This window comes from Hemiscyllium ocellatum, chromosome 39 (genome assembly GCF_020745735.1).
Source record: "Hemiscyllium ocellatum isolate sHemOce1 chromosome 39, sHemOce1.pat.X.cur, whole genome shotgun sequence".
Classification (NCBI taxonomy): Eukaryota; Metazoa; Chordata; class Chondrichthyes; order Orectolobiformes; family Hemiscylliidae; genus Hemiscyllium; species Hemiscyllium ocellatum.
Window position 1 is genome coordinate 277,968 of NC_083439.1, and position 288,358 is coordinate 566,325.

A 288,358-nucleotide genomic window follows, 5' to 3' on the forward strand; every position below is an offset into this window, starting at 1 on the left:
TCCAGGTGTGGCCACATCAGAGTTTAGTACAGCTGCAACATGACCTTATAGCTCCAAAACTCAATCCATCTACCAATAAAAGCTAACACACCATATGCCTTAGCAACCCTATCGATCTGGGTGGCATCTTTCAGGGATCTATGTACATGGGCACTGAGATCTCTCTGCTTATCTACACTGCAAAGAATCTTACCATTAACCCAGTACCATGTACTCCTGTTGCTCCTTCCAAAGTGAATCACCTCTCACTTTTCCACATTAAGCTCCATTTGCCACCTTTCAGCCCAGTTCTGTAGCTTATCTATGTTCCTCTGTAACTTGCAACATCCTTCAGCACTGTCCACAACTCCACCGACCTTCATGTCATCTGCAAATTTACTAACCCATCTTTCTACGCCCCCATTCAGGTTATTTATCAAAATGACAAACAGCAGTGGCTCTAAAACAAATCCTTGAGGTACATCACTAATAAATGAGCTCCAGGATAAACATTTCCCAACAACCACTATTCTCTGTCTTCTTTCAGCTAGCCAATTTCTGATCCAAACTGCTAAATCACCCTCAATCCCATGCCTCCGTATTTTGTGCAATAGCCTACCATGGGGAACCTTATCAAATGCCTTACTGAAGTCCATATACACCACATCAACATCTGACCTTATGATGGAGAGAGGCTGGGTGAGAACACTACCCTGAGGAACTCCTGCAGAGATGTCCTGGAGCTGAGCCAACTAACCTCCAACAAACACGACCATCTTCCTATCTGTCAAGTATGACTCAAAACTGTAGAGTTTACCTCCTGAAACCCATTGATTCCAGTTTTTCTAGGACTCCTTGATGCCGCACTCAGTTGAATTCAGCTTTGATGTCAAGAGCTGTTACTTTCAGCTCACTTCTGAAATTCAGCTCTTTTTGTCCATGTTTGAACCAAGGCTGCAGTGAGGTCAGGAGCTGAGTGGTGTCACTGAGCAGATTATTGCTGAGCTGGTGCTGCTTGATAGCAGTCTTGATGACACCTTCCATCACTTTACTGATGATCGAGATTAGAGTGATTGGACGATGTTTGGCTGGGTTGGGTGTCTCCTGCTTTTTATGCACAGGACATACCTGGGCAATCTTTCATATTGTCAGGTAGATGCCAGTGTTATTACTACTGGAACAACTTGGCTGGGGAAGTGGAAAGTTCTGGAGCACAAGTCTTTAGTACTATTGCCAGAATCTTGTCAGGGCCTGTAGCCTTTGCAGTATCCAATACCTCCAACCATTTTGTGATATCACGTGAAGTGAATCGAAATGGTTGGAGATATTGAAATGGTTGGTGTTACTGGTATCTGTAACGCTGGGCACCACTGGAGGAGCCTGAGATGGATCACCCACTCCACACTTCTGGCTGAAGATTGCTGCAAAGGTTTCAGCCTTATTTTTTGCACTCGTGCTGGACTCTTCCATGATTGGTGATGGGGATATTTGTGGAGCATCCACCATCAGTGAGGTGCTTAATCATCCATTCCGCAAAGACCGTTTGCTCCGTGACTACCTGGTCAGGTCCATGCCCCCCAACAACCCACCTTCCCCTCTTGGTACCTTCCCCTGCCACCGCAGGAATTGCAAAACCTGCACCCACACCTCCTCCCTCACCTCCATCCAAGGCCCCAAAGGAACCTTCCACATCCATCAAAGTTTCACCTGCACTTCCACAAATGTCACTTATTGATCTATTGCTCCTGATGCTTTCTCCTCTACACTGGGGACACCTGGACGTCTTCTTGCAGAGTGCTTCAGGGAACATCTCTGGGACACCCGCACCAATTAACCACACCGCCCTGTGGCCCAACATTTCAACTCCCCCTCCCACTCTGCCGAAGATGTGCAGGTCCCGGGCCTTCTCCACCTCCACTCCCTCACCATCCAAATCTTGGAGGAAGAACGCCTCATCTTCTGCTTCGGAGCACTTCAACCCCAGGGCATCAATGTAGACTTCACATGTTTCCTCATTTCCCCTCCCCCCATCTTACCCCAGTTCCAAACTTCCAGCTCATTACCATCCTAATGACTTGCCCCACTTGTCAATCTTCCTTACCACCTATCCACTCCACTCTCCTCTATGACCTATCACCTTTACCCCTTCCTCCATCCACCTATTGCACTCCTAGCTACCTTCTCCCCAGCCCCACTCCCTCCCATTTATCTCTCCACCCCCAAGGCTTCATTCCTGATGAAGGGCTTCTGCCTGAAATATCGATTTTCCTGCTCCTCTGATGCTGCCTGACCTGCTGTGCTTTTCCAGCACCATTCTAATCTTGACTCTAATCTCCAGCATCTGCAGTCCACATTTTTGCCTGTTTAATCATCCATCTTTATTCACAACTGGATGTGGCATGACTGCAAAGCTGAGATCTGATCTGTTGGTTCTGGGATCACTTAGGTCTGTCTATCACTTGCTGCTTATGCTGTTTGGCAAGTAATCCTGTTTGGTGTGATGCTGGAAAAGCACAGCAGGTTAGGCAGTATCCAAGGAGCAGGAGAATCAATGTTTCAGGCAAAAACTCTTCATCAGGACTGAGTCCTGTTTGGTAGCTTCACCAGGTTGACCCCCTCATCTTCAGGTATGCCTGGTGCTGCACCTGGTATGCCCTCCTGCACTCTCCATTGTACCAGGGTCGATCCCCTGGCATGATGGTAATGTTTGAGTGGGGGATATGCCAGGCCATGAGATGGTGCTGGAGTACAGTTCTGCTGCTGTTGATGGCCCACAATGCCACGTGGATGCCCTGTCTTGAGCTGCTAGATCAGTTTGAAGTCTGTCCCATTTAGCATGGTGATAGCGCCACACAACATGATGGAGGTTATTCTCAATGTGAAGGCGGGACTTTATCTCTACGAGGACAGTGCGGTGGTCACTTTTACCGATACTGTCAAGGACAGATGCTTCTACAGCTGGCAGATTAGTAAGGATGTGGTCAGGTATGATTTTTGTTCTTGTTGGTACCTTCCCCACCTGCTGCAATCTCAGTATAGCAGTTAAATCCTTTCAGACCCGACCAGCTCAATCAGTAATACTGCTACTGAGCCAGTCTTGGTGGTGAACATTGAAATCCCCATTCAGAGTACATTTTGCACCCTTACCACCCACAGTGCTTCCTTGTTCAACATAGAGTGATACTGATTCATCAGCCGAGGGAGGACAGTATGTGGTAACCAGTAAGAGGTTTCCTTGCCCACGTTTAACCTGAAGCCATGAGACTTTATTAGTTCTGAGTCAATACTGGGGGCCCCCAGAGCAACTCCTCCCGACTGTATCCCACTGAGCTGCCACCCTCCTGCTGGGTCTGTCCTGCAGGACGTATCCCAGGATGGTGATGGTGGTGTCTGGGACATTGTCTGTAAGGTATGATTCCATGAGTATGATTGTATCAGGCTAGGCTGTGAGTCAGCTCTCCCAATGTTGGCACTAGCCCCCAGAAGCTCGGGCTTTGCAGGGTCCACAGGGCTGAGGGTTAGGGTGAGGGGCTGAGGGTTAGGGTGAGGGATTACTGTGAGGGGCTGTCGTTTGGGGGGGGGGGTAATGGTGGGGTTTAGGGTTAGGGGTTAGCCTGATGTTTAAAATCGGAGTTGGACACAAGATAAATGTTTGCTTCAAAGACGCGTGGAGTGTGAGCTGTACGGAGTCCCCTGGAACTGAGGCAGAGCTCAGGCTCTTCCTTGATGTGGCGCCGGAGGGACACTCGGGCTCGATCCCCGCTCCGTGATCGACTCCAGCGGGAAACAGGTGAGGAAATAACGCCACTTCTTTCAAACACACTCTGCTTCTTCTTCACTCTGGGTCGGGTTCCAGAATAGCTATAGTCGCAGTAATAATGGATCACTATCTCTCCCGAGTTTTGTAAGAATCGTTCTGATCACTACTAAAGGAACCGATCACCTCCCACATTCCAAAGATGTACAGGTTAGGTGAATTAGCCAGGCTAAATTGCCCATAGTGTTAGGTGCATTAGTCAGAGGGAAATGGGTCTGGGTGGGTTACTCTTCGGAGGGTCAGTGTGGACTGGTTGGGCCGAAGGGCCTGTTTCCACACTGTAGGGAATCTAATCTAATCTAATTTGCTAATTTCTGATTTAGCATTTCACAAAGTCTCTTAAGTTCTTGACGTGACTATTTATAAATAAGCTTTGACCTTTAAATACATTAAAATCGGGCATTTCTGATCCGATTTCCCTTTAAATGGTGAATATTTTGACAGATTAAAGAGATTCCAACTGTTCCCAAAAACACAGAGAACCTCAGGCTGGGCTCGGTTAGCCATTGGGGATACAGGGGTGGGGTAGGAAGTGGGTATGGGTGGAATGCCTTTGGAGGGTTGGTATGGACTCGATGGGCCGAATTTCGTGCTTCCACACTTTTCTGCAATTTTCTTGATGCGCGACTTCAGCAGCTCGGTGCATTTCCGGGCAGACTGAACATGATGAAGGATTCTGTGCCTCGCCCAGCTTTCAGGCAGTAATTCCCACAACTTGCCCCCCTCCCCTCGCTCCCCACCTCCACACACCCCCACATCCGTGAAAAAAAAACACCTTTTTCTTCAATCCTCCTCCACCTGTTTCTTCCTGGTAATTGGTCACCTGTAAGGTCAATGGGACATTTGTTTTCACTCAGTTTTAAACTCCACAGCATTGTATATAGTTCCAGTAAATCTCCGACAGGGAAGAGAACAACTCCGGGCTTAGACACATTTCAAGACAGCTATTATTCTGATCCCTGTGCCAGACCAGACAGCCATTATCACCAACAACACGTTACAGTCACTTTAAAGTTACGTAAATACTTGGAAATATCGGCGCTTCAAGTACCTTCCAAACCGCACTTGTGAATACACTCAGGGAGGCAGCTCATTACAACATTGTCAGGGGCAACTGGGGAGGCGCAGCACATGCTGATGCAACCAGCAACACCCACATTCCGCAAACAAATAAAGACTTTGCTACTGATCCTGTCCGTGCAGATCCTGCGTTAAGGTTTCTTGGTGGGGTTAAGATTCAGAGCAGTCACAATCTAACTGAATGGTTTGTAAAAAAGGCTTGAAGTAGTTTTAAATTAAAAAAGTACTGCTGGTAGAAAATCCGATCGGGAATTAAAAGGAACAGAGTGGAAGTGAAAAAGGGCATGCTAGAGAGGCAAAGAAAGGTTACCAGATTGACGGGCAACCAACATTAGGGGGTCTCCCAATGTCTGCTAAAGGCAAATACATAGTATGGGACTGTTAGAAGGAGGAGTAGGACAGATTAGGAATCAAAAAGGAAACTTATACATGGAGGTAGGGGGCATAGTTTGAGGTATTAAATGGATCTGTCTACCAAGAAAGTAGATGATACCCAGGCAATGGAGACAGGAAAAAGAACTTTGTCACTAGAAAGTTCAAAATTGATCATGAACAGGTAGAAAATTAGGAAGCATAGCAAATAGGATAAGGCTATTTGGCCCACTGATCCTGTCCTGTCATTCAACATGATCATGATACATTGTCCACCTCAGCATCATTCTCCAACTCTTTCTTCATGCCCACTGACACCTTTAGATTCTCGAATTCTACCTATGTTTTCCATAAATGTATTTCGTGACTTTGTGGTGGGATCCCTCAGCTTCACCACCCTCTGAGTGAAGATATTTGTCTTCAGCTCATTCTGAAACAACCTATACTGTACCTTGAGATCGTGCGAGCCTGCAGCCAAAGGAGGGGTGGGGGTGAGGGGGTGGGGACACATTAGCCCTGTATCTGGTCTGTCCAACCCTGCTGGACCTTTATACCTTTTATTTAGATCCCCTCTTATTCTTCTGAATTTCAATTAATTCAGGCCCAACTGACCCAATCTCTTTTCATACAACAAACCTGCCATTGCAGGAATCAGTCTGGTGCACATTTGCATACTTTCTATTACAAGTGTATTTTTTCTCAGGTAAGGAGACCAGGTGTGATCTTACCTGCAATAAGTCTTTCTTGCTCTTATACTCAGACCATGCATTAAATGTGAAATGTTGAATGTAATGGAGAGACTGTCATTATTTAAAGTTGGCAAGGCACTATGTTCAAATGAGATGCATTCAAGGATATTGAAGGAAGTGAGATTGAAAATGGCTGTGGCACTGGCGAGAATATTTCAGTCTTTTCTAGATGCTGGGGAGATGCCAGCGACTAGAAAATTGCAAACACCACATCCTTATAGGGATAAGAGCAGTGGTGCAGGAGCTTCTAGAAGCAGTTATTCAGGATAAAATTACTAAATCACATGGAAAAATTGGTTAGGAAAAGTCAGAATAAATTCTAAAGGGGAAATCATGTTTAAATTTGCTGGAGTTTTCTGAAAAGTTATGTTGATGATGGTAATATTGTTGATGTGGTTTACATGGATTTCCAGAAGGTATTTAATACAGAGGAAAAAGTGAGGACCGCAGATGCTGGAGACCAGAGTTGAAAAATGTGGTGCTGGAAAAACACAGCAGGCCAGGCAGCATCCGAATTTCCTGAAGAAGGGCTTATGCCCAAAACGTTGATTCTCCTGCTCCTCGATGCTGCCTGGCCTACTGTGTTTTTCCTGGACCACGTGTTTAATACAGAGCCAAACAACAGATTTGTGAGTAAAAATATAGCTCATGGAATAAAAGGGACTATAGCAACATAGTCACAAAATTGACTGAATGAGAGGAAACAGGGTAATGGCCCACAGGTATTTTCAGGTTGGAGTTAAGTTTGTAGTGGTATTTCCCAGGTGCTGGTTTTGGAATCCTTATTTTTCCTGCTGCATACTCATGATTTGGATCTTGATGTATGGGAAACAGTTTCAAAGTTTGCAGATAACACTAAACTTGGAAGCATTGTAAACTATGAGGAGGACAGTGTGAAACTCCAAAATAAATTGAGAAGCTGGTGGAGAGGGCAGATAGGTTACAGATAAGGTTCAATGTAGAGAAGTGTGAGGTGATGCCCTTTGGTTGGAGGGACGTTGGAAGAGAATATAAAACAAGGGGTACAATTCCAAAGCAGGTGCAGAGCAGATGGACCTGGGAGTATAAATACACAGATCATTGAAGTAGCAAGACAAATGGAAGGAACAGTTATTGAAGTGTACTATTTTCTTGACTTTATTAAAAGGAGCAGAGTCCTGGGTGCCACATTATGGGAAGAAGAGTGAGAAAAACAACATTGTAATATTTTAGTGGAAGGAAATTCAACACAAAAGTGGGAGAGGTCACAAAATGTGTACAATTTCAAAGGATTAGCATGAGCAGGGAGATTCTGGGGCATTTGCATAATCCCTTGCCAGATCATTTAATAAAGTATTAACAATCCTGATCTTTGTACTTGGGAAAAACTGAGTACAAAGAAATATCTCAAATGAACTGTTGGCTGGAATGTCATCCTGGTTTTCTGCAGGATGACATTTTTTTGTACCTATGCCCAGGCAGGTAGGAAGGCCTTTCCACCAGGGGGATGGATTCTATACTAGCTGTGTCAGCCTGAACCTACCTCAACAAAACAAGCTGGGATCAGTATCAGGCTGCAGTAATTGGCTGCTTGGTTGTGCTAGGAGCTTTGATCTCCATTTACCTCTGCTTCTGACCTCTGAGAGGCTCAAAACATTCAGCCTTGGCTTCACACTTGAGGAAAGCTTTGAAGAGGGTGCAGAGAAATAATGGCCATAATTCCAAGGATGAGGAATGAAAGGTTTCTGGAGAGCCTGGAGAAATCAGTTTGCCCCCTGAGAACAAAATAAGTTTTTTTTAAAAAGGGCTTGATGGACCAGGTTAAAATTCATTGCAGTTTTAGTGAGAGAAGCTAGAGAAATATTTGCCACTGGTTTCAGGTGATCAGTGAAAGAACCAAATGCAAGATGAGGAGAAGCATTTCAATCAAAGAGCAGTCAGTCTAAGCACACTGCCTGATGGGACCGAATGAAAAGCCTTCACAAGGGAATTAAAGAGGGGAAAATGGCAATACTGTCAAAAAAGTGTGTGGGAGTGGGACTAACTGAATTCAACTTGAAAAAAGACTTATTGTGTTCAAGACTCTGTGGTGTATGGTTCTACAAGGGGGAGGGAGAGAACTTGAAACAGAATAGTGAGTGAAGCCCAACAGGGAGAGATTGCTCACCACCAGGTATTCTGCCTTATGGACAATGTATCATTTACAAAGGCAATGGATTTCAATATGACCTGATGTTGGGAATTCTGTATAATTGAACTCTTTCAGGTAACTGTCAGTTTTGACCAGTCAAGGGGCTATCTCCTGTGGTAGAATTAACAGCATCACTTTCAAATAATATTAATCCAAAAGAGCCATCTCATCCCTCAGGTGAACACCAGAGAAGACCTCCCAGTATTCTCGGCCAATTAAAGATAGTAGTGGGAAGTTGTTTGTGGAATCTGAAGACAGAAGAGAATTGTTTAGTGAATACTTTTGATCAGTATTCACATTGGAAAAGGTCAATGTTAGTGAGAATACAGAAATACAGGCTACAAGATTAGATGGGATCTTAGTTGATAAAGTGGAGGTTTTAGCAATTTGGAAGATCTCAAAATAGATAAGACCCCTGGGTCAGATGGGATTTATCCTCAGATTCTCTGCGAAGCCAGGGAGGAGATTGCAGAGCCTTTGGCTTTGGTCTTTATGTCATCATTTTTGACAAGGGTAGTGCCAGAAGACTGGAGGATAGTAAACGTTGTTGCCTTGTTTAAGAAGGGGAGTTGGGACAACCCTAGTAATTATAGGCCAGTGAGCCTTACTTCAGTTGTAGGTAAGGTGTTGGAAAGGGTTATAAGAGATCTGGAAAAGAATAATTTGATTAGGGATAGTAAACACAATGTTGTGAAGGGTAGATCATGCCTAACTAACCTTACTGAGTTCTTCGAGAAGGTAACGAAACAGGTGGATGAAGGTAAAGTGATTGATGCGGTTTATATGGACTTCAGTAACGTGTTTGATAAGGTTTCACATGGTAAACTATTGCACAAAATATGGAGTTTCAGGGTTGAAGGTGATTTAGTGATTTGGATTAGAAATTGGCTAGCTGAAAGAAGACAGAGGGTGGTGGTTCATGGGAAATGTTCATCCTGGAACTCAGTTAGCAGTGGTGTACCCCAAAGATCTGTTTTGGGGCCATTGCTGTTTGTCATTTTTATAAATGATCTGGATGTGGGCATTTGTTAGCACATTTGCAAATGACACAAAGTAGGCAGCGTTGTGAATAGTGCAGAAAGATGTTGTGGGTTACAGAGACATAGATAAGATGCAGAGTTGGGCTAAGAAGTGGCAAATGGAGTTTAATGCAGAAAAGTGTGAGGTAGTTCACTTCAGAAGAAGTAAAGGAATGCAGAGTACTGGGCTAATGGTAAAATATTTGGCAGTGTAGATGAACAGAGAGATCTCAGTGTCCAGGTGCATAAATTCCTGAAAGTTGCCACCCAGGTTGGTAAGGTTGTTAAGAGGGCATATGGTGTGTTGGCATTTATTGGTAGGGGATTGAGTTTCAGAGCCACTAGGTCATGCTTCAGCTGGACAAGACACTGGTAAGACCGCACCTGGAGTATTGCGTACAGTTCTGGTCACCGGATTATAGGAAGGATGTTGAAGCTTTGGAAAGGGTTCATAGGAGATTTACTAGGATGTTGACATGTATGGAAGGAAGGTCTTATGAGGAAAGAGTCTAGATTAGAATGGTGCTGGAAAAGCACAGTAGGTCAGGCAGCATCTGAGGAGCAGGAAAATTGACATTTCAGACAAAAGCCCTTCATCAGGAATGAAGGCGGAGGGAACTGAAGCTGTTTTCATTGGAAAGAAGAAGGTTGAGAGGTAACTTAATCGAGATGTATAAGATCATCACAGGGTTAGATAGGGTGGATAGTGAGAGCCTTTTTCCTCAGATGGTGAAGGCTAACATGAGTGGACATAGCTTTATATTGAGGGGTGATAGACCTAGGATAGATATCAGGAGTAGTTTCTTTACTCAGAGAGTGGTAGGGGTGTGGAATGGCCTGCCTACAACAGTAGTAGACTCGCCGATGTTAAGGGCATTTAAATGGGCATTGGACAGGCATATGGATAATAGTGGAACTGTGGAGGTTAGTTGGGTGTCAGATTATTTTCACAGGTCGGCGCAACATCAAGGGCCGTAGGACCTAAACTGCACTGTAACTTTCTAAGTTCTATATTCTATTTATTCCTCAATGAACACCATTATTCTGAGAATTATCTCCCTGTGTTACTGCACTTCCTACATGACAATATGACCTACAGTTCAATAAATAAAATAATCTTATGGCTATAAATCACCTGGGAACACAATCACCCACTAGTTACAGCACAGACAGTAGGAGGCCACTTATTTCATTATGTCCATTTGAGCCACATAACTGAAGTTCCTTATTCCTGAAACACTTTTCATAAATCTTTTCCACACCCTCTCTGATGCCTTTACATCCTTCCTAAAATGTAGTATCCAGGATTAAACACAAAATCTCATTTGCAGCCAAAACACTATTTTATACAATGTTACCAAAATGACTCAAATCAGGCAAAATACTGCAGATGCTGGAAACATTAAATAAAAACAGAAAGTGTTGGAGAACTCAGCAGGTCTGGCTGCATCTGAGGAATGAGAAACAAAGATGATCTTTCTAGTCTGGTATGCCTTTCAGTTTTTATTTCACATAATTTCTTTTTTTGCATATTCTTGCCTTATTGATAAGAATGCTGTTGATAATCCCAGAATGTTGTTACAGTTTTATCAACCCTTATCTCAACCTGTTCTGTTACCTACAATAATTTATGTCACATTCACACAATCCCAGGCTAATGCAACCCTTTCACACCCAGCAACATCTTGGTAAATCTCTTCTAAATCCTCTCCAGCTTAATCATATCCTTCCCGTACAATATTTCTTATAATCAGATCCTCAAAATCTCTAGTCATCCAGTGTTCCCTACTCCTGCCAGCCTTCTCCTTCACACTAACAGGAACATGCTGGCCCTGAACCCTGGTTATCTTACTTTTGAAAGCCTCCCACTTGCCAGACATACCTTTATCTGCAAACAGTCTCCCTCAATCAGTTTTGAAAGTTCCTATTTCATACCATCAAGATTGGCCTTGCCCCAGTTTAAAACTTTGGCATGTGCAACAGGACTATCCTTTTCCATAACTATTTTAAAACTAATAGAATTATGGTCACTGTTTTGAAAGTGCTCTTGCCCTGCCTTATTTCCCAATAAGAGGCTGGGTTTTGCCCCTTCTCTAGTAAAGCTATCTATATATTGATTGAGAAAGTTTTCTTGAATTCACTTTCAAATTTCTCCCCATCCAAGCCAGTCCATGTTTGGAAAGTTAAAATCCCTTACTATTGCAACCCTATTATTCTTATTTCTATCTGAGATCTGTCTGACTTATTTGCTCCTCAATTTTCCTCTGACTATAATCCAGCAAAGTGATCGCTTTTTTAAAATTTCTGAGTTCCACCCATGTGGTTTCACTGAACGATCCCAAAGGATTATCCTTTTTAAGTGCTGCCATGATGTGTTTCCTCATCAAAAACACAACTTCCCCTCCTTTCTTGCCTCCCCTTCGATACTTCCTGTAGCACCTATAACCTGGAACATTGAGTTGCCAGTCCAGTCCCTCACTCAACCATGTTTCTGTAACAGCTATGATATCCCAGTCTCATGTTCCCATCCATGACCTGAGTTTAACTGCCTTACCTGTCATGCCTCTTGCGTTGAAATAAACAGAGTTTCATTCATCTGTCTTCCCTCACTCTCTGCCATATTCTTGCCTGCTTTGCCAATTTAACTTGTTCTCTTTAAATCCTCTACTTTTCAACCTTCTCTCTTGTCTCACTAAATATTAAGGGTCCCATCACCCTGCCAGACTAGTTCAAACCCTCCTGAGTAGCTTTAGTGAATCTCACCTCTAGAATATTGGTCCCCTCCCGTTCATGTGCAGACTCTCCCTTTTGTACAGGTTACCTCTGCCCCAGAAGAGATCTGCACCAATTCCTTAGCCACAGATTCACCTGCCCCATCCTCCTATTCCTACTCAACAACACGTGGCACCAGGAGTAATCCAGAGATTACTATCCTTCAATCCTGCTTTTTAACCTCCTGCCTAACTCCTTATATTCATTCTTCAGGTCCTCATTTATTTTTCTATGTCATTGGTACCAATGTGTACAATGATCCCTGGTTGCTCACATTTCCCTTTGAGAAACAGCTAGAATCATTCTGAGACATCCTTGATCCTGACACCAGGAAGGCAACACACCATCTTGGAGTCTCACTCGCAGCCACAGAAATGTCTATCTGTGCCCCTAACTAGAGAGTCCCAAATCAGAATTACTCATTTGGACTTTGCCGTACTCTGCTTTAAGCAGAGCCAGTTGTAGTGCCAGAGAACTGGCTGCTGCTGCTATTTTCCCTTGAGACTCTCAACAGCATCCAAAAAGCTATACTTGTTTGAGAGAGGGAAACCACAGAAGACTCCTGCACTACCTCTCCTGGCATTCACTCATCTAACTGACTGAACCTGCAGAGTGGACCCCTCCTTATCTATCACACAAATTAGTTCTCTGTTATAAATCATAGAATCCCTACACTGCAGAAAGAGGCTGCTCGGCCCATCGAGCCTACATGGACGCTCTAAAGAGCATCTCACTCAAACCCAGCCCTATAACCCCGCATGGTGAATCCACCCAGCATGCATGTCCTGGACATCTGAGGCAATTTAGCATTGCCAATCCAACTAACCTGCACATTTTTTGATCGTGGGGGGGAACAGAGTACTCAGCAGAACACCTCACGGACACAGGGAGAATGTGCAAACTCCACACAATCACCCAAGGCTGGAATTGAAGTTGGAATCTTGGTGCTGTTTGGCAGCAGTGCTAACCTCTGAGCTACCATGCCATCTCATTTTCCTTAGATGATCCGTATTTGCCTAAATGATTTAGTTTTCTCCCAAATTAGCATTACTAAAGACTTCCCAACACAAAGGTCAAACTGACTGGCCTTTTAATATTGAACTGATATTTTTTGAACAAACGTGTGATGTTCGCAATTCTCCAGCTCTCTGGCATCAGCCTGAATTTGAACAAAAAAATACTGGATAATTATGGCCAGTGCTTCCACAATTTCCACTCTCACTTTCCTCAATATTCTTGGTTATATTATCCCAACCATTTGGAGAAAGTGCATGAATACTCCTGCCCCTCTCCTCCTGGCGTCATCACAAAAAAATTAATCAAATTACTCAAAGTTCTCAATTTACCTGCCTCAGGGTCATGGTCATTGACCAGGTTTCTGTACTTCACAAGAAATTCTGTTTATTCCAAATAAATCAGTTTTAACCACTGGGACACAAAACACAATTTAACTTATAATTCTTTAACTTAAATTTTACCTGTTAAACACCAACACTCTTACAGGCAGATAGATACAAGTGAACAAAATAGAGGTGGAAGGAAGAATAACTCTGGGAACACGGTTCAATAGCATCAGTCAATGGGATTCAATGCAGTATCCTTTTGTTTCTTCCAAACCTGTCTCATCTCTGATCTTCTCGCAAAGTCACTTCAGTTATTTTCTGACAACATGGGGCAATTGCCACATCAATTTTTCAGTTTGTGTCATTCGTTCAAGGCAACTTCTTAAATGCTGAAAGAGAATATCTGGCTATCTTCCGGTACTTTGTTACTTCTCTGAAAGGAGAGAGAGGATATTGACATTTTTGGAGTCTGGAGGCTTCCTGTCTCTATATTGTTCACATACATGCTGTCTACTAGACCAGGAGCCAATCAAAGAGTTATTATCATGCTTGGAACTCTTGACCCACACAACTGGTCTTGATGAATAGCAAATTAGCAGTCTATGTCTTGGCAAAACTGCCTTGGACACACAACAAAGGTGCTGAAGATTCCAGCAATTCCCCCTCACTGTTTGAGCAAACCAACCATTGATATTGGAGCAGAACTCAGACATTCAGCCCAATTATTTACAATAAATAATAAGTTTTGTTTAGTGGGGAAACCTGGTCTGAAAGTCAGCTAAACCAGAGAATTCTGCACACCTTTGAAAAATGTTAACATTTGGTATGACTCTGGCAATAGTGGGGTGTGCTATCCCAGGGGATCATAACAGAAGATATTAGTTTTAACCAATGAAACTGAGCACACAGAGTATTAGTTACCATTGAAATTCAGTTGAGTTTAAAACTTTGTGAACAAATTAAACCATTAAGACTCCATATTTGATGTTGTCTATGATGTAACATTACTCATTCAGAACTGGTTAGACAACACATCAATAAAACGTTTATGCAATTTTAACTGCAATTGCGCAGTCATAAGTAACAAGGGAATTGCATCTCATGTGACATCAAAAACAGCTGACAACAGAATTCCGCAGTTCATTGATCCTGAACATGTTCTACTTCCCATCGCTGTGCACGATGATCAAATGACAGTTAATCATTGTAACAATGCAGTTGACTGGTGAGAATCAAACATTTGTCTGTTCAAATGCTGAAGTAATATAAATACCCCATTCTTTAATGAAATAATTGTTCAAATTTCAGACAATAGAAAACAAGACTTACAGTTGAAAAGCATCTTTCACAACCTTGAATATCCCACAGTATGTTACATACCAGAGGTAATTTTTGAATTCAAGTTGGTGTAGTAGCAACTAATACACTTTCTGATTCCTTAAAGCTTTTCCATTATCCACAAATCTGGATAATATATCTCCATTCCTTGACTGTCAATGGGCCAAAAGCCTGAACCCTCTCCCTCACAGCATTGTGGGTTTACCTACAGCACATGGACTGCAGAAGTTCAAGAAGGCAGCTCAACTCCACATTCTCAGGAGACAGGAAATGAATCCTAAGCCAGCCAGTGATTTCTACATCCCATGAATGACTTTTTAAAAAGCGCTGATTACAATAATAATCTGTTTGTTGCAGATGCATCTTCCTTTGTCAGAATCAGTAAGAATTACCACCCCACAGCTCTTATGAAGACGATGTCCTGTCTTTATATCAAAGATACCTTGCATTTTGTTGTGTGGCATTATCACCGTGCTAATTGGGATAGACTCCAACTATATCAGCAACTCAAAACTAGGTATCCATGAGGTACGGTGGGCCAGCAGCAGCAGAACCACAATCTGCAGCCTCATGATTCATTTTCAGACGTTTCATCAACATACTAGGAAACATGATCATGAGTCTCTGGATGAAGCACTGGTGGTATGGCTCGCTTTCCATTTATGTGTATAGGTTTCCTTGGGTTGGTGATATCATTTCCTATGGTGTTGTCAGTTCCTGTTCTTTTTCTCTGGGGGTAGTAAATGGAATTCAAGTCAATGTGTTTATTGATAGAGTTCCGGTTGGAATGCTGTACTTCTAGGAATTCTCGTGTGTGTCTCTGTGTGGCTTGTCCTAGGATGGATATGTTGTCCCAGTGGGCCGCCTGGGCCATGTGGCTCATTGGTCTAGGGGTATGATTCTCGCTTCGGGCCTTCAGCTGCGTGGACATGTGAGAGATCCCGGGTTCAAATCCCAGACAAGCCCTTGTTTATTATGGGTGGCACAGTGGCTTAGTGGTCAGCACTGCCAGGGACTCAGGTTCAATTCCAGCCTTGGGCAACTGTTTGTGTGGAGTTTGCACATTTTCCCTGTGTCCGCATTGGTTTCCTCCCACAATCCAAAGATGTGCAGGTTAGGTGAATTGGTCATGCTAAATTGCCCATAGTGTAGGTTATTAGTCAGGGGTAAATATAGATTAGGGGTCTGGGTGGGTTGCTCTTCAGAGGGTCAGTGTGGGTGGCACAGTGGTTAGCACTGCTGCCTCACAGCTCCAGAGACCCGAGTTCAATTCCCGCCTCAGTCAACTGTCTGTGTGGAGTTTGCACATTCTCCCCGTGTCTGCGCGGGTTTCCTCCGGGTGCTCCGGTTTTCTCCCACAATCCAAAGATATGCTGATTAGGTGAATTAGATCGTATGAGGAAAGGCTGAGGCAATTGGGGCTGTTCTCATTGGAGAAAAGAAGGTTTAGGGGAGATTTGATAGAGGTGTACAAGATGATTAGGGGTTTAGATAGGGTTGACAGTGAGAACCTTTTTCCGCGTATGGAGTCAGCTGTTACCAGGGGACACAGCTTTAAATTAAGGGGAGGTTGGTATAGGACAGATGTTAGGGGTAGATTCTTTACTCAGCGAGTTGTGAGTTCATGGAATGCCCTGCCAGTAGCAGTGGTGGACTCTCCCTCTTTATGGTCATTCAAGCAGGCATTGGATAAGCATATGGAGGTTATTGGGCTAGTGTAGGTTAGGTAGGCTTCGGTCGGCGCAACATCGAGGGCCGAAGGGCCTGTACTGCGCTGTATTTTTCTATGTTCTATGTTCTATGAATTGGCCATGCTAAATTGTCCATAGTGTTAGGTGAAGGGGTAAATGAAGGGGGTCAGTGTGGACTTGTTGGGCTGAAGGACCTTTTCCACACTGTAAGTAATCTAATCAAAGTGGTGCATCCACAAATACAGCTGTGTTAGAACATAATTTAAACAAGCCATGACACACTGCAGCACACAGGAACTACAAAGAGTAGAGAAAAATCACCTGTACAGTGTATTCAAAATGAACACAGCCCACTGATTTCTCAGCAATACACCCAAACAAGCAAACAAAATGCATCCAGAAACCCTGGCCACTCTTCTGTACATCAAAGACATCTTGGGAATGACTGCCAGACTACTCAGACCCCTTGGCATCATGGTAGCCCACAAACCCCCCAACACACTAGAACAGCAGCTAATGAACTTGGAAGTTCATTAGAACTTGGACCCTATACATAAAACAAGTAAAACTAAGGTCATTTACAAAACACCTTGCAAGAACTGTAACAAACACTACATTGGAGAAACAGTCAGAAAACTAGCCACCAATATGCATGAACATCAACGAGCCACAAAACAGTAATGACCCACTCTCACTAATATCCTTACATACAGATGAGGAAGGACACCACTTCGACTGGGACAATGCATCCATCCTAGGACAAGCCAAATACAGACACACACAAGAATTCTTAGAAACATGATATTCCAACCAGAACACATTGACTTGGATCCTATTTACCATCCTCTGAGAAAAAGAACAGGAACTGACATCACCAACCCAAGGAAGCCTAAACACATAAATAAAAAGGGGGCCATACCACCGGTCTTCATCCAGAGGCTCATTGAAGATGCTACCTAGTATGGTGATGAGACATCTGAAATCAAGCCTTCAAGCTCAGCAAACAAACCTACATCCAAAACCTCAACCTGAGCTACAAATCTTCTCAAAACCCGCTAACCTCTTGGTTCAGTGTAATCCTCACTCGACAATTACCATCAAGCCAGGGGATCAACTCTGGGTCAATGAAGAGAGTAGAAGAGCATGCTTGGAACAGCACCAAACAATCCTACAAATGAGGTTTTTGTTATTATTCATTCACAGGATGGGGCATCACTGTCTAGGGCCAGCATTTATTGCCCATCCCTAACTGCCCAGAGGGCTGTTGAGAGTCAACCACATTGCCGAAGATCTGGAGTCACATGTAGACCAGACCAGGTGAGGATGGCAGTTTCCTTTCCTGAGAACATTAGTGAAAATTCCACCCTCTGCCGTGATGGGATTTGAATCTGGGTCCCCAAAATATTGTCTGAGTCTCTGGATTAACAGTGAAGACACTGGACCCCCTGCATGCCAAACAGTGGAAGCAGCCTGTGATTGGCTGGCCTAGTAATTATTCATCCAACAGAGTTCAATCCTACACTCCTCTCCCAGAATGTGGCTGACTGTTACCTGCCTTGATTGCTCCAAAATCAATGTGAGAATCTACAATGCATGTAGACTGCAGGAATTCAAGTCTGCCGTTTGCCACTACTTTCTTAATGGGAAACAATAAATGTCAACATTAGCCATATTCTATTAATGAGTAAAGAAAAATAACTGAGAAATGTGAATCAATAATTAGTTTTTAACTGTCTGCTAGATAGTTTCCCCCCATTCTTTCCAAAACTAGGTTCTTTATGGTTGTTTAGGTTAATGAGTTAGCAGCTTTTCAAATTACTTCTACTCTTGGAAACCAGATAGATCCATCAGGCCATGAGGTATTACAATCATTCTTAATTGCATTCTTATCCACACTGGGCCAGTGACATTGCATCACTTGCATGCACATCTGAGACACACACACAATCTATCCGTAAATAACAGGAGGAATCATAGCAGCCTCTTCCTGAGCTGGAAGGGTCAATGCCAAATCAAGTGTTATCAACTCTGAAACGCCACCATTTATCAATGTGAGCCCAGTTCTCCACTTTATCAAAACCCAGTGACAAGTCCTCAAACCCCTGCAGGGGAAATTATGGTCTTTTCATATTCCATGACTGGAACAGATATTTAAATTCGATATTGAAATATACAATGTTTTGAATAGATTTTTAGGTTATATATCATAACTTTTAATTGTAACCTCTATTATTTGACTTCTAGCAAGTCTATTTGCTGCATCCCTTCAAACCTTCTGCCTCTCTTCAACAAATTTGTTAGCGATGCACCAACAGTGCTGGAGTTCCGAACAAACTTGTGGTGGAATTCACATATGCCAAAATTACAAAAAAAGTTTATCTAGGCACAGGAAAATCCAAAATAACTTTTGTTTCTCTAGGTGCTGCTTGGCCTTTTCCCACAGCATGCCCCTAATAAATCACTTTGCCCTTGGCAAATTCACTCTTCACCAGATTTATAACTAAATTAGCTTAGGTAGCCCATCAGTTTCATCAAATATTATAATGTTCTTCTTGGGTTGAGCTAAAAACAGTCACAGCTGACAATATCAGAATTTGGATGCAGAAAGATCCGGTCCTGACAAAACTCGAACTACTGATGGTGATGGAGGAAACCAAAGGACCATCACAACCAGAATTGAAACGTTTTTGGATCTGGAGAGACCAGCTTACAGTACAGGATGGCACATTATTAAATCGGGCAAGAATGATTATCCTAAGCAAAGGTCACAGCCAAATACTGAACTCTACCAGAGTCATCCAAGGGTCTCTAAAATAAAGGTGCTGGTGAGACATTATGTCTGGTAGCCAGGCTTGGATACAGATACAGCCGCATTCGTGGGGCACTTCCCAGAGTGCCATCAAGGACAAAAATTGCTACTAGCAGATCCCCCACATCCGTGGGAATGACTAGAAAAATCCTGAACATGGTTACAAATCAATTATGCAGACCCTTTCATGGTCTGTGATCTTCGTCATAGTGGATGCTCAGTCAATGTGTTTGGATGTGCATAGAATCCATTCATGAAACACCCGTCTCTCAGAATTGAAAGTCACAGATAATAGGCCATCATTTGCCTGAAAGGATTTAAGTATTTCCTGAAGTTGAATGGGATTTGAGGTATAAGGACAGCTCCATGCCACCCATTATCAATTGACCTGGCAGAAAGAGCAGCTCAAACTTCGAAGACTGGCTTGAAACACCTACAGCCTCCCTAAATACCATGCTGTCATGGTTACTATTTGGTTTTGGACCACGCCAAATGCAACTACAGGGATAGCACTGGCAGAGTTGTTAATGAGTAGAAGATTCTGAACCAGGTTAAATTTGATCTTCCTAGACCTAGAGCAGGGTGTGAAATGGCATCAGGAACGCAAGTGTTGAACCCAAGACTCTGCCAAATGAGAGAGAGACAATTTGATACAGAAGTTGAAATTTGGTGTAAAAATCACCCAAATGGCTCTGCATGGATAGGCAGCATAATCAGTGTGAGGTCAGGATCAATGCAATATAAAATCTGGGTCAGTGCAATGGTTCTGAACAAGCAAGTGATCCATATGAAAGCTGCTAACTTGCAAACGATGCAAGAGCAAAATATGCCCTGCCCCTCAGAACAATCGAAAAGGCTGCCAAAACCTATGGGCTCACCCTCTCCATCAAGGATTAATAAGACTTCTGAATCTGAGATAGACATGACAGATGTAGTCGCTTCAATGCCTTGGTGGGGTAAGAAGAGACTGTATTTCTACCGAGGCATTTTTAAAAAGTTTATTCTTTTGTGAGATGTGGGCATTGCTGGCTGGCCAGTATTTATTGCCCATCCCGAATTGCTCTTGAGAAGGTGGTAGTCAGCTTCCTTCATGAACTGCTGCAATCCATTTGGGAGGGAATTCCAGGATTTTAATCCAGCGACACTGAAGGAATGGATGAGATATTTCCAAGTCAGGTCAGTGTTGTCTTGGAAGGGAACTTAAAGGTGATGGTGGTCCCATATATCTTCTGCCCTTGACCTTTGAGATGAAAGTAGTCAATGGGTTAGGAAGGGGCTGTTTAAGGACCCTTGGTGAATTTCTGCAGTGCATCTTGTGAATAGTACACATTGCTGTTACTGACTGTCGGTGGTGGAGTGAGTGGATCCTTGTGGATGTGGTGCCAATCTAGTGGGCTTCTTTATTCTGGATGGTGTCAAGCTTCTTGAGTGCTGCTGGTGTTGCACCTACCCAAGTAAATTAGATGCGTTCCATCACACTCCGGATTTGCGCCTTGTAGATGGTGGATGGGCTTCGGGGAGTCAGGAAGTGAGTTACTCGTCGCAATCTTCCTAGCCTCTGACCTGCTCTTGTAGCTAACATATTTATGTGGCAGGTCCATGCATTCCTAGTTGCAAGAAGCAAGCTCCCATTACTCATCGTCCGTATTGGACACTGAGTCGGAGAAACCTGACCCGATGCTAAAACATTCTATGAAGCTCTCCAAGGAAAGGAACAGCCTATGTCCTTGGACTCAGAGGAGGAGGAATGTAGTGATTGTAATAAGGTCAGTCAAATGTACCTCTTAGAATAAGAGTTTCCTGATTGGGGCTGTTAATCTGGGCTAATCAGGAACCCCTGGCTGACAGATATAAACAGAAATGTTAGAGATTCTGAGACTCTAGGTGCAATCTGTGACAAGGCTGAGCCAGAGTCAAGGACTTTCCAAGTGAAAATAAAGGGTAGTTTCATCACACATTGGAATTATTTCATCTGTGACTAGTAGTGCACTACAGAGAGAAGTGGTGAGACTTTTACTGTTTGTTACATAGATTAATAATTTGGATGTGAGTGTAAAATGTATAATTAATAAATTTGCAGATATCACAATTCGTGTTGTTGTTGATTATTGTGGACCAGGCCAGATCACTCAGAACATTCTTAAGCAGGCGGCCCAGACCATAACTTTGCAATTTGTTTCACTAAGTGTACAGTGAAAATTACCCGGAGTAAGATAGCTAGGTTGACCACCAGGTTTTAAAAAAGACAAATATTTATTCACAAATTACACAATGAAACACAAAGAAAAGAATAAAGAACCTCTACAGAATCAATCTATCCAAACTAGATTCAATTATATAGTTCCAAATATACACAACAGTCCCAATAAGCAACCCTCTTAAAAACCAGTACAAATAGAACACATGCTTACAGGTCTAAGTTAGAAGGGCAGAGAGAGAGTTTCCACACAGCTCACTATTGAACTCCCAACCAGTTCTGGACTGAACTAAACTGCTCAGCTCAGCTACAGTGCTGACCACTCCCCTTTCATTATACAGGTCACTTCTAAAACATGACCACTTTGGCCTGAAGTCTCATCTGTTCACACATTAATAAAAGGCCTCTCAAAATTCTTTTCACCTCTATACCAAACCAGACTGATCAGAGCCCGGCCGGGTTTATTACCCCTCTGAAAAAAATCAAGGACCGAGTATCCTAGAGCCTAGGAACAGCTCAAAAAAAAGGGACTAGCTTTGTGACATGATAGTGAAAAGGATGGTCTCAGGCTACAGATATTGAGCAGCTGGTAAGTTGGGCAGAACAATGACAGATGGAATTTAATCCTCATAAGTGTGAGGTGATGCATTTGGGAGGTCTAATAAAAGAATGAGTGGTAAGCCTTTATGGAGCACTGAGGAACAAAGGGATCTTGGTATACAAGTCCTTAAATCCCTGAAGGTGACAGTACAAGTAGACAGTGTAGTGAAGAAGACATACAGAATGCTTATTTTCATTAGCCAGATCATAAAATATAGGAACAAGGAAGTCTTGTTTCAACTTTTAAACATTGATCAAGCCACAGATAGAATACTGGATGCAGTTCTGGTCACCAAACTATCGGAAGATCATGATTGCACTGGAGAGAGTGCAGAGAAGATTCACCAGGATGTTGCCTAGGATGAAAAGTCTCAGTTATGAGGAGAGACTGGATAGGTTTTAGAGTTCATCTTTCATGGAGCAGAGGAAACTTGGGGAACGGGGATTTCTGATTAAGGTATATAAATTTATGAGAGGCTTGGATGAATCTCTTCCCCATGATAGATATCATACAGGTACACAGCACAGGTACAGACCCTTCAGTCCAATTCACTGACTAGATATCCTAAATTAATCTAGCCCATTTGTCAGCATTTGTCCAAATCCTTCTAAATGTTTCCTATTCATGTACACATCCAGGTGCCTTTAAAATGTTGTAATTGCACCAGCCTGCACCACTTCCTCTGGCAGCTCATTCCATATACACACCATGTACTAAGTGAAAATGTTGCCTCTCAGGTGCCTTTTAAATCTTTCCTTTCCCATCTTAAACCTGTGCCCTCTAGTTTTGGACTCCCCTATCCTGGAGAAAGACCTTTGCTATTCACCCTATCCATGACCTTCATGATTTTATAAACCTCTTATAAGGTCACCCCTCAGATTCTGACACTCCAGGGAAAACAGCCTCAGCCTCTCCTATATATAGCTAAAAAACTCCAATCCTGGCAACATCTTTGTAAATCTTTTCTGAACCCTTTCTCCAAGTTTAACAACATCTTTCCAAAGCAGGGAGACCAGAATTGAAAGCAGTATTCTAACAGTGGTCTCACCAATATCTTGTATAGCCATACATCCCACCTCCTATACTCCATGTACTGACCAATGAAGGCAAGCATGTCAAATGCCTTCTTCACCATCCTGTCTATCTGTGACTCCACTTTTAAGGAACTATGCATCTGCACCCCTAGATCTCTTTGTTCAGCAACATTCCCCAAGGCTCAACCATTAACTGTATATGTCTGCATGTAGATGAGCAGAGAGATCTCAGTGTCCATGTACATAGATCCTTGAAAGTTGCTACCCAGGTTGATAGTTGTTAAGAAGGCATACAGCGTGTTAGCTTTTACTGGAAGAGGGATTGGGTTTTGGAACCAGCAGGTCATGCTGCAGCTGTACACAACTCTGGTGCGGCCGCACTTGGAGTATTGTGTACAGTTCTGGTCACTGCATTATAGGAAGGTTGTGGAAGCTTTGGAAAGGGTGCAGAGGAGATTTACTAGGATGTTGCTTGGTATGGAAGGAAGGTCTTGAGGGACTTGAGGCTGTTTTTGTTAGAGAGAAGAAGGTTGAGAGGTAACTTAATTGAGACATATAGGATAATCAGAGGGTTAGATAGGGTGGACAGTGAGAGACTTTTTCCTTGGATTGTGATGGCTAGCATGGGGGTTCATAACTTTACATTAAGGGGTGATGTATATAGGACAGATATCAGGAGTAGTTTCTTTACTCAGAAATAGTGGGGGTGTGTAAGGGCCTGCTTGCAACAGTAGTAGACTCGCCAACCTTAAGGGCATTTAAATGGTCATTGGAATAGTGTAGGTTAGATGGGCTTCAGATTGGTTCCACAGGTCAGCGCAACATGGAGGGCCTGTATTGCATTGTAATGTTCTAAGTCCTATCCTGTCCTGGTTTGCTTTGCCATTATGCAAATACAGAGGAACGTCAATTATCCATAGGACATGGGCAGGCAGTATTTCATTTGGTGAATTGAATTCCGGATAATTGAGTGCTGGATAACACAGTTTAGCTGAACATTGAGACCTTGCGATCTTCCAGCTAATCCAATATTTGAATAATCGAACACCGAATAATCGAGGTTCCTCTATATAGATGGGTCGAAGACCAGAGGGCACAAGTTTAATGTGAGGAGTAAGTGGTTTACAGTGAATTGGAAGAATTTTTTTTCACCCAGAGGGTGATAGAAACGTGGAAGGTGCTGCCTGAGAGGGTGGTGTAGGCAGGTACACTCTCAACATTTAAGAATCATCTGATGAGCATTTAAAATGCCAGAGTGAAGCAGGATATGGCCTAAGTGTGGGTAGGTGGGATTAGTATAGCTTGGTGTTTGTTGATCAGCATATACATGGTGGGCTGAAAGAACACTGATTGAAACTTGAAAATTAATTGATTTATTGTCACATGTACCGAGTTTGCTCAATGGCTAGCACTGCTGCCTCACAGCACCAGGGACCAGGATTCAATTCCAGCCTCGGGCGACTGTGTGGAGTTTGCACATTTTCCTCGTGTCTGTGTGAGTTTCCTCCGGGTGCTCCAGTTTCCTGAACTGGCCATGCTAAATTGTTGATAGTGTTCAAGGATGTGTAGGTTAGATGCATTAATCAGGGATAAATGTGGAGTAATTGGGGAATGGGTCTGGGTGGGATACTCTTCGGAAGGTCAGTGTGGACTTGTTGGGCCAAAGGGCCTATTTCCACACTAGGGATTCTATGGCTTTATAAAAAGCTTTGTTTACAAGCAGATCATAGTAAGCGAGGATGTATAGATCAAAAAGACTTCATTTAAGTTTAAAAGTGTAGTACGATTATAAGAAATAAGGGTTAGATCTGCTGTAGGCAGCTCGCAAACAGATGTATGGTGTAGACGCCATCTTGAATCCTGTTTCAATGCTGTATGACTCTAACCTCTTAAGCAGTTATGTTTTCAATTGGATTGTTCAGGGATCATTTCTTGAAGTTTGAAGTTCTGATTCATTCTCTAATTATTCTGATGTCTCTACCTCATACTCCATTTCTTTCATGACAAGTCCACTTAGCCCCTCGACTATCATCCCTAGATAATATCTTTTCAATGTCTTAACATGGTACACTCATTGATTCTTTCTTCGGCTTGAAGTATTCACGACGCAATTCACATCATTTAATTTCTTTTGGGTTAATAAGCTCCAGCGAACCTTGCTTTTAATAGTTCTCCAGAAACAGGTTTTGAACTTTTGCTTTTTCATCTGCTCTAGTTTTCATTATTTGTTGAGCACTCTTCAAATGCTTTTCAGCTCTGATGCTTGGATCAGTTCCCCTCAAATTCTAAATATCAGTTAGAAAACAAAGCACAGCTTTTGTTTATCAATTTAAATGGCCATCCCAACTCATGTCATATATTGTATAAAAGGATTAAATCCTGTGGACTCATTAGAGATTATCCACAATAATGTGATTGAGTGCCAACTGTTTTCTGAAATGTAGAATCCCTACAGTACAGAAAGAGGCCATTCAACCCATCAAGTCTATAATCCTCCAAAGTGCATCCCAGCCAGACCGTGTTATGACACAGAGATGAATCTTGCTGTTAATTAAACCAAACACCCAGAAAAGCTCAGCTTGCCTCGTAATCTGTTAAATTATGAGTGACAGAGAACTCCTAAATTACACTATTTAAAGAAAATAACATCAAGGGAAATATATCCCTGGTGGTGGGGTCCATTTGGAGGTGACTTGATAGAGATGTACAAGATGATGAAAGGCAGAAATAAAATGAATGGCCAGAGACATTTTCTCAAGGTAGAAATGGCTACACAAGGGGACATTATTTTAAGGTGATTGGTGGCAGATTTGGGGAGATGGCAGAAGTAGATTCTTTACACAGAGAATGGTGGGTGCGTGGAAATGCACTGCCAGCAGTCTTAATAGAGTCAGAGACATTAGGGACATTTAAGTGACTTTTGGATAGGCACATGGAAGATAGGTCGGTCTGATCTTAAAGTAGGGTAAAATATCATCACAACGTCGAGGGCCAAAGGGCCTGTACTGTGTTATACTGGTCTATGTTCTATTTCAAGCACATGGCTCATGGTAGATGAAATTTTCCTAATTAACAAATAATATCTGTGCACAATTCATTGTATCCTCCTTGGATGCACAGAGTAGCTGTAGATTAAAAGTGTTGCATATCCTGCTGCATAACCTTAAAGACCTTAAAGACTAGGCTAATCTTAAAGAGTAGGCTAGGCTAGACACATCAGCTAAGCGTCTCTTCTTTTTTACTTTATGTTAAGGGGACTAGAAGGGATGGCAGTACAAGGAGAGCAATGTTCCTCCTGCATGATGTTTGAGGTTAGGGATGCCATTAGTGTCCCATCCAAGTACACCTACAAGAAGTGCACCCAACTCTTGCTCCTCCAAGACTGTGTTAGGGAACTGGAGCAGGAACTGAATGAACATCGGATCATTCAGGAGGCAGAGGCTGTGATAGATAAGAGTTGCAGGGAAGTAGTTACTCCTAGGCATGAAGAAAGCTGGGTGACTGTTCGAAGGGGGGAAAAACAGTCAGTGGAGGGATCCCCTATGGTCATTCCCCTGAAAAACATGTATACTGTTTTGGATACTGTTGAGGGGGACGACTTACCAGGAATATGCAGTGGGGCCCAGGTCTCTGGCACAGAGCCTGTCCCTGTTTCACAGAATGGAAGGAGGGAAAGGAGGAGAGTGTTAGTCATTGGGGACTCATTAGTTAGACGCTCAGATAGAAGGTTTGTTGGGAACAAATGAGACTCACGGTTGGAGTGTTGTCTCCCAGGTGCCAGGATCCATGATGTTTTGGATCGTATTTTTGGAGTCCTGAAGGGAGAGGGTGACCAGCCTCAAGTTGTGGTCCATTTAGGTACCGATGACATAGGTAGAAAGAGGGATAGGGATGTAAGGCAGGATTTCAAGGAGCTAGGGTGGAAGCTGAGAGCCAGAACAAACATAGTTACTATCTCTGGTTTGTTACCCGTGCCACGTGATAGCGAGGCAAGGAACAGGGAGAGATATCAGCTGAACATGTGGCTGCAGGGATGGTGCAGGAGGGATGATTTCAGGTTCTTGGATAATTGGGGCTCATTCTGGGGAAGTTGGGACCTGTACAAACAGGATGGTCTTCACTTGAACCAGAGGGGTACTAATATCCTGGGTGGGAAATTTGCTGTTGCTATTTGTGGGGGTTTAAACTAGCTCATCAGGGGGATGGAAACCTGAAGTATAGTTGCAATGCACAAAAGTTTTACAGTAGGGAGGACAGGGACAGGATTTCAGGGTCACAGGAATGTGCTGGCAGATAGCAAGTTGGTTTGAAGTGTGTCTACTTCAACACCAGAAGTATCCAAAATAAGGTAGATGAGCTTGCAGCATGGATAGATACCTCAGACTATGATGTTGAGGCCATTTCGGAAATATGGATAGAGAAGTGTGAGGAATGGATGTTGCAGGTTCCAGGGTTTAGATCTTTCATTAAGAACAGGACAAGGAGGTAAATGAGGGGGAGTGTGGCCTTGTTAGTCAAGGATAGTATAACGGTGGCTGAGAAAACTTTGACAAGGACTCATCTACTGCGGTAGTGTGGGCTGAGGTTAGAAACAGGGGAGGAGAGGTCACACTGCTTGGTGTTTTTTATAGGCCTCCACAGAGTTCCAGGGAGGTGGAAGAGAGGGTTGTCAAAATTATTCTGGGTAGGAATGAAAGGAACAGGGTGATCATTATGGGGGACTTTAGCTTCCCCAACATTGACTGGAAATGCTATAAATCCAGTACATCGGATGGATCAGTTTTTGTCCAATGTGTACATGAGAGTTTCCTGACACAGTATGTCAAAAAACCGACAAGAGGGGAGGCCACACTGGATCTGGTGCTAGATAATGAACCAGGCCAGGTGTTTGGTTTAGTTGTAGGTGAGCACTTTGGAGAGAGTGACCATAATTCAGTTATGTTTAGTTTAGCAATGGAAAGGGATAGGTACATGCCACAGGTCAAGAGTTATCGATGGGGCAAAGGGCAATTATAATGCGATTAGGCAAGAATTAGGAAGCATAAAATGGGGTAGCAAAATGCAGGGGATGCAGACAATGGAAATGTGGAGCTAGTTTAAGGAACAGATATTGCGTGTCCTTGACAGGTATGTCCCTGTCAGGCAGGGAGGAAGTGATAAGGTAAGGGAACTGTGGTTTACGACAGAAATTGCAACTCTTGTTAAGCAGAAGAAGGAGGCTTATGTGTTGATGAGGCAAGATGGTTCAGATGAGGCGATGGAGAGTTACAGATCAGCTAGGAAGATTTAAAGAGAGTTAAGAAGAGTAAAGAGCGGACACAAGCAGTGTTTAGCAAATAGAATAAAGGAGAACCCTAAAACTTTCTATAGGTATGTGAGGAATAAAAGGATGACTAGATTAGGAATAGGGCCAGTCAAAGACAGAAGTGGGAAGTTGAGTGTGGACCCTGTGGAGATCGGAGAGGTGCTAAACGAACATTTCTCATCGGTTTTCACTCAGGAAAAGGAGAATATTGTAGAGGAGAAGAATGAGATACGAGATATTAGACTAGAAAGGACTGAGGTTATTGATAACATGAACAGGTGTTATCAATTCTAGAAGGAGTGAAGGTAGACAAGTCCCTTGGGCCGGATGGGATTTATCCAAGGATTCTCTGGGAAGCTAGGGAGGAGACAGCAGAGCCTTTGGCTTTGATATTCGAGTCGTTATTGTCTACAGGTTTAGTACCAGAGGAATGAAGGATTGAAAATGTTGTGCCCTTGTTTAAGAAGGGCAGTAGAGATGACCTAGGTAATTATCAACCAGTGAGCCTTACTTCTGTTGTAGGAAAGCTTTTGGAAAGGATTATAAGAGATAAGATTTATAATCATCTAGCAAGCAACAATTTACTTTCAGATAGTCAACATGGTTTTGTCAAGGGCAGGTCATGTCTCACAAAGGTCATTGAGTTTTTTGAGAAGGTGACCAAGCATGTAGATGAGGTTAGGGCAATTGACATGGTATACATGGACTTCAGTAAAGTCTTTGATAAGGTTCCACACGGTAGGCTGATGGAGAAAATGTAGAGGGATGGAATTGAGGGTGATTTAGCAGTTTGGATTAGAAACCGGCTTTCTGTAAGAAGGCAGCGAGTGGTGGTTGATGGAGAATATTCAGCCTGGAGTCTGGTTACTAGTGGTGTGCCACAAGGATCTGTTTTGGGATCACTGCCGTTTGTCATTTTTATAAATGACTTAGACGCAAGCATAGGTGGATGGATTAGTATATTTGCAGATGACACTGAAGTTGGTGGAGTAGTGAACAGCGTGAAAGAATGTTGCAGGGGGACTTGGATAAACTGCAGAATTGGGCTGATAGGTGGAAAATGGAGTTCAATGCAGCTAAATGTGAGGTGATGCACTTTGGGAAGAATAACAGGAAGGCAGAGTACTGGGTCAATGGAAAAATTCTTGGTAGTGTGGATGTGCAGAGGGATCTTGGAGTCCATGTACATAGATCCCTGAAAGTTGCCACCCAAGTTGATAGTGCTGTTAAGAAGGCATACAGTTCGTTATGTTTCATTGGTAGAGGGATTGAGTTCTGGAGCCGCAATATCATGCTGCAACTATACAAAACGCTGGTGCGGCCACACTTGGAATATTGTGTAGAGTTCTGGTTGCCATATTTCGGGAAGGATGTGGAAGCACTGGAAAAGGTGCAGAGGAGATTTATCAGGATGTTGTCTGGTCTGGAGGGAAGGTCTTATGAAGAAAGGCTGAGAGACTTGGATCTGTTCTCATTGGCAAGAAGAAGGCTAAGAGGGGATTTGTTAGAGACATTCAAGATGATCAGAGGATTAGATAGGGTAGACAGTGAAAGTCTTTTTCCTAGGATGATGATGTCAGCTTGTACAAAGGGGCATAGCTACAAATTGAGGGGTGATCCATTTAAGACAGATGTCAGAGGCAGGTTCTTTATACAGAGTGGTAAGGGCATGGAATGCCCTACCTGCCAATGTAGTCAACTCAGCCACATTAGGGAGATTTAAACAACCCTTAGGTAAGCACATGGATGATGATGGGATAGTGTAGGGGGACGAGCCGAGAATAGTTCACAGGTCAGCACAACATCGAGGGCCAAAGGGCCTGTTTCGCGCTGTATTGTTCTGTTTTCTATAATTTTGCATTATGTAACATTAAATTTTGGGAATATGAAATCATTGCAGATAAACCATTATTTCTAGCTTTCAGCCAGGGTGGCATTTTCTGAAGAGCTGCCACAAACCCCTATCTTCTTGTAGACCACATTACTCTCATTAACTAGGCATGGTAAAGTTATGAATTACAAGGGACAGAACCGTCCACTTGAAGAAACACCAGTTTCCTGCGAACGCATATGGTTTTGTCAGGTCCCCATTTTAATTAAAGTAACTGAATTATACGCAAAATAGAGGTCAAGAAAAAGTAAACGTTTGGGAAGAAAGCAAAGTAGTAAGTCAAAATCAACCTTTACTAGTTTGGCTTTATGACAAGTCACTAAATAGACTGAGCTGCCCTGATACATCCATGACCTAAAGAGAAACAGTCTCAAGTACAGAACATGCTAAGTTACACATAGGATTAATTAATAATCTTATTGTAAAACAACTTTTGGGGGATGAGTGACCACAATGTGATAGAATTTTATATTGCATTTGAAACATTTGTAGCTCATTCTGAAGCAGGGGTGTTCAGTTTGAATAAGAGAAATTATGAAGGGATTAGCCACACATTGGCTGAGGTGGATTGCCTGAATACATTAGAAATAATGACTGTACATAGGATTGAATAGCCTTCAAAGAGTGTTACATGGCCTATAACAACTATACATCTCTACCAGGTGTAAAATCACAGAAAAGGTAAGTCAACCATTGGCTAACAAAGGAAGTTCAGGATTGCGTTCAATTACAGGAAAAGACCATGAAGTTGCCTGAAATAAAAGCCATTCTGAGGATTGGGAGGTTTATAGAATACACAAAGGGCAAGAAACTGATAAAGAAGATGAATGCAATCACTAATATCCTTTAGGGAAGGAAATTGAGGAGTGATAGGAAATCTGCATCAGTAAGGTTATGCTGGAGAAATTAATGGGGCTGAAAGTTAATAAATCCCCAGGACCAATTTATAAATTTTGGAATGATTCCTGTGGATGGGAAAGTAGCAAACATGACCCTGCTATTTAAGAAGGGAGAATGAGAGAAAACACTGAATTGCAGACCTCCTAGTCCTACTTCAGTAGTTGCTAGAGATCAGTTAGCTCAGTTTGCTGGACATCCAATTTGATGTCAACAGTATGGATTCAATTCCCACATCAGTTGAGGTTACCATGAAATCTTCTCTCATCACCTAAGGTGTGGTGAAACTCAAGTTAAACCACATCTAGTTGTTACTCTTCTAGTGAGAGCGCAGCCCTATGGTCTGGTTAACATCAGTAGTAGGAAAATGCTTAAATCTATTATAAATGACAGGACACAGAGAAACCTGGTTGATAATGGTGTGTTTGGGGATAGTCAAATTTGCGAATGGGAAAGGGTTTGATGAACTTGTTGGTATTTCTTTTGGAAGACGTTACTAACAAGATTGATTAAGGTGTCAATCGATGAAGTATACTTAGATGTCCAAAAGACTTTTGATTGGAGTAGTATGTACAATTTTTATTTTCTCAGGAAAGATATTGCCATTGCAGGAGTGCAATGAAGGTTCACCAGACTTTGTCCCTGTTGGCAGGATTGTACCTCATAGGAGCTAGTCATAAAAATTAAAATACATGGAGGTAATACTCTGTCATGGATTAATCATTGACTAACAGACAGAAAAGAGAGTTGGAATATCTGAATCATTCTCACAATGAAACAATGCGACTACTAGGGTATTGACATTAACTGCCTCAACCTGTCTACCCCTCTCCCCCACTCCAACCTCTCACCCTCATAACGCGCAGCCCTCCAATCCCTCTGCTCCAATCCCAACCTCATCATTAAGCCAGCGGATAAAGGGGGCACAGTGGTAGTCTGGTGCACTGACCTCTACACCGCTGAAGCCAAACGCCAACTCGAGGACACCTCTTCCTACTGCCCCCTCCTGACCATGACCATGACCCCACCCCCCATCACCAAACCATCATCTCCCAGACCATACAGAACCTCATCACCTCAGGAGATCTCCCACCCACAGCTTCCAACCTCATAGTCCGGGAACCCCGCACTGCCTGGTTCTACCTCCTTCCCAAGATCCACAAGCCTGACCACCCTGGCCGACCCATTGTCTCAGCATGCTCCTGCCCCACTGAACTCATCTCTACCTACCTCGACACTGTCCTATCCCCCCTAGTCCAGGAACTCCCAACATATGTTCGAGACATCACCCATCTCCACCTCCTCCAAGACTTCCGTTTCCCCGGCCCCCAACTCCTCATCTTCACCATGGATATCCAATCCCTCTACACCTCCATCCGTCATGACCAGGGCCTCCAAGCCCTCCGTTTTTTCCTCTCCAGACGTCCCCAACAGTACCCTTCCACCGACACTCTCATTCATTTGGCCGAACTGGTCCTCACCCTTAACAATTTCTCCTTTGAATCCTCCCACTTCCTCCAGACCAAAGGGGTAGCCATGGGCACACGTATGGGCCCCAGCTATGCCTGTCTCTTTGTTGGCTACGTAGAACAATTGATCTTCAGTAATTACACCGGCACCACTCCCCACCTCTTCCTCTGCTACATTGATGACTGCATTGGCGCCACCTCGTGCTCCCACGAAGAGGTTGAGCAATGCATCAACTTCAGCAACACATTCCACCCTGACCTTAAATTTACCTGGACCATCTGACACCTCCCTCCCCTTCCTGGACCTCTCCATCTCCATTAATGATGACCGACTTGACACTGACATTTTTTACAAATCCACCGACTCCCACAGCTACCTGGATTGCACCTCTTCCCACCTTACCTCTTGCAAAAATGCCATCCCATATTCCCAATTCCTCCGCCTCCGCCGTATCTGCTCCCAGTTCCACCATAGAACACACCAGATGGCCTCCTTCTTTAGAGACCGCAATTTCCCTTCCCACGTGGTTAAAGATGCCCTCCAACCATCTCACCCACATCCCGCACCTCTGCCCTCAGACCCCACCCCTCCAACCGTAACAAGGACAGAACGCCCCTGGTGCTCACCTTCCACCCTACAAACCTTCACATAAACCAAATCATCTGCCGACATTTCCGCCACCTCCAAAAAGACCCTACCACCAGGGATATATTTCCCTCCCCACCCCTGTCCGTCTTCCCTAAAGACCGTTCCCTCCGTGACTACCTTGTCAGGTCCACTCCCCCCTACAACCCACCCTCCCATCCTGGCACCTTCCCCTGCCACCGCAGGAATTGCAAAACCTGTGTCCACACCTCCTCCCTCACCTCTATCCAAGGCCCTAAAGGAGCCTTCCACATTCATCAAAGTTTTACCTGCACATCCACTAATATCATTTATTGTATCCATTGCTCCCGATGCAGTCTCCTCTACATTGGGGAGACTGGGCGCCTCCTAGCAGAGCGCTTTAGGGAACATCTCCGGGACATCCGCACCAATCAACCACACCGCCCTGTGGCCCAACATTTCAACTCCCCCTCCCACTCTGCTGAGGACATAGAGGTCCTGGGCCTCCTTCACCACTACTCCCTCATCACCAGACGCCTGGAGGAAGAACACCTCATCTTCCGCCTCGGAACACTTCAACCCCAGGGCATCAATGTGGACTTCAACAGTTTCCTCATTTCCCCTCCCCCCACCTCACCCTAGTTCCAAACTTCCAGCTCAGCACTGTCCCCTGACTTGTCTGGACTTGTCTGACCTGCCTAGCTCCTTTTCCACCTATCCACTGCACCCTCTCCTCCCTGACCTATCACCTTCATCCCCTCCCCTACTCACCCATTGTACTCTATGTCACTTTCTCCTCACCCCCACCCTCCTCTAGCTTATCTCTCCACACTTCAGGCTCTTTGCCTTTATTCTTGACGTAGGGCTTTTGCCCGAAACGTCAATTTCGCTGCACTTTGGATGCTGCCTGAACTGCTGTGCTCTTCCAGCACCACTAATCGAGAAGATACTTGGGGCCCCAGCTGTTCACAATATATATCAATGATTTGGAATTGGGAACCAAATGTAATATTTCCATAGTTGTAGATGATACAAAGTTAAGTGGGAATGTGTGTTGTGAGGAAGATCTAAAGCAACTTCAGAAGGATTTGGACAGGCTTAGTGAATTGGCAAGAACATGACAAATGGAAGAAAGTATATAAAGAAAAATGATCCACTATCATAGGAGAAATAGGTGTGCAGAATATTTTTTAAATGGCAAGAGGTTTGAAGGGGTAGTGTTATGAAGTTGAAAGCATGTACTGTACCTTTAAGAGAGGGTGAATGCTGTTCTGAACTGAGAGATTACAAGCCCCTGTGTAGATGACTAGATGGCAGTCCCAGAGTGTACTGGAAAATTGAAAATATGCAACATTTGGCTGTGAAATGGATATCTGAGTTTTGGTTGCTGTTTTGACAACAATTCAAATTTAACCAATCAGTTTAAATTATACTCCAGGATACTAAAACCAAATTGCGTTTGAATTTATTGTTTTGCCAACATTGAACCAACGAGACGATCTGATGTTGAGGATATAAAAATGCACACATTTTGAAAATTGGAGAGAGAGCATCTGCCATCAAGATAGATCCAAGAAATTAGGAACACTCTGTCAAAGGTAGCTTTTCATATGAAACATATTCGCACTAAAAAGAAAGATGACAACCCAAGGAGATCCTCAGCCAGAAGAGTGAGGTCACAGAAGACAACAGTGCTGTGAGGTTTTGAAATTAAGTTGATGTAATTTTAATAAGTGTCTTACTGCAAAAGCATATTGTCATAGAGTTAGAGGCAGGTAATGAGCAGTTAAGAGAAAAGGGGGCTTAAAGTTGTGAATAGTTGTTGTTTAATGTTCACTTATAGAGCTCAAAATAAATTGAAGTTGTTTTCTTTAAATAGTCAAGGCTGCCTTTGTGTGGAGCTACAGAAAATGGGGGAGATACTAAATGAATATTTTGCATCAGTATTTACTGTAGAAAAGGACATGGAAGATATATATTGTAGGGAAATAGATGGTGACATCTTGCAAAATGTCCAGATTACAGGGAAGGAAGTGCTGGATGTCTTGAAATGGTTAAAGGTGGATAAAACCCCAGGACCTGATCAGGTGTACCCGAGAACTCTGTGGGAAGCTAGAGAAGTGATTCCTGGGACTCTTGCTGAGATATGTGTATCCTCGATAGTCACAGGTGAGGTGCTGGAAGACTGGAGGTTGGCAAACGTGGTGCCACTGTTTAAGAAGGGTGGTAAGGACAAGCCAGGGAACGATAGATCAGTGAGCCTGACCTCGGTGGTGGGCAAGTTGTTGGAGATAATCCTGAGGGACAGGATGTACATGTATTTGGAAAGGCAAGGACTGATTAGGGATAGTCAACATGGTTTTGTGCGTGGGAAATCATTTCTCACAAACTTGATTGAGTTTTTTGATGAAGTAACAAAGAAGATTAATGAGGGCAGAGCAGTAGATGTGATCTATATGGACTTCAGTAAGGCGTTCGACAAGGTTCCCCATGGGAGACTGATTAACAAGGTTAGATCTCATGGAATACAGGGAAAACTAGCCATTTGGATACAGAACTGGCTCAAAGGTAGAAGACAGAGGGTGGTGGTGGAGGGTTGTTTTTTTCAGACTGGAGGCTTGTGACCAGTGGAGTGCCACAAGGATCGGTGCTGGGCCCTCTACTTTTTGTCATTTACATAAATGATTTGGATGCGAGCGTAAGAGGTACAGTTAGTAAGTTTGCAGATGACCCCAAAATTGGAGGTGTAGTGGACAGCGAAGAGGGTTACCTCACATTACAGCAGGATCTGGACCAGATGGGCCAATAGGCTGAGGAGTGGCAGATGGAGTTTAATTCAGATAAAAGCGAGGTGCTGCATTTTGGGAAAGCAAATTTTAGCAGGACTTACCATTAAATGTATAAGGTCCTAGGGAGTATTGCTGAACAAAGAGACCTGGGATTGCAGGTTTATAGCTCCTTGAAAGTGGAGTCACAGGTTTTGGTGAGTGAGAGCGTTTGGTATGCTTTCCTTTATTGGTCAGAGTATTGAGTACAGGAGTTGGGAGGTCATGTTGCGACTGTACAGGACATTGGTTAGGCCACTATTGGAGTATTGCATGCAATTCTGGTCTTCTTCCTATCGGAAAGATGTTGTGAAACTTGAAAGAGTTCAGAAAAGATTTACAAGGATGTTGCCAGGGTTGGAGGATCTGAACCACAGAGATAGGCTGAACAGGTTGGGGCTGGTTTTGCTCATGCTGGGTACCGGGTCCTTTGTCCTGGTGAGTTGGACTGCACAAACACTACATAGGACAAACAGGAAGACAGCTAAAGATCTGCATCCATGAACACCAACTGGCCTCAAAACGACACGACCAGCTATCCTTAGTAGCCACACACGCAGATGACAAGCAACATGAGTTTGACTGGGACAACACTACTATTATAGGGCAAGCCAAACAGAGAACAGCCAGGGAATTCCTAGAGGCATGGCACTCATCCACTGATTCAATCAACAAGCACATCGACCTGGACCCAATATACCGACCACTGCAGCGGACAGCTGGAACTGACAACTGGAAGCAGCAAATTCAAACCACTACAAATGCCGGAGGAAAGATCACAGAAGCGCTTCACAGGAGGATCCCAAGCACTGAGGATGTCACCTAGACAGGGGACGAAATGTCTGCAACACAAATTCCCAGCTCGGCGAACAGAACTACAACAACGAGCACCCGAGCTACAAATCTTTACGCTAACTTTGAAGAGATTATTCTGCTGGAGGGGTTAAAAAACTCACTTTGTGAAATGGTATGAATTCATAAGGATGAACAGAAAGTTCAAGAAGTGAGAAGAGCAGTAGAGATGGCAGATGAATATACATTGGTGCCTAAGGCAAAATCTAGCCTCCAGAAAGAATTTAATCCTGTAGGGGATGGAAATTGGGAGAAGGGGAGATCCTACAGTACAAAATAGAGAGTAGAGCACATTGGTAGTAGTTTACCACAAGTGAAAAAAAGAAGCCCAAGAGGGTGAAAAGGAGGTAAAAGGGCTTAGGTGTTTCCACTGTGGTAAGGTGAGACACATAAAGTCACAGTCATTGAAGAAAGGCACTGTGGGAAAAGATGTGGTAAAAGAGGCTAAACCAGTGGGATTAGTGAAAATAGTAAAGGAAACCCCAAGAAAAGTTGAAGAGCTGCAGGAGATTACACAGCCCAGACAGGGACTGGGTACTGAATTTGTGCCTGATCTCTTGAAGACATCACCTCTGTGGGTAATATTTGCTCAGGAAGAAGAGGGAGAAGGGAAAGAATTTACAATTTTCAGGTAGGGAATCTAATCAGTCTCTCATGATAAGAGATGAAAGTATTTGCCCTCTGACATGTTACCCGAGAGAGTGGTAATTTGTTTCAGACGTTTTGTCACCATACTAGGTAATATCATCAGTGAGCCTCGGGATGAAGCTTTGTCAGTTAGTTGGTTTGCAGATGACATCAAAATTGGAGGTGTAGTGGACAGCGAAGAAGGTCACCTCAGATTACAATGGAATGAGAAGTGGCAGATGGAGTTTGATTTAGATAAATGCGAGGTGCTGCATCTTGGGAAAGCAAATCTTAGCAGGACTTATACACTTAATGGTAAGTTCTGAGGGAGTGTTGCTGAACAAAGAGACCTTGGAGTGCATGTTCATAGCTCCTTGAAAATGGTGTTGCAGGTAGATAGGATAGTGAAGAAGGTGTTTGGTATGCTGACCTTTACTGGTCAAAGTATTGAGTACAGGAGTTGGGAGGTCATGTTGCGACTGTACAGAACATTGGTTAGGCCACTGTTTGGAACATTGCATGCAATTCTTGTCCCCTTCCTATTGGAGAGTGTTGTGAAACTTGAAAGGGTTCAGAGAAGATTTACAAGGAAGTTGCCATAGTTGGAGGATTTGACCTATGGGGAAAGGTTGAATAGGCTGGTGCGGTTTTCCCTGGAGTTCAGAGGTTTGAGGGTTGACCTTATAGAGGCTTATAAAATCATGAGGGGCATGGATAAGATAAATAGACAAAGTCTCTTCCCCGGGGTGGGGGAGTCCAGAACTGGAGCGCATAGGTTTTGGGTGAGAGGGGAAAGATATAAAAGATACCTGGGGGCAACTTATTCATGCAGGGGATGGTATGTGTATGGAATGAGTTGCCAGAGGAAGTGGTGGAAGCTAGTACAATTCCAACATTTGTATATGAATAGGAAGGGTTTGTAGAAATTTAGGCCTGGTGTTGGCAGGTGGGACTAGATTGGGCTGGGATATCTTGTCAGCATGGACAAGTTGGACCGAAGGGTCTGTTTCTGTGCTGTATATCTCTATGACTCTATGATGCATACTCAGAAATCAGAATGTATTAACTGAGCGTTATCTCAAAGATAGAATCCTAAGATGAAAACTGACACGGCAGCAGGTTAGTGCAAAGCAAAAATGGGCAGAAGTGCACCAGATTGTGTTGCTGGTAGCATACAGACAGGAAGTGTTACAGGTAGCACATGAATTACCAGTAGGAGGTCATCTAGATGTGAGGAAGACTCAGGATAAGGTACAAAAGCATTTCTATTGGCCTGGACTGCACATGGATGTGGTTAAATTTTGCCATACATGCCAAATGGTAGGTACTCCACAGGCAGTAATAAAACCAGCATCTTTGTTGCCAATTCCCACATTCATAGAACATAGAAAATTACAGTGCAGTACAGGCCCTTCGGCCCTCGATGTTGTGCCAACCTGTCATACCAATCTGAAGTCCATCTAACCTACACTATTTCATGTATGTCCATATGCTTGTCCAAGAACCTTTCATGCAGGTTATGATTGATTGTGTAGGTCCCCTCCCAAAAACTAAAAGTGGGGACCTGTACTTGCTAACCATAATGGATATGTCTACCAGATTTCCGGAGGCAATTCCATTGTGGAGTATTAAGGCAAAAAGGATAGTGGGGGAGTTAGTCGCTTTCTTCACATTATGGGCTACCCAGAGAGATTCAGTCAGACCAAGGGTCTAATTTTACTACTAGGCTGTTTAAGGAAGTCATGGATACCTTCGGCATATAGCACTTTAAATCAAGTATGTAGCATTCTGAATCTCAGGGAGCTTTGGAAAGGTGGCATCAGACCCTGAAGACCATATTAGAACATAGAACAATACAGCGCAGAACAGGCCATTCGGCCCTCGATGTTGCGCTGAACTGTAAACTATTCTCAGCTCGTCCCCCTACACTATCCCAAAATAATCCATGTGCTTATCTAAGGACTGTTTAAAACTCCCTAATGTGGCTGAGACAATATCTGTATGTTTTATATCTGATTAATGCCTGGAGGCAGGGTGTTGGTGGAGGGATGTGTGTGTGTGTGTATCTATGTATATCTTTTTAATGGCATGAGACAGGGTGGTGGGGGTGGGGTGCTTTTCGAACTGGAAGCATGTGACCTCCCGTGATCCATAGGACAATGTGTTGGATCCACTTTTGTTTGTCATTTATATAATTGACTTAGATGAGAATTATAGAAGGCATGATTAGCAAACTTGCAGATAACATCAAGATTGATTGTGTAGTGGACAGGTTTTGTATAATGGTTTACAGTCTACGATTATAGACAGATCTTGATGTTAACAGCATAGTGTTAGGATTACCAGAACGATTGGGATAAAGGTATCCCATTCGTATTGTTTGCCATTAGAGTTGCCCCAAATGAATCAACTAGGTTTAATCCCTTTGAGTTAATATTCAGACATGAAGTGAGAGGGCCTTTGAAATTAATTGAAGAAAATTTGATAGGACTAAAGTCGGAGATCTCACACTTTGATTATGTATCTGAGGTGAGGTAGAGATTAAATTGGGTAGGTGGGTTATCTAAACAGCAGCTGAAGAAGGCACGGCATAGAATAAAGCAGATGGCGGATAAAAACTCTGAAATTCAGATGTTTTTCCATGGGGATGACGTATTAGCAATGTTACCAGTGATGGCAGATCCCTTCAAGGGCAGGTTTAGTGGACTCTATCAAATTGAGAAAAAGTTGTCACGTAAACTATCGGTAAAGATGCCAGGTAGAAAAAAACTGTATTGGTAATGTCATGTGAACATGTTAAAACCTTACTATAGTAGAGAGAAGGAAGTGGAGAAACAGTGTTAGTTACTGCTCTGCAGACTGAGAAATCAAATACAGATGTCGTGGAGTTTGATGTGCCTAAAAATCCGTTAAATAATGAGGAAGTCTATGAGGAGTGCAGTAGGATACTCAACTGTCTCAGGACCAAAGAACCCAGTTGAAATCTTTATTGCAGCAGTATGAGGACATGTGCAGGAATAAGATATGGAGGTCTCATATTATTGTGCATGAGATAGAACTAGGGAATACTGTTCCAATAAAACAACATCCCTACAGACTTAATCCTCTCAAAGCCACACAGCTCCAGAAGGAAGTGGATGTGATGCTCAATTAAGATATCATCAAACTGAGTCAGAGGGGAGTTCGCCGATTGTGTTAGTTCCCAAAACTGATGGGACTCAATGATTGTGTGGACTGTCAGAAGGTCAATGCGATAACAAAATGAGACTCATACCCATTACCAATATTGAAGACCTGTATAGAGAAAGTTGGAGAAGCCACAAAGTTGGACTTACTGCGTGGTTATTAGTAGGTATCTTTATCAGAGAAAGCGAAAGAAGTTTCTGCGTTTGTAACCCCAAATGAGCTATATCAATTCAAAGTGATGTCCTTTGAAATGAAAAGTGCACCAGTCACATTCCAAACACTCATGAACAAAGCTGTGACCAGATTAACAAATTGTGCAGGTTATCTGGATGACGTAGTGATCTTTAGCGAGTCAATGGAAAGATCACCTGGTACAGTTGGTAGAGCTCTTCAATGATTATGAGAATCAAAACTGGTAATAAACTTAAAGAAAACAGAATTCGCGAAGGCAGAGTGGTGTTCTTGGGACATAACATCAGTCATGGAAGGTTGACCTCGAGGAATGTGAAGGTAAAGGCCATCGAGGAATTTCCATGACAAATCTTAAAGAAAGAAGTGCTTTGATTTTTGGAATCAAGCGGATTCCACTAGAAGTTTGGTCCAAATATCAGCAGCGTGGTGGCACCGCTAACAGATTTACTAAAGAAGAACACAAAGTTTTGGTGGACAGAACAAGGCCAGGAGGCATTTGAAAATTTTAAAACAGTTTAAACCACCGCACCAGTTTTAGCTACTCCAAATTTTGTGAAACCCTTCAAAGTTGCCATCAATACTAGTGTTACAGGAATTGGAGTTGTACTGCTGCAGGAAGATGATGAAATTGAACAGCCGCAGTTTTCAAAGAAACTCAACACCCACCAGAAAAAATACTCTACCATCGAAAAAGAATTGCTGAGTTTGGTACTGTCCTTACAACATTTTAATGTTTATGTGAAGAACAATGTGTTAGAGACAGTTCATACACGGACAACAAACCTCTTACATCCTTGGAAAGATTTAAAGACAAAAACATGAGACTATTTTGTTGAAGTCTTATCTTACTACTAATTTACAAATTGTACATGTTACAGTTCATAAAAATGTGATAGCAGATGGGTTATTAAGGATTTAAAGGAAAAGGTATAGGTAAGATTGGACAGATTCCAACGTTAGATGCGTGCAGAAATTAATATGAAGGTATAACTTAGATTAATTATCTTTGTATTTTATTGTAATTGGATTATGAATTAGAAACAAATGAAGGCATCTTTTCATTATGATGATTCAGTTTTTCTTAAGGGGGAGGTGTTATGAAGTTGAAAGCATATACTGTATCTTTAAGAGAGTGAATGCTGTTTTGAACTGAGAAATTACAAGCATCTTCTTCACTATCCTGTCTACCTGCGACTCCACTTTCAAGGAGCTATGAACCTGCACTTCAAGGTCTATTTGTTCAGCAACACTCCCTCAGAACTTACCATAAAGTATAGAAGTCCTGCTAAGATTTGTTTTCCCAAAGTGCAGCACCTCACATTTATCTAAATTAAACTCCATCTGCCACTCCTCATTCTATTGGCTCAACTGATCAAGATCCTGAGGTAATCTGAGGTAACCTTTTTTGCTGTCCACTACACCTCCAATTTTGGTGTCATCTGCAAACTTACTAACTATACCTCTTCTGTTCATACCCAAATCATTTATATAAATGACGAAAAGTAGTGGACTCAGCACAAACAACCCTCCACCATCCTCTGTCTTCTACCTTTGAGCCAGTTCTGTATCCAAATGGATAGCTCTCCCTGTATTCCATGAGATCTAACCTAAAGGTTTCTAAATTCTTGGAACAGCAGAGTCGGATTAGAACAAGTAAACATGAATTTAGTAAGGGGAGGTCGTGCCTGACAAACCTGTTGGAATTCTTTGAAGAGGTGACAAGTAGGTTAGACCAGGGAAACCCAGTGGATGTGGTCTATCTAGACTTCCAAAAGGCCTTTGATAAGGTGCCACACGAGAGGCTGCTGAGCAAGGTGAGGGCCCATGGCGTTCGAAGTGAGCTACTGGTATGGATTGAGGATTAGCTGTCTGACAGAAGGCAGAGAGTTGGGATAAAAGGTTCTTTTTCGGAATGGCAGCCGGTGACAAGCGGTGTCCCGCAGGGTTCAGTGTTGGGGCCACAGCTGTTCGCATTAAATATTAATGATCTGGATGAAGGGACTGGGGGCATTCTAGTGAAGTTTGCCAATGATACAAAGTTAGGTGGACGGGCAGGTAGTACTGAGGAAGTGGGGAGGCTGCAGAAGGATCTAGACAGTTTGGGAGAGTGATCCAGGAAATGGCTGATGAAATTCAATGTGAGCAAATGCGAGGTCTTGCACTTTGGAAAAAAGAATACAAGCATGGACTACTTTTTAAACGGTGAGAAAATTCATAAAGCCAAAATACAAAGGGATCTGGGAGTGCTAGTCGAGGATTCTCTAAAGATAAACATGCCGGTTGAGTCCGTGATTAAGAAAGCGAATGCAATGTTGTCATTTATCTCAAGAGGGTTGGAATATAAAAGCACCGTTGTGCTACTGAGATTTTATAAAGCTCTGGTTAGGCCCCATTTGGAGTACTGTGTCCAGTTTTGGTCCCCCACCTCAGGAAGGACATACTGGCACTGGAGCATGTCCAACGGAGATTCACACGGATGATCCCCGGAATGGTAGGTCTAACATACGAGGAACGGCTGAGGATCCTGGGATTGTATTCATTGGAGTTTAGAAGATTAAGGGGAGATCTAATAGAAACGTACAAGATAATACATGGCTTGGAAAGGGTGGACGCTAGGAAATTGTTTCCGTTAGGCGGGGAGACGAGGACCCGTGGACACAGCCTTAGAATTAGAGGGGGTAAATTCAGAACAGAAATGCGGAGACATTTCTTCAGCCAGAGAGTGGTGGGCCTGTGGAATTCATTGCCGCAGTGGAGGCCGGGATGCAAATATCTTCAAGGCAGAGATTGATAAATTATTGATGTCACAAGGAATTGAGAATGCGGGTAAGTGGAGTTGAAATGCCCATCAGCCATGATTGAATGGCAGAGTGGACTCGATGGGCCGAATGGCCTTACTTCCACTCCTATGTCTTATGGTCTTAACCTTGCTAACCAGTCTCCCATGGAGAAACCTTGTTGAATGCCTTACTGAAAGCCATATAGATCACATTAATCCTCATTAACCCTCATTAATCCTCTGTTACTTCTTCAAAAGCTCTTTCCCTTATTGGTCAGAGTATGGAGTACAAGGGTTAGGAAGTCATGTTGCAGCTGTACAGGACATTGGATAGGCCACTGTTCGGAATATTGTGTACAATTCTGGTCTGCTTCCTATCGGAAAGATATTGTGAAATTTGAAAGGGTTCAGAAAGGATTTACAAGGACGTTGCCAGAGTCAGAGGACTTGAGCTGTAGGGAGAGGGTGAATAAGCTGGGGCTGTTTTCCCTGGAACATCAGAGGCTGAGGAGTGACTTTATAGAGGTTTATAAAATCATAAGGAGCATGGATAAAGTCTCTTCCCTGGGGTTGGAGAGTCCAGAGCTAGAGGGCATAGGTTTAGGGTGAGAGGGACACCAGACACACACAAACCCACATACACATATATGCTTGTGGGGTGAATTTGTACTTGCAGAGTTACATTGTACTTTGATCAAAAACTGCATGAATCCATGTAAGACTCTGTTAACATATTTTTTAGATTAGAATCTAAACATTATGGTATAGACAACAGTACATAAGGGGCTAACACCTTCAACAATTGTCTGGGCTGACACCAATTGTTAAAGTTAACCTGAGAATGTAACTTTTAAAAAATTTTTGTGATTTCCATATGAAAGGAGTGAAACTAACAAGGTCATTCTAACAGATGAGAGACTTAACAAACAATCAAGGTATTTTTCAATGTATAATTTCAGTTACATCACACTGTAAACTTTTGCTATAAATTCTGTCTTACATACGTGTACGCCACAATCACTTGATAAAGGAGCAGTGCTCCGAAAGCTAGTGCTTCCAATTAAACCTGTTGGACTATAACCTGGTGTCGCGTGATTTTTAACTTTGTCCACTAGTTCAACACTGGCATCTCCAAATCATGACTCTCTATCAAAGGTACCTTTTCACATGAAACATACTCACACTAAAAAGAAAGATGATGACCCAGGGAATCCTCAGCTGGAAGAGTGAGGTCACAGAAGACAACAGCGGTTGTGTAGTTTTGAAATTAAGTTGATGTAATTTTAATAAGTGTCTTATTGGGACAGCATATTGTTATAGAGTTGGAGGCATGGGAGGAACCTCGATTATCCGAACATACAGGCGGGGAGTATTTTTTCAATAATCAAATGCTGGATAATCAAGGTTCCTCTATAATAGGCAATTAAGAGAAAGGGGGGGCTTAGAGTTGTGAATTATTGTTGTTTAATGATCACTTTTAGAGTTAAAAAAAATTGATGTTATTTCGTTTAAATAGTGAGATTTGGGAGTTCTTTGTCACTCATGTTTTAACAGCTTATGAGGCGAGGTGAGCTTTTCTGCATGTTTAATTTAATTAACAGAGGGGTTCACCTCCATATCGTAATCGTTGTGCCGAGTGCAGGAGACTGGGACCAGCGTAGATAGTCGTACATTTTTGGCTGTACAGACGCAATGGATCAAAGGGCTCTTCTCTCCTGTATGATCCTATATCCAAAGTGATCTAAGTGTCTTTGTATTTAACCTTTAGTGACTTATTGACAAGTGCAGCAAGCTATTAGGAATATTCATGGTAAGTTAGCGTTTATCACAACAGGATTTGAGAACAGGAGGAATGAAATTTTGCTTCAGTTCTATATATGCTTGGTTAGACTGCAGCTGGAGCAATGTGAAGTTTTAGTTGCCTCAGAATATTGTCATAGAGGAAGTACAATGAAGATTTGTCAGGATGACAGGGTTGTCTCATGAAGAGACTGGGCAAACTAGACCTGTATTTCTCCAGATTTCAAAGATTGAAAGATATCATTTGAATCTACAAAATACTTAAAATTAATGGACAGGACAGATGTGGTCAAAATGTTTCCCCTGGTTGGGGAATCTAAAACCAGGGGAATAAGTGGTTGCCAATCAGGTGTGAGATCGAGAATTTATTTTATACAGAAGGGTTGTGAACCTTTGCAATTCACTACCTCCAAGGGTTGTGGAAGCTCACTCTTTGAGTATATTCAAGATAAGAGTACGAATGATTTTCGATGACTAGAGATGAACATGGTAAAAGGGATGGAGTAAGTAAAAGTCATCAGAATATTCAATCAGCCATGATCATATGGAGCAGTGGGACAGGCACAATGGCCCGTGCAGGTTCCTATATTAAACTTGGTACAAATGCGATTACATTATCCAAATAAGGTGTGTGTAAAAAGAATTTCAGTCATAGAGATGTACAGCATGGAAACAGACCCTCCGGCGCAACATGTCCATGCCGACTAGATATCCCAACCCAATCTAGTCCCACCGGCCAGCACTTGGCCCACATCCCTCCAAACCCTTCCTATTCATATACCCATCCAAATGCATCTTAAATGTTGCAATTGTACCAGCCTCCACCACATCCTCTGGCAGCTCATTCCATACACGTACTACCCTCTGCACGAAAAAGTTGCCCCTTAAGTCTCTTTTATATCTTTCCCCTCTCACCCTAAACCTGTGCCCTCTAGTTCTGAACTCCCCGACCCCAGGGTAAAGGCTTTGTGTATTTATCCTATCCATGCCCCTCAATTTTGTCAACCTCTATAAGGTCACCCCTTCAGCCTCCGACGCTCCAGGGAAAACAGCCCCAGCCTGTTCAGCCTCTCTCTGTAGCTCAGATCCTCCAACCCTGGCAACATCCTTATAAATCTTTTCTGAACCCTTTCAAGTTTCACAACATTTTTCCAATAGGAAGGAGACCAGAATTGCATGCAGTATTCCAACAGTGGCCTAACCAATGTACTGTACAGTCACAACATGACCTCCCAACTCCTGTACTCAATACTCTGACCAATAAAGGAAAGCATACCAAACGCCTTCTTCACTATCCTATCTACCTGCGACTCCACTTTCAAGGAGCTATGAACCTGCACTCCAAGGTTTCTTTGTTCAGCAACACTCCCTAAGACCTTACCATTAAGTGTATAAGTCCTGCTAAAATTTGCTTTCCCAAAATGCAGCACCTCGCATTTATCTGAATTAAATTCCATCTGCCACTTCTCAGCCCATTGGCCCATCTGGTCCAGATCCTGTTGTAATGTGAGGTAACCCTCTTCGCAGTCCACACCACCTCCAATTTTGGCATCATCTGCAAACTTACTTACTGTACCTCTTATGCTTGCATCCAAATCATTTATGTAAATGACAAAAAGTAGAGGGCCCAGCACCAATCCTTGTAGCACTCCACTCACCCTCTGTCTTCTACCTTTGAGCCAGTTCTGTATCCAAATGGCTAGTTCTCCCTGTATTCCATAGATCTAACCTTGCTAATCAGTCTCCCATAGGTAAACTTGTCGAATGCCTTACTGAAGTCCATATAGATCACATCTACTGCTCTGCCCTCCTCAATCTTCTTTGTTCCTTCTTCCAAAAACTCAATCAAGTTTGTGAGACATGACTTCCCGCGCACAAAGCCATGTTGACTATCCCGAATCAGTCCTTGCCTTTCCAAATACATGTCCATCCGGTCCAACAACTTGCCCACCACCGAGGTCAGGCTCACTGGTCTATAGTTCCCTGGCTTGTCTTTACCGCCCTTCTTAAACAGTGGCACCACGTTTGCCAACCTCCAGTCTTCCGGCACCTCACCTATGACTATCAATGATACAAATATCTCAGCACCTTTCTTTCTTTACCAGCTTTTCAATGTCACTTGAGAAACCATTCACTGAAAAGTGAAAGAGAATGTACAATCACAATACAATTTGTTGGACTGAAATGCTCTTTAATTGTCAGTATTACAAATTTCAGATTTCTATTAAAGCATGTGCCAATTTTCCATCTTGAAGGAAAATCAAAAACTGGCTCCAGGAATTTCCTTTTTACATTACAAATGGAAGCAAATACACCCTTTATCTTCCAACATAAAGGACAAAGGAGTCAACAGGCATTTGTTCAGGAGTACACAGCTATCCATTTGTGTCATCACTATAAGAGCACAGTAAAATTACCCCTCATTACATCTCCCCAATTTCTGGAGGATACCATGACGGGTTGCTATTGAGTGTTTCCAGATAACTGTCTCTCTCTAGGATGAAACTGGCTAACAGTTTAGAGCGTGCCCACTCTGATTCAAAGCACCTGACTGCGGATTGACACTGGCTACAGGCAACACAGTTGTTCGGTGGTTAGCACTGCTGCCTCACAGCGCCAGGGACCCATGTTAGATTCCAGCCTCAGGCGACTGTGTGGAGTTTGCACATTCTCCCCATGTCTGTTTCCTCCGGGTGCTCCGGTTTCCTCCCACAATGCAAAAGATGTGGTCAGGTGAATTGGCCATGCTAAATTGCCCATCGTGTTAGGTGCATTAGTCAGGGGTAAATATAGGGCAGGGGAATGGGTCTGAGTGGGTTACTCTTCGGAGGATCGGTGTGGACTTATTGGGCTAAAGGGTTTGTTTCCATACTGTAGGGAATCTAATCTAATCTAAATGTTTAAAGTGCTCCTGTGTTGTGCCAAATGCAAGGGCTCACACACAAAATGGAATAATATCTGCATTAAATTTTTTAACAATTTAAAATTTGATAGAGGTTGCAATGGAAAAACCACCACAAGCCATTGTATTTTTACAATAACAGTCTTCAAATGAAAAGCTGATGTGTGAAAGCTCTCAGTATTTACAGGTGAATATAATGGCTGACCAGGTATCATTAATATGAACTGTCCTACACAAATGGAGACAGATTTGAAACTTTGATGTTACGTGGGATATCTGGCAGATTGATGTTCTTGACAGCAGAGACTGCACGAGCAGGAGCTCCAGAGAAGCCAGCCTAAAATTACAAAAACAAACTTTACTTTCGTGACATATAAAGTAATTCAAACTGAACACAAGAAACGAAAGCAACAAAAAAACACATCCAGTAAGTCATTTGTTCAAAAATGCAATGTTACAAGCAAAAACAAAGAGCTTCCAAAAAAGAGTGGAGACAAAATCAGAAAAAGAGGAGGAGGAAATTAGTAAAGTGGAGGTACATGTTAAATTTCCAAAATGTTGCTCCTTTCATGGAAAGTAGCTTGGCAAACCTCGTTAATCCACAACCTGCAAATATCAAGCGGTCAAATAAAAACACAGGTAGTGCAGCATTCCCTGCAGTGCACCTCATTCTTCAATCAGTATTCAGTCTGATCAGTGATAATTCATCTGTATACTGCAGCCAATCCATCTTAATCACATGTAAACAGCTATGAACTATCAACATATGGCTTCACTGGTTAAAACTCTAAACCTTTTAAAACTGCTATATATACATTCAGACACAGACAAATAGATAAACACTATTTTTACAGGTGGGGAAACACAGTTCAATAGCACCAATCCACTGAGTCCATTGAAATGTTCCTTTTGCTTGTCAAGACTTTAGAGTCATAGAGTAATACAGCATGGAAATTGGCCCTTCAGCCCAAACTGGTCTATGCTGACCATGGTGCCCGCTCAGCTAGTTCCAATTGTTTGCATTTGTTCCATACCCCTCTAAACCTTTTCCAAAAAAATGTACCTATCCAAATGTTTTTAAAACTTCGCTACTGCACTTACCTCAACCAGTTTCTCTGGCAGCCCATTCCATATGCACAGCGCACTCTGCGTGAAGAAGTTGCCTCTTAGGTCCTTTCTAAATCTTTCTCCTCTCACCTTAAACCTATGCCCTCTAGTTTTCAATTCCCCATCCCTGGGAAAATGATGATATGCATGCATCCTTCATCCTATCTATGCCCCTAATGATTTTATACACGTCTATCAGGTCATCCCTCATTCTCTTACATTCCAAGAAATAAAATCCTATCCTGGCCAACCTCTCTCTATAACTCAGAACTACTAACCCTGGCAACATCTTCATAAATCTTCTTTGCATTCTTTCCAGTTTAACAAAGTCTTTCCTTTTACAGGGTGACCAAAACTGTACACAATACTCCAAATGCAGCCTCACCAACTTACAAAAATGCAACATAACATCCCAACTCCTATACTCAATACCTCGACTGATGAAGACCAGCATGCTAAATACCTTCTTCACCACCTTGTCTACCTTTGATGCCATTTTCAACAAACAATGTACTTGCACTTCTTGGTCCCTCTGTTCCACAACACTCCTCATGACCTGACCATTTATTGTACAAATCCTGCCTTGGTTTGACTTTCCAAAGTGCAACAACTCATGCTTCTCCATTGAACTGTATTTTTCAATCCCACTTCCCCATCTGATCAAGATCCCTCTGTAACTTTTGATAACCTTCCTCACTATCAACGATATCTCCTAATTTTGTATCATTTGCAAACTTTCTAATCATGCCTTGTATATTCACATCCAGATTATTTTTGCAAATAACAAAGGTCCCAGCACCGATCCCTATGGCACACCATTAGTCCAGGCCCCCAGACTAACAAACAACCTTCAATCATCACTGTCTGCTTTTTATCATCAAGTCAATTTTGAATCCAATTAGCTCGGTCTCCCTGGATCCCATGCGAACGAACTAACCTTCTTGACTAGCCTGGTGTGTGGGACCTTGTTAAAGACCTTACTGAAGTCCATATAGACAACATCCATTGCCCTACCCTTAACTATCCTCATGGTTACTTCTTCAAAAAAAAACTTAACAACATTTGTCAGATATGACTTCCCATGCAAAACTCCATGCTGACTACTCCAAATCAGATTTTGACTTTCCAAATGTTGGTTGATCCTGTCTTTTGGTATTCTTCCAATAACTTGCCTACCATTGATCTCTCTCTCTCTCTCACATGCACACACATATAAGTCTATGGTGTGAAATAGCATTTTTTTTTAGATTAGATTAGATTAGACTTACAGTGTGGAAACAGGCCCTTCGGCCCAACAAGTCCACACCGACCCGCCGAAGCGAAACCCACCCATACCCCTACATTACCCCTTACCTAACACTACGGGCAATTTAGCATGGCCAATTCACCTGACCCGCACATCTTTGGACTGTGGGAGGAAACCGGAGCACCCGGAGGAAACCCACGCAGACACGGGGAGAACGTGCAAACTCCACACAGTCAGTCGCCTGAGTCGGGAATTGAACCCGGGTCTTCAGGCGCTGTGAGGCAGCAGTGCTAACCACTGTGCCACCGTGCCGCCCACAAGTGCCACCGTGCCGCCCACGCAGAATGATAATTGCAGATACATTTTATTCTGTTCAAAAAGCACACAATCTGCAGGCAGTAAATCCATGTAACATTTTATAAATTCCTACATTGGAAATTGAACCAGTCTGACTCAAGATTGGGATACAGACACTCTAATCTCACCCCTTTAATGCATTGTCTAAGGTGAGATGTCACTTTTTTTTAAAATAAAATCTTGCTACCTTGAGAATGTGATTTGAAAGAAGTTTTGGGATCTACATATTAATGAAAGGAAACCTACAACCCGTTCTAAAAGATGAAACACTTAACAGCAATCTAAGTTTGTTCAATATATTGTATCAGTTACATGCATGACACTGTGATCTTTTGCTATAAATTTTGTCTTATAATCCTGCTCCACAGCTGCCTGATGAAACAGCAGCACTCCAAAAGCTAGTACTTCCAAACAAACTTGTTGGACTATAACCTGGCGTTGTGAGATTTTGAACTTGTATAAGACACAGAGCCCAAATGAGGGAGTGTGTATAGTTCTGGGTGCAACACAATAGCAAGGCTGCAAAAACATAATGTCAAAAAGATTCAAATGAATGGTTCCACACATCTACAAAGATAGATTGTAGAAATTAGGACAGTTTTCCTTGGTGATGAGAAGGCTGAGAAGAATTCTGATTTAGGTATTCAAAGTCATGAGGAAGCTAGATAATGTATGCCTAATGAAAGGACATTGATTTAAGGTAACTGGTCAAAAAAAAAGCAAAAACAACACGAGGAAGTTCCTTTTCACACAGCAAGAAATTAATGCACTGCAATGAACTGTCCGAGAGATAAAAGCAAATTACTGCGAATGCTGGAATCTGAAACCAAAAGAAAAAATGTTGGAAAATCTCAGCAGGTCTGGCACATCTGTAAGGAGAGAAAAGAGCTGACGTTTCGAATCTAACTGACCCTTTGTCAAAGCTAAAAAAAACGGAGAAATAGGGAGGTATTTTTACTCGGCTGACAGAAGCTGAGTCATGGCTCCAGAAGCAAAGGTAACAATAAAGGGATGATAATGACAGTGCATAGAGAGATTATAGGGAGATTAGGAGCTGTGAATGAACAAGGCTGAAGCCAGTGCTATGTGGCAAAATATGTGGGGGATGGGGAATATGAGGAAGCAGAGGCAAAATGGAAAATAGGGGTGAAGGATAGCAAAGGAGGAAGAGGAGAGGGAAAAGGTGATGAGAGAGTGGGGAGCAAGAGAAAGAGAGACAATAAAGAAATAAGAGGTACAGAACAGTGAAAAAATATTTTAAAAGTAAATAAAATAAATGAAATAAAATTACGGAGCAGAATGAAAACAAAGGGGTCGAGATGGGATCATCCGCTGAAATTGTTGAATTCAATGTTGAGACCGGCAGGCTGTAACATGCCTAGTTGGAAGATGAGATGCTGTTCCTCCAGTTTGCTTTGAACTTCACTGGAACATTGCAGCAGGCCAAGGACAGACATGTGGCCATGGGAGCAGGATTGGGTGTTGAAGTGGCAAGCCACGGGAAGGTCCGGGACCTGATTGCGTACAAACTGAAGGTGCTCAGCAAAGCGATCTCCCAGTCGGCGTTTTGTCTCTCCGATATAGAGGAGACCACATTGGGAGCAACTAATGCAATAGACCAAATTGAAAAAGGTACAAGTGAAATGCTGCTTAATCTGAAATTAGTGTCTGGGGCCTTGGGTGGTAAGCATGGAAGAGGTAAAGGGGCAAGTGTTGCACCTTCTGCGATTGCATGGGAAGGTGCCACGTGTGCTGGGAGAGGTGCTGTGTGTGATGGGAGAGGTGTTAGGTGTGATGGGAAGGTGCCGTGTGTGATGGGAGAGGTGTTAGGTGTGATGGGAAGGTGCCGTGTGTGATGGAAGAGGTGTTAGGTGTGATGGGAGAGGTGTTAGGTGTGATGAGAGAGGTGTTAGGTGTGATGGAGGAGTGCACTAGGTTGTCCCGGAGGGAGTGAACGATCTCTGTGGAATGCAGACGGGGGAGGGAAGGGAAGATGTGTTTAGTGGTGGCGCCATATTGGAGTTGGCAAAAATGGTGGAGGATTATTCTTTGCATGTGAAGGCTGGTGGGGTGAAAAGTGAGAATAAGAGGGATCCTATCCTTGTTCTGGGAGGGGAGGGAGGGGGTGAGTGTTGTGGCATGGGAGGTGGACCGCACACTGTCGAGAGCCCTGTCAACAACTGTAGGTGGGAAGCCACGGTTGGAGAAGAAGCACATATTAAGAGCACCATTTTGGTGCTGAGGGAGAGTATGGTTCAGGTCTAGAATGCACTGCCTGAGTGTGTGGTGGAAGCAGATTCAATTAAAGCTTTCAAAAGGAAATTGAATTGTTTTCTGAAAATGAAAACTGTTACAAGGAGAAGGCAGCAGAATGACATGAACCGGTATGCTCATTTGGAGAACCAGTGCAGGCACAATGGACCAAATGGCCTCCTGTGTTGTAGCAATTCTGCGATTTTCTCAGTTTTGGCAACGTTACCTGAATATCCTGGACAAGATCACATGCTCACCACATTTAACAGGTCAAAAGAATTCTCAAACTATAACCTGGTGGCACACCAAAAAGAATCATACTGCATATTCAGTCTGACTGCTTTGACATCAAGTGATAACAAAGTTTTCACTGGGTTAAACCAACACTCAGCAGCACTACTTCAATCCACTTCAAGTTAGACATAATCATTACTCATTAAATACTCTGAATTTCACTAAATTATCTTTTTTACTGCTTGTTTCTTCAATTGTTAGAAAAGACTGATGCTGTGATCGAAAGTATATCGGTAGGGAGCTTGATCCAATCACGGACTAATCAATAATTAACTCAACTTTAACATGGGTATGAGATTGGCTTAATAATCATAATCTTAACAAGATTTGGAGATGCCGGTGTTGGACTGGGGTGTACACAGTTAAAAATCACACAACACCAGGTTATAGTCCAACAGGTTTAATTGGAAGCACACTAGCTTTCGGAGCGACGCTCCTTCATCAGGTGGTAGTGGGGGGCTCGATCGTAACACAGAATTTATAGCAAAAATTTACAGTGTGATGTAACTGAAATTATACATTGAAAAATTGATTGTCTGTTAAGCCTTTCATCTGTTAGAATATAGTGATAGTTTCACTTCTTTCATGTGTAAATCACAAAACCCTTCTTTTTAAAGTTGCATGTTAGTAGCTAACCCGAGAATGCAACTTTAAAAAGAAGGGTTTTGTGATTTACACATGAAAGAAGTGAAACTATCACTGTATTCTAACAGATGAAAGACTTAACAGACAATCAATTTTTCAATGTATAATTTCAGTTACATCACACTGCAAATTTTTGCTATAAATTCTGTGTTACCATCGAGCCCTCCACAATCACCTGATGAAGGAGCGTCGCTCCGAAAGCTAGTGTGCTTCCAATTAAACCTGGTGGACTATAACCTGCTGTTATGCAATCTTAACAAGATTAGATTGCATCTCTGTAATCAGTTAAAAGATTAGTTTTTATGAAGCTTGAAGATTTATCTAGGTTTATGTTTGTACAACTAGATTTTGAAATAAGCTGTCCTTGACTCATGAAGCAATTAAGCAATTCAAAACTGTATGTTGTGATCCTACCAAATTATTATCAACACTTTCTAACTGCTGACTCTGCCACTCTACTAAACCAAGCAAACTAATCCAAAGGTTTATCATCCAATATAAAATTCATAATTAACTATATAATATTGTATATCAATGAAAAGCCAAAATACTTCATGTCAGCACAGGCCTGGATTTGGTTCAAACACTCAACCAAGAGCAGAAGAAATTAAGGGACATGGGGTGTGGGATGGTGGAGATGAAGTCAGCCATCTCCTACTCCTTTAGCTTGTGCTCTGTGCTGGGGCTGCAGATAAATATATACAAAGGAATAAGTTCTTTAGAGAGAGAAGATCAATGTGAGGTAGAATACTTTGGAACAGAAATAAGCGGAGAGAAGAATTAAAAATAGCTTCAAAAAAACAAGTGAAATCTGAGATTTACAGAAAATTTCAATCACAAAGGAGCAAGATGCAAAGAGTAAAATGATTCTGAGTCATGGTGTGAAAGGGAGAGGTCATGCAGGCATGCTGCTCAACAACCATCTAAAGCTCCAAAACCAACAGGTACACAGGACCAAACCATCAGGCCCACTCCAATCACCGATATCCTCCTCTTCCACTGCATCTGGCAGCAATGAGAGACCCAGGTTTACCATGTGATGGACAGGAATTTCCACAAAACTAAATGCCTTCCTGCAGATGTATGTAAATATTTCTTACCTCTGATTTTTCAAGTTTAGTCTGTGCCTCAACCTGTGACACAATCTCAGTCATGTTAGTCTCTAGGACCATTCCTCCCATTACCACCTCCTGAAGAATACAATGAACCTGTGAGGAAACAGACAATAGCATCGATTTACAGATTCAGTGACTCACAGACAGACCACAAATAACTGATTGTATTGAAACAATGCACAAATTCCATAGAAAAATACAATTCAGCATTTGGTTCATAAAAATAATTTAAAATAAAGTTATTCTACTTTTAACAAAGCAACTACGTCTTCCCTTCAAATGTCTATTCTTCAGGATTCAACGAACAACAAGTTATTGCTGGGGCTCAGCTTCACACTGTCTTAACCGAACAGAGACGCACTTCAACCAGGGCAGTAGATTGCAATGGGATTAATCTAACCTATTTGAGACCAGAAATCAGAAATGAATATTTGGTGGATCTCTGTAGAAAAGCTGATTCAATATTACAATAAGGAAAGAGGTATATAAAAGGCTGCCTGACTTTAGTTATTCTTGACTTCCAGATATTTCCAATCTGCAAAATTCCAAAATTTGGAATTAAGAGTCTAACGATGACCATAAATCCATTGCTGATTGTTGGAAAAAACTTATTTGCTTCACTATTGCCCTTTAGGGAAGGAAACCAGCTTCCTAATATGGCCTACATGTGATTGCAGACCTACAGCAGTGTGGTTAAAGCTCAACTGCTCTCTGGGCACTTACGGGTGAGCAATAAATGCTGCCTAGCCTGTAATGCCCTCATCCCGTGATTGAATAAAGAAAAGTATCTCTGTAATATCAGTATCAAATGGCATGGGGATAAGAGAAAACTGAGCACTTTGTTCTGGGAGGCAGCCATATCCTTGTAAATCTGGATTAACAAACTTCCATCAATTGATTGTTATTCCAAAGATTGTTCATGGACTAAAATGGTCACAAAGGTCACCTGACCACAGACTGAGAAAGATACATGAGACCTAAATGTAATCACCAAAACTGTGTACACGGAAATGACATTTCAATCTAAATACACAAAAGCAGGCACATTAGTCAACATCAAGAAATCTTATAGTGTTCTAGAGTTCTACAGCATAGAAGCAGACCATTCAGTCCAATTTATTCATGCCGACCAGATATCTTAAATTAATCTGGTCCCATTTGTTAGTATTTGGCCCATATCCCTCTAAATTCTTCCTATTCATGTATCCATCCAGATGACTTTTAAATGCAATTGTACCAGCCTGTATATCATGCATATCTTTCCCCTCTCACCTCAAACCTATACCCTCTAGTTTTGAACACCCCCATTGTGGGGAAAAGACCTTGTCTACTCACCGCATCCATGCCCCTCATGCCTTCAAAAACCTCTATAAAGTCACCCCTCAGCCTCTGATGCTCCAGGGAAAATAGCCCCAGGCTATTCAGTCTCTCCCTATTGCTCAAACCCTCCAACCCTGGCAATGTCCTTGTGAATCTTTTCTGAACCATTTCAGGTTTCACAACATCCTTCCTATCGGAGGGAGACCAAAACTGCACACAGTATTCCAAAAGAAGCCTAACCAAGGACCTTACCATTAAGTGTAGAAGTCCTGCCCTGATTTGCCTTTCCAAAATGCAGCACCTCACATTTATATACATTTAATGTCCTCTGCCACTCCTCAGCTCATCGGCCTATCTGATCAAGATCCCATTCTACTGAGGTAACCTTCTTCGCTGCCTGTTACACCTCCAATTTTAGTGAGTAGGGAGAGACTAGAGCTCTTTAAAGACCAACAGGGTCACCTATGTTAGGGGAATGGGGGAGACACCAAACAAGTATTTTGCATCAATGTTTACTGTGGAGAAGGAAATGGAAAATAAAGAATGAGAGGAAATAAATAGCAACATCTTGAAAAATGTCCATATTACAGAGATGGCGTTGCTGGACGTCTTAAAATGCATAAAGGTTGATAAATCCTCAGGATCTGATCAGGTGTACCCTAGCACTCTGTGGAGAGCTAGGGAAGTGATTGCTGGGCCTCTTGCTGAGATATTTGTATCATCAATAGCCACAGGTAAGGAGCTGGAAGAATGGAGGTTGGCTAACGTGGTGCCACTGTTTAAGAAAGGTGGTAAGAAAAAGTAAGGGAACTATAGACCAGTGAGGCTGACATCAGTGACAGGGAAGTTGTTGGAGGGAATCCTGAGGGACCTGGTGTACATGTATTTGGAAAGGCAAGGACTGATTAGGGATAGTCAAATAGCTTTGTACATGGGAAATCGTGATTCATGAACTTGATTGAGATTTTTGAAATAAGATGATTGATGCAGCAAACGTGAGATGTTCATTAAGGTTCCCCATGGGAGACTGGTTAGCAAGGTTAGATCTCATGGAACAGAGGGAGAACTAGCCATTTGGATACAGAACTAGCTCAAACGTAGAAGACAGAGGGTGGTGGTGGAGGGTTGTTTTTCAGGCTGGCATTATCAGCAGTATGCCACAAGGATAGGTCCACTGCTTTTCATCATTTATATAAATAAGTTCGATATGAACGCAGGAGGTATGGTTAGTAAGTTTGCAGATGACACCAAATGTTCTTTTCCTGTTTTAATTCACACTTGTATAATAATTTCACATCGGAAAATGAAAGGCTCACCAGCTATTTAGCCAGCTTGGAAAGATAATGGAACCAGACTCAGGAGTATACAATGAACTGAGCGTAAGAGGATAGTAAGTAAGTTTGCAGATGACACCAAAATTGGAGGTGCAGTGGACAGCGAAGAAGGTTACCTCAGATTACAATGGGATCTTGATCAGATGGGCCAATGGGCTGAGAAGTGGCAGATGAAGTTTAATTTAGATAAACGAAAGTTGCTATATTTTGGGAAAGTAAATCTTAGCAAGACTTATACACTTAATGGTAAGGTCCTAGAGAGTGTTGCTGAACAAAGAGGCCTTGGAGTGCAGGTTCATAGCTCCTTGAAATCAGAGTCACAGGTAGATAGGATAGTGAAGAAGGTATTTGGTAAGTTTTCCTTTATGGTCAGAGTATTGAGTACAGGAGTTGGGAGGTCATATTACAGCTGTACAGGACATTGGTTAGGCCACTGCTGGAATATTGCGCGCAATTCTGGTCTCCTTCCTATCAGAAAGATGTTGCGAAACTTGAAAGGGTTCAGAAAAGATTTACAAGGATGTTGCCAGGGTTGGACGATTTGAGCTATAAGGTGACCTTATAGAGGTTTATAAAATCATGAGGGCATGGATAGGCAAAGCCTTTTCCCTGGGGTGGAGGAAATCCAGAATTGGATGGCATAGGTTTCGGGTGAGAGGGGAAAGATATAAAAGAAACCTAAGGGGCAACGTTTTCATGCAGTGGGTAGTACATGTACGGAATAAGCTTTCAGAGGAAGTGGTGGAGGCTGGTACATTTGCAACATTTAAAAGGCTTCTGGGTGGGTCTATGAATAGGAAGGGTTTGGAGGGATATGGGCTGGGTGCTGGCAGGTGGGACTAGATTGGGTTGGGATATCTGGTTGGCATGGACAAGTTGGACTGAAGGGTTTGTTTCCGTGCTGTACATCTCGATGACTCCATATACATACTTTTCAGCAGCAGAGCAGAAATAAAGAACATTGATTCCCAGCACCAAACTGACTGGAGTTGGTGTTTGTGGGAAGGACTGGTGATTAACAGCTATGGTTTCCAAACACTCACTCAATGGGTTTTCCTTAAGACAAGTCACCATAGTCTTACCAGACCATTGGGCTGCTCTCTCATTACAGAGACAAAACTGGTGGTGATTTAACCTGAAGGCCACTACACCTCAGGTGAGAAGAAAGGTTGAGAAGGAGAATTCTCCATAGTACCCTTAACCAGTGAGGGAAATTGAACCCACACTGTTGTGTCACACAGCTTTGCAATCTAACCATGCAGCCAACTGAGCTAAACCGATTCTTGGCCTGACACAGCAGCCTCCTGGTCTGGCCCAGCAGACTCCTCCTGTAGCGTCGTCCTGGAGTGGCTTGGCAACCCACCGGCCTGGCATAACTGCCTCCCAGCATGGCGTCCTTGGCCCGCCCAGCGTGGCAGTCTGAAGCAATCTCCTAGTCTCATGATCCCCAAGGTGAAGCCCAGTGCAGTCTGGAGCCAGGGCTGACAGTATATCAATGTGACTTCTGGACACATCTTATAATATTAAATATATTGTAAAAAAGACTTTACAACTACTTGACCTTTCAAAAGTATGTCAAAGGATCACAGGTTTAAACCAGAAAAAGAAAAATTCAGAATTGTACCAGAATATTGATTCTCACATGAGCCTGATGATCAGACAGCATTGGAAGGAAATACCAAAATCAATTAAGAACCAAGTGGAGACAATTGGGAAATTTTAGGGACAATCCTGGAGCATCTAATTTAGCCTAAAGGATCTTTCTCAACTGGAATGATTTTGAGAGTTTGATACAGTTCCCCACAATGGAAATCCTAAAGCACTTCACCACTCTTTGATTATTTCAATGTGTCGGCAAACAGGAATTATGTTGTGCAAGATTCCACAAACAGCAATGGAATCAATAACCAGGTCACCTACTCAACCACAAAATCAAAATAATGTGGAAATCTGAAACAGAAAATTTGATTTATCAGAAACATTAATCTTTTTATTTGCAAATTTTAACTGACTTATTAAGTATTTCCAGTATTTACTGTTCTTGCTTCAGAAAATCAACTTCTGTGATAAATCTCCAACAAATGATATTGATTTGCACTATCAGGGAACATTACAATGACTGAAACTGAATTGGGAACAAAGGTTGTGAAAAATGAGTGCAAGTGGTATAAATGCAACATATCAAATGATAAAAAAAAAGGTTGTCAGCTTTTTTCCCCCTTTAGAATGATATCACGCAAAATAAACATTTATTACGATAAGTAATCTAAAATAGTGTTTGCATTTATCTACTCTATTGCAGTATGTCCTGATGGAACTTCCATGTGAGAGTCACAAAGAAACATTGAACTGAGACTTTCAACTCAACTTTGTGATTGCCTCAGTCTTGCTTCACAATTTACATATATATTGTGTCTTTAAGCTAGCAAAATATCCCATGATGCTTCATTATGTCAGAAACATCAGGATTTGATTTGAAAACTGAAGAGTTCAAAACATAACTTGCTCAGAGTTTAATTCTTTATAATAACAGAACCATTACAGTGCAGAAGGAAGCCATTCTGCCCAATGTCCCTGCACTGGTTCTGTTACCAAGTGCTAATTTCTGCTAACACCAGTTCTATCCAAATAATGCCTTAATTGAACTTGCTTCTATTATATTTACAGGCAGCATTCCATATCCAAACTACCCGCTGTGTGAAACAGTATTCTTTTTCCTCACAACACCCTTGCTTCATTTACATTTCACTTTAAATCTACGCCCTCATTCATTCATTCTTTTATGAGTGGGAACTGCTATCCCTATCTACACGCTCCAGCTGGCTCATGATTTTCAAAATCTTTATTAAATCTCCTCTCAGATTTCTCTCCAAGGAGAAGAGTCCCAACCTCTCCAATCTAGCTTCATAACTGGAATTTAACATTCTTGGAAGCAATTTTACTCTTCTCCAATATGTACACATCCTTCCTGTAATGTTGGTCTCAAAACTGCACACAATATCTCAGCTGGGATCTGACGAGAGTCTTGTACAGTTCAACATCACCTCCTTGCTCTTGGTAGTCTATGCATCCTTTATTAACTGTTCGCTCCATCTGTCCTCACATTTTCAATGATCTGTGCACATACAGACACAGGTACCTTTGCTCTTGCACTCTCTTTAGAATTGTTCTCCCTATTTTACCTTGTTTTTCAATGTTCTTCCAACCAAAGTGCATCTTCTCACAATTCTCTGCATTGATCATCAATCTGCATTGATACCCCCTATCTGCCCACCCCACCAACTTGTCAATGTCCTTTTAGAGTTTCACACCATCCTCCTCACAGATTATAACTTTGCAACTTTAGTGTCATTTGCAAACTTTGAATTGTGTCCTACTCACCATGAACTGGATCATTGATATCCATACAGGAAAGAAAGGTCCCAGTACTAAATCCTGGGGGACTCCACTGGAGGATAGGACAGATGAATGAATGGCTAAGGAGCTGGTGTAAGGTGCAAGAATTTACATCTTTGAACTACTGGGATACATTTGAGGCTGGTACAAGTAGATAACAGAAGCAAGTTAATTGGTCAAGACAAGAGGCTGGACAGCTAAGGCAGATGAACTTAAGGCATGGTTGGAAACATGGGTCTGGGATATCATAAATATTACAGAAACGTGGCTCAGGGAACGCAGGATTGGCAGCTTAATGTTCTGAGGTATAGGTGCTATCGGGAGGATAGAAAGGAGGGGAGGGGAGCAAGAGAGGAGGGACTGACCACCTGAAGGTGCTGGGTATTTGGTTCGGGGGGCTGGGGCGTGCGCCAAGACCTGGGAGGAGCGGATCAGGAAGATGAGACAGAAACTAGGCAGATGGGAGCAACGGTCGCTCTCCATCGCAGGAAAAATCCTGGTCATCAGGTGTGAGGTACTCTCAGTATTGTTATATGTGGCACAGGTCTGGCCTATCCCCAGAACCTGTGCTGCCGCAGTCACCCGGGCCATCTTCCACTTCATGTGGAGATCAACGATGGACCGGGTCCAAAGAGACACAATGTACAAAGACCGGTGCAATGGGGGAAAAAACACTCCCAATGCCACCCTCACCCTGACGGCCACCTTTGTGTGTGGCTGCATCAAGCTGTGCGTGGATCCCCGGTACGCAAACACCGAGTGTCACTACGTACTGAGGTTCTACCTGTCCCCGGTGTTGCGAAGGATGGGCCTGGCCTCGCTGCCGCGAAACGCTCTGAGTAGTTGGACCGTTCCGTACCACCTGTCCATCGTGGAGAAATTTTTGAAGAAAAACACCTTTGACCACAAGTCCATCAGAAAGTGGTCAGCACGTAGCGTCCTTGAGACCCTTCGGGAAAAGGAGAGGGCGGATCCTGTCGAGCAGTTCCCTGAGCAGACTGTCAAAGCAACTTAGCAGAATGCCTCATCGCCAGAACTTTCCAACAAGCACCAAGACATGGCTTGGCTGGTGGTGAGAAGGGCTCTACCTGTGAGGTCATTTATGCACGCCCGGACTCTCAGCCGCACCGCACGCTGCCCTCGAAGTGGCTGCGGGGGGGGACGAGACTGTCACACACCTCCTTCTGGAATGTGCCTATGCAGAGGAAGTCTGGAGCGGAATGCAGTGGTGTTTGTCGAGGTTCGTCCCGAGCAGCGCCGTGACGCGGGACTCCGTGCTCTACGGTCTGTTCCCAGGACGCACACCGAGACGAATATCAACTGCGCCTGGAGGATCATCAACTTGGTGAAGGATGCTCTCTGCGTGGTCCAAAACCTGTTGATCTTCCAGCTGAAGGAGTTGACCCCGACTGAGTGTTGCAGACTGGCACATTCCAAGGTCCAGGACTACGTGTTGAGGGATGCGGTGGGGAAAGACCGCCGTTTAACATCTGCCTGTCTAAAGAAGAACAGGGGGCCCATGCAGTCGTTTGGGCTCTGCTGACGCCTCAGCTAAATATAGGGGCATAGGAGTGAGAAATGCACAGACCTGTATATAACAATGATAATTCTGAGGAAAAAGTGAGGTCTGCAGATGCTGGAGATCAGAGCTGAAAATGTGTTGCTGGTTAAAGCGCAGCAGGTCAGGCAGCATCCAAGGAACAGGAAATTCGACGTTTCGGGCATAAGCCCTTCATCAGGAATGAGGAAAGTGTGTCCAGCAGGCTAAGATAAAAGGCTTTTATCTTAGCCTGCTGGACACACTTTCCTCATTCCTGATGAAGGGCTTATGCCTGAAACGTCAAATTTCCTGTTCCTTGGATGCTGAAATGTTGACATATGTATGGCATTACCAAATGTACAGTCCATCAAATTATTTTATGATTATTTTACGAAGAAAGTATATTTTTGGAAACAAAAAAAAAGAGAGGAGGGGCTTCTCAGCCTTTTGGCTAAGATCAAGTGTCTGTTCTTATCGGGACAGGTGTCGAGTTGCGAGTCATCAGAGCTAGTGAAGATCATTGCTGGATCATGATTGGACGTTGGAGGCTCGTTTGGTTGTGCTGACCTGCTCTTGGTGGATCTTTATGCTGGCTTCTGCCTAACGCCAATTCAGGGACCAGCCAACCTCAGAGCTATGGCCTCAGCAGCCGCTTGCAGCCCTGGCCAAGGCATTCGCAACACAATCAGGGTGACTGTGAAGAAGGTGGAGGAGCACACACCGGTCGATCGGACAGTGTTTGTGAAGAAAGTCTTGCTGGAGTGCTGTGGGTTTGCAGCAGCAGATGTGTGCCAACACGAGCCGTGGACTGACAAAGACCAGCAAGGCACCACAAAATAGCACGGAAACGGTGCCCGGAGGCACCCAGAAGGAAGAGCAGGTGGTAGCAGAGCAGACGGCAGACAGCAGGGAGGTGCAGCAGCCGATCCAAGCTCCTTCAAGGCAAACGGAGGAAATAGAAGAGGAGGAATGAAAGGAGGCAGAGGATTGGATTACGGTAAAAAACAGGAAGAGGAAACCTCTCTGGGGCCTCAAAGCCACCCAGAGAAGGGGGAAACGACACCTACAAGCCGAGGATACAGGCAGCTCTTCCGATGGTGAGGACGGGCGCAAGAAGGGTCGCCACCAGAGGAAGAGACAGAGCGCCGTGGGGAGAAAGGAGGGCAGCACTGCCCAAGAAGGAAAAAACGATCCCTCTGAGGGGATGAGTAAAGACCTTCCCCCTACCTGGTAAGAACCAAGAGTTACCCACCGGCTCACAGCTCCAGGTAACTGGGAGCAGCGGTCCTGTGACAGCCCTGCTGTCAGATGGAGAACTGGACGGTGCAGACCCTGGGCCCGACCCGAAGACACCAGAGCGGGGAAATGGCTCCAGCGTGGAGCCGGACAGCTACCTCAGCCCTGGGAAGGTCCAGCAGTTTGCCGCCACCACGGGGGATGCACACAGCTACCCCAGAGGGGCAAGACCAGCAGCAAATGGACACCGGTAAACCTGTAAACTGTTAAAATGGGGTTTAAAATTGCCAGCATCAATGTGCGTAGCATCAAATCGGCTACGCGATGTGATTCAACGCTGGCCTTCCTGTGTGGTCGGGGGGCAACGATAACCGCTCCTCAGGCCTGGGTATCCTATTGCGGGGAGGCAACTTCACCATCTCCGAGGTTAAGGAGGTGGTGGGCGTGCGCCCCCTCGTCGCAGATGTTAAATACAGAAACGCTCCCGTAAGACTAATCAACATATATGCCCCAGCGGATAAGAGTGAACGGTTGGCCGTCCTGCAACAGCTTCCGCTGTTGCTGGCTACGTCCAGGCTGGTCATTCTGGCCGGAGACTTCAACTGCATCATTGATGCAGAGGGACGATCCGGCAGGGGGGGACAGTAAACTGGACGCTACGTCCAGAGCCCTGATGGAAACGATCAAAGATGCCAAGCTGCACGACGTCTTCAGCACCCCTGCAGATGGAGCGCAGCGTAGATACACATGGTCACGAGCAGATGGGTCTATCCACTCAAGGATAGATTACCTGTTTGTGTCCCGAACGTTCTCGGTCAGAACCACCGACGTCAAGCTGGTGTTCTTCTCTGACCACTGCCTCCTGCTGGCCGACTGTCACCTACAGGACGAGCAGCAGGCGGGCAAGGGAACGTGGAAACTGAACACTAAGCTGTTGACCCCAGGAAACATCGAGGAGCTCAAGAGGGATTACGCAGGTTGGAGAACCATGAAGCCCCTCTTTGAGTCTCCAGCAGACTGGTGGGAAACAGTAAAAGGGAACATCAAGAGGTTCTTCATCCTCAAAGGTGTTCAGGAGGTGAGAGAGAGGCGGGGAAAACTGTCCCAACTCCAGAAAAGTATGCAGAACCTGCTTCTGCTGCAGACGTTAGGGGTTGATGTCATGGAGGACCTCCAGGAGGTGAAGGGCCAGCAAGCCTTGCTCTTTGCCTCCAAGATAATCTTCCGGTCCAGGGTCCGCTCGGTGGAGCAGGACGAGACATGCTCACGTTTCTTCTTCCAGAACGTGCACAAAGAGAGCTCCGTGCTCAGCAGCCTGAAGGAAGAAGATGGCTCGGTAATGTTATCTCAGGCTGACATCATGAGGATCAGCAAATCCTTATATGCCAGTCTGCATGACTCGAAGCCAACCAACAGCGCGGCCTCCCAGTCGTTCCTGTCCTCTATCACGGAGGTCCTAGATGACGGAACACGAGAGAGGCTGGACCAGCCGCTATCTCTGGATGAGCGGACCAAGGCCTTCGAGTCCTTCGAAAAGAATAAAACTCCCAGAAGCAACAGCTTACCGGTCGAGATCTATTCTGCTCTTTGGGACTTGATTGGCCAGGACCTGCTGGAGGTGTATGTCAGTATGCTTCGGGCAGGTACCATGAGTGAATCCATGAGGAAAGGCATCATCACCCTCATCTACAAGCGGAAGGGGGAGAGGGACGAAATTAGAAATTGGAGACCAATCTCACTGTTAAACACAGACTACAAAATCTTGTCAAAGGTCATCGCCAACCGGGTCAGGTCTGCTCTGGGAGCCATGATCCACCCTGACCGAACTTGTGCTGTACCGAGCAGGATGATCTCTGAGAGTCTTGCACTCCTCAGGGATACGATCGCCTACGTGCAGGACAGGCGGGTGGACACCTCATCAGCCTGGACCAGGAGAAAGCCTTTGACAGGATATCGCATACATATATGAGGGATGTCCTCTCCAAAATGGGCTTTGGGGAGGGAATCTGCAATTGGATCAGACTGCTCTACACCAACATTGTCAGTGCAGTCTCAATCAATGGGTGGGAATCAGATAGCTTCTCTGTAAGATCTGGAGTCAGGCAGGGCTGCCCCCTCTCACCCGCCTTGTTTGTGTGTTGCATATAGCCATTTGCCAAATCCATCAGGAAGGATGTGAGCCTGAGAAGGGTGACTATTCCTGACAGCGGGGGCCTGCAGGTTAAGGCCTCCCTGTACATGGATGACGTTGCCGTTTTCTGCTCGGATTCGCTGTTCGTGCGCAGACTCATGTGCATCTGTGACCGGTTCGAACGGGCCTCGGGGGCCAAGGTAAACTGAGGCAAGAGCGAGGCCATGCTCTTCGGGAACTGGGCCGACCAATCCTCTATCCCCTTCACTGTCAGGACTGACCACCTGAAGGTGCTGGGTATTTGGTTCGGGGGGGGCTGGGGCGTGCGTCAAGACCTGGGAGGAGCGGATCAGGAAGATGAGACAGAAATTAGGCAGATGGGAGCAACAGTCACTCTCCATCGCGGGAAAAAACCTGGTCATCAGGTGTGAGGTACTCTCAGTATTGTTGTATGTGGCACAGGTCTGGCCTATCCCCAGAACCTGTGCTGCCGCAGTCACCCGAGCCATCTTCCACTTCACGTGGAAATCAAAGATGGACCGGGTCCAAAGAGACACAATGTACAAAGACCGGTGCAATGGGGGAAAAAACACTCCCAATGCCACCCTCACCCTGATGGCCACCTTTGTGTATGGCTGCATCAAGCTGTGCGTGGATCTCCGGTTCGCAAACACCAAGTGTCACTATGTACTGAGGTTCTACCTGTCCCCGGTGCTGCGAAGGATGGGCCTGGCCTCGCTGCAGTGGAACGCTCCAATTAGTTGGACCGTTCTGTATCACCTGTCTTTCGGGGAGAAATTTATGAAGAAAAACACCTTTGATCACAAGTCCATCAGGAAGTGGTCAGCACGTAGTGTCCTTGAGACCCTTCGGGAAAAGGAGAGGGCGGATCCTATTGAGTGGTTCCCTGAGCAGACTGTCAAAGCCATTTGGCAGAATGCCTCATCGCCAGAACTTTCCAACAAGCACCAAGACATGGCTTGGCTGGTGGTGAGAAGGGCTCTGCCGGTGAGATCCTTTATGCACGCCCGGACTCTCTGTCGCGCCGCACGCTGCCCTCGAAGCAGCTGCGGGGGGGGACGAGACTGTCACACACCTCCTTCTGGAATGTTCCAAACTGATGGCTTTTGGGGCTCGTTACACAATTATAGGACAAGATTTTAATTGTACTATGGACCCAGAGATAGACAGGATACCCAAGAGTACTGCAGGTATATCTCTTAGATCCAGACAATTGGCGGGTTTGAATAAGGAGCTAGGGTTAGTAGATGTGTGGAGGTGCCTTCATCTGCAGGACAGAGACTTTACTTTCTACTCTAACCCACATAAGTGTCATACTGGAAATGATATATTTTTTGCTCTCTCGAACTTTTTGAACTCCATAGTATCCTTCAAAATAGGTAATATAATAATCTCTGATCATGCTGCAGTATACATGGAACTTAAGACTAGGGACGATGAGGCAAGCCCCCGACATTGGCGTATGGATTCTTTCTTAATGAAGGATAGCAAATTCATAAAATATTTCTCTCAGGAATTCAAAACCTTTTTGGAAATTAACTCAGGTACGGCCAGTAACCCGTCAGTGATGTGGGAGACCATTAAGGCTTATGTGCGAGGTCTCATTATTTCATACTCGGCAACACAGGAAAAACAAAAGGGAGAACAACAATGTCTACTCAAGGCTCACTTGAAGGCAGCTGAGACAGCGTATGTTGATAGACCCTCTATTGCTAAGTTACAAAGAATTACAGCCCTTAGGGCAGCCACACTTATCCAAACAGCAAAGAGCTGCAAATGTGTTGCTGGTCAAAGCACAGCAGGCCAGGCAGCATCTCAGGAATAGAGAATTCGACGTTTCGAGCATAAGCCCTTCATCAGGAATAAGAGAGAGAGAGCCAAGCAGGCTTGGCTGCCTGCTTGGCTCTCTCTCTCTTATTCCTGATGAAGGGCTTATGCTCGAAACGTCGAATTCTCTATTCCTGAGATGCTGCCTGGCCTGCTGTGCTTTGACCAGCAACACATTTGCAGCTGTGATCTCCAGCATCTGCAGACCTCATTTTTTACTCAAACAGCAAAGAGGGAAATATTATTTGCAAAGCAAAGACTATATGAATATGGCGATAAGCCTGGTAGATACCTAGCGTATCTCGCAAGGATAAAAAAAGCCCCTCAAGCTATCACGTCCATTAGGGAAAGTGCTAGTACTTTGACTCATGACCGCAAAAGGATCAGTACAGCCTTCAGAAAGTTTTATTCTGATCTGTATAAATCACAGGATTTTGAAGACAGAGCTAAGAAGGTGGAGTCCTTTTTTAAAAGCCTGGCCTTTCCGGACTTAACTCCGGAACAGGGTGCCGATCCTGATTGCTCCCTTGACAACCCAGGAAGTACTTGATACAATCAGGCAGCTTCGGAGTGGTAAAGCACCTGACCCAGATGGATTCCAGGCTGAATTCTACAAAGAGTTTATAGGGGTATTGGCTGGCCCACTTACACACATGTATAATTATTCATATAGTCAGGACTGCCTCCCGCCTTCAATGAGAGAAGCAAATATTTCTCTCATTCTTAAAAAGGAAAGGCCCCAGAAGATTGTGCACCATACAGACCAATATCTTTGCTAAATGTAGATTTAAAAATTCTATCTAAAACCCTCTGGAGAGGGTTTTACCATGCAACATAAAAGAGGACCAGATGGGGCTTATCAAGGGTCGTAGATCATCTAATAATATTAGAAGGGTTTTAAATATGATTCAATCTGTCATCAGGAAAGAATACTGGGAATAGTAGTCTGTTTAGATGCGGAGAAGGCATTCGATCGGGTTGAATGGTTATATCTGTTTTACACACTGGAAAATTTCGGAAAGGTATTCGCTAAATGGGCCTCCATATTGTACAATGACCCCAAAGTGGCCGTGATTACTAATGGTTTAGGCTCAGATAGCTTCAGTGTGGGTAGAGGCTGTCATCACGGATGTCCTCTCTCACCGTTATTATTCAAGCTAATAATTGAACCATTAGCGGAAGCTATATGGGCCAATTCTATTATAAAGGCTCCAAGAGTTGGTTCAGGTAAACATAAAATTACCCTTTATGCACATGACGTTCTCCTTTTGTTAGTAATCCTTTGATATCTATGCCCCGCTTGATCCAAGTAATCAATTTATTTAGTGCGTTCTCAGGTTACAAAATCAAGTTCACTACATCGGAGGCCATGCTGATGGGTAGTCTCACTAGTATGTCCAATTTATTGGACGGGTCTTGCTTTCCATTTCGGTGGTCTCTGGAGGGTTTTTTATATTTAGGTATTTTTAATCACCCCAGTATTTGGTCAGCTATATTAAGCCAATTTGGGCACCCATTAGATAGGATAAGGCAGACCTTCAATGCTGGGGGGGATCTCCCGATATCTTGGTCAGGCAGAATAGGTCTAATTAAAATGAATATTTTGCCCTGTCTCTTATACCCTATGAGAATGCTCCCTGTGATGTTGCCGAGGCCGGCATTGTGTAAACTATAAGGCTGGTCTGGTTCTTTCATTTGAAATCACAGATAGCCCCTTATTAAAGAAGCTGCAGCCCCCACAAGCAAGGGAGGACTGGATTTTCCAGACTTTAGGAAGCATCAAGGAGAAAGTGAGGACTGCAGATGCTGGAGATTAGAGCTAAAAATGTGTTGCTGGAAAAGTGCAGCAGGTCAGGCAGCATCCAAGGAGCAGGAGAATCGACGTTTCGGGCATAAGCCCTTCTTCAGGAATGAGGAAAGTGTGCCAAGCAGGCTAAGATAAAAGATAGGGAGGAAGGACTCAAGGGAGGGGCATTGGAAATGCAACAGGTTAAGGTGAGGGTGATAGGCCAGAGTGGGGGTGGGCGCGGAGAGGTCAGGAAGAAGATTGCAGGTTACGAAGATGGTACTGAGTTCGAGGTTTGGGACTGAGACAAGGTGGGGGGAGGGGAAATGAGGAAACTGGAGAAATCTGAGTTCATCCCTTGTGGTTAGAGGGTTCCTAGGCGGAAGATGAGGCGCTCTTCCTCCAACCGTCGTGTTGTTATGGTCTGGCGATGGAGGAATCCAAGGACCTGCATGCCCTTGGTGGAGTGGGAGGGGGAGTTGAAGTGTTGAGCCACGGGGTGGTTGGGTTGGTTGGTCCGGGTGTCCCAGAGGTGCTCTCTGAAACGTTCCGCAAGTAGGAGGCCTGTCTCCCCAGTATAGAGGAGGCCACATTGGGTGCAGCGGATGCAGTAAATGGTGTGTGTGGAGGTGCAGGTGAATTTGTGGTGGATATGGAAGGATCCCTTGGGGCCTTGGAGGGAAGTAAGGGTGGAGGTGTGGGTGCAAGTTTTGCATTTCTTGCGGTTGCAGGGGAAGGTGCTGGGAGTGGAGATTGGGTTGGTGGGGGGTGTGGACCTGGCGAGGGAGTCACAGAGGGAGTGGTCTTTTCGGAACACTGATAGGGGAGGGGAGGGAAATATATCCCTGGTGGTGGGGTCCGTTTGGAGGTGGCGGAAATGACGACGGATGATACGATCTATATGGAGATTGGTGGGGTGATAGGTGAGAACCAATGGGGTTCTGTTCTTATGGCGATTGGAGGGGCGGGGCTCAAGGGCGGAGGAGTGGGAAGTGGAGGAGATGCGGTGGAGAGCATCGTCGACCACGTCTAGGGGGAAATTGCGGTCTTTGAAGAAGGAGGCTATCTGGGTTGTTGTCTCAGTCCCAAATTGTCTCAGTCCCAACCCTCGGATAGGGAAAGAAGAGTGTTATGGCCAATGGGTCCACCCTCAGTCAGCACTCTTTATCACTCATTACAGAATGAAGTATCGAAAGACATGGAATAATTGTTTGAAACATGGAATCAGGTATTGGCGTAGGAAATCCCTTTAGAAATATGGGACGACATCTGGGAAAATGCCAGAATGATCTCCATTTGTAATTAGATTAGATTAGATTAGATTACTTACAATGTGGAAACAGGCCCTTCGGCCCAACAAGTCCACACCGACCCGCCGAAGCGCAACCCACCCATACCCCTACCCCTTTACCTAACACTATGGGCAATTTAGCATGGCCAATTCACCTGACCTGCACATCTTTGGACTGTGGGAGGAAACCGGAGCACCCAAGCTATTCAATTAAAGATACTCCATAGGACTCATATAGCCCCGGAACAAATGACAAAATTTAGGGCAAGAACATCTCCAATGCGTCCTAAATGTAAACAAAACCTTGATGTAAAGCAGGTACCCTGAAATCAGCTCGTTAATGTAAATTCTGATTCATACTGTGTAGAGGTTTTGTTTGAATAAAAATCTCCTGGGAACACCTTCAGGCTTTTTAACTACACTAAAGATGCTAACAATGCATGCTGATGAATTTTTCAATGCTTTAAGCTTTTTGTTTAGAAGTAGTGAACTATCTACATGTTAAATGGTTGAATTGGTCACAGTTTCAACAGACTCAGGAACTGGTATAATTCGTTTTTATCTGTGACTCGAAACTCTCATGTAACCAAATCTACTTTATAAAGGAGTCTGGTTTTTGTCAGTTCTTGGGCAATCTCAAAAGTTCTAAACAGAAACCAAAAGCCACTTACCTATGCTGGGTTTCAATAAAATCTGTTCTGTATATTTAACTAAATATCTCATGCTTATTTAAAGAGTGGGAACTAGAGAAGGAAGGAGGTTGACTAATTGTTGAATATTAAGTAGTGACTTGCAGAAATAGGTTCAAATTCTGTTGAGCAAATATTAATAACAAATCCTCAACAATCAGTGCGATAAAAGTAAAAAACATGTTTTTGTTTTGTTAAAGTCCAATTAAAGCATGTTTTTTACTTTTATTGTGCTAGAACAAACAGTTATTATCTCTGGTTTGTTGCTGATGCCACTTGCTAGCAAGGCAAGGAATAGAGGGAGGGAGGAGTTGAACACATGGCTACAGGGATGGTGTAGGAGGGAGGATTTCAGATACCTGGATAATTGGGGCTCATTCTGGGGTAGGTGGGACCTCTACAAACAGGATGGTCTACACCTATATCAGAGGGGTACAAATATCTTTGGGGATGAAATTTCCTAATGGTCTTCAGGAGGGTTTAAACTAATTCAGCAGAGGAATGGAACCTAAATTGTAGTTCCACTGTCCAGAAGGTTGAGAGTAGTGAAGTCAGAAATAAGGTTTCAAGGTCGCAAGTGTTCACTGGCAAGCAGGAAGGTAGTTTGAAGTGTGTGTACTTCAACGCCAGGAGCATCCAGAATAAGGTGGGCGAAGTTGCAACACAGGTTGGTACCTGGGACTCCAATGTTGTGGCCATTTTGGAGACATGGACAGAGCAGGAACAGGAGTGATTGTTGCAGGTTCCAGGATTTAGATGCTTCAGTAAGAACAGAGAACATGGTAAAAGAGAGAGATGTGTGGCATTGTTAGTCAAGTTAGACAGTATTACGGTGGCAGAAAGGACATTTGAGGACTCGTCCACTGAGGTAGTGTGAGCTGAGGTTAGAAACAGGAAAGAAGAGATCACCCTGTTGGAAGTTTTTGAGAGGCCTCTGAATAGTTCCAGAGATGTAGAGGAAAGGATAGCAAAGATAATTTTGGATAGGAGTGAGAGTAACAGGGTAGTTGTTATGGGGGTCTTTAACTTTCCAAATATTGACTGGAAACGTGTACTTTAGATGAGTCAGTTTTTGTCCAATATGTGCAGGATGGTTTCCTGACACACTGCGTAGACAAGCGAACAAGTGCACTTGATTTGGTACTGGGTAATGAACCTGGCCAGGTGTTAGATTTGGAGGTAGGTGAGCACTTTGGTGATAGTGACTACAATTCGGTTATGTTTACTTTAGTGATGGATAGGGATAGGTATATAGCACAGGGCAAGAGTTAGTGCTGGGGGAAAGGCAATTATGATTCGATTAGTGAAGTTTTAGGATGTATATCATGGGGAAGGAAACTGCAGGGGACACGCACAATTGAAATATGGAGCTTATTCAAGGATATGTTCTGTCCCACCAGCAGTACAAACCCTGCAGAGGTGGTGGCACATTGGAAAACAGTTGAGGAAGAGTTGCCTTGGGTGTCCTTGACATCGACTCCAGACTCCATGAAGTCTCATGGCTTCAGGTTAAACGTGGGCAAGGAAACCTCTTACTGGTTACCACATACTGTCCTCCCTCGGCTGATGAATCAGTATCCCTCTATGTTGAACAAGGAAGCACTGTGGGTGGCAAGGGTGCAAAATGTACTCTGAATGGGGATTTCAATGTTCACCACCAAGACTGGCTCAGTAGCAGTATTACTGATCGAGCTGGTCGGGTCTGAAAGGATTTAACTGCTATACTGAGACTGCAGCAGGTGGGGAAGGTACCAACAAGAACAAAAACCATACCTGACCACATCCTTACTCATCTGCCAGCTGTAGAAGCATCTGTCCTTGACAGTATCGGTAAAAGTGACCACCGCACTGTCCTCGTAGAGACAAAATCCCGCCTTCACATTGAGAATAACCTCCATGTTGTGTGGCGCTATCACCATGCTAAATGGGACAGACTTCAAACTGATCTAGCAGCTCAAGACAGGGCATCCACGAGGCATTGTGGGCCATCAACAGCAGCAGAACTGTACTCCAGCACCATCTCATGGCCTGGCATATCCCCCACTCAAACATTACCATCATGCCAGGGGATCAACTCTGGTTCAATGGAGTGTGCAGGAGGACATGCCGGGAGCACCAGGCATACCTGAAGATGAGGGGTCAACCTGGTGAAGCTACCAAATAGGACTACTTACGTACCAAATGGCATAAAAAGCCAGTGAGAGACAGAGCTAAGCGATCCCACAACCAATGGATCAGATCTAAGCTCTGCAGTCCTTCCACATACCAGTCGTGAATGGTGGTCAACAATTACTCACTGGAGGAGGCTATGCAAATATCCCATCCTCAATGATGGAGGAGTCCAGTACATCAGTGCAAAAGATAAAGCTGCTGCATTCACAACAATCTTCAGTCAGAAGTGCCTAGTGGATGATCCATGTCGGGCTCCTCTAGTGTTCCCCAGCATCACAGATACGAGTCTCCAGCCAATTTGATTCACTCCATGTGATATTAAGAAATGGCTGGAGGCATGGATACTGCAAAGGCTCCTGTAACATGCCAGCAATAATACTGAAGAGTAAAAAATGAGGTCTGCAGATGCTGGAGATCACAGATGAAAATGTGTTGCTGGTTAAAGCACAGCAGGTATACTCGAAACGTCGAATTCCCTATTCCTGAGATGCTGCCTAACCTGCTGTGCTTTAACCAGCAACACATTTTCATCAGCAATAATACTGAAGACAATGATCATTACCAATAACTGACACTCTAACCACAGCCCCTTGACATTCAGTGGTATTACCATCACTGAATCCCCCACTGTCAACATCCTTGGGGTTACCATTGACCAGAAACTCAACTGGACTCACCTCATAAATACAAGAGCAGGTCAGAGGCTAGTGATACTGTGGCAAGTAATTCACCTTCTGACACCCCAAAGTCTCTCCACCATCTACAAGGCACAAGTCAGAAGTGTGATGAAATACTCACCACTTATCTGGGTGCAGCTCCAACAACAGAAGAAGCTTGACACCATCCAGGACAAAACAGCCCGCTTGATTGGAACCACATCCACAAACATTCAATCCATCCACCACCGGTGCTCAATAGCAGCAGTGTGTTCTGTCTACAGGATGTACTGTAGAAATTCACCAAAGATCCTTAAGACAGCACCTTCCAAACCCAGGCTTGCTCCGTCATTTCAGAGCATAGTTAAGTGTCACTCAGCAGCATTAAAATATAAAAGAGTGGAAAAAGTTTCCCAAATAAAATATAAAATCAGCATATTAATCAAAAAGAGGATTGGTGAAATACAACTAAAGAGTCAGACTATTTCTCAGAATTTTTATAAATGCTTCTGAACTGATATACATTACTGAAAATATATTTGTGGCAAAGAGGATCCTGCTCAATGTTGTTGCTTCATCATGTGTTTGAGCGTTGACATCGCTACAATTTTCTGGGTTATATATTTGGCTACTTCTCCCGCCCCGCCCACCCCATCCCCCCTCCAAAATCAGCAGTCTATTTGGATCTTATCAAGTTCATGCAAGAAATAAATCTTGTAATGGGCTAGGTCAGGCTTCCTAACAATGGGTTATATCTTCCTGTGGGAATACAGGAAAAAATTTGGGGTCACAATGTTTGAGCAGCAATGGCTATCGTGGAGCTTTGGGCCAAGGGCTAGAAGGCCTCTTTAAACACACTTTTTTAAAATGAAGGGCATTCTCTGCAATTAAAACCATTTTCCCCAATCCCCACTGCTCTATCCTGACAACCTCACTCACTCTGGGGTGACTGCATTTTAAGCCTGAAAATAAGGTTACAGCAAGTGGAAAGTTTGGGAAGCACTGGTCAAGGGAAAGAACATTGATCCTGAAGTCCTGCCAGCTCATATGCATTCCAGTGAAAGTGAGCAACTGCAAATTCTAGCCTGAGAAGCCTTGTTACACTGAAACTTGAAACCACAAGGGAACCAAAGCTCAGTGACCCAGACACTGAAAGTGACCAATCAAATGCATCAACATAGAAAGCTGATTCTAATCTTAACATTTAGGATTGAAATGCTCTAATTTCCAGGTGCTACATACATCTAAATACAATTACACAGCAGGCAGTTTTCAGTTTGCAACGTTGCCAAATCACAAAGTTACACAATCCTTTGGTAAATTTTATTAAATCTTCTTTCACTCCCATGATTGCGTTCTGTGAATGTGTGTCATAATGTTAACAAATCTGTCAGCAATTAATAAACAGAAAAACATTTCAATCACAAGAAGCCAAGAATCTAGTGGGAGTGACAAAATGTTTTTTGCGGTGGCAGTTGGAGTGGGAGGAGCAACAGCGAGGACCAGAGGCCTGAAGGGAAGATATATTTTAAATATAAAAACTTACCTTAGGTATAAGCAGAGCGCACACTGAGCAGACGTGGACACAGGACTGCTGTTAAGTGAGGCTTTATATTTGGATGGTTGCTTTATCCAAAACACTACTTGGATAGTGTCTCCCATCCATCCTTCTCCTCTAACCAAAAAAAAGGGTTCTACGTGCCAGATTGGTAAGGTGACTTTTTTTTTGTTTTTCAGTAGTCTTATGGAAATTTAGAATGTTGGAAAGGAGGTTCGGGCAGTTGAATGGAACTCCTGCAGAATGTGGGAGGTAAGGGTCACCACTACTGTCCCTGCTGACAACATCTGTGGGAAGCACACCCAACTCCACCTCCAACTTCTCGAAACCACATTGAGGAACTGGACGTGGAGGATGTTCGGATCATTCAAGAGGCAGAGGGGATTATTGAGAGGAGTTACAGTGAGGTAGTCACATCTTGGGTAAAAGAAGCAGGTAGATGGGTTACTGCCAGGGGATGGAAAGGGAATCAGCAAGCAGTGCAGGCATCCCCTGAGGCCGTTCCCCCTCAACAACATGTATATTATTTTGGATACTGTTGGTTGGGGAGGGAATCGTCTTACCAGGGGTAAACCATGGGGCATGGGTCTCTGCCACAGAGTCTGTCCCTGTTGCTCAGAAGGGAAGAGGAGTAGAGCATTAGTCACTGGAGACTCCATAGTTAGAGAGAAAGATAGGAGGTTCTGCGGGAACGAGAGAATCATGGTTGGTGTGTTGCTTCAAGATGCTAGGATTTGTGATGTCTCAGATTGTGTTTTCGGGATCCTTGAGGGGCTGGGGAGCAGCCCCAAGTTGTGGTCCACATAGATACCAATATAGGAAGAGAGATGGGGATTTCAGGCAGAAATTCAGGGAGCTAAGGTGGAGGCTTAGATCTAGAACAGAGTTGTTATCTGTGGTTTGTTGCCATGCCACGTACTAGCGAGGCGAGGAATAGGGAGAGAGAGGAGTTGAACACGTGACTACAGGGATGGTGCAAGAGGGCGGGTTTTGGATTCCTGGATAATTGGAGCACTTTTTGGGGAAGGTGGGACCGCTACAACAGGATGCTCTTCACTTAAATCAGAGGGGTACCAATATCCTGGGGGGGGAGAGGAGGAGAGATATTTGCTAATGTTCTTAGGGTGGGTTTAAACTGGTACAGCAGGGAGATGGGAACCTAAACTGTAGTTTGAGTATACAGAAGATTGAGAGTAGTGAGGTCAGAAATAAGGTTTCAAGGTCACAAGAAGACATCGGCAAGTAAGAAGTTGGATTGAAGCGTGTCTACTTCAACGCCAGGAGCATCCGGAATAAGGGGGGGTGAACTTGCAGCATGGGGTACTGGGGATTTCAATGTTGTGGCCATTTCAGAGACATGGGTACAGCAGAGACAGGAATGGTTATTGCAGGTTCTGGGATTTAGATGTTTCACTAAGAAAAGAGAAAATGGTTACAAAAAAAGGGGGTTTGAGGTGGCGTTGTCAGTCAAGGACAGTATTACGGCAGCAGTAAGGACATTTGAGGACTTGTCTACTGAGATAGTATGGGCTGAGGTTAGAAACAGAAAAGGATAGGTCACCCTGTTGGGAGTCTCCGAATAGTTCCAGAGATGTAGAGGATAGGATAGCAAAGATAATCTTCAACAGGAGTGATAGTGACAGGGTAGATGTTATGGGGGACTTTAACTTTCCAAATATTGACTGGGAATACTATAGTTCAAGTACATCAGATGGGTCAGTTTTTGTCCAATGCGTGCAGAAGGGTCTCCTGACATAGTATGTAAACAAGCCAACAAGGGGCGAGGCCACATTAGATTTAGTACTGGGTAATGAACCCGGCCAGGTGTTAGATTTGGAGGTAGGTGAGTATTTTGGTGATAGTGACCACAATTCAGTTATGTTTACTTTAGTGATGGAAAGGGATAGGTATATACCACAGGACAAGGGTTTATAGCTGGGCAAAAGGCAATTAGGATGCGATTAGACAAGAGTAAGGATACATAGGATGGGGAATGAAACTGCAGGGATGGGCACAATTGAAATATGATGCTTATTCAAGAAACAGCCACTGCTGATTTGATAAGTATGTACCTGCCAGGCAGGGAGGAAGTTGTCGACTGCAGGAGCCTTGGTTTACTAAGGAAGTTGAATCTCTTGTCAAGAGGAAGGAGGCGGTTTGTTAGGATGAGATGTGAAGACTCAGTTAGGGCGCTTGAGGGTTACAAGGTAGCCAGGAATGACCTCAAGAGAGAGATAAGAAGAGCAAGGAGGGGACATGAGAAGTTATTGGCGGATAGGATCAAGGAAAACCTTAAGGCCTTCTATAGGTATATCAGGAATAAAAGAATGACCAGAGTAAGATTAGGGCCAATCAAAGATAGTAGTGGGACATTGTGCGTGGAGTCAGAAGAGATAGGGGAAGCACTAAATGAATATTTTTCATCAGTATTCACACTGGAAAAAGATAATATTGCCAAGGAGAATTCTGAGATACAGGCTATTAGACTAGATGGTACTGAAGTTCACAAGGAGTTGGTGTTAGCAATTCTGGAAAGTGTAAAAATAAATAAGCCCCCTGGGCCGGATAGGATTTATCCTGCGATTCTTTGGAAAGCCAGGGAGAAGATTGCCAAGGCATCTTTAAGGCATCATTGTCTACAGGAATAGTGCCAGAGGCTGGAGAAGAGCAAATGTTGTTCCCTTGTTCAAGAAAGGCAATAGAGACAACTCTGGTAATTATACCAGTGAGTCTTACATCTGTTGTGGGTAAAGTGTTGGAAAGGATTATAAGAGATATAATCATCTGGAAAGGAATAAGTTGATTTGGGACGGTCAACACGGTTTTGTGAAGGGTAGGTCGTGCCTCACAAACTTTATTGTGTTCTTTCAGAAGGTGACCAAACAGATGGATGAGGGTAAAGCAGTTGATATGGTGTATATGGACTTCAGTAAGGCGTGTGATGAGGTTCCCCATGGTAGGCTATTGCACAAAATACAGAGGCATGGAACTGAGGGTGATTTAGCAGTTTGGATCAGAACTTGGAGAGCTGAAAGACGACAGAAGGTGGTGGTTGATGGGAAAAATTCATCCTGGAGTTTAGTTACTAGCGGTGTACCACAAGGATCTGTTTTGGGGCCACTACTGTTTGTTATTTTAACAAATGACCTGGATGAGGGCGTAGAAGGACAGGTTAGTAAATTTGCGGATGACATTAAGGTCAGTAGAGTTGTGGATAGTGATGAAAGATGTTGTAGGTTACAGAGGGACATTGATAAGCTGCAGAGCTGGGCTGAGAGGTGGCAAATGGAGTTTAATGCAGAAACATGTGAGGTGATTCACTTTGGAAGGAGTAACAGGAATGAAGAGTACTGGGCTAATGGCAAGATTCTTGATAGTGTAGGTGAGCAGAGAAATCGCAGCGTGCAGTTACATAATTTGGAGATGCCGGTGTTGGACTGGGGTGTACAAAGTTAAATATCACACAACACCAAGTTATAGCCCAACAGGTTTGAGTGGAAGCACTAGCTTTCAGAGCGCTGCTCCTTCATCCACCTTCGACCACCTGATGAAGGATCAGCACTCCGAAAATTAGTGCTTCCAGTTACACAGATCCTTCAAAGTTGCTATTCAGGTTGATATGGTTGTTAAGAAGACATACAGTATGTTAGCTTTTATTGGCAGAGGGATTGAGTTGCGTAACCACAAAGTCATGCTGCAGCTGTACACAACTCTATTGCAAGCTGCACTTGGAGTATTGCATACAGTTCTGGTCACCGCATTATAGGAAGGATGTGGAAGCTTTGGAAAGGGTTCAAAGTAGATTTACTACGATGTTGCCTGGTCTGGAGGGAAGGTCTTATGAGGAAAGGCCGAGGAACTTGAGGCTGTTTTCATTAGAGAGAAGAAGGTTGATAGGTGATTTTATTGAGATATGTAAGATAATCAGAGGGTTAGATAAGGTGAACAGTGAGAGCTTTTTTCCTCAAATGGCAATGGCTAGCACGAGGAGACATAGCTTTAAATTGAGGGGTGATAGATATAGGACAGATGTCAGAGGTAGTTACTTTACTCAGAAGCAGGTGTGTGGAATGCAATGCCTGCCACAGTAGTAGACTCGCCAATTTTAAAGGCATTTAAATGGTTAATGGATAGGCATATGGACGAGAATGGAACAGTGTAAGTTAGATTGGCTTCAGATCGATTTCAGAGGTCAGCGCAACATCGAAGGCCCTGTACTGAGCTATAATGTTCTATTTGGGGAACGGATGTATCAGCCAGTGCTCAGCACCAGCTGCTATCCAGATTTACTTCAGTAATAATTTAGAAATCTAACATTCACTCATATTAAACTGCATTGCTTTCATGATGCTAAATTAAGCATTTAGAAATTAAGAAATGGAGATTGTCAAATAAAATTGAATTTCAAAGCAATTAAAGACAATTTCACACAACACATAACAATAGCAGATACTAACATACCTTATCCATATGGAATATAAGGTCCAGCTCACAGACATTCTCAAAACACTTGTCCAATGTTTCCACAAATACCTGAAGAAACAAACAAGCAGCAGCTGTTCCTCAGTCTGACAATTCAATATTTTCTAATCAACATTGAACCCAGGCCTCCTAGCTTAGAGGTAGGGACATTATCATTGCACCAAAAGACCCCTGTTCAGACCTATAAAAGGCCAGTGACTGCTTGCCCTAAAATGTAGCCCCTCAGTCGGCCAGAAACTGGGGGAGGCAATGGACGAGTGGTATTTTTGCTGAACTGTTAAATCAGACATGTTGACTCTGATTAGCCATGGCACTGCCCTGAGAACTGAATCAGCAAATGACTGTCATTATTTTATTGAGTTGAAACAACTGTCATGCATAGAACATCTTCCTAGACCAATAGCCTGAACTTCTGGATTACTAGTCTAGTGATGTTACCACTATGGACTATCCTGATGTATGTCACACATCAAACTTTGTCAGAATGTCTTTTTTTTTCAGCAATATAGATTGCTTTGAGAGACATTAAAAGCTGAATCACTGGACTGACAGTGGTTCACAGCCTACATCAAGCAGATGTATCTCATTTAAAAGAATGATAGAGACAGATGGGGAACCTATCTGTCAGTAACTAGTTAATAAAGTTTTAACGTAAAATCATAGTTAAAGCATAAAAAAAGGCCATTGTCCATTAGGCTGAGAGCAACTATGGATTCCTTAGCAAGGTTATCCAATTAATCCCACTGCCCAGTAACCCCACAAATTTCACTCAAATATTTATCCAATTCCCTTTCAATAGTTATGACTGAATCTGATCCCACTGGCAGCTCATTCCAGATTACCATTCTCTCTGTAGGGAACAACCTCCTTACCCCAAAGTCTCTCTGCCTTGTTTCGTGCGTTTTGTGCTCACCAAATGGTTTGTCAGAGAGAACAGTTTCACCTTAGTCTAATGAAACACTTTATGATTTAGAATACCTCTGTCTCGTCTTTGCTGTTAGAAGAACAATCCCAGCTTTTCTGATCTCCGAACACAAGTGAAGTCCGACATCCGGAACTATTTTGGCAAATCCCCTCTGCACCCACAATAAGGACTAGTCATTCTTCCTAAAGTGTGGTGCCCACAATTGAATTGATATTTCAATTAAGATCAAAATAATGATTTGTAGAAGTTTAATATAACTGCCTTGTTTTTCTATACTTTACCTCTAATTATAAAGCCGAGAACCCAGCACAATATTTGTAATAACTTTCTCACCTTGCCTTGCATGCACCTTTCTAAGGTTTTTTGGATAGACATGGTCTCTTCATTTCTGCACCTATTTTAAAATTATGTAATTCCACATATGTTCCTCCTACAAAAATTCATCACTTCACAAGTCTCCATGAAATCACATCTCCCAAGTAACTGACCCTTTCATGAATTTCACACACATTCCTCATCAGTGTTTATTACATCATCTGCAAACTCTGAAATTATACCTTGAAAAAATGCAGGTTGTTAATATAGCAGGGATGGTAGTGCAGGGACAGCAATGTTCCTCCTGCATGATGTTTGAGGTGAGGGATGCCACTCGTGTCCAAACCAAGTACATCTGCAGGAAATGCACCAACAACATAGGTAGAAAGAGGGAAAGGGATGTAAGGCAGGATTTCAGGGAGCTAGGGTGGAAGCTGAGAGTTAGAATAAACCGAGTTGTTATCTCTGGTTTGTTACCCAGGCCATGTGATCGCGAGGCAAGGAATAGGGAGAGATATCAGTTGAACACGTGGCTGCAAGGAGGGAGGGTTTCAGGTTCTTGGATAATTGGGGTTCATTCAGGGGAAGGTGGGACTTGTACAAACAAAACGGTCTTCATTTGAACCAGAGGGATACTAATACCCTGGGTGAGAAATTTGCTCATGCAATTCGGGTTTAGACTAGCTCAGCAGGGGGATGGGAACTGGATGTGTAGTTGCAGTGCATAGGAAGATGAGAGTAGAAAGGACAGGGACAGGATTTCAGGGTCACAGGAACGTGCTGGCAGACAGCAAACTGGTTTGAAGTGTGTCTATTTCAACACCAGAAGTATCCAAAATAAGGTAGGTGAGCTTGCAGCATGGATACGTACCTTGGACTTTGATGTTGTGGCCATTTCGGAGACATTGATAGAGCAGGGTAAGGATTAGATGTTGCAGGTTCCAGGTTTAGATCTTTCATTACGAACAGACAAGGCGGTAAAAGAGGGGGAGACATGGCCTTGTTCGTCAAGGATAGTATAACGGTGGCCGAGAGAACTTAATAGTTCTACTGCGATAGTGTGGGCTGAGGTTAGAAACAGGAGAGGAGAGGTCACACTGCTTGGAGTTTTTTCTCGGCCTCCGCAGAGTTCAGGGAGGTGGAAGACAGGATTAGTAAAATTATTCTGGGTAGGAGTGAAAGGAACATGGTGATCATTATGGGGGACTTTAGCTTCCCCAACATTGACTGGAAATGCTATAACTCCAGTACATTGGATGGATCAGTTTTTGTCCAATGTGTACAGGAGGGTACGACAAGAGGGGAGGGGGAGGCCACACTGGATCTGGTGCTGGGTAATGAACCAGGCCAGGTGTTTGATTGAGTTGTTGGTGAGCACTTTGGAGAGAGTGACCATAATTCGGTTACATTTAGTTTAGCGATGGAAAGGGATAGGTACATGCCACAGGTCAAGAGTTATCGATGTGGCAAGGGCAATTATAATGCGATTAGGTAAGAATTAGGATGCATAGAATGGGGTAGCAAAATGCAGGGGATGCAGACAATGGAAATGTAGAGCTGGTTTAAGGAACAGATATTGTGTGTCCATAAGACCATAAGACATAGGAGTGGAAGTAAGGCCATTCTGCCCATCGAGTCCACTCCGCCATTCAATCATGGCTGATGGGCATTTCAACTCCACTTACCCGCATTCTCCCCGTAGCCCTTAATTCCTTGAGAGAACAAGAATCTATCAATCTCTGCCTTGAAGACATCTAGCGTCCCGGCCTCCACTGCACTCTGCGGCAATGAATTCCACAGGCCCACCTCTCTCTGGCTGAAGAAATGTCTCCGCATTTCTGTTCTGAATTGACCCCCTCTAATTTTAAGGCTGTGTCCACGGGTCCTAGTCTCCTCGCCTAACGGAAACAATTTCCTAGCGTCCAACCTTTCCAAGCCATGTATTATCTTGTACGTCTCTATTAAGTCTCCCCTTAATCTTCTAAACTCCAATGAATACAATGCCAGGATCCTCAGCTGTTCCTCGTATGTTAGACCAACCATTCCAGGGATCTTCCGTGTGAATCTCCGCTGGACACGTTCCAGTGCCAGTATGTCCTTCCTGAGGTGTGGGGACCAAAACTGGACACAGTACTCCAAATGGGGCCTAACTAGAGCTTTATAAAGTCTCTGTAGCACAACGGTGCTTTTATATTCCAACCCTCTTGAGATAAGTGACAACATTGCATTCGCTTTCTTAATCACGGACTCAACCTGCATGTTTACCTTTAGAGAATCCTCAACTAGCACTCCCAGATCCCTTTGTACTTTGGCTTTACGAATTTTCTCACCGTTTAGAAAGTAGTCTATGCTTTTATTCTTTTTGCCAAAGTGCAAGAACTCGCATTTGCTCACGTTGAATTCCATCAGCCATTTCCTGGACCACTCTCCCAAACTGTCCAGATCCTTCTGTAGCCTCCCCACTTCCTCAGTACTACCTGCCCGTCCACCTAACTTCGTATCATCTGCAAACTTCGCTAGAATGCCCTCAGTCCCTTCATCCAGATCATTAATATATAATGCGAACAGCTGTGGCCCCAACACTGAACCCTGCGGGACACTGCTCGTCACCGGCTGCCATTCCGAAAAAGAACCTTTTATCCCAACTCTCTGCCTTCTGTCAGACAGCCAATTCTCAATCCATTCCAGTAGCTCACCTCGAACACCATGGGCCCTCACCTTGTTCAGCAGCCTCCCGTGTGGCACCTTATCAAAGGCATTTTGGAAATCTAGATAGACCACATCCACTGGATTTCCCTGGTCTAACCTGCTTGTCACCTCTTCAAAGAATTTCAACAGGTTTGTCAGGCATGACCTCCCCTTACTAAATCCATGTTGACTTGTTCTAATCAGACTCTGCTCTTCTAAGAATTTAGAAACCTCATCCTTAATGATGGATTCTAGAATTTTACCTTCCTGATGAAGGGCTTGTGCCCGAAACGTCGAATTTCCTGTTCCTTGGATGCTGCCTAACCTGCTGCGCTTTAACCAGCAACACATTTTCAGCTCTGATCTCCAGCATCTGCAGACCTCACTTTTTACTCTAGAATTTTACCAACAACCGAGGTTAGGCTAATTGGCCTTTAATTTTCCATCATTTGTTTTGATCCTTTCTTGAACAAGGGGGTTACAACAGCGATCTTCCAATCCTCCGGGACTTCCCCTGACTCCAGTGACTCTTGAAAGATCTCAACCAATCCCTCCGCTATTTCCTCAGCCACCTCCCTCAGAACTCTAGGATGTATCCCATCGGGGCCAGGAGATTTATCAATTTTAAGACTTTTTAGCTTTTCTAGCACTTTCTCTTTTGTAATGGCAACCATACTCAACTCAGCCCCCTGACTCCCTTTAATTGTTGGGATATTACTCATGTCTTCCACTGTGAAGACTGACGCAAAGTACTTGTTAAGTTCTCCTGCTATTTCCTTATCTCCCATCACTAGGCTTCCAGCATCAGTTTGAAGTGGCCCAATGTCTACTTTTGCCTGTCGTTTGTTTCTTATGTATTGAAAGAAACTTTTATTATCATTTCTAATATTACTGGCTAGCCTACCTTCATATTTGATCCTCTCCTTCCTTATTACTCTCTTTGTTATCCTCTGTTTGTTTTTGTAGCTTTCCCAATCTTCTGATTTCCCACTGCTCTTGGCCACTTTATAGGATTTCTCTTTTTCTTTAATACATTTCCTGACTTCCTTTGTCAGCCATAGTTGTCTAATCCCTCCCCAGATAATCTTTCTTTTCTTGGGGATGAACCTCTGTACAGTGTTCTCAATTATACCCACAAACTCCTGCCATTTTTGCTCTACTGTCTTCCCCACTAGCCTCTGTTTCCAGTCTATTTTTGTCAGTTCATCTCTCATGCCCTCATAATTACCTTTATTTAACTGTAACACAATTACATCCGATTTTGCTTTCTCTCTTTCAAACTCCAGACTGAACTCTACCATATTATGATCGCTGCTTCCTCAGGGTTCCCTTACTTTAAGATCTTTTACAAAGTCTGGTTCATTATTTAGCACTAGGTCCAGAATAGCCTACTCCCTTGTGGGCTCCATGTCCTTGATAGGTATGTCCCTGTCAGGCAGGGAGGAAGCGATAAGATAAGGGAATTGTGGTTTACTACAGAAATTGCATCTCTTGTTACGAAGAAGAAGGAGGTTTATGTGTTGATGAGGCAAGATGGTTCAGATGAGGTGATGGAGAGTTACAGATCAGCTAGGAAGGATTTAAAGAGAGAGTTAAGAACAGCAAAGAGAGGACAGAAGTAGTGTTTAGCAAATAGAATAAAAGAGAACCCTAAAGCTTTGTCTGGGTACGTGAGGAACAAAAGGATGATTAGGGTAGGAATAGGGCCAGTCAAAGACAGAAGTGGGAAGTTGAGTGTGGACCCTGTGCAGATCGGAGAGGTGCTAAACGAACATTTCTCATCGGTTTTCACTCAGGAAAAGGAGAATATTGTAGAGGAAAAAAAAATGAGGTACGAGATATTAGACTAGAAAGGATCAAGGTTAGTTATGAACAGGTGTTATCAATTCTAGAAGGAGTGAAAGTAGACAAGTCCCCTGGGCCGGATGGGATTTATCCGAGGATTCTCTGGGAAGCTAGGCTTTAATATTTGAGTTGACATTGTCTACAGGTTTGGTACCAGAGGACTGGACTATTGCAAATATTGTACCCTTATTCAAGAAGGGCAGTAGAGATGACCCAAGTAATTATCAACCAGTGAGCCTTACTTCTGTTGTAGGAAAGCTTTTGGAAAGGATTATAAGAGATATGATTTATAATCATCTAGCAAGCAACAATTTGATTTCAGATAGTCAACATGGTTTCGTCAAGGGCAGGTCATGTCTCACAAACCTCTGAGCTTTTTTGAGAAGGTGACCAAGCATGTAGATGAGGGTAGGGCAGTTGACGTGGTCTACATGGACTTCAGTAAAGCCTTTGATAAGGTTCCACATGGTAGGGTGTTGGAGAAATGCAGAGGCATGGAATTGAGGGTGATTTAGCAGCTTGGATTAGAAACTGTCTTTCTGAAAGAAGGCAGCGAGTGGTGGTTGATGGAGAATATTTAGCCTGGAGTCCGGTTACTAGTGGTGTGTCACAAGGATCTGTTTTGGGACCATTGCTATTTGTCATTTTTATAAATGACTTAGACGCAGGCATAGGTGGATGGATTAGTAAATTTGCAGATGACACTAAAGTTGGTGGAGTAGTGAACAGTGTGGAAGAATGTTACAGGTTGCAGGGGGACTTGGATAAACTGCAGAATTGGGCTGATAGGTGGAAAATGGAGTTCAATGCAGCTAAATGTGAGGTGATGCACTTTGGGAAGAATAACAGGAAGGCAGAGTACTGGGTCAATGGAAAGATTCTTGGTAGTGTGGATGTGCAGAGGGATCTTGGAGTCCATGTACATAGATCCCTGAAAGTTGCCACCCAGGTGGATAGTGATATTAAGGTAACATACGGTGTGCTAGGTTTCATTGTTAGAGGGATTGAGTTCCGGAGCCGTAATATCATGCTGCAACTACACAAAATACTGGTGCAGCCACACTTGGAATATTGTGTACAGTTCTGGTCGCCATATTTCGGAAAAATGTGGAAGCATTGGAAAAAGGTGCAGAGAAGATTTACCAGGATGTTGCCTGGTCTGGAGGGAAGGTCTTATGAGGAAAGGCTGAGAGACTTGGATCTGTTCTCATTAGCAAGAAGAAGGCTAAGAGGGGATGTAATACAGACATACAAGATGATTAGAGGATTAGATAGGGGAGACAGTGAAAGTCGTTTTCCTAGGATGATGACATCAGTATGTACGAGGGGACATAACTACAAATTGAGGGGTGATACATTTAAGACAGATGTCAGAGGCAGGTTCTTTACGCAGAGAGTGGTAAGGGCGTGGAATCCCCTGCTAATGTAGTCAATTCAGCCACATTAGGGAGATTTAAATAGTCCTTAGATAAGCACATGGATGATTTTGGGATAGTGGAGGGGGATGCGCTGAGAATAATTCACAGGTCGGCACAACATCGAGGGCAGAAGGGCCTATTCTGCGCTGTACTGTTCTATGTTCTATATATCATAAGACGTAAGACATAAGAGTGGAAGTAAGGCCATTCGGCCCATTTAGTCCACTCCGCCATTCAATCATGGCTGATGGGCATTTCAACTCCACTTACCCGCATTCTCCCCGTAGCCCTTAATTCCTTGTGACATTAAGAATTTATCAATCTCTGCCTTGAAGACATTTAGCGTCCCGGCCTCCACTGCACTCTGCGGCAATGAATTCCACAGGCCCACCACTCTCTGGCTGAAGAAATGTCTCCGCATTTCTGTTCTGAATTTATCCCCTCTAATTCTAAGGCTGTGTCCACGGGTCCTAGTCTCCTCGCTTCATGGAAACAATTTCCTAGCGTCCGCCCTTTCCAAGCCATTTATCATCTTGTAAGTTTCTATTAAGTCTCCCCTTACTCTTCTAAACTCTAATGAATACAATCCCAGGATCCTCAGCTGTTCCTCGTATGTTAGACCTACCATTCCGGGGATCATCCGTGAGAATCTCCGCTGGACACGCTCCAGTGCCAGTATGTCCTTCCTGCGGTGTGGGGACCAAAACTGGACACAGTACTCCAAATGGGGCCTAACCAGAGCTTTATAAAGTCTCTGTAGCACAACGGTGCTTTTATATTCCAACCCTCTAGAGATAAATGACAACATTGCATTCGCTTTCTTAATCACAGACTCAACCTGCATGTTTCCCTTTAGAGAATCCTCGACTAGCACTCCCAGATCCCTTTATATTTTGACTTTATGAATTTTCTCACCGTTTAGAAAGTAGTCCGTGCTTTCATTCTTTTTTCCAAAGTGCAAGACCTCGCATTTGCTCACATTGAATTCCATCAGCCATTTCCTGGACCACTCTCCCAAACTGTCTAGATCCTTCTGCAGCCTCCCCACTTCCTCAGTACTACCTGCCTGTCCACCTAACTTCGTATCATTGGCAAATTTCGCTAGAATGCCCCCAGTCCCTTCACCCTGATCATTAATATATAACGTGAACAGCTGCGGCCCCAACACTGAACCCTGCGGGACACCGCTTGTTATCGGCTGCCATTCCGAAAAAGAACCTTTTGTCCCAACTCTCTGCCTTCTGTTAGACAGCCAATCCTGAATCCATACCAGTAGCTCACCTCGAACACCACTGGCCCTCACCTTGCTCAGCAGCCTCCTGTGTGCACCTTATCAAAGGCCTTTTGGAAGTCTAGATAGACCACATCCACTGGGTTTCCCTGGTTAAACCTACTTGTCACCTCTTCATATATCAAAAATATCAGTGATCCTAACACTGGCCTGAGGTAACATCACTATAAAATATCCCTTCAGTCTGAGGAAACAGTCAGTCATTCACTCAAAGACATTCTCAAAACACTTGTACAATGTTTCCACAAATACCTGAAGAAACAAACAAGCAGCAGCTGTTCCTTAGTCTGACAATTCAATATTTTCTTATCAACATGTTCGGAGGTATTGAACCCAGGCCTCCTAGCTGAGAGGTAGGGACATTATCATTGCACCACAAGACCCCTGTCAGACCTATAACAGGCCAGTGACTGCTTGCTTTAAAATATAGCCCCTCAGTCATCATGGCAATTTGTGGATCTATGCTGTCATTATCCCTTTGATCCCATGACTTTCAATTTTACTATCATCTCTTACATATAAGAGGAGGTGATAGATTCAATAACAAATTCAATTTTAAAAATCTGAAACTAAGAGCCTAACAATGACCATCAATCCACTGCCGATTGTCAGAAAATCCATCTGGTTCACTGATGTCCATTTGGGAAGAAAAGTGTCATCCTTTACTTGGTCCGGCCTCCAAGTGACTCCAGTCCCAAATCAATGTGGGCGACTTTTAACTGTCTTCTGAGCAATTAGGCTGGGCAACAAATGCTGGCTATACCCTCAGACCACAAATTAATGAAACCATTTGGTGCTTTGCATAAGTCTGTCTGAACAACATCCACTGTATAAGCTCGGTAAAAATAACGATTGCAGATGTTGGAAACCAGATTCTGAGTTAGTGGTACTGGAAGAACACAGCAGTTCAGGCAGCATCTGAGGAGCAGTAAAATCAACGTTTCGGGCAAAAGTCCTTCATCAGAAATACAGGCAGAGAGCCTGAAGGCTGGAGAGATAAGTGAGAGGAGGGTGGGGGTGGGGAGAAAGTAGCATAGAGTACAATAGGTGAGTGGGGGAGGGGATGAAGGTGATAGGTCAGGGAGGGGGGTGGAGTGGATAGGTGGAAAAGAAGATAGGCAGGTAGGACAAGTCATGGGGACAGTGCTGAGCTGGAAGTTTGGAACTGGGATGAGGTGGGGGAAGGGGAAATGAGGAAACTGTTGAAGTCCACATTGATGCCCTGGGTTTGAAGTGTTCCGAGGCGGAAGATGAGGCGTTCTTCCTCCAGGCATCTGGTGGTGAGGAAGCGGCAGTGAAGGAGGCCCAGGACCTCCATGTCCTCGGCAGAGTGGGAGGGGGAGTTGAAATGTTGGGCCACAGGGCGGTGTAGTTAATTGGTACGGGTGTCCCAGGGATGTTCTCTAAAGCGCTCTGCTAGGAGGCGTCCAGTCTCCCCAATGTAGAGGAGAAAGCATCAGGAGCAACGGATACAATAAATAATATTGCTGGATGTGCAGGTAAAACTTTGATGGATGTGGAAGGCTCCTTTAGGGCCTTGGATGGTGGTGAGGGAGGAGATGTGGGCCCAGGTTTTGCAATTCCTGTGGTGGCAGGGGAAGGTGCCAGGATGGGAGGGTGGATTGTAGGGGGCCGTGGACCTGACCAGGTCGTCACAGCTGGAACGGTCTTTGCGGAAGGCGGAAAGAGGTGGGGAGGGAAATATATCCCTGGTAGTGGGGTCTCTTTGGAGGTAGTGAAAATGTCGGCGGATGATTTGGTTTATGCGAAGGTTGGCAGGGTGGAAGGTGAGCACCAGGGGCGTTCTGTCCTTGTTCCGGTTGGAGGGGTGGGGTCTGAGGGCAGAGGTGCAGGATGTGGACGAGATGCGTTGGAGGGCATCTTTAACCATGTGGGAAGGGAAATTGCGGTCTCTAAAGAAGGAGGCAATCTGGTGTTTTCTGTGGTGGAACTGGTCCTCCTGGGAGCAGTTACGGCGGTGGCGGAGGAATTGGGAATACGGGATAGCATTTTTACGGGAGGTAGGGTGGGAAGAGGTATAATCCAGGTAGCTGTGGGAGTCGGTGGGTTTGTAAAAAATGTCGGTGTCAAGTCGGTCGTCATTAATGGAGATGGAGAAGTCCAGGAAGGGGAGGGAGGTGTCAGTGATGGTCCAGGTAAATTTAAGGTCAGGGTGGAATGTGTTGGTGTAGTTGATTAATTGTTCAACCTCCTCGTGGGAGCACTATAAGCGGGAGCACATAAGCTCACCAATCCTTTCCGCTAATATACTAAGAATGCAATGTAGCCAGTCAAATACAGTAACACTTTAACAAATTAGAGATCCATCAATCTGTAACAGCAACTCTGTTTCTTTCCCACACATGCTGCCAGACCTGAATATTTTCAATACTTTTTGGTTATACTGCCCTTAAATATTTGCTGTCCATCATTTATTAACTCTGAATTTTCCAAATAACAATTAATTTATCTTTTACATAAGGCTGAATGACCTACTTCTGAACCAAAGTATAATAAAGGCAATCTTTTCTTCCTTTGACACTAATTGCTATCCTCTTCTCACTTTGTGGCTGCCTCATTTACTGCTACATTAACAACATTAGAACATAGAACATAGAACATAGAACAATGCAGCACAGAATAGGCCCTTCGGCCCACGATGTTGTGCCGAACATTTGTCCTAGCTTAAGCACCTATCCATGTACCTATCCAATTGGCGCTTAAAGATCACCAATGATTCTGACTCTGCCACTCCCACAGGCAGCACATTCCATGCCCCCACCACTCTCTGACTAAAGAACCTACCCCTGACATCCCCCCCCCATACCTTCCACCCTTCACCTTAAATTTATGTCCCCTTGTAACACTCTGTTGTACCTAGGGAAAAAGTCTCTGACTGTCTACTCTATCTATTCCCCTGCTCATCTTATAAACCTCTATCAAGTCACCCCTCATCCTTCGCCGTTCCAATGAGAAAAGGCCTAGTACTCTCAACCTATCCTCATACGACCTATTCTCCATTCCAGGCAACATCCTGGTAAATCTTCTCTGCACCCTCTCCAAAGCTTCCACATCTTTCCTAAAGTGAGACGACCAGAACTGCACACAGTACTCCAAATGTGGCCTTACCAAGGTCCTATACAGCTGCAACATCAGCTCATGACTCCTGAATTCAATCCCTCTGCTAATGAACACTAATACACCATAGGCCTTCTTACAAGCTCTATCCACCCTGAGTGGCAACTTTCAAAGAGCTATGAACATAGACCCCAAGATCCCTCTGCTCTTCAACCATACTAAGAACCCTACCGTTAACCCTGTATTCCGCATTCTTATTTGTCCTTCCAAAATGGACAACCTCACACTTGACAGGGTTGAACTCCATCTGCCACTCCTCAGCCCAGCTCTGCATCATATCTAAGTCCCTTTGCAGCCGACAACAGCCCTCCCCACTATCCACAACTCCACCAATCTTCGTATCGTCTGCAAATTTACTGACCTACCCTTCAACTCCCTCTTCCAAGTCATTAATAAAAATTACAAAAAGCAGAGGACCCAGAACTGATCCCTGCGGAACTCCACTTGTAACTGAGCTCCAGGCTGAATATTTACCATCTACCACCACTCTCTGACTTCGACCAGTTAGCCAGTTCTCTATCCAACTGGCCAAATTTCCCACTATCCCATGCCTCCTGACTTTCCGCATAAGCCTACCATGGGGAACCTTATCAAATGCCTTACTAAAATCCATGTACACTACATCCACTGCTCTACCCTCATCCACATGCTTGGCCTCCTCAAAGAATTCAATAAGACTTGTAAGGCAAGACCTACCCTTCACAAATCCGTGCTGGCTGTCCCTAATCAAGCAGTGTCTTTCCAGATACTCATAAATCCTATCCCTCAGTACCCTTTCCATTACTTTGCCTACCACCGAAGTAAGACTAACTGGCCTGTAATTCCCGGGGTTATCCCTATTCCCTTTTTTGAACGGGGCACAACATTTGCCACTCTCCAGTCCCCTGGTACCACCCCCTTTGACAGTGAAGACGAAAAGATCATTGCCAACGGCTCTGCAATTTCCTCTCTTGCTTCCCACATAATCCTAGGATATATCCCGTCAGGCCCGGGGGACTTGTCTATCCTCAAGTTTTTGAGGATGCCTAACACATCTTCCTTCCTAACAAGTATCTTCTTTAGCTTACCAATCCGTTTCATGCTCTCCCCTTCAACAATACGGTCCCTCTCAATTGTAAATACTGAAGAAAAGTACTCATTCAAGACCTCTCCTATCTCTTCCGACTCAATACAGAGTCTCCCACTACTGTCCCTGATCGGACCTACCCTCGTTCTGGTCATTCTCATGTTTCTCACATACGCATAAATTGATTTCCATGGAAGACAGATGAAGACCACTTACTTATTGAGGAAGAGCATATGGTCAAGATAATAAAATCTCTTTTCACATCCCTTCATTCCTTTGACTACCTTTTGGCACAGTGGTTAGCACTGTTGCCTCACAGCGCTAGAGACCTGGGTTCAATTCTCGCCTCAGGCGACTGACTGTGTGGAGTTTGCACATTCTCCCTGTGTCTGTGTGGGTTTCCTCCGGGTGCTTCGGTTTCCTCCCACAGTCCAAAAATGTGCAGGTCAGGTGAATTGGCTATGCTAAATTGCCTGCAGTGTTAGGTGCAGGGGTAAACGTAGGGGAATGGATCTGGGTGGGTGTGCTTCGGTGGATCGGTTTGGACTTGTTGGGCCGAAGGGCCTGTTTCCATACTGTAAGCAATCTAATCTAATCTAACTCTGGCTTTGCTTTAATGTTTATTTGCAGATCAACTCTCATAGTTTATCTTTAGCTCTCTTCATCCCATCCTCAGTTCTCGGCTGTTCTTTCTACATTTAACTTGTTTTTCTACAGAATTGTGAACCTAATATTTATCAAAAGTCTCCTTATCTAATTTTATTTTACTATCTGTTTAATAATTTAATCCTCCAGAGTCTTTACTCTTCGTATCTCCTTGATGGGAATATGTCTTGTCTGTTACACCCCACCCTCAAATCGTTTCCTCTTTGAAGCTCTCCCATTGCTCAATTACTCTTCTATCTGCCAGTCCTCAATTCCAATGCATCTGGACCTGGTCCATTTCCAGCTTATTTAAGAGCACTTTTTAAGCTTAAAGGGTTCATCTGGAGTGCAAGTACGATCTAAATTTCATTAAGTTTCTCCTCAAAATACATCCAAAATATTTTTCCCTGTTATCAGCTTTATTTGGATTGAGCACAATCCCGCCTGGTTACAGTACACAATTGAATTCATAAAAGACAAACGTCCTTAGATCATATTGATAACTCTGACAGATCAATCAAAGCAAAATGTGTTTCCCGTTATAGCACTTCATAGTGGGAAAGTGATCACTGCATCACGGGTTCAAATCAACTGAGACAAATCCTGCTTGACCACTGCTTACTCAATTATTTCCACAGCTACTGTTGGGAATCGGTTAACTGAGGACAACACAGTTTTAATTTTCTTTTGAATTTACAGAATTTAAATCAGGAATTCAAGTTGACTGGCAATGCCGTATATTCTTGAATTTTCTTTCCGCTATACTAGCATCACCTTGTTAAGGTGCAATCCAACCTGTGGGTATAGTTTTAAGTCAAAATCAAACAAGATAAATGGAGTGTCAGAAACTTATATTGTCTTTGGAATGGAAAGGAACATTAAACATAATTATTGGTAAACTTCATTTGATGAACTATTTTTGTTTCTCTAAACATTAAAACTTTTAAATTGGAAAAGACAATTTTACTGAGCTGGGATCTGATTTAGTATAAATGGAACATCCACTTGAAGGATGTCAAAGCAGTGGGGCACATTCCTGGAGGATATAGAGAGAGTATAGAATAAATATGTTCCCATTATTAAAAAACAGAACTCTCAAATCTAAACCCACCCTGGATATCCAAGAAAATACAACATTTGTTAAGTCAAAAATAAGGAGAAGAGGCCAAACACTCAGGGGTCTGAGTCATGAAGTCATTTACAATGCAGAAGGTGGCTATTTGGCCCTTCAGGTCCATGCTGAAAATGTGTTGCTGGAAAAGCGCAGCAGGTCAGCAGCATCCAAGGAGCAGGAGAGTCGACGTTTCGGGCATGAGCCCTTCTTCAGGAAAGAAGAAGGGCTCATGCCCGAAACATCGACATTCCTGAAGAAGAGCTCATGCCCGAAACGTCAACTCTCCTGCTCCTTGGATGCTGCCTGACCTGCTGAGCTTTTCCAGCAACACATTTTCAGCTCTGATCTCCAGCATCTGCAGTCCTCACTTTCTCCTTCAGGTCCATGCCAGGTGTCACGAGAAAAGCTTTTCCTAACGTTCCTGATCTAAACCTGTCATAATCATGCACACTAAATTTCTGCACAAACTCCTATCCACCATGGAGGACAACCTGAGCTTCGCCAATGTAATCTTTCCCATCCTTCTAATTTCCCTGGAAGTCTCCAAACAAGGGCCAGGCCATATGCTAATTATTTCATTTGTTAATTTCTCCTTTGAATCCTCTCACTTCCTCCAGACAAAAGGGGTAACCATGGGCACCCGACTGGGTCCCAGCCATGCCTGTCTCTTTGTTGGTTACGTGGAACAGTCCATCTTCTGTAGTTTCATCGGCACCATTTCCCACCTTTTCCTCCACTACATTGATGACTGTATTGGTGCAACCTCATGCTCCCACGAGGAGGTTGAACAGTTCATCAACTTCACCAACACATTCTACCTCAACCTTAAGTTTGCCTGGACCATCTCAGACACCTCCCTCCCCTTTCCAGACCTCTCCACATCTCTGTCAATGGTGACCAACTCAACACGGACATTTTCTACAAACCCACCGCTTCCTACAGCTACCTGGACCACACCTCCTCCCACCCTGCCTCCTGTAAAAAATTATTCTTTATTCCCACTTCCTCCACCTCCATTGCATCTGTTTCCAGGAGGACTAACTCCACCACAGAACTTACCAGATGGCCTCCTTCTTCAAAGACCGCAATTTCCCCTCCTACATGGTCGATGATGCTGTCCAGCACATCTCATCCACTTCCCATGCCTCTGCCCTCAAACCCCACCCCTCCAACTGCAATAAGGACAGAACCCCTTGGCCCTCACCTTCCACTCTACCAACCTCTGCATACATCGCATCATCCTCCGCCATTTCCGCCACCTAAAAACTGACACCACCACCAGAGATATATTTCCCACCCCCGCTATCCACTTTCCCTAAATACCATTCCCTCCATGACTCTCTAGTCAGATCCACGCCACCCAACCCACCTTCCCTTCCTGTCACCTTCCCCTGCCACCGCAGGAATTGCAAAACCTGCGCTCACACCTCCATCCAAGGTCCCAAAGGAGCCTTCCGCATCCATCAAAATTTTACCTGCATGCCCACACGTCATTTACTGTATCCGTTGCTCCCGATGTGTCTCCTCGGCATTGGGGAAATAGGGCACCTACTTGCAGAGCGCTTCAGAAAACATCTCTGGGACACCCGCACAACCAACCCCACCATCATGTGACTAAACAGTTCAATTCCTCCTCCACTTCGCCAAGGACATGCAGGTCCTGGGCCTCTGCCACGGCCACATCCTCACTACCTGATGCCTGGAGGAAGAACGCCTCATCTTCCACTTTGAGACACCCCCCCCCCCCCCCCCCCCGACAAATCACACAGCATCAATGTGGCTTTCACCAGTTTCCTCCTTTCCACTCCCCAATCTTATTCCAGTTCCAACCTTCCATCTTGGCACCACCCTCATGACCTGTCCATCTTCCTACCCACCTATCCACTCCACCCTCCTCTCCAACCTTCACCCCCACCTCCATCTACCTATTGCACTTCCAGCTCCCTTCCCCCCCTCCCCCAAGTCCCACCCCTCACCACCCTCACAGCTCACAAGCCTCATTCCTGATGAAGGGCTCTTGCGCGAAACATCGATTCTCCTGCTCCTCAGATACTGCCTGACCTGCTGTGCTTTCCTAGCACCACACTCTCGAGTCTGATCCCCAGCATCTGCAGTCTTCACTTTCCCGTAATGATTTCACTTGTCGTCATCTGCCATCATTGAGCATCATATTTACACATTGCGTATCCTTCTGGACAGGGCTACATTAATATGAGGAAATCATTATACTATGTAGGATGATATCATTGGACAGATGAAGGAGAAAGAAAAGTAGCAAATGAAATTCTATCTGGAAAAATGTCAGGTAATGCATTGAGGAGAGCAAACAAGGCAAGGGAATGGACAATACATGGTAGAATACGGAGTTGGACAGTCCCTTCGGTCCAACTTGTCCATGCTGACCAGATATCCCAATACAATCTAGTTCCACCTGCCAGCACTTCACCCATATCTCCCAAACCCTTCGTATTCATATACCCATCTAGATAACTTTAAAATGTTGCAATTGTACTAGCCTTCACCACTTCCTCTGGCAGCTCATTCCATTCACGCACCATCCTCTGAGTGAAAAGGTTGCCTCTTAAATCCCTTTTATATCCTTCCCCTCTCACCCTAAACCTAAGCTCTCCAGTTCTGGACCCCCCTACTTCAGGGAAAAGACCTTGTCTATTTATCCTATCCACACCCCTCATGATTTTATAAATCTCTATAAGATCACCCCTCAGCCTCTGACGTTCCAGGGAAAACAGCCCTAGCCTATTCAACCTCACCCTATTGCTCAAATCCTCCAACCCTATTAACATCCTTGTAAATCTTTTCTGAGCCCTTTCAAGTTTCTCAACATTTTTCCTATAGGAAAGAGACCAGAATTGCACACAATATTCCAACAGTGGCCTAACAATGTCCTGTACAGCCGTGACATGACCTCCCAACTCCTGTACTCAATACTCTGATCAATAAAGGAAAGCATAGCAAATGCCTTCTTCATTATCTATCTACCTGCGACTCCACTTTCAAGGAGCTATGAACCTGCACTCCAAGGTATCTTTGTTCAGCAACACTCCCTAGGACCTTACCATTATGTGTATAAGTCAATCTAAGATTTGCCTTCCCGAAATGTAGCACCTCACATTTATCTAAATTAAACTCCATCTGCCACTTCTCAGCCCATTGACCCATTTGATCAAGATCCCATTGTAATCTGAGGTAACCTCTTCGCTGTCCACTATATCTCCAATTTTGGTGTCATCTGCAAACATACTAACTATACCTTTTATGCTCACATACAAATCATTCATATAAATGATGAAAGGTAGTGGACCCAGCACCGATCCTTGTGGCACTCCACTGGTCACAGGCCCCAGTCTGAAAACCAACCCTCCACCACCACCACCCCTCTGCCTTCTATCTTTGAGCCAGTTCTATATCCAAATGGCTAGTTCTCCCTGTATTCCATGAGATCTAACCAGTCTCCCATGGGGAACCTTGTCCAACGCCTTACTGAAGTCCAAATAGATCACATCTACCTCTCTGCCCTCATCAATCCTCTTTGTTACTTCTTCAAAAAACTTAATCAAGTTTGTGAGACATGAATTCCCATGCATAAAGCCATGTTGACTATCCCTAATCAGTCCTTGTCTTTCCAAATACATGTACATCCTGTCCCTCAGGATCTCATCCAACAACTTGCCCACCACTGACATCAGGTTCACTGGTCTATAGTTCCCTGGCTTGTCCTTACCACCCTTCTTAAACAGTGGCACAATGTTAGTCAACCCTCAAGTCTTCTGGCACCTCACCTGTGACTATCGGTGATACAAATACCTCAGTAAGAGGCCCAGCAATCATTTCCCTAGCTTTCCATAGAGTTCTAGGGTAAACCTGATCAGGTCCTGGGGATTTATTCACTTTTATGTGTTTCAAGTCATCCAGCACTTGTCACCATCTGTTTCCCTACATTCTATATCTTCCATGTCCTTTTCCACAGTAAACACTGACGCAAAATACTCATTTAGTATCTGCCCCATCTCCTGTGGCTCCACACAAAGGCTGCCTTGCTGATCTTTGAGGGGTCCTTTTCTTTCGCTAGTTACCCTTTCGTCCTTCATGTATTTGTAAAAACCCTTTGGATTCTCCTTAACTCTATTTGCCAAAGCTATCTCATGTCCCCTTTTTGCCCTCCTGATTTCTCTATTAAGTATAATACTACTGCCTTTATACTCTTTTAAGGATTCACTCGGTCTATCCTGTCGATACTGACATATGATTCCTTCTTTTTCTTAACCAAACCCTCAACTTATTTAGTCATCCAGCATTCTCTGTATCTACCAGCCTTTCCTTTCACCCTAACAGAAATATACTGTCTCTGAACTTTCACCATCTTATTTCTGAAGACTTCCCATTTTCCAGCCGTCCCTTGACCTGCGAACATCTGCCCCCAATCAGCTTTCAAATGTTCTTGCCTAATAACATCAAAATTAGCCTTCCTCCAATTTTACAACTTCAACTTTTACGTCCAGTCTATCCTTTTCCATTACTATTTTAAAACTAATAGAATTATGGTTGCTGGCCCCAAAGTGCTCCCCCACTGACACCCCAGTCACTTGCCCTGCCTTATTTCCCAAGAATAGGTCACGTTTTGCACCTTATCTAATAGGTACATCCACATACTGAATCAGAAAATTTTCCTCTCCATCTAAACCCTTAACACTATGGCAGTCTCAATCCATGTATGGAAAGTTAAAATCCCCTACCATCACCACCCTATTATCCTTACAGATAACTGAGATTTCCTTACAAATTTGTTTCTCAATTTTCCACTGACTATAAGGGAGTCTATAATACATTCCCAATAAGGTGATCATCCCTTTCTTATTTCTCAGTTCCCCACAAATAACTTCTCTGGATGTATTTCTGGGAATATCCTCCCTCTGTACAGCTGCAATGCTATCCTTTATCAAAAAATGCCACTCCCCGTCCTCTCTTGCCTCCCTTTCTATCCTTCCTGTAGCATTTGTATCCTGGAACATTAAGCTCCAGTCCTGTCCAACCCTGAGCCACGTTTCTGTAATTGCTATGATATCCCAGTCCCATGTTCTTAATCACGCCCTGAGCTCATCTGCCTTCCCCGTTGGGCCTCTTGCATTGAAATAAATGCAGTTTAATTTATCAGTCCCACCTTGTTCTCTGCTTTGTCCCTGCCTGGCCTGACTGTTTTGACTCCCTTTGTTCTCAACTGTACCAGTCTCAAATTGAAATCTTTACTCACTATCTCCCTGGGTCCCACACCCCCACCTTACTAGTTTAAATCCTCCCAAGCAGCTCTAGCAAATCTCCCTGCCAGTATATTAGTTCCCTTCCAATTTAGGTGCAATCCACCCTTCTTGTACAGGTCACTTCTACCCCAGAAGAGATTCTAATGATCCAAAAATGTGAACCCTTCTCCCGGACACTAGCTCCTCAGCCATGCATTCATCTGCTCTATCCTCCTATTCTTGCCCTCACTAGCTCGTAACATTGGGAGTAATCCAGATATTACTGCTCTCGAGGACCTCCTTTTTAAATTTCCGCCTAACTCTTTGTAATCTCCCTTCAGAATCTCAACTTTTTCCCTTCCTATGTCGTTGGTTCCAAGGTATACAATGACCTCTTGCTGGCCCCTCTCCTCTTGAGAACATTCTGCACCCTCTCTGAGACATCCTTGATACTGGCAACACACCATTCTGATTTTTCGCTGCTGGCCACAGAAACATCTGTCTGTAACTCGGACGAGAGAGTCCCCTAACACTATCAATCGTTTGGAACTTGACTTACCTCTCATTACATTAGAGCCAGTCTCCATACCAGAAACTTGACTGGTCATGCTAAGTTCCCCTGAGAATCCATCACCCCCTACATTTTCCAAAACAGCATACTTGTCTGAAATGGGGATAGCCACAGAAGACTCCTGCACTTCCTGCTTACCTCTCTTACCTTTCCTGGAGTTAACCCATCTATGTGACTGTATCTGAGACTGCCCCCCTTCCTCTAACTGCCATCCATCACATCCCCTTTCTCTTGTAAATTCCTCAATGCCTCTAACTGCCTCTTGAACCGATCCATTTGATCTGATAGCATTTGCAACCAATGGCACTTATTGCAGATATAATCCTCAGTAACCCACATCCGACAAGAACATATCACTCTACTAAGGACCATTTTTGCTTCTTTCAATCTACAGACCCAGAAAGTAGCATTCCGTCTACAAAACATTGCTCCAGGTTAAGTTAATACTTATGGCTTATATTTTAAGTTTAATCAAGAAACATAGTTCAATAAAACATATAATCAAGAAAGAACTGACTCTACTCACTACCGCAGACCTACTTTAAGGCCACGCTTAAAATCCACTTATTTGCTTCTGTGCCGTGACCTCTCCCAGACAGGTTCCTCCAAGATCAGTTGTGAATTTAACTGTGTTTTTTATTTTTCCCAGACGCACTCCAACGTCCAGCAATACATGAATTCAACAGCAAAGGCAGTAACTGCTAACTCTGTCAGTTAACTCTCTTGCTTGCACTGACCTCACCATGTGCTTCCTTTGTCTGTTCTTTTTTTTGAAGGTGCTGTTGATTTGACTTTTTTTTCCAAAGTTCCAAAACAATACAACAGCATACAAAGCAATAATTGCTGCTCCTGGAATTCGTGGAAATAACCTCCAATGCCTAAAACACCTCAAAAAAAGAGCACCTGTTACAGTCAGAAATTTCTCTCGTCCTCTATCCTGGATCACCCAGAATCCCACACTTTATTTGGGTGCAACTGATAAATAAGAAAGGCATGATCACCTTATTGGGATTGTATTATATACCCCCTAATTGTCAGCAGGAAATTAAAAAACAAATTTGTAAGGAGATTTTGGGCGGCATGGTGGCTTAGCACTGTTGCCTCATAGTGCCAGAGACCCGGGTTCAATTCCCGCCTCCACACTGTCTGTGTGGAGTTTGCACATTCTCCCAGTGTCTGCGTGGGTTTCCTCTGGGTGCTCCGGTTTCCTCCCACAGTCCAAAAATGGGCAGGTTAGGTGAATTGGCCATGCTAAATTGCCCATAGTGTTAGGTGAACAGGTATGGGTCTGGGTGGGTTGCTCTTCGGAGGGTCAGTATGGACCTTTTGGGCCAAAGGGCCTGTTTCCACACTGTAGGGAATCTAATCTAATCTAATAATAGGGTGGTTATGGTATGGGATTTTAATTTTCCAAACATAGACTGGGATTGCCATAGTGTCAATGGTTTTAGATGGAGAGGAATTTGTTAAGTGTGTACAAGAAAATTTTCTGATTCAATATGTAAATGTTCCTACTAGAGAAGGTGAAAAGCTTGACCTACTCTTGGGAAATATGGCAGACAGGTGATTGAAGTGTCAGTGGGGGAGCACTTTGGAGCTAGTGACCATAATTCTATGTTTTAAAATAGTGCTGGAAAAGGATAGATCGGATGTAAAAGTTGAAGATCTAAATTGAAGGAAATCTAATTTTGATGCTATTAGGCAAGAACTTTCGAAAGCTGATTGGGGGTAGAAATTTGCAAGTAAAGGGACGGTTGGAAAATGGGAAGCCTTCAAAAATGAGATAACAAGAGTCCAGAGAGTCCTGATAGGGTGAAAGGAAAAGCTGGTAGGTGTATGGAATGCTGGATGACTAGAGAGTAGAGGGTTTGATTAAGAATAAGGAAGCATATGACAGGTATAGACAGGAGAGATCGAGTGAATCATTAGAAGAATATAAAGACAGTTGGAGTATACTTAAGAGGGAAATCAGGAGGGTAAAAAGGAGACATGACATCACTTTGGCAAACAGAGTTGAGGAGAATCCAAAAAATTTTTACAAATACATTAAGGACAAAAGGGTAACTAGTGAAAGAATAGGCCCCTCAAAGATCAGCAAAGCAGCCTTTGTGTGGAGCTGCAGGAGATGGGGGAGATACGAAACGTGTATTTTGCATCAATGTTTACTGTGGAGAAGGACATGGATGATATAGAATGTAGGGAAATAGATGGTGACATTTTGAAAAATGCCCATATTACAGAAGTGGTGGTGCTGGATGTCTTGAAACGCATAGAGGTTGATAATTCCCAGGTGTACCCTAGACCTCTGTAGGAAGCTAGGGAAGTGATTGCTGGGTCCCTTGCTGAGATATTTGTATCATTGATAGTTACAGGTGAGGTGCCGGAAGACTGGAGGTTGGCTAACATGGTGCCACTATTTTAAAAAGGTGGTAAGGAAAAGCCAAAGAATTATAGACCAGTGAGCCTGAATTCGTGGTGGGCAAATTGTTGGGAGGGAATCCTCAGGGATAGGACTTACACATATATGGAAAGGCAAGGACTGTTTAGGAATAGTCAACATGGCTTTGCACATGGGAAATCATGTCTCACTAACTTGATTGAATATTTTGAAGTAACAAAGAGGAGTTATGAGGGGCAGAGCAGTGGATGTGATCTATATGGACTTCAGTAAGACGTTTGACAAGGTTCCCCATGAGATATTGGTTAGTAAGGTTAAATCTCATGGAATGCAAGGAGAACTAGCCATTTGGATACAGAACTGGCACAAAGGTAGAAGACAGAGGGTGGCGTTTCAGACTGGAGGCCTGTGATGCCACAAGGATTGATGCTGGGTTCACTATTTTTCGTCATTTATAAAATGATTTGGATGTGATCAGAGGAAGTATAGTTAGTAAGTTTGCAGATGACACCAAAATTGGAGGTGTAGTGGACAGCGAAGAAGATTACCTCAGATTACAATGCAATCTTGATCAGACGAGCCAATGGGCTGAGGAGTGGCAGGTGGAGTTTAATTTAAATGAATGTGAGGTGCTGCATTTTGGAAAAACAAAGCAGAGTAGGAACTATACACTTAATGGTAAGGTCCTAGGGAGTGTTGCTGAACAAAGAGACCTTGGAGTGCAGGCTCATAGCTCCTTGAAAGTAGAGTCGCAGGTAGATAGGAAAGTGAAGGCAGCATTTGGTATGCTTTCCTTTATTGGTCACAATGCTAAGTACAGGAGTTGGGGAAGATCATGTTGCCGCTGCAAAGGCCACTGTTGGAATATTGCGTGCAATTCTGGTCTACTTCCTATCAGAAAGATGTTACGAGACTTGAAAGGGTTCAGAAAAGATTTACAAGGATGTTGCCAGGGTTGGAGGATTTGAGCTATAGGGAGAGGCTGATTTGGCTGGAGCTGTTTTCCCTGGAGCATTGGAGGCTGAGGGGTGACCTTATAGAGATTTATAAAATCATGAGGGGCATGGATAGGGCAAACAGACAAAGTCTTTTTGCTGGGGTCCAGAACTAGAGGGCATAAGTTTAGGGTTAAGGGAGAAAGATATAAAAGGGATCTAAGGGGCACCTTTTTCACGTAGAGGGTGGTACGTGTACGGAATGAGCTGCCAGAGGAAGTGGGAGAGACTGGTACAATTACAACATTTGAAACGCACCTGGATGCGTATATTAATGGAAAGGGTTTGGAGGGATATGGGCCAAGTGCTGGCAAATGGGACTAGATTGGTTGGAATACCTGGTTGGCATGGACAAGTAGGACCGAAGGGTCTGTTTCCGTTCTGTACATCTCTATGACTCTAAATATTGAACTAACTCACTTTTCAAAGCCACAAAAAAAAAAGTCTCCAACAAACTCTCAGAACATGCATTCCAGCTTGCTACTTTTCCTCAAGATGCCATTGCTTGTTCTACACATCAACATAATTCTGCACCTTCTGGCTCTCAATCCTTCCGTGAGTGGGAACAGTTTCTCACTATTCTTTCTGGTCAGGCCCATCTTGATTTTAAACACCTTGATTAGATGTCCTATTAATTCTCTTCTCTCCCAAGTGAACAGCTAAAACTTCTCCAATGAACCTCACAACTAGAGTTAACATTTAATAGAATGTGATCAGGAATGAAGTCGTCTTACTATGAGTTCAAATTCGATAGGATGCAATTATTTTATTTGGAACAGACCAGGGTGATTTAATAAAAGTATTTAAAATTATGTAGGGGCCTGGATAGGGTGGGTGGGACAGATCTGTTTCTGTTAGTACAGTGATCAATAACGTAGCTGCATTGATTCAAAGTCACTGGTATCTTATCTAGGTCCCCATACCTCAGGAAGGACATACTGGCACTGGAACGTGTCCAGCGGAGATTCACACAGATGATCCGTGGAATGGTTGGTCCAACATACGAGGAATGGCTGAGGATCCTGGGAATATATTTGTTGGAGTTTAGAAGATTGAGGAGAGACTTAATAGAAATTTACAAGATAATACATGGCTTAGAAAGGGTGGACGCTAGGAATTTTTTTCCGTTAGGCGAGGAGACTAGGACCCGTGGACACAGCCTTAAAATTAGAGGGGGTCAATTCAGAACAGAAATGCGGAGACATTTCTTCGGCCAGAGAGTGGTGGGCCTGTGGAATTCATTGCCGCAGAGTGCAGTGGAGTTCGGGACGCTAAATGTCTTCAAGGCAGAGGTTGATAGGTTCTTGATGTCACAAGGAATTAAGGGCTACGGGGAGAATGCGGGTAAGTGGAGTTGAAATGCCCATCAGCCATGATTGAATGGCGGAGTGAACTCGATGGGCCGAATGGCCTTACTTTCACTCCTATGTCTTATGATCTTATAGAGTAAAATTTCCTCTATACTATCTGATTCATCACTCCTAGGGCATGCACATGTGTTAGCTGGGAAGAATGCACCAATAATTGTGCCCCACTGGTACACAAGCCATCATGAAATGACTAAGATCCTAATGGGGCCACCAAACTGACCAATTTGCCTGATTGTCTGCTATTCAAGACAAAAAAAATTCCACCAGGCTTCATTATTAGCAGAAAATAATTAATTATTGTAACACATTTAATGTAAACAAGTGGCAAAGAAAAGACTGGCTTCCTAATCTACTCTGTACAACTTAAAACTAAACTCCTTTAAACTCCAAATACATACAAACACAGAATTACAACAGGCATAACACAGATGCTTTGACATGTATTATGGGTTAAAAATTACATATACAGGGCAACAAAGTTCAGATTTTAAGATTGGGTTAAATTGTTTCTGAAGACTCCTTTTTGGTTTCAGCAAAGTCAATAATGTGTTACGTATAAAGTGATGGTTGTTCATCACTTTGACAGTTGACCCTGCAGATTTAGGTCTGGTTGAGTTTGAATTCCCTCTTCAGCTTTTTTTTCACTTTTCACTCAGACCAGGAAGAGGAGGAGGATGTTTTCAGTTTTTTGTTTCTGGGTGCTCAGCATTTATAGATTTGCAGCAATCTGCAGCTCGACTGATCCGAGGGCTGTTTTCATGCAGTTTTCCCTTAACTCAAAACCTCCTAAAGGTGTTCAGTCTCAAAGAAGTTATTTTAATTCTCTTGCACAGCTAACAGCGTGCATCACTTGTCTTTTACAAGATGCAAAATACTCCAAGCAATTCAGTGTCTAAATTCTACTTCAGTTTATAGTCTAAATTGGGAAATACATGGTTTCTTACAACAGCAAAAAGTTAGATAAGAATAACATACCCTCTACACTGTTAGAGGTATCCCTGACTTTTTTGTTAATTTTATTCCTTTATCCATTTTGATTTGGAGCTGTGAATTGGGAACTGCGAGCTAAAATGACTTTTGACCTGTGAGTGACAGCTTGTGTTAAAGTAAAACAGTCAAAACAAGCTTTTGTTTACTCAAGAGACCCAGTCCTTTTCTTCCACCCACCAACCTCCACATATATCGCATCATCCTCCACCACTTCTGCCACCTACAAATGGACCCCACCACCAGAGGTATATCTCCCTCCCCAGTCTTATCAGTGTTCCGGAGAGACCATTCCCTCTGCAGTTCCCTTATCAGATCCACGCCCTCCCACCAGCCCACACCCCACTCCTGGCACCTTCCCCTGCCACCACAGGAAGTGCAAAACCTGAGCCCACAGCACCCCCCTTCACCTCCGTCCAAGGCCCTGAAGGATCCTTCCATATCTGTCAGAAATTTACCTGTACCTCCACACGTCATCTACTGTATCTGTTATACCCAATGTGGTCTCTTCTACATTGGGGAGACAGGACGCCTGCTTGGAATTCTGGGACAGCCGCACCAACCAACCCTAACGCCTTGTTGTTGAACACTTCACTCCCTCCTCCTACTCCATCAAGGACATGCAGGTCCTGGGCCTCCTCCATCGCCAAACCCTTACCACCCAACGTCTGGAGGAAGCACACCTCATATTCCGCTGTAGGTCCCTGCAACTACACGGGATCAATGTGGATTTCACCAGTTTCTTCATTTCCCTCCCCCCACATTATCCTAGTCCCAAGCCTCCAATTCGACAATGCCCTCCGGACCTATCCATCACCTTACTCATCGATGCACTCCACCCTCCTCTCTGACCTATCACCTTCTCCTCCACCTCCATTAGCTATCGCAGTCTCAGCTACCTACCGCCCAAATCCCTCCCATTTATCTCGCAGCTCCCTTGGCCCAAAAGCCTCATTCTTGATGAAGGACTTATGTCCGAAACATCAATTCTCTTGCTCCTCAGATGCTGCCTGACCTACTGTGCCTTTCCAGCACCACACTCTCAACTCCCATACTATTGCCTTTATCTCAGTGAACTGTAAAGGTGACTCTGATTGACAGCTTCAGAAAGTCAACCATTATTTGTGGCTGTCAAACAAGCAATCATGAAAACCATTTAAGTAATCTTGCCGGTTTTGTTGTTTTCTTTGTATTTATCCCATAACTGTATTTGTCTTTTCTGTGACTGCGATTGAAAACAAAAGTTTTTAGGTTTATAGCCAAGAACAATTAGATTACTTTGTTGTTTAATTTTACTCTGCAAAAGTTATGGCATTATTAATAAATTGCTAAATTTTCTGTTTAAGGTATAAACTGGAATTGATTATTCAAAAAGTCTGGTTAGGAACCATGCGAGTTGATTTTGAGGATCTTTTGAAGGTTTTAAATCTTACTGTGTTACAAATAGAGGTAGGAAGGCTGATTAGATACAGCTGTCTAAATTAATGTTGTAACAACACTCTCCCCAACAAACTCTCCAATGACAGAAACAGCACCAGGTTAGATTCGAAGTAACACTTCGTCTACACCCTCCTCATGAAACATTTCCAGGACAGGTACTGCACAGGATAGATAGAGTCAAGCCCCTTCTACTCTTTTAAACTCAACTCTCTCTACTCTATTAAATTGAAACTAAAGCTCCCCCTACAGTTTTAAAATGAAACTAAAGCTCCCTCACTATCCCCATCATACATTCCTAGAACAGGTACAACATGGAGTTAGATATAGAGGCAAGCTTCAACAATAGCATCCCCATCAAATACTTACATGACAGTTACAGCCTTGGGATTAAATACAGAAGTCAATCTAAAAGACTTTACAAAAACATCAATAAAATGCACATGAACCTTTAAAACTCGATTGCCTCATGATTAGAAAGGGCATCTGGGTGTCTTTGGGTCAGCGTGGACAAGCTGAGTCAAATGGCTCCCTTCTGTACTGCATCATTTCTGTAGTTTCTTTGAAAGCATTTATCTGGCTCTCCTGCTGAGATTTTTTTGTCAACCCAATCGGACTGAGTTATACTAGGAAAACGGCATCATCTTACAAACCTGTATCAAATCCAGAATTCCCAATTCACTCTCAGACGAGTCAACACAGAACAGGAAGTAGAGAGTAGCATAGTGTCGATATATCAGCTTGTAGTCAGACCCACCGATCAAACTGGAACAAATCAAAACCAATATGAACAGTCAAAAAGGAGCAGGTAGATTCTTGAGTTGGCCAATAACAGTGTGAACAGGGACATGTTTCCCATTCAGTAGCATCTCATGCAACTGATTGGAATATCTCCAAGTCTGTTCTCAAATTGGCTGTTGGGTTTCTGCATGAAAGAGATGTGGACAACTGAGATTTATGTGTTAAACTACAAAGCAAGCTACACCATTCTGTGATGGGATATGCATGACGAATCATCAAACTATCCCTGTCTTTCTTTATACCTTTAAATTGAAGTCTTACAAAAAGGAAGATAATATTCAACTGAACTTAACCACTGAATTTTTTTATTTTTTTTCCACAAATACTGCTAGTGAGGTCAACATTTGTTGTCCTTCAACTCACATCTCATAGGACACTTCAGAATCGACCATGTTGCTGTGGATCTTAAGTCACATGTAGGGCAGACTAAGTAAGAATGGCAGATTTCCTCCCCTAGAGGACATTAGTGAATCAGAAACATTTTTACAATAAACATAATGAATATGATAGTCACTATTACCAAAACTAGTTTTATATCGCAGATTTGTTCACTGAATTAATATTCCATCAGCTGGCAGGATCAAGGATGTCTCAGAGAGAGTGCAGAATGTTCTCAATGGGGACAGGGACAAGCAGAAGGTCATCGTACACATTGGAACCAATGGCACAGGAAGGGAAAGGGATGAGATTCTGAAGGGAAAAGATTGAAAGTCAGGCAGGAATTTAAAAAGAAGGTCCTCGAGGGTAGTAATATCTAGATTACCCCCGGTGCTTCGAGCTAGTGAGGGTAGGAATAGGAGGATAGAGCAAATGAAAGTGTGGCTAAGGAGCTGGTGTATGGGAGAAGGGTTCACATTTTTGGATCATTGGAATCTCTTCTGGGGTAGACGTGATCTGTACAAGAAGGACGGATTGCACCTAAATTGGAAGGGGATTAATATACAGGCAGAAAGATTTGCTACAGTTGTTCAGAAGGATTTAAACTAGTAAGGTGGGGGAGTAGGACCCAGGGGATAATGAGGAATGAGATCAATCTGAGACTGCTGCGGTTGGGAAAAGGAGCGAGTCAAACAGTCAGGGCAGGCAGGGACAAAGCAGAGAACAAGGTAGGACTGATAAATTAAACTACATTTACTTCAATGCAAGGGGCCTAATGGGGAAGACAGATGAACTCAGGGTATGGTTAGGAACATGGGACTGGGATATCATAGCAATTACGGAAACATGGCTCAGGGATGGGCAGGACTGGCAGCTTAATGTTCCAGGAAATAAATGCTACAGGAAGGATAGAAAAAGAGGCAAGAGAGGAGGGGGAGTGGCGTTTTTGATAAGGGATAGCACCACAGCTGTATGAGGGAGGATATTCCCTGACATACACCCAGGAGAGTTATTTGAGTGGAATTGAAGAATAAGAAAGGGATGATCACCTTATTGGGATTGTATTATAGACCCCCCTCATTGCCAGCGGAAAATTGAGAAACAAATTTGTAAGGCAATCTCAGTTATCTATAAGAATAATGGATGGTTATGGTAGGAGATTTTAACTTTCCAAACATAGACTGGGACTGCCATAGTGTTAAGGATTTAAATGGAGAGGAATTTGTTAAGTGTGTACAAAAAATTTTCTGATTCACTCTGTGGATGTACCAACTTGAGAAGATGTAACACTTGACCTAATCTTGGGAAATAAGTCGAGTGTGCAGTGCTGGAAAAGAACAGCAGGTTAGGCAGCATCCGAGGAGCAGGAGAATCGACATTTCGGGCAAAAATCCTTCATCAGGAAAATAAGACAGGGCAAGTGATTGAGGTGTCATTGGGGGAGGACTTTAGGGCCAGTGACCAAATAGAGATGGAAAAGGACTGATCAGAGCTAAAAGTTGAAGTTCTAAACTGGAGTTCTAAATTGCTGCTAATTTTGATGGTACTAGGCAAGAACTTTCAAAAGCTGATTGGGGCAGCTGTTTGCAGATAAAGGATTGCCTGGAAAAGGGGAAGCCTTCAGAAATAAGATAACAAGAGTGCAGAGACAGTGTATTCCTGTTAGGGTGAAAGGAAAGGCTGGAAGGTGTAGGGAATGCTGGATGACTACAGAAATTTAGGGTTTGGTTAAGAAAAAGAAGGAAGCATATATCAGACAGGATAGACTGAGTGAATCCTGACCTGCAGTACTTTTCAAGCACCACACTCTTGGCCCCTCTAAGATCAACAAGGTGGCCTTTGTGTGGAGCCGCAGGAAACAGGGCAGATGCTAAATGAGTATTTTGCATCAGTGTTTACTGTGGAAAAGGACATGGAAGACATGGAATGCAGGGAAATAGATGGTGACATCTTCAAAAATGTCCATATTACAGAAGAGGAAGTGCTGGATGTCTTGCAAAGCATAAAGGTGGATAAATCGCCAGGACCTGATCAGTGTACCCGAGAACTCTGTGGGAAGCTAGGGAAGTGATTGTTGGGCCCCTTGCTGAGATATTTGTCACAGGTGAGGTGCCGGAAGACTGGAGGCTGGCAAACGTGGTGCCACTGTTTAAGAAAGGTGGTAAGGACAAGCCAGGGAACTATAGACCAGTGAGCCTGACCTCGGTGGTGGGCAAGTTGTAGGAGGGAATCCTGAGAGATAGGATGTACATGTATTTGGAAAGGCAAGGACTGATTAGGGATAGTCAACATGGTTTATGCGTGGGAAATCATGTCTCACAATGTTGATTGAGTTTTTGGAAGAAGTAACAAAGAGGACTGATGAGGCCAGAGCGGTGGATGTGATCTTCAGCGGTGGATTTCAGTAAGGCATTCAACAAGGTTCCCCATGGGAGACTGGTGAGCAAGGTTAGATCTCATGGAATACAGGGAGAACTAGCCATTTAGGTACAGAACTGGCTCAAAGATAGAAGGTAGAAGAGGTTGGTGATGGAGGGTTGCTTTTCAGACTGGAGGCCTGTGACCAGTGGAGTGCCAAAAGGATTGATACTGGGTCTACTACTTTTCATCATTTATATAAATCATTTGGATGTGAACATAAGAGGTACAGTTAGTAAGTTTGCAGATGACATCAAAACTGGAGGTGTAGTGGACAGCGAAGAAGGTTACCTCAGTTTAAAATGTGATCTTGATCAGATGGCCCAAGCGCTGAGGACTGGCAGATGGAGTTTAATTTAGATAAATGCGAGGTGCTGCATTTTGGGAAAGCAAGTCAGAGCAGGAGTTATACATTGAATGTAAGTTCCCAGGGAGTATTGCTGAACAAAGAGACCAAAGACTGCATGTAGTAGGGATATTCCAGGTAACTACAGACCAGTGAGCCTGACGTCGGTGGTGGGGAATTGGCTGGAGAAGGTACTGAGGGATAGGATTTATTTATATTTAGAAAATAATGGGCTTATCAGTGATAGGCAACATGGTTTTGTGCGGGGAGATCATGCCTTACCAACTTAATAGAGTTCTTCGAGAAAGTGACCAAGTTGATAGATGAAGGAAGGGCTGTTGATGTCATATACGTGGACTTTAGTAAGTCATTTGATAAGGTTCTCTATGGTAGACTAATTGAGAAAGTGAAGTCACATGGTGTGCAGGGTGTTCTAGCTAGGTGGATAAAGAACTGGTTGAGCAACAGGAGACAGAGAGTAGTAGATCAAGGGAGTTTCTCGAAATGGAGAAAGGTCACCAGTGATGTTCCACAGGGGTCAGTGTTGGGGCCACTGTTTTTTGTAATATACATAAATGATCTGGAAGAGGGCACTGTTGGTATGATCAGCAAGTTTGCAGATGACACAAAGATTGGTGGAGTAGCAGAAAGCATAAGGGACTGTCAGAGAATACAGGAGGATTTAGATAGACTGGAGAGTTGGGCGTAAAGGTGGCAGATGGTTTTCAATCCAGACAACTGTGAGGTGATGCATTTAGGCAAGACTAATTCTCGAGCGAATTATATAATGAACAGAAGAGCCTTGTGAAAAGTTGATGGGCAGAGAGATCTGGGAGTGCAGGTCCATTGTACCCTGGAGGTGGCTGCACAGGTGGATAGAGTGGTCAAGAAGGTATATGGTATGCTTGCCTTCATTGGACAGGGTATTGAGTATAAGAGTTGGCAAGTCACGTTAAAATTGTACAAGACATTGGTTCGGCTGCGTTTAGAATACTGTGTACAGTTCTGGTCGCCCCATTACCAAAAGGATGTGGATGCTTTGGAGAGCATACAGAGAAGGTTTACGAGGACATTGTCTGGTATGGAAGGTGCTAGCTACGAAGAAAGGTTGAGTAGGCTAGGTTTATTTTCATTAGAAAAAAGGAGATTATGGGGGGACCTGATTGAGGTTTACAAAATCATGAAGAGTACAGACAGGGTGGATAGAGACAAGCTTTTTCCCAGGGTGAAGGATTCAATAACGAGAGGTCACACTTTCAAGGTGAGGGGTGAAAAGTTTAAGGGGGATACACACGGCAAGTACTTCACACAGAGGATAGTGGGCGTTTGGAATGTGTTGCCAGCAGAGGGGGTAGAGGCAGGCATGGTAGATTCATTTAAGATGCGTTTGGATAAATGCATGAGTAGGTGGGGAGTAGAGGGATACAGATGCTTAGGAATTGACCAACAGGTTTAGACATTACATTTTGATCGGCTCAGGCTTGGAGGGCCGAAAGTAAAAAATGAGGTCTGCAGATGCTGGAGATCACAGCTGAAAATGTGTTGCTGGTTAAAGCACAGCAGGTTAGGCAGCATCCACGGAATAGGAAATTCGTTGTTTCGGGCATAAGCCCTTCATCAGGAATGAGGAGAGTGTGCCAAGCAGGCTAAGTTAAAAGGTAGGGAGGAGGGACTTGGGGGAGGGGCGATGGAGATGTGATAGGTGGAAGGAGGTCAAGGTGAGGGTGATAGGCCGGAGTGGGGTGGGGGCGGAGAGGTCAGGAAGAAGATTGCAGGTAGGAGGGCGGTGCTGAGTTCGAGGGAACCAACTGAGACAAGGTGGGGGGAGGGGAAATGAGGAAACTGGAGAAATCTGAATTCATTCCTTGTGGTTGGAGGGCTCCCAGGCGGAAGATGAGGCGCTCCTCCTCCAGCCGTCGTGTTGTTATGTTCTGCCGGTGGAGGAGTCCAAGGACCTGCATGTCCTCGGTGGAGTGGGAGGGAGAGTTAAAGTGTTGAGCCACAGGGTGGTTGGATTGGTTGGTCTCCCAGAGGTGTTCTCTGAAGCGTTCCGCAAGTAGGCGGCCTGTCTCCCCAATATAGAGGAGGCTACATCGGGTGCAGCCAACCAACCCAACCACCCCGTGGCTCAACACTTTAACTCTCCCTCCCACTCCACCGAGGACATGCAGGTCCTTGGACTCCTCCACCGGCAGAACATAACAACATGACGGCGGGAGGAGGAGCGCCTCATCTTCCGCCTGGGAACCCTCCAACCACAAGGAATGAACTCAGATTTCTCCAGTTTCCTCATTTCCCCTCCCCACACCTTGTCTCAGTCGTTTCCCTCAACTCAGCACCGCCCTCTTAACCTGCAATCTTCTTCCTGACCTCTCCGCCCCCACCCCACTCCGGCCTATCACCCTCACCTTGACCTCCTTCCACCTATCACATCTCCATCGCCCCTCCCCCAAGTCCCTCCTCCCTACCTTTTATCTTAGCCTGCTTGGCACACTCTCCTCATTCCTGATGAAGGGCTTATGCCCGAAACGTCGAATTTCCTATTCCGTGTATGCTGCCTAACCTGCTGTGCTTTAACCAGCAACACATTTTCAGTTGGAGGGCCAAAGGGCCTGTTCCTGGGCTGTAAATTTTCTTTGTTCTTTCTTATAATACAATTTGCTAGCAAATCATCAAGATTCTCTCCAGATAGGATTTGATAATTTTACAGTATAAAAGGATTAGTGAATTCAACACTGTCTGGGAGCTAAATTAACATGTTCTGTTCAAAATTTGCACGACTGTTAACTAAATTGTTTATATTAATTCAGCTTCATGATCATCACAATTAGAAATATCAAGATAACAATGTGGAAGTGACTCACTTATTCTTACTCATTTTATTAATCAATCCTCAACACAAACTCTTAAAAGAGCCCTAATCTCATAAACACTAATTTTTTCATATCTTGAAAACCCAAATGAACCAACTCCACTCCTCCTTCTTCCCCTACCATGTTTACCACAGCCCCAAACATTTGTAACATAGTGTGCATGTGGTGCCCCACCTATAGGAGCTGAGCAGTAAAAATCCCAACCACCACTTGGGAGTTTCTTCAATAATCAACCCACTCACCTGCCACCTTCCAAAAAGTTGCAGACATTTTCATCTCTCCTGGAGACTAGATGGAATGTCTCTCGGATGATCTGCTGTTGCATGTCCTCTGACTGAAGTTTCAAAACAAACATATAAACTTTGAGAACTACTGAAGCTGTTGCTGTGACACTGGTGGTGCTCAAAGAAACAAGCACAGCACCAATCAACATTACAACTGAACAGCATGTGTAGTCTTCAGGCAAAAATGGAAAGACAAGCACATGCAGATCTACTAGAAATAAACAGAATATACACTCTGCAATCTTTCGGAACAAGATCCACATTATTAGGGATACAATTACATCAATCATTGTGAATTTGTTCTCAAATTATTTCATTATGAGTCCCAGATATAGAGAGCCAGAAGTACACCAACACCAATCGGGTAGGAATGAAAGCATTCAGTTTAGGATTTCCAATTAATAAACATAATCATACAATTTAAGGACAGCAATTGGGAACAAAGGTGACGGACAGAAAAAAAACCTAAATACTGAAAATGGACAAGGAATGGCAAAATCATATTTGACTTTGTTGATTTTTATAAGTAAAAACTGAAAGAGTCATTTAAAAGTGTTTCCTAAAGTACAACAAAATTGACTTCATAAAAATTGAAATGAGATGGAAGAGGTAAGGTCAGGAAACAGGACACAATGGTGACAGGTTAAGTTTAATTGTGGAGGAATTGCACACTGGGGTCGCCCAGGGCTCAGTGTTGAGACCCCTACCCTTCCGCATGTTTATTAATGGATGTAACCTAGCCACAGAGACATTAACGATAGTTTTAGGATGAGAAATGTTAATAAACACTGAGGAGTGCGGCGGGCTGGGTAATGGTGTAAAGTGGTGCTTGTGAGGAGGTGGGTTTTGGAAAGGAGTCTCTCTGGACCATGGCGGACGGTAAAGACCAGGAGCTGGAGCGGGACGGTCATGGATTTTACATCTTTGACACAAAACCGTTTTTAAATGAAATATTCGCCCAAAGTGGGTGGACAAGTCCCAGGCTCGGGTACTCACGAAGCGTTCATAAAAACGGCTGAGCCGCGGCTTCCCATGATTATTAAAGATCAGAATCGCCTTGATCATTCTGCCATTCACTGGTGCTACACCACTTCCGGTCCCCCGCCTCCCGGCGCAACGCCTCTTCCGGTCCCCCACTGCAGCGCCTTGAAGTGCTGGGCCCTCACTGTCTTGTTAGGCAGAGGTTCAGGATTGCGGCACTGAGGGAATGGCGAAACATTTCCAAGTCAGGATGGTGAGTGACATGGCGGGAACTAGCAGGGGATGCTGTCCCCATGTCCTTCGAGATGGAGGTGGTTGTGCGTTTAAGAAGGTGCTGTTTGAGCATCGTTGGTGAATTACTGCAGTGCGTCTTGTTGATGGTACACAGTGCTGCTATTGAGTGTTGATGGTGGAAGGAGTGGATGTGGTGCCAATAGAGTGGGCTGCTTTGTCCTGGATGGTGTCAAGCTTGTTGGGTGTTCTTGGAGCTGCACCCATTCAAGAAGTGGAGATTATTCCATCACACTCCTGACCTGTAAATGGTGGACAGGCTTTGGGGAGTCAGGTGAGTTACTTACTGCAGCAGTCTGCACTTCTGACTTGCTCTTGTAGCCACAGTGTTTAAATGACTAGCTCCGTTCAATTTCTGGTCAGTGGCAACCTCTAGGATGTTGACTGGTGGATTCTTAGGGGGCCTATAAACTACTCCCCCACAAATGACCCGTTAAACTTTCTATCTCTTATCTCTATCCAAAAAATATCATGCTGGGTCTACTGTTTTTTGTCATTTATAAATGAATATGTGAGTATAGGAGGAATAGAATGTAGGAACAAAAGAGAAATACAACACAGAAGCAGGACTTTTGGTCCTCTAAGCCTGTGCTGATCATCATGCCCTAGCTAAACTGAAAAACAAACCTGACTTTATGTGGTCCATATTCCTCCATTCCCTCCCTATTCATGTAACCATCCAGATGTCTCTTAAATGTTGACAAGTGCCTGCTTCCAATACCTCTTCTGGCAGTGCATTACAGTCTCCTACCACTCTCTATGAGATAAACTTCCACCACATATTTACCTTCAACTTTCCCCCTCTCACCTTAAACCTCTGACCTCTTGTAATTGAAATTTCAATACTGGGGAAAAAAAACCTCTGACTATCCATCCTATCTATGCCTCTCATTATTCTGTGGATCTCTAGCCGGTCTCCTCTCGGCTACTATCTTTCCAGTGAAGACAATTCTAATCATTTTTAATCTTTCCTCATAGCCAATGCCCTGAGCCGAGGTAACATCCCAGTGAGACTTCTCTCCAAAGCTTCCACATCCTTCTGGTAGTATGGTGACCAAAACTGCACATGGTACTCCAAATGTGGCCTAACAAGGGTTTTATATAGCTATGCTGAAAATGTGTTGCTGGTTAAAGCACAGCAGGTTAGGCAGCATCCAAGGAATAGGAAATTCGACGTTTCGGGCATAAGCCCTTCATCAGGAATGCCCCTCCCCCAAGTCCCTCCTCCCTACCTTTTATCTTAGCCTGCTTGGCACACTCTCCTCAAAAATTCCACCTATCACATCTCCATCACCCCTCCCCCAAGTCCCTCCTCCCTACCATTTATCTTAGCCTCCTTGCACACTCTCCTCAAAAAAGACAACCTCATCACCTCAGGGGATCTCCCATCCACCGCCTCCAACCTCATAGTCCCACAACCCCGCACCGCCCGTTTCTACCTCCTGCCCAAAATCCACAAACCTGACTGCCCCTGCCTACCTATTGTCTCAGCCTGCTCCTACCCCACCGAACTCATCTCCGCATACCTCGGCACGGTTCTGTCCCCTTTAGTCCAAGAACTCTCCACCTACGTTCGGGACACCACCCACGCCCTCCACCTCCTACAGGATTTTCGCTTCCCCGGTCCCCAACGCCTTATTTTCACGATGGACATCCAGTCCCTGTACACCTCCATCCCCCATCACGAAGGACTCAAAGCCCTCCGCTTCTTCCTTTCCCGCTGCACCAACCAGTACCCTTCCACTGACCCCCTCCTTCGACTGACTGAACTGGTCCTCACCCTGAATAACTTCTCTTTTCAATCCTCCCACTTCCTCCAAACTAAAGGAGTTGCCATGGGCACCCGCATGGGCCCCAGCTATGCCTGTCTCTTCGTAGGATATGTGGAACAGTCCATCTTCCGCAACTACACTGGCACCACCCCCCACCTTTTCCTCCGCTACATCGATGATTGTATCGGCGCTGCCTCGTGCTCCCACGAGGAGGTTGAACAGTTCATCAACTTTACTAACACCTTCCATCCCGACCTGAAATTCACCTGGACTGTCTCAGACTCCTCCCTCCCCTTCCTTTCCATTTCTGTCTCGGGCGACCGACTCAACACAGACATCTACTATAAACTGACTGACTCCCACAGCTACCTGGACTACACCTCCTCCCACCCTGCCCCCTGTAAAAACGCCATCCCATATTCCCAATTCCTTCGTCTCCACCGCATCTGCTCCCAGGAGGACCAGTTCCAATACCGTACAGCCCAGATGGCCTCCTTCAAGGACCGCAGATTCCCCCCAGACGTGATCGACGATGCCCTCCACTGCATCTCCTCCACTTCCCGCTCCTCCGCCCTTGAGCCCCGCTCCTCCAACCGCCAGCAAGACAGAACCCCACTGGTTCTCACCTACCACCCCACCAACCTCCGTATACAACGTATCATCCGCCGTCATTTTCGGCACCTCCAAACCGACCCCACCACCAGGGATATATTTCCCTCCCCTCCCCTATCAGCGTTCCGCAAAGACCACTCCCTTCGTGACTCCCTCGTCAGGTCCACACCCCCCACCAACCCAACCTCCACTCCCGGCACCTTCCCCTGCAACCGCAGGAAATGTAAAACTTGCGCCCACACCTCCTCCCTCACTTCCCTCCAAGGCCCCAAGGGATCCTTCCATATCCGCCACAAGTTCACCTGTACCTCCACACACATCGTCTATTGCATCCGCTGCACCCGATGTGGCCTCCTCTATATTGGGGAGACGGGCTGCTTACTTGCGGAACGCTTCAGAGAACACCTCTGGGATGCCCGGACCAACCAACCCAACCACCCCGTGGCTCAACACTTTAACTCTCCCTCCCACTCCACCGAGGACATGCAGGTCCTTGGACTCCTCCACTGGCAGAACATAACAACACTACGGCTGGAGGAGGAGCGCCTCATCTTCCGCCTGGGAACCCTCCAACCACAAGGAATGAACTCAGATTTCTCCAGTTTCCTCATTCCCCCCCCCCACCGCCCACCTTGTCTCAGTCGGTTCCCTCAACTCAGCACCGCCCTCCTAACCTGCAATCTTCTTCCTGACCTCTCCGCCTCACCCCACTCCAGCCTATCACCCTCACCTTGACCTCCTTCCACCTATCACATCTCCATCGCCCCTCCCCCAAGTCCCTCCTCCCTACCTTTTATCTTAGCCTGCTTGGCACACTCTCCTCAAAAAGATTCCTGATGAAGGGCTTATGCCCGAAACGTCGAATTTCTTATTCCTTGGATGCTGCCTAACCTGCTGTGCTTTAACCAGCAACACATTTTCAGCTGTGATCCTCAGCATCTGCAGACCTCGTTTTTTTACCCTTTTTATATAGCTATAACATGTCTTATGAAGATGTAGGTGTACTATACCTTTAAAAGAGTTAAAAGCTAGCAGAACTACCAGTCAGCAAGGGTTCTGAACAAGATATAATGTTACATGTACTTCAGTAGCTCGGGTAGCTGGTTGCCAGGAAATGACAAAACAGATTTGAATCAGGCCAAACAATTTTAAATTATACCTCAACAAAACCAAACTCCAATCAAATTTGAATTTACTATATTGACAATCTTAAAAGCCAATGACACAATCTGATGCTTTGGGGGTATAAGACTGGAGAAAATTGAACAGTTGGCAGGAGAACCGTAAAGCCACCAGCATCTGCAGACTGCCAGAGAATAGCTCTCTTCAGGGTGCCTTTATTGATCAGTGAAGCAGAAATCCCTAAGAAGAAAATTCGACATCTGGCTGGTTCTTGAAAAGTTGAATTTTGGTGAATCTTAATCAGGGGTTTTATTGGACTAGTATTATAGAAGGGAAAGTGAAAGATAGGTTAGAGGAAGGAGTTGTAAATAGTTGTTAGTTAATTATTCTGTTATATTTTAAGAAATAAATTTGTTACTTTATACTTCAACTAGTTCTTGGCCTCTCGAATTTTTGCAGATTACTGCATGGGATAAATCTTTTCTGTGTTGCTGGTTTAAATTAAGCAGGAGGGTTTACCATGTGTTATAACAGTTTGTGGGCTCGTTGTCGGGATTGGAACTGGTTTGAATAGATTTGGGGGTACGAAGATGATTATCAAATTTGCCAAGAAAGTTTAGAAGGAAAGAAAAAAGTCATACTTTTAGAATTAACAAATAAGTTAGATTTGGGCTTAACCAAGGACAAAAGTAAAGCTGAAATTGTAAGGGAGTTTCTCAAAACACTTAGGTGTATCAGAGAAACAGACAAGTGCTGTAGACGTAGCAAAACTTAAATTACAATTGAGGAAAATGGAGTTAGAAGATAAACAAAGGGGGAGAGAGAAAGGGAAAGAGAGAGAAAGTTCTTAGCTGAGCAAAGACAGAGAGAATTTGAACTTGAGAAATTGCAACTTAGTAAGCAAAGTCAAGTTAACAGGATGGAGAGTGTAGTCTCACAATCCAGGTCTTTTTCAATATATAATTTCAGTTACTTAACACTGTAAACATTGGCTATAAATTCTGCGTCTTACGATCTTATACTCCACAACCACTTGATGAAGAAGCAGCGCACCGAGAGCTAGGTTTCCAAATAAATCTGTTTTGACTATAACCTGGTGTTGTGTGACTTTTAAGGATGGAGATTAAAAGAGAAGGTAGTGATATAAACAAATATGTAAAAACTGCCACACTTTGATGAGAAATTTCATTTGAAAATTTGGCTAGGCAGACAGAGTAGTCCAAGGATTTATGGGTAATGCTAGTTCAGACTCAACTGGTCAGCAGAGCTAGTGAGGTATTTGCCATGCTGTCAGATGAGGTATAAAGAGATTATGAAGAGGCTAAACAGGCTATTTTAAGTGCTTATGAATTGGTATCAGAAGCCTATAGACAGCGGTTCAGAAACACAAAGAAGGAACCACGTTAGACTTGTGTTGAATTCGAAAGAATTAAAAAGTCATTTTGATCGATGGGTGTGTGCTTTAAAAATAGATAGGACATTTGCGGCTCTAAGAGAGTTTAAAAATGAACTTCCAGAGATGGTAAGAATTCATGTGGAGGAATAAAAAGTTCAGGAAGTAAGAAGGGCAGCAGAATTAGCAGATGAGCAAATGTTGGTGCATAGGACAAGCTCCTGGCCAGAATTTCATCCTGTGAGGGATAAAAGTTGGGAGAAAGGGGGATCCTATGGTATGGAACTAAGAGTAGAGAGCACTGGTAAGAATTTACCACAGGATAAAAAAGAAGCCCAAGAGGATGGACAGGAGTGGGACACCGAAAATTACAGTGCCAGTGATTTCAGAAGTGTGGTATCAGACCTTGAAGACCATGTTGAGAGCATAGTGTCAGGATTACCCAAATGATTGGGATAAAGGAATCCCATTCATGTAGTTTGCCATTAGAGATGCCCTAAACGAATCTACTCAGTTCACTCCCTTCGAGTTAATATTTGGTCATGAAGCGAGAGGCCCTTTGAAATTAAAGAAAAATTGACAGATTCAAAGTCAGAGATTTCACGTTTAGATTATATATCGGAGGTAAGGGAGAGACTAAATTGAGTAGGTGAGTTAGCTAAACAGTATCTAAAGAGGGCACAGTATAGAATGAAGCAGGTGGCAGATAAAAGTTCTGAGATTCGGACATTTTCCTGAGGGGATGATGTGTTAGTACTGTTACCATTAGTAGGAGATCCTTTCAAAACAAGGTTTAGTGGTCCCTATCAAATTGGAAAAAAAAGTTGAATCAAGTGAACCATCTAGTCAAGATGCCAGATCAAAAAAAAGGTATCAGGTACGTCATGTGAACATTTTGAAACTGTATTATACTAGAGAGAAAGAACCAGAAAAACAGGTGTTAGTTACTGCAGAGTGAAGAATCAAATCCAGATGATGTGGATTTTGATGTGCCTCAAAATAGATGAAAAAATGAAGAATGGATATCCCATTATCTCCATATGAGGAGTGGGATAGCTTAGTAAGCTCTCTGTCTCAAGAGCATAGAATGCAGTTGAAAGATTTGTTATAGCAGTATAAGGACATATGTAAAATCAGATGGGGAGGACTAATGTTATTGTACATGAAGCAGATGTAGGGAATACTGCTCCAATAAAGCAACATCCCTATCGGCTTAATCCTTTCAAAGCCAGGCAGGTCCAGGTGGAGGTGGAGGCCATGCTCAACGAGGACATTGTTGAACCAAACCAGAACGAGTGGAGTTCATTGATCGTCTTAGTTCCCAAACTGGACCGGACTCAACGATTCTGCGTGGATTGTCGGAAGGTCAACGCATTATAAAATTGGACTTCTATATAATTCCTAAATTGGAGGACTGTATTGAGAAAGTCAGTCAAGCTAGTTACCTCAGCAAATTGGACTTAATGCGTGGTTACTGGTAGGTACCTTTATCAGAGACAGCCAAATGGCCTATATCAGTTTAAAGCGATGCTCTTTGGAATGAAGAACGCACCTGCCCCATTCCAAAGACTCATGAACAGAATTGTGGCTGGATTAACAGACTGCGCATGAATGATGTTGTGATCTTTAGCAGGTCCTGGAGAGATCACATGGTACTGTTGGCAAAGCTCTTTGAACGACTACGAGAAGCAAAACTGGTGATAAACTTAAATAAAACTGAATTCGTGAAAGCAGGGATAACATTCTTAGGACATAACATCGGTCATGGAAGGTTGACCCTACAGAACACAAAGACGAAGGCCAATGAGGAATTTCCATGACCAACCTCGAAGAAAGAGGTGCTTCGATTCTGGACTCAGTGGATTTTATCGGAAGTTTGTTCCAAACTTCAGCGGTGTAGTGGCACCGATAACCAATTTGCTGAAGAACACCACAAAGTTTCAGTGGACAGAACATTGCCAGGAGACATTCAACCATTTGAAATCAATATTAACCTCCAAACCAGTTTTAGCTACACCAAACTTTTCAAAACTTTTAAAATCACCATCGAAGCTCCAACTCTTATGTCACTAGCTATATTCCTACCAAAAGATGAGAATGGGCTTGAACTGCCAGGTGGTTACTTTTTGAAGAAGATCAACATCCACCAGAGGAAATACTCCACAATCAAAAAAGAACTCGTGAGTTTGGTACTGGCCTTACAACATTGTTCGTGACACACACATTAAAATGTGTCGGAGACTGTTGTGTACACGGATCATAATCCGCTTACATTCTTGGAATGCTTTGAAGATATGAATATGAGACTATTTCGTTGGAGTCTTATGTTACAGACTTTTAATGTAAAAGTCATACATGTTGCTGGTCATAAGAATGTAATCACAGATGCGTCATCGTGGATTTAACTGATAAAGTTTAGATGAGATTTGTATTTATTTAATGTTATGTTATTTTAAATGTACGTGTATATAGGAAGACGTTAAGGTGGCCTTCTATTAAAATAATCTGTATGTTAGGGTAAAGTGTTTTTAAAAAAAAAGAAGAAAAATGAAGCCATCTTTTCATTATGATGGTTCATTTTTTCTTAAGGGGGGGGTGTTATGAAGATGTGGGTGTAATGTATCTGTGAGAGTTAAGAGAGCTAGTAGAACTTCTTGACAGCATCAAGTCTTCTGAACTTGTAACATGTGGTTCAGTAGCTAGGGTAGCTGGCTGCCAGGAAATGACAAAACAACAGATTCAAATTAAGCCAATCAGTGTAAATTATGTAGCAAAAAATACCAAACTCCAATTAAGTTTGAATTTAGTATACAGAGGAACCTCGATGATCCAAATGAGATGGGCGGGCACTATTTCGTTCAGATAATTGATTATTTGGTTAATTGATTTCCTCTGGGGCTAGGAGTTTTCAGTGAAGTCTGCTCCCCGTTCAGGAGACGAGACAGAAGCACATTGCACGTGAGACCCCACCCCACTGCCTGCCTGCCAACCCCAACCCTGCACCGCCACCAATCCCCCACCCACCATCCACCCCCCCCGCCAGCCCCAACACCAGATTCCCAACCCTGCCCTCCCATCCATCCCCACCCACCTTCTGACGCCTATCCACACCCCTGCCCATCCGACCTGCTCCCCCCGGGGCAGCCAGACGTACACTAACAGTAAGACTGCTGCTGCCATTGTGGGCTAAGTCTCCCCCAGTATTTTGATAGATTTCACCTCTGCTCTGTACAGAACAGTGTTGGAGAGATTATCAGGGGAAGGGTGTTTAGGGTATTCTCCTGTGTAGAACTCTAGGGAAAGTGTGGGGGGAGAGAGCGAGGGCAGGAGGTCAGTCATTTGGAGGTGGTGCCTGGGTTCATTTTTAATCACGTGATCAAGGTTGAAACAGCTCTTTGGCGTAATGTTTCTATCGGGACCTTGAGATCCCTTTTGGATAATCTGATATTCGGATAATTGATATTCGGATAGTCGAGGTTCCTCTGTATTGACAATCGTAAAAGCCAATGACACAATCCGATGCCTTTGGGGGGGGGGGGGGGGAATAAGACCAGGGAAAACCGAACAGTTGGGAGGAGAACTGCCAAGCCACCAGCATTTGCAGACGGCCCAAAGAATAGCTCTCTTCAAGGTACCTTTTATCGATCAGTGACCTGTAAATCAGATATCCCGAAGAAGAAAAGAAGACCAAGGAAGCAAAGATTCAACAGCTGGCTGGTTTTTGAAAAGTTGAATTTTGATAAATCTTAATCAGGGGTTTTATCGGACTAGTATTATAGAAGGGAATGCAAAAGATAGGTTATAGGAAGGAGTTGTAAATAGTTGTTATTAATTATTCTCTATTATACTTTAAGAAATAAAGTTGTTACTTTTTACTTGAACTAGTTCTTGGTCTCTCGGAGTTTCATAAGATTTATCCCATGCAGTAATCTCTGTTGCTGGTTTAAATTAAGCAGGAGGGTTTACCTGCATCACAACATGTGGTTTGCCAAGCCATGTATTACATGCCCTGGCTGATGAAGGCAAGCTTCCCAGAAGCCCTCATAATCACCTTGGCCCCCTATGTGCCACTTTGAACCTTCATGCCCAGATCTGGCTGTAGCTTAAGGGTTACAGGGCTAAGGTTCTGCCATTTATAGTATTCTTCAGGTGACACACTGGTGCACTATTTCCTCATCATTTCCCTACCATGAGGAAAAAGGCCATTCAATTCATCAAGTTTGAAACAACCCTTCAAACAGCATCCCACCCAGCTCCAGTTTCCATCTTATCCCCATAAGCCCATATTTACCATGGCTATCCACCTAACCTGCACATCTCTGGACATTACAGGGAAGTTTAGCACAGCCAATTCATCTAATAAGTAAATCCTTGAACTGTGGGAGGAAACAGAGCACCTGGAGGAAACCCACACAGACAGGAGAATGGGCAGACTCCATACAGACCGTTGCTTAAAACTGAATTGAACCCAGCTTCCTTACACTGAGGCAGCAGTGCTAACCAGAGTCACCATGCCACCCCAACTCCTCAATAACTTGTTTAGAGTCCTCTCTACTTTTCTGATGGTACAGTTCATAGATTGTTTTCTTTAATCTCCCTGGAATGTTAGCTTTGGAACTGAAGGTGCAGGGAGATAATTTCTAGTCACATGGACAGTGGCTAGTCCATTAAACTTGATTTTTCACAGGTTTTGTCTCAATGCACTGCATCTGCTTTCCAGAACGACACAATTTGTTCCAGGATCTTCTCGTGGAATCCAGAAGATACTGGGTATCTCATGACTAATCAAAGACTGTTTATTGATCTAATCTGAGACCCAGCCTCAGTAACATTGGTATTCACAACCTTTACAAGCACAGCATCTCCAGCATTACCAGGAATTGTATCTGTTCACTAGCAGTAGCATCGAATGTAATTCAACATCCATCCTGCTGAAGTGAAGTTTACCTTGTCTCTGGCTGACCTATGTGAAACAGTTACTTGGAATCTGGTAATGAGGGAAGCAAGCTTCCTAAGCAAAGAGTGATTGTTAGAAAACATAGTCCCTATTCAAACTTTCCAGTGCAGATTCTTTGCCACAAATCTCTTTGAAAAGGCTAATCTAAAGTAGTAAAGCTTGACACTGCAAAAAGAAACTGTTTCTTAAGAATAAGGCAAGTTGTTGAGATTAATTTTCATTAAGAGATTCTGACATTTGGTCTTATGCAATAGTACATGTATAATGAAGTCTCAATAATGTGCTGTGCATCAAGTGAGATCCAACTCACTGCAACCATTACAGCATCCCGTCAGTAACAGCTCTTCCATTACTTGCAACTCCCATAAAGCACCAAAAGACACATGGATTCCGGGTCAATTTTCTGAAGCATCATTAGAAGTGCAGCTGCAACAGAGATTCAGGAATTTCCAGAAACGGTACTCAATATCTCTCATTTAAGAAAAAAATTATGAAGTTTTCTTTAATCAAATTAGCAGTATTTCCCTAAACATTAAAAGAGTAAAAGTTGAAACACTAGCTTTATTAGCAGCAGTATACAAAAATGCACTCGAGATATTTTCAGTAACTTATATGTTGCTCATTTGAAATCACTAAAAATAATTATTCTCAACTATGATGCAATCATGTCAGGCGATCACCTCAATTTTCCACTTCTGATTGATAACAGATGGAAAATTTCACGTTCATCAGAAAATGAGTCAAGGCATCAATTAATACAGTTACACAACTTTAGCACAAAATTGATATGTTTTATTTGAAAAGCAGATATGGAAAATTTACACAGATACAAACCATAGCAGAGGATTGATTAAACATTGTCAAAAGCTTTTGGTATCAATCCTTTCGTTCCTGACCTGGTCAAATTTAAGCTTTACAGAAATCCATTTAAAACTAGTGTAAACTTTATCAACAGAATTTCTGTTGCCTTTAGTAGTAAAAGTAAAGAGAATTATTGAATGGTAACAGTGCTTCCTATTGTGTCCAAGCTGCAAGATTGATTCCGTTTCTCCAAGGCCCCACACCTTTTTGTCCCCTCTTGAGATAGTTTATTCTTACTATTCGGGCAATGCATTCCAGAGCCGAACTACTTTGCATGATTACATTTGTTGCTTCTTTTGTCATTTATTGTTTATGCCAATAGGAAAAGTTTCTCCCAAACTACCTGTATTCTGTTTACACCTCTTGTGATATTCACAAAGTTTTAATTGTCAGCAAGTTGTGCTAAGCTGGACCTGGAATTTGGCAATAGATCTCAGTAATGAAGCCGGGAGAAAATATTTTATTACATTGGTCAATAATCTTAGCTGCACACTTCAATCCCTCTGGTAATCACTGACCACAGTTTATACAGTGATAATACGCTGGAATTAAACAGCACACACAGTCAGAATTAGTCATCTGTGGCAGGTTTCAAATGCAGGTGCTTAAAAGGAATCCCAACTGGCACACAATTTGACCAGTCAATAAAAATTGATTCATTGTGTGGAGGTGCTTGTGTTGAACTGGATTGGACAAAGTCAGAAGTCACACTGACACCAGGTTATAGTCCAACAGGTGACTTTACCTGACAAAGCAGCAGCATTCCAAAAGCATGTGATTCCAAATAAGCTTGTTGGACTATAACTGATGATGATGACTTAAAGTCAAAGGTCACACAACATCAGGTTAGTTTCAACATTTTGTTTTCCTAAGAAGTGTATTTTATAGTCCTGTCTCTACTCTCCAAAGAAGGCATAAGTCCCTTCTCATACTTCAAGTACTAGAAATACACAGATGTAACCCTTGGTTCGCTCCTTCGAACATCATGAACAGACGGGCGGGTCAATTGTAAGCAGAATGTCAAATCATATCACTATCATACAGCGCATTGATATACCTGTCACTGAACCTTGTCAATCCTGCAATCAGTTCATAATGTATTTCGGTTTGAGACTTTGGAGGAGTTTTGTAGCTCAGTTGTGGATGAGTTGACTGGGACAATACATCCATCTGAGACAGGCTAAACAAAGGCACGCATGGGAATTTCTAGAAGCCTGGCATTCAAACTGGAATGGAAGCCCATTAACAAGTATATAGATTTGGACCCCATTTACCAACCTCTCCGAAACAGAACTGGGAATGATATCACCTACCACAACAAACAGAGACAGATAAATAGCAAGCGGGACAGAACACCAATGCTTCACTGGAGGTTCACTGATGATAGTACCTAGCATGGTGACGAAAGGCCTGCAAACAAATCCACCAGCTCAGCGAGCAAACTTACAATGTGATATTACTAACATTTTGTCGATAACTTAGACTTCATAGTAAAATAGTTTTGAGGCCAAAGGAAAAGGAAGAATAAAACAGTGTAAGAGGTCAATTAAGGTCTGACCATTCAGAGTAGGTTTACAGGAAGCATTTAAGAACATATTTGAATTTGTCAGTGAGAAATAAATTGAGATGCTCAGGGAGACAATGACAAAATGAGAATCAGGATTACTGCAGAGACTATGAATGTAATGACCTTTAGGGGGATCAACAATTGTTGAACCTCCAACCATTTTGATCGTTGCTCTGTATTCATTGTATGAATCAAGGATAACTATACAGATGGACGACATGCTGGATGGTTATTTGAGCACATCAAGCAAACAATTGCAGATACTGGATTAGAGTCAGAGGACATTTAGCTGGAATGTTTCACTCAGTAATCTAATCCAAGTAAAGACTGGCTTTGGATTATTCCTTCACCAAATGGTCCGAACACAATGTGGAGGTCCAATCATCCAACTTGAAGAAAGTACCTTGTTTGACACCCACTGGTGCTCCAAATCAGCCATGGCACTAAGGGAATCACAACGCAATATTGGTCCAAATAACATTACTTCAAGGATAGTGAAGAAAATGAAGGCATTTGTAGATATATCAGAATTATCCTCTGCAATCCTCTAGTTAATGTTGTAATGCTTAACAAGACATCATGGTTATTGAAGTTTAATTTGTTTTGGTTTTATTGTCAGTAAAGCTTTGCTCCAAATTTCAAAATCAAAAGTCGAATGAAAAATAGCTTGATTTGTGACCTCTTATCCTGTTCAATAATTTCCAGAATTGCTGCCATTTGTTGGTTTTGTTGATGTTAAGGAATCTCAATCATCCTGGAAGAAAAAGAGATTAAATGAATATACTGAATGAACAGATCATTTGTCAAAAAAAATGGAAAGAGAAAATATTGAAAACAGAGGGTTAGTTCAGCAAAAATCAGGCTTATATTCAGCCTTCAGGTGAACTGGAAAGGACATGCTCAAAGGGAAACGACATACAGGCTAAGAATCAGAACTATGTCTCTGAAAAGAGAATCTATCTATCTATGGACTGGATTCTGAAATGTTCAGATTTGAAGCAAACATTTTCACTGATCACAAGATAGGTTCAGTTTAGAAATTGCTCTTGGGTAGTGACACCGGGATCAGATCAGCTGCCTGTTACCCGTAGCACTGGATATGTAATTTTATCCATTAAATAGCACAAGCCGTATATCACAGCCAGCACTGTTCTGCACCATTGCTGGAGTGAAATACTCCCTCAAATGTCCAAACAAGAATCATATTTATAATCAATCTGAATTTTAAAGATTGCCTACAATTGCTTTGAAACACATTTTTACAAACTATCACAATTTCCAACATTATGATTAAGCTAGCTACTGAAGCCAACTTCTAACCTTAGTTTATAAAAATGGTTATTATTGATAATTAATTTTTAGATATAATTTAATATTTACTGTCAGCTGTTCATGCAGATTTATTGCATTTATTGTTTTGTAGACACTTGACAATGAATTCCTGAACAATATGACTCCTGAATGAAGTATCACTAAAGATCGGATAAATCTGCCAATATAAGGAGTAAGTGAAAGAAACACTCTCCATCCAAGTCTTACCCATTCATCCTCATCAACACCTTCTCCTTGGGTGCTAGTTTTGGCCTCTTGCTCAGTTTTGCACTTTGCTGCAAATACATTGTCAGTCCAAGAAGTTCCCACCTTTTCACCTCCTGCAAAGTTGCATTTAGTCACAGTTCCAGCATCCATTTTGGCCAGTGAAACTAAAAAAACAATGCATTTTACAGTAAGAGCTAGTGACATTTTTAATCCTGTCAGAAACTTAGTCAAGCTTGGCTGATGGAAAGGTCACTCATTCAACTTCACGCCGAGTGACCCACAGCTGAAGGATACAAGGCACAAGACTTAATTACTGTGAAACCTTGTTTAAAGTTATATATGTGTTACAGTCTATCATGGTCCAGTTAATAGTGGGGGTGGGGAGAGGAGGGCAGACATTTTCCTTTTAGACTGTAAACTGGAATAGAAATCAGACACTACTAGAGACCTAAAGTACTAGAATCTTGCAACTTGAAAAATTAAAAAGTGCAGATATTTAGTTGTACATGACAATGTTGCTTTTGTAGTAATGAGATCATTATATTATTGAGACAGAGCAATATCAGGAGGTTTTGAATTAAGGAAAAGCTTCCTGATAACATCCTTCAGATTGGTCAAGCCATTGAGTCCTCAGTAGCAGTCTGTCAGGTAAATTGATCATCTGGTGGTCAGTTGGATAATTACAAATTGTGATGGCTTGTGGAAGAGCAAGACTCAATTATTGATGCAGTGTTGTTGCGATAATACAGTGAACTTCTGATATTTCAGATATATAGCATTTATCGAAAGTGCCAAACCATAAAATAGTTTGGTAGGGTATTCATACTGGATTTACAGATGAGAAACTCCAAACAAACATCACATCATTAGATGCATTAGATGATGGATATTATCAGCCTTTGAATTCCAGAGCAGCACTCTGGTGGCGGCAGCAGCATGTGGTAAGCTGGTGTAGCTTGAAGTGGGGAAATGGTGATGGAGAAGTTATCTTTCTTTATTTTATTATAAGTTAATGAGAATGACGCTGATTCATGGCGACAGTATAAACTTTTCACTATGTTATATTAACTACACATGACAATAAATAATTCACTAAGGTGCTAGTTAAAACAAGGTTTGTTGTACAAGAAAAGATCCATGTCCACCAAAACAGCGGTCAAATTGAAGAATGACAATCGTTATATCGATACCAGCATATCACCAATGCTAAAAATAAAGGAGAGAAACAACTTTGGATCTTCAGAATTGTTTTCTTGGTCTTGATTTTCAAGCTATGATATTTGTATCAAAATTTTTTTGTCTCTTTTGTCTAATTCGTGAATGAGTGTGTATGTATTTGAGGTTTCAAGAGGGTATTGTTTAAGTCATAGAGTAGTACTCTTTTCGTCACTGCTATTTGTCAAAGTTCCTGCCAACATTGAAATCTGATGTGAATTACTTTTGTCCTGAGTAGCAGTCCATCAAGTAAATTGATCACCTTGGTGATCAATTGGATAGTTACAATTTGTGAGGAGAAAGTGAGGTCTGCAGATGCTGGAGATCAGAGCTGAAAACGTGTTGCTGGAAAAGCGCAGCAGGTCAGGCAGCATCCAAGGAGCAGGAGAATCGACGTTTCGGACATGAACCCTTCTTCAGGAATGAGGAAAGTGTGTCCAGCAGGCTAAGATAAAAGGTAGGGAGGAGGGACTTGGGGGAGGGGCGTTGGAAATGCGATAGGTGGAAGGAGGTCAAGGTGAGGGTGATAGGCTGGGGTGGGGGCGGAGAGGTCAGGAAGAAGATTGCAGGTTAGGAAGGCGGTGCTGAGTTCGAGGGATTTGACTAAGACAAGGGGGGGGGGGGGGGGGGGGGGGGGGAGGGGAAAATGAAGAAACTGGAGAAATCGAGGTTCATCCCTTGTGGTTGGAGGGTTCCAAGGCGGAAGATGAGGCGCTCTTCCTCCATCCGTCATGTTGCTATGGTCTGGCGATGGAGGAGTCCAAGGACCTGCATCGCCTTGGTGGAGTGGGAGGGGGAGTTGAAGTGTTGAGCCACAGGGTGGTTGGTCCGGGTGTCGCAGAGGTGTTCCCTGAAACGTTCCGCAAGGAGGCGGCCTGTCTCCCCAATATAGAAGAGGCCACATCTGGTGCAGTAAATGATGTGTGTGGAGGTGCAGGTGAATTTGTGGCAGATGTGGAAGGATCCCTTGGGGCCTTGGAGGGAAGTGAGGGGGGAGGTGTGGGCGCAAGTTGTGCATTTCTTGCGGTTGCAGGGGAAGGTGCCGGGAGTGGAGATTGGGTTGGTGGGGGGTGTGGACCTGACGAGGGAGTCACTGAGGGAGTGGTCTTTTTGGAACGCTGATAGGGGAGGGGAGGGAAATATATCTCTGGTGGTGGGGTCCGTTTGGAGGTGGCGGAAATGACAACAGATGATACGATGTATGTGGAGGTTGGTGGGGTGGTAGGTGAGGACCAGTGGGGTTCTGTCCTGGTGGCGATTGGAGGGACGGGGCTCAAGGGCGGAGGAGCGGGAAGTGGAGGAGATGCGGTGGAGGGCATCGTCGATCACGTCTGGGGGGAATCTGCGGTCTTTGAAGAAGGAGGCCATTTGGGTTGTACGGTATTGGAACTGGTCCTCCTGGGAGCAGATGCGGCGGAGCCAAAAGAATTGCGAGTATGGGATGGCGTTTTTACAGGGAAGGAGGCGGCCATTTGGGTTGCAATTTCCCCCCAGCCATGATTGACGATGCTCTCCACTGCACCTCCTCCACTTCCCGCCCCTCCACCCTTGAGCCCCGCCCCTCCAATCGCCACCAGGACAGAACCCCACTGGTCCTCACCTACCACCCCACCAACCTCCACATACGTCGTATCATCCGTCGTCATTTCCGCCACCTCCAAATGGACCCCACCACCAGAGATATATTTCCCTCCCCTTCCCTATCAGCGTTCCGAAAGACCACTCCCTCCGTGACTCCCTCGTCCACACCCCCCCACCAACCCAACCTCCACTCCCTGCACCTTCCCCTGCAAGGCCCCAAGGGATCCTTCCATAGCCCCCACAAATTCACCTGCACCTCCACACACATCATTTACTGCACCCGATGTGGCCTCCTCTATATTGGAGAGACAGGCCACCTACTTGCAGAATGTTTCAGGGAACATCTCTGGGACACCCAGACCAACCAACCCAACCACCCTGTGGCTCAACACTTCAACTCCCCCTCCCACTCCGCCAAGGACATGCAGGTCCTTGGACTCCTCCATCGCCAGACCATAGCAACACGACAGCTGGAGGAAGAGCGCCTCATCTTCCGCCTAGGAACCCTCCAACCACAAGGGATGAACTCCAGATTTCTCCAGTTTCCTCATTTTCTCCCCCCCCCACCACCTTGTCTCAGTCAAATCCCTCGAACTCAGCACCACCTTCCTAACCTGCAATCTTCTTCCTGACCTCTCCGCCCCCACCCCCACTCTGGCCTATCACCCTCACCTTGACCTCCTTCCACCTATCGCATTTCCAACGCCCCTCCCCCAAGTCCCTCCTCCCTACCTTTTATCTTAGCCTGCTGGGCACACTCTCCTCATTCCTGAAGAAGGGCTCATGCCCGAAACGTCGATTCTCCTGCTCTTTGGATGCTGCCTGACCTGCTGCGCTTTTCCAGCAACACATTTTCAGCTGGTTACAATTTGTGACAGCTTGTGGTAGAGTTAGGCTCAATTATTGGTGCAGTCTTCCCAATTAAGTCAACAAAAGCACTTCCATCTCTCACTCAAGATTAGAGGTTCAAGTCCCAACCTAGGGATTAAGTACAGAAATCAAGGCTGACATCCTCGCTCTCACAGGAGCATGTGTGGCACACTCTGAAAGGTACTGCCTTTACATAAGGTCTTAAACTAAGCCCTACCCACCTAAATTGACGGATGAGGAAGATTCCAGAGCACTAATTTTAAAAAAAACAGCAGTTATGTCTTGGGTATGTTTAAAATACCTCATACTTCTAAACCCTAACAGTTACAGGCCCAATATGCTCAATTGTTCCTGTACATCCATAAGACCATAAAATATAAGAGAAGAATTAATCAATTGAGTCTGCTCCACTGTTTTTTTTGTTAATTCGTGGAAGTCACTGGCTGGTAGCATTTATTGCCCATCCCAAGTTGCACTTGAGAAGGTGGTGATGAGCTGCCTTTTTTACCCACCAACAGTGAAGCCATAGATTTCCAAGTCAGGATGGTGAGCTACTTAGAAGATAATTTGCAGGTAGCGATATTCCCATGTAACTGCTGTCCTTGTCCTTCTAGATGGAAGCGGTTGTGGGTTTGGAAGGTGCTGTCTAAGAATGTGTGTTGAATTTCTGCAGTGCATTCTGTAGACAGTATAGCTACTGAGTTTTGGTGGTGGGGTTAGATACTTGTGGATGACATGCCAATCAAGTGGGGACTGCTTTGTCCTGGATGGGGTTGAGCTTTAGGTGTTATTGGAGCTGCACCTATCCAAACAGATGGCTGATAATGTTTCTCAACCTATTCTCCTGCCATCTCCCAGTGATCCTTGATTCCCTTACCACTCAAGAACCTGTCTGTCTCAAATACACTTAAATGATTTGGCCTCCACAGCTTTCTGTGGCAATGAGTTCCACAGTGTAACCACTCTCTGGGTGAAGAAATCCCTCTTCATCTCAGTTTTAAAGGGTCGTCCCTTCACTCTGAAGCTGTACCATCGGGTCCTAAATCTCTCCTGCTAGTAGAAGTGTCATATCCACATTTACCTAACAAGGCCTCTCTGTATTCTGTAAATTTCAATGAGATTCCACTCCATCCCAGGAATGAGTCAAGTGAATCTTTCTTTAACAGCTTCAAACACAATTCTATATATCCTTTAGGGAGATCAAAACTGTACATAGCATTCCAGATATGGAGTCACCAAGGTCTTAGATTAGATTAGATTACTTACAGTGTGGAAACAGGCCCTTCGGCCCAACAAGTCCACACCGACCCGCCGAAGCGCAACCCACCCATACTCCTACATTTACCCCCTACCTAACACTACGGGCAATTTAGCACGGCCAATTCACCTGACCCGCACATCTTTGGACTGTGGGAGGAAACCGGAGCACCCGGAGGAAACCCACGCAGACACGGGGAGAACGTGCAAACTCCACACAGTCAGTCGCCTGTCTTGTGTAGCAGTAGCAAATCTTGCCTACTTTGATATTCGATTTTCACTGAAACAATCAAACATTCCAATTAACTTCATAGAATCTATTCTGCTCTAAACCTACATTCATCCACTTTCCAGCATTTGGCCCACAGCCTTGGATGTTAAGATATTTCAAGTGATCATCCAAGTTTCCTATCTCAATCATTCTCCCAAGAAGTGCATTCCAGATTTCCCCTCAACCTTCAGGTGAAAAAAAAATTCCTTGCATCTTCTCTAAGCTTCCTTCCTACCAAATTGAAACTGTGCCCTATGTTTTTTTTTAATTAACCAATTTTTCTAACTAACCTGTTGAGAAATGTCATTACATGTGTGCAGGAGGTGAAACTTGAACACAGGCCACTTGGTTCAGGGATAAGTATGCTACCACTGCACAAGAGAGCCTGGGCCCTCATTATTAATCCTTCAACTAAGAGGAAAGACTTGCTTTCTATTCAACCTATCCCTGCCCCTCAGTCCTTTACAACTCAACCATGCCCCCTCAGCCTCATATTTTATCAAGTTATCCAGCCTCTCTTCATAGCTAAAATGCTCCATCGCAGGCAAAATCCTGCTGAATCAGCATCTCATTTCTCTGGGGACCCTGCAACCTTCAGGGCTCAATATTGACTTCAATCATTTTAGGACCTGAGCACCTTCTCTCATGTCCTTCCCTCGACCCAGCACACCAGGCCTTGTCATCCAATGAACTGTCAACCATAGCCAACCCATTGTCACCCACTAAAGGTCTCCATTAGCAGCTTTTCCTTCTCCCAAATTCCCCATTATCCATTTCATTCTCTACCTAACTGCTGTTCTCTCGCCCTGGGCTCTATTTCCACCGTCATTTTCTCCTTCCCTCTTACCCTCCCTCCCCCCCTCCCCCACATTCTATCTCAGCATATATACAAAGCTTTTTATAGCTATAATCAGTTCTGAAGAAGGGTCACTGGATCCAAAACATTGACTCTGCATTGATGCTGTCAGACCTGCTGATTTTGTCCAACAATTCCTATTTTGTTTCAGATTCACGGTTCTTTGTTTCTTTTCCTGCAGAATCTGCTGTACACCCCCTCCAGTGCAACCTCAGCCTTCTTATCGTGCAGTGACGAGACCTGCACTGCATACTCCGGCTGTGGTCTCGTCAAAGTTGTATACAGCTCCAACAAAACCTCCCTGCTTTTATAATCTACACCACAATGATAAAGGCATATGTCCTGTATACCACTTTAACCAACCTATTAACCGGTTCTGCCTTCAGGAATCCATAGACGAGCACCCCAAGATCTCATGTTCCTCTTGAGGTTCCTAGTGTCCTGCCATTCATTAATTATTCCTTTCTTCCACATTATATCTCACGTTTTTCCCCGTTAAATTCCATCTACTCTGATCTGCCCAATCCGGCTATACCTACCTGCAACCAAGACCTTATTCTTCATTGTCACCCCCCCAGCCAAACTTTGTATAATAGAATCATACAGATGGAAACAGACCCCTTGGTCCATGCTTCCCAAATTAAACCAGTCTACTTGTCTGTGTTTGACCCATATCCACTCAAACCTTTCCTATTCATGTACTTATCCAATGTCTTTCAAATGTTACAACTGTAACTGCACCATTTCCTCTGCCACACACAAACCACTGTGTAAAAAAGTTCCCTCTCATGTCCTTCATAAAACTTTCTCCCCTCACCTTAAAATTAAGCCCTATTTTGAACTCCGCTAACCCAGACAAAAGACCCTTGCTGTTAACCTTTCCTTTGCCCCTCATGATTTTATAAACCTCTACAAGATCACCCCCTCAACCTCCTATACTCCAGTTAAAACTTATCTTTCCTTCCTCCCCCTCCTTTCTCATCTACTCCATTTGTATGGATCATGAACAATAAAGGGCCCAGCACTGATCCCTATGGCACGCCACGAGACATCTGCATTCAGTGTCATAAACAGCCTTCTACCACATCATCTGTCTCCTATCACTAAAATAAATTTGGATTCAACTTGCCAAGTTACCCTGTATTTCAGGTGCTTTTACCTTTTTCTAAACTTGGGACTCAATATATATTTGCTGAAATCCATACAAACTACATTAACTGCACAACACTCATCTAACACTCTGTCACCTCCTTGAACGATTCAATCAAAGTTGTTAGGCACAACTTCCCTCTGACAAAGCCATGCTGACTATCCCTGATCAAACATTGCCTTCTTAATCACTTAAACGCACCTGCATACTAACTTTTGAAACCACATGTTCTAGCCCACAGATCCCACTGGGCTTCAGAGTTCTGCAATCTCTCACCATTTAAAATAATGCTCCTTCTTGAATCTTAGTGACAAATGGACAAGTTTACAATTTTCCATATTTTACTCCATTTCCAAAAAATATCGCAGTCACTTAACAGTTTAAAAGGAATTTGGACCCATTAATGTACACTTTAAAAAAAATGTCAACATCCATTCGATACCTGTTTTTGTGCAAAAAGCAAATGTAGCAATCATATTTGGATCCATGCATCCACATCATTGATACAGATTATAAATAGTTGAGGTTCAGCATTAGAACTGTGGCATTACTATTAAAGCTTGGCAATTTATACATGACCTATTTACACCTATTCTATACAGGATGCAAGTATTCTCCCAGGGGAGATTATTGTGTAGTATAATGTCACAAAGTTGATATTCCAATGTTCCTGGGGACATGGGTTTGAATCCCACCGTATCAGATAGTGAAATGCGTGCCAATGGCAGACAGTTAACCATTGTCAATTATCATTTAAAAACCCTCTCGTTCACTAATGGCAACGTTATTATGCAGTCTGACCAATATCCACCTCTGATCAGCAAAAGGAGGGGAAATAAATGCTGGCCTAGCCTGTGAATAAATACATGAAACCTATTCAACTCTGTACCAACATTCCACATTATTGACTTCCCAATATTGCTCTTTAAAGAACCAATGCTCACTTTGGTTACATTTTCCTTTTTAAATACTTAAAACAGCTTTTAGGTTTAGTTATAATTGTGGAATGCTTTCTAATTCCTCCTTTGTTGCTTTCCAAATCTTTATAGACATCAGTTCCATCACTACATTAATTTTCACAGCAATATACGCTGCTTCCATTTTGATACCAGCCTTCATCTCCCTTGTTAACTACCTAGAGGGCTGTTGAAGGAATATATGTTTAGTGACTTATGAAAAAAATCTCTAAAATATATGGTATTGTTCCATATTTTAACTCATTTTCTCATTGATTTAGCAAGGTGTCCTTGTAATTGCCTTAATTCAACTTCAAGACACTAGATTTGAGTGCGAGAGAGAGAGAGAGAGAGAGAGAGAGCGAGAGCGAGAGAGAGAAAGAGAATACGCACGTGAGAAGGAGAGACGGAGTGGGGGTTTGTCAGAGTAAAGAACTGTGTGTGTGATCCTACTGTGCACAAATGGCTTTGTTTCTCATTTTCTAATTTTGACAATCAACTATTGGCTGCAAAGTATTTGGGGAATTCCAGACTTGATGGAAGCTCTTGCTTCTCATAAGGTGGGTGAACTTGCAGCATGGGTTATACCTGGGACTTTAATGTTGTGGCCATTTCAGAGACATGCGTAGAGCAGGGACAGGAATGATTGTTGCAGTTTTCAGGATTTAGATGCTTCAGTAAGAACAGAGAAGATGGTATGGTAAAAGAGGGGCAGGTGTGGCAGGACAGTATTATGGTGACAGAAAGAATATTTGAGGACTCGTCTATTGAGGTAGTATGGGTTGAGGTTATAAACAAGGAGAGGTCACTCTGTTGGGAGTTTTCTATAGGCTTCCGAATAGTTCCAGAGATGTAGAAGGGATAGCAAAGATAATTCTGGATAGGAGCGAAACTAACAGGGTTTTTGTTATGGGGACTTTAACTTTCCAAATATAGTCCAGAAATACTATAGTTCGAGTACTTTAGATGAGTCAGTTTTTGTCCAATGTGTGCAGGATAGTTTCCTGACACACTGAAAATAGGCCAACAAGGAGCAAGGCCACATTGGATTTGATACTGGGTAACGAACCTGGCCAAGTGTTTGATTGGAGGTAAGTGAGCACTATCGTGATAGTGACCACGTTTCAGTTATGTTTACTTTAGTGATGGAAAGGAATAGGTATATACCGCAGGGCAAGAGTTAATGCTGGGGGGAAAAGCAATTATGATGAAATTAGGCAAGATTTAGGATGCATAGCATGGGGAACAAAACTGCAAGGGATGGGCACAATTGAAATGTGGAGCTTATTCAAGGAATAGGTACTGCATGTCCTTGTTACGTATGTGCCTGTCAGGCAGGGAGGAAGTGGTCGGGTGAGGGAGCCTTGGTTTACTAAAGATGTTGAATCTCTTGTCAAGAGGAAGAAGGTGGCTTATGTTAGGATGAGACGTAGATGCTCAGTTAGGGCACTTGAGAGTTACAGATAAGCCAGGAAAGACCTAAAGAGAGATCTAAGAAGAGCCAGGAGGGAACATGAGAAATCATTGGCAGATAGGATCAAGGAAAACCCTAAAGCTTTGTATAGGTATATCAGGAATAAAAGAATGACTAGAGAAAGATTAGGGCCAATCAAGGATAGTAGTGGGATGTTGGGCATGGAGACGAGGAGATAGGGGAAGCGCTAAATTAACATTTTTTGTCAGTATTCATACTGGAAAAAGACAACGTTGTTGAGGAGAATATTGAGATACAGCTACTAGACTAGACGGGAAGGAGGTGGTGTTAGCAATTCTGGAAAGTGTGAAAATTGATAATTCCCCTGGGCCAGATAGGAATTATCCAAGGATTCTCTGGGAAGCCAGGGAGGAAACTGCAGAGCCTTTGGCTTTGATCTTTATGTCATCATTGTCTACAGGAATAGTGCCAGAAGACTTGAGGATAGTAAATGTTGTCCCCTTGCTCAAAAAGGGAAATAGAGACAATCCTGGTAATTATAGATCAGTGAGTCTTACTTCAGTAGTGGGTGTGGAAAGGATTATAAGGGATAGGATTTATAATCATCTGGAGAGGAATAAGCTGATTAGAGATAGTAAACACGATTTTGTGCAGGGTAGGTCGTGCCTCACAAAACTTATTGAGTTCTTTCAGATGGTGACCAGACAGGTGGATGAGGGTAAAGCGGTTGATGTGGTGTATATGGATTGCAGTAAGGCATTTGATAAGGTTCCCCATGGTAGGCTATTGCACAAAATATGGTGGCATGGGATTGAGGGTGATTTAGCAGTTTGGATCGGAAATTGGCTAGCTGAAAGAAGACAGAGGTTGGTGGTTGATCGGAAATGTTCATCCTAAAGTGCAGTTACTAGTGGTGTACTGCAAGGATCTGTTTTGGGGCCACTGCTGTTTGTCATTTTTATAAATGACTTAGGTGAGGGTTTAAGAAGGGTGAGTTAGTAAATTTGCAGATGCCACTAAGATCGGTGGAATCGTGGATAGTGCCAAAGGATGTTGCAGGTTACAAAGAGAGATAGAGGAGCTGCAGAGCTAGGCTGAGAAATGGCAAATGGAATTTAATGTGGAAAAAGTGCGAGGTGATTCACTCTGGAAGGAGCAATAGGAATAAGGAGTACTGGGCTCATGGTAAGATTCTTAGTAGTGCAGATGAGCAGAGAGATGTCAGTATCGATGTACATAGATCCCTATATGATCCCACGGTTGTTAAGAAGGCATACAGTGTGTGAGCTTTTGTTGGTAGATGGATTGAGTTGAGTTTCGGAGCCACGAGGTCATGCTGCAGCTATACAAAACTCTGGTGCTGCATTTAGAGTATTGCATACAGTTCTGGTCACTGCATTATAGGAAGGATATGGAAGCTTTGGAAAGGATGCACAGAAGATTTATTAGGATGTTGCCTGGTATGGAGGGAAAAATCTTACGAGGAAAGACTTGAGGAAGTTGAGAAGTGACTTAATTAAGACATATAATCAGAGGGTTAGATAGTGTGGACAGTGAGAGCCTTTTTCCTCAGATGGTGATGGCTAGCACGAGGGGACGTAGCTTCAAATTGAGGGGTGATAGATACGGGATAGATGTCAGAGATAGTTTCTTTATTCAGTGAGTAGTAAGGGCATGGAACACACTGTTGTGGTTCTGCTCGCCGAGCTGGAAGTTTTTGCTGCAAACGTTTCGTTCCCTGGCTAGGGAACATCATCAGTGCTGTTGGAGCCTCGTGTGAAGCGCTGCTTTGATGTTTCTTCCGGTATTTATATTGGTTTGTTCTTGCCGCTTCCGGGTGTCAGTTTCAGCTGCAGTGATTTGTATGTGAGGTCCAGGTCGATGTGTCTGTTGATGGATGTTCTTGCCGTTTCCGGGTGTCAGTTTCAGCTGTAGTGGTTTGTATATGGTGTCCAGGTCAATGTGTCTGTTGATGGAGTTTGGGGATGAATGCCATGCTTCTAGGAATTCTCTGGCTGTTCTCTGTCTGGCTTGTCCTATGATAGTGGTGTTTTCCCAGTCAAATTCATGTTGCTGGTTGTCTGAGTGTATGGCTACTAGAGATAGCTGGTCGTGTCGTTTTGTGGCTAGCTGATGTTCATGGATGCGGATTGTTAGCTGTCTTCCTGTTTGTCCTATATAGTGTTTTGTGCAGTCCTTGCATGGTATTTTGTAAACTATGTTAGGTAGGACCTTACGTCAGGAGCGTCTCAGAACTGACAGCCAGACTACTGCGACCCTTAGGACTCATAACAGCACACAAGCCAACATCCATGCTCAGACAACAACTCACTAGAACAAAAGGACCCAATACCCAGCATGAGCCAAACTAACGTAGTTTACAAAATACCATGCAAGGACTGCACAAAACACTATATAGGACAAACAGGAAGACAGCTAACAATCCGCATCCATGAACATCAGCTAGCCACAAAACGACACGACCAGCTATCTCTAGTAGCCATACACTCAGACAACCAGCAACATGAATTTGACTGAGAAAACACCACTATCATAGGACAAGCCAGACAGAGAACAGCCAGAGAATTCCTAGAAGCATGGCATTCATCCCCAAACTCCATCAACAGACACATTGACCTGGACACCATATACAAACCACTACAGCTGAAACTGACACCCGGAAACGGCAAGAACAAACCAATATAAATACCGGAAGAAACATCAAAGCAGCGCTTCACACGAGGCTCCAACAGCACTGATGATGTTCCCTAGCCAGGGAACGAAACGTTTGCAGCAAAAACTTCCAGCTCGGCGAGCAGAACCACAACAACGGATACCCGAGCTACAAATCTTCAATCAGATTTTAAATGGAACACACTGCCTGCAACAGTAGTAGACTCGCCAACTTTAAGGGCATTTAAATCGTCATTGGATAAACATATGGATGAAAATGGAATAGTGTAGGATAGACAGGCTTCAGATTGGTTTCAGAGGTTGACGCAACATCGAGGGCCAAAGGGACTATACTGCACTGTAATGTGCTATGTTCTTGTTTTGTAAGAAAACCAGCGAACGATTTACAGCTGCAAAAACAGTGAATCTCAGTATTGTCAATTATTCCAGGATGTAACACTCAAACTTACAAATAAAAGGACTGTCCCCCAGGGTTTTCAGTCGTAATCCATCTTCAACTTGCAGCTCAATGTTTTCCATCTCTCCCTCCAAGATCCAGAATGCCAAGCTGTGACTGGGGGTGTGTTTCTCTGAGATTTTAATAAGCTCTGGTTTATTAATCAATCGCTTCAGATCTTCAACTGAAATCTTATCTGTCTGTCCCGCTGGTTCCACCTCTGCCACATGACATAAAACATGAAAACAAAAAGTTAAGAAACAGACTCTTAAGTCTATGGCATTAGGTGTTTGACAATTTTCACCTGCTTTCTGATGCAAGGTGCTGCATTTTGGGAAAGCAAATCTTAGCAGGACTTATACACTTAATGGTCAGGTCCTAGGGAGTGTGGCTGAACAAAGACCTTGAGTGCAGGTTCATAGCTCCTTGAAAGTGGAGTTGCAGGTAGATAGGATAGTGAAGAAGGTGTTTGTTATGCTTTCCTTTATTGGTCAGAGCATTGAGTACAGGAGTTGGGAGGTCATGTTGCGGCTGTACAGGACATTAGTTAGGCCACCTTTGGAATATTCCATGCAATTCTGGTCTCCTTCCTATCGGAAAAATGTTGTGAAACTTGAAAGGGTTCAGAAAAGATCTACAAGGATGTTGCCAGGGTTGGAGGATTTGAGCTATAGGGAGAAGTTGAATAGGCTGGGGCTATTTTCCCTGGAGCATCGGAGGCTGAGGGGTGACCTTATAGAGGTTTACAAAATTATGAGGGGCAAGGATAGGATAAATAGACTGTCTCGCCCCAGGGAAGAGACTGTCCAGAACTAGAGGGCATAGGTTTAAGGTGAGAGGGGAAAGATATAAAAGAAACCTAAAAGCAACTTGTTCACACAGAGGGTGGTACATGTATGGAATGAGCTGCCAGAGGAAGTGGAGACCAGTACAATTGCAACATTTAAAAAGGCGTCTGGATGGGTATATGAATAGGAAGCGTTTGGAGGGATAAGGGCTGGGTGCTGGCTGATGGGACTAGATTGGATTAGGATATGTGGTTGGCATGGGCAAGTTGGACCCTAAAGCTTTTATTCCTGATATACCTATAGAAAGACTGACTAGAGAAAGTTTAGGGCCAATGAAGGATAGTAGTGGCACATTGTGCATGGACTCCGAGGAGATAGGGGAAGTGCCAAATGAATATTTTTTGTCAATATTCACACTGAAAAAAAGACTATGTTGTGAGGAGAATACTGAGATACAGGCTACTAGACGACTACTGGAAAGGTCTGTTTCCGTGCTGTACATCTCTATGACTCTATGTGACCATTCTCACACCAACTCCTGCTCACTAAGGTTTTATGACTGCTGTTTTTGATCCTTTATCTTGGACATAAAATAACACTGAAGGAGGAAAAAACAAATATTAAAAAGTGACTTGCCAGTATGGATCGCTTCGGACAGATTGAATGACTTTGACTTTTTGTAATTATTTGTGTTCTCTAAAGAAATAAAATGGGATTACCCACTGCCCCCACACCAAAACTAGTAATGTCATAAACATTAATTTCCAGATAATTTCAATCTGCACATCCTCCAAACATGGATAAACTTGCACACTGGACTAGCAGAGGCCATTCAGCCCCTTTTACCTATTACATAGGACTAATAGAGACCATTCAGCCACTTGAAAAAAATTATACACAAATAGGAGGCCATTCATCTTCTCAAGCCTGTCACACTAGCCACTCAAAACTGTTACATAGGATACGTGGTCGGTAATTCACGCTGTCAAATCCATTCTAACATTCAATATGCTCATGGCTGCTCAAATCTAGCTTCATATACTCACTGAAGGAAGACATCAAATAGCCAGTGTTGACCTTTTTAGTTTCACTGAAATTTGGTTCAGTCTCCACACCAGCAGAATCAAACTGCCTTTTATGGATCCTTGTTGGTTCAATATAAAGAATGAAATAACGATGCTGGAAAGTGTAAATACATTTTATTAAAAACTCAACAGTTCAGTTTATTAAATAAAACTAGACAATGAATTATATATCATTTATAGTTCCAATAAAGGACACGAAACACGATTCCTGCCTCCACAGATTCTGCCAGACTTTCACAACCTCGACCCTCCCTCTCCCTGTCCCCGCGTCCCCTTCCCGCTCCGGCCGACCCTGACCCTGACCCCAGCCCAGCCCAGCCCAGCCCATAGGCCTCCCCCTCCCGCCCCATGCCACTCCCGCCCTCCCACCCCTAACCACTACCCCGCCCGCACGCCGCGAAACGTCCACACCCCCCCCCCCGCGACTAACCCCCTCCTGCCCAATACACCTCCCCCGCCCGCCCCACGCGGCCCTAACCCGTCCCAACCCCCCCCCCCCGCCTCTAATCCTACCCCAGCCCGCCGCCGTTCCCACCCCCACCCCACCCCACCCCTTACTGCCTCTGCCCCCACCCCGTTCCTAACCCCCCCGCCCCCTCAGGGTCGGGGCCCTGGCCCAGGCCTATCTTGCCGTCCCTTACCGTGCTCTTTCCGCTCTCGATGATGTGATGGCGACTGATGGCCCGCAGTTTTCCCTCCAGCACCACCCCAGGGCCGCTGCAAACAAAACGGAGCCGTTACCCCCTTTCCGAATGGCCGCCCCCTGGGTCCCGAGGCGAGGCTCCGGCACCATCCGAGGAATGGGCCTGCTGAGCCGACCCTCGAGGTACGGGCCCGTTACCGATACTCACCGCTGCATGTCAGCTGGCTGCCACCCCCCCGGTACCGGCTCCGGGATCACCGGGCTGTTCGCTAACGCTTTATCCTCGTAAATCCTGCTCATGGCGTTTCCCTGGGACCGACACGGAACCGAGACCGAGGCCCCGGGCTCAGGGGGCCGCCCCGGGCTCAGGGGGCCGGGCCGGGGCGGGGCCGGGCGTCCGCGGGTTCAGGGGCGGGCCGTCGCGTCGCGTCGCGTCTCTGGGGCCATGGTGGCGCTGCTCCTGCTCCCTCCGGAAGCCGGGGATCGGGCTTCCCAGCGCTGCCGCCTCGGGCCCCGGGCCTTGGCTGCTCTGGGCCTTGGCCTGGGCTCCCCGCTGCGGGTCTGCTTACCGGGTGGCTCCGCTCTGTGTTCCGCTTGGCCGCGGCGAGACCAGGCCGAGGGATTCTTGCAGCTCGACACCACGTGCGTGAGTCCGGGGCTGCTGGAGAGACCGGGCCCGGGCCGGGGCCTGAGGCTGAGCCTCGGGCAGTTAGAGCCTCTGTCCTCCGTTAAACTGAGGCGGGTCCGGGTGCGGACTGTGCAGGTGCCTGGGCCGTGGGGAGAGGTCGGGCCTGCTGTTCCAGCGGACGCCGAGCTGCTGTTACTGAAGGAGCTGCTCAGGGGGCTTTTCCTCCGCCCGGCGTTTGTGGTGACGGCGGAGGCCGCGGCCTGGCCTGGGCTGTTCCTGGTGGAAGTGGCCGCCGTGGAGCCGGAGCTGTGTCCAGGTGGAGCCGGGCTCATGGGCCCTGGGACCCAGCTGGAGGTGGCGGAGCGGCTGAACCTGGATCAGTTTCGAGCCCGAGGTCGGGGCCCGGGCCTGGGCCTGGGCCTGGGCCTGGGCGGACTGCAGCACTCCGCTGCCCCGCTCCGAGAGATGCTGAACCTCCCGCTTCGCTTCCCGCAGACCCTGCGTCGCCTCGGGCTGTCGTGCCCTCGGGGGTTACTGCTGCTTGGACCCCCGGGGGTGGGGAAGACGGCGCTGCTCCGGGCCGTGGCCCACGACTTGGCCGCGCCGCTAATCCTCGCATCTCCCGCCACTCTCCGGGGCTCCCGGCCGGGCGACAGCGAGCAGAGGCTGCGCCGCCTCTTCGCCCAGGCCCAGGCCCGGGCCCGGGCCAAGCCCTGCATCCTCTTCATCGACGACATTGAGTCATTGTTCCCCCGGAGGGCAGCGGCGGGGAGCCGGCCTGAGGACCGTCTGGTAGCCCAGCTCCTCACCCTGATGGACGGCCTGACACCTCGCAGTCGCCTGGTGGTAGTAGCGGCCAGCAACTGCCCCGAGGCCTTGGACCCTGCCTTGAGGAGGCCCGGCCGCTTTGACCGAGAGGTGCCCGCTTTTATGTCACTTTGGGATGTCTTCCTGCACCGGTCTGTTCCCGGGATCTGGGGATAGGGTGAGACAGGGGGGGACACCCACCGTGGTTCAGAGGGAGAAGCAGATACCAGGTCAAGGAAGAACAAAGACAGGGAGAGAGGCACCTGTGGGGTAAGGGTGAGGGAACAGGGAAGGGGGTAGAGGGGTAGATCCTTGGGAGCAGAGAGGGACAAGGCAGACATTGAGGGAGAGGAAGGCTGAGAGAGACAGACCTGATGTCGCGGGAGGTGAAATACTCCCAAAGAGCCAGACACATGCATTTTTTATGCAATTAACTCCTTAACGGGTGATTTTATAATTTAGTGAATCTGAATCACTGATCCTGCCTTTTAATTATTTTTGCAGATCTTAATTGGGGTTCCAACAATGTCGCAGCGCCAATCCATTCTGAAAGTAGTAACATCATCGATGCCTCTGAGGGCTGATGTTGATCTGTCCTGGCTGGCAGAAGCTACAAGTGGTTATGTCGGTGCTGACCTAACAGCTCTCTGCCGAGAGGCTGCTCTGCAGCTCGTGAGGCGCAGCTCCCAGGTATGCAGAATACTCAAGAAAACAAAGTGCATGGTATATGCTGACCCTGTTGTCCAAGGGAAAGTGAGGCCTGAAGTGGTGACTCATAGAATTTATTTGTACCAATTGGAAAGTACCACCAGCTGTGAGAGCAAACTGTAATTCAATCAGCCCCAGAACTACCCACCTTCTCGCTTAAACAACAGCTCAGGCAATCGGGTCGTTGTCCTCAAGTTGTACAGCATGGTAACAGACCCTCACCCTCTAAACCATTCCTATTATTGTACCTGTCTGGATTCCTTTTAAATGTTCGCTGATGGAAAATGCTTGCGATTGTTTAATAAGGGTCTCACAAGTGTCTAGATTTGAAAAAAACTTTCCAAACTTTCAATGTGGTCAGCAATAAGAATGTTGCATGGTTTTCTCAATCCTATGACTTCTGAAGTCATATGTAAGTCAGCTGAGGCAGATCAGCATCTGTAGCGTGTTATGAAGGTATCAGGGATACTGCACGTTTTAAGAGAGTTTAAGGACTTAGCAAGAACACAAGAGTACTTGAGAATGTACAATGTAACACTTGGTCCAGCAGCTAGCAGTACCTAGGTTACTATGAGACAAATTCAAATTTGGCCAATCAGTTTAAGCTATGCCCCAAGATATTAAACTCTAATCAAGTTTGAATTTAGTATTTTGGTAATGTTAACACCAATGAAACAAAAAAAAATTGGATAGTTGGAGAGGGAACTGCCAAGCCACCAACATATGCAGACTACCCTGGAGAATAGCTCTCTTGAAGGTACCTTTATCTATCAATGACCTGTGAAACAGAAATCTCTAAGAAGAAGACAGAGGAAGCTACTAAGAGAAAATTCGACAGTTGGCTGGTTTTGGAATTTGAATTTTTTGGTAAATCTTAATCGGGGGTTTTACAGGCTAGTATTGTAGAAAGAAGAGTTCAGATAGGTTAGAGAAAAGAGTTGTAAATAATTGTTAATATTCTATATTAGACTTAAAGAATAGTTCTTACATTTTTTGTACTTTAAATAGTGACTTTTGGGATATTCTTGGCCTTTCGAATTTTAACAGGTTACAGCATGAGTTGTTGCAGGTTTAATCGAGTCACGATATCTGGTCAGCATGGACGAGTTGGACCGAAGGGTCTAATTCCATGCTGTGCATCTCTATGATTCTATGACTTCCTCCTCTTAGAGACTTTTTAAAAATTTTTTGCATTAATCAGATGGACTTTAGGAATTTCCGTTCATTTTTATTGACTTTGATTTCTTTGAGGAAGGACACAGCGAACAAGGAAATCACCTTTGCAGACTTCTGTGAAGCAATAAAGATTGTGCAGCCTTCCTGTCTGAGAAGCAGCATCGGGCTGACTGACTTCAAACCTGTCCACTGGAATCAAATTGGTGGCCTGGATCAAGTGAAATTGAAATTGAAACAGGTGAAGAATGTAACTGTGGCTTAAAAATACTGTCGTAACCCATGCCTCCCCCTCACCCCAGAAATCTGTCACGCATTCCCAGCTGTCTGCTCTAATGGACTGTAGATTTGAGAGGCAGATCTAGAATGCAGTCTGTAATTGTTAGCTTTCTCTCTGCAGAGTATTCAGTGGCCAGTGCTGTACCCGCAGGCATTTGAGAGGATGGGAGTGACCCCCACTCGTGGGATTCTGCTGTGTGGACCCCCAGGATGTGCAAAAACCACATTGGTGAAAGCTGCAGCCTCCAGCTACCGCTGTTCTTTCCTGTCGATCAGTGGGGCAGATCTGTTTTCACCATTTGTAGGTGATTCTGAAAAGATTTTGGCTCAGGTGTGTATTCACAGTAGGTTCACTCCAGGTCATCTACAGCCAGTTTAATAGTCACCTTATTTAGAGATTAGACACCATCCAAAGTCCTTTAGTATAAGGAAAGCCATGTGCTTCATTGTCTCCAATCCTGTGATCTACCATTTCCTTGGTTCTGAGCAATTCTGTTATATGTATATTTGTCATGCAGTGAGAATTTCACAAAATATCATTTCCTTTGATAAAACTTCAATTCAGATTTTTCTAAAGCCTGTGAGAGCTCAATGTTCTTTAACACTTGTTAGTATAAATTGTTTATCAAATCTGTAAAAATGAAATTATGATAATAGTTGATTGTGTTAGTTCTATATTTGCTGCTGCTGATCCCCTTTCCCCCAGTGCGTTGACATTCTGTTCTGTTTAAAGTGCAGGTTTTTAAACAAGCTCGAGCTGCAGCTCCATCCATCCTGTTTCTGGATGAAATTGATTCTATCTTTGGATCACGTTCATTTGATGGAGCAAATGGCCGTTCTGTTAAAGAGCGGGTACTCTCTGTTCTTCTTAATGAGATGGATGGAATTGGCCAGCCGTTGATTGGGAGGAGAATCTCAGAGAGGAACATGCTTGCATCTGAAGCAAATCAAGTTGAACCGACAAAAAAGGTAAAAGATTAAATTGACTAAAACTAACTGTGCTGCTAATTCTTGTTAGTGCTGAGCAATTTCAGTGAAGTGAAGTGAAGGGGGTGGGGGTGGTCAGGGTGCTCTAATAATGTCATCTCACATTCTACTAAACTGAGTCTAGGACTAACCATAAGACCATAACTTACCAAACCTCTCCCCAGGAGAGGTCCTCCATACCTGGAATCAACCCAGTGAACGTTCTCTGGACTGCCTCCAGTGCCAGTATATCTTTTGTTAGATACTGTAGCGCCTCGACTTACGAACTTAATCCATTCCGGGTCCCGCTTCGCGAACCGAAAAGTTTGCAAACAGAATCAGTTTTTCCCATTGTTCGGAAAGTGTAAGAATGCTTGGACGGCTGTTCACAGCGCACGCGCCAAAGACTAACTGAATGAGATCACGCAGGGCCCAAGAGCTTTTGCGTTCAACAAGCGTGTAGCAAAGCAGAACAATGAAACCACGTGGTCGCACATGGGCTTTTTGCATTCGTACCTTGAATTTTATACGTATGTTTAAGCAAAATTTTACGTACAATCCTGTTCGTAAACCGATTTGTACGCGAACAGGGTTGTTCGTATGTTGAGGCGCCACTGTAATGGGATTAAAACTGTTCACAGTATGCCAGATGTGGTCCTAATGGCTTGTATTGTATAGCAAGAGTTCCCTATTCCTATTCTCCATTCCCTTTGAAATTAAGGCCAACATTCCATTTGCCTTCCCTATTACCCACTGAACCCGAATGCTTCTTTTATTATTATTCATGTATGAGGATGTTAAATCCTCCTCGGTATCTTTCTGCACTGACTCCCTATTTAAATAACATTCCGCTAAAGTGCACTACTTTACATTTTTCCATATTATATTCCAAGTGCCAAGTTTTTGTCCATTTGCTTAACCTCTCTTTATAAGGACTGTATAAAGATAAAAGAGAAGTATAACAGGGCAAAGATAAGCAGGGAGCCGGAGGACTGGGAAACTGTTAAAGAGCAATAGAGGATAACTAAAAAGGCAATACGCAGAGGGAAAAAAAATGAGGTATGAAGGCAAACCGGCTAAAAAAAAGGAGGATAGTAAAAGCTAAGACTAAAATTGGTCCTTTGAAGATAAATGGGTGAATTTATTATGGGGATCAAGAAAATGGGAGAAGAGGTACTTTGGATCTGTCTTCACTGGGGAAGACATTAGCAATCTCCCAAATGTAATAGTGTCTGAAGGGTAATAAGTCCCCGGGACCTGATGGTCTGCATCCCAGGGTACTTAAGGCGGTGGCTCTAGAAATCATGGATGCATTGGCAATCATTTTCCAATGTTCGATCAATTCAGGAACAGTTCCTGTGGATTGGAGGATGACTAATGTCCATGTTTCAAGAATGAAGGGAGAGATAAAACAGGGAATTATAAACCAGTTAGCCTGACATCAGTGGTGGGAAAGATGCTGAGTCGATTATAAAAGATGAAATTATGACTCATTTGAATAGCAGTAACAGGATAGGTCAGAATCAGCATGGATTTACAAAGGGGAAATCATGCTTGACTAATCTTCTGGAATGTTTTGAGGGTGTAACTATGAAGGTGGACAAGAGAGAGTCAGCGGATGTAGTGTACCAGGACTTTCAGAAAGCCTTTCATAAGGTTACACATAGGAGATTAGTGAGCAAAATTAAGGCACATGGTATTGGGGGCAAGGTACTGACTTGGATTGAAAATTGGCTGACTGACTGGAAACAAAGAGTAGTGATAAACTGGTTCCTTTCATAATGGCAGGCGATGACTAGTGGGGTACCACAAGGTTCAATGCTGGGAACGCAGCTGTTTACAATATACACCAATGATTTGGATGAAGACATTAAAAGTAATATTAGCAAATTTGCTGATGAGAGAAAGCTGGGTGGCAGGGTGAAATGTGAGGATGTTTTGAGAATACAGGGTGACTTGAACAGGCTAGGTGAGTGGACGGATGCATGGCAGATGCAGTTTAATGTAGAATGAGATCTAGGTGTTCTTGTCCATCAGTCAATGAAAGAAAGCAAGCATGCAGGTACAGCAGGCACTAAAGAAAGCTAATGGCATGCAGGCCTTCATAACGAGGGGAAATGAGTTTAGGGGCAAAGAGGTCCTTCTGCAGCTGTACAGGACCCTGGTGACACTGCGCCTGGAATACTGTGTGCAGTTTTGGTCTCCAAATTTCATGAAGGACATTCTAGCTGTTGAAGGAGTGCAGCAAAGGTTCACGAGGTCCCGGGAATGGTAGGACTATCAAATGTTGAAAAATTGGAGCGACTGGGCTTGTATACACTTGAGTTTAGAAGGATGAGAGGGGATCTGATTGAGACATATAAGATTATTAAAGGATTGGACACTCTGGAGGCAGGAAGCATGTTTCCACTGATGGGCAAATCCAGAACCAGAGGACACAGCTTAAAAATAAGGGGTAGACCATTTAGAACAGAGTTGAGGAGAAACTTCTTCACCCAGAGAGTGGTAGGTGTGTGGAATGCTCTGCCCTAGAAGGCAGTGGAGGCCAAGTCCCTGGATACTTTCAAGAAAGAGATGGATAGAGCTCTTAGAGACAATGGAATCAAGGGTTATGGGGATAAGGCAGGAACAGGATTCTGATTGTGAATGATCAGCCATGATCACAATGAATGGTGGTGTTGGCCTACCCCTGCCCCTGTTGTCTATTATCTATATCTATCCAACACCTTTGGCCTCAAACTAGTATGGAGTAAGGATATAACCCTTTTGAGAGACAAAACACCTGCAAGCAGGACACTACTGAACTATGGTTCAGTCAATGATAGTTTAGTTTTGAACAAGTTACTTTTTTTTTGTCACATCTAGAATGATTCAGTGAAAAGTGTTCTGTCTCCACAAACTGGTATTATTCTGAGGTACAAAAGAATGTACTTAAATAGAGGTCATCTTCATCGACCTAAACATGGCTCCAGGACTTGAAAGTTCTTATACTGTCAAAATTTGCCTTCCTCCAATTTAGAACTTCACCCGTTAGATCTGGTCTATCTTTTTTCCATCACTATTTTAAAACTAATAGAATTATGGTCGCTGGCCCCAAAGTGCTCCCCCACTGACCCCTCAGGCACCTGCCCTGCCTTACTTCCCAAGAGTAGGTCAGGTTTTGCATCTTCTCTAGTAGGTACATCCACATACTGAATCAGAAAATTCTCTTGTACACACTTAACAAATTCCTCTCCATCTAAACCCTTAACACTATGGCAGTCCCAGGCTATGTTTGGAAAATTAAAATCCCTTTACATAACCACCCTATTATTCTTACAGATAGCTGAGATCTCCTTACGAGTTTGTTTCTCAATTTCCCTCTGACTTCTTAGAGGGTCCCTTTCTTATTTCTCAGTTCCACTCAAATAACTTCCCTGAAATATCCTCCCTCAGTGCAGCTGTAATGCTATCCTTTATCAAAATGCCACACTTCCCCTCTTGTCTCCCTTTCTATCCTTCCTGTAGCATTTGTATCCTGGAACATTAAGGTGCCAGTCCTGTCCATCCCTGAGCCATGTTTCTGTAATTGCTATGATATCCTAGTCCCATGTTCCTAACCATGCCCTGAGTTCGTCTGCCTTCCCTGTTAGGCCTTTTGCATTGAAATAAATGCAGTTTAATTTATCAGTCCTACGTTGTCCCTGCCTGCCTGACTGTTTGATTCGCCTTTGTTCTCAACTGTACCAATCTTAGTTTGAAATATTTCCTCACTATCTCCCTGGGTCCCACCCCACCACATCCTACTGGTTTAAATCCTCCCGAGCAGCTCTAGCAAATCTCCCTGACAGTTTATTAGTTCCCTTCCAATTTAGGTGCAATCTGTTCTTCTTGTACAGGTAATTTCTACCCCAGAAGAGATTCCAATAATCCAAAAACGTGAATCCTTCTCCTGTACACCAGCTCCTCAGCCATGCATTCATCTGCTCTATCCTCCTATTCCTGCCATCACTAGCTCGTAGCACTGGGAGTAATCCAGATATTACTATTCTCCAGGACCTCCTTTTTAAATTCCAGGTAAAGAGACGGCTGGAAAATGGGAAGCCTTCAGAAATGAGAGAATGAAAGTCTAGAGAAATTATATTCCTGTTTGGGTGAAAGGAAAGGCTGGTAGGTATAGGGACTGCTGGATGACTAAAGACATTGAGGTTTTGGTTAAGAAAAAGAAGGAAGCATATGTCAGGTATAGACAGGGTAGATGGAGTGCATCCTTAGAGTTTGAAGGCATTAGGAGTATACTTAAGAAATCAGGAGGGCAAAAGGGGGGCATGAGATAGCTTTACCAAATACAGTTAAGGAAAATCCAAAGGGTTTTTACAAGTACGTTATGTACAAAAAAGTAACTAGGGAGAGAATAGGGAAAGAGAAGTTCAGAGTGAGGACCAGTTCAGTCAGTCGAAGCCTTCCCCTTCTTCCTTTCCCGCAGAACCAACCAGTACCCTTCCACTGACACCCTCCTTCGACTGACTGAACTGGTCCTCACTCTGACCAATTTCTCTTTCCAACCCTCCCACTTCCTCCAAATCAAAGGAGTAGCCTTGGACCCCAGCTATGCCTGCCTCTTAGTCAGATATGTGGAACAGTCCATCTTCCGCAGCGACACTGGCACCACACACCCCCCCCCCTTTTCCTCCGCTACATCGATGACAGTATCGACGTTATCTCGTGCTCCCACGAGGAGGTTGAACAGTTCATCTACTTTACTAACACCTTGCACCCCGACCTCAAATTTACCTGGACCGTCTTGGACTCCTCCCTCCCCCTCCTAGACCACCTCCATTTCTATCTCGGGCGACCGACTCAACACAGACATTTACTATAAACTGACCAACTCCCACGGCTACCTAAATTACACCTCCACCCACCCTGCCCCCTGTAAAAACGCCATCCCATATTCCCAATTCTTTCACCTCTGCCGCATCTGCTCCCAGGAGGACCAATTCCAACACCAAACAACCCAGATGGCCTCCTTCAAAGACCACAATTTCCCCTCAGACGTGGTTGACGAAGCTCTCCACCGCATCTCTACTTCTTGCTCCTCCGCCCTTGAACCCCACCCCTCCAATCACCACCAGGACAGAACCCCACTGGTCCTCACCTACCACCCCACCAACCTCTAGATACAATGTATCATCCTTCATCGTTTCTGCCACCTCCAAACAGACCCCACCACCAAGGATATATTTCCTTCCCCTCCCCGATCAGCGTTCCGGAAAGACCACTCCCTCCGCGATTCCCTCGTTAGGTCCACACCCCCCACCAACCCAACCTCCACTCCCAACACCTTCCCCTGCAACTGCAAAAAAATGCAAAACTTGCGCCCACACCTCCCTCCTCACTTTCCTCCAAGGCCCCAAGGGATCCTTCCATATCTGTCACAAATTCACCTGCACCTCCACGCACATTATTTACTGTATCTGCTGCACCCGATGTGGCCTCCTCTACTTTGGGGAGACAGGCCACCTACTTGCAGAATGTTTCAAAGAACACCTCTGGGACATCTGCACCAACCAACCCAACCGCCCTGTGGCTGAACACTTTAACTCCCCCTCCCACTCCAAAAAGGACATGCAGGTCCTTGACCTCTTCCATTACCAGACCATGGCAACACGACATCTGGAGAAAGAGCGCCTCATCTTCTGCCTAGGAACCCTCCAACCACACGGGATGAATGCAGATTTCTCCAGCTTCCTCATTTCCTCTCCCCCACCTTATCTCAGTCCCAGCCCTCGGACGCAGCACCGCTTTCTTGACCTGCAATCTTCTTCCCGACCTCTCCGCCTCCTCCCCCTCTCTGGCCTATCACCCTCACCTTAACCTCCTTCCACCTATTGCATTCCCAGTGCCCCTCCCCCAAGTCCCTCCTTCCTACCATTTATCTTAGCTTGCTTGGCACACCCTCCTCATTCCTGAAGAACGTCGATGCTGCCTGACCTGCTGCGCTTTTCCAGCAACACATTTTTCAGCTCTGATCTCCAGCATCTGCAGTCCTCACTTTCTCTTCGAGAATAGGGCCCCTCAAAGGTCAGCAAGGTGGCCTTTGTGAGGAGCCGCAGGAGATGGGGCAGATACTAAACGAGTATTTTGCATCAGTCTTTACTGTGGAAAAAGACATGGAAAATATAGAATGTAGGGAATTAGATGGTGACATCTTGAAAAATGTCCATATTACAGGGGAGTAAGTGATGGATGTCTTGAAACGTATAAAAGTGGATATATCCCCAGGACCTGATCAGTGTACCCTAGAACTCTGTGGGAAGGTAGGGAAGTGATTGCTGGGCCTCTTGCTGAGATATTTGTATCATCAATAGTCACAGGTAAGGTGCCAGAAGACTAGAAATTGGCTAACGTGGAGCCACGACTTAAGAAAGGTGGTAAGGACAAGCCAGGGAACTATAGACCAGTGAGCCTGACAAACTTGAGCTTTTTGAAGAAGTAACAAAGGGGATTGATGAGGCCAGAATGGTGGATGTGATCTATATGGACTTCAGTAAGACACTCAACGTGGTTTCCCATGGGAGACTGGTTAGCAAGGTTAGATCTCACGAACTACAGGGAGAACTAGCCGTTTGGATACAGAACTGGCTTAAAGGTAGAAGACAGAGGAGTGCTACAAGGATCGGTGCTGGGTCCACTACTTTTCATCGTTTATATAAATGATTCGGATGCGAGCATAAGAGGTATAGTTAGTAAATTTGCAGATGACACCAAAATTGGAGGTGAAGTGCACAGTGAAGAGGGTTACCTCCGATTACAACAGGAACTTGACCAGAAGGGCCAATGGGCTGAGAAGTGGTAGATGGAGTTTAATTCAGATAAATGCGAGGTTCTGCATTTTGGGAAAGCAAATCTTAGCAGGACTTATACACTTAGTGGTAAGGTCCTAGGGCGTGTTGCTGAACAAAGAGACCTTGGAGTGCAGGTTCATAGCTCCTTGAAAGTGGAGTCGCAGGTAGATAGGATAGTGAAGAAGGCGTTTGCTATGCCTTCCTTTATTGTTCAGAGTATTGAGTACAGGAGTTGGAACGTCCTGTTGTGGCTGTACAGGACATTGGTTAAGCCAGTGTTGGAATATTGCGTGCAAATTCTGGTCTCCTTCCTATCAGAAAGATGTTGTGAAACTTGAAAGGGTTCAGAAAAGATTTACAAGGATGTTGCTAGGGTTGCAGGATTTGAGCTATAGGGAGAGGTTGGATAGTCTATGGCTGTTTTCCCTGGAGCGTCGGAGGCTGAGGGATGACCTTATAGAGGTTTATAAAATCATGAGGGGCATGGATAGGGTAAATAGGCAAAGTCTTTTCCCTGTGGTGGGGGAGTCCAGAACTAGAGGGCATAGGTTTAAGGTAAGAGGGGAAAGATACAAAAGAGACCTATGGGGCAACTTTTTCATGCATGGTACATATACATGTATGGAATGAGCTGCCAGAGGGAGTGGTGGAGGCTGGTACGATTGCAACATTTAAAAGGCATTTGGATGGTATATGAATAGGAAGGGTTTGGAGGGATATGGGCTAGGTGTTGGCTGGTGGGACTAGATTAGGTTGGGATATCTGGTCGGCGTGGACAATTTGGACTAAAGGGTCTGTTTCCGTGCTCTACATCTCTGACTTGTGCAAGGTCCCTGCACCCAGCCTACTTCAGTCAGGAGTCTACACTCCTCCATTGCTGTAACCGACACCTCGTCATCAATTCAAGGAATCCACGCATGGGGCCTATGAAACCAGGAGGCCCTGCTCCAGTCACCACCACACTGCTCCAGCCTCACCGTGACATCAGGAAGATGAAGAAGAGAAGATTTAAAAGAAGAAAAAAATTGCAGCCAACGTGGAGTAAATGGGCCCACTGTGCCACTGCTGCCGTTTGAAATAGCTCGGTCAACTCTCCCTTCCTCTGTTTTTGATGCAGCAATTCATTTCTGGGCACCTAATGATGAGAACCTTCAATGATTGTGACATCTGTGCTAATACCAAGACCCTTGTGTATTAGGCAGCCATGTTTCTGACTCTTCTGTATGATTCTAAACACGAATTATATATAGATACCACCTCAAGACCCTTGAGAAGTACTGTTAATGCTGTTTTGAAGTTGATTCTCCACGTCAGCTGGGAGGACAGCTGCATTATCAACAAGCAACTGATAGCATCAGCACAGAGGCCAAACTGATTCTGCTGAACTGGCCATGTGTTTAAATCCCAGCTACCAAAGCCAATCATCTTCACCCCACTCAAGGAAGGCTTGAATGAGAGGGGCATAACGGAAGCATTTCAGAGACTCCCTGAAGATTTCCCTCAAGAATTGCAAAATTGATGTCAACACACGGGAGATTCTCATTTAGAAGAAACTGCTTTGGGGGAAGCTCCAATATGAAGAATTGTAATTCTATTGACGACAACTGTTCTCTGGAAACAACCAAACAAAGTAATGCCCACAATCCTGAAGCCCAGAAACCAATTCCATCTCCTAGAAAGACCTATGAAAAATGTGGTGGGTAATGCAGCTCTCAGTCTGGGCTCATCAGCCACAGAAAGCCCCCCCACAACCCATTGTGACCAGAGAGACACAATTTGCGGGGTAGACTATCATACGCATTGGCGAGTGAATACTAATGTTGACCATATATCTCTGCAGTCTCACTGTCGTTGTCATCACTTACCTTTCCCTCCTTTTTGTGTGGTATGCAAATCTACCAATAATTCATACACATTTGTCATTGCTATAATTTACATATTATTTATTAATCCATTTGTGAATGGTGGTGAATGAACAACTCACTGGAGGTGGCAGCTCCACAAATAACTCCATCCTCAATGATGGGACATTCCAATATACCAGTGCAAAAGATAAAGCTGAAGCATTTGCAGTGAACTCAGTGCTGTCATTCAGTGTCTTGCAGTGGCAGAAGGTATGACAGAGCTGCACAAATCTATCATGAATTGAGAATTAATTAGCTCATCGCTCACATTCTTGGAAATGTCACAATGATGTTTGGAGCTACTTGCCTTGAGTTGAGCTTCAGTTATGTAGCTGAGAGTAAAACCAACTTCACACATCACTCTAAATCATTTATAGAAGTGTATAGGAGGCCAATAGTTTGGAAAACATCAATGTAACAATTGCATCAATCAAATGGTGAAAGAAGGGAGGATTGGAGTCATAGCATAATACAACACTGAAGGGGTCATTCTGCCCATTGTACCTATGCAGGATATGGAGAGCTGTCCAATTAAATGATTTCTGCCAAAATTCATGTTTTGACAGCAGTTCATCGGGTTAGAGAATCTCTGAATCGCAGGCTCCTTCTAGGCAGCTGCTTTACCACAAGCAAAATGGAGTTCCTCGTTTATAAATCTTATGACCTTTGGTAGCATAGACAGTGTTTGAACAAGTCAAAGTTTATTTGTATTAGGCTCTAGTGTCCTGATGGGCAATATTGAGACAGTGGAATCTCTACTCAAAGTCCTTAAACGGCTAGATCTGAAGCAGTAAGATAAGCTTGGGGCCATTTCCCACTTCACCTGCAGCTTCAGCATGAAGCTAATTTTAAAGAAGCAAAGTTGGACGGTTTCAGTCTGAAAGGGGTTTTTTTATTTTTAAAAAACTGACTTGTAAGTGGCATTCGATGTTAAAAATAAAGCCTGTGGAACTGTTCTATCTTTTATTGATTTGTTTTTTAAATTGTAATATTTAGAGTAACGTTTAAAGTATACTGAAGACAGTGCAACAGGAGGTACTCTCTTTGTACGTTACCCAAACTGTTTCAAGTTGATAAGTCAGTGGTTGCTGTTTGCAGCAGCTATGAATTAACCCTCAAACATTACACTGGTGTTGACATCATTGGATGTAGATGGGAGCAAAACTACTCCCCCATTCGCTGTCTACACTTTGCATCAGATTGTTTAAACTAATAATTCCTAACTTGATGAATCCGATTATTAATCATTTATAACGGTAAACAGGAAACACTTACCTAGCTGCTGCTTGCTTTTTTTTAGTGACTGTGTTATTGAGAACTTATATTTTTGCCACTTGAGGGACAGAAGTTGTCTCTATCCCTTGGTATCCAAAGTTGTATATGTCATGTTAACATTTCAACAGCTTCTCTCAAACACACAGTTTGTTTAATGGAAGTTTTTTTTGTATTTTTGTTTTAAAGTTTCAGGAGGTTTGTAACAAAAATGTGATCGTGGTTGCAGCTACAAATCGGCCAGACCTATTAGATGATGCTTTGTTGCGACCTGGAAGATTTGACCAAATCATCCTTGTTCCATCTCCAGATGAAAAAGTAAGTTTGGGCTTGAAGTTCATCACCAATACCCTATAGCTGTGATCTGAATGTTGAGAGCTGTGCTACTAAGCAGACACTATCTGTACTCTGATATTTCATTTCAATTGTATTCATGTCTTTGTCACAATGCAACAAAACATGCTCACTTTTTTGAAAAAAAAACTTGTATTTAAAACACAGCCTTTGAAGGAATCCAAGACATCCTAAATAACTCTGCATTGAAGTATAATCATTGTTGAAATTCTGGAAATGCAACAAGAACAAAACACAATCAAACAAATGTAATAGAGGGAGAAAATAAACTTTGAAGATATGCTTGCAAATAGTAAGGAGGCATGAACAGCTTTAAAACAATATAAAAGGGATAAGAGGAATCAAGTTGAACCTAGGCTCATCAAAGACTGAAGCTAGGGAAATAATAAGTCCCTTAGACCTGAAGGTATATATCCTAGGATGTTAAAGGAAGTGGCCACAGAGGTAATGGATGCACTGTACCAACCTTTCAATCTTAGATTCTGAAAATGTCTTGGAGGATTGGAGAACTGCTAGTGTAACACCTTTTGAGAAAGGGAAGGAGACCAAAGAAAGGCAATTGTAGGCCAGTTAGTTTAACATCTGTTATTAGGAAAATATTTACTGTAAAAGATGTAATAGAATTGCATAATATAATCAAATGAAGTCAGCATGGCTTCGTGAAGGAGAAATCATGCCAGGCAAACTTACGAGAATTATTTGTGATGGTGACAAGCAGGATAGGTAAAGGGAAACCGGAGGTATAAGGTATTTGGCTTTACAGAAAATGTCTTAATGAGATCTAACACCTCAGACCTGTTCAAACGCATACTGATAGAGTGGAACATGGATGGACGATTAGGTAATGAGGTGAAGACAGTTGGGATTAGGGGGCACATTTTCTGGTAACTAGTGGTATGCCACAGGGGCCACAATTATTTATAATATTTATTAACTTAGGTGAAGAAAGCATATGAGAACCAGATTTGTGGATTATGCAATAATAGATGGGAAGGCAAATGATGACAAAATGAGTTTGCAGAGGGGTAAGGACAGGTTGAGTGTGGACACAAATTCGGTAGGTAGAATATAATAAGGGTAAATGTGAGGTTATGCACATTCACAAAATAGAGGATCTGAGTATTATTTACAGGGAGAAAGACTGTAGAAAGCTACAGAACTGAAGAATTTTTATTTAGTGTGATGTGGGCTTCACTGTCTAGGCCAGCATTTATTGTCCATCCCTAATTGGCCCTTGAGAGAGTGCTGGTGAGCTGCTTCCTTGTAAACCCACAACGTCCTTGGGGGAGGGGATTCAAGGATTTTGATACCGCAAACTTTTGTTTTAACAAGCACGCATGATAAACAGGCAAAAATTATACACCTGAAATATCAAAAGCTGGCTGTATTATCAAGATATCCATGACGTCAGAGTAGTCAGTTGAGGGTGAGAGTGAGAAGACTCTCTACAGGTTAGTTTTATTTAAAGCATTATTATTGAAATGATGCTGCAAATAAAGTACAGTAGTGATGTGCGTGCTCCCTATGACTGGATGTCTTTTTACATAGATTATGTGGACCTCTTGATGAACTGGCACACTCCTGTTTTATGGGTGCTGGTTAATAGAATGTTTTGCTGCAAGTGGCTCAAAGGGGATGTTGCTGATGGTGTTCCCATGTATCTGCTGCCCTTCTAGATGGAAATGGTTGTGGTTTCAAAGGTACTAATTTAAGGATCCTTTGGTGATTTTTTTTTTGCTAATGAAGATAGTGGTGGAGAGAGTGAATGTTTGTGGGTGGGGTGCCAATCAAGCGGCTGCTTTGTCCTGGCTAGGTGTCAAGCTTCCTAAGTGGTGTTAGAGCTGCATTCATCCAAGCAATTGCGGGGGTTAGGAGGTGAATTACTCATTGCAGTATTCCTAGACTGTGACCTGCTCTGGTAACTACTATATTTTATGTCATGAACCCAGTTGAGTTTCTGGTCAATGGTAGCCCCAGAAAGTTGATACTAGGGTATTCGGTGATGGTAAGGCCATTGTATGTCAAGGACTGGTGGTTAGGTGCTTTCTTATTCATGATTTGTGGAGTTTGTAAGGAATGTTACTTGCCATTTGTCAGCCCAAGCCTGGATAATTGTCTAGATCTTGCTGCATTTAAACATGAACCACTTCAGTATCTGAGGAGTCACGAATGGTGCTGAACATTACGCAGTAATAGGCAAACATCCCCATTTCTGATCTTATGATGGAGGGAAGGTCATTGAAGCAGCTGAAGATGGTTGAGCCTAGGACATTACCCTAAGGAACTCCTGAAGGGATGTCCTGGAACTGAGATGACTGACCTTGAACAACCTTCAGCCATCTTCCTACATGCCAGATATCATTCCAACTCTCAGAAACTTTGTCTCCAATTCCAGTTTTGTAAGGCCTCCTTAATGCAGCCTTGATGTCGAGGGCTGGCACTCTCACATCACCTCTGGAATTCAGTTCTTTTGACCATGTTTGAGCCAGGGCTGTAACGAAGTCAGGAATTGAGTGGCCCTTACGGAACCCCAACTGGGCATTATTGAGCTGGAACTGCTTGATAGTGTTGTTGATGGCACCAACTGTTGGAGAAATTTGCAATAGGTTAGAGATCACAAAACACAGCTCAAAGAAAATTGACAAACAGTTTATTGCAAGCAATATCGCTGGAAGAGAAATTGACCTAGGCTTACACAGAACTGACAGTCTGTTACAGGTAGATCAGATTTCTCCTCCCAGAACTGAGAATGAGACCAGTTTTATAGTAATGCTGCACAATGACACTGATTAATGAATGGGAAACTACAATGTTTCTGGAAATGGAGTAATTTAGTTACAAGGGTGCTAACTGGAAAACAGTTTAATCTGATGTACGTCCTGTTCCTTCACACAATGCAACAATACGTTTAAACTAAGTGGAGGGGGGGACACAAACTGGATGTTTAAGAAGGAAATTGAAGGGAAAGTTAGAACAAGAGAAGTCAAGAAAGACAACTGTATTAATGAGGCAGAAAACTCAAAAAGGGATCATGCTGGAAGGTTGAGTAAAATAGGAGTTGATGGGAAGGGTGAGGGCAGTAACAAATTAAAAATACTATACATGAATGCACAAAGCATTAGAAATAAGGTGAATGAGCTTGAGGCTCTTTTGGAAATTGGCAGATACGATATTGTGAAGATAACTGAGACATGGCTTCAAGTGGACAGGGCCTGGGAAATGAATATTCAAGGCTACACGTGCTATCATAAGGACAGAGGGGGTGGGGTGGCCATGTTGGTAAGGGATGATGTTCAGTCCCTTGCGCTGGGGGACCTAGAATCAGGGCATGTAGAGTCAGTGTGGATAGAGCTGAGAAATCCTAAGGGTAAAATGACCCTCCTGGGAGTTATCTACAGACTCCCAAAAAGTAGTCTGGCTGTCGGATGTAAGTTGAATCAGGAGCTGAAATTGGCCTGTCGCAAAGATATTACTACAGTTGTTACGGGGGATTTCAACATGCAGGTAGACTGGGAGAATCAGGATGGTATTGGACCTCAAGAAAGACTTTGTGGAGTGCCTCCGAGATGGATTCTTAGAACAGCTGGTGCTGGAGCCGACCAGGGAGAAGGCAATTCTGGATCTGGTGTTGTGCAACGAACCAGAATTGCTCAGGGACCTCGAAGTGAAGGAGCCATTGGGAAGTAGTGACCATAATACAATAAGCTTCAATCTGCAATTTGGGAGGGAGAGGGTACAATCGGAAGTGACAATATTTCTATTGAATAAAGGAAACTATGGAGCTATGAGGGAAGAGCTGGCCAAAGTTCAATGGTACAATACCTTAGCAGGGATGACAGTGGAGGAACAATGGCAGATATTTCTGTGTATAATGCAGAAGTTGCAGGATCAGTTCATTCCAAAAAGAAGAAAGATCCTAGGAAGAGGCATGGGTGGCCGTGGCTGACGAGGGAAGTTAAGAAACATATGAAGTTAAAAGAGAAAAAGTATAACATAGCAAAGATAAGTGGGAAAACGGAGGACTGGGAAGCTTTTAAAGAACAACAGAGGATTACTGAAGGAAATACACAGAGAAAAAATGAGGTACAAAGGTAAACTGGCCAATAATATAAAGGAGGATAGTAAAAGCTTTTTTAGGTATGTGAAAGGCAAAAAATGGTTAAGACTAAAATTGGGCCCTTGAAGATAGAAACTGGGGAATATATTACGGGAAACAAAGAAATGGCAGAAGAATTGAATTGGTACTTCAGATCTGTGTTCACTGGGGAAGACACAAGCAATCTCCCTGAGGTAACAGTGACTGAAGGACCTGAACTGAAGGGGGAATTTATATTTGCCAGGCATTGGTATTGGAGAGACTGTTAGGTCTGAAGGTTGATAAGTCCCCCGGGCCTAAGACCATAGACATAGGAGTGGAAGAAAGGCCATTCGGTCCATTGAGTCCACTCCGCCATTCAATCATGGCTGGGCATTTCAACTCCACTTACCCGCATTCTCCCCGTAGCCCTTCGATTCTTGATGTCTCGAGGAATTATCGATCTCTGCCTTGAAGACATTTAGCATCCCGGCCTCCACTGCACTCTGCGGCAATGAATTCCACAGGCCCACCACTCCCTGGCTGAAGAAATGTCTCCGCATTTCTGTTCTGAATTTACCCCCTCTAATTTTAAGGCTGTGTCCACGGGTCCTAGTCTCCTCGTCTAACGGAAACAATTTCCTAGCGTCCACCCTTTCCAAGCCATATATTATCTTGTAAGTTTCTATTAAGTCTCCCTTAATCTTCTCAACTCCAATGAATACAATCCCAGGATCCTCAGCTGTTCCTCGTATGTTAGACCTACCATTCCAGGGATCATCCGTGTGAATCACCGCTGGACACATTCCAGTGCCAGTATGTCCTTCCTGAGGTGTGGGGACCAAAACTGGACACAGTACTCCAAATGGGGCCTAACCAGAGCTTTATAAAGTCTCAGTAGCACAACGGTGCTTTTATATTCCAATCTTCTTGAGATAAATAACAACATTGCATTCACTTTCTTAATCATGGACTCAACCTGCATGTCTACCTTTAGAGAATCCTCAACTAGCACTCCCAGATCCCTTTGTACTTTGGTTTTATGAATTTTCTCACCGTTTAGAAAGTAGTCTATGCTTTTATTCTTTTTTCCAAAGTGCAAGACCTCGCATTTGCTCACGTTGAATTCCATCAGCCATTTCCTGGACCACTCTCCCAAACTGTCTAGATCCTTCTGCAGCCTCCCCACTTCCTCAGTGCTACCTGCCTGTCCACCTAACTTCGTATCATCGGCAAACTTCGCTAGAATTCCCCCAGTCCCTTCATCCAGATCATTAATATATAATGCGAACAGATGTGGCCCAAACACTGAACCCTGCAGGACACCGCTCGTCACCGCCTGCCATTCCGAAAAAGAACCTTTTATCCCAACTCTCTGCCTTCTGTCAGACAGCCAATCCTCAATCCATACCAGTAGCTCACCTCGAACACCATAGGCCCTCACATTGCTCAGCAGCCTCCTGTGTGGCACCTTATCAAAGGCCTTTTGGAAGTCTAGATAGACCGCATCCACTGGCCTGATGGTCTACATCCCAGGGTACTGAAGGAGGTGGCTCGAGAAATCTTGGATGTGTTGGTGATTTATTTTCCAGAGTTCGATAGATTCGGGATCAGTTCCTGCAGATTGGAGGATAACTAATGTTGTACCACTTTTTAAGAAAGGTGGGAGAGAGAAAACAGGAAATTATAGACCAGTTAGTCTAACCTCAGTGGTGGGAAAGATGCTGGAGTCTATTATAAAGGATGAAATTACGACACATCTGGATAGTAGTAATAGGATAGGTCAGAGTCAGCATGGATTTATGAAGGGGAAATCATGCTTGACTAATCTTCTGGAATTTCTTTGAGGAAGTAACTTTGAAGATGGAAGGGGGAGATCCAGTAGATGTAGTGTACCTGGACTTTCAGAAAGCTTTTGATTAAGTCCCACATAGGAGGTTAGTGAGCAAAATTAGGGCGCATGGTATTGGGGGCAAATTACTAACTTGGATTGAAAGTTGGTTGGCTGATGGGAAATGAAGAGTAGTGATAAACGGCTCCATTTCGGAATGGCAGGCAGTGACCAGTGAAATACTGTGGTACTGTGGGGATCAGTGCTGGGACCGCAGCTTTTTACGATATGTGTTAATGATATAGAAGATGGTATTAGTAATAACATTAGCAAATTTGCTGATAATACTAAGCTGAATAGCAGGGTGAAATGTGAGGATGTTAGGAGATTACAGGGTGACCTGCACAGGTTAGGTGAGTGGTCAGATGCATGGCAGATACAGTTTAATGTGAATAAATGTATGGTTATCTACTTTGGTGGCAAGAACAGGAAGGCAGATTACTACCTAAATGGAATCAATTTAGGTAAAGGGGCAGTACAAAGAGATCTGGGTGTTCTTGTACACCAGTCAATGAAGGTAAGCATGCAGGTACAGCAGGTAGTGAAGAAGGCTAATAGTATGCTGGCCTTCATAACAAGAGGGATTGAGTATACTGGGCCCTGGTGAGACCACACCTGGAGTACTGTGTGCAGTTCTGGTCTCCAAATTTGAGGAAAGACATTCTAACTATTGAGGGAGTGCAGTGTAGGTTCACGAGGTTAATTCCTGGAATGGCGGGACTACCTTACGCTGAAAGACTGGAGCAACTGGGCTTATATACCCTTGAGTTTCGAAGGCTGAGAGGGGATCTGGTTGAGACATATAAGATTATTAAAGGATCGGAAACTGTGGAGGCAGGAAACATGTTTCCGTTGATGGGTGAGCACCGAACCAGAGGACACAGCTTAGAAATACGGGGTAGACCATTTAGGACAGAGATGAGGAGAAATTTCTTCACCCAGAGAGTGGTGGCTGTGTGGAATGCTCTGCCCCAGAGGACAGTGGAGGCCCAGTCTCTAGATTCATTTAAGAAAGAGTTGGATAGAGCTGTCAAGGATAGTGGAATCAAGGGTTATGGGGATAAGGCAGGAACAGGATACTGATTAAGGATGATCAGTTATGATCATATTGAATGGTGGTGCAGGCTCGAAGGGCAGAATGGCCTACTCCTACATATTGTCTATTATCCTGACAGTATCATGGTTCCATTCATCTCCACAGGTAGGTGTTAAAGTCTCTTCTAAAGTGGTGAGGTGCTTCCATTGCCCTGTTTCTGGAGCATGTCCTTTGTTGGTGCCTTTCTGTCTGTCCTGCTCTTTGTGTGGCTTTAGTATTGCTGGGTTGTGAAACTGCCCTTGGGACTTTGAGATATCTGTGGTGCTCTGTCACGTCCATGGGAGCTTAAAGCGTATTCCATTGTCTGCGTGCTGTCTGACTCAGCTTGTGAGCTGCTCGGGAATTCTGGGTGTTCTGGTACAGTTAGGCCCACAAAAGAAAAATTGGTCAATCTGGTTTAGCGAGTCTTTTCCCACACCTTCCATCACTTTACTGATCGAGAGGGGACTGATGGGGTTGTAGTTAGCTGGGTTGAATTTGTCCTTTGTGTGTACAGGGTATAGCTGGGAAATTTTCCACATTGTCAGGTAGATACCAATGTTGTAACCATACTGGAACACAAGTCTTCAATACTATTGCCAGAATATTGTCAGGGCCTATAGCCTTTGCTGTATCCAGTGTTTCCATCTGTTTCTTGACATCACCTGGAATGAATCACATGGGCCAAAGGCTAGTAGATTGGTGCTGGAGACCACTGGAGGGGGCTGAGATGGATCTTATTGAGTTCTTTGAGAAGGTGATCAAACAAATGGATGAGGATAAAGTGGTTGATGTGATGTATATGGATTTCAGTAAGATATTTGATAAAGTTCCCCTGATTTGCCTTTCCAAAATGTAGCACCCACCACTCCTCAGCCCGTTGGCCCATCTGATCAAGATTCCAAAGTACTCTTGAGGTAACCTCCTTTGTCCACTACACCTCAATTTTGGTGTCATCTGCAAACTTACTAATATACTTCTTACATTCGCATCCGAATCATTTATATAAATTTCAAAACACAATGGACCCCAACACCGATCCTTGTGGCACACCACTGATTACAGGCCTCCAGTCTGAAAGGCCACCATCTCGTCTTCTACTTTAGAGTCAGTTCTGTATCCAAATGGCTAGTTCTCCCTGTATTTCGTGTGATCTAACCTTGCTAATCAGTCTACCATGAAGAAATTTGTCAAAAGCCTTACTGAAGTTCACAGATCACATCCACCACCCTGCCCTCATCTGTTCTCCTCTTCAAAAAACTCATTCAATTTCATGAAACACGATGTCCCATGCTCTAAGCCAGACAGACAGCCTGGCATGGTCTTAGGAAACAGAAATGACCACAGTCTACCCAGGCCTGCCATCTCAGTGAATCAGTCTTCCTTGCCATCATCTGGAGCCTTTACCAAAATAGGGAGTTTTCCCTCCGATTGGTCAAGCAAAAACCTGATGCAGAGTTTGACAAAGTTTTGTCAAATTTATACTAATGACAATCATCGCTTAGGTATGCTGTCCCATCGGGATGACAGATTCAGCACAGCTACTGAAGTATGGCATACAGTGGAGAGGTACACTTGGGGGGGGTCCCTACAGTCCAAAGACTGCTGGGGTTGGAGATAGCTCATCACCACCACTGTGAGGATGTTTAGGGATGGATGATGAATGTTGGCCTAGCCAGTGATACTCCTCTTGTGAGCAATTCCTTTTAATCATTGCAGAGCAAACTCCTGCAAGCAGCAATGACAAGATAACTTGTTCTTTGCTCATACTTCTTAGAAAATGTCCAGTTTGTGTTGTGAAGCAACCATTTGTTTGTTTTGCTAAGTAACGATGTTTATTATACACAGACTAGACTTTCCATACTGAGGATTTGTACTTCCAAAACTCCACTGGATGATGTGTCTTTGGAGGGACTGGCAGCTGAGACAGCTGGTTTTACTGGAGCAGATATACAAAATTTATGCAAAGAGGTGAGTGAGGTGTTTGTCTGCGATTGGATCCTCCACCAAGAGTCAGCAAAGGTTTGGGTTTGTTCACTTCGTTCTGTTAGCAGTTAGTGATACGTGTATGGAATGAGCTGCCAAAGGAAGTGGTGGAGGCTGGTACAATTACAACATTTAAGAGGCATTTGGATGGGTATATGTATAGGAAGGGTTTGGAGAGATATGGGCCGGGTGCTGGCAGGTGGGACTAGATTGGGTTGTTATCTGGTTAGCCTGGATGAGTTGGACCGAAGCTGCTGTACATCTCTAGGACTCTATCAGGATTGAATGTGACCATCACAGGGTTTAAAACTGAAAAAAGCAGCATTGTTTAGAAATGTAGGGACCGGAGTGCTTTGAATTTGAAGGTAATGAAAACATGGACTGGTTATGGGGTGATGCTAATCTAGGCTACGTTACAATCAGTGCTGACCATGTCCCACAAATGAATTTTGTTTTGAATCTCGGCTGGAACTGATCTGACCTTCAGTTCTATTGTGCTGAAGAAACCAGGCAGCTGGCAGCTCCATCACGTGTCTTGTCTCTATTGTCACCTTTCAACTGAAACGTTTTATTTTGCTTGTTCCCCACAGGCTGCACTATTGGCTCTTCAAGAAAATGGACTGGATGCTGCAGCTGTGAAACATGAGCACTTTCTCAAATGTCTTCAGAGTCTAAAACCATCTTTAAGTGGTCAACAGTTGCATTTCTATCATCATTTATTCTCTACAGTGACCCAGGAAATAACATGATTTTTCTCATTACAGTCAAGGACAAGCTAGCATAAAGAACCAAACTAGGGTAGAACTGTAATTGTATTCTGTAAATGCATATTGTCTCAGAAATCTGAAAAATGTGTCAATCTGATTATCAAATATAAACTGCAGTTGCAGTTCATTCGCAGCAAAACTAGAACAGTCAATACATACTGACCCAGCCTGTAACTCCCACATCTCTCAAATGAATAAAGACATATACAACACACACCTATTACTGCCAAGATGGAGAGGTGCCAACCTGCGGTGATTCATTATTTAATGTAAAATGAGAAGATATTTGATCATAGTTCTTGTCAGTGAGCACCACCTGAAGCAATGAGTATGAGGGTGTTCAGTATCAGCTTTGTGTTTTCTATTCCCTGATGAGTGCTGACCCCGTTATGAGTCGGGAACGTAGGTTCATCCAGTGCTAATGATGGGCGAATGGAGTTTACCAACAGTGGTGTTTGATAGGCGTAAACCTTCTGTCTAGTTCTGTTGTTTTGAATTAATGGATCCAGCTGCATGCAGCAAATTATACTCTAAAACAAGCTAGTGTGTTCTCACCCTGACATCAGCCTCATCCTGCAGAGAGAAGAGTTAAGAAAAGTGCCTGTAGATGATGGAGAGATGAGTTTTTAAGGTTGTCTTTGGATAAAAGATCTAACTGGTTTAAGAGAAATTGTAGCTGAGGGTAGTGTCCCATGTTATAGAACAGCAGGAGTGGAAAAAGTGCAGCACAAAAATCCAGTATGTCATGTTGACCAGACTGGGGCAAAGCTGCAGAGGGCAGATTTCAGTTTAGGGGAGAGGGGGTGGGGCTGTTTGAGAAGGGTCAATTTTAAATGTCAGTTATATTGAAGTTGAAAGTAACATTTTGTTTTCACTATTAATGGCATACTCCATCTCCATCTTGTTGAATGCAATCTATCACTTGAGCAACTAGATGGACCTCCTGAAAAAGACTGTCGCTGTGACGGTATAGAACGTGTTGTATGATGGTGATTGGAAGTATTTTCACTAATATTGATGATTTAGCATTTGAACTTTTCTTGCCAAAGGGTGTGTGTCTCTGTCTCTGTCTCTCTCCCTCCCCCCATTATCTTGCTCCTACAATCACTTTCTTGCCCATTTTGTAAATAGTTCGCTTTGAAATTGCCATGGAGAAAGCAGAAGTCTCTGTTCAGCAACCATGTGTTGTTCCAGTCTACAAATCAGAGCTTTCTGTCGGTGATGGAAACCAGAGGAAGCTCTTTAGCACTGTTCACCATTCAGTTGGATTTGATTAATCTATGACCTGACTGCACTTAACTTTCTTTTGACCTTGGTTCATGGGAGAATAACCTAATGGGATATTTGTATGTTCAGACAGTGAGGGATAAAGCAAAGAACTGTGGGTGCTGAAATCTAAAACAAAAACAAATTGTTGCAGAAATTCAGCAGGACATCATCTATGGACAGAAAAAAATCATCCAGTGATGACTTCAGAAGATGACTCCATCTGATGTCAGGTCACAAGGCTCTGCATTTGCTCCACAGGTGCTACTAGTCCTAGATAGAGAGGTCGAGTAAAAACTTGAAGGGCTTATGCTCGAAACGTCGAATTCTCTATTCCTGAGATGCTGCCTAACCTGCTGTGCTTTGACCAGCAACACATTTGCAGCTAGATAGAGAGGTCACATTGTTTCCTTAAACCAATAATCAGCTTTCGAAGAGAGATGCTCAGAGGGAGAATCAAAATAAAGCTAGATTGAATAAACGGACGGAGGCGAAAGCAATAATTGCAAGCCTGGAATTGTATTGAAGACCTTGAAGAGCAAATGTTAAGGCAACATGCTAAAAATATTGGGAGTCCTGAGTAATTCCAGGTCAAAATGTTGAGCACAAAACTGGAGCAAATGTCAGTTTGAAAGACGTTAGTCCAGGGCAGAGAACATGGATTTGTTGAGAAGGTTACAAGCTCAGTGACAAGTGGCATTCAACCTGGATAAAGTAAGGTGATGCACTAGGGCAGGACAAACAAGACAAGAAATTAAATGAATGGTAGGACTTTTGGTAGGCACCAAGGATCAGAGTGTGCAATATCCACCAATCCCTTAAGAAAGCAAAACAATGGGTAAAGTGATTACCAAGGTCTATGGCATAACTATCTTTATTAGCTGAGGCATAAAGTTGAAAAGTGGTGATGTTATGCTGGAACTGTATGAAATGTTGGTTAGGCAACAGGTATTTTGTACAGTTCTGAAATCCGCATTATAGGACCAATGAGATTGCTCTGGAGAGGATGCAGGGGAGATTTACCAGGATATTGGCTGGGCTGGAGAATTTATAAAAAGAAATGGGACAGACTCCAGTTGTTTTCCTTAAAGCAGAGGAGATTGAGGGAAGTCATGATTTAGATGCATACAATTATGAGGGATGCATAGGTTAGAAAAGAGACTTTTCTAGCTGTAGGTCTGCTTGTTGAGCTCAAATGTTCAATTTCAGACATTTTGTACCATACTGGGTAACATCAGTGAGCCTCCAGATGAAGTGCTGGTGGCATAGCCTGTTTTCTATTTGTGTTCAGGTTTCCTTGGGTTGGTGGTGTCATTTCCTGTTATTTTTCTTGGGGTGGGAGGGTGCTAAATGGGATCCAAGTCAATGCGTTTGTTGATAGAGTTCCGGTTGGAATGTTGTGCTTCTGGGAATTCTCATATGTGTCTGTGTTTGGCTTGTCCTAGGATGGATGTGTGGTCCCAGTCGAAGTGGTGTCCTTCCTCATCTGTATGTAAGGATATTAGTGAGAGGGTCTTGTCGTTTTGTCGCTAGTTGATGTTCGTGGATCCTGGTGGCTAGCTTTCTGCCTGTTTGTCCAATGTAGTGTTTGTTACAGTCCTTGCACAGTATTTTGTAAGTGAGTTTCGTTTGTTGTCTGTAAAACAGACTGTATAAGGAGACTTTTCCCCTTGATGGAGGATGACTGAGCAGAGGCATTGATTTGTAAGAGGCAGGAGATCTTGAGGGGATGCGAGGAAAAACCTTTCTACCCAGAAGATGTAGGAATCTGGAACTCTGCCTGTAAGAGTGTTCTGAGCAGAAACTCTTCGAACAATAATGAAGTTTTTAAATGTGTACTTGTAATGCCGAGTGCGAAAAGTGTGATTAGATTAGATTACTTGGCTAGTTTTTCACTGGTGTAGACTGGATGGGTTGAAGGGCCTTGTTCTGTGCTGTGAATCTCGACTTTTCTATTGGAAGACAATGTGACAGTGTGCGGCAGTTGACATGGATGTCAGCAAGGCCGTTATTCATGGTCCTGTTTTGTAGACCAGTCACGAAAGTGGAGTTACGGTGAACGGCCTTGGAACTAAAATAATCTTTCGATGCGTTCCGTTATTGTCTCCCTGCTGTTTGTGGGGTAGGTCAATGATTTAGACTAAATGGAGGGAACATGATTTGGGAGGATTTTGCCAGACTCTAAATTGTTATGTCTGAGATTGTTTACTTAGGACTAGTGAATCTGACGGGAGATTTAATTAAGATGGATAAATGATGAGGGATTTGGAAATCTAATTCCCTTAACAGAAGAATCAACAGCCAGAGGACAGCGATTAAAGTAATCGGTATCAGGATTAAAAGAGTGAAAAAAGTTTCCATTTAGGAGATAGAGTTCTGAACCTTTAGAAACCTCAGTACATTTTAGAAACATTTGAATTTGCAGGTGAAGGGCTGGAATCCACAGGGAAATCGCTGAATAGTGGTAATACCTGCAATGTTATTAATGTTTCTGCATTTCGGCCTGTCCTGTATAACCTCAGCACTGTGATCTTCGCTGGACCTCATCAACCCCGCTCCAGCCAATTGGGAGGAATGCAGGATTCTGCCAGAAGCATCCTCATTTCCTTCTAATCCCCTTACTCCCAGACAATGTAAACAACGTGATCAAATTACTGGAACGGAATTAGTTAATTGACCACTAGAAATGAATATTTTAACCAAGCAGATTTTGATGTAAATTGATCCGTTATCACTTCATTCACCCTGCATCAATATCCTTTTTATTCATCTGCCGTTTTCGCTGCTGACTTTAAAAAGACTTGCACCTAAGTTTCAAGTTCAAAACAAAACAATAAAACATGAATAAGTTTCACATGCTGAGAGAAGCAGCAGGTAGATCTTGTCCCTGCGCCTCTCTGCCTTACCGGCATGATGTCTGCACATTTCTACTACTTGTCTGTCCCAGTGTCTCGACGTATCTGTTGTGTTTCTTTGTCTTTGTCTCTAACTGTTAGTGGCTTCATGTCTTGTTATTTCTCTCTCTCAACCTCTCTGGCTTTGTGTGTTGTTTCCGTTTGGTTCTCCCCTTTTACTGCCTCAGCTTCTGTCGTCTCACTGTCTGTTTCTCTCCATGTGTTTCACTGTCTCCCATGTCGTTTTCACTGTGATCCTCTGTCTAACTTGATTGTTGCCGATATCTGTGTGTGACCCTCTGTCCATTCCTCTATGCCCCTTTCTTGTGAGCTCCTCTTGCCTGTGTTTTGTGTTCCTGTAGTTTCTTTCTGTGTGTATCTCTCTCTGGAGGTTTCTCTCTCTCTGTTTCCACAACCCCCGCTGGTCCCCCATCCCTCTCTTTACACCCCCCCCCCCCTTTTCACCCCACACGGTTAAATGAAAAGTTATGGATTGATGGAGCAGACTCGATGGGCCGAATGGTCTAATTCTGCCCCACTGTAAGTGGGTCCTCGGTCCTTCCCTGAGCTTCACCTGTTTCCGCGTTACCCTGCAGTTCGTGGTGCGGCCAGCAGGGAGCGCAGCGAGAGCGATGGAACAAGCGGCTGCTGCACGATCAGGAAGGAGTCGCCCTTCGTTGGTGCCGCAGTTGAGACAAGTTCACCCCAGCCTGGGCTCTCCGTTTTCAGCAGGTACCAAACCCATAGTGTGTGGGTGCTCGGAATAACATCGTGAAACCGAAGTTCATCTCTCTTCTTGTTTCAGGAACTAGGACACTGCACCGACTGGATATAATGAGTTTCTTCAGCATGCTGCGTAAAAGGAAAGAGGTGGGAATTCATTCCACATTCCGATCGATTACTTTCAATTTCTCTAACAAATATTTAATCTCCGCTGTCATTTAATTGCTTCTTTGTTCATCAATTTCATAACATTTCATTCAAAACACTTTTTAAACATTCTAGATATTTCATTTTATTCCAATGTGATATAAAGAAGCAGACTTTCTGAATTCTGTTGAAACCGTTAATTTAAAATAAATTCTAATTGTTGAATTAATTGTTGGAATGTTCTTGTTTGCCATCGGAGCTGCTGTTACTGAACTGACAGGATCCCAGTTACATTATCCTGATATTGTTCCTGTGATCACGATCAGGGATATTAGCAGCAAATACCAAGTGAAACTGCTAAAAGTGAGCACTTCCCTATTTCATGTTAATGCCTGCCTTCCCCACCAGGTGATTTTCAAAAGGAGGGTTTGGTCGATATTTGAAGGAAATGCACTTTCGGCGCTGCAGGGCTGGAGCGGGGGAATGGGTTGTTCTGCAGGGGGCCAGTATCGAATGAAAGGTAGAATGGCCTCTCTGCTTTATGGCTCTGGCGGTGATCACGGGCTGAAATCCCAAATGTTTAACTTTTTGTTGCAATAAGTTTTCGGAACGATCAGGTTCTGGTGGTTTGATGAAATGTCAGCCCTTGCAGTAAACTAAATTTCTGTCTCTCTGTGTCTCTGTCTGTGTGTGTGTGTCTCTGTGTGTGTCCAGCTGATCCCTATTGTTGGTCTGATGGCTGTCGCCGCGTCCGGGGCTACCAGCGTCTCCATTTACTTCCTCCTCACCAAACCTGACGTCATGTAAGAGATGGGGGTGGGGGTGGGGGTGGGAGTGAGTGGATGGGGTGGGTGGGTTGGAGGGGTGGGGAGTGCGTGGGTGGGGAGGGGAGGGCTGGGGAGTGGGTGAGTGGGGTGGGGTGGGGAGTGGGGGGGTGGGGAGTGGGTGGATGGGGTGGGTGAGTGGGGTGGGGTGGGGAGTGGGTGGGTGGGGAGTGGGTGGATGGGGTGGGTGAGTGGGGTGGGGTGGGGAGTGGGTGGGTGGGGAGTGGGTGGATGGGGTGGGTGAGTGGGGTGGGGTGGGGAGTGGGGGTGGGGTGGGGAGGGGAGTGGGTGGGTGGGGAGTGGGTGGATGGGGGGTGGGGAGTGGGTGGATGGGGGGTGGGGAGTGGGTGGGTGGGGGCAGGGGAGTGGGGGTGGAGGGGTGGGGAGTGGGGGTGGAGGGGAGTGGGGGTGGGGAGTGGGGGTGGAGGGGTGGGGAGGGGTGTGGTGGGGTGTGGAGTGGGTGGGTTGGGTGGGGAGTGGGTGGGTTGGGTGGGGAGTGGGTGGGTTGGGTGGGTGGGGTGGGGAGTGGGTGGGTGGGGTGTGGAGGGGTGGGGAGTGGGTGGGTGGGGTGTGGAGGGGTGGGGAGTGGGTGGGTGGGTGGGGAGGGGTGTGGAGGGGTGGGGTGTGGAGGGGTGTGGAGGGGTGGGGTGTGGAGGGGTGGGGAGTGGGTGGGGAGTGGGTGGGGTGTGGAGGGGTGGGGAGGGGTGTGGTGTGGAGGGGTGTGGAGGGGTGGGGTGTGGTGGGGTGGGGTGTGGAGGGGTGGGGTGTGGAGGGGTGGGGAGTGAGTGGGTGGGGAGTGAGTGGGTGGGGAGTGAGTGGGTGGGGTGTGGAGGGGTGGGGAGTGAGTGGGTGGGGTGTGGAGGGGTGGGGAGTGAGTGGGTGGGGTGTGGAGGGGTGGGGAGTGAGTGGGTGGGTTGGAGGGATGGGGAGTGGGTGGGTTGGAGGGATGGGGAGTGGGTGGGTTGGAGGGATGGGGAATGGGTGGGTTGGAGGGGTGGGGAGTGGGTGGGTGGGGAGGGGAGTGGGTGGGTGTGAAGGGGTGGGGAGTGGGTGGGGTGTGAAGGGGTGGGGAGTGGGTGGGTGGGGAGTGGGTGGGTGGGGTGGGGTGTGGAGTGGGTGGGGAGTGAGTGGGTGGGGTGTGGAGGGGTGGGGAGTGAGTGGGTGGGGTGTGGAGGGGTGGGGAGTGAGTGGGTGGGGTGTGGAGGGGTGGGGAGTGAGTGGGTGGGGTGTGGAGGGGTGGGGAGTGAGTGGGTGGGGTGTGGAGGGGTGGGGAGTGAGTGGGTGGGGTGTGGAGGGGTGGGGAGTGAGTGGGTGGGGTGTGGAGGGGGGTGGGGTGTGGGTGGGTGGGGTGTGGGGGGGTGGGGAGTGAGTGGGTGGGGTGTGGAGGGGGGGGAGTGAGTGGGTGGGGTGGGGTGGGGGTGTGGAGGGGGGGGGAGTGTGTGGGTGGGGGTGTGGAGGGGTGGGGGTGTGAGGGGGGGGTGGGAGGGATGGGGAAGGGGTGGGTTGGAGGGGTGGGGATTGGGTGGGTTGGAGGGGTGGGGTGTGGGTGGGAGGGGGGGGGTGTGGAGGGGTGGGGAGTGAGTGGGTGTGGAGGGGGGGGAGTGAGTGGGTGGGTGTGGAGGGGTGGGGAGTGAGTGGGTGGGGTGTGGAGGGGGGGGGAGTGAGTGGGTGGGGGTGTGGAGGGGTGGGGAGTGAGTGGGTGGGGTGTGGAGGGGTGGGAGTGTGGGGGGGGGGTGGGGAGGGGTGGGAGTGAGTGGGTGGGGGTGTGGAGGGGTGGGGAGTGAGTGGGTGGGGTGTGGAGGGGTGGGGAGTGAGTGGGTGGGGTGTGGAGGGGTGGGGAGTGAGTGGGTGGGGTGTGGAGGGGTGGGGAGTGAGTGGGTGGGGTGTGGAGGGGTGGGGAGTGAGTGGGTGGGGTGGGGTGGGGTGTGGAGGGGTGGGGAGTGAGTGGGTGGGGTGGGGTGGGGTGTGGAGGGGTGGGGAGTGAGTGGGTGGGGTGGGGTGGGGTGTGGAGGGGTGGGGAGTGAGTGGGTGGGGTGGGGTGGGGTGTGGAGGGGTGGGGAGTGAGTGGGTGGGGTGGGGTGGGGTGTGGAGGGGTGGGGAGTGAGTGGGTGGGGTGGGGTGGGGTGTGGAGGGGTGGGGAGTGAGTGGGTGGGGTGGGGTGGGGTGTGGAGGGGTGGGGAGTGAGTGGGTGGGGTGGGGTGGGGTGTGGAGGGGTGGGGAGTGAGTGGGTGGGGTGGGGTGGGGTGTGGAGGGGTGGGGAGTGAGTGGGTGGGGTGGGGTGGGGTGTGGAGGGGTGGGGAGTGAGTGGGTGGGGTGGGGTGGGGAGTGAGTGGGTGGGGTGTGGAGGGGTGGGGAGTGAGTGGGTGGGTTGGAGGGATGGGGAATGGGTGGGTTGGAGGGGTGGGGAGTGGGTGGGGAGGGGAGGGGTGGGGTGTGGAGGGGTGGGGTGTGGAGGGGTGGGGAGTGAGTGGGTGGGGTGGGGTGGGGTGTGGAGGGGTGGGGAGTGAGTGGGTGGGGTGTGGAGGGGTGGGGAGTGAGTGGGTGGGTTGGAGGGATGGGGAATGGGTGGGTTGGAGGGGTGGGGAGTGGGTGGGGAGGGGAGGGGTGGGGTGTGGAGGGGTGGGGTGTGAAGGGGTGGGGAGTGGGTGGATGGGGTGGGGTGTGGAGGGGTGGGGAGTGAGTGGGTGGGGTGGGGTGGGGTGTGGAGGGGTGGGGAGTGAGTGGGTGGGGTGTGGAGGGGTGGGGAGTGAGTGGGTGGGTTGGAGGGATGGGGAATGGGTGGGTTGGAGGGGTGGGGAGTGGGTGGGGAGGGGGGGGAGGGGTGGGGTGTGGAGGGGTGGGGTGTGAAGGGGTGGGGAGTGGGTGGATGGGGTGGGGTGTGGAGGGGTGGGGAGTGAGTGGGTGGGGTGGGGTGTGGAGTGGGTGGGGGGTGAGTGGGTGGGGTGGGGTGTGGAGTGGGTGGGGGGTGAGTGGGAGGGGTGGGGAGTGAGTGGGTGGGGTGTGGAGGGGTGGGGTGTGGAGGGGTGGGGTGTGAGTGGGTGGGGTGTGGAGGGGTGGGGAGTGAGTGGGTGGGGTGTGGAGGGGTGGGGAGTGAGTGGGTGGGGTGTGGAGGGGTGGGGAGTGAGTGGGTGGGGTGTGGAGGGGTGGGGAGTGAGTGGGTGGGGTGGGGTGGGGAGTGAGTGGGTGGGGTGTGGAGGGGTGGGGAGTGAGTGGGTGGGGTGGGGAGTGGGTGTGGAGGGGTGGGGAGTGGGTGGGGAGTGGGTGGGGAGGGGTGGGGAGTGGGTGGGGAGGGGGTGGGGAGGGGTGGGGAGTGGGTGGGGAGTGGGTGGGGAGGGGTGGGGAGTGGGTGGGTGGGGTGTGGAGGGGTGGGGAGTGGGTGGGTTGGAGGGATGGGGAATGGGTGGGTTGGAGGGGTGGGGAGTGGGTGGGTGGGGTGTGGAGGGGTGGGGAGTGAGTGGGTGGGTTGGAGGGATGGGGAATGGGTGGGTTGGAGGGGTGGGGAGTGGGTGGGTGGAGAGGGATGGGGTGGGGTGTGAAGGGGTGGGGAGTGGGTGGATGGGGTGGGGTGTGGAGGGGTGGGGAGTGAGTGTGTGGGGTGGGGTGGGGTGTGGAGGGGTGGGGAGTGAGTGGGTGGGTTGGAGGGGTGGGGAGTGGGTGGGGAGTGAGTGGGTGGGTGGGTGGGGTGTGGAGTGAGTGGGTGGGGGGGTGGGGGTGTAAAAGGTGCGTCCGGGAATGAAAAGGACACAAGTTAAAAGTAAACTGAGATTTTTTTTAATGAATGATAAACGGAACCATCTCTGAGGTTCTTGTTACTTCTGCCACAGACTCAATAAGACGGGAAATCCTACTCCCTGGGAAAACGTGGACCCCAAAAAACCGCAGAAGGTACTCGTCTATTCGCTCTCGCTATTTTAAGGTGTTGATTCTGAGACAGTCCGCCGTGAAGTCTGATGTTGCGCGGCTTTAGGCAGAGGTTTCCAAGTGATCCTCCATGGGGATGTACAAGCGGAGGGGGGGTCGGGCAGACCCAGCTGACTGTGAGTCAGGACTGACAATGATTCAGTCTCGGAAAAATACCAGCCGTGGCGCACCTTCACTGAGTAAGATGCAGACCAAGGGGAAATAAAGATACGAGGATCTTAATCCTGACCCGAATTCCTCCTAGATTCATCATTGCAGTAAGTTGGAGTTTCCCTTGATTTCTCTCCTTGAGTGTCAGTGCTGGGAAAAGTGAACACAGTTTCAGTGATGACAAGGTCCACACAGGAATTATTCAGCTCGTGATTTTCCCTGAAATATTTACCGCTTCATCCTTTTTAAATGAGGCAAAATATTACCTTGTGCTGGTTCCTGGCTGATGGCCCATTTAGTGCAGATCAATAAATTTCAATCTGTTTTGACACATCAAATATTCGTAACCCATGAGATGAGAGAAGCTTTTAGTATGTTGAACACCGTAATCAGTGGGTGACTTCAGTCTGCATATTGACTGAGTAAATCATTGATCTGTAAAGCTGTGAAGTTTCTGGAGTATCTTAGAGATAGTTTTCTCGAGCAACATGTTGAAAAGTCGACTAGAGGGCAAACTATTTTGAATCTAGTATTATGTAATGAACATAGGCTAATTAACAATATTGTTGTGACAGAACCTCAGGGATGAGTGACAATAATATGATTGAACAACTCACCTTCAAACAAAGTTCTATCTGAAGCATGAGTTTTGTAATTGAATAAAGTTATGAAAGCATGAGGTGTATGTTGGATGAGTTGGATTTGGAAAATGCATTAAAAGGCATGACTGCATATCGGCAATTGATAGTCTTTAAAAACACTATCACAGGTACAGGTATATGGTTTACAGCAACTGTACATTCCTCTAGGGTGCAAAGACACAGAAGAGGTCAGTCAGCTATGGTTAATGAAGGACACTTAGGGTTGTACAAGATTGAAAGACCAGTAAGGTGGCTCAATAGCTTTAATTTTGAGGATTTGGAGATTTATAGAATACAATAAAAGAGGACCAAGAAACTGGCAAGGAAAGAGAGAATGAAATATGAATGCAATTTAGCAAAAACAGAAAAACAGACTGTAAAAGCTTCTGTAGGTATGTGAAAAGGAAATGTTTAGCTAAAATGAATAAGTCTGTTGCAAGCAGAGGCAGGAGAATTTATAATAGGAATAGAGAAATGGCAGGGAAGCTAAATGATTGCTTAGATTTCTATTTCTTGTATCTTCCTTCATGAAAACAGACAATGAGGGAGAATGAGGAGTTGAAGGAAATTAACATCTGTAAGAAGATTCTCCTGGAGAAATTAATGAGGCTGAGAGTTTCTAAATCACGAGCACCTGATGCTCTGCATCCCACAGTGTCGAAGGACATGGTTATAGAGGAAGCCAATGAGTTAGTGATTCTAACAGTCTGTAGATTTTGAAATGATTCCTGTGGTTTGGAAGGTAGAAAATGTGACAAAGAAGTGAGTGAGAGAAAACAGCTAGAGTCTGTTAAAACAATTGGGATGAAGAGAAGTCTGGTTGTAAACAATGTGATAGGATATAATCAGCATGGATTTGCAAACAGGAAAGAGTGTTTGATGAACCTGGAGTTTTTTTTAATGATCTTTACAAAATTGATAAAGGAGAGCCAATGGATGTCATAAAGTTAGATTTTCAGATGGATTTTGTTAGAGTCCCTTACAGGAGACTGGTAAGAAAAATTAAAGCATGTGGCATAGAAGGTAATGTACTGACCATGGATTAATGATTGACGAATGACAGTAAACAGAGTCAGAATAAATGGCTCAATCTCATGTTGACAAGCTGACTAGTGGGGTACCAAAAGGATCAGTACATGGCCACAGCTATTCATGATATTTTTCAATGATTTGGAGGTGGGGACAAACAACAGTCCCATCTTGTCAGGTAACAATTCTAATACAGGAATGTGTGTTGTGAGGAAGATGTTAAGCAACTTTAGGAGGACAGTTTACGTGAGTGGGTAAGAACATTGCAGATGGAACAAAATGTGGAGAAATGAGAGATTATTCACTTTGGTAGGAGAAACAGATGTGCAGAGTACTTCTTAAATGATGAGAGGTTGAAATATGTGAATGTACAAACAGGCGTTCTTGTTGATAAGTCATTGAAGGCTAGTATACAGATACAGCAAAGTAGTGGAACATTAGTGGAATATTAGTCTTTACTACAAAAGGACTGAAATACAGGTGCGGTGAAGTCTTGCTTCCATAGCGCAGAATCTTTGGTTACACTGCAGCTGAAGTACTGTGTGCTGTTTTGGTTACCTTCGGACAGGCATTATTGCCAGAGAGGGTGTGCACTGAAGGTTCATCAGTCTTGTTCCCAGAATGGCGTGGCCGTCCTCTGAAAAGAGATTGAAGAAACTGGAAATGTGTTTATGGGGTTTCATCGAATGAAAAAGCAGTCTCAATGAAACTTACAAAGTACATAATGGGCTAGACTGGGTAGATGCAAGTCAGATATTTCCACTGGGTGGGAACTCAAGAACTGAGGCCTAATTTTAAAATAATAGTCACCTAGGTCCAAGATGAGGAGAAATTATTTTTTACTCAGAGGCTTGTGAACCTTTGGAATTCTGTCTCACAAAGGAACTGTGAAAGCTCAGTCTTTGAGAATGCTTAAAGTAGAGGTTGACAGATTTCTGATTATCAATGGCTTATATGGCTACGGGGATGAAAAGGCTTTGAAGTGTTCCATCAGCCATGATTGGGTAGAATGTTGGAGCATGCCCAATAGGCCAAGTGGCTTACTCCTTTTCCAAAATAATTGATCAGTGACAGAAAATTGTGAGCAAACTTTCTGTACCAACTCTATCACAGTTCTTTTCAGTTGAACTGTATGAGATTTTGCAGAGTTTGAGAGGAGAGAAACAGAGGCCAAAATGGTTCAATATTTTGGAGATGACCCTTGATATTTCTATCACCTCATGGTGGGAATGGCCACAAGAACCAGGTAACAGATCTGTCCAGACAGTACAACATGTAGAAAGGCATAGTTGCCTACCAACACCCTAACCCCACACCCAACCCTCAGTCATGAGTTAATTTGACTACCACAAATAAAAACACATTTAGTGGTCATTCAACCAACCAGCATTGTTCGCCCTGACATTCCAAAACTGGAACAGTAGTTTCTTAAGTACACGTGGAAGGGGGAAATGTCTCAGAGCTTCAAGAAGTTATCCATTTTCTGCTTTACTTAGTATTTGCAACCTGTTAGAAGTGGGATTTAGTTTTTTTGAGTAACATTCAAGAATGATTCATTTGGGATTATAGTCAACAAGCATATGGATGAGAATGGAATAGTATAGATTAGATGGGCTTCAGATTGTTGCACCAACCTGTGGAACCATCGAGGGCCAAAGAGCCTTACTGCGCTGTAATGTTCTATGTTCAATATTCCTGAAGCTGATATCTATGAGTGCCTGAATGTGTTTGGATTTGGAACTGAGAATTGCAAGCAATGAATCCTCTGTTTCTGTTACTTGTCCACCTGCAGCTGCTAACGATTAACCAGAAGTGGGAGCCAGTGGAGGAGGTCCAGATATTGAAGCGTTACAGCAAATAATGGAGCAGACTATCTAATCAGTACTGAATGTTTCACTGATTCCTGACCTGAAATTCCACTGGAGAGGAACAGCAACACTTCTGTTTGAGTTTTAGGATTAAAAATTGTCAATTTCTACCCCAACAACTCCTCCCTCTCTTCCTCCCTCTCTTAACTTGTGCCTTTGTCTTCAGGATGAGTGGCTGCACTACGAATGGGCAGATGTGAAATAGTAACGTGTGTATTTTCACTCAAACTATTCCTACCAATAAGATCTATAAGCCAATACATTACTGTAAAATAAATCGTGTCTAATTTAAATGTGTTCAGAGTTTGTAATTAGATTCTAAGTTTAGTCATTCTTGCCTAAAATGAATTTTATCTTTTGCTACTTTGGGTCTATTCAGCCTCCTCCAGACACTGAGTGAATCTCTTCATTTGCCACGAACAGTGCACACAAACCACTGGCCATTCATTGGATGTAAAACAGTTTATACTTTTCAGAAAATTTCATGCAGTTAAGATGATTCTTGGAATAAGTGAATCTGCTCCAACTCTCATAGTGTGCACTTGATTGAGTGTGTTTCCCAACATAGTCCATCTTTCCTTCAGTTCCTGCCCCAACTCTCAGAATCTTCTGCCTCTGGCCTGTGGCTGAGGTACACACCAAGGTCATGATGTGACTTTAACATTTAACATAGAAAATACATTCTGGAAGTTATTACTGAGGATTAAGGAAGTTCCTGGATTGGGCATGGATTAGGGACACAGACATCTGAAAACTCTTGATCTGTTTTTTCTGTCCTTTTATCATTTCCGCGTAATCTAGTCAGAAGTTGATTTAATATGATTTCTTAACACATTAAAGATTAACTAGGGAAACGTGAATTTTTTTTTAAAAATAAAGAACATTAAAAGAAAGGTTATTGACCAGACTCAAAGTAAATGCATTAAACAATTTGCTGGAGGGACAGACAGGCTGAGAGACACACAATCACCGAGGGCTGCTCACGGAATCAGTCCCATTATCTCAATGACCACAAAAGCCGCATTGTTTCCATTGGAAAATTGCTGTCTGGGTGGACCCTCACTGACTGTTGGTGTAAACTGAATGAGGGAATCATCACAAGTCATTCCAAATTCTTGCTGCAAGGTTCCACCGAAGTCCAATGCGAGCTGGAGGAACAGCACTTCCTTAATTTAAGCACTAAACATTCTTCAGAACTCGATATTGTTAAAGCGTGAACGCTGTTCTCCATTTTGATCACCCTTCCCTTCCCCACCAAAGGCTTGTTTTTGGGGGAGTTTTGGTCTATTTTCTGTCATTGGTGCCAACTAACAACAGTCTCTACTCTTCATCTACATTTCATTTTTACTATTGTTAGTACTTCTATATTTGTTCCGGGGCACCTTCACTATCTGTTGGACTTATTCATTTCCCTACAGCATGCAATCCATCATTTCTACAGGCCCCTACGCTTTCAAAGAAAATGTCGTATTGGATTCCAAGCATTAACTCTCTTCCTCTGTCCACAGCTGTTCCAGACTGAGTTTCTCCAGCATTTTTCTGTCTTTGTCACTGAATTTTTATTATTCAATCTCTTCATAAATCAACAGCATCCAACAAAAATACTTAAAATTTTCTGATTCAGATTCAACTCTAAATATGCAAAAACTTTTGTGACAAAATGGGACCCACCATTTGTTGAGGCAGTTGTTTCTCAGTTCAGATCACTGCCTGTTTTCCAGCACCATTATACACTCCAGTTACAGAATCTGTATGTTGATACATAAGGTGTTCAGTGGGATTCACTCCCAAAATCTCATCACTGAGAGAGAAATCTGACATTACTCCTCTGAAGGGGGCAGAACAGATAGAGCAACAGAGAGTGAGTGGGGGGGGGTTACTCCAGAGGGAATAATGCTCTGGGAGGGGGGTAGAGAGGGAATGCTGCTCTGGGAGGGGGGGGTCAGTATAGAGGGAATGCTGCTCTGGGAGGGGAGTACAGAGGGAATGTTGCTCTGGGAGGGGAATAGAGAGGGAATGCTGTTCTGGGAGGGGGGTGTCAGTACAGTGGGAATGCTGCTCTGGGAGGGGAGTACAGAGGGAATGTTGCTCTGGGAGGGGAGTACAGAGGGAATGCTGCTCTGGGGTGGGGCAGTACAGTGGGAATGCTGCTCTGGGAGGGGAGTACAGAGGGAATGTTGCTCTGGGAGGGGAGTACAGAGGGAATGCTGCTCTGGGGTGGGGCAGTACAGTGGGAATGCTGCTCTGGGAGGGGAGTACAGAGGGAATGCTGCTCTGGGGTGGGGCAGTACAGTGGGAATGCTGCTCTGGGAGTGGAGTACAGAGGGAATGCTGCTCTGGGGTGGGGCAGTACAAACGGACTGCTGCATGAATTGATAATGTTCGTAGCTTTTGAGCCGAAAAGGTGCAAAGTGGAAATATTGTCCGAACGACCAGGTAAAGTCGCTTGTCTGTTAACTACCTTCAGGGAATATATTTTTCATATAAAATCAATGTCTTTATTTCTATCTGACAAAATGTCCTAGACTCTGAGTAAACTAAAATCTGACTCGGAAACCACACATTAATGAGCGATGAATCATTCAGAAACTGAGATCTCTCTTGCAGCTTTTCCTGTAAAATCTCACTGCTACGTGACAAGAGATTTATGCTGAATCACTCCAACTCCGCATTTCTGAAAAAAAAGGAAGTAACGTCAAGATTATTTTACACTAACAGCCGGCTGATTGCTTCATTTTGGGAGGTACAGTTTCTCTTCATCGCCCCAAGAACCAGACACTGACTCCAGAAATAAATCTTTCTGTTCCTGGGACCTCTTTTTATGAAATGTCTCACACAGTTTTTATAATTTTGAGAAGCCAATGTTGGACTGGGGTGTACAAAGTTAAAATCACACATTACCAGATTATAGTCCAGCAGGTTTATTTGGAAGCACTAGCTTTCAGAGTGCTGCTCCTTCATTTGCTTGTAGCCTGTGTTCTTTGTTCAGACATGCTCTGAGGTATTTCTGCGATGAATCTAGTTTGTATAAGCTTGAGCAGACCGTAATGTTCATTTATGAAATATTGATGATTTTTTGGGGAATTGAGAAGTATGTTGGTGATCTTCCTGTCAGATATGTGGTTAACCTTCACAAAGAAAATTTGAAGAGAAGAAACTTTGGTTGTAAAATCTGGAATAAAAACATAGCGAGGTACAGGCCCTTTGGCCCTCTGTTGTGTGACCCTGTGAAACCAATCTGAAGCCCATCTAACCTACACTATTCCATTATCATCCATATATTTAGATTAGATTCCCCACAGTATGGAAATAGGCCCTTCGGCCCAACAAGTCCACACTGACCCTCCGGAGACCAACCCACCCAGACTCATTCCCCTACCCTGTTTTTACTCGACTAACACACCTAACACTATGGGCAATTGAGCATGGCCAATTCTCCTGGCCTGCCCATCTTTGGAAACCAGAGCACCCAGGGCAAGCCCACACAGACACGGGGAGAACGTGCATCTCCACACAGACAGTCAGCTGAGAGTGGAATCGAACCTGGGCTCCCTGGCTCTGTGAGGCAGTATTGCTAATCACTAAGCCATCCTAGTAGACTAGTTATCCGACAACCATTTAAATGCCCTTAATGTTGGTAAGTCTACTACTATTAAAGGAATAAAAAGTCGCAAAACTGAAACATCTTTGTAAATTATGTTTTGTACATCTGTTTTTTCAGAATCAGGTCTAACAGTGAAGACTGAATTGATCAGAAGAAGTTGATGATATTTTGATTTGATTTTTTTGCTGCTGAAGATATATGTTCCTTGCTATTGCCTTGAGCTAGCGACGGTTTCTATCATCTTCGTGTTTAGTTTTCTCAAGGACTATTGTCATCTCGATGATATAATCCTTTACATTATTAGAATCTATCCCAGATCATGGATAAACTCGATGGAAATCAGAAAGAACAGGATCTACAGCAAGATGTTCTAAATGTGATATGTTCCTGTGACAGGGGAAAGACGTATGAACCAATATCTATTCTTGTAGTAGATTATTGTACAAAATACACTCAGAAGTCTCAGTTGCAGGTTATAATTCGAGAGTGTGTTGCTGGAAAAGCACAGCAGGTCAGGCAGCATCCAAGAAGCAGGAGAATCGACGTTTCATGCAAAAGCCCTTCATTGGGAATGAACTTCACCACTTTTGCCCAGGTTATGATTGTTTATTTTGTCAATGTAATGAGTGCAGATGAATACGTGGCTGCAGGGCGGGTGTAGAAGGGAGGGTTTCAGATATGTGGATCGTTGGGAAATCTTTTGGCAAGGTATGACCTGTACAAGAAGGATGGGTTGCACCTGAACTGGAGGGGCACCAATATCCTGCACAGGAGATTTGCTAGAGCTCTTCAGGAGAGTTTAAACTAGATTGGAAGGGAGGTGGGAACTGAAGTTATGGATCATATGATGGAGTAGGTAGTGAAACAGTCAGATACAGTGTGCAGAGAGTTTGTGAGGAGGTATAGGTACTTGATAGGGCAAAGGTGTAGTCAGTGTGATGGGTTGATCTATTTTAATGCAAGAAGTATCAGGAATAAGGGTGACGATCAAGAGTACTTGGATCAATACTTGGAGCTACAATGTTGTGGACATTACAGAGACTTGGATATCACAGAGGCAGGAATAGTTGTTGATGTTCCAGGGTTTAGATGTCTTTAAAAGAAAAGGGGGACAGGTAAAAGAGGTGGAGGAATGGCATTGCTAATCAGGGATAGTATCACAGCTGCAGAAAGGGAGATCGTCAAGAAGGGTTTGTCTACAGAGTCAGTATGGGTGCAAGTCAGAAACAGGAAAGGAGCAGTCACCTTATTGGGAGTTTTCTACAGACCCTCCAATAGCAGCAGAGACAAGGAGGAGCAGATTGGGAGGCAGGTTTTGGAAAGGGGCTAAAGTAACAGGGTTGTTGTCATGGGTAACTTTAACTTCACTAATATTGATTAGAACCTCCGTATTTCAAATAGTTTGGATGGAACAGTTTTTGTCAGGTGTGTCCAGGAAGGGTTCCTGACTCAATATGTAGATAGGCTGCTTGGCAATGAACCATGCCAGGTGTCAGATCTCTTGGTGGGGGAGTATTTCAGTGATCACAACACCCTGACTATACTCATGGAGAGGAATAGGAGCAGACGGTATGGGAAAGTATTTAATTGGGGGAGGGGGAATTACAATGCCATTAGGCCTAACCTGGGAACAGCTGTTCTCAGGGAAATGCATGACAGAAATGTGGAGGTTGTTTAGGGAGCACTTGCTGATAGTGTTGGACAACTTTGTCCCACTGAGGCAAGGAAGGGATGGGAGGTTGAAAGAATCTTGGATGACAAGGGATGTGGAACATCTAGTCATGAGGAAGAAGGAAGCTTACTTAAGGTTGAGGAGGCAAGGATCAGACAGGGTTCTAGAGGATTACAAGGTGGCTAGGAAGGAACTGAAGAATGGACTTAGAAGAGCTAGAGGGGGCATGAGAAAGTTTTAGCAGGTAGAATTAAGAAAGACCTGAGGTATTCCACATTTGTGGGCAGCATGGTGGCACAGTGGTTAGCACTGCTGCCTCACAGTGCCAGAGACCCGGGTTCAATTCCCAACTCAGGTGACTGACTGTGTGGAGTTTGCACATTCTCCCCGTGTCTGCGTGGGTTTCCTCCGGGTGCTCCGATTTCCTCCCACAGTCCAAAGATGTGCAGGTCAGGTGAATTGGCCATGCTAAATTGTCCGTAGTGTTAGGTATAGGGATAAATGTAGGGGAATGGGTGGGTTGCGCTTTGGTGGGTCGGTGTGGACTTGTTGGGCCAAAGGGCCTGTTTCCACACTGTAAGTAATCTAATTTATGTGAGGAACAAGAAGATAGCCAGAGGGAGGGTAGGGCTGATCAGGGATCAGGGAGGGAACTGTCCACGGGAGTATTGCCAGATAATTGGAGGATGGCAAATGTTATTTCCTTGTTCAAGAAAGGGAATAGTGATAATCCTGAGAATTACAGATCAGACAGTCTCACATTTGTGGTGGGTAATGTATTGGAGAGAATTTTGAGAGAGGGGATTTATGATTACTCAGAAAAGCATAGTTTGATTCGAGGTAGTCATCAGACTTTTCCATGTCTATGACATCTATAGCCCTTCCTTCATCTATCAACTTGATCACTTCCTTGAAGAACTCTGTTAAGTTGGTAAGGCACAATCTCCCCCACACAAAACCATGTTGCCCATCACTGATAAGCCAATTCTTTTCCAAATATAAATAGATTTTATTTGTCAGTACCTTCTCCAGCAACTTTCCTACCACTGATGTCAGGCTCACTGATCTGTAGTTACCTGGAATGTCCCTACTACCCTTCTTGTACAGGGGGACAACATGAGCAACCTTCCAGTCCTCCAGCACCTCACCTGTATTTAAGGATGCCACAAAGATATCTGTCAGGGCCCCAGCTATTTCCTCTCTCGCCTCCCTCAGCAACCTGGGATAGATCCCATCTGGTCCTGGGGATTTCTCCACCTTAATATCCGTTAGCCTACCCAATACATCTTCCCGACTTATGTCAACATGATCCAGATTAATCAAACTTCTATCTCTAATCTCAACATTCATCATGCCCCTCTCCTCAGTGAACACTGACCATTGGGAATCTCACCCATTTTCTCAGGTTCAACACACATTTCTTCCTTCTCCTTTAGTGGACCAACCCTTTCTCTAGTTACCCTCTTGCTTCTTACATATGAATAAAAAGGCCAGGGGATTCTCCTTAATTCTCCTCGCTAAAGCTATTTCATGACATCCTTGAGCCCGCTTGATTCCTTGTTTAAGACTGGTCCTACTCTCCCAATATTTCTCCAGGGCCCATTCTGTTCTTAGCTGCCTGAACCTTCTGTACACTTCCCTTTTCCTCTTGGCTAGTCGCACAATTTCTCCTGTCATCCACGGTTCACGAATCTTGCTTTCCTATCCCTTGATTTCAAAGGGACATGCCTATCCTGCACTATCTTTAACCTATCTTTGAAAGCTTCCTACATATAAAATGTGGACTTCCTTTCAAATAACTGCTCCCAATCCACATTTCCCAGTTCCTGCTGAATTGGCCCGGTTTAGTATTCTTCCCTTAGGACCACTCTCATCTTTGTCTAAAAGTAGTCTAAAACTTACAGAATTGTGGTCAATATTCCCAAAGAAATCCCTCACTGCAATTTCGACCACCTGGCCTGGCTCATTCCCCAACACCAGGCCCAACTGGTGTTGACATACTGCCTTAGAAAATTTTCCTGGATGCTCCTTACAAATTCTGCCTCTTCCAGACCTCTGACACTAAGTGTATCCCAGTCAATGTTGGGAAAATTATAATCTCCCATCGCTCCCACCCTGTTGCCTCTATATCTTTCCATAATCTGTTTACCTATTTGTTTTTCTACCTCGAGCTCAGTGTTGGGAGGCCTGTGATACAGCCCCAACAATGTAACTGCACCCTTCTTATTTCTCAGCTCTACCCATAATGCCTCCCTACCCAAGACCTCCATAGTGCCCTCCTTTAGCACAGCTGTGATATCGTCCTTGACCAGCAATGCATCTCCATCCCCTCTTTTACTTCCCTCCCTGTCCTGTCTGAAGCATCTATATCCTGGAACAATTAGTTGCCAATCATCATGCCCTTCCCTCAACCAAGTCTCTGTGATTGCAATAACATCATACCCCCAGGCACCAATCCAAGCCCTAAGTTCATCTGCCTTACCCATTATACTCCTTACGTTAAAGCAGATGCATTTCAGGCCGTTGGTTCTTTTGTGTTCATCTGTTCTCTGCCTACTCTTCCCCTTGGTAATGCTAACTTCATGATCCTAACAATCTCCAGTCTTCACCTCACTGTCTCCTGGTCTTCTCTTCTGGTTCCCAGTCCCCTGGCACATTAGTTTAAAACCTCCCCAACAGCAGTAGCAAAAACTCCCCCAAGGACATTACTTCTGGTCTTGTTCAGATGTAGACCGCCCATTTTGTAATAGTCCCACCTCCCCCTGAACCAGTCCCAATGTCCAACAAATCTGAACCCCTCCCTCCTACACCATCCCTCTCACCACGTGTTCATCCTGCCTATTTTTTCATTTCTACCCTGGCTAGCACGTGGCACTGGTAGCAATCCTGAGATCACTACCTTTGAGGTCCTCCTCTTTAACTTCTCTCCTAGCTCCCTGAATTCTTCTTTCAGGACCTCATCTTGTATTTTACTGACATCATTGGTGTCTATATGCACCACGACAACTGCTTGTTCACCATCCCCCCCCCCCCAAACCTTTTAGAATACTCTGCAGCCGATTGGTGACATCCCTGATCCGAGCACCTGGGAGGCAACATACCATCCGGGACTCCCGTTTTCGGCCATAGAACTGCCTCTCTACTCCCCTTACAATTGAATCCCCTATGATTATAGCCCTTCCATTCTTTTTCCTGCCCTTCTAAACAGCAGAGCCAGCCATGGTGCCATGAACCTGGCGATGCTGCCTTCCCCTGGTGAGCCATCTCCCCCAACAGTATCCAAAATATTACCTGTTTTGGAAAGAGATGACCACACGGGACACCTGTACTGCCTTCCTACTCTTTTTCTGCCTTTTGGTCATCCAATCACTGTCTCCCTCAGCAATTCTAACCTGTGCTGTGACCAGTTCACTAAACTTGCTATCCATGACCTCCTCAGCATCGCGGATGCTCCACAGTGAGTCCATCTGCAGCTCCAGAACTATCATGCAGTCAAACAAGAGCTGCCCCTGGACACACGTCCTGTAAGTGTAAGAGTCAGGAATGTCAGCCACGTCTCTGAGCTCCCACATCAAGCAAGGAGCACATACCACAGGTCTGAGGTCCCCTGCCAGTGTAACCTTAGCTTTATATCAACTAACTAAAACCAAACAATGCACTTAAATATATGAAAGAAAAGAAAAAACCCTAACCTTACAGAGTCCTTTCCTTCTGGTTAGAGGAGGGGGGGAGGTTTAGCAGGATGTGTACTATCTTGTGTTTAGTCACTGCCCAAATATATACTAAGTCCTTACCTTCCCGGCAACCTCCTGGTCTCCAACATCACCTCTGCTCTATCTCCCGCTGCTCCTGGACAGGAAAAAGAATGCTCCCTGGACCAGAGGACATGTCTTATGAAGAAAGGTTGAGGGAGCTAGGGCTGTTCTAATTGAAGCGAAGAAGGATGAGAGGTGACTTGATAAAAGTGTACAAGATGATGAGAGGCACACATAGAATGGATAGTCAGAGGCATTTTCCCAGGGCGGAAATGGCTATCATGAGAGGGTCATAATATTAAAGTGATTAGAGGAAGGTTTAGGGGAGATATTAGAGGTAGGTTCTTTACACAGAGAGTGGTGGGTGCATGGAATGCACTGCCAGCGGTGGTGGTAGAGTCAGAGACATTAGGGGCATTTAAGTGACTCTTGGATAGGCACATGAAAAGTAACACACTGAGGGTATGTAGGTTAGTCTGATCTTCGAGTAGGATAAAAGGTCACCACAAGGTCAAGGGCCAAAGGGCCTGTACTGTGCTGTACTGTTCTATGTCCCGTACTGGGAGAGCTCTAACTCAGAAGAGTTCTGTAGCAGCCAAGAAGTTATCAGACATTTATACATTAAAAACAACATAGGCAGTACATTCCTTGATCTGTTTAAGGTCACAAATCAAAAATATACTTCTGCTGCAAATTGTTAAGAGGCGGGGTATCTGGTACCCCTGGTCTTTATCTACCTCCTGTGTCTCCAGATGCTGCCCTAATCTCTCCTCTGGAGCCTGATTCTTATTAATCTTGTCATCTTGTGAAACATCTCTCCCAACTACATCATGTTGTTGAACACAATTCAGAGTGACATGATGTCTTTAGGCATCCAAGCTGCTGATAGGGACCCTACATTTCATCAGCTGCTTGGCTGTGTCTGCTACATCAGCATTTTAGCTTTGGATTCAATTTAACTCCAAAACTTTTCTTAATCTTAAATGGGAATAAATTAACCATAAACTAATTAAGTTCCTTAGTCCTTTCTAATATAATCACTTAAGACTTAAGATTTTGATTGATCACACTCATTTCTCAGTGAGTTGTTGTCAGGGTAGCCCATAATCTAAGTCCATATTCAATTCCTTTCTCCTCAGCATCAAGCTTGGAAAAATGCTCTATGCCTGAAAACTTGGGATTACACTCTTCCAGGATTGGAACCTCATGGTAACATCTTTGTTTGTGCAGCATTCAGTTACCTTGGATTTAAACATTCATGAAGTATGTTATCTTTCTGTAAAACATGAGTAATCTCCTCTGTCCTGAAGCTCTTCAGCCTCCAACTTGGCACCACCCTCTTGACCTGTCCATCACCTTTCTGATCTGTCTGCTCCACCCTCCTCTCCAACCTATCACCTTCTCCTTCATCTTCATCTATCTATCACATTGTCAGCTACCTTTCCCCCAGCCCCGCCCCCTCCCATTTATCTGTCAGCCCGCCCGGCCCACAAGCCTCATTCCTGATGAAGGGCTTTTGCCCAAAATATTGATTCTCCTGCTCCTCGGATGCTGCCTGACCTGCTGTACTTTTCCAGCACCACACTCTCGGCTCTGATCTCCAACAACTGCAGTCCACACTTTCTTCTAATTTAGTTTCACCAATCCATGTGGTCTTTGTTGAAGGGAGTAAATTGAACATGGCTTTAGAGAAACCATACCTACAATACAGCACACTGTTTTTGTCTCTGTAATCAAGGAGGGATTCACTTGCCTAACAGGGGAAGCAACCCGACTAATCCCTGGGCTGTCCATCAGGAGAGACTGAGTACAATAGAGTATAAGAATGAGAAATTATCTCAATGAAACACATGGGGGTTATAAGAAGACTTGAAAAGGTAAATGCCAAGAAGACATTGATCTATAAGTCTCACTGAAAATAATCAGAAACTCTCTTCATCTCTCCTGGGCAGAAATACCCTGATCAATATGTTGCTCCCAGAGTTTATTTTTACCAGAACATCAAGCAATTTTATCTTATCTTATTGACATATTTGTATAACAGGTACATACCATAAACCCTGACTCTATATCACAAAGATTTTATTGTCACTGAAAAAAGCTATTTACACAATGGCTTGGTGTCAGATCAGCTCAGGAACTGAACTTCACTCAGGATATTTTAACTGTCTGATAGTAATTGTATCAGCCTGGGGGGGACCCACTAGGTTCAAGGGGTCTCTCTTCATTGGCAGCTAATTACTGCCATAGATTTACAGTGAGAGGAATCTGGAGGCAGTCTGTGTTTGGTGATTTTCTGCATAATGAGACGCAGTTAATGACCCTTGCAACATGAACAGTGACTCACCCAAACTTGCCTTTCTGTTGCTGAAGATCAGAGAGTGACAACAAACAATTATTGAGATCACAACCAGTAAATGGCTGGTTACAGTCCCACACCCTGTTACTAAGGGAGATTAACATGTGGTTGTAGAAAAGGTGAGTGAGGGAGGCTTCACTTTTGTGAGGCATTAGTATCAGTTCTGAGTGACAGGAATTTGTAGATAGTTTGTACCAGTGGAGCTGGAACAACATGTGGAGATTAATGAGTCCACTAGTGGGACAGAGTTTAAATTAACACGGCAGGGAGTGTGAAACACAGGAGAAATGGTGCACAGAAAACCAGGAAGAGCTAACAATATAATTCTAAAGTAATGCTGAAAAAGATAGACTGATGCTGTTGAAAGCTTTTCATCTCTCAGAACGGATGTGCATTTGAGTGACACCTACAGCAAATTCTTGAAATTGTTTAAGAAAGAAAACTTACATTTATAGCAACTTTATAAAGCAATCGGAGCTATGGAATTAGAGAGAAAGAAGGAATTAGAAAGAGAGGAACAAAGGCATCAGGAATACATACATACTTACGGACAGTGAGCAACTGGGTTATGGAACTTTGGACCTTTCTGATTACTGCACAATTTCTTGGAAATGAGAAGTTGCAAGGTTAAAAGGAAATTGTGGTTTTCTTACAGTTTACAACAGTCAGGTGACTCATAAAAGCAAAGTCTTTAAGACAGAGGAGGTCCACTTTGCATTGTACATTGTTTTATCACAATGTTCATTGTCTTATAACAGCCTCTTGGTCAAGTTACTGTGTGTTGTCATAGACCCAGGATGTGAGTTGTTGGAGAGTTTTGTAGAGCAGACAAATTTGTCTCCCTCTCTCTGTCAGGAACTGACATACCTTAAAACAAACCCAGTAACTGTCTCCCTTAGTGAGTAGGTTGAAAACCTGATAAAAGTTTCAAAGATTAATTCTATTTGTTTATATCAGAATCTAAGATCTGGTCTAAAGATCTTCCATTATTCTGCAACCATAAGTAATTTGATGTGAGTGACTAAGGAATGTGAAAATTTAACCCATTAACATACAGACAGATCTGTGCGAGCAGATCCACAGTTTCCTAAAAATGGCACAGCAGTAGCCAAGGTGATTAAGAAGGCATAAGGCATGCTTGACTTCATCGGCGGGGACATGGTGTACAAGAGTTGGGAAATCATGTTACAGTTATATAAAACCCTTGTTAGGCTGCATTTGGAATATTATGTGTAGTTTTGTTCGCCACACTACCAGAAGGACATGGAAACTTTGGAGAGAGTGCAGGGAAAGTTCACCAGGATGTTGCCTGGTCTCGAGAGCGTTAGCTAGGAGGAAAGGCTAATAAGACTAGGATTGTGTTCACCAGAAAGACGGTGCTGAGAGAAGACCTGATAGAGATCTACAAAACAATGAGAGGCATAGTTAGGGTGGATAGTCAGAGGCTTTTCCCCAGGATTGAAATTTCAATTACAAGGGGGCAAAAGTTCAAGGTGAGAGGAAGTTTAAGGGAGATGTGAGTGGGAAGTTTTTCACACAGAGTGGTAGGAGCCTGGAACACACTGGCAGAAGCGATGGTGGAAGCAGGTACATTGGTGACATTTGGATGGTTACATGAATAGGGAGGGAATAGGGGGATACGGTCTGAATAAGAACAGTTGGTTTGTTTTTTAGTTTAATTAGGGCATGATGATCAGCACAGGCTTGGAGGGCCGAAGGGCCTGTTCCTGTGCTGTACTTCTCTTTCGTTGTTTATATTTTGCCTTCTCTATTCAAACCCTTGACTGACGTTGGGTGATGCTTCTGTTTTGCTTATTTTTATCCACAACCATAATCCCTCTGCAGAGCTCAGTTGTCTTGTCCTGTCCTGTCTGTATATGAATGTGGTTTGGAGATGAAGGGGGACATGGTTGAGTATAATACTGCATAGTATCTTGTCAGATAAAGTCATACAGTCATACAGTACAGAAACAGACCCTTTAGTCCAATTAGTTCATGCTGAACATAATCTCAAATTAAACTAGTCCCACCCGCTTGCTGCTAACCATATCCTTCCAAACCTTTCCTATTCATGTATCCATTCAAATGCCTTTTAAACACAGTAATTGTATCTGCACCCACAACTTCCTCAGGATGTTCATTCCACATACGAACCATCCTCTGAGTAGAGAATTTTCCCCTCATGTCTTTTTAAAATCTCTCTCCTTTCGACTTAAAAATGTGCTCCCAGCTTGAAATCCCCCATCCTAACTCTATCCCAGACCCCTCATTGTTTTTATAAACTGTCCTCTCAATTTCCTACACTCCAGTGAAAAATGTCCAGCCTTTCTTTATAAGTCAAACCTTCCATACCCAACAAAATTCTGATAATTTCTTCTGAACCCTCTCCAACTTAATATCTTTCCTGTAATAGGGTGACCAGAACGGGACACAGTATTCTAGAAAATACCTCAACAAAGTCCTGTACAACCTCAACATAACATCCCAACTCCTAAGCTCAAAGGAATGAGCATTGAAGGCAAGCATACCAACTATCTTTTTAACCATTCTGTCTATATTGTAAGAATAAGTTTTTCCTTTAATGAATGTGTTTGTTTTGAAATTATGTTGAAAAGACTTTGATCTAAGTCTCTTTTGTTCTAGACAATAGGAACAAAGAGGAATTAATTGACCATTTTTGTCAATAAATAAAACATTTACATTTTTGGTACAACCCATGAAATATTTGACATTGTTTTTCTGTTCACTTCACCTGTCACAATCAGTGAAAGAGGGAAAGAAAACAATTAGAGAGAATGTGAGCAACGGAATGAGAGAAAGACAAGAGTGAACTAATTAATCGGAAAGAGAAAGCAAATGAAGATGTTGTGTAAGGGGATAGGATGCTGGCGCAACCTCATGATAATACCGAGGAGCTGGTCCGTGAGGAGCTGGTCCGTGAGGAGCTGGTCCATGAGGAGCTGCTTCCCGCGGATGGTCTTAAATATAGAAACAGAGTTAGGCCATTCAGCCCACTGAGCCTGCTCCACCATTCCATCATGGCTGATATGGTTCTCAACCTCATTCTCCTGCCTTCTCCCTGTAACCCTAGATCCCGTTACTAATCAAGAATCTATTTATCCCAGTCTTAAAGACACTCAATGACTTGGCCTCCATGCCTTTTGTAACAATGCGTTCCTCAGACTTAGCAACAGTTGGCTTCTAAAAACAAAACACAGCACACAGCCTCTGCCCCGGCACCTCGTGAAAACCTGGACAATTATATTCACTGTCTCTCCTTCCAATTCCTCTCTCCTGAATTCTTCCTCTTGCTATTTCTCCTCTTCCCTCCTTTGTAGGAGAACACTAACATTTCCCCATCCACAGAGAATCCGCTTTCAGCAGGCAAAAGATAAAATGCTGGAAAATCTCAGCAGGTCTGGCAGCATCTGTAAGGAGAGAAAAAGAGCTGACGTTTCGAGCATTTTCTCTTTTGGTTTCAGATTCCAACATCCGCAGTAATTTGCTTTTATCCACTTTCAGCAGAGACTTTGTGACATTTCATCCTGAGCCGAGTCTCCGCCGCGATACCTACTGTCGCCACTAGATGGTGCCGCTGACCGCTCAGCTTCAGCTCAGAGCCCAGTCCCGCGGAGACTGGAATCTAAAACAAAGTCAAAAAGTTACAAAAACCGCAAAACACCAGGCTATGGTCCACCCTGTGTTTTCACATAAACCTGTTGGGCTATAACCTGGTGTCGTGTGATTTCTAATAACCTGCACATTAAAGTTAGAAAGAGCTGGAAAACTCTGGCTCTGCTCTTGGTAACAGACTGAAACATTCACTGGGACAGCTCAGATGCGGTCACATCTGCTGAGTTTCTCCAGCATCCTTGATGGGGGGTCGACCTTGATGGGGGGGTCGACCTTGATGGGGGGTCGACCTTGATGGGGGTCACTCCATCAACCCAAGACCCTTTTTTCAATAATGGCGCAGCTGCATTGAGATAGCGCCTGGAGGTTCTTCTCCCAAGAGTTGTCAAATAAAATTCAAACAGGAGGTAATGCTGCGAACCTTCAACTCCCTTTCCAGCTTTTGCAGGAAATAATTGTTCACATTTGCTTTTCACAAATTTAAACTTGTATCTCCAGGTTCTACTTTGCTGTTGAGTTAATTTTATTGTTTTCTACCTGGGAGTGTCCATGGCGTTCCCTGCAGGAGTTGCTGGCGCGTTGACAATGTCCCTACCCATGGACTAGGAGGTACCGGGTCGAAGGAGTCCGGGGTCGATTCCAAACTCGTGTCAGTGCCAGGGCCTCCTGGTTGACCGAGGAAAGGAGGTTCCTGAGAAAGGGAGAGTTGAGTTTGAAAAGGAACCCGCCGAAACAGCCAATTCGCGAAACTCCGAATATTTCAGGACTTTCTGCTGAAACATTGATCCTCCCCCACCCAGGACAGGGGCGGTTTAAACTTTACTCCAAGATTTGTGAACGGCCTGATAATCTTCCCCCACTCATTCTCCAGGAGATTAGCCCCATCTCCAGCCTCTGGAAGAAAGGGACGCTATGGGCAGCTCCAAAATGAAATGTTTGTTGTAATTCTGTGCGGGTGTGTAATCAGTGTAAGACTGTAATCAGCGTGAACACAACACAGAGGCAGCAAAGTAACATACATTTATGAACAGAAGGAGGCCATTCAGCCCATCAAGTCTGTTCTGCAGATACAAACCCTCCTCAGTCCACCACCTGGAAGAAGCTTTCACACAGAAAGTGGGCCTTTGGTATTTCTGTGGATGATAATCAGACAACTCCTGTCAATTGGTGGCAGCAAGAATTCACTCAAAGCTGGTTAATGTCCATGTGGAACAGAAACTCAAATCCACCTAATCTGTTTACAGATCATGGCAAATACAGACATATGAGACTGTAAATGACCAAAGAAAATACAAAGGCGAAAGTTTCTATTTGAGAACATTTGGGTTATATCAATACCGAGGCACATGATGAACATGAATCAATCTCCAGGTGCAAATGTGTTGCTGGTCAAAGCACAGCAGGCCAGGCAGCATCTCAGGAATAGAGAATTCGACGTTTCGAGCATAAGCCCTTCATCAGAATCTCCAGGGTTAACCCTAATTCCATATTAGGATACCAAGTCCTATCTGCTCCAGAGGTGTGTCTCACCTGCCTGGATAGGTTGATTAAGAATCTCAATTTTCAGGGTTAGTCCAGTCAATATTACCTGAGTTTAGTTGGTGCAAATTCCCACTCATCCTGAATTCCTGACCAACTCCTCAGCTGTGCCAACGTGATAGCAAAACTGGACTGGCTAACCAGATCTATGTACTCACTGAATGATCCTGAAAACTACAAAGTACTGTAGATGCTGCAAATTTAAATAAAAGCAGAAAATGCTAGAAACATTCAGCAGGACAAGTTATATTTATGGAGAAAGATTAGAGAGATAATGTTCCAGATCACAGGTCCTAGCCAAAACTGGAATGAGAGAGAGTTCATCAGACAGGAACAGAAGTAGGACATTCAGCCCATTAAGTCAGCTCTAATGTAATCATTGTCACTCCACTTTTCTGCCTTTTTCCCATAACACTGGATTCCCTTATTGATTAGAAATCTAGCCATCTCAGCCTTGAACACACACAATCATACAGCATCGACAGCCTCTGTGGCAGAGAATTCCACAGATTCACTGCCATCTAGGAGCAGAAATTCATCCACATCTCTGCCTTAACTAGGTAATTACTCCCCCCCCCCACCCCAGCCCATTCCCCCCCACCCCCACCCCCAACCCCACCCACACCCACCCCCACCCCCACTCTGAGATGATACTTTCTAGACCTAAACTCTTCCACAAAAGGAATCAACTTCTCTGCGTCTGTCTGTCAACTTCTCTAAGAATCTTATGCTTCAATAAGTTGCCTGTCATTCTCCCAAACTCCAGTGAGAACAGACCTAACCTGCCCAGAACCAACTTAGTGAACCTTTTCTGGACTGCCCCAATGCCACTACATCTCCTGTTAGATCAGGGAATCAAAACTGTTCACAGTTCTGAAGATACATCATTCTAGATTCAAAACATTAGCTCTTTGTTTTCCACAGATGCTGCCAGACCTGCTGAGTTTCTCAAGCATTCTCTATGCTTGTTTCAGATTTCCAGCATTTGGAGAATTTTGCATTTAGTTCAATGCCATCCTCACCACTTGTCTTCCTAGTCACTTTTGGTGTTAGTACATTCATATCTCTCATCTAACTGGATAATTAGGGCTCTTTCTGGGGTAGGTGGGACCGCTACAAGCAGGGTGGTCTTCATCTGAACTGGAGGGGTACCAATATCGTGGGGCAGGGGGGAAATTCACTAAGGCTATTGGGGTGGGTTTAAACTAATCCAGCAGGGGGATGGGAACCGAGATTGTAGTTCAAGTATAGAAAATGGTGAGAGTAGGGAGGGCCAAATCAAGTTTCAGGGTCACAAGATGGCACCGGCAAGCAAGACGTTGGTTTGAAGTGTGTCTACTTCAACATCAGGAACATCCGGAATAAGGTGGGTGAACTTGTAGCATGAGTTGGTACCTGGGACTTCGATGTTGTGGCCATTTCAGAGACATGGATAGAGCAGGGACAGGAATGGTTGGTGCAGGTTCCAGGATTTAGATGTTTCAGTAAGAACAGAGAAGATGGTAAAAGGGGGGGAAGTGTGGCATTGTTGGTCAAGGACAGTATTACAGTTGCAGAAAGGATGTTAGGAGACTCGTCAACTGAGGTAGTATGGGCTGAGGTTAGAAACAGGAAAGGAGAGGTCACCCTGTTGGGAGTTTTCTATAGGCCTCCAAATAGTTCCAGAGATGTAGAGGAAAGGACAGCAAAGATGATTCTCGATAGGAGCGATAGTGACAGGGTAGTTGTCATGGGGGACTTCAACTTTCCAAATATTGACTGGGATCACTATAGTATGAGTACTATAGATGGGTCAGGTTTTGTCCAGTGTGTGCAGGAGGGCTTCCTGACACAGTATGTAGACAGGCCAACAAAGGGTGAAGCCACATTAGATTTGGTACTGGGTAATGAGCCTGGCCAGGTGTTAGACTTGGAAGTAGGTGAGCGCTTTGGTGATAGCGATCACAATTCTGTTATGTTTACTTTAGTGATAGAAAGGGATAGGTGTATACCACTGGGCAAGAGTTACAGCTGGGGGAAAGGCAATTACGATGCAATTAGGCAAGATTTAGGAGGCATAGAATGGAGACGGAAACTGCAGGGGATGGGCATGTTAAAAATGTGGAGATTATTCAAGGAAAAGCTCCTGTGTGTCCTAGATAAGTATGTACCTGTCAGGCAGGGAGGAAGTTGTGGATCGCGGGAGCTGTGGTTTACGAAGGAAGTAGAATCTCTGGTCAAGAGGAAGAAGAAGGCTTATGTTAGGATGAGATGTGAAGGCTCAGTTAGGACGCTTGAGGGTTACAAGGTAGCCAGGAAAGACTCTCTTTAGGTCAGAAGAGCCAGGAGAAGACATGAGAAGTTGTTGGCGGATAGGATCAGGGTAAACCCTAAGGCTTTCAATAAGTATTTAAGGAATAAAAGAATGACAAGAGAAAGATTAGGGCCAAAAGGAGAAAGTGAGGACTGCAGATGCTGGAGATCAGAGCTGAAAATGTGTTGCTGGAAAAGCGCAGCAGGTCAGGCAGCATCCAAGGAGCAGGAGAGTCGACGTTTCGGGCACGAAAGGGTCATGGATAAGTCCCCTGGGCCGGATGGGATTTATTCTAGAATCCTCTGGGAAGCCATGGGGGAGATTGCCGAGCCTCTGGCATTGATCTTTAAATCGTCATTGTCTACAGCAATAGTGCCTGAGGACTGGAGGATAGCAAATGTGGTTCCTCTGTTCAAGAAAGGGAGTAGAGACAATCCTTGTAATTATAGACCAGTGAGCCTTACTTCAGTTATTGGTAAAGTGTTGGAAAAGGTTATAAAAAATAGGATTTATAATCATCTAGAAAAGAATAATTTGATTAGGGATAGTCAGCACGGTTTTGTGAAGGGTAGGTCGTGCCTCACAAACCTTATTGAGTTCTTTGAGAAGGTGACCAAACAGGGTAGATGAGAGTAAACCGGTTGATGTGGTGTATATAGATTTCAGCAAGGCGTTCGATAAGGTTCCCCACAGTAGGCTATTGTACAAAATGCGGAGGAATGGGATTGTGGGAGATATAGCAGTTTGGATCAGTAATTGGCTTGCTGAAAGAAGACAGAGGGTGGTGGTTGATGGGAAATGTTCATCCTGGAGTCCAGTTACCAGTGGTATACCGCAAGGGTCAGTGTTGGGTCCACTGCTGTTTGTCATTTTTATAAACGACCTGGATGAGGGTGTAGAAGGGTGGGTTAGTAAATTTGCAGATGACACTAAGGTCGGTGGAGTTGTGGATAATGACGAAGGATGTTGTAGGTTACAGAGAGACATAGATAAGCTGCAGAGCTGGGCTGAGAGGTGGCAAATGGAGTTTAATGCGGACAAGTGTGAGGTGATTTACTTTGGTCGGAGTAACCAGAATGCAAAGTACTGGGCTAATGGTAAGATTCTTGGTAGTGTAGATGAGCAGAGAGATCTCGGTGTCCAGGTACACAGATCGTTGGAAGTTGCCACCCAGGTTGACAGGGTTGTTAAGAAAGCATACAGTGTTTGAGCTTTTATTAATAGAGGGATCGAGTTCTGGAACTATGAGGTTATGCTACAGCTGTACAAAACTCTGGTGCAGCCGCACTTGGAGTATTATGTACAGTTCTGATCACCACATTATAAGAAGGATGTGGAAGCTTTGGAAAGGGTGCAGAGGAGATTTACTAGGATGTTACCTGGTATGGAGGGAAGGTCTTATGAGGAAAGGCTGAGGGCCTTGAGGCTGTTTTCATTAGGGAGAGCCTTTTTCCAAGCATGGTGACAACGAGCACGAGGGGGCATAGCTTTAAATTGAGGGGTGATAGATATAGGACAGATGTCAGAAGTAGTTTCTTTACTCAGAGAGAAGTAAGGGTATGGAATGCTTTGCCTGCAACGGTAGTAGATTCACCAACTTTAAGTACATTTAAGTCATCACTGGACAAGCATATGGACATACATGGAATAGTGTAGGTTAGATGGGCTTCAGATTGGTATGACAGGTCGGCGCAACATCGAGGGCCGAAGGGTCTGCACTGTAATGTAATGTTCTATGTTCTAAAAATGTTCTATGTTCTATGGTCTAACTCATTCATCTACATTGTAAATAATTGTGGCCCCAGCACTGATCCATGTCGTACTCCAATAATTACAGGTTGCTATCCTGAAAATACTCCCTTTATTCCAATCTGTATCCTACTAGTTCCCCCTTGCTCTCTCCATGCTAATGTACTACCCCAACCACCATGGACTTTCATCCTAAGCAGCCTAACGTCTGGTAACTTATAAAACATCTTTGTAAATATAAATAGATCACATCTACTGCTTCCCCTTTACTTATCCTGCTTGTCACCACCTCAGGGAATTCAGGCGTGATCTCCCCTTCATGAAGCCAAGCTGACTCTGATCATATAACTTGCAATCCTCTCCACTTCAGTCAAATTTGACATCTCATCTTATTGCAACTACACTATTTTGTTATCTTGACTTCGATCTGGAGTGTTGCCCTGAACAATTATCTTTGTTCTGCACCTATAATTATTTCCCCAGCCTCATTCTCTATGCACTTAAGTTCACTTAGGTCTCTCTCTTTTTAATATATTTAAAGAAGATCTTACTGTCTGTTTATTCTTGTTAGTTTACCCTTCAAGTTTAGTTTCTTCTTTTTCATTGGCCATATTTTGTTGTTTTTTAAAACTTTTCCAATCTCTGCTGTACCACTAATCTTTGCCACATGCAGTGGAGACAGATCTTGGTACACAATCTTCTTTTTCAGTTTGAGACTTTTATTATTAACTTACTTGGCTCACTGTGGTTGTTTTATCTCCTTCCTAGAATCCTTTCTCCTCAGTGGAATATAGATTTTTTGTGTGTATTAACCCTTTGCAAAAATGTCTGCAATTCTTCAGCTGTCTTTTTGCTAAACTTCTTTCCCAGGCTACCCCGGTCACCTTTATCATCCTTCTTTAGAAGTTATCATTATTTGACTTTGGTGCATTTGTTTCTGACCCAGGTTCTCCCTCACAAACTGCATGTTAAAATCTACTGTTTTTGTCACTATTTCCTTGGGGACCTTTACTCCAACATAATGTTGTGGGCGGCATGGTGGCATGTGGGCAGCATGGTGGCACAGTGGTTAGCACTGCTGCCTCACAGCGCCAGAGACCCGGGTTCAATTCCCTCCTCAGGCGACTGACTGTGTGGAGTTTGCACGTTTTCCCCGTGTCTGCGTGGGTTTGCTCCGGTTTCCTCCCACAGTCCAAAGATATGCGGTTCAGGTGAATTGGCCATGCTAAATTGCCCGTAGTGTTAGGTAAGGGGTAAATGTAGAGGTATGGGTGGGTTGCGCTTCGGCGGGTCGGTGTGGACTTGTTGGGCCGAAGGGCCTGTTTCCACAATGTAAGTAATCTAATCTAATCTAATCATATAATATGTTTAATCACTCTCATTACACATCACCAGATCCAAATGGCCTAATCACTGGTTGGATCCATAATATATTATTATACAAAAATGTCTTCTGCATGGCTAATTCTGCCAATCTGATTTATGCAATCTACATGAAGATTAAAATCACCAATGATGAAAGGAGTGCTTTTTTTATATGGGCATCGTCATCTCCTGATTTAGTCACTGTCATACGGTATAGATACTGTTTTAGGATTCCTGTAAACTACCAGTGTCTTCCTGCTCCCCATCGAGGAGGATTCTATGACATCACATACTCCTGAGGATCAGACCCATTCATTCATATTGGTGCAGCCAATGCATTTATTTTGTTCCAAGTGCCATGGACATTCAAGTAAAGAGCCCTTAAATTTTTTTTAGATTATTTACACTGTGGAAACAGGCCCTTCGGCCCAACAAGTCCACACTGACCCTCCGAAGCGCAACCCACCCAGACCCATTCCCCTACACCTAACACTATGGGCAATTTAGCATGGCCAATTCACTTAACCTGCACATTTTTGGACTGTGGGAGGAAACCAGAGCACCCGAAGGAAACCCATGCAGACACTGGGAGAATGTGCAAACTCCACACAGTCAGTTGCCTGAGGCGGGAATTGAACCCGGGTCTCTGGCGCTGTGAGGCAGCAGTGCTAACCACTGTGCCACCGTGCCGCCCACAAGTTTGCCTTTTTACAACATAGAACAAAGAAAAGTACAGCACAGAACAGGCCCTTTGGCCCACGATGTTGTGCCGAGGTTTAATCCTAATGTAAAATATAGTAACTTAACCTACGCACCCCTCAACTCACTGCTATCCATGTGCATGTTCAGCAGTCACTTAAATGTCCCTAATGACTCTGCTTCCACCACCACCGCTGGCAACGTATTCCATGCATTCACAACTCTCTGTGTAAAGAACTGACCTCTGACATTTCCTTTATACCTTCCTCCTAATATCTTCAAACTATACTCCTCATACCAGTCAAACCTATCCCGGGGAAAAATCTCTGGCTATTGACTCTATCTATTCCTCTCATTATTGTGTACACCTCTGTCAGGTCTCCTCTCTTCCTCCTTCTCTCCAGAGAGAAAGGTCCGAGCTTATTCAACCTCCCTTCATAAGGCAAGCCCTCCAGTCCAGGCAGCATCCTGGTAAACCTTCTTTACACCCCCTCCAAATCCTCTGTATCTTTCCTTTAGTAGGGCGACCAGAACTGAACACAATATTCCAAGTGTGGTCTCACCAGGGACTTGTAGAGCTGTAGCAAAACCTTGCGGCTCTTAAACTCGATCCCCCTGTTAATGAAAACCAAATCACCATATGCTTTCTTAACAACCCTATCCACTTGGGTGGCAACTTTGAGGGATCTATGTACTTGAACACCCAGATCCCTCTGTTCCTCCACACTACCAAGAATTCTGTCTTTAATCCTATATTCAGCATTCCAGTTCGACCTTCCAAAATGCATCACTTCGCATTTATCCAGGTTGAACTCCATCTGCCATTTCTCAGCCCAGCTCTGCATCCTGTCTATGTCACACTTCAGCCTGCAAGAACCCTCGACACTATCAATGGCACCTCCAACCTTTGTGTTATCTGCAAATTTACTAACCCACCCCTCAACCTCCTCATCCAAGTCATTTATAAAAACTACAAAGAGCAGAGGCCCAAGAACAGAGTCCTGCGGGGCCCCATGCAACACTGATCTCCAGGCAGAATACTTTCCATCTACAACCACTCTCTGCCTTCTGTCAGCCAGCCAATTCTGAATCCAGATAGCCAAATCTCCCTGTATCCCATACTTCCTGCCTTTATGAATGAGCCTACCATATGATAATGCCCTGCTGAAATCCATATACACCACATCCACTGCTCGACCGTCATCAACATGTCTTGTTACCTCCTCAAAGAACTCAATAAGATTTGTGTGGCATGACCTGCCCCTCACAAAGCCATGCTGACTGCCTTTAATCACACTATGCTTTGTCAAATAGTCAAAAATCGTATCCCTCAGAATTCTTTCCAAACCTTTGCTGACCACAGACATAAGACTGACTGGTCTGTAACTGCCAGGGATTTCCCTATTGCCCTTCTTGAAAAGAGGAACAACATTCACCTCCTTCCAATTCTCCGTACAACTCCAGTGCAGAGTGATGAAGCAAATATCCTCGCGAGCAGCTTAGCAACCTCCTTTCTCGCTTCCTGGAGCAGTCTAGGATAAATCTGGTCTGACCCTGGGGACTTATCAATCTTAATGTTTTCCAAATTTTTTGACACATCAACATTCATCAATCTTGATCTGGTCAAGACGGTATCCAAGCTCCTCAACAACAAGCTCCTTTTTCTTGGTGAAAACCGAAGCAAAAAACTCATTTAGGGCTTCCCATATCTGCTCAGACTCCACGCACAAGTTCCCTCCACTATCCCTGATTGGCCCTACCTTCTCCCTGAGCATTCTCTTATTCTTCACATATGAGTAAAATGCCTTTGGGTTCTCCTTAATCCTGCCTGCCAAGCCTTTTACATGCCCCCTCCTGGCTCTCCTCAGTCCATTTCCGAGTTCCTTTCTAGCAAGCCTGTAATCCTCTAAAGCTGTGCTAGATCCTTGCTTCCTCCACCTTATGTAAGCTGCCTTCTTCCTTTTGATGAGAAGCTCCTTTGTTCTTGTCATCCAAGGTTCCTTAATCTTACCTGTCTCAGAGGTACAAATTCGTGCATCACTTGCAACAACTGCTCTCTAAACAGTCTCCACATGTCTGCTGTGCCCTTTCTGTGAAACAATTGCTCCCAGTCTGTACTTCCCAACTCCTGTCTGATAGCGTCATAATTTCCTTTTCTCCAATTAAATATCTTCCCTTGGTAACTGCTCCTTTTACTCTCCAAGGCTATGGTAAATGTGAGGCGGTTGGGATCACTTTCACCAAAGTGTTCTCCCACCGCGAGATCTGACACCTGTCCTGACTCGTTGCTAAGCACCAAATTCAAAATGGCCTCTCCCCTCATCAGTCTGTCTACATACTGAGTAAGGAAATCCTCCTGAACACCTGACAAAAATGCATTGCATCTGCACTGAGGAGGTTCCAATCGATATTGGGAAAGTTGAAATCACCCATAAGAACAACCCTGCTACTTTTGCATTTTTCCAGAATTTGCCCGCCTATGAGATCTTCAGTTTCTCTACTGCTGTTAGGGGGTCTGTAGAAAATCTCCAATGCGGTGGCTGTTCCCGTGCTGTTCCTAACTTCTACCCATTTAGTTTTATTTTCTATGTTTGTTCACTCTGTCCTTTCCTGTTCCACTCTGGATATCGTTATCCAAATATAAGCCCTGTAATGTCATATCCTCTTGATTTGTCAGCTTACATTTCCCTCTATCAAACCATCCCCCTCTCCAAACAGTTTAAAGCTCTCTTTACAGTCAAGGTTATTTGATTCATCAGGTCACTGGTCCCAGCAGAGTTCAAAGGAAGTCCATCCCACCAAAACAGCTCCATCCTACCCCAGTGCTGATGCTAGTGCCTCACAAACAAAAATCCATTCTACTCACACCAACCTTTACCATACATTTAACTCTTTGACTTTATTAACTTTACACTAGTTTGCCTGTGGCTCAGGTGGTCATCCAAAGATTATAACCCAGGAGATTCTGCTTTTACATTTAGTCCTTAACTGTTCAAAATCTTTCATCAAAATCCTCCTTCTCAGTCATATCAATGTCATTGATACCAATGTAGACAACAACTAGATTCCTCCCCATTCTCTCAAGTTCCTCTTCAGTCCTGAGGAAATGTCCTTAACCCTGGCACCATGCAGCCTTTGGGACTCCCACTCACAGAGAACTGTATCTTTCTTCTCAATTATTATTGTTCCCTACCACAACCAAGGGCTTATTTTCTGTGATGCCCCTGAATAGCTACCTGTACCATAGAGCTGTGGTCAGTTTGCTCAGGTTTCCCGCAGTGCCCACTCATGTTTACACAGTGTGTAAGAACCTTATAACTAATGGATCATTGTTGGGGCTTGGCTGTTTGAACACTACCCCCAAATCCCTAGATCTGTCTCAGCTGCAGTTACACCCTTCTGTCTCTGATCACACACTGATTTTGAATGACCTAAATAAAGGTGTGACTACCTCCTGCAATGTCCAGTTAACTTGCTCCTTCCCTGATCTGGTAAACTGGATGCAGCTCAACTCCAGTCCCTCAACTTGGATCGAAAGTTCCTCAAGCTGCAACCAAATATTTAAAGTGTAAAAGACTTTCCATCTCAGATGTTTTCTCACGTTCACTTTTGCAGATGCAATAAAAGAGCAGAGTATTATTTAAACATAATATCACTGTGGAATATGGAGCTGCAGAGGGATTTGGGTTTTCTAGTGCATGAGTCACAGAAACACTAGTAAGCTTGTACAGCAAGTAACCACAAAAATTAATGAAATTTTATCCTTTATTATGAGAGGAATTGAATGTAAAATAGGAATGTTATGTTTCAGTTATATCGGCCACATTATGAGTATCACGTGCAGTTTTAGTCTCCTTACTTAGAGTCATACAGCACATGTCTATGCTGACAACCAAACACTGAACTACACTAATCCAATTTACCTGGTCCATTGCCCATTATTCCCATGACCAGTGCTCATCCAGTTACTTCTTAAATCGTGAGAAATCTGTCTCCACCACCTCTCAGGCAGAATGTTCCATATTTCTACTTCCTCAGATTTCCTCTAAACCACCTACTCCTCACTTCAAATGGTCTTGGACACATCTGCTATGATAAGAAGATTGTCATGATCTACCCTGCCTATGATTTTCTTCAGGTAAAAAATGAGGTCTGCAGATGCTGGAGATCACAGCTGAAAATGTGTTGCTGGTCAAAGCACAGCAGGCCAGACAGTACACCTCAATCAGAAATTAATCCCCTCCCCACCACCACTCCCTCCCACCAACCCCCTCAATTTCCACTGCACCAGGGTAAACAAACCCAGCCTATCCTCATAACTGAGACAGGCAACATCCTGGTGAATCTCCTCTGCAACCTCTCCACTGCAGTCAGTCCTTCTGATAGTCTGGGAACCAGAACCATACACAGTATTCCATCTATAGTCAAACTAATGTTTTATAAAGGGATAACAAGACTTCCATGATTCCATAATCATGCATCAGCAAATGAAGGCGAGCATCCTGTGTGTCTTTTTCCCCACCCCGTCTCCCTGTGATGACACCTTCAGGGATCTGTGGACTTGTATACCAAATTCCCTTTGTTCCTCAGTACTCCCTAGGGACCTATCATTCATTGCGTGTATCCATCCCTAATTAGACCTCCCAAAATGCATCACCTCACACTTAACAAGATTAAATGCCACTTGCCATAGTTCTGCCCAATTTACCAACTGATCAATATCAGACTGTAGCCTGAGACCACCCTTCTCACTGTCAACAACACCATCAATTTTTGTGTCATCTGCAGACTTACTAATTAAATCTTCTTTATGCATATCTAAGTCAATAATGTGGATAACAAACAGCAAGGCTGCCAGCACTGATCCCTGTGGTACACTGCTGGTAACAGGCTTCCAATCAGAAAACCAGCCCTCCACCATCATCCTTTGCCTTCTATTTGCAAATCAATTTGGATCCAGTTTGTAAAGATGTCTTGGATCCCATAAGTTCTTACTTTTTGGATCAGCCTTCCATGTGGGACCTTGTCAAAGGTCTTACTGAAATCCATGTAAACCGCATCAATTGCACTACCCTTATCAATATATTTCATCACTTCTTCAAAAATCTCCTTTGAATTAGTCACAAAGGATCTCCCTCTAATAAATCCATGCTGACCACCCTTGATCAATTCCTGCCTTTCCAAGTGTTGACTAATCCTGTCCCTTAGAAATGTTTCCATTAATTTCCCTGTCACTGACGTAGGTTAGCTGCTCTGTAATTACCTGGCCTATCCCTGCTGCCTTACTTGAACAAAGGAACTGCATTAACTATCTTCCAGTCATGTAAGATCCTGAATGATCTTGACAACGTGAATGTTGGAAAATAACTTTCCTGTTGTGGGTGAGCCCAGAACTAGCAGACACTGTTTTAAAACTAGGGGTTCAAAGTTTGGGAGAAGATTTGTAGCTCGGGTGCTTGTTGTTGTGGTTCTGTTCGCTGAGCTGGGAATTTGTGTTGCAGACGTTTCGTCCCCTGTCTAGGTGACATCCTCAGTGCTTGGGAGCATCCTGTGAAGTGCTTCTGTGATGTTTCCTCCAGCATTTGTAGTGGTTTGAATCTGCCACTTCCGGTTGTCAGTTCCAGCTGTCCGCTGCAGTGGCCGGTATATTGGGTGCAGGTCGATGTGCTTATTGATTGAATCTGTGGATGAGTGCCATGCGTCTAGGAATTCCCTGGCTGTTCTCTGTTCGGCTTGTCCTATAATAGTAGTGTTGTCCCAACGTCTGCAACACAAATTCCCAGCTCGGTGAACAGAACCACAACAAAAACTAAGGGTCACCCTTTAGCACAGAGATGAAAAGAATTTGTTCTGTCAGAGGGTCGTATGATTTTGAAGGTTACTATCTCATAAGATGGTGAAGATGAAGTTATTTAATAATTTTGAGGTGGAGATGGATTGATTCCCTTGTCTAACTAGAATCAATGGTTATTGTAGGCCGATGGTGAAGTGAGATGATTGATTATTTACATGTTATCAGCCTTAGGATAAACAAATGTAGTTCTAATCACTTACTCTAAGCATGATGGGATTTGTGATCAATTCTACACATATGTAACCAAGAATGCAAGTTGTTAAGCTAAAGAAAGTTAACGCCTTGAAACAACAGTCTGGGGGTGATATGGGAATGGGGATGAAACATTGTTAGGCTCGCAGTGATAACAAATCCCAGAAAGAACAAAACATGTGAAAGGAACATGTACAGGGCTGATCATCGACAAGGCTAGTGTAACGTAAGTGCAGAAAATCAATGACGTGTGAATTGTAAAAAAACGTAATGAAATGGGAGCATTAAGACTATAAAATGTCAGGCTGACACATTCGAGAAAGATCTGGACTGACTTTTACCAATTGTGTCTCTGAGAAAATGCTGATAAAATAAAGTCTGTACTTAGTGAACCCAGGATTCAAAGTATTTCTTAACCTCAACAATCAGAATGTGGTATCTGAAACAAAAACAGATCTTATTGCATATCAGAGCAGTATCTCAGAACCAACTCTACTCCTAATTTATATGTTCACATGTTGCACTCTCCAGTGAATTAACCTAACTGGAAATATCTGACGGACAATTCAGGTTCAGAGGTAAGACACTTGCATTTGAGTAGCATCCTAATGGCTACAACAGAAGCTGTCATGTGGTCCTGGGTTTGGGGCATGAACAGAAACGACACGCTTTACCAAGATTCTTCAATCACAACCCCATCTTCAACTCTGGATTAATTGCCTCAGTGTACAGAAAGATGCAAGGGATTAAGAAAATGCAGAAGTTTCAAAACCTGCAGCATTTAAATATTCCACGCCAATCCGCTGCTGTTACCCAGTGATTTGTGCTTGTGGGTAATGGCCACAGTTCTGTCAGCAAATGCAGTTCAGAAGAAGTTAACCATGAAGCAATTTATCATGAAGCAATCCAACATGAAAAGCAGATTTTTCAAAAAACTGAATTTCACTTACACAGAAATGCAAATGTGGTCAGCACACGGTGCCTGGTGCAGCGATAAGGTGGAAGGAGGCAGCTGCTCCCATGGAGAATGACTGCCAAAGGCACCACATAAACAAGGTCAAGTGTCAAAGATGTCAGTGCTCAAGCAATTAGACCGTAGAAAAGTGGAGAATGTAAATTTAGTAGTTTTGATTATTGAGTTGAAGCTATGCTGTGATTGAATTAATAAAGTTAGGCAGGGTATCGGTACATCCTGAGTATGTGCACATTCTCAAGAAATAGCTTTATAATAAACACTGAAGGCTCACTAATGCAACTGTAAAAAAACAATCTCAATAGCTTGTACAAATCACTAACTTTTATATTTTTAGATTCTCCTCATAAAACAATCCGAATGTATAAAGTACAATTTCCATGGGAGAAGACAGGCATTTAGCGAAATAAATATTATCACAGAAAATCTTTTCCAAAAATACACCATTTAAAGTGTTGATTATAAAACATTGTTTAACAGTAAACACTGACAAAGTCAACATTTCAGAAAAAGGAACATATTGCGGATGAAATAAAAAACAAAATGCTGGAGAAACTCAGCAGGTCTAGCTGCACCTGTGGGGAGAAACAGAGTTTATGTCACAGGTCAGTTACCTTTACTCAGAACTGCTTCACTCTTTATTTCCCACAGGTGATGCCAGAACTCCCGCGCATTTCCAGTATTTTCTGTCTTTACTTCAGGTATAGTCAGTTTACTGCAGAGGTTTTATGTTCACATTCCAGACAAACTGTACTATTGCACGTTCAACTGTAACAAACTCAGTGACATGATGGTCCTGCATGCTACTCAGCTAATAGTTACGCTAGGTACAGATATTTCAACCTGCCTTCTTTAAGCAGAACCACATCCCAGAGTCTTTGGCACAATGGTACTGTGGAGAGAATGTGCTGAAATATATTAAAATATTTTATCTCCCACCAAATTTCTAACATTGGTTGTACAGAGCTACGGCAATAAGAGTTCTAATTCCCTGCAATGGGAATGAGATGTGGCCTGCAGTAAATTTGGAGAGGTTAAAATTATTAGAGGCACTTTCATAATCATTAATGCGTTTGTGGCTGAAGCAATAATATAACAAATCTTAATCCTGAACCTTGAACACTTTGGAAACTCAATGAATGACCCAGCATAGGAGGAGGCCATTTGTTCCATCATACCTGTGCTGAAATTATTCAACTTCCTTTTTCTTGAGCGCAGCGATGAGGGCATTGCTGGCCAGGCAGCACTTATTGTCCATCCCTAATTGCCTAGAGGGCAGTTAAGAGTCAACCACATTGTTGTGGGTCTGGAGTCACGTGTAGGCCAGATTAGGTAAGGATGGCAGTTTCCTTCCCTAAAGGACATTAGTGAACGAGATGAGTTTTTCCAACAATCGACAATGGATTCATGGTCATTGTTAGACTCTTAATTCCAGAATATTTATTGAATTCAAATTCCACCATTTGCCATGGCAGGATTTGAACCCGGGTCTCCAGAACATTACCTGGATCTCTGGATTAACAGTCCAGCGATAATATGGTTTCTAAAATCCTAGAATCTGCAATACTGTAGACTGTAAATCATAACTACATTAAAGTAAGTAACAAAACTGAAATATCTCAATGGCATAGCTAAAATAAAGTTGCTTTGTTGTATATGGAAATGCAAATGATGTAGTACTTGATGGGTAACAATTCAGTAATACTGTTCATTTGCTGCAGAATAGAAATTATCGGAAATTGGAGAAGAACCTGACCAGACTCAATAGCAATTAAGCAGCAAAGATTCTTCAAAAGAAGCTTCTGGGAGTGAGGTCCTAATGGTGATACAACTACAATATGTGACTAAGTGACATACCGGGTTTTACGATGCTCAATATCACAGTTGTTTATCCTTGAGAATGGTCACCATGTTAAAATTTTAAAAAACTACTTTTTACATTTATATAAAATGATCAATTGTAGATTTTCTGAGCAATCTTTTGTGTGAAGTTATTCTCTTCCTCAGACCTGAGTCCAGCTACTAAGCTTCCAAGGACCTGCACTTAGTGCAGACATTGTTCCCAGCCTCCTTGAAGACTTGCACTTGTACAGTGCATTGGTGCATTCCGAAAGTATACAGCAAGATCTGCTGCACCTGACATTGCACATCTTCCCATTTGGAGAAACTCTCTGGAACTGAAAAAGATATAAATATCCATCAGATTCTGTCAGGAAGATACATGGCAATGTTTTCAGAATCTCTTAAGACATTGGTTTAGGAGTGAAGGATGGCATTCTCACACAGAGGGGAGATCAACCTCTTGAATTCAGCACAACATCAAATCTCCAAAAGCAGCAGCTCAACACAGACCCACTATTTCAGGAGAAGGGCAACCAATTCACAGACTGTGTCGCCATTCTGACCCCCAAAACCAACTCAACAATCGCATCAGTTTCATCCTATCTCCCTCTCTTTCTCTACTCCTCCCCATAATCCTTGTGTAATCCCCTCTTCATCACACTCGCCTCTGTCCCCCTCTCTCTTTCTCTCCCCATCTCTCTCTGCCACACTTCTCTCTCTTTCCTTCCCTCTCTCTATCACACGAACCTCTGTCTTGCTCTCTCCTTTTCACTATCTCTCTTTCTCTCCCCCTTGTTTTCTGACACACTCTCCCACTATCTCATTCTTTGCCACAGTTCATGCTTCTTCTTAGTGACAGAAATTCAGCAGATTAATACTTAGGACCAATCAATGACCCACGTCTGATTGACAAGTGAATGATTTGTTCACAGTCAAATACTGCAATTTCTTTGAAATCAACCAGTAACTATGTTTTTCCAGAGCCTTTTGCCCAATCCCTAGCGCTGGGACATTCTGTGGTTTATCTTCGTGGTCTAGGTCTACGGCCTCATTGAAACAAAGACAGGTCTTCCCATCCTGTTAGCAAACTAAGGTGCAGTAAATGCTTGAGACCATCAGCAACAGTGTGTGCCTGAGGGTTTACTCCAGACTGAGTTAAAGGGTTAACCAGTCTATTCTATTGGTACCAAATAGTTAATCAGAGAGTGTGTCAGGATCAAACATGTAACTTGCTTACTCAGCTTTAAGTGCACAATTGCTGCTGTTTTGCCAACCGTTAGTGACCAGACATTCAGACGTTGAATGGAATGAATATCATCAATCTTTAGCAGAGCATCACGGAGACGATGAACATCAAGGTGTCGTGGAGTTCCTGGGAGAGGAAGAAACCGATGGAAAGTCACTTTTAGAGCAAAATACTCCCTGCCAAATGGTTCCATCAAATAATTCAGCCCAGCACAAGTTGTCAACACACATATTAAGCATTAAGCCTGTATCTTCCTGGATGTGCTAGATTTAAGTCAGACATTTACCCTGGGATCACAGATGGGGATTGTACATTGATTCAGGATAAAAGGAAAACTTCACAGAGTGAGAACAAATATCAGACACTAGGTTAAACAGTTTGTGCAGAATTTGATGATGAATCAACCCCCAGACTGTCATGAGATAATGCAGACTGGTTGTTTAATCTCATTCATTTTGAAAAGCATCTCAACATAATATTTTAAATACTGTAGAAAACAGTGCTTTCCATAGGAACAGAGATTACAGAAAAGCAGGCCATTCAGTCCATTCCTAATGAAGGGCTTTTGCCCGAAACGTCGATTTTCCTGCTCCTCAGATGCTGCCTGACCTGCTGTGCTTTTCCAGCACCACTCTAATCTAGACTCTGGTTTCCAGCATCTGCAGTCCTCACTTTGCCATTCAGTCCAGAGCACCACTGGAAGTGCTAGATCTTTGACAGGAAGTATCTGATTCTAGCCATTCATCTGCATTCTTCCTGTTTATTCTGTTTATCCCATTTTTCATTAAAAAATCACGTGTCTGTGTCTGTGTGACTGTGCGTGAGTTTATATGTGAGTGTGTGTGTGAGAGTGTGTGCATGTCTCTTCATGTGTGTGTGTGTGAGTGAGTGCGACTGTGTGTGTGTGTCTGTCTGTCTGCATATGGGACTGTGAGTGAGCGTGAGTATGTGTGTCTGCATCTGTGTGAGTAAGTCTATGTGTATGAGAGTGAGAGAAACCTACCACCTACTCTTCACTCTCTGTGGAAACTCAAATCAAAACAATGAGAGGACATCATTACAGTATTTCAGTGTCTAATTCGGGGGTGAGTGCAGAACAAAAGGGAAAATTGGGAGAGGTGTCTCACAGACTAGTCAGGAATACTCACAGAACCATACCTTACAGACAATGTCCTGGACCCCACCATCACCATCCCTGGATATGTCCTGTCCCATTGGCAGGACAGACCCAGCAGAGGGGGCGATACAGTGGGATATAGTCAGGAGGGAGTTGCTCTGGGGGATCCTCAACATTGACTTTGGAGTCCATGAAACTTCATGGCTTCAAATTAACCTTCTGCTGATTAACACGTACGGCACCCCCTTCTTCCTTTCAGAGGATGACTCTGTACTCCTCCATGTTGACCATTTGGAGGAAGCAATGAGGGTGGCAAAGGTCATAGAATGTACTCTGAATGGACTTCAATATGCCCCATCTGTGTATTCTTCTAATAAAGAGAGTAGTTTTGAAATTTTGGCAAGGTAATATTAGAAAGAATAATATTCAGTAACTCATCTGCACAGTCTTTAGCATGGAGAGAAAACTGGAATTGTTCTCCTGATGTTGCAATCCAGTGGGTAGCTGTATGATGGGACACAGCCACACCTTGATCTCTGATGCTAAAAGCAGGTATTTCTTTTTCCAACGTGGGGAAATGATAAAGCCACATCCACCAAATGCCCCAAACACCACATTACATTGACCCTCCCTGTAACTGGGCAATTGGAATCTGGAGGGAATATCACACTGAAACTCATACCTTCCAGGAAGATTAAACCAGTGTCACGTAGGATTCGAAAAGTTGTGCACACCACCAGGAAGGAGAAGATGTAAGTGCAGATTGGATCAGCGATCTTGTACAGAGGCTGCAAGAGTGGAACAGGGAGAATGAGAGCATTCATAGTCTTCAGGGACTTTCTCACAGAGACAGAGTTCTTGAACTGATCCACACCTACCCCACCATACCCCAACATTCCCCACCTCCTGACAGTTCCCCACAATACCACCTAACCCCATCAATGAAATCCAATTTTAGTTACTTCATGAAGAGAAGCCCCAAGGGCAAATGAAGACTAATTTCTCCGATCGGTGATAGATTGAGAACCAAGAGATACAAATTGAAGAGGTAGGTTCCTTGCTCCTTATGATTTTAAATGCTTCACCTGGATTTACACTCAGCCTTCTCTTCACCAGGGAGAACGGTCCTAATTTCTCCAATTTATCTTCAGAAGTGAAGCACCTCACCCGTGAAACCATTCTTTTAAATCCTATCTGCACTCAGTTCAATGCCTTCACATTTCCCTAAAGTGCAGCACCTGGAACTGGGCACAATATTCCAGCTGAAGCTGAGTGTCTTCATTATCAACATAATTTCCTTGCATTAGTGTTCTATGGTCCTACTCCCACAACTTAGGGTTCTATATGTTTTACAGATATATAATCCATTATTCAAAATTCCAAAATCCGAAAAGCTCTGAAATCTGAAATGCTTTTCATGGGAGTGTAGGGTGTCATTTTGGTGTGCGAGCAGGTGACGCTACTCCACATCCACTTGAACCATGTCACTCAGATGTGACATGGCGGCGTGGCCCAGCATTGGCAGGCATCAACTGTGTGTCAGCGCACGTACTATTCACACGTGCGTCTGCTGTTAGGTAATTTTTTTAAAGTTTCACTGTGAAAATGTCATTTATACTGAAACCCGAAAAGTTCCAAATTCCTAAAAAACAACCGGCCCCAAGGATTTTGGATAAAGAATTGTGTACCTGTATTAACCATGCTTTCAACCTGTCCTGCCACCTTCATCAATTTACACACATCTGCACCCAGCTCTCTGCTCCTGTACTCATCAATAAGATTAAATGTACATGGTTTGTACATAAGCCAAAAGAAATTTCTTCACACAGAGTGTGGGAGGCTATTGAAGCCATGTCAAGACTCAAGATTAGGTGAAGAAAGGGGATAATGAAAAATAATTAGTGATATGTGAACAAGGCAGATAAATATGATGGAGATGGTTCACTCATTTGGGCAGTACAGGGTAACCATAAGATCATAAGACATAGGAGTGGAAGTAAGGCCATTCGGCCCATCGAGTCCACTCCGCCATTCAATCATTGCTGATGGGCATTTCAACTCCACTTACCCGCATTCTCCCCGTAACCCTTAATTCCTCGACACATCAAGAATCTATCAATTTCTGCCTTGAAGACATTTAGCATCCCGGCCTCCACTGCACTCTGCGGCAATGAATTCCACAGGTCCACCACTCTCTGGCTGAAGAAATGTCTCCGCATTTCTGTTCTGAATTGACCCCCTCTAATTTTAAGGCTGTGTCCACGGGTCCTAGTCTCCTCGCCCAATGGAAAAAACTTCCTAGCGTCCACCCTTTCCAAGCCATGTATTATCTTGTAAGCTTCTATTAAGTCTCCCCTTAATCTTCTAAACTCCAATGAATACAATCCTAGGATCCTCAGCCGTTCCTCATATGTTAGACCTACCATTCCAGGGATCATCCGTGTGAATCTCCGCTGGACACGTTCCAGTGCCAGTATGTCCTTCCTGAGGTGTGGGGACCAAAACTGGACACAGTACTCCAAATGGGGCCTAACCAGAGTTTTATAAAGTCTCAGTAGCACAACGGTGCTTTTATATTCCAACCCTCTTGAGATAAGTGACAACATTGCATTCGCTTTCTTAATCACGGACTCAACCTGCATGTTTACCTTTAGAGAATCCTCGACTAGCACTCCCAGATCCTTTTGTACTTTGGCTTTACGAATGTTCTTACTGTTTAGAAAGTAGTCTATGCTTTTATTCTTTTTTCCAAAGTGCAAGACCTCACATTTGCTCACGTTGAATTCCATCAGCCATTTCCTGGACCACTCTCCCAAACTGTCTAGATCCTTCTGCAGCCTCCGCACTTCTTCAGTACTACCTGCCTGTCCACCTAACTTCGTATCATCTGCAAACTTCGCTAGAATGCCCCCAATCCCTTCATCCAGATCATTAAAATGTAATGCGAACAGCTGTGGCCCCAACACTGAACCCTGCGGGACACCGCTTGTCACCGGCTGCCATTCCGAAAAGGAACCTTTTATCCCAACTCTCTGCCTTCTGTCAGACAGCCAATCCTCAATCCATCCCAGTAGCTCACCTCGAACACCATTGGCCCTCACCTTGCTCAGCAGCCTCACGTGTGGCACCTTATCAAAGGCCTTTTGGAAGTCTTGATAGATCACATCCACTGGGTTTCCCTGGTCTAACCTATTTGTCACCTCTTCAAAGAATTCCAACAGGTTTGTCAGGCATGACCTCCCTTAACTAAATCCATGCTGACTTGTTCTAATCAGACTCTGCTCTTCTAAGAATTTAGAAACCTCATCCTTGATGATGGATTCTAGAATTTTACCAACAACCGAGGTTAGGCTAATTGGCCTATAATTTTCCATCTTTTGTCTTGATCCTTTCTTGAACAAGGGGGTTACAACAGCGATCTTCCAATCCTCCGGGACTTTCCCTGACTTCAGTGACTCTTGAAAGATCTCAACCAACGCCTCCGCTATTTCCTCAGCCACGTCTCTCAGAACTCTAGGATGTATCCCATCGGGGTCAGGAGATTTATCAATTTTAAGACCTTTCAGCTTTTCTAGCACTATCTCTTTTGTAATGGCAACCATACTCAACTCAGCCCCCTGACTCCCTTGAATTATTGGGATATTACTCATGTCTTCCACTGTGAAAACTGACGCAAAGTACTTGTTAAGTTCTCCTGCTATTTCCTTATCTCCAATCACTAGGCTTCCAGCATCAGTTTGAAGTGGCCCAATGTCTACTTTTGTCTGTCGTTTGTTTCTTATGTATTGAAAGACACTTTTACTATCATTTCTAATATTACTGGCTAGCCTACCTTCATATTTGATCCTCTCCTTTCTTATTACTCTCTTTGTTATCCTCTGTTTGTTTTTGTAGCCTTCCCAATCTTCTGATTTCCCACTGCTCTTGGCCATTTTATAGGGTCTCTCTTTTTCTTTAATACATTTCCTGACTTCCTTTGTCAGCCATGGCTGTCTAATCCCTCCCCGGATAATCTTTCTTTTCTTGGGGATGAACCTCTGTACAGTGTTCTCGATTATACCCACAAACACCTGCCATTTTTGCTCTACTGTCTTCCCCGCTAGGCTCTGCTTCCAGTCTATTTTTGTCAGTTCCTCTCTCATGTCCTCATAATTATCCTCATGTAACACCATTACATCCGATTTTGCCTTCTCTCTTTGAAACTGCAGATTGAACTCTACCATATTATGATCGCTGCTTCCTAACGGTTCTCTTACTTTAAGATCTTTTATAAAATCTGGTTCATTGCAAAGCACTAGGTCCAGAATAGCCTGCTCCCTTGTGGGCTCCATGACAAGCTGTTCCAAAAAGCCATCCTGTAAGCATTCCATGAATTCCCTTTCTTTGGATCCACTGAACAATATGGGCTGAATGGTCTGGTCCCAGACTATAACCTCTTTGTGTTCACTCGGAATTTCAAGGTTGAGCTCCCTTGGGTACAGTAAGTCTGTTAGACAGAACATAGAACAATACAGCACAGTACAGGCCCTTCAGCCCTCAATGTTGTGCTGGCCTTTTATCTTATGCTAAGATCAGACTAACCTACACACCCTTCCATGTTCCTAAAAAGAGTCACTTAAATGTTCCTAAAGTATTTGACTCTACTATCACTGCTGGCAGTGCATTCCACGTACACACCACTCTCTGTACTTACCTCTGACATCTCCCTTAAACCTTCTTCCAATCACCTTAAAATTATGGCTCCTCGTGATAGACATTTCTGCCCTGCGAAAATGTCTCTGGCTATCTACTCTAATTATGCCGCTCAACATCTTGTACACCTGTAGCAAATCACCTCTCATCCTTCTTCACTCCCAATTAGAAAAGTCCTAGCTCCCTCAATCTTTCTTCTTAAGACATGTCCTCCAGTCCAGGCAGCATCCTGGTAAATCTTCTCTAGAACATTAAAACTTGCACATCTTTCCTCTAATGAGGTGACCAAAACTGAGCACAATATTCCAAGTGTGGCCTAACCTGGGCTCTACAGAGTTGCAGCATTACCTTGTGATTCTTAAACTCAATCCCCCTGCTCATGAAAACCAACACACCATACACCTTCTTAACAACCCTATCAACTTGGGTGGGAACTTTGAGGGATCTATGGATATGGACCCTTCAAAGGAACAGATCTATGGATCTGTTCCTGCACACTGCCAAGAATCCTGCCTTTAATCCTGTATTCTGTATTCAAATTTGATCTTTCAAAGTAAATCACTTCACACTTTTCCAAGTTGAACTCCATCTGCCACTTATCAGCACAGTTCTGCACCCTGTTAACGTCATGTTGCAACCTACAGCAGCCCGTCACACTATGCACAACTCCATCAACCTTCATGTCATCAGCAAACTTACTAACCCAGCCTTCCACTTGCCCATCCAAGTCATTTATAAAAATCACAAAGTGCAGAGGTGCCAGAACCAATCCCTCTGGAACACCACTGGTCAACAAGCTCCAGGCTGAATACTTTCCATCTACCACTACTCTCTGTCTTCTATGGGCCAGCCAATTCTGAATCCAGACACATAGGTTTCCCTGTATCCCATGCCTCCTTATTTTCTGAATGAGCCTACCAAGTGGAACCTTATCAAACACCTTGCTAAAATCCATGCACACCATATCCGCTGCACTACCTTCATCAATGTGCTTTGTCACATCCTCAAATAATTCAAGGCTTGTGAGGCATGACCTGCCCCTCACAAATCCTGTCTTTCAAAACTTTTACAATACAGACTAAAATCCTCCATTACCATGTTCCGACCCAACTTATGAAGAGTGCATTTCAAGTCCCAAAGGAGATAATATTTGTCTCATTTCAGTGATATTAATTCAAGGAGAATGTTATTTGTGAGTATCTCCAAATTTTTACAGGTTTGTGAAGGTTTGTAGCTCAGGTTGAGGTTTAGGGTGTAGGTTTGCTCGCTGAGCTGTAGGTTTGATATCCAGACGTTTCATTACCTGGCTAGGTAACATCATCAGTGGTGACCTCCAAGTGAAGCAAAGCTGTTGTCTCCTGCTTTCTATTTATATCTTTCTCCTGGATGGGGTTTGTGGTGATGTCATTTCCTGTTCGTTTTCTGAGGGGTTGATAGATGGTATCTAGATCTGTGTGTTTGTTTATGGCGTTGTGGTTGGAGTGCCAGGCCTCTAGGAATTCTCTGGCATGTCTTTGCTTAGCCTGTCCCAGGATAGATGTGTTGTCCCAGTCGAAATGGTGTTTTTTTCCTCCATGTGTAGGGCTACAAGGGAGAGAGGGTCGTGTTTGTTTTGTGGCTAGCTGGTGTTCGTGTATCCTGGTGGCTAACTTTCTTCCTGTTTGTCCTACGTAGTGTTTGTGACAGTCCTTGCATGGAATTTTGTAGACGACATTGGTTTTGTCCATGGAACCCAGGAACCCCATCCAGGACAAACGTATAACCTACACCCCAGTAACTCCAAATGGCAGGCACATATACCTGACAGACCCATACAGCTGGCAGACCCATACAGCTGGCAGAATTGTTGCAAGCCCACAGCAGATGTTGTGGATTAAATACAACAAGTGAGCTATAAATGCGGGGATTAGGAGCAGCAGGAGGCTATTTGCCCCTTGAGCCTACTCCACTGTGCGACAGAACTGCTGGCAGGCTGAATACTGAAATGATGTGTCCCCCTGTGGAACAGACCAGATCTCAGACACAGAGATTATAAAGCAGGGCTGCTCCATTTAAGGTGAGGATGAAGAGAATTTTTGTTTCCTGAGAGAGTCGTAAGTCTTTGGAAGTCTATTCATCGGTGAGTGCTGTGGGTGACAGCATTGAATAACTTTAAGGCAGAGTTAGATAGATGCTTGACTAATGAGGAATTCAAACGTTACCTGGAGGAAGTTGGAATGTGATGTGAGGCTATAATTAAAGAAGACACATTTCAAAGTGGTTTAATTAAAGTGATTTGGGAGAGTCAGAATTAGGAAAACGTTTAGAAATGCATATTTTTCTTTCAGTTCAGCCTCTGAAAGCAATACTCACTTTAAAGCGGATGATGTATGCAGCCACCAGGACACCAACACTCTGCACCAGGTCCCCAAGGGCGTGGATGAAAGCTGCTCGGACAGCAAGGCTGCCCATGTTGTGACTGTGCTCTGTGTTGTTCCTCTGATCTCCTCTAGCAACATGTTCTGACTGGCAGTGAGAATGGGAATGCATGTGACTGGACTGGTTCAGCAAAACTCCCATTCTGTTCAATTTGAATTAAAAAATACAAAGAATAGAAACAGTAAAGTACTTGTAGTTGCAGAGAACAATCAGGTAGTGTCAACAACTGCGTTTGTACTGGGCTCCAGCTTTCTCACTCTGTACTTTTGTACTGTGAACAAAAGTAAGACACACACTCAGAAGCCGAAATCTTAAACAACGTGCAGTTCTTGGAAGCAGGTGATGTTTGCACTCATATCTTAGGTAGTTTTGGGACAATAAACTACAGGTTCCTGATGTCAGAGGAATTTTAAAATTCAACTCAACAACAAGACTTCATTTTAATCTCAATATGTCACTGGTGTATGTGTTTGAATCACAATCTTCTTACCCAGACTCACTTTTATTTCCAAATAACATTTAATAAAATGCTCCAAACAAATTCAGGTTTTTTCATTGCAGGAACAGTGGGCAGTGATCCTGTACCTGGTTTATTAGTAAGCATTTCCAATTCTACAGGACATGGGAACAGCAAAATTGATTGCTGGCCTGGACTTAGGAAATCACCCAGGCTCCTCTCAAGTAATCGCACAGTTTATGTCGAACTCCTGGTACTGCAAAATATTGGGTTTCAACTATTCAGTAGGACATCCTTGTGCTCCATCACTTAGGACAATATGACAGAGATTCCCTAACATGGGCCTTTTTGGGTCCAAGCCTGGATTTGTTTGGCAGGTAATGGTAGAGTGTCCATGAGGTTCAAAGTTGCAATGACTTCACCCATTTCTGGGGATGAAGATACAGAGCTCAGGGCACCAACATTGGCTCGGTGCCTCCCTGGACCATGTTCAGGCAGTATCCCCCAGCACTGAATCAGAGTTTATACAATGAGAGAAATCACCTGTCTTCCTTGAAAAGCAGAGGTTTGTGATCAGTGACTATGGTGAAATGTTGACTGTAGACATACTGATGGAACTTATTCACTGTGAGTACCATGGCCAAACCTTTCTCCTCATCTGGGCAGACTTTTTTCTGCCTCTGTGATGGGTATGCCATTGGATAATCCCAATATGTGACAGTACCGCTCTTATCCCACTGGGGGAGCTGCTGTACATTAAAATGAGTGGTCTCAGCAAACATAATGTTGATAAACATATTTGTTGACAGTGATTGTCGTTTAATGTTTGCAAAGGCCTTTTCTTGTGGCATTTACCACAATTATTTCTGATTTTCTTTTAGTAGACATGGAGAAGTGGCAGCAGGGTCACCAGATTAGGTATGAATTTCTCATAGTAATATGAGACCCAGAAAAGGCTTCATGTTTCTGGGAGCTGGAGGCCTTTTAGTGGCCTTTTGCTTCTCTTCAACATTAACCCTTGTTAACCCTGTACCTGAGGAACATTACCTCATTTACCTAGAAGCTGGACACAGTGAAGACTTACTCCAAACTCTCCAAATGTTCCTTTGCAGTGGCTCCTGAGGTTAGAATATCACCTGCATAGACTGCCTTCCTGGGCACCCCTTGGAGAATGTTTTCCATTTCCTTCTAAAAGATGGTTCAAGTCAAAGACACCCAAAAAGGCAAGTGTACTCATACAGTCCTTCGTGAGTATTTATAGTAACATACTTCCTGGGTGACAGCTCAAGCTCCATTTGGAGGTAGGTGTAATTATTGTTCAGTTTGGAAAATATGTGACTCCCACCCAAGTTTACAACCAAGACTTCTCTGTGTGGCATAGAATATGTGTCTGAGCAGGAAGGTCTATTGACCATTAGTTTTTAATCCTCACAGATGTGGACTGAGTTGTCAGGTTTTAAAACTAGGACTATTGGTGTGGCCCATTCAGCAACCTTTACAGAGGGTATGATGCCGAGTTCCTCTACACTTTCCAATTCAGCCTCTACGTTGGTACAGAGAGGACCAGCTGTACCTTGAGGTACTTAGGTCAGGCTTCTGGATCGACATGAATCTTGGTCCTGGCTCTTTTTATCCTCATGAGGCCCTTTTGAAAATCTTCGGGATTCTTTCTTAAGACTTCACACAGATTGTCAGTGCCCGTTTTAAAGATTTCTTGCCAATCTAGGTGTATTTTTTGTAGCCAGTTCCTTCCTGAAGTGCTGAAACCTTGCCCTTGTATCACCATTAAGGGGAGTTAGACTGTCGATTGTGTAACTGGGATTACCAAGCTCCCAATAATAAGGGCTGTCCAGTCTATGTGGCTGATCTAGCCCTGGCCTTGGTGCCTCACAGGCTAAAGGCAAGGTGCCCCATTGGAGTTTCCGAAAGGTTTTCTCCCCAACAACAGATACAATGGTGCTTGGATCAACCTCCATGTCTCTTAAAGGTGGCTACTTACCTGGAGTTTTATCTTAAATTGAGGCCGCTTTGGGAGCAGTGATGTAATTTAGCTGTGTCAATTCCTCATCCTCAGTCTGATTTATTTGCTTGTCTTGAGGTGACTTTGCCCTTTGACCTGGGCAGTATGTATTTTGCCTGTTTTGATCGCCTTGTCTGGGAAGGACGCTATGATCACACGTGTAGACCGAACATTCCTGCTGCTCACTGTATGTGGAGAATCATCCCATCCCATCTGGAACCTCACAGTCTTCGACCTCAATCTCTCTTCCCTGGTAACAAACAGCAACTGTGAGGATTATCCCGCTGGGCACTTGGCTCAGTGTATGGGTGGTCACTCACGATAGGGGATTGTACCATCTGTGGGTCTCTGACGCTCCTGAGCCACTTTATCTGCATTTTCACCAGAAAGAGTCAGTTCTGTTGCTTTCTTGTGTCTGGATCTGGTTTGGTGAGTTAGCTCCTTTGGGTCACAATGTTATTAATTCCATAAACAAAGTGATTCCTTAACATTTCCTGCAGTGCTGACCCAAACTGTCTGTGTCCTGCTAATTTCCACAGTTTTGTCAAGAATTGAGTACCTGGCTCCCCAGGAAGTCTGTTTACCGTATTAAACCTGTTTGCCTGTTAAACCTGTTTACCATGTTAAATCTGTTTACCATGTTAAATCTGTTTACCATATTAAACCTGTTTGCCGTGTGAAACCTGTAAGGCTGCAGTACAGCAGATAGTTTGGCCTCAGAGTAGTTCATTATCGTATCTATCAGTTCATCAAAGGAATTTAATTCCTGGTTTGTGGGTAGGTTAATCTCTTTATGATGCTGAAACTCAGGGCCCACAAGTGGTGAGGAGAATGACTTTTTGTCAGCGATTTCCATAAGATTCCCAAGCAGCAGTATTTCCAATATTTCCCCATCAGAGTCCTACCGGGATCTTTGAAAATCTCGGCAGCCTGAAAACTTTTTTCAGTCTCATCATGATTGTCATAACTCAGGAAAACCAACTAGAAAGGAATTGCAAAATAGAGTCATTCCTCACTGTGTACATTGACTAGCCCCAGCCTGGGACAGACAGTTCCACAGATTCATCCCAAGGTCTGCTTTTTTAAAAAATTCAACTTGTTCAGCGCTGTTATTACACACTTCCCAACCAGATGGGACTTGAACGTGGGCCTACTGGCCCAAAGGTCTGAACACTACCACTGTACCACAAGCCCCTCTTCACTCTGCATTTCATAAATCCCAAAGCAATGGCTCTGCCTTATTCTGTACTTCAGCTGGGATTTAGCACTATGTTTTCTGTTCATTACCTGTCATTCCTGAGAGTGGGTTAGTGGTATCCTCTGTTACACTGGTATGCAGTGTTAGTCATTAGTTGTTTCAATCAAGTTGTTCAGACATGTCTGTTGGGAATTCAGGTGGGACTTGAACCCTGGGTCCCCTGCTCAGAGATAGGGACACTATTACTGTGGCACAAGGGCCCCTGATGGGTCTGCATTTTTATATTTGGAAGTCTTGTCACAATGAGTCTGCTCTATAAATATCTTTGAGCGACTTGTTTGGGGATGTTCCTACACACCTCTGGTGACACTTGAACCTGGATCTCCTGGTCCAGAGGTAGGGATGCTACAACTACACCACAAGAGGTTTCTGCGTTTAGTTGCCACTTTGATTAGGCTTCTCAATTCTTCCTTTCTCTTATGTTCTAAACAACCTGTCCAGCGATGCTATCACATACCTCTCAACCCAGACAACCTGCTCCAGAGGTAGGGACACTACCACTGCTCCACATGAGCCCTCTAGGCCTGTTGTTTTTAGATGTATATCTGAAAATGTTATCCAACACAACTAAATGCCTATCCCAGCACCAGCTCACCATGAGTTTCTTTTCATTTTTAACTATTAACCATCATCAGTAATCACCTGTGCAACCAACTAGACATTTACAGGTCATTCCGCTATAATGTGCATTTTGTTAATGCGAATTCACTATTACACAATTGGTGAACTGGGGACACTTTTCATAGCGTGAACCTCTAAAGTGTGAATTGGTTATAGCTCGATTCTGACCCCCACTTGTTTAAATGGTGCTGCTATTACGTGATTTTCTTAAAACATGGGGTTGCATGAGAACGGAACTACACGTTACAGCAACACAGACTGCACCTGCAAAGCAAACCCTCAAATATGAGGGAGGGATTAGGGAGAGAGGGAAGGGGCAAAATCATATTGGAATTGAAGGGGAAAATAAAGTACTGTATTGCCTGTAGTGCCCATGTTCCCCGAAAGGGATTGACAGCATCAGTGGGCACTGCATGCTTCCTCTCCAATGTCACCCGGACCTGTCCACAGATTTCTGAAGGTGGTAGAACAGGTTAATAGGGCAGTTAAGAAGGCATATTGGACAGTTGTCTTTATAAGTTGAGGCATAGATGAAAAGAGCAGGGAAGTCATGTTGGAGCTGTACAGAACTTTGGTTTGGCCAGAGCTGGAGAGCTGTGTACTTTTACTGGGAGGCAATGGCCTAGTGGTGTTACTGCGAGACTGTTAATCCAGAGAGCCAGGTGTTGTTCTGGGGACCCAGGTTTGAATCCCAACATGGCAAATGGTGGAATTTGAATTCAATTTTTTAAAAACTGGAACTAAGAGTCTAGTGATGACCATGAATCCATTGTTGAGTGTTGAAAAAACACATCTAGTTCACTAAAATTCTTTAGTGAAGAAAACTCTATCCTTACCTGGACTACATATCACTCCAGACCCATAGCAATGTGGGTGACTCTTAACTGCTCTCAGGGTAATCAGGATTGGGTAATAAATACTGGCCTAGCCAGCAATGTCCTCAAAATGGGAATGAATAAGAAAAAGACATTCTGGTCTCTGCCCTTTAGGAAGGATGTGATGGCAGTGGAGGGGGTGCAGAGGAGATTCACCAGGATGTTGCCTGGGAGGGAGCATTTCAGCAGCAAAGAGAGGCTGGATAGGATCGACTTATTTTATTTATAGCAAAGAAAGCTGATGGGGAAGCTGACAGAGGTCGATAAGATTGTGAAGGGCATGGATAGGATGAAAAGAAAATAGTTGTTCACCTTAGATGAAGGGTCAATAATGAAGGGGTGCACTTTTAAGGTGGAAGGCAGGAAGTTTAGAGAGAAATTTGAGGAATTTTTTTTCACATAGAGAGTGTTGGGGAACTTGGAGGCACCACCTGGGAGGGTAGTTGAGGTCGGAAAGCTCACAATGTTTAAAATGTTCATGAATGAACATTCCAGGCTTTGGGCCAAGTGGGACTAGTGCAGATTTAACAGAATTTTGCTGGTATAGAGGGCCAAAGGGCCTCTTTTGTACTCTATGGTTTGATTACCTTATTGAAACATACTTGATCCTGAGGAGACCTGACAGGGAGGTTGCCAAAAGGATTTCTCCTGTGTGGGCAAGGTTTGTTCAAAGAGACACAATATCTTAAAAAACAAAGCTCTCCCACTTCAGATGGAGATATAGAATATCTTTTCTTTCAGAAGTTGAAAGTCTTTGGAACTCTCTTCTCCAGAGAGGAATGGAAGCAGAATTGATGAATATTTTTAAGGCACAGGTAGATAGATTCTTGACCAACAAGCAAGTTAAAGGTTATCCAGATAACTGCAGGAATCCGGAGTTAAGATCACAATTGAATCTTGTTGAATAGTGAAGCAGGTTCAGGGGCTTGTATATTTATACGTAATAACATGATTTTATCTTGATTTCACCAAATTGTGGTTAATTCTCTGCAAGGCAATATTTTAAGCTTGTCTTTGAATGGAGTCTCAATTGGTTTGCTCAAGAATTACTTAGAATGAAGCCATTTGAACAGATCACTTCCGACACTCTCCACCTACTGCACTCTCCCCTCAATCCCCTGCCCCAACTCTGCCTCCCAATGGACTAAATGGTCTTGTTCTGGGCAGCTCATACCAGTCAAAATCAAACTGTTCACTGAGCAGAAAAACAGGACAGCTACAAGCAACTGATCCAACTAAACAACTGCTCAGGAATCCGAAGGAGATTTACTTTTAACGTTACATTAACATATTTGCACTGCACAGTAGCACATCCTGGAGACATGAGAATGATATTGATGCTGTGTAAAGCAACTATTCAACTTACACGAGGTTCACTGCAACTCCGATTCCAGCGATGATAATCATCACATCTGCTTGGATCTCAAAATCCTGGTGTATGGTCCTCTGTACAGCTTCATAGATGAGCCCAATAGTCACAGCATAGATCAGCATTACACTGAGCACAGCAGCCAGGGCCTCTGTGCAGTATACAATAGAAGGACCACATCAATTTACAGAAAATTAAACAAATAGTGCAATCAAATCACAATATTATCAACACTAGGATGGCACAGTGGTTCAGTGGTTAGCATTGCTGCCTCACAACGCCAGGGACCCGGGTTCGATCCCAGCCTCGGGCAACTGTCTGTGGGGAGTTTGCACATTCTCCCCTTATCAATGATGATTTCCCCCCATAATCCAAAGATGTACTGGCCATGGTAACTTGCCCATAGAGTTAGATACATTAGTCAGGGGTAAAAGTGTAGGGAAATGGGTCTGGGTGGGTTACTCTTTGGAGGGTTGGTGTGGACTTGTTGGGCTGAAGGGCCTGTTTCCATACTGTAGGGAATCTAAACTAGGCTTGCATAGAAGACAGAGATATTACAACGACCACCAGCATAAGAATGAAGGGGCCATAGTATAGGTAACATCACTTGACTAGTAATCTAGAATCAAGGTTAATGTTCTAAGGACCATGGGTTAATATTCCACCAAAGCAGAAGGTAAAATTTGAATTCAAAACCCAGCTCTGATTGTGTAAAATCTCATCAAATTGAATAATTCCTTTTGGGAAGGAAATCTACCATCTTTACCTGGTCTGGCCCACAGTGACTCTAGACCCACAGGAACTCTTAACTGCCCAGGGCAATTAGGCATGTCCAATAAATGTGGTGTAGCCAGAGATGTCCTCTTCCCATGAATGAATTTTTTAAAAGTAGATATATCATAAGCACTTAATAGAACAGCACAAGCAACAGATCTCTATCCACTGCTTATGAAAAGAGTTGAGATGGTACAAGAATAACTAGCATGCCTCAATAATCAGATATGGAGCTAAAGACACAGATGTGGAGTGGGGGTAAGCAATAACCAGAATGAGAAAATGGGCTGAAGTCAATATTGAGCATTGTGAAGGAGGTGAAGGGAGGATTTGAGCTATAGGGAGAGGCTGAACAGGCTGGTGCTGTTTTCCAGAGGCTGAGGGGTGACCTTATAGAGGTTTACAAAATTTTGAGGGGCATGGATAGGATAAATAGACAAAGTATTTTCCCTGGGATTGGGGAGTCCAGAACTAAAGGGCATAGGTTTAGGGTGAGAGGGGAAAGATATAAAAGAGATCTAAGGGGCAACTTTTTTTCACACAGAGGGTTGCATGTGTATGGAATGAGCTACCAGAGGAAGTGGTGGAGGCTGGTACAATTGCAACATTTAAAAGGCATCTGGATGGGTATATGAATAGGAAGGATTTGGAGAGATATGGGCCAGGTGCTGGCAGGTGGGTCTAGATTGGGTTGGGATAGCTGGTCGGCATGGAAGGGTTGGACCAAAGGGTCTGTTCCGTGCTGTACATCTCTATGACTATGATAGAACATTTCAGAACTGGAGTTTCGAATATAAATGGTTAAAGGTCATAAATGGTAAGCAGAGTCTGGATCGTGGAGAATTTGACTGAGGAAAGCTGAAGATATCAGATAATCAAATGTCTTGGCACAGTCTGAAAATACAAAGTGTGTTGCCAATTTTTGGCACTACATTGATCCTACAAAGACAACACTGTGTCTTTTTATCCATGAATAGCAAACCCTCTCCTAGGGTTTTAGAGAAATTGTATTGTGTACTGGATGAAAGTTACTCAGCACTGAGCTTCAAGTGTACACACTTAGTCCAGTTAGAACTGCTTTCCTTCTGAGTTGCAGGTTCAATGTGCAGACTAACCCAACCGTGATTATTGTCTCTCTCTTGCCAGTGCATGATTCAAAGTTCAGACAAAGATTCTGTGCTGACTCAACTCATCACAGAATGTGACTCCGTAATGATTTTCAGCTGCCTTACTGCCACGCCAACTCCTCTTCATAAAACCCAGCTACAAAGCCATGACTTGATCAGTGCAACATTGAACCGAGTAAAAAGTCATACAATGATCCAGCAAAAAAACTAGGCCATTCTGCCCACTGCACCTGTGTGAACCTTTGAAAGAACAAACTGCTTCCCAAAATAACTCAGTTATTAAAGAGTAAACCTTGAAGATGCAGGATTTTAGACTAAAAATGCTCATAATTCAATTTATAGCTGTATTGCCAAGAGAATTTGGGAACATTTCACAAATTTAATAGCCCCGTAATTCAATATTCTGGGGTCTGGGGCTCCCATTCAAACATCCCAGGAGCAATTACAGAGGATCATGTCCAGTTATGAGATGGTGATGACTGAGCAAAGTGTTTCAGTTCATTGAAACCGATCCTGTAATCTCTGTATCCCTGCAGCTGTACGTGAAATGATTAGATTAGATTACTTACAGTGTGGAAACAGGCCCTTCGGCCCAACAAGTCCACACTGACCCGCCGAAGCGCAACCCACCCATACCCCTACATTTATCCCTTTACTTAACACTACGGGCAATTTAGCATGGCCAATTCACATGACCCGCACATCTTTGGACAGTGGGAGGAAACCGGAGCACCCGGAGGAAACCCACGCAGACACGGGGAGAATGTGCAAACTCCACACAGACAGTCGCCTGAGTCGGGAATTGAACCCAGGTCTCTGGCGCTGTGAGGCAGCAGTGCTAACCCCTGTGCCACCGTGCCGCCCACACTGTACAGTTTCTCTCCACTCCTCCAAGTCACAGTCTATTCCTGGTGCTGAGCTCTCAATGAAAATAGTCTCCTGATGTGATGTAATTTATTAATCAGAAGTTCATCACCACCAACAACAACTTGTGTTTATGTACAGCACCTTCAATGCCATTAAGTGTCCCAAGCTATCTGTATATGAACAAGGGAAAAAAAGGTCACAAAGCTCTTCAAAGCTGCACAAACATTCAGTAAGATCATGGTTCTACACTCCTGCAAATTCTGATAGGTTTTGCCCCCTTGGAAATCAAGTATCTATCTACCTCAGCCATAAAAATATTTAAAGATTCCGTGTCCGCTGCCTTTTGAGCAAGGGAATTCCAAAGACTCTCAATCCTCTCAGAGAAATAAAGTGTTTCCTCAGCTGTCTTAAAGAGTGACTCCTTTTTAAGCTGTGACCACAATTCTAGATTCTCCCATGAGAGGAACCATGTTTTCTACGACCATCCGGTCAAGTCCCTTCAAGATCTTCATGCTTCAATAAAGTCATCTCTGACTCTTCTAAGTTCTGGAGATACAGGCCTAGTCCATCCAGCTTTTCCTCAAGTTAGTCCACTTATTCCAGATATTAGTCTAATAAACCTTTTCCATAAGACCAAAGGACACAGAAGCAGAAATTAGGCCATTCAGCCCATTGAGTCTGTTCCGCCATTCAATTATGGCTGATAAGAAAATTAAGAAAAGAAAATTACAGCACAGGAACAGGCCCTTCGGCCCTCCAAGTTGCTCAATTCCATTCTCCCCACTTTCTCCCTGTAACGCTTGATCCCCTTTCCAAACTGCTTCCAATATCTTTAACATCCTTCTGTAAGTATGGTGACTAGTACAGTGCTCCACATGTGGTCTCAGCAATGCCCTATAAACAGAAGCATAACATCACTATACTTACATTCAATCCCGTCGCAATTAAATATAACATTCCAGCAGTTTTCCTGATTACTTATTGTACCTGCATATGAACCTTTTGAGATTCATAAATTAGAACACACAGGTCCCTCTGCATCTCAAGAACTCTGCAACCTCTTACCAATCAAGCAGGGAAGCTTGGTCAAGCTTCTCAAATGTTGTTGGAGTTGCACTTATCCAGGCAAGTATGGGATATTCCATCACACTCCTGACTTGTGCCTTGGTGGACAGGCTTTGGGGAATCAAAAGGTAAGTTACTTGCAAAAGAATTCCCTGCTTCTGACCTAGTTTGTGAAGGAATGTTCATTGTTTAAAGAAACAAAAATATAAATGGTCAATTTCTGTCCAGTCCTGAAGCCAATACACACCCATCATTCCTCAAACATTCAGTCCCTCTCCTCCACATCTGTCAATCTATTCTGCCTTTTACTTCCCACCTCTGGTTTTCAGGACCCCCTGAAAATTCTTCTGTTTTACTGGCCTTTCTGGTCAGTGTTCATTTTGCTCCTGTGTGGTGTAAACACTGGGAGATCCAGTTCTATATTTGTGAGGATCTACGATCAGGCTGCTCCATCAGAAAATCCTTGTCAGTTGGACTAAATATCAGCAAACACAATCATAAAATAAACTTTCTGATGCTTACAAGAAAAAGAATACTGTAGTCTTTCTAACCCACCAAATCTTACTATCGATCGAAGCCTTTAAAAAAAACCTTGAACAAGCAATCACTGTAAAAGCGGTGTCATCGAGAAAAGGGAGAAATTCACCTCACATACCAAACCGGTGCAAGCCGAAGGTAAATCTGCTGCTTGGAGGCCTCCCAGCAAGGAACAGTGCGACCAAGGAAGCAGCAATTCCAAGGACATCAGCCAGCATGTGAACTGCATCAGTCATAACTGCCAGGCTGTTGGAGAGATATCCTCCTATAGTACAGCAAAGAAAGAAATATTTAGTAAATCCAGGCTGAACCAATCCAGGAGTGCAGATATTACCAGCCACAGACTGGAAGCTTGAACAATTAGTGTCTCATTAGGATGATAGGGCAAGCAACAAGGTGAGGGAATGTTTGGGTTAGATGTCTCTTCTTGTTACACACTGGAACTTCCTTTGATGTTTACCCAACCTCCAACATCCTAACCCCTACTCCCCCACCCAAATACTTTCCTACACATTGTAACTGCAGATGATAGGAACAAGTATCTCAGAAACTGAAATTGCTGGAGAAACTCAGCAGGTCTGGCAGCTTCTGTGGAAAGAGATGGCAGAGACAGTGTGGAAAGTTAGATTAGTGGGGTATAGTAAGATGCTCCAGTAAGAGCTCATCTGCTTGCCACTTACTTTTTTTTCTTTATTTTCCTCTTGTTACAGATTTTCTTGCCCCTCCTCAACTTTTAACATCTTAAAGTACTTAAGTGGAGGAAAGAGACAGCTGAGTCCCAGACCAGCCCAGTATGGGAGATGGGTCATGGGCCATAGCAGGAGCAGAATGATCACAGAGCGGGGAGCGTAGCGAGTGTGGGCCGGAGCCTGGAGTGTGAGTTGAGTGAGCATGGGCCGGAGCCTGGAGTGGGGAGCAGAGTGAGCGTGGGCCGGAGCCTGGAGTGGGGAGCAGAGTGAGCGTGGACTGGAGCCTGGAATGGGGAGCAGAGCGAGTGTGAGCCGGAGTCTGTAGTGGGGTGCAGAGCGGGTGTGGGCCGGAGCTTGGAGTGGGAAGCAGAGTGAGTGTGGTCCGGAGCTTGGAGTGGGGAGCAGAGAGAGTCTGGGCTGGAGCCCGGAGCGGGGAGCAAAGCGAGTGTGGGCCGGATCCTGGAGCCCGGAGTGGGGAGCAGAGTGAGTGTGGGCCGGAGCTGGAGCCCGGAATGGGGAGCAGAGTGAGTGTGGGCTGGAGCTGGAGCCTGGAGTGGGGAGCAGAGTGAGTGTGGGCCGGAGCCTGGAGCACGGAGCAGGGAGCAGAGCAAGTGTGGGCCGGAGCTTGGAGAATAGAGCGGGGAGCAGAGTGAGTGTGGGCCGGAGCCTGGAGCAGAGCAATTGTGGGTCGGAGCCTGGAGCATAGACCGGGGAGCAGAGTGAGTGTGGGCCGGAGCAGAGTGAGTGTGGGCCGGAGCCTGGAGCCCGGAGTGGGGAGCAGAGTGAGTGTGGGCCGGAGCCTGGAGCCCGGAGCAGGGAGCAGAGCAAGTGTGGGCCGGAGCTTGGAGCATAGAGCGGGGAGCAGAGTGAGTGTGGGCCGGAGCCTGGAGCCCGGAGTGGGGAGCAGAGTGAGTGTGGGCCGGAGCCTGGAGCAGGGAGCAGAGCGAGTGTGGGCCGGAGCCTGGAGCCCGGAGTGGGGAGCAGAGCGAGTGTGGGCCGGAGCCTGAAGCCTGGAGCAGGGAGCAGAGTGAGTGTGGGCCGGAACCTGGAGCCCGGAGTGGGAAGCAGAGTGAGTGTGGGCCGGAACCTGGAGCCCGGAGTGGGGAGCAGAGCGAATGTGGGCCGGAGCCTGGAGCCCGGAGTGGGGAGCAGAGCGAGTGTGGGCCGGAGCCTGGAGCCTGGAGCAGGGAGCAGAGTGAGTGTGGGCCGGAGCCTGGAGCCTGGAGCCCGGAGTGGGGAACAGAGCGAGTGTGGGTTGGAGCCCAGAGTGGGAGTTGAGCAAGTGTGAGCCGGAGCCCGGAGTGGGGAACAGAGTGAGAGTGGGCCAGAGCTGGAGCCCAGAGTGGGGAGCAGAGTGGATTGTATCCAGCCGGGGGACCAAGTCCTGGTGGTGAGTCCTCAATGGAGAATAGTGCGTGGCGACAGCGAGGCCTCGTTTTCTGAAGCCCAGTGGGCATGGAATCATTGAGAGAGGACTATAGCTTGAGTACATAAGACATTTCTTATTCTCATTCTGGACTATTAAAACTCTGTATTCATGTGTTACCTTTTGTTACTATTTCAATGCTGTTAACAACCATTAAAATATCTGTACCTAGCTCCCCTGTACCTAAGATGGCACTGAGTCCACATGACAATAAAGATTATTATGTTCTTTTAACAAAAATAATGAATAAATTTTGAATTGACAATTATAGTAAATAACTTAAAATTTCTAAAATGTACTTAGTACATCTGTTTTTGTAAAAATAAGCTAATGCAACATAATCTATTTCTTATGTTCTTATAACTTGGGCGGCACGGTGGCACAGTGGTTAGCACTGCTGCCTCACAGCGCCTGAGACCCGGGTTCAATTCCCGACTCAGGCGACAGAGTGTGTGGAGTTTGCACGTTCTCCCCGGGTCTGCGTGGGTTTCCTCTGGGTGCTCTGGTTTCCTCCCACAGTCCAAAGATGTGCGGGTCAGGTGAATTGGCCATGCTAAATTGCCCGTAGTGTTAGGTAAGGGGTAAATGTAGGGGTATGGGTGGGTTGCGCTTCGGCGGGTCGATATGGACTTGTTGGGCCGAAGGGCCTGTTTCCACACTGTAAGTCTAATCTAATCTAAAAAAAACAACTGAATATAACAATGTTACAGATAAAAAAAATTAATAAAACTTATCGAATGCTTTGCTATTCATTTCCTGCATAATTCCCATCTGCAGCTCCATCCTCCAATGCTGTTGCTGAATACTGCGGATCCTCCAGGGCCAACTGCCTCTGTCCAAACCTCACTCCCCATCATCACAAAAACCTATCCTCCCTACTCATAATCTCCAATTCAGTAAGTGCGACCCTCCCTGTTGTGCTGGTCTGCAGGGTTCCCATGTTACAGTGAAGTTAAAGTAGTTAGAGACCTGGGCAGGAGTAGGTCATTCAGCCCACTGAGCCTGCTCTCTCATTCAATATTATCATGGTCGATCATCTCACTCAGTGCTCTGTTCATGCCTTGTCCCCATAGAAATAGAAGAAGACAGCATATTAACAGTCACTAAAAACGCAACATTGCAAATAGTCTAGGGGAGTTTAGAAAGTACAGGGATCGAGTGAGAAAAGAAGTAAGGAACTCAAAGAATATGCATGATAAAGTATTAGCAAGCAAGAAAAAGGAAAACCCACAGATCTTTTACCAGTATATAAAGAGCAAAAGGATAATTAAAGAAAATGTGGGATCTATCAGTGATAAAGAAGGGGACCTGTATGAAGATGCAGATGATATGGGAAGAATTTTAAATGTTTTTTTGACTCTGTGGTCACAAAGGAGAAGCATGATGTGGATATAGTAATCCAAGAGAAGCAGTGTGAAATATTGAATAAAATAATCATAACGAGGGAGCAAGTAATGGAGGAGCTGCAATTCTTTAAAATGGATAAGTCATTAGGGCTAAATGGATTGTTCCCTAGGATGTTGAAGGAGGACAGAAAGGACATAGCAGATGCTCTGAGGATTATTTTCCAATATGTTTTGAGACATGAGTGAAGTACCAGAGGACTGGAGAAATGCAAATGTGTTTACAAAGAGCACAAAGGAAATGCTAAGCAATTAGAGGACAGTTAGTCTTACATTTGTGGTGGACAAATTGTTAGAATCAATCCTAAGAGATTGGATAAGCTCATGGATTAGTCTGGAACAGTCAGCATAGCTTTGTTAAGGGTAGTTTATAAATGAAAAATTTGTCTGAATTCTTTGAGAAAGTGACAAGGAGGATCGATGAGGGTAGTGCAGTGGATGTTGATGACATATGGATTTTAGTAAGGCATTTGACAAGGCCCCACATGGCAGTAAAAACTGATGAGATACAGGGTAATGTGTTGAATTGGATCCAAAATTGGCTCAGTAACAGGAAACAAAGGGCAATGGTCAATGGCATCCTTGCGAATGGAAAACTACTTGAAGAAATGTTCCACAGGCCTTGGTGTTGGGACCCCCTACTGTTTGTTTTGTACTTTGGATTTGAACATGACAGGCATAATTGGGAAATTTGCAAAAGACACAAACATTGGCCATGTAGTGAATACTGTAGAGGATAGTTGTAAGCTCCAAAATGATATACATGGGTTGGTGGAATGGGCAGGAAAGTGACAGATAGAATTCAATGCTGAATGTGTGACGTAATGCATTTAGGGAGGTCAAACAGTAAAAGGAAATACACAATAAACAGGAATACACTGAGAGGGGGAGACAAAGTGAGAGATCTTGGCATAGAAATGCACAGATCCCTGAAGGTAGCAGGACAGGGTCAATATGGATGGAAAGACGCATATGGGATGCACTCCATTGTCAGAGGTACAGAATACTGAATTAAGGTTATAATGATGAAATTGTATAGGACGCTTGTGACGCTTCAACTGAAGTTTTGGTCACCATATTACAAGAAGGGTGTAATTGTTCTGGAGAGAGTGCAGAGAAGATTTACTAAAATGTTGCCAGGGCTGGAGAATCGTAGCTATGAGGAGAGATTGGAAAGGTTGGGGTTGTTTTCCTTGGAAGAGAGAAGGCTTAGGGATGACATGACTGAGTTTTACAACATTGTGAGGGAGAGAGATAGGCTAGACAGGAGGAACCTATTTCTCTTGACAGAGAATTCAAAAATCAAGGGTCTTAGATTCAAGCTCAGTGGCAGAGGGATTAGAGGGGATGTGGGGGGAAACTTTGTTCCGCAGAGGAAGGTGGGTGTCTGGAATTCACTGCCTGAGTGGTGGAGGAGGCAGAGACACTAAACTCTTTTAAAAAGTTCCTGTATCTGCACGTTAAGTGCTGGAACTTGCAGGACTGTGGCTGTGTTCAGGAAATGGGATTAGAAAAAGCATCTGGGTGCCTTTGGGTCAGCATGGACAACATGGGCTGAATGGTCCCTTTCTGTGATATATTGTTTTTATGGTTCTATACCCTTACACACCTTTAGCCATAAGAACTGTTAGTAACACCTTTTTGAAAACATTCAATGTTTCAGCCTCAAGCACTGCCTGTCACAGAGAATTCCACAGGCCCACCCCTTTCTCCGTGAAATATGACACCACTTTTGTGATATGTGAGTTACAGTCTCAGATGATTGTGACCAAAGGAAGTGCGTAATATAAATTGCCAGAAATGGGACAGGATATATAACCAGTGGAATAGCTGTTAAACACACAGTTGCTGTTAGTGACGTTTAATTTCTGCTCCATTCAGTCCTAAATGGTCTACCCATATCCATGTACTGTGATCCCTGGTTCTGGACAGCCATTTCTGCCCTGGGGAAAAGTCTCTGGCTATCTACTCTGTCTATGCCTCTTATTACCTTGCACTCCTCTGTCAAGTCATCTCTCTTCCTTTTTCTCTCCAGTGTGAAATGCCCTAGCTCATTCAAACTCTCTTCATAAAACAAAGCAAGCTCCTCTGCACCCTCTCTAAAACATCTACATCCTCCCTATAATGAGGTGACCAGAACTGGACACAATTTTCCAAGTGTGGTCTAACCATGGCTCTATAAAGCTGCAGCAAAACCTCACAGCTCTTAAACTCAATCCTCGTTAATGAAAGCCAAAACACCATATGCCTTCTTAAACTATCAACTTAGGGGGCAACTTTGGGGGATCTATGTACTTATACCCCAAGATCCCACTGTTCCTCCACACTGTCAAGAATCCCGTCTTTAAACCTGCATTCAGCATTCAAATTCCACCTTCCAACATGAATCACTTCGCATTTATCCAAGTTGAACTCCATCTGTCACTTCTCAGCCCAGTTCTGTATCCTGTCAATGTCATGTTGCAGCCTGCAACAGTCCTCAACACTATCAACAACACCACTGACCTTTGTGTCATCGGCAAACATACTAACCTACCTTCCACTTCTTCATCCAAGTCATTTATAAAAACTATAAAGAGCAGAGGACAAGAACAGATCCTTGTGGGACACCACTGGTCACCGACCTCCTGTTGGAATACTTTCCATCCACTACCACTCGCTGTCTCCTTTCAGCCAGCTAATTCTGTATCCAGGCAACCAAATTTTCCTGTATCCCATCTGTATCTGAATGAATGGGGAACTTTATCAAATGCCTTACTGAAATCCATATACACACATCCTTCATTAACTTGTCTTGTCACATCCTCAAAGAACTCAATAAGGTTTGTGAGGCATGACCTGCCCCTCACAAAGCCATGCTGACTATCTTTAATCAAACTATGTTTTACCAAATCGTCATAAATTCTATCTCTCAGAATCCTTTTCAGTATCTTGCTTACCACAGACATAAGACTGACTGGTCTGTAATTCCCAGGGATTACCTTATTCCCTTTCTTGTATAGAGGAACAACATCCGCCTCCCTCCAATCATCCAGTACTATTCCCTTGGGGAGTGAAGATGCAAAGATCATCACCAGAGGTGCAGCAATCTCATTCCTCGTTTCCTGTAGTAACCTTGGACATATCTGGTCTGGCCCCCAGAATTTTCAATACATCCACTTTCTTAATATCAATCTGTTCAAGCCTATTAACCTGGTCCACAGTGTTCTCACTATCAACAAGATCCCTCTTTCGAGTGAATACTGAAGCAAAAATCTAATTTAGGGCCTCCCCTACTTCTTCAGACTCCAGGCACAAGTTCCCTTCACTAGCCCTGATCGGCCTTACCCTCTCTCTGATCATTCTCTTATTCGTTATGTACGTGTAGAATGCCTTTGGGTTTTCTCTAATCCTTCCCACCAAGACTTTTTCATGCCCCCTCCTAGCTTTCTTCAGTCTATTTTTGAGTTATTTCCTAGCTACCTTGCAATCCTTTAAGGCTGTGCTTCCTTAAGCTTCCTTCTTCCTCTTGACAAGGAGCTCCTCTGCTCTGGGCATCCAAGGCTCCTTCACCTTACCATTTCTTGCCTGTCTCAGTGGGACAAACTTATCCAACACTTGCAACAAGTGTTCCTTAAAACAGCCTTCACATTTCTGTTGTGCATTTCCTGTAGAACAATTGCTCCCAATTTGCACTCCACCGTTCCTATCTAATAGCAGTATAATTTCCCCTCTCCAATACCTTGCCATACTATCTGTTCCTATCCCTCTCCATGGCTGTGATAAAGGTGAGGCAGCTGTGGTCACTGTCACCGAAATGCTCTCCCACCAAGAGATCTGACACCTGGCCTGACTTGGTGCCTAGCACCAAATCCAATATGGTCTCCCCGCTAGTCAGCCTATTGACATATTGAGTTGAGAGTGTGGTGCTGGAAAAGCACAAAGGTCAGTCAGCATCTGAGGAGCAGGAGACCACCCTCTTGATTTGTCCATCTTCCTTCCCACCTATTCGCTCCATCGTCCTTTTCGACCTATCATCTTTTCCCCTCCACTTTCATCTATCTATCACATTCCCAGCTACCTTCCCCCCAGACCCACCCCCTCCCATTTATCTCTAAGCCCCTGGCCACAAGCTCCATCCAGACCATCTGCATTAAGGAGATTCCAATCAATACTGGGGAAGTTGAAGTCACCCATAACAACATCTCAGTTACAATTGCACCTTTCCAAGATCTGCTGTTCAATATGTCCTTCCATCTCTTTGCTGCTATTGGGGGTCTATAGAAAACACCTCATAAAGTGACTGCTCATTTCTATTACTGTCTTCTACCTATACTGACTCAGTAGACAAATCCTTCTCAACAACCTCCTTTTCTGCAGCTGTGATACACTCTCTAACTAACAATGCTACTCCCCCTCCTCTTTAACACCCACCCCCCACCCCTCCCCCACCCCCTTACCCAGTTCTTTTTAAAAGATCTTAACCCTGGAATATCCAGCAATCATTCCTGTCCCTGTGAAATCCATGTCTCTGTTATGGCAACAACGTTGTAATTCCAAGTACTGATCCATGCTCTAAGTTTATCACGCTTATTTCTGACACTTCTAACATTGAAACAGACACATTTTAACCCATCCCTTTGCCCTATCAACTGTGTATTCTTCCTGACAGACTCTCTGCATTCCATTTCTGCCCGTTCAACAACTATCCTCTCCTCTGATCTGGAGCTCTGGTTCCCATCTCCCTGCCAAACTAATTTAAACCCTCCCGAAGTACTCCAGCAAATTTCCCAACCAGGACATGGTGCCCCTCCAGTTTAAGTGCAGCCTGTCCTTCATGTACAGGTCCCACCTTCCCCAGAAGGTACCCCAATAATCCACATATCTGAAGCCCTCCCTCCCGAACCAGCCTGGCAGTCACGTGTTTGGCTGCACTCACTCTCTGTTCTTTGCCTCATTAGCACATGGCACTGGTAGTAATCCTGAGATTACAACTCTGCTCATCCTGCTTTTTAGCTTCAAATCTAACTCCCTGAAATCACTTTTTTTTTGTTCATCCCTTTTCCTGGCTATGTCATTAGGGCCAATGTACACCACGACTTCTGGCTGCTTATCCTCCCCCTTCCGTCCTAACTGATATAGTCCTATATATTCCTAACTGATTTTGTCTCTCTTTGTCTGTCAATCCTGTCATCGCAGGAATCAGTCTGGTAAACGTTTGCTGCAGCCAGAAATCCTTCTTCAGAAAAAGAGACCCAAACAGCACATAATATTCCAGGTGTGGCCTCATCAAGGCTCTGTATAATTGCAGCAAGTCATTCTTGTTGTTGTATTCAAACTCTCTTGGTATGAAGGTTAACACACCATTTGCCTTCTTCACTGCCCACTGCTCCTGCATGTTTACTTTTAGTGACTGGTATACAAAGGCACCCAGGTCTCGTTGCACCTCTCCTTTTCCCAATCTATTAGATTCTGATAAACGTCTGGCTTCCTGTTTTTGCTCCCAAAGTGGATAACCTCATATTTATCCAAATTATATTGTATTATAATATTATGTGAATTTTCCTATTCACCAAACTTCTCCAAATCACACTGAAACATCTCCGCATCCTTCTCACAGCTCACTCTCCCACCCAGCTTTGTGTCGTCTGCAAAATTGGAGATGTTATATTTAGTTCCCTCATCCAAATCATTAATACATATCCTAAATATCTGGGATTCAAACACTGATCTATGCAGTACCCCACTAGTCATTGGCTGTGACTCAGAAAAAGATCCTAATCTGTTTCCTGTCTGCCAACCAGTCTCTGTTCACATCAGTACATTTCCCCCAATCCCATGCGCTTAATTTTACACATTAATCTTTTATGGGTGACTGTATTGAAAGCCTTATGGAAGTCCATGTCAACCACATCCACTGGCTGTCCTTTACCATTTCTACTTGTTACATCCTTGAAGAACTTTAGTAGCTTGGTCATGCATGATTTCACTTTTGTAAATCTATGCCGACTCTCTCCAATCCTCCCACTGTCTTCCAAGTGCTCAGCTATTGAATCTTTTATATGGACTCTGGTATTTTCCCTACTGCCGACATCAGGCTGTCTGGTCTATAATTCCGGTTTTCTCTCTGCCTCCATTCTTAAATAGCCGGGTTATATTGATTCTGCTCCAATCTGTAGCGACTATTCCAGAGTCTATTGAATCTGGGATGTGGATTATTGGGCCATGGGGATTTAAACACCTTCAACCCAATTGATTCTGCCAACACTATCTCCCTGCTAATACTGATTTCTTTCTGTTGGTAACTCTCACTGTGCTTCCCAACATTTTTGGAACATTATTTGTGAAGTATGTATTTAGTTGTTCAGCCATTTCTTTGTTCCCTATTATAATTTCCCCTGTATCTGACTGCAACTTGTTAATATTTCTGAAATTGCCTCCTCACATCAGTCTGATAGAATTTCCTTCTCCTGTATAGAAAATGTCAGCCACGTACACATTCTGGGAACAATTTTCCGCAGACTTATTTCTGCCGATTTGATTAAAATAAAACTGTTAAATAGAAACGTGAATTTAATTGACTTCCCCCTTCTTCCACTCCAGCTCCACTCGCACTCCTCTCTCCCTCACTACCCAGTAATAAAGTGCCCCTGAATTTGTTTGACTCCGGGGATTTGCAGTGCCTACCGATGAATTCTCCAACAGTAAACACAACGTAGAGAGTCATCGCGATCCACAATTTCTTTTTCACTGTTTTTTGACGAGCGAGTTCGGAAGTCTTGCTGCAGCGATTGCATTTCTGCTCACTTGCCCTTGTGTGCTGTGGGTGTTCCTCCAGGACCCCCGCTCCCTGCCCGGGGTTAGGATCGGCCCCGGCTCCGTTACAAACTACCTCCTCGTCCCGGAGCACCATCCGCAGTTTGTTCGCACCGCTCAGAGTTGGCAGCTCGTCCTCATCTTCCTCTCCCATGGCCTCGGGGAGAGCCAAGCCTGCGGTGTCCACGGAGGAGGCATGTCCTCGCCGCAGGAAGGAGCTGAAGGTGCCCCACGGAGATCGGGCCATGGTGCTGCCGGGGGCCGGGGGCTGGGGGCCGGGGGCAATCAGCGGCGAAGCGGCATCTTCACACGGGGCTCCGCCTGCTCCTGCAACACAGTCAGTCACTCAGTGACCGGCACCACCCCCACCCCCTCACCCCCACCCCCCCCTCTCCCGGAGCACTGACCCACCCAACACTCACCCCAATCACTGCAGATCCACTAACCCCCGACCCTGGGGTCACTGCAGATCCACTAACCCCCGACCCCTGGGGTCACAGCAGATCCACTAACCCCCGACCCTGGGGTCACTGCAGATCCACTAACCCCCGACCCCTGGGGTCACAGCAGATCCACTAACCCCCGACCCCTGGGATCACAGCAGGATCCACTAACCCCCGACCCTGGGATCACAGCAGGATCCACTAACCCCCGACCCCTGGGGTCACTGCAGATCCACTAACCCCCGACCCCTGGGGTCACAGCAGGATCCACTAACCCCCGACCCTGGGATCACAGCAGGATCCACTAACCCCCGACCCCTGGGGTCACAGCAGATCCACTAACCCCCGACCCTGGGATCACAGCAGGATCCACTAACCCCCGACCCTGGGGTCACTGCAGATCCACTAACCCCCGACCCTGGGGTCACTGCAGATCCACTAACCCCCGACCATGGGGTCACTGCAAATCCACTAACCCCCGACCCTGGGGTCACTGCAGATCCACTAACCCCCGACCCTGGGATCACAGCAGGATCCACTAACCCCCGACCCCTGGGGTCACAGCAGGATCCACTAACCCCCGACCCCTGGGGTCACAGCAGGATCCACTAACCCCCGACCCTGGGATCACAGCAGGATCCACTAACCCCCGACCCCTGGGGTCACTGCAGATCCACTAACCCCCGACCCTGGGGTCACTGCAGATCCACTAACCCCCGACCCTGGGATCACTACAAGGATTTATACAACTCTCAGTTTCGGGATCAATCTCGGGGTGCTCCCTGTAAGGATCCCCTGATCACTGCGGATCCCCTGCAAACCGCCAGTCCTCACCTCTGGACCGGGGGGACAGGCCACTCCTCCTGGATCACAGACCAGATCCTCACACACCAGACAACCGAACAACCAAATACAACCAATCACAACCCACCGAATCCCTGATTGGATCATCAATAGCCAATCATCACCCGGTCACGAAATGATTGGTTACAGCAGCAGCAAATCATGGCTCAGAATCCAGGTTTTGACAGTTCCAGGAGACTTGGGTGTTCCCTAAATTCAACATGTTTGTCAAAAGTTCTGCACTTAATTGGTGCCCTTCATCCCAATCAGGCACCTCTTGCGATGACATCTTTTATTTTAACCAATCTAGATACTTACCATTTCCTAAATTAGGGGAGAAACAAGTCCAGAATGAACCACTGACATTGCTTCCACTTTCTCTAGGAACAGCATCGATAAGCATAGAATTAACTAGAACATTTCGGGAATGAATTTTTTGAGGACATTATGAGCAAGGTGGGACCAGTTGCGTTTGGATTTCCAGAAGGCACTCAACAAGGTGCCACACAAAAAGCTGCTGCATGGGATAACATTGCACGGTGTTGTGGGTAATGTATTAGCATAGATAGAAGATTGCTCAACTAACAGAAGGCAGAGTGGAGATAAATGGGTGTTTTCCTAGTTAGCGACCAGTGGCTAGTGATGTGTCTCAGGGATCCACACTGCAATGGCAATTATTTACTGTTTACAGTAATGATTGAGAGTGACATAGAACATAGAACATTACAGCGCAGCACAGGCCCTTCGGCCCTCGATGTTGCACTGCCCTGTCATACTAATCTGAAGCCCATCCCACCTACACTATTCCATGTATGTCCATATGCGGGTCCAATGACGACTTAAATGCACTTAAACTTGGCAAATCTACTACAGTTGCAGGCAAAGCATTCCATACCCTTAGTACTCTCTGAGTAAAGAAACTACCTCTGACATCTGTCTTATACCTACATTCCCTCACTTTAAAGTTGTGACCCCTCGTGTTTACTGTCTCCATACTTGGAAAAAGGCTCTCCCTGTCCACCCTATCTAACCCTCTGATTATCTTGTATGTCTCTATTAAGTCACCTCTCAACCTTCTTCTCTCTAACAAGAACAGCCTCAAGGCCCTTAGCCTTTCCTTGTAAGATATTTCTTCCATACCAGGCAACATCCTAGTAAATCTCCTCTGCACCCTTTCTTAAAGCTTCCACATCCTTCTTATAATGCGGTGACCAGAACTGTACACAATACTCCAAGTGTGGCTGTACCAGAGCTTTGTACAGCTGTAGCATAACCTCATAGTTCCGGAATTTAATCCCTCTATTAATAAAGGCCAAATCACTGTATGCCTTCTTAACAACCCTGTCAATCTGGGTGGCAACTTTCAGGGATCTGTGTACATGGACACCGAGATCTCTCTGCTCATCTGCACTCCCAAGAATCTTACCATTAGCCCAGTACTTTGCATTCCGATTACTCCGTCCAAAGTATACCACCTCACACTTGTCCACATTAAACTCCCTTTGCCACCTCTGCATCCTATGAGAGTTGGGGACTAAGTATAGTGTGTCAAAATTCAAGATGACACTAAGAGGAGTGGTAGAGCAAAGTGTACAGGAGCACTGAAAGTCTGCAGAGGGATATAGATGGGTTAAGTGAGCAAGGGTCTGGCAGATGGAGTACAATGATGGCAAATGTGAGGTCATCCATTTTGGTAGGAATAACAGCAAACTGGACTATTATTTAAATGGTGAAAAATTGCCATGTGCTGCTGAGCAGAGGGACCTGAGTGTCCTTGTGCATGATTCACAAAAACATGGTTTACAGGTGGAGCTGGTCATTAAGAAGGCAAATGGAATATTGTCTCTTATTGCCAGAAGAATGGACTGTAACAACAGGGAGATTATTTTGCAGCTGTACAAGGTGCTGGTAAGGCCACACCTGGACTACTGCGTGCAGTTATGGTCTCCTTACTTGAGAAAGGATGTACTGACACTGGAAGGGGTACAGAGGAGGTTCACTAGGTTGATTCAGCAGGGTTGGCTTGTGAGGAGAGCTTGGGTAGACAGGGACTATACTCATTGGAATTTAGAAGAATGAGTGGGGATCTGATAGAAACATATAAAATTATGGAGGGAATAGATGGGATAGAAGCAGAGAGGTTGCTTCCACTGGCGAGTGAAACTAGAACTAGGGGGAAAAGCCTCCAAATAAGAGGGAGCAGATTTAGGACTGAGTTGAGGAGGAACTTGTAGAAATCTGTAGAATTCCCTGCCTAGGGAAGTAGTTGAGGCTATCTGGTTAAATGTTTTTTAAGGCAAAGATAGAAAGATTTTTGAACAGTAAAGGAATTAAGCGTTGTGGTGTGCAGATGGGTAAGTGGAGCTGAGTCCATGAAAAGATCAGCCATGATCTTATTGAATGGCAGAGCAGGCTTGATGGGCCAGATGACCTACTCATACTCCTATATTTCACAGTCAGAAGTCACACAATACCACGTTATGTTCCAAAAAGTTTATTTGAAATCACAAGCTTTCATTGGACTGCCCCTTTATAGAACATAGAACAGTACAGTGCAGTGCAGACCCTTCGGCCCTTGATGTTGTGCCGACCTTTTATTCTACTCTAAAGATCAAACTAACCTACATATCCTTCATTTTACTATCACCAATGTGTCTATCCAAGAGTCGCTTAAATGTCCCTAATGTATCTCACTCTACCACCACTCCTGGCAGTGCATTCTATGGACCTACCACTCTCCATGTAAAGAACCTACCTCTGACATATCCCTAAAACCTTCCTCCAATTATCTTAAAATTATGCCTCCTTGTGATACCTATTTCCATGTTGGGAAAAGGTCTCTGACTATCCACTATATCTATGCCTTTCATCATCTTATATGCCTCTATCAAATCAACACTCATCTTTCTTTGCTCCAATGAGAATAGCCCTAGCTCCCTCAACCTTTCTTCATAAGACATGTCCTCCAGTCCAGGTATTATCCAGGGAAATCTCCTCTGCACCGTCTCTAAAGCTTCCACATCCTTCTTATAATGAGGCTACCAGAACTGAACACAACTAACCAGGGCTCTATGGAGTTGCAGTATAACCTCATGGTTCTTAAATTCAGTCCCCCTGTTAATGAAAGCCAATACACCATGTGCTTTCTTGACAACCCTATCAACTTGAATGGCAACTTTGAGAGACCTATGGAGGTAGACCCGAAGATCTCTCTGTTCCTCCACACTGCCAAGAATCCTGCCTTTAACCCTATGATCTGTATTCAAACTTGACCTTCCGAAATTAATCACTTCACACTTTTTCAGGTTGAATTCCATCTGCCACTTCTCCCCACAGCTCTGTATCCTGTCAATGTTCCATTGCAATCTACAACTCCACCAACCTTTGTGTCATTGGCAAACTTACTAACCCACCCTTTCCATTTCTCATCAAAGTCATTTATAAAAATCACAAAGAGCAGAGGTCCAGATTCCAGGCTGAATACTTTCTGTCTAGCACCACCCTCTGTCTTCTATGGGCCAGCCAATTCTGTAGCCCGACAGCCTAATTTCCCTGTAACTCATGCCTCCTTACTTTCTGAACGAGCCTACCATGCACTTGCTAAAATCCAAAAACAACACATCCACTGCTCTACCTTCATCAATGTGTTCTGTCACACCCTCAAAGAATTCAATATGGTTTGTGAGGCATAACCTGTCCCTCACAAAGCCATGCTGATTATCTATAATCAAACGATGCTTTTCCAAATAAACATATATTCTGTCTCTCCGAATCCTCTCCAATACTTTGACCACCACCACCTTTTTTGGGTGAAGTGAAGAAAAGGATACAGGCACTGAATTTAGAGGCAGTGAGATCAAAAAATAATACAAATGGTGAGAGTGGAGAGTTGATAAGCTGAATAATAAGTCTCTGTAGGTGATCAAAACTTTCATATGGTGTTCTTATGAATTCAATTGAAAGGGTTTGATTACAATTTCACCAAAGAAATGTCACCAACTGATAAAGGAGCAGAATTAAGCCATTAGGGCAGGTAGCAGGTAAGGGGACAGGTTGGGATTTGGAGGCTCACTGAAGATGTTACTGAGTATGGTGACGAAATGTCTGAAAACAAACCTTCCAGCTCAGCGGGCAGACCTACATCCAGGGTTGGGGATTGGTTGGGGGGAAGCGGAGGTTCAGGAGTGAGGGGTAGGGTGGGGGAGAGGGGGCAGAGAGTGGGTGAGGGGACAGGGTGGGGGTGGAGAATGTGAAGTGAGGGGCAGAGAGGGGTGGGAAGTCGGGGAGGGGTTGAGGGGTCAGGGAGGGGATGAGGGGCAGTGTGGGGTTGAGGGGTCAGAGTGGGGCGAGGGGTCGGGAGGGATTGAGGAGTCAGGGAGGGGGTGAGGGGCAGGGTAGGGTTGAGGGGTCAGAGTGGGGTGAGAGGGTGAGGGGCAGTGTGGGGTTGAGGGGTCAGGGAGGGGTTGAGGGGTCAGAGTGGGTTGAGGGGTCAGGGGAGGGGTTGATGGGTCAGGGAGGGGGTGAGGGACTGGGTGGAGTTGAGGGGTCAGGGGAGGGGTTGAGGGGTCAGAGTGGGGTGAGGGGTCAGAGTGGGGTGAAGGGTCAGGGGAGGGGTGAGGGGCAGGGTGGCTCCAGGGGCAGGGCCTGCGGGAAGCTCGGGCTCTTGGCTGCAGGAGCCGCCGCCACCGCCTCCTCCGGGATCGGGTGTGTCTCCGGCCGGAGCTCGGTCCCCCATCTCCCCAGCGCTGAGCCGCACCAGGTACCGGAACCCGGGACACGGCCCGCACCTGGAGCCGGGGCCCGGGCTCTGCCGACCGGAGGGTCGGTGCAGGAAAGGGGGAGGCTTCAGCAGGGAACCGCAGGCCCCGTGCCCCCTCCCGGTCTAGAGGGAGGGGGTAATGGAGAGGGGCTTGTGGGTGGAGATAGAGGCGGGGATGGGGGTATATTGGGTTGGGGGTGGTGTGGGGGGATGGGGGTATATCGGGTGGTGTGGGGGGTGGTGTGGGGGGATGGGGGTATATCGGGTGGTGTGGGGGGATGGGGGTATATCGGGTGGTGTGGGGGGGGGTATATCGGGTGGTGTGGGGGGGGGGTATATCGGGTGGTGTGGGGGGATGGGGGTATATCGGGTGGTGTGGGGGGATGGGGTATATCGGGTGGTGTGGGGGGATGGGGTATATCGGGTGGTGTGGGGGGATGGTATATCGGGTGGTGTGGGGGGATGGGGGTATATCGGGTGGTGTGGGGGGATGGGGGTATATCGGGTGGTGTGGGGGGATGGGGGTATATCGGGTGGTGTGGGGGGATGGGGGTATATCGGGTGGTGTGGGGGGATGGGGGTATATCGGGTGGTGTGGGGGGATGGGGGTATATCGGGTGCTGTGGGGTGATGGTATATCGGGTGGTGTGGGGGGATGGGGGTATATCGGGTGCTGTGGGGTGATGGTATATCGGGTGGTGTGGGGGGATGGGGGTATATCGGGTGGTGTGGGGGGTGGGGTATATCGGGTGGTGTGGGGGATGGGGGTATATCGGGTGGTGGGGGATGGGGGTATATCGGGTGGTGGGGGTTGGGGTATATCGGGTTGTGGTGTGGGGGGGTTGGGGTATATCGGGTTGTGGTCTGGGGGTATTGGGGTATATTGGGTTGAGGTGTCGGGGTATTGGGGTATATTGGGTTTTGGTGTCGGGGTATTGGGGTATATTGGGTTTTGGTGTCAGGGGATTGGGGTATATTGGGTTGTGGTTTGGGGCATTGGGGGGATTGGGGTATATTGGGTTGAGGTGTCGGGGTATTGGGGTATATTGGGTTTTGGTGTCGGGGTATTGGGGTATATTGGGTTTTGGTGTCAGGGGATTGGGGTATATTGGGTTGTGGTTTGGGGCATTGGGGGGATTGGGATATATTGTGTTGAGGTGTCGGGGTATTGGGGTATATTGGGTTGTGGTTTGGGGCATTGGGGGATTGGGGTATATTGGGTTGAGGTGTGGGGATGGGCTTATACTGGGTTGTGTTGTGGGGCATTGGGAGGATGGGGGTATATTGGGTTGAGGTGTGGGGATGGGGGGTATATTGGGTTGTGATGCCGGGCAGTTGGGGGATTGGTGTATATTGGGTTGAGGTGTGGGCTGGGTGGATTGGGATATATTGTGTTGAGGTGTGGGGCAGTGTGGGGATGGGGGTATGTTGGATTGTGGTGTGGGGGGATGGGTGTATATTGGGTTGTAATGTGGGGCAGTGGGGGGATGGGTGTATATTGGGTTGTGGTGTAGGGCAGTGGGATAATAGACGATAGACAATAGGTGCAGGAGTAGGCCATTCTGCCCTTTGAGCCTGCACCACCACTCAATATGATCATGGCTGATCATCCTTAATCAGTATCCTGTTCCTGCCTTATCTCCATAACCCTTGATTCCACTATCATTGAGAGCTCTATCCAACTCTTTTTTAAATGAATCCAGAGACTGGGCCTCCACGGCCCTCTGGAGCAGAGCATTCCACACAGCCACCACTCTCTGGGTGAAGAAGTTTCTCCTCATCTCTGTCCTAAATGGTCTACCCCGTATTTTTATGCTGTGTCCTCTGGTTTGGCACTCACCCGTCAGTGGAAACATGTGTCCTGCCTCCAGAGTGTCCAATCCTTTAATAATCTTGTATATCTCAATCATATCCCCTCTCAGTCTTCTAAACTCAAGGGTATATAAGCCCAGTCGCTCCAGTCTTTCAGTGTAAGGTAATCCCGCCATTCCAGGAATTGACCTCGTGAACCTACGCTGCACTCCCTCAATAGCCAGAATGTCTTTTCTCAAATTTGGAGACCAGAACTGCACACAATACTCCAGGTGTGGTCTCACCAAGGCCCTGTACTGCTGCAGAAGAACCTCTTTGCTTTTATACTCAATCCCTCTTGTTATGAAGGCCAGCATGCTATTAGCCTTCTTTACTACCTGCTGTACCTGCATGCTTACCTTCATTGACTGGTGTACAAGAACACCCAGATCTCTCTGTCCTGCCCCTTTACCTAAATTAATTCCATTGAGATAGTAATCTGCCTTCCTGTTCTTGCCACCAAAGTGGATAACCATACGTTTATCCACATTAAACTGCATCTGCCATGCATCTGCCCACTCACCTAACTTGTCCAGGTCACTCTGTAATCTCCTAACATCCTCATCACATTTCACCCTGCCACCCAGCTTAGTATCATCAGCAAATTTGCTAATGTTATTACTAATACCATCTTCTATATCATTAACATATATTGTAAAAAGCTACGGTCCCAGCACTGATCCCTGCGGTACCCCACTGGTCACTGCCTGCCATTCCGAAATGGAGCCATTTATCACTACTGTTCTTTTCCTATCAGCCAACCAACTTTCAATCCAAGTTAGTCCCCAATACCATGCGCCCTAATTTTGCTCACTAACCTCCTATGTGGGACTTTATCAAAAGCTTTCTGAGAGTTCAGGTACACTACATCTACTGGATCTCCCTCGTCCATCTTCAGAGTTACATCCTCAAAAAATTCCAGAAGATTTGTCAAGCATGATTTCCCCTGCATAAATCCATGCTGACTCTGACCTATTCTGTTACTACTATCCAGATGTGTCGTAATTTCATCCTTTATAATAGACTCCAGCATCTTTCCCATTACTGAGGTCAGACTAACTGGTCTATAATTTCCTGCTTTCTCTCTCCCACCTTTCTTAAAAAGTGGTATAACAATTGCCACCCTCCAATCCGCAGGAACTGATCCCAAATCTATCGAACTCTGGAAAATAATCACCAACGCATCCACAATTTCTCGAGCCACCTCCTTCAGTACCCTGGGATGTAGACCATCAGGCCCCGGGGACTTATCAACCTTCAGACCTAACAGTCTCTCCAACACCAATTCCTGGCAAATATAAATTCCCTTCAGTTCAGGTCCTTCAGCCACTGTTACCTCAAGGAGATTGCTTATGTCTTCCCCAGAGAACACAGATCTGAAGTACCAATTCAATTCTTCTGCCAGTTCTTTGTTCCCTGTAATATATTCCCCAGTTTCTGTCTTCAAGGGCACAATTTTAGTCTTAACCATTTTTTTGCTTTTCACATACCTCAAAAAACTTTTACTATCCTCCTTTATATTATGGGGTATATTGGGTTGTGGTGTGGGATAGTGGGGTGGGGTGGGGGGAAGGGGTGGGTGGGGGTATATTGGGTTGTGGTGTGGGATAGTGGAGGATGCGTATATTGGGTTGTGGTGTGGGATAGTGGGGGGATGGGGGTATATTGGGTTGAGGTGTGGGGCAGTGGGGGGGAATGGGGGTATATTGCGTTGAGGTGTGGGGCAGTGGGGGGGGAATGGGGGTATATTGCGTTGAGGTGTGGGGCAGTGGGGGGGAATGGGGGTATATTGGGTTGAGGTGTGGGGCAGTGGGGGGATGGGGGTATATTGGGTTGAGGTGTGGGGCAGTGGGGGGATGGGGGTATATTGGGTTGAGGTGTGGGGCAGTGGGGGGATGGGGGTATATTGGGTTGAGGTGTGGGGCAGTGGGGGGATGGGGGTATATTGGGTTGAGGTGTGGGGCAGTGGGGGGATGGGGGTATATTGGGTTGAGGTGTGGGGCAGTGGGGGGATGGGGGTATATTGGGTTGAGGTGTGGGGCAGTGGGGGGATGGGGGTATATTGGGTTGAGGTGTGGGGCAGTGGGGGGATGGGGGTATATTGGGTTGAGGTGTGGGGCAGTGGGGGGATGGGGGTATATTGGGTTGAGGTGTGGGGCAGTGGGGGGATGGGGGTATATTGGGTTGAGGTGTGGGGCAGTGGGGGGATGGGGGTATATTGGGTTGAGGTGTGGGGCAGTGGGGGGATGGGGGTATATTGGGTTGAGGTGTGGGGCAGTGGGGGGATGGGGGTATATTGGGTTGAGGTGTGGGGCAGTGGGGGGATGGGGGTATATTGGGTTGAGGTGTGGGGCAGTGGGGGGATGGGGGTATATTGGGTTGAGGTGTGGGGCAGTGGGGGGATGGGGGTATATTGGGTTGAGGTGTGGGGCAGTGGGGGGATGGGGGTATATTGGGTTGAGGTGTGGGGCAGTGGGGGGATGGGGGTATATTGGGTTGAGGTGTGGGGCAGTGGGGGGATGGGGGTATATTGGGTTGAGGTGTGGGGCAGTGGGGGGATGGGGGTATATTGGGTTGAGGTGTGGGGTAGTGGGGGGGGTGGGGGTAGTGATGACATATTGGTTTGTGTGGGATAGTGGGGGGATGGGGGGTATATTGGGTTGCGTGAGGATAGGGGTATATTGGGTTGCGGTGTGGGGCAGTGATGACATATTGGTTTGTGTGGGATAGTGGGGTGGATGGGGGTATATTGGGTTGTGGTGTGGGGCAGTGGGGTGGATGGGGGTATATTGGGTTGTGGTGTGGGGCAGTGGGGGGATGGTGGTATATTGGGTTGTGGTGTGGGGCAGTGGGGGGAATGGGGGTATATTGGGTTGTGCTGTGGGGCAGTGGGGGGGATGGGGGTATATTGGGTTGAGGTGTGGGGTAGTGGGGGGGATGGGGGTAGTGATGACATATTGGTTTGTGTGGGATAGTGGGGGGATGGGGGGTATATTGGGTTGCGTGAGGATAGGGGTATATTGGGTTGCGGTGTGGGGCAGTGATGACATATTGGTTTGTGTGGGATAGTGGGGTGGATGGGGGTATATTGGGTTGTGGTGTGGGGCAGTGGGGGGATGGTGGTATATTGGGTTGTGGTGTGGGGCAGTGGGGGGGATGGGGGTATATTGGGTTGTGCTGTGGGGCAGTGGGGGGGATGGGGGTATATTGGGTTGTGCTGTGGGGCAGTGGGGGGGGATGGGGGTATATTGGGTTGTGCTGTAGGGCAGTGGGGGGGATGGGGGTATATTGGGTTGTGGTGTGGGGCAGTGGGGGGATGGGGGTATATTGGGTTGTGGTGTGGGGCAGTGGGGGGATGGGGGTATATTGGGTTGTGGTGTGAGGCAGTGGGGGGATGGGGGTATATTGGGTTATGGTGTGGGGCATTGGGGGGGATAGGGGTATATTGGGTTGAGGTGTGGGGCAGTGGGGGGGATTGGGGTATATTGGGTTGAGGTGTGGGGCAGTGGGGGGATGGGGGTATATTGGGTTGAGGTGTGGGGCAGTGGGGGGATGGGGGTATATTGGGTTGAGGTGTGGGGTAGTGGGGGGGATGGGGGTAGTGATGACATATTGGTTTGTGTGGGATAGTGGGGGGATGGGGGGTATATTGGGTTGCGTGAGGATAGGGGTATATTGGGTTGCGGTGTGGGGCAGTGATGACATATTGGTTATAGTGGGGTGGATGGGGGTATATTGGGTTGTGGTGTGGGGCAGTGGGGGGATGGTGGTATATTGGGTTGTGGTGTGGGGCAGTGGGGGGGATGGGGGTATATTGGGTTGTGCTGTGGGGCAGTGGGGGGGATGGGGGTATATTGGGTTGTGCTGTGGGGCAGTGGGGGGGATGGGGGTATATTGGGTTGTGCTGTGGGGCAGTGGGGGGGATGGGGGTATATTGGGTTGTGGTGTGGGGCAGTGGGGGGATGGGGGTATATTGGGTTGTGGTGTGGGGCAGTGGGGGGATGGGGGTATATTGGGTTGAGGTGTGGGGCAGTGGGGGGATGGGGGTATATTGGGTTGAGGTGTGGGGCAGTGGGGGGATGGGGGTATATTGGGTTGAGGTGTGGGGCAGTGGGGGGATGGGGGTATATTGGGTTGAGGTGTGGGGCAGTGGGGGGATGGGGGTATTATTGGGTTGAGGTGTGGGGTAGTGGGGGGGGTGGGGGTAGTGATGACATATTGGTTTGTGTGGGATAGTGGGGGGATGGGGGGTATATTGGGTTGCGTGAGGATAGGGGTATATTGGGTTGCGGTGTGGGGCAGTGATGACATATTGGTTTGTGTGGGATAGTGGGGTGGATGGGGGTATATTGGGTTGTGGTGTGGGGCAGTGGGGGGATGGTGGTATATTGGGTTGTGGTGTGGGGCAGTGGGGGGGATGGGGGTATATTGGGTTGTGCTGTGGGGCAGTGGGGGGGATGGGGGTATATTGGGTTGAGGTGTGGGGTAGTGGGGGGGATGGGGGTAGTGATGACATATTGGTTTGTGTGGGATAGTGGGGGGATGGGGGGTATATTGGGTTGCGTGAGGATAGGGGTATATTGGGTTGCGGTGTGGGGCAGTGATGACATATTGGTTTGTGTGGGATAGTGGGGTGGATGGGGGTATATTGGGTTGTGGTGTGGGGCAGTGGGGGGATGGTGGTATATTGGGTTGTGGTGTGGGGCAGTGGGGGGGATGGGGGTATATTGGGTTGTGCTGTGGGGCAGTGGGGGGGATGGGGGTATATTGGGTTGTGCTGTGGGGCAGTGGGGGGGGATGGGGGTATATTGGGTTGTGCTGTGGGGCAGTGGGGGGGATGGGGTTATATTGGGTTGTGGTGTGGGGCAGTGGGGGGATGGGGGTATATTGGGTTGTGGTGTGAGGCAGTGGGGGGATGGGGGTATATTGGGTTATGGTGTGAGGCAGTGGGGGGATGGGGGTATATTGGGTTGTGGTGTGGGACAGTCGGGGGGATGGGGGTATGTTGGGTTGTGGTGTGGGACAGTGGGTGATGGTGGTATGTTGGGTTATGGTGTGGGATAGTGGGGAATGGGAGTATATTGGATTGTGGTGTGGGATAGTCGGGGGATGGGGTATATTGTGTTGAGGTCTGGGGCAGTGGGGGGATGGAGGTATATTGGGTTGTGTGGGAGAGTGGGGAGATAGGGGTATATTGGGTTGGGGTGTGGGGTAGTGGGGGTATATTGTGTTGAGGTGTGGGGCAGTGGGTGGATTGGGGTATATATGGTGTTGAGATGTGGGGTAGTGGGGGATGGGGGGGGATGTTCACCAAACTGGGAATTTGTGTTGCAGATGTTTCGTTCCCCTGTCTAGGTGACATCCTCAGTGCATGGGAGCCTCCTGTGAAGCGCTTCTGTGATGTTTCCTCTGGCATTTGTAGTGGTTTGAATCTGCCGCTTCCGGTTGTCAGTTGAGGTCCGGGATAGTGAGGGTATTGGGATATATTGGGTTGAGGTGTGGAGTAGTGGGAGGATTGGGGTATATTGGGTTGAGGTGTGGAGTAGTGGGGGAATAGGGGTATATTGGGCTGAGTTGTGGGGCAGTGGGGGGGATGGGGGTATATTGGTTTGAGATCTTGTGTAGTGCGGGGATGGGGGTATATTGGGTTGAGGTGTGGGGCAGTGGGGAGATTAGGGGTATATTGGGTTGAGATGTGGGGGTATGGGGTATATTGGGAGTTGCAGTGTGGGATAGTGGGAGATTGGGGATAGAGAAGCTGGTGGGTCAGCAATGCCCCCCCCCCCCCGTGATCCAAGACATCAGTCAAGGAGAGTAGGAGAGCAACTGGGATGATACTGGAATATTCCAGGGATATTGAGTTCATAGAAACTAGAAGCAGAAATAGCCCTTTGTCCCTTGAGCCTGCTCCAAAGTTCAATAAGATTAGGGCTGATTAGATTGTAATCTCAAATCGGCATTTCCTCATCTGCCAATAACCTTTCACTTTTCACTTAGTAGAATCTGTCCATCTCACCTTTAAAAGTATTCAAAACATCTGCTTCCACAGCCATTTCAGGAAAACAGCTCCAATGCATTGTGATCCCCAGAGAAAAAGAAAATTTTCCTCATCTGTGTTTAAAATGGGTCACCTCTTAATTTTAAACAGTGATCCCAACATCGAGATTCTATCATGACAGAAAACACCCTGTCCACATACAATCTGTCAAGATCCCTCAAATCTTATATGTTTCAATGAAGTCAATTCCTATTCATCTGACCTCCAGCAGCTACAAGCCTCACCTCATAAGACCACCCACCCAGTCCATAGAGAAATAGAAAACAGTTACAGGACTTGGCACAACAACTTTCTGTGGGAGGGAATTCTACAGGCTCCCCACTTCCATGGTGAAATATGACACCATGTTTGTGAATTATCATAGTCTCAGATGGTTGTAACAAAATGGGGAAGTAGTGAAAGTTTTGGGAAATGGGACAGATTTTACAACAGATGGAAAATCTGTTGAATGCGGTTACAGTTTACTGATATTTTATGCATTATTGATTTTGTGAAAAGCAGCAGGTGTCAAACCCAGGAAGCCATGGAGCCACAGAACATTGGTCCAAGTACATCTCCAGAACAGAACCTCATGGAAGGTAAGATGAATTGGTTGGACAGAGTAAGCAAGGTTATTAATGTACTCCATTATTTTTGAGCATTAACCCCTGAACTTCCACTTTCCCAGTCTGCCTTGGCACTGGATGCCCCTCCCTCAGAGTAAAGATTAGAGTGGTGCTGGAAAAGCACATCAGGTCAGGCAGCATCCAAGGAGCAGAAAATCTGGCGTTTTGGGCAAAAGCCCTTCATCAAAAGCCCGAAACATTGATTTTCCTGCTCCTGGGATGCTGCCTGAGCTGCTGTGCTTTTCCAGCACCACTCTAATCTTGACTCTAATCTCCAACATCTGCAGTACCCACTTCTGCCCCTCCCTCAGAGACAGTGTCTCCCTGAACAGTTGATTCTAAAAGCGAGGGTGATGCTGGAGAGTTAGAATTAGAAGCAGGATGATAGTAAAGGAAGGACATACTGGGCTGCAAGCCCAAGACTCGCAATATCCTGCTTAGTCACTTGTGTGCCCTGAATTGAGACTGATAATGTAGACTGAATGAGCTAATGAAGTGAGTACTGGTATTCAGTGTAACTGGCACTTTAATCATTGTTGTTGGATTGTCTAACTTTTGTTGCAACAAATCATTTCTTTACTGTATATCTCCATTTGGTGGCCAAGAATGTTGAGGTTGTGTGTAATGTAAGTGTTACTGTTGGGGAAAAGTTAACATTATTTGCCTGGAAGCCATTTTCCTGATTTGGCTGAGAGTTCCATTTTTTGTCCCCAGCCAGAATTTTGCTGGCTCTGCATTCCTTACTGTGAGGTAATGTGAAAGGTTGTCCTTATCTTCCTTCTCAAGATCGTGTCTCCTCCCTTTGCTGAATGATCAGCGCAAGCTGTAGAACCAGTCAAGTTGACACAGACTTTCCAATTAGTCCTCCTTCCTTCTCTATTTATTGCCTCTTCACGATCATTCAGCCAATTAGGGATATCTCTGCTTAGTATTAGCAATCTGTGTAACTAAAGCAGGTGCTGATACCATTTGATCTGTCCACTTGTAGAATGCATAATAGTGCTTTAGTTTTGAAATAATGACTAACCTCTAATTTAGTACCACCTTGTAAGCATGCCAATCTGCGTAATTAACGATCAGCTCCTATCTGTTTTCTCGATATAATCCTGTAGTATCCTAATGCACTTTGGAATAACACCGAGCCATAGTTAGGACAGTGAATTCCCCATGATATATCATGTAATAAACTACTCAGATCGCAAGGTCCGAGTCTCGAGAGTTTTCTTCAACACCCATATACCTCGGTATTCTCCTTTCCCAAAACACATATCAACCTTTCTTTCATTTTTGCAAAAACTGTTCAAGACTCTCAGGTTGTTCGGGCTCCTTTGCAACAGGTCGCGTGCAACCGTTCAGGTATTCCTTCAACCTTGACAGCTGTACGGGTCACTAGGAGGACGAGTTATGGGCCTTTCCACCTAGAAGAAAGGGAATTCTTTTCAAAGGATTTAATCATCACATATTCCCCTGGGTGGAACGGATGCATGGGGCCATCACACGGCACGGGAAGGGTCTCCTTAACCAACTCATGGTTGTGGGTGTTGACCTGGCATAATCCAGAAGGGACTCATGAGTGAGAAGCAGTACCACATCTGCGGGAAGTTTGGGGGGTCGGAGCCCCGTGGGCATTGGGCAGCCCAGGAGTACCTCAAAGAGAGTTAGTCCCGTAGTTCGATTAACTTGGCCCCGGAGAGTGTAAAGGGCTAGTGGCAATGCCTCTGGCCAGGGCAGACCCGTATCCTGGGTGACCTTGGTTAAAGTAGTTTTAAGGGTACCATTCATCCGTTCCACCATCCCCGAGGACTGGGGCTGATACAGAATGTGGTGTTTCCATGTAATACCCAAAATTTTACTAACCCCTTTTGTGACCTCTGCAGTAAAATGCATCAGTCTGCCACTGTTAACACTATTCGGGACACCAAACTGAGGAACCACATCCTTCATGAGACACTTAACCACTGTTCCAGCATCATCCATACTTGTAGGGAAAGCTTCCACCCATTTGGAAAACATATCCATTCTGACCAGCAGGTATTTGGGCGGCATATGGGCAAAGTCGATCTGCAACTGTTGGAAGGACCCATCTGGGATAGGCAAATGGTCATAGTTGGCCAGTGGTTTAACATTAATATTCTGTAGGTTGATCAGGCAATGGGACACTAGGGCTTGTGCCGCTGCAGTGAAGCCAGGAGCGTACCAGCTTTGTCTTACTGCATGTATCATTCCCCGTCTTCCTGTATGACCAACTCCATAGGCAGCCAGTGCCAAAACATGCAGATGTGATCAGAGGCAGACAATTCTACCATCCGGGTGTTTCCTAAGCTGCTTGATTCCTTAGCCCCTATACGTGCCCAACTATCTTTCTTGGCCTGAAGTGCGAGCCACTGAGTGGCCACTATCCTATCCGCCTGTAGGTCTAAAGCGTCTTTTGACTTCCCCCTCTTGAGAGCTTGCAAAACATACACAGTGGGGGTTAAAGCTGCTTGTTTGGCAGCTTGGTCAGCCCGCGCATTCCCTTGGGATATTGGATCGTCTGTAGCAGTATGGGCCGCATACTTAATCACAGCCACAGCAGAGGGAAGCATTATAGCCTGCAGAAGGTTGTTAATGAGCAGGGCATGTTGGAGGGGTCGTCCAGAGGAAGTAATAAATCCTCTATGTTTCCATTGGGCTCCAAAATCATGGACTACTCCAAAAGCATATCTAGAGTCAGTGTAAGTTTTAACAGACTTTCTATCAGTTAGAATACAGGCCCTGGTGAGGGCAAACAGTTCGGTTGCTTGCGCAGAGGTCCCTTCCGGCAATGCAACCAATTGGGGTTGTTGATTGCATATCCGGCCAAGGTTTGATGGTCCGAGAGCCGAAAAGAGGAACCATCAATAAAGAGAATCATGTCTGGGTTGTCCAGCGGGGTCTCAGAGAGGTCAGGGTGGGGGGGTAACAACCTCCTGGACTGACTGCAAGCAGTCATGGTCCGCCACAGGTGGGTCATGGGAGATTGGGAGAAGGGTGGCCGGGTTCAGCACGGGTGCATGTTGCAAGGTAAGGTAGGTACGGGATAGTAAGATGACCTCGTAGCCAGTTCTCAGTGATGCTGTAACATGTTGGGTTGCTGGTAAATTTAGCAGCAGGGAGACTGAATGAGACACAAGGACAGTGCACGGATAATCCATCACAATAAGGGTGGACTTTTCTACCATTACAGCAGCAGCCACAGCACGCAAACAGGCCGGCATTCCCCTTACAACAGGTGGTCTACAGGGCATCGGAGATCCCCATGCATCTATGTCAAAATGCCAGATGCATATCCCTCTTTTTCATGTACATAAAGCTGAAATGGCAGCATATAGTTAGATATGCCCAGAGCAGGAGCCGAGGCCAGGCATTGTTTAAGTGTGTCAAAGACCCGTGACATCTCAGGCGTCCATGTCACCCGGGTCGGTTGCTTTGGTGGGGAAGCCTCACGGAGAGGCGCATTAACAATACGATAGTCTGGGATTCAGTGTCTGCAATAGTTCACCATGCCCAGGAAAGACAGCAGTTTAGTACGCGAAGCAGGAGGAGAAAGTTTGACAATGGTTGCAACACGATCCGGAGATAAACCTCTGAGACCGTGCGTAAGCTTTTATCCCAGGTACTGCACTTTCTTCTGGCACAGCTGCATTTTCCCCAGTGAGACTTTATGTCCATTCTGAGCCAGACAATGGAGCAGTGCTAGTGTCCATCATGTCGTAGGCAAGGCCGAAGCCACAAGCAGATCTTTGGCGTACTGGATCAAGGTACTGTGACCTGGCAGGCAGAGGTCCTTCAGGGTCCGGTGCACTGCAGAGGCATACACTGTGGGGTTCTCCGTGTACCCTTGGGGAAGCCGTGTCCATGTATATCGGCGACCGCCATAAGTAAAGGCAAAAAGGTACTGACTTTGGGGAGACAATTTAATGGAGAAAAAGGCTGAGCAGAGGTCTATAACTGAAAAACAGATAACGGTAGCAGGAAGGCTCATAAGGATTGCATTAGCATCCGGAACTGCTGGAGAGCAGGGAACAACAATAGCGTTAATCGCATTCAGATCCTGCACAAACCTCCATTGGCCCAGCTTCCCTGGTTTGGGATGGGGAGTACAGGGGCTCACTGTGAGGACCAGGATGCCCTGGTGCAGGAGGGAGTGAATAACCTCCCGAGGTTTAATCCCCTCAGCTGCAGCTGGTGACAGATTGTACTGTCTTATAGACAGCAAGGTGGCCCCTGGTTTGACAGTGACTGTGCGAGGTGGAGCTGATCACACTAGGCCCACATGATTGGATTGTCGCACCCACAATGACGGAGGGAGAGCCTCAAGTAGCATAGGGCTGTCATAGGTCGGGGTGGGTGGTAGTGCCTGCAGGACAAAAACAGTAGGAACCGAGAAGGGATGGCAACGAATGCACAACTCCTCTGGTCCTAACACAGCAACTTGCAGGGAATCAGGTTCGGATGGGTCTAGGGGCAGAAATTCCCGCGGCAACTCCCAGAGCCGGAGCAACATGGACCCCAAGTCCTGCGGGCGTGACGGGGCTTTAACCACAACCGGGATGTAGGTGTCAGAGCGGAACAGTGGCTGCTGGTCGGCAGCAAGTAGGACCTCTGCTGTCGAGCCTTGCTGCCCAACATAATAAAGCCCAGTCAAGTGCAGGGCAGAGGGCAGGGTCCCGCAGGGGCGGGGTAGGATGGATCAGGGTAGGTGAAGTACGCCGCAGCGCAGTAGAAATCATGCAGAAAATTACTTGTCTGTAGGATCCAGTGAAGGAAGGAAATCGTGGGGAATGGCAGAGCATGCAGTAAAGATGGGAGAGAGGAGAGAAAAGAGGCATGCACAGGGTTGTCGGGGGATGCCCAAGCATAAAGCGTGGGAGTGGGAGTGGGCAGGGATGACAGATTAACCATAGCAGCATGCAGCAGGAGCAAACTGGAGCCAGGAAGCTCCTGCGTAAGCCCCTGAGGGGAATAGTGAGTAGAGGCATTAAGTTTGCATAGTGTTTGGCGCCCCAAAAGGCTGAGTGGGTAGGAAGGGGAAATTATAGCCCAGTCAGGCACCATGCTTGGACCAACACCAATAAGGACAGGATCTGAGAGAGATTCCTCAAGGGGTACTCTGGAGACACCCACAGAGTGAACAGTATCAGAGCTGACAGGAAGAGCTGCTGAGGGAGGTGTAGAGGAATGTGTAGCCCTGAAGTCCACCAGAACCTAAACTATACGGCCCCCCATCTCGACCTCCATCATGGGATTCTCGGACGGGGAGTGGGAGAGCCATATGGAAGTGGCCTGCAAAACCACCTGCATGCGGCAGCCCTGGGCTTACGGGTCAGGGGGGGAAGGGGTCACCAAAAGAGTAGCTGGCCGGTGAAAGCTGCTGCTGTACCAAGAAAACAGGTTACCGCTGAGGAACCCGCTGAGGGGTTGAAGTGTGGAAGTCACGTGCCCAGTGACCAAACTTCCCACACGACCTGTACTGATCCTGGCTAATATCCCGCTGTGGCTGTCTCTGTCCATGCCTGCCCCAGCCAGCCCCTTTTCTCAGGCCACTGACCTGATCCTGAAATCCTGTCTGTGACAAGCGGGAAAATGACATCTCGGTCACCTTTTGGTTGTTGAAAAGGCCCTGCTGATTCATGTTAGTGAGAGGGGTAAGGAGTTGATCCCAAGTTTTAGTTTGCCAATCAAGATTAAAAGACTTAAACGTATGGGCATGTCAGGGCTGCATGCAATGGATAAGGGTCTGAGAGGCCAATCTGTCATTAGTCGCGAGGGGGATGCCTGCAGAGGACTCCCAAACCTCCTTAAAGCGAGCGAGAAAATCAGGGAAGGATTCGTCAGATTTCTGCAGACAGCGGGTGACCTCACCGAAATCTGCCTGCTGTCGCGCTGCTGCCAAAATAATGGATTGAACCTTAACTTTAAACCAGTCTGCCTGCGCTTCCCCATTAGCCCCTGTAGGGAATACCAGGGAGCCCTTGACCGATGCCCAGCGAGCCACATAAGCCAAACGCAGCAAAGCGTTAACATCCTGTGGCAGGCAGTTGTAAATATCGCAGACCTGAACGAGCCAACCATAGAAGGAAACGGGACGCTTAATCGGATCGGGGGCATCCTGGAGCACAGCACGGACATCAGCATGAGTCCAAGGCTTGTCAAAAGGGACGTCCCCAATCATGAAATGGGGAGCCTGGGTGGAGAACTTCGCCGCGTCCTGGGAGCGGAGAGTCATGCCAAAATGGCTACACTGCCCAGGAGCGGCACCATCGGTGGAAGAGGACACAGTAGCCTCTGAACTGGAAGCAGGGACAGTTGCATCAGAACCAGCAGGCCGAGCGCTAGGACCCTGTGAAGCAAGTGTGGTATCGGGTTGGTGTGCAGGGGCAGCAGCTCCAGCACCTTGAACAGCATCCCGACCCTACAGCCGGGAGGTCACAAGAGCAGCAATTTCATCAACCTGAGAGTCAGAGTCTGATGTAGGGACGGCAAGTTTGGGATACTGGGTGGAATAAGATGGAGGGGCGGTATAGTGGGTATCCGCAGGAGCGGAAGGGACGGCAGCTTCACTGGAACGCTGAGAGCGGTCTTTGGTCTTTGGGGTGGGGGTGTGTGCTGATGGCCTTTAGCAACTTCCTTAAATTTATCCAGACAATCGAGCATGTACGCCGTGTCCCAGGAGGGATCCCCGTAACCACCCTGAATGTTCGCATGCCAGTAATCAGTCTTATTGAACCGAAAAGAGCCCCCACAAGGCCAATTGCCATGGGAGCACCCGTACAGATCGGAGGTGAAAGGGATAACATACCGGCTCTCACCAGTCTCCTTCCAGACGGTGTCAGCCGGTAATCCGGGGGGAAAGAGAAGGTCTCCTACCTTACTCTTGCATCGAACATATTTACGATAGCCCTCGAGGATGGTGTCTGGCCTGCACAGCGGAACAGGATTGACCTGTCCTGGGGGCTGGTGCTTCAATCAGTCCCTTAGATACTCGCAAACCCATCGCCCCAACCCAGAATCGCAAATAAGTACCTATAAACAAAGAAATAAAACAACCAAAACACACAAAGACGAATGACTTAACATTACTAATAGCAGCGCCGCAACCACTCCTCAAGGTCCTTACAGAAGCAGTGTTCCGGGCCACAGGCAATCTTCCATCTCGCCCTGGGGGATAAGCCCACGAGCTCAAGTCAGGTTAATACCAAAAATAAATTTAATGAGATCTTTCTCTTATTCCATCTTGCCCTCAGGGGATCAACCTGCAAGGCTCAGATCAGGATCACGTGTGTGGCCAATAAATGTAATTTCGAGTGTCCCTTCACACTCTTAACAGCCAACTGAACACACATTTAAAGCACTGTCTCTGAGAAGACAAACCCCACAGTAAATGAAATTGCAGGTCCGGCTAACCTCTTAAATAGAGGCCGAACCGACTACTCCAATTGTTGAATAAAGCTCTCAAGACTCGGACCTTGCAAACTGATTAGTTTATTACACAATATATCATGGGGAATTCACTGTCCTAACTGTGGCTTGGTATTATTCCAAAGTACATCAGGATATTACAGGATTATATAGAGAAAACCGATAGGAGCTGATCGTTAATTACACAGATTGGCATGCTTACAAGTTGGTACTAAATTAGAGGTTAGTCATTATTTCAAAACTAAAGCACTATTATGCATTCTACAAGTGGACAGATCAAATGGTATCAGCACCTGCTTTAGTTACACAGATTGCTAATACTAAGCAGAGATATCCCTAATTGGCTGAATGATCGTGAAGAGGCAATAACTAGAGAAGGAAGGAGGACTAATTGGAAAGTCTGTGTCAACTTGACTGGTTTTACAGCCTGCGCTGATCATTCAGCAAAGGGAGGAGACACGATCTTGAGAGGGAAGATAAGGACAACTTTTCACATTACCTCACAGTAAGGAATGCAGAGCCAGCAAAATTCTGGCTGGGGACACAAAATGGAACTCTCAGCCGAATCAGGAAAATGGCTTCCAGGCAAATAATGTTAACTTTTCCCCAGCAATGGGACAGCGATTCTTGTTTTGACATTTAGATATTCAGTGTCTTTAATAGTACCCGGTATTAATTAATTGATGTCTGTGAAACGGAACATGACCTGTCAAATTTCCATCCTAAAACTGGTTGGATTACAGCCTTGCTACAACCATCATCCTCGTGATGGCTGTTACTCCCTACTCTCATCATTACAATTTTAGTGACACATAGAAACTTGTGCTATTTTCTGTAGCACAATATTAATGAAATGAATGTGTGTTTGCCTCTTTATCTCTGTCTCTAAATTTGTCACTGTGTCTTTTTACCCCTCTCTCTCTCTCGCGTCCCTCTCTTCCTCTTCAGGTTTAGTTTCCTTCTTTCTTGTTTTTTGCCCCTTACTTTCTGTCTCCTTTTTTTTATGTCTTTCTATCCATATCTCTCACTCATTGAAGGAATTTGTTATGTGAGCCAGACCTGAAAGTTAAATCCGTAAAATTGACTGATGTTTTGCCAACAGATTGTCCCAGTGCATAGGTGAAAGTGAGGACTGCAGATGCTGGAGATCAGAGTCAAGATTAGAGTGGTGAAGAAAAAGCGCAGCAGGTCAGGCAGCATCCGAGGAGCAGGAAAATTGACATTTCGGGCAGGAGCCCTTCATCAGGAGTGAAACCATTCCTGAAGGAGGGCTCCTCCCTGAAATGTCAATTTTCCTGCTCCTCGGATGCTGCCTGACCTGCTGTGCTTTTTCTTCACCACTCTAATCTTGTCCCAGTGCATAGTAACCTAAAGATAACAAAGGCATCAAAACATTAACAGCAAGGAGGGATTAATTTTAGAGAAACAGTAAGGCACCTGTATCATCGCTGCTTTTTATTTTGAGATCTGAATCCAAATCTAGTCCAGATAATAAAACAAAGTATTACTTCTCTTTGAATACCTTGGTGAATTAAGGCTGTAGTATTTTAGTCGCATTGAAGGACATTTTGAGTCAGAGGAGAGAGAGCTTGACTTTGTCATACGCGTAACTGCATGGAACTGATTGAAGGTTTTAAAGATACAAAAGTCACATGTTCTATGACTCACTTTTATGCGCATAACAATGAACTTAAACTTTATTTTAGAAATTTGAAGGACATTCGTAACCCTAAGACAGAAAATATGCAAGTTTCTGTAATGCAATATTGTAATCTTGGATGATGGCTGTATAACTTTAACGATCATTCACTCTGTTCCTTTGTTTTAGGTTCCAATAAATCCAGAATGGATTTTGAGAACTCAGAGTTAATCTTTGTGAATCAGGCCACTGTGGAAAAACTGGCAGGAGGACTGATCTCTCACTATCTTCCTGATCTACAGCAATCAAAAACTGCCCTCCAGGAATTGACGTATGTTTCTGAGTGTATTTACCTTTGTTTGTTAATTATTGATTGTTTCCTTGTGTATTCTAAGGAAATATTACTTTACTTGAGATTAGTAATAAACTAAGATGCAGTCACATGAGGAAATATTAACACAAAGGTACACAGTTGAGTTGGATACATAAGGTTTGATATGATTATAACTATGGGTGCTCTCATCCCCAGTTACCTGACACCACTCATCAAATCTCATTTTGTTTAAATAGGTTATTATTTAAATTAGCAAGTATATCTTTTGGAATTGTTAATCCAGGAATTTTTATATGTGAAATGCTCATCCCATTGAGAATGGTGAATCCATAAGGCTGGTCAGACACAGACAAACATTGTCTTACCCCTTCCAATGACTTGACAGTTAGTTCTGCACAGCACAGTATTCCCACAAAATTATAAAGCATCTCCAGATAGACTTCCTCGCACAAAACTCCCTTAAACAGCTCCCTCCTCACCTCTGAATCTATCTCAAGATGTTTTCCTCAAGGAATCTCCTTCCCTTACTACAAGCTTTTCTGTTAAGTGGTTTTCCCAAATTATCTTTGCAAGTACAGCTAAGAATTTCCTAACAGTGGGAATATTCAGTGTAGTGAGTGAGTGAGTAAGGAAGAGCACCAAGGCACACTGCCTGTACGTAGGTATACATATGTACAGGGTGGGGATGGGTGTCTCTCTCAGGTAGGTTAGGTGTAGTTAATTAGCACATCAAAGGAGACACAGACAGACATGTCTTTGAAAAGATGGTAGATCATACAAATGAACATGAATTAGGAATAGGTGCAGGCCATTCAGTCCCTTGAGCCTGTTCTATCATTTAATAAGACCACGACTAAACTGGTTGTAACCTCAAAACTACAGCTTTATCTAGCTGAATCCTTCATCTCCTTCTTTAACAGGAACCGATCAATGTCTACTTAAAAAAGTATTCAAAGTTCTGCTCCCATCCCTTTTCAATGAAAGAATTCAAGCTTGATGACCCTCGGAGAGAAAGGAAATTACCTTATGCCATTTAAATGAGTGATGCATAATTTTTAGACAGTGACACCTGGCTCAAGATTCTCCCATAAGAGAAAACATCCCCCTCCATTTCCACCCAGTTAAGACCTGTTAGCCTTTTATATGTCTGAATGAAGTCAATTCCCATTCTTCTGTATTGTAGTAATAGGAGCCTGCCCTGTCAAACCTATTTGCAGAAAGCAACCAGCCCATTCCAAGTGTAGTCTGATACACTTGCTCCGAACTACTTGCAAAGAAGTTTAAGCATAGAATTGGGAGTGTCTAGTTGAGAGGGACGGAAGGGTCACTGCCGGGGGTGGTGAGTGAGAGAATCTGCAGGAGAATTGACAAAGAAACGTTGAAAATAGGAGCAGGACTAGGCCACTTAATCCCTCAAGCCTGCTCCACTATTCACTTTGAGTAGGGCTGATCATCAAGCTCAGGACCCCAATCCTGCCATCCATCATATCCCTTGATCTCTTTAGCCCCAAGACAATATCCACTTCCTTGAAAACACAATGCTTTAGCCTCAACTACTTTCTCTGGCAGTGTATTCCACAGGCTCACAACTCTTTGGGTGAAGAAGTTTCTCCTCATTTCAGACATAAGAGATTTACTCCTTATCCTTAAACTATGACCCTTCACAGTCAGGAACATACTTCCTGCATCTAACCTGTTTAGTATCCAAGGCAGGTATTAATGGATATTATGTCCAGTAAATGCTGGGATATGCCCACATGGTTTCTCGTGACTGTACACTTTGTGTAGCAGAATGTCAGCACCTGCCAGTCAACAAACAAACCACTGACACCATCTGATAAACTGTGGGAGTCAGCATAGTTATCTGTGGAACCAGCAGAGTCTAAAATGGAACTGATAATAGTAATAGACTTTATTACTTTTTAAAAGAATTTTTATTTCAACTATTTTAGACAGAATCAAGTGATCTTATTAGATACGCTGGAGCAAGAGATTGCTAAGTTCCGGGAGTGTCACTTAGTGCTGGATATCAACATGCTTGTAAGTACCATGTTAAAGAGACTGTATATTATGCATAGGTTGCAGTAACTATCTAGAGGAATAAAGATGGTTCCACATTTATAGAATCACACAGTACAGGAAGACACCACTGTGTGTATTGCGCTTGCCTTGGCTATTTGAAAGATTTATCTAACAATTCGTCTCCTTCCTTGCAATTAAATTGCAGACTGTGAAAAGTTCATTAATGTTGTCAGACTCTCATTGGGTGCAACTGCCTTGGACTGACGAAGGAATCAGCTCGTGCAAACAGAATTCCTTGTACATGTCTGATTTAGAGGAGGGGTTAGTCTGATGGAATGTTTTTCTTGCTGTGACATGACATTTTGCAGTTTCTAAATATAATTTGAATTTGATTGTTTTAACTAATAAAATTCAAAATTTTCAGATATTCATTTATGTGACTTTATCTTTCCTTTATTCACAAGTTGTGAGCAATACTAGCTGGTCTAGCATTTGATTCCCACCCCAATCGCCCTGGAGGAGGCAGTAGTGAGGTACTGTCTTGAATTGTTGTAGATGCGATGTGGGGATGTTATGTAAAGACCACTTATTATTTTTGGATAGCAGACTAAAATGGTAACTGAAAGATACCGCTTTAAACAGAGAAAATGGTGAAATAAGTTATTGTCGTTTTAAAAATGAGTCACTGAATACATTGTGAATTGTATTTACACCATAAGCTTTTTCAAGCAGTGGGGAAGGAGGCTGGATGCCTTAGCTTAATTGACCAATTGAGGGCTCAGGAGGGCTTGGCGTAGTAACAACTACTTGATTGGTTCTCTGTCTCTGTCTGTCTGTGTGTGTCCCTTTCTCTCTACGTCTGTGTGTGTGTGTGTGTGTGTGTGTGTGTCTCTGTCTGTCTCTCACTCTCTCTCTCTCTCTCTGGTCTCTCTCTCTAGTCTCTCTCTCTCTCTAGTCTCTCTCTCTCTCTAGTCTCTCTTTCTAGTCTCTCTGTCTCTCTCTCTCTGTGTCTCTGTCTGTGTGTTTCTTTCTGTGTGTGTGTGTATGTCTCTCTCTGCATCGGTGAGGTTTTGAGAAGATTTGTAGCTCAGTTTGAGGTTCAGGATATAGGTTTGCTCACTGAGCTGGAAGGTTCGTTTTCAGATGCTTTGTCACCATACTAGGTAACATCTTCAATGAGCCTCCAGACGAAGCATTGCTAATGATTCCTGCTTTCTGTTTATATGTTTGCGTTTCATTGGGTTGGGGGTGTCATTTCCTGTAGTGATGTTATTTTCTGCTCTTTTTTTTTCAGGGAGTGGTAGATGGGGTCTAACTCGCTGTGTCGGTTGATAGAGTTCTGGTTGGAATGCCAAGCTTCTAGGAATTCTCATGCGTGTCTCTGTTTGACTTGTCCTAGGTTGGCTGTGTTGTCCCAGTCGAAGTGGTGTCCTTCCTCATCTGAATATAAGGATATTAGTGAGAGATGTTCATATCGTTTTGTGGCTAGTTGGTGTTCATGTATCCTGGTGGCTAGTTTTCTGCCTTTTTGTCCAATGTAGTGTTTGTTACAGTCCCTACATGGTATTTTGTAAATGAGATTAGTTTTGCTCGTTGTCTGTGTAAGGTCTTTCATTAGCTGCTGTTTTAGTGTGTTCGTGGGTTTGTGGGCTACCATGAGGCCAAGGGGTCTGAGTAGTCTGGCAGTCATTTCAGAGATGTCATTGCTGTAGGGGAGAGTGGATAGGGTTTCTGGATGTATTCTGTCTGCTTGTTTGGGTTTGTTGCTGAGAAATCTGTGGACTGTCTTCATTGAGTACCCATTCTTTTTGAATAAACTGTATAGGTGATTTTCCTCTGCTCTGCGTAGTTCCTCTGTGCTGTAGTGTGTGGTGGCTCGTTGAAATAATGTTCTGACGCAGCTCGTTTGTGGATGTTGGGATGATTGCTTCTGTATTTAATATTTGGTCCGTATGTGTTGTTTTCCTGTAGATTCTGGTTTGAAGTTCCCCATTGGCTGTTTGCTCTACTGTGATATCTAGAGGTGGCAGTTTGTTGTTGTATTCCTCCTCTTTTAGTAAATTTATGCCAGTAAGGGTATTATTGATGGTCTTGAAGGTGTCCTCTAATTTGTTTAGCGATGACACAGATATCATTCACGTAACGGACCCAAAGTTTGGGTTGGATGGTTGGCAGAGCTGTTTGTTCAAGTCTCTGCATTACTGCCTTTGCTAAGAGGTGGGTGGGATGTATCCAACTGCAAAATCTACCTGGTATATTCATTCATGCCCTCATTTGGAGTATTTTTTGGAAGATTTGTTTCTGATCATTGTGTAATTTGACAGGTCCATTTTTGATCATTTGAAAAGTCTGATGAGGTGTACTCCCAACCCCAGTTTGTGTCCCCTATGTTGTCCATTTTCTGTTTCTATTTGGATCCCAAAACAAAGTTATTAAAACTAGGACAAGGATTGGATTGCCTGAGTTGCAGCAGCTGTTTACAGTTTGATTGTGAGAGATTCTGCTCTTCTTTGTTCTTGTTTCTATGATTGGAATCTGGGCAAAATTGACCATTACGGGGAGAATGCGGGTGTATTTTTTCTCTGCCCATTTCCCTGTAAACTACTCTTTCCGCAAATTGCCGTCTGGAAGGAAAATGTGGAAAAATAACTTTCAGCGACACTAACCACCTTGTCTCATAGCAAAGGACTGGAAGGAACCAAAAAACAATTCACCAACTGAGTGGCCTGGAGAGGTTCTATTTAACTGTTTCTCCCACATTTATTTTCTCTCTTGTTTTTGACTCCTAAATATCATTGTCTTGTTTCTTTGCGTGTCTTTACATGTTTTGGAATTTAAGTTATGATAGTAATTCATGTTTTTTTTGTTGGTTAAAAACATTTTGATTACAATGAAGTTGCTGTCTTAATAATAAGAAACGTGAAGAGCATATTCCTGTAACTGTCTAATTCTGGTTAGGTAAGGTTTAGCAGACAGTGACTTAATGACATTTTTGCATTTATGACAGCTATAGTGGGACTTGATTTCCAATGCATTATTCCAGGGAGTTGTGACAGCCCATAACTCAATTAGGGAGGGAGTTCACGATTTTGACCCAGTGACATTAAAGGAACAGCAATATATTTCCAAGTCAAGATAGTGAGTGGCATAGGGCAGATTTGTAGGTGATGCTGTTGTCGTGTATCTGCTGCCCTTATCCTTCTGGGTTGCTGATTCGGAAGCTGCTGAATGAGCATAGATGTCTCAGGATCTTTGGTGAAAATTTGCAGTGCATCTTGTAGATGGTACATGCTGCTGCGACTGAGAATTGGTGATGAAGGAAGTGGATGCTTACGGATGAGGTACCAATCAAACAGGCTGCTTTGTCCTGGATGGTGTTGAGTTTCTTAGGTGTTGTTGGAGCTGCATCTATCCAGGGCAAGTGGGGAGTATTCCATCACACTCCTGATTTGTGCCTTGTAGATGGTGGACTGGTGTAGGGAGGGAGTCAGGAGGTGTTACTTGCTACAGGATTCCTGGCCTATGACCTGCTTTTGTAGCTGCAGTCTTTATAGGGTGAGTTCAGTTCCATTTTGAAATGATGACTCCATTAATGGTAGCAGTTCTGATCTTATTCTGGCAAGCCAAATTCAGGAATTCAGATCTCACCAAAAGTAAAATGTGAAAGTGTATTCAACAAACCTGATCATTTATCCATAAAAAAGTGGAGTTGAAATGCCCATCAGCCATGATTGAATGGCAGAGTGGACTCAATGGGCCAAATGGCCTTACTTCCACTCCTATGTCTTATGGCCTTATTATGCACTGTACTCCATCTTCTGTTCTTGTTTCCAAAAATATTTTGAATATTTTTCTGAATATGATTAACTTAGTAAAAGTTTTGTTATTTCTTTCTCTTTAGTTCACAGAAGCAAAATGTTATTACAATAAGCTTGTTAACATTCGAAAGGAAATGATAACACTGCATGAAAAGACAACCAAACTAAAGGTGAGTGCTAAGACTCCCACTCCCTGGGGGTAGTAACTCAGACACTCCAGGGAGTCATTTCCAACTCACTAAGCAACTCTTAGTTTTCTGCTCATTAAATAACATTTGTCACAACAAGCATTGAAAATGAATTTTGAGAAACGGCTCAACCTGGGTCAAATCTTTTTTAAAATTCATTCATGGGATGTGACGTTACTGGCTAGGCTAGCATTTGTTGCCCATCCCTAAGTGTCCAAAGGACAATTGAGTCACCCACATTGCTGTGGGTCTGGAGTCACGTGTAGGCCAGTCCAGATTATGATGGCAGATTTCCTTCCCTGAAGGTCATTAGTGAACCAGATGGGTTTTTCCTGACAATTGGCAATGGCTTTATGGCCAGCATTACAGTCTGATTTCCAATTTATTATTGAAATCAAATTCCACAACTGTCAGTGCAGGATTCAAAGCCAGGTACCCAGAAGATAACCTGAGTCTCTGGATTAATGGTCTATACTACTACCATTAGACTATCACCTCCCCTTTTCTCAGGTTCTTGAATCTTCACCTGTGGGCTTCTGTTTTTTCCCAAGTGAAGTCAATTTCTTCATGAAGCTTTTCTGCCAGCAATGTGCCGTTTGCTGTTGAGCATTTGTGACCTCCTTTAAATGTCTGGCAATTTCAGTCTGTCTTTGTGTGTGTGATACCCTTGGGCTGACTACAAGGCACCTTTACTTTGGGATTGCTGTTTATGGACATTCTGAATGGTCTTTGATCATCTTGATCATGAGTTTACTCATCCATATGATTTTGGGCATCTTACCAACATGAAGGGAGGGAGGCTTTCAGTTCACAGGCTACACCACAATGATGGGGCCGATATATGGGCCTGTGAAATTTGGATCAAATATGCTAGTGCTGTGGCTTTCCATCTTAAAGTATAGATTTCTTTTCCAAGCTGTTCACTTGGTCTAAGTAGATTGCATTACATTATATTGGGACTTCTGGTCAATTGGGACTGAACGCTCCGTTTACTTATTTAGGAGAAGTTCTTGGGCTGTAACTCATCAAAGATTTTGAGACTTTTTGGGCCTCAGTTTTTCACTGAAAGGGCATTAATATTACTGGCTCTTGTTTATTTACGAGGCATTTTTGTGAAATTTGTGGAATTTTCACATTCTTTCTATATCTGCATGCATTTCCTCCAGTTGTGCCAGTTTCTTCCCACATTCTGAAGATGTGCAGGTTAAGGTGGATTGGCCATGGGAAATTGCCCATAGTGTCCAGGAATGTGCAGGCTGGGTGGGTTATCCATGGGAAATGCAGGGCTAAGGGATAAGGTCTGGGTGGGATGCTCTATAGAGGGTTGGTGTGGACTCGTTGGGCCAAATGGCCTACTTCTACACTGCAGAGATTCTCGAAAATGAATTTGAGTGACTGATTGAAGACTTTCACAGAGGAGGAAATGTAAAGCAAAGATGTGAAGAAGCAGCTCAGGGAATCATAGAAACTAAATGTTAGTTTAGATTTAACAGAGTGGGAAATTCAGTGTGTTACTGAGGGAGTGCAGCACAGTCAAAGGGTTATTGTTTAAGGGAATGCTACACTGTCATAGTCAGCACTGAGGGACCATTGTACTATCGGACGGTCAGCACTGAGGGAGTGCTGCACTGTCGGAGGATCAGCGCTGAAGAAGAGTCCCACTGTTGGAGGGACAGTGCTGAGTGAGTGACATGCTGCTTGAGGGTCAGAGGGAACACAGCACTATCGTAATAACAGTTTTGTGGGAGTCCTGCACTGTAGGAGGGTCAGTAATGAATGAACTGTTGTGTGGTGAGAAGAGTAACTCTGAAGACACTTTGAGCATCTATACTAATGATCTCTTTTATTCAAGGAGCCAAAGGACAGAGTGATGTATCTGCTGTGACTCCCAGACAATGGTTACAACATATTTTACAATATGAAAGTACGATAGGTTACAGTCTTCATATAATCCACCATTTATAAGATTTGTAAAATATAATTGATGCAGTATCCTTTTATTAATTAGAGTTCATCCACTCCCTGTGCTTACCCAGTCATGTTTGTGATATATTACTCCTTTTCATTGTGTCTCTTCCCCTCCCCTCACCCTGGTTTTTGATGTCTGTACAATAAGTTGGCCACACCTTCTGGATGGATAATTGTGGTGTTTTCACATTGACATGTCTGCATGTCTCTTTCTTTCACATTACGCCTGTGAGTGCACCTCTCTCCCAAGTTTACTTGACGACAAATGGGGAGACTTGATTCTTATCTCCACATCCTTCTATATTTCTTTGACCTTGTTTCTTTTTCCACATTTGTGATTGGTGCTCACTTCAAGTGGGACTGGGGACATCCTCTTTGACTGTGTATCTGTCCAGGTATGGGTGCTGTACTGCTATTTCCGATTGTCCTGCTTTTCTGATCTGTAATAGGTCATAATGTTACTCCATTGACTTATGTTTGTTGACTGGATTTGAAGTAGAAGATGGACTGTGTGTAACGGGTGTAATCACAGTAGGGTGGGGTCCACACTGCTATCTGTGAAGCATTGTCCATCTGCCCAATTCCCCTTTGGTAGCTGGCCATGGAGATGGTCTGCACTCACTTACCAAATTGTGCGCTCACAGTTTTCTGTACCTGGTACAATAGTTGCATCCAGGTGTGCGATTGCTGCACCACTCTATTGAAAGTTGGTTTGGCTACTTCCTCTTCTGACTGCTTTTGTGATACAACAGACTGTACTGTCGCTTCCCTTGTGCAGCTAATCTCCGATAACTTAGTCATGAACCCAGTTTGGCACTTCCTGTTGGGCTGTCTGCTGCAAGTTATGGAACCCGTCATCAAGAAACCAAGCTCCATAGACTATACATAGCCATTGTCACCTCCTCCACTATCTGGTACATCCCAGTGAAATTAAACAATGGATTAACTAATTGTTTGCCTGTTGTTCCAGGAGCTGTACTGCAATTGTAGCATGTACTGGACACATTCAACAGCAAGCGCTTTAGCTAAAGGAGACTGTTGGTTCAGTCAACCTATTGGGGTTCGGGAATAATAGTCAACCTACTGGTCCCTTCACTAGCTCAGGATATTCAGGTTGTGGAGTTAGTATTAGGGGTGGAACATGTTTTTGAGTCGGGGTCATGGTCTATCCTGCCGCTGTTGGTAGCGGAGAGCAGTGGGAGGGCCTTATGTAACATGCACCTTTCACTATCATCCCAGCACCACAGAGTGGCCTCTTGGGTTCCAATACCATTTCACCACATCACCCATCATCTGTTGTCTTTGTCTAAGGAAATGTTTGTCCTCCTGTGGGTTGACATGACATACTGAGCTGAGGATGGTGTCATCATTGAGGTTATCCCTGTCTGTGGCTGGTCCTCCTTTTGCCATTTCTGTCTGCCATCCTATTCTTGCTTGAGCTGAAATAATTGATAGATTGGACATCTCATTTTGATTGCTGTACACTCATGACGAGTAACTGTCCTTAAGATTAGGTTTAGGATTAAGGTCCTTCTAACTTCTTCTCACAGAGTCCCTGGACTATGATCTGTTCCAGTTGGTGTAAATTATCTGATAGACCTGCAGCCCTTCTCAAAAATCCCCTGCACTAGTGCAAACCCTGTTGCTGTTCCCACCTGAAGATTTGTTTATCTTGGTCTTGTTGTGGATACAACACTTTGACCCTACCTGCTCTTTTCTAAAGAACAGCGGAAACTACCTGGCAGAGATTCTGTGTTCTAAGCTCTATTTGGAAGTACCACATTCCTTTTGGTATTTCACTCCCCAGAAATCTTCCACTTCTCCAACACCTTATATCATTGTTGTTGGTTTTGGATGTAGGTTGCTCGCTGAGCTGCACTGTTCATTTCCAGATGTTTTCTTATCCTACTAGGTAACATCGTCAGTAGGCCTCAGGCGAAGCAATGAAATTTCCTGCTTTCTATTTATTTGTTTGGGTTGATGATGCCATTTCCATTGATGAACACTCACTTCCTGTTCCTTTTCTCAGGGGTTGGTAGGTGGGGTCTACACAACTCGATGTGTTTGTTGGTAGTGTTCCGCTTGGAATGCCATGCTTCTAGGAATTCTCGTGTGTGTCTTTGTATGGCTCGTCCTAGGATGGATGTGTTGTCCCAGTTGAAGAGGTGTCCTTCCTTATCTGTATGTGAGGATACTAGTGAGAGAGGGTCATGTCATTTTGTGGCTAGTTAATGTTCATGTATCCTGGTGGCTAGTTTTCTGCCTGATTATCCAACATAGTGTTTGTTACTATTCTTGCACGGTAATTTGTAAATGATATTAGTTTTGCTTGTTGTCTGTATAGGGTCTTTCAAGTTCATTAGTTGCTGTTTTAGTGTGTTGGTGGGTTCTACAGGAAAACAACACATATGGACCAAATATTGAACTACAGAAGCACCCACAAACGAAGCTGCATCAGAACATTATTCCAACGAGCCACCCTACACTGTAGCACAGAGGAACTACGCAGAGCAGAGAAAAATCACCTATCCAGTGTATTCAAAAAGAATAGGTACCCAATGAACACAGTCCACAGATTTCTCAGCAACAAACCCAAACAAACAGACAAAACACATCCAGAAACCCTAGCCACTCTCCCCTACAGCAATGACATCTCTGAAATGACTGCCAGACTACTCAGAGCCCTTGGCATCATTGTAGCCCACAAACCCACCAACACACTAAAATAGCAACTAATGAACTTGAAACACCCTATACAGACAATGGACAAAACTAATGTCATTTACAAAATACCGTGCAAGGACTGTAACAAACATTACATTGGACAAACAGGCAGAAAACTAGCCACCAGGATACATGGACACCAACTAGCCACAAAAGACATGACCCTCTCTCACTAGTATCCTCACATACGGATGAGGAAGGACACGACTTCGACTGAGACAACACATCCATCCTAGGATAAGCCAAGCAAAGACATGCGAGAATTCCTAGAAACGTGGCATTCCAACTTGAACTCTATCAACAAACACATCGAGTTAGACCCTATCTACCACCCCTGAGAAAAGGAACAGGAAGTGACTTCACCACAGGAAATAACATCACCAACCCAAAGAAACCCAAACATATAAATAGAAAGCAGAAAATTTCAGCATTGCTTCATCTGAGGCCCACTGAAGACGTTACCTAGTAGGGTAACAAAATGTCTGGAAATGAACTTTGCAGCTCAGCGAGCAAACCTATATCCAAAACCTCAACCTGAGCTACAAATCTTCTCAAAATTGTTGTTGGTGTCTATAATTACACACCCCATTGTAGGTTGCTCACAACAACTGGTTTATGTCCAATTTAAAAATTGCATTTCATTTTGGTTTGTCACTCCTGACGGGTTTAGGAGCTGATTGTGTGTATGTTACATAGAACATAGAAAAATACAGCGCAGTACAGGCCCTTCGGCCCTCGATGTTGCGCCGACCAAAGCCTACCTAACCTACACTAGCCCAATAACCTCCATATGCTTATCCAATGCCCGCTTAAATGACCATAAAGAGGGAGAGTCCACCACTGCTACTGGCAGGGCATTCCATGAACTCACAACCCGCTGAGTAAAGAATCTACCCCTAACATCTGTCCTATACCTACCACCCCTTAATTTAAAGCTGTGTCCCCTAGTAACAGCTGACTCCATTAGCGGAAAAAGGTTCTCACTGTCAATCCTATCTAAACCCCTAATCATCTTGTACACCTCTATCAAATCTCCCCTAAACCTTCTTTTCTCCAATGAGAACAGCCCCAAGTGCCTCAGCCTTTCCTCGTACGATCTTCCTACCATGCCAGGCAACATCCTGGTAAACCTCCTCTGCACTCGTTCCAATGCCTCCACATCCTTCCTATAGTATGGCGACCAAAACTGCACACAATACTCCAGATGAGGCCGCACCAGAGTCTTATACAACTGTAACATGACCTCAGGACTCCGGAACTCAATTCCTCTGCCAATAAAGCCCAGTACGCCATATGCCTTCTTCACAGCACTATTTATCTGGGTGGCAACTTTCAGAGATCTGTGTACATGGACACCAAGATCCCTCTGCTCATCCACACTACCAAGTAGCCTACCATTAGCCCAGTAATCCATCTTCTTGTTACTCCTACCAAAGTGAATGACTAGTAACAAGTTGTTTCACTCCAAACACATCCAATGAATCAGGTGATCAGCTCTGGGATTCGAATGTTCATCTTTGCCACAGCCTACAATGAGCTATGAGCATGGGACGTTAGTCCTCTCAACCTCTTTTAGATTTCTGTAGCTGGCTCCAGCGCATCCAACATCCATTCTCTTGGAACTCAATAAATGTCTTTTGGTACTCAGGCCAAATAGCTTCTTTTAACATCTTAAAGAACTTCAGATAATCCCTATTTGTACATGATTCCCCTGAGATCCAGGCACTTCTGCTTATCTCCATTCAATATAGTCCATCACATTTTTAAAAAAAATGTTGACATTATAGCTCACAAATTCCTTTCTACTGGCTCTAGGGTGACTCCAATGATATGGGAGTGCCACACTGTCGGAGGTCAGTGCTGAGGGAGTGGGCACTGTCTGAGAGTCAATGCTGAGGGAGTGAGCACTGCCTGAGAGTCAATGCTGAGGGAGTGGGCACTGTCCAAGAGTCAATGCTGAGGGAATGGGCACTGTCGGAAGGTCAGTGCTGAGGGAGTGGATACTGTCGGAGGGTCAGTGCTGAGGGAATGGGCACTGTCGGAGGGTCAGTGCTGAGGGAATGGGCACTGTCGGAAGGTCAGTGCTGAGGGAGTGAGCACTGTCGGAGGGTCAGTGCTGAGGGAATGGGCACTGTTGGAAGGTCAGTGCTGAGGGAGTGGGCACTGTCGGAGGGTCAGTGCTGAGGGAATGGGCACTGTCGGAAGGTCAGTGCTGAGGGAGTGGATACTGTCGGAGGGTCAGTGCTGAGGGAATGGGCACTGTCGGAGGGTCAGTGCTGAGGGAATGGGCACTGTCGGAAGGTCAGTGCTGAGGGAGTGGGCACTGTCGGAGGGTCAGTGCTGAGGGAATGGGCACTGTTGGAAGGTCAGTGCTGAGGGAGTGGGCACTGTCAGAGGGTTAGTGCTGAGGGAGTTTTGTGCTTATTTTATTACGCAGTGACTTCACATTCTTCATTTCTTTTAAAACTTGGGCCTAAATACCTCAAAGCTCAAGTTCTGCCCCTGTCCAGAAACTTTTGTTTATGCCTTAGGTTCTGCTGAAACCCTGTAGGAAGTCTACAGCCTGATGTTTATCCCTTCTTTTCAAATCAGTCAACTCAATCTCACTTCCTCTGTTTTATGGTTTTTCCCTCTTTTGTAACTTCATTGTGAAACCTTTAAAATATTCTTTGGTCTTTCTGATCTTTTGTAGAGACGAGCTTTAAAGCTTCAGCAACAGAGACGGAAAGATGAGTTTGAGCAGGAACAACGGAGAGAAAAGGAACTTGAGCGGGAAAGACAACTCATTGCTCAGCCAGCAAAGCTCTCTTAGCCCAATCATTGTCAAAAGGCTTCACCTGGAGCACACAACAGCAAGCTCGCTGTTCTTCTTTTACTGGCTTGGAAATTATGACAAATAAATAAATCTTTTGTTTATATCTGTATTGTGATTAATTCAAAATACAGATTGTAAAGTTTCTGGAGCCTGGAGGTTTACAATGAGATATAATTGCATCTCCCAACTAACCTTTTAATATAATTTTGTTCTAATCTGTCTTCCTGTCCTGTGATATGAAATTGCCTTTTCAGATTATTTGAGCATTAATAAAGTCCTGTCACATGACACGAGAAATGCGTTGCTGCAGGCTATATATTTTCTTAAATAGTGTGACTCCTGATATTACTGTTATTGACAGATGACTCTGACGGGAAATCTTCCCTCACTTTCTAAGCTGATGTGAGGCTTCAGTTCTTGAAGGAACTGGAATTGGAAGCTTGGGCAAATCTGCTGTTTTTGTGTGGACTGAAAGTTGCAATTTTTGGATGAACTTATTTGCAATTTCTCAGGATATCAGTGTGGTCTTTCAGGAACTGCTGTGCAAGCTGAGTGTGTTTAAAATTTTTAAAAATGTTTTAGCAATCTGTTGAAGTGTTTTTCCTTGAAGGTTTTTCTCCTTTGTTAACATCAATTGTATCTGGATTGTTTGCTGAGAGATTCAATGAATACAGTTAGATTCAGCACACTGGAAGATTTTTGGTTTAGGATTCAGTGAAATAGTATGAGCTGTGGGTGGGTGAGGGCTATATGAGCAACTAATTAGAGAGATTGTTTCATATTAAGGTATGTACTCTGTCAGAACTTCCCTGCAAACTAATAAAATTGCAACTGATCACACCATTTCTGTGTTTAAGGTTTTAGGACAATCCATAATTACTTTGTTGCAAGTTAAGTTTTCATTTGTCCAGCTTTGCATTCAATAACAGCTTTACTATGTTTATTGTTTCTAACATTTCTATTGAAGTTATGTATTTTCCCAACAATTGTCACTCAGGAAGTTTTCACGTTCCCCTTGAAATCCTGTTTCACAAGTTGTTCTCACCCCAAGTCATGGTGACCCTGTCCCTGGACACCTCTGGCACCTAGCCCAATTGTCCAGCATTCACAATTGAGTTGTGACCATGAACATTAACAAAACACTCAAGAACTGGGTTTTCCTCTTTTTTGCAATGATATTGGAATAAATTCCTAGTGTGGATGTTGTATGTACAGCTATATTCCTTCCTGTATTCCTTTATTGTTTTCTGGCCGTCGTATTGAGTACAGATGCTGACAGTGGGAGTTCAGCCAACCTGCATAAGGTTCATCCAATGGTGGGAGGTGCTTCACCTGTGATCAGCAAACCCACTACAGACTACAATTCAAAGAAGGCCTTCACATTGTTTATGGTTTGACACAATGTAATCTGAAAGTCAAGCATTTTTTTATTGTTTCTTTGCTGGATGTGGGTGTCACTGGCTGGGCCAGCATTTATTGCCCATTCCTAAGTGTCCTGGAGAAGGCAGCAGTAAACTGTCTTCCTGAACCACTGCAGTCTTTGAGGTCTCGGAATACCTGCAATGTTGTTAGGGAGGGAATTCCAAGACTTTGAGCTAATTGACTGTGAAGAAATATATTTAATAGTTGGGATGGTGAGTGATTTGGAGAAGAACTTCTAACCAATAGTTTAGATGGTGACGTTTGTTGCTCAATGAGCCTCAGAATTCTGAATTAACCAAAATTTCTTGCAAATGGTTTCAGAACATAATATTCCAAAGTAAAAGTCGGCACAAGATCATAGAATTCCTTCAGTGTGGAAACAGGCCATTTGGCCTAACAAGTCCACACTGACCCTCTGAAGAGTAACCCCGCCCCAATATCTACATTTACCCCTGACTAATGCACCTAACCTACACATCACTGAACATTATGGGCAATTTAGCATAGCCAATTCACCTGACATGCACATCTTTGGATTATGGGAGAAAACTGGAGTACCCAGAGAAAACACACACAGACTCCTGGAGAATGTGCAAACTCCACACAGAGAAGTCACCTGAGGCTGGGATTAAACCCAAGTCCCTGATGCTGTAAGGCAGCAGTGCTAACCACTGAGCCACTGTGCCACCAGATCTGGAGCTGAATAAAACTGAATGCATATTTATTCCTGGTTTGCAAATGAAAATTAATGTTTCAACTTGCATAATCAGTATCTGTATATGGATTCAGCAGAACATGTTTAAATATCTACAGTTATGGAAACATTTTTATTTTTTATTTGAGTTATAACCATGTCACAAAAAGAACACCAAACAAAACAAGAAAAGAAAGCTCACAGCATAAATGTTAAGCATGTTTGAAAACATTCAATTAGAAGAACATTCCTGAGTAACTATAAAGAAGTTCTGTAGTCCAGACCTCAAACAGATTTATGGGAGATATGTAATCAGGCAGAGGGATCAACTGTTGTAGCACCAGTGTGACCATCTTGTGGGTCAGGTCAAGGGTTAGCCCTGGGTTTTCAGCTCGGTGTGTTTATCATATTCATAGGATACACTTTTTGGCCAAGCATCAGGCTTAGTTATATTTCCCTCCATAATCATGGGGATGTTTCGACTGACTTTCAATTCCAATGGCGCTTTTTCTCTTACGTTTTGAGTTTTAACTTAAGTTCTATTTTGTACTGTCATGGAGTCATCCAGCACGGAAACAGACCTTTCCTTCCAACCAGTCCATATCGAACACAATCTCAAACTAAACTAGTCCCACCTGCCTGCTCCTGGCCCATGTCCCTCCAAACCTTTCCTATTCATGTACTTAGAACAAACAGAGTTGTTGTCTCTGGTTTGTTACCCGTGCCACGTGATAGAGAGTCGAGGAACAGGGAGAGAGAGCAGTTAAACGCGTGGCTACAGGGATGGTGCAGGAGGGAGGGATTCCGGTTTCTGGACAACTGGGGTTCTTTCTGGGGAAGGTGGGACCTCTATAAAAAGGATGGTCTACACCTGAACCTGAGGGGCACCAGTATCCTTGGGGGGAGGTTTGCTAGTGCTCTTTGGGAGGGTTTAAACTAACTCCGCCGGGGCATGGGAACCTGGACTGTAGCTTTAGGATACAGGACCTTGAGTGTAGGGAGGTTATGAACAAGGCAGCAATCTCGAAGGAGGGTGCCTGTAAACAGAAGGGTGGCTTGAAGTGTGTATACTTCAATGCCAGAAGTGTAAGAAATAAGGTAGGTGAACTTGCAGCGTGGGTTGGTACCTGGGACTTCGATGTTGTGGCCATTACAGAGATATGGGTAGAACAGGGGCAAGAATGGCTGTTGCAGGTTCCAGGGTTTAAATGTTTTAGTAGGGTCAGACATGGGGGTAAAAGAGGGGGAGGTGTGGCATTACTTGTCAAGGATAGTATTACAGCGGTGGAAAGGACGATGGAGGAAGACTTGCCATCTGAGGTAGTTTGGCCTGAGGTTAGAAATAGGAAAGGTGAGGTCACCCTGTTAGGTGTTTTCTACAGGTCCCCTAATAGTCCGAGAGAACTAGAGGATAGTATTGCGAGGATGATTCAGGAGAAGAGTGAAAGTAGCAGAGTGGTTGTTATGGGGGACTTTAACTTCCCAGATATTGACTGGGAAAGCTATAGCTCGAGGTCGTTAGATGGGTTGGTGTTTGTCCAATGTGTGCAGGAGGGTTTCCTGACACAATATGTAGACAGGCCAACAAGAGGTGAGGCTATACTGGATTTGGTTCTAGGTAATGAACCAGGCCAGGTGTTAGACTTGGAGGTAGGTGAGCACTTTGGGGACAGTGACCACAACTCGGTGACTTTTACTTTAGTGATGGAGAGGGATAAGTGTGCACTGCAGGGCAAGAGTTATAGCTGGGGGCAGGGAAATTATGATGCGGTGAGGCATGACTTAGGATGTGTGGATTGGAAAAACAGGCTTCAAGAGAAGAATACTAATGATATGTGGAGATTGTTCAAGGAACAGCTACTGAGTGTCCTTGATAAGTATGTACCAGTCAGGCATGGAGTTAAGGGTCTTGTGAGGGAGCTGTGGTTTAATAAGGAATTGGAATCCCTTGTGAAAGGGAAGAAGGCGGCATATGTAAAGATGAGGCGTGAAGGTTCAGTTAGGGCGATTGAGAGCTTTAAGGTAGCCAGGAAGGATCTAAAGAGAGAGCTAAGAGCAGCGAGAAGGGGACATGAAAAGTCCTTAGCTGGTAGGATTAGGGAAAATCCAAAGGCTTTCTATAGGTATGTCAGGAATAAAAGGATGACTAGGGTAGGTATCGGTCCAGTCAAGGAAAGTAGTGGGAAGTTGTGCGTGGAGGCGGAGGAGATTGGAGAGACACTAAATCAATACTTTTCGTCAGTATTCACTCAGGAACAGGACACTGTTGCTGGTGTGAATATTGAGTCACAAGTGATTAGAATGGATGGCATTGAAGTATGTAGGGAAGAGGTTTTGGGAATACTGGAAAGGATGAAAATAGATAAGTCTCCTGGGCCTGATGGCATTTATCCTAGGATCCTCTGGGAAGCTAGGGAGGAGATAGCAGAGCCATTGGCCTGGATTTTTATGTTGTCATTGTCAACGGGAATAGTACCAGAAGACTGGAGGATGGCGAATGTGGTCCCCTTGTTCAAGAAGGGGAGTAGGGATAGCCCGAGTAACTATAGGCCAGTGAGTCTGACTTCTGTGGTGGGCAAAGTCTTAGAGAGAATTGTAAGGGATAAGATTTATGAACATCTGGATA

At 44.6% G+C, this 288,358-nt stretch overlaps 5 protein-coding genes and 1 long non-coding RNA gene across 13 annotated transcripts; 3 read left to right on the forward strand and 3 right to left on the reverse strand.

Moving 5' to 3' along the window:
- Positions 1-47,571: 47,571 nt before the first annotated feature.
- Positions 47,572-146,054, reverse strand: LOC132834312 (AP-3 complex subunit sigma-2). Of its 4 annotated transcripts, XM_060853060.1 has the most exons (10): positions 145,858-146,039; positions 145,648-145,723; positions 144,968-145,100; positions 143,147-143,353; positions 130,413-130,576; positions 115,276-115,367; positions 108,871-108,982; positions 80,739-80,810; positions 55,306-55,413; positions 47,572-48,640 (listed from the first exon to the last, which is right to left on the reverse strand). In XM_060853060.1, the coding sequence occupies exons 1-10, from the start codon at positions 145,947-145,949 to the stop codon at positions 48,533-48,535; spliced, it is 1,164 nt and encodes a 387-aa protein (XP_060709043.1). In that variant the 5' UTR covers positions 145,950-146,039; the 3' UTR covers positions 47,572-48,532. The 4 variants fall into 4 exon arrangements, with proteins under 4 accessions (XP_060709043.1, XP_060709040.1, XP_060709041.1 ...); XM_060853057.1 differs by lacking the exons at positions 130,413-130,576; positions 143,147-143,353; positions 144,968-145,100; positions 145,648-145,723; positions 145,858-146,039 and adding an exon at positions 116,314-116,420; XM_060853059.1 differs by lacking the exons at positions 47,572-48,640; positions 55,306-55,413; positions 80,739-80,810; positions 108,871-108,982; positions 115,276-115,367 and adding an exon at positions 127,216-129,627 and having other exon boundaries at positions 145,858-146,054.
- On the forward strand, positions 145,495-170,591 carry afg2b (AFG2 AAA ATPase homolog B). Of its 3 annotated transcripts, XM_060853055.1 has the most exons (9): positions 145,510-146,664; positions 146,971-147,195; positions 147,589-147,774; positions 149,048-149,206; positions 149,366-149,575; positions 149,983-150,213; positions 160,403-160,531; positions 169,457-169,579; positions 170,185-170,591. In XM_060853055.1, the coding sequence occupies exons 1-9, from the start codon at positions 145,948-145,950 to the stop codon at positions 170,341-170,343; spliced, it is 2,139 nt and encodes a 712-aa protein (XP_060709038.1). In that variant the 5' UTR covers positions 145,510-145,947; the 3' UTR covers positions 170,344-170,591. The 3 variants fall into 3 exon arrangements, 2 of the variants coding, with proteins under 2 accessions (XP_060709037.1, XP_060709038.1); XM_060853054.1 differs by having other exon boundaries at positions 145,507-147,195; XR_009647169.1 differs by lacking the exons at positions 169,457-169,579; positions 170,185-170,591 and having other exon boundaries at positions 145,495-147,195; positions 149,978-150,213; positions 160,403-160,490.
- Positions 170,592-175,071: 4,480 nt separating this feature from the next.
- Positions 175,072-184,117, forward strand: c39h15orf48 (chromosome 39 C15orf48 homolog). Its single transcript, XM_060852923.1, has 5 exons — positions 175,072-175,253; positions 175,327-175,391; positions 176,106-176,194; positions 180,040-180,100; positions 183,749-184,117. Exons 1-5 carry the CDS (start codon positions 175,154-175,156, stop codon positions 183,815-183,817), a joined length of 384 nt encoding a protein of 127 aa, XP_060708906.1. The 5' UTR covers positions 175,072-175,153; the 3' UTR covers positions 183,818-184,117.
- Positions 182,403-195,809, reverse strand: LOC132834247 (uncharacterized). Of its 3 annotated transcripts, none has more exons than XR_009647153.1 (3): positions 195,763-195,809; positions 186,726-186,952; positions 182,403-182,593 (listed from the first exon to the last, which is right to left on the reverse strand). It is a non-coding gene; the product is annotated as an uncharacterized LOC132834247 (long non-coding RNA). The 3 variants fall into 3 exon arrangements; XR_009647152.1 differs by having other exon boundaries at positions 195,755-195,802; XR_009647151.1 differs by lacking the exon at positions 195,763-195,809 and adding an exon at positions 192,895-193,018.
- An 18,008-nt stretch (positions 195,810-213,817) lies between these two features.
- slc30a4 (solute carrier family 30 member 4) lies at positions 213,818-247,437 on the reverse strand. The gene is made up of 8 exons (XM_060853098.1): positions 247,387-247,437; positions 245,981-246,436; positions 235,915-236,061; positions 231,424-231,577; positions 224,761-224,968; positions 218,399-218,504; positions 216,591-216,725; positions 213,818-215,688 (listed from the first exon to the last, which is right to left on the reverse strand). Exons 2-8 carry the CDS (start codon positions 246,354-246,356, stop codon positions 215,534-215,536), a joined length of 1,281 nt encoding a protein of 426 aa, XP_060709081.1. The 5' UTR covers positions 246,357-246,436; positions 247,387-247,437; the 3' UTR covers positions 213,818-215,533.
- Positions 247,438-252,003: 4,566 nt separating this feature from the next.
- bloc1s6 (biogenesis of lysosomal organelles complex-1, subunit 6, pallidin) lies at positions 252,004-284,459 on the forward strand. The gene is made up of 6 exons (XM_060852920.1): positions 252,004-252,154; positions 260,562-260,641; positions 269,937-270,078; positions 272,034-272,121; positions 276,005-276,091; positions 283,494-284,459. Exons 2-6 carry the CDS (start codon positions 260,587-260,589, stop codon positions 283,611-283,613), a joined length of 492 nt encoding a protein of 163 aa, XP_060708903.1. The 5' UTR covers positions 252,004-252,154; positions 260,562-260,586; the 3' UTR covers positions 283,614-284,459.
- The last annotated feature ends 3,899 nt before the right edge of the window (positions 284,460-288,358 follow it).

Bases quoted from the DNA above. Each gene is read 5' to 3' on its own strand.
- afg2b (XM_060853054.1), top strand. From the start codon at position 145,948: ATGGCGTTTCCCTGGGACCGACACGGAACCGAGACCGAGGCCCCGGGC. The intron at 147,196-147,588 runs GTGCCCGCTTTT...TTATTTTTGCAG, and splicing joins CCGGCCGCTTTGACCGAGAG to ATCTTAATTGGGGTTCCAAC. The intron at 150,214-160,402 runs GTAAAAGATTAA...TTTGTTTTAAAG, and splicing joins AAGTTGAACCGACAAAAAAG to TTTCAGGAGGTTTGTAACAA.
- LOC132834312 (XM_060853060.1), bottom strand. From the start codon at position 145,949: ATGAGCAGGATTTACGAGGATAAAGCGTTAGCGAACAGCCCGGTGATC. The intron at 130,577-143,146 runs GTAAGTTTGAGT...TTGTTTTTTTAG, and splicing joins GGGGGACAGTCCTTTTATTT to TTTCACTGGCCAAAATGGAT. The intron at 115,368-130,412 runs GTAAGACTTGGA...TTGAAACTTCAG, and splicing joins GTGTTGATGAGGATGAATGG to TCAGAGGACATGCAACAGCA.
- c39h15orf48 (XM_060852923.1), top strand. From the start codon at position 175,154: ATGGAACAAGCGGCTGCTGCACGATCAGGAAGGAGTCGCCCTTCGTTG. The intron at 175,392-176,105 runs GTGGGAATTCAT...GTGTGTGTCCAG, and splicing joins TGCTGCGTAAAAGGAAAGAG to CTGATCCCTATTGTTGGTCT. The intron at 180,101-183,748 runs GTACTCGTCTAT...GTCCACCTGCAG, and splicing joins ACCCCAAAAAACCGCAGAAG to CTGCTAACGATTAACCAGAA.
- slc30a4 (XM_060853098.1), bottom strand. From the start codon at position 246,356: ATGGCCCGATCTCCGTGGGGCACCTTCAGCTCCTTCCTGCGGCGAGGA. The intron at 218,505-224,760 runs GTGAGTATTGCT...CCACTCTTGCAG, and splicing joins CATACATCATCCGCTTTAAA to CCTCTGTACAAGATCGCTGA. The intron at 216,726-218,398 runs GTATGAGTTTCA...TTCCTCTCCCAG, and splicing joins TGGTTTAATCTTCCTGGAAG to GAACTCCACGACACCTTGAT.
- bloc1s6 (XM_060852920.1), top strand. From the start codon at position 260,587: ATGGAGCCACAGAACATTGGTCCAAGTACATCTCCAGAACAGAACCTC. The intron at 260,642-269,936 runs GTAAGATGAATT...CCTTTGTTTTAG, and splicing joins AGAACAGAACCTCATGGAAG to GTTCCAATAAATCCAGAATG. The intron at 276,092-283,493 runs GTGAGTGCTAAG...GATCTTTTGTAG, and splicing joins AAAAGACAACCAAACTAAAG to AGACGAGCTTTAAAGCTTCA.